General features: G+C 42.5%; 3 protein-coding genes across 5 annotated transcripts; all 3 read left to right on the plus strand.

Moving 5' to 3' along the window:
• Window positions 1-1,146: 1,146 nt before the first annotated feature.
• tspan7b (tetraspanin 7b) lies at window positions 1,147-68,614 on the plus strand. The gene is made up of 8 exons (XM_055644598.1): window positions 1,147-1,390; window positions 58,957-59,145; window positions 61,381-61,455; window positions 62,945-63,040; window positions 63,781-63,936; window positions 65,634-65,717; window positions 67,727-67,811; window positions 68,014-68,614. Exons 1-7 carry the CDS (start codon window positions 1,310-1,312, stop codon window positions 67,793-67,795), a joined length of 750 nt encoding a protein of 249 aa, XP_055500573.1. The 5' UTR covers window positions 1,147-1,309; the 3' UTR covers window positions 67,796-67,811; window positions 68,014-68,614.
• A 17,447-nt stretch (window positions 68,615-86,061) lies between these two features.
• Window positions 86,062-87,281, plus strand: LOC129702692 (mid1-interacting protein 1-B-like). The gene has a single exon (XM_055644599.1). It carries the CDS (start codon window positions 86,244-86,246, stop codon window positions 86,706-86,708), a length of 465 nt encoding a protein of 154 aa, XP_055500574.1. The 5' UTR covers window positions 86,062-86,243; the 3' UTR covers window positions 86,709-87,281.
• Window positions 87,282-100,732: 13,451 nt separating this feature from the next.
• si:dkey-100n23.5 (uncharacterized) lies at window positions 100,733-213,282 on the plus strand. Of its 3 annotated transcripts, none has more exons than XM_055644602.1 (13): window positions 100,733-101,211; window positions 104,139-104,191; window positions 106,511-106,565; window positions 130,058-130,114; window positions 132,636-132,696; window positions 152,531-152,618; window positions 173,965-174,054; window positions 177,650-177,688; window positions 180,186-180,264; window positions 192,456-192,503; window positions 195,259-195,341; window positions 207,456-207,603; window positions 212,742-213,282. In XM_055644602.1, the coding sequence occupies exons 1-13, from the start codon at window positions 101,116-101,118 to the stop codon at window positions 212,892-212,894; spliced, it is 1,050 nt and encodes a 349-aa protein (XP_055500577.1). In that variant the 5' UTR covers window positions 100,733-101,115; the 3' UTR covers window positions 212,895-213,282. The 3 variants fall into 3 exon arrangements, with proteins under 3 accessions (XP_055500577.1, XP_055500576.1, XP_055500578.1); XM_055644601.1 differs by having other exon boundaries at window positions 100,743-101,211; window positions 212,730-213,282; XM_055644603.1 differs by lacking the exon at window positions 100,733-101,211 and adding an exon at window positions 108,718-108,791 and having other exon boundaries at window positions 212,730-213,282.
• The last annotated feature ends 10,174 nt before the right edge of the window (window positions 213,283-223,456 follow it).

Genomic DNA, 223,456 nt, shown 5'->3' on the forward strand with positions numbered 1-223,456 from the left:
GCTCCATAGATGCTGCTGCACCCGCTGAGTTTCTCCAGCTTTTTTGTGTAACCTTTGTAGACTGGAGTCTGGCTGTGTTTGTTGGGGAAGGGTTACCAGGGTTACGTTTCTGATTTTCAAGCCTGCAGTAAAACTCATTCAGGTCGTTTGTCAGCTGACAATTGTCCAAAGAGTTGGGGGGCTTTCCTCTTATTGCTGGTGATTTCTTGCATGCCCTTCCAAACTGAAGAAGAGTCACTAGCTGAGAACCTCAACTTCTCAGAGTACCTTTCCTTGGCAGCTCTGATTCCTCTTCTCAGCTCTTTATCGATTTGGCTATCTTTTAACTCTTTAACGATTAGGCTATCAACTTGACGCATATTTTCCCCCCAGTATCGTGGGCCCATGAGGGGGTCAGTGAGGGTGGTGTGGACCCAGCGGGGGTGGCGTGGTCCCAACGGGGGTGGCGTGGGCCAAGCGGGGGTGGTGTGAGCCCAGCGGGGGTGGCGTGGGCCCAGCGGGGGTCACATAAACCCAGCGGGGGTGGCATAAACCCAGCGGGGGTCAGCGGGGGTGGCGTGGGTGGAAGGTGTCTGGTGTTGGGGTTACAGCCGTTGGGTTCAGATTCAGCCACTCCCGCCCGGGGACGGGAGAACAGAGAACTGGCCGTTTCCAAAGTGGAAACGTTTATTTTTTTGTCCGATTTTTTTTTTTATCTTGGTGACTTTTTTATTAGGGGGAAATAAAGAGGGGTGCGATGGCACCCAACGCCCCCCCCCCCCCCCCCCCCCCCCCCCCCCTTAGGCGGCCATGCAATGGACTGTGTTTACGGATCCTGCTTCCATAGTCCATTTTCAAGCTGTACATGAAACGACAGTGAAATCTTGTACCTCCATCGCCCACTTTCACACCCTGCTCCTAATGCGGAGCTGCGTGATGACAGAAGCCCAGCAGCGGAGCTCCGCGACCTCGGCGACCCATCGTGCAGCTGAGCGACTCCGACCGCCAAGCCACGGAGCTCCGCGACTCCAGCCGCCCTGCGCGATGCCAGCGGACCAGCGCAGAGCTCAAGCCGTTCAGCCGTGCGCTCACGGTGGCCCAGCCTTGGAGCTGTGCCATGCCAGCGCCGCAGCGCGGAGCTACTTCGTTGGGTTACGCTGCGGGCACCCACGCGTGTCTTTGGTCTGAGTGCGGAGCTGACGTCACGGGGGCTGGCGATTGGGCCGGTGATGCAGCGGCGCCGCCGCCGAGTGGCCCGAGTGCTGCAGTCTCCCGGCGCTGGGAGGGGGAGGCAGACGAGGGGCACTGGTGCGTAAGCGTATAGATTATTATGGCATCGCGGCGAATGGAGACTAAACCGGTGATAACGTGTCTCAAAACGCTCCTTATCATCTACAGCTTCGTTTTCTGGGTGAGGATCATGGATTATTTCCTTTTTTTCCAAACACTAAGATCGACTAAAATAATGGAAATTGTGTTTAGCTTTTGCGGACGTGCACTTTCAAGAGAAAAATAAAAGGTTGCGGATGGCTTGCTCAGATTCAGGATGTATTGCACGCTTGGTCCATTTTTATTTATTAACGGAGAATTTTGTCGTAATGTTAAAAGATTGCAAGACAAATGGTGACGTTTGAAGATGTCTTTAACCCTGGTTGCCGAGTGATGTGCGAGGCGACTGCACCAAACATGATCCACAGTCTGATCCCCAACCTCTCTCCCCAGCAGCCCACCCTCCCCTGCAACTTTCCCTGTCCAGTTTAAAATATTCTCTGCCGAGAAAACCGATCATTTATTTTTAGTCGTGTTTATTCTGTGAATTGATACTTTCATTTTATGTTATATTCATATTTCAAATAATATTAAATAATGTTTTCATTTTATATTGTATTAATATCATCTTTCTCATTGGGGTATTTTTCCGGTTGGAACAAACTGAGCAACTTGCTTCATATCCCTCCCATTGTAATTATTTTTCTTCTTAGATACATTTACAATGTCGCGAATAATGTGTTTGATTGTGCAATTCGTTTTGTTTGCAATGACACAGCAGAGACATACCATCCAATTGTCGCAGTTTTGGATTGCGTTGTAAATAAAAACGCTTTGAGCTGATTCAGTCGACGTTATTTACGGTCTTTGGACTGCAGTGTTTTTCACCTGCATGATAGATTTGTTGGGTAGGCTTTTGAAAAGCTGGAATAACTTGAAGACGAATGCATAATTACACCAGAGTTAATACTGGTGCAATGTTTGCTTCTATGGATGTTTTTTTTAAACCATGATTTGATTACACAAAGATTGACAACTGAACAAAATAAACCCTTCCATTTAATTTTAGGTTCAGGACAGATCATCAGATAGTAGGTAACCAATGAATGCTTGGTATAAATTATGATAGTTATATTTAAAGCCTGTAATGCAAGAAGGTTTTTTTTTATCCTGCTGTGGGAAGTTAGCGATGCAACTTGATTGCTAATGAATGTTTTAATTACAGCTGTATAAAATAGTGGCATTTACAGCAGGAGTATTAGTTAATCCCTTGCAGAAAGCATATTATATATCCCGTTGTTTGGCTTGTCTGGTTGTTCTGCTGAGCACAGAGTTTGTAACATAGACATACAAATGCTTCTGAAAGGTTTGCAGCAATGTGTGGTATTTCTGATTTCCTGCTGCAAGGTGCGGCAGTGAATAATCAGAGATACAGCTTATTGTTGATGGTAGAATTACGTTTTTATTTTGCATAAGGATTAGTATTTAAACTTGCGAAAGGAGCAAGCTTGCTGATCTTCAATTCTTCAGTCACGTCGGCGATTTGAAATTACGTACTATCTTTTCATATAATCAGCCATTGTGAAACAGTGCCTGGAACCAAGCCACATACTGTACTTGGAGAGTAGGGCACGCGAGTGATGAAAAGGTTTAAAGGGAGGATGACAGAAATTGGACCCGTGGCAGCTGAAAGCTTTGATGACAGCATAAGGATGATGAAAAAGTCAGTGACGGGCAACAGTGCAGAATTGGAGGAGAATGAAGATCAATTGAGAGGAGTTACAGCACAGGGAATGGATAGTCCATTGAAGGGTTTAAAAACAGGAGCGTTTTACAAAATTTGGCAAGATGAGAGCAAATGTAGGTCAGCACGCAAAGAGATAATGGTTAAATGGTTTCAGCACATGACACAGCTGGTGGCTGCTGCTTCACAGCACCAGAGACCTGGGTTTGATCCCGACCTCGGGTGCTGTCTGTGTGCAGTTTGCACATATCCTCCCTGTGACTGTGTGGGTTTCTCCGGATTCTTCCGTTTTCTCCCACATTCCAAGGATGTGTGGATTTGTGGATTTGCAGGTTTATTGGCCTCTTCTAATTTGCCCCTAGTGTGAGTGAATGCAAAAGTACGTTAACATGGAACTAATGTGAATGGGTGATTGATGATCACCATGGAGTTGGTGGGCTGAAGGGCCAGCTTCCATGCTGTATCTTTAAATCAATCCATCAATCATGTCAATCAATCAGTTAGTCAATCAATCAATCAAAATGGGGACATGGCAAATTAAAATATAGACAATAGACCTGTGGATGAATGCAAGGTTGGAGGTCAGCAAATATACAACATAACCACAAACAGACATTTAGATATAAGAGAGGTAAGCCATTTGGCCCTTGGAGGTCTTCTCTGCCACTTATCAAGATCAGGACTGATCTTCTACCACAGGGCCAATTTCCAGCTGTATTCCAATATCCTTCGATTCCCTCAATGTCCAGAAAACTATTGATTTACATTTTGAATGCACACAACAACTGGACTTCCATGACCTACCAGGGCAGAGAATTTCAAAAGGTTCAATGCCCTCTCTTTTTTTTACATACCTTCAATGAAATTTTTTTTCTAATTTCAGTTCTAAACTTGCACCTTATTCTCAAACTGTTCTCCCTGGTAATTGACCCCCATTCAGGGCGAACATCCTTCCTGCACCATATCCCGACTAGGTCTGAAAAATGCCCCTGACCCGAAATATAGCCTATCCATGTTCTTCAGAGATGCTCACGATAAGTTGGAGTAACAGCAGGACAAGCAGCATCTCTGGAGTGAAGGAATGGATGATGTTGTGACCCTTCTTCAGACTGAGAGTCAGGGGAGAGGGAAAACAGTGATATGGAAGAGGCAAAGAGAATGTAAGGTGTGACAACGACAGATCAAAGCAGACGATGATCGAAGAAATGAATGGTTTGAAGGGATATGGCAGAACGCTTTGTCTTTGATCAAGTTTTTGGGAACTTGATTCTTTGCAGCAATGGTACTTTTTTGCCCGGTTATGCTCTCGCGAAATGTTTTGGCAAATCTCTCTACAGCTCATTAAAAAGATGATATATTCATGCGGCTTGTTGCGATATTTGTAAATACAATTTAATTATAACTTATTTGTGTTAATGTTTTATTTACTTTTCCAAAACAAAATGCATTGTAATGCTTTGGATGGTGAATGGTTATCACAGCAGGCAGCCTATATTTTATAGTTTCACAGTTGTTTTGGATATCCTAAAAATTAGAAACTCTAATCTTTTTGATGGTCATCAAGGCCATAAAATATAGGAATGGAGTGTAGCCATTTTCTTTTATGGATTAGATTGGCGTGAAATGTTTGTCAGGTGTGTCATCTGGTCAGGGTGGTAATTTCCATTGCCTCAATGTTTAGAAATGATGAATGTTTAGTTTCCTGCCTGATTACTGAGAAAGCTAATGGGAAAATTACATCAATGCTTTGCTAGTTATAATAAATATTCCATATATAGGGAATGATAAGATGGGTTGAGAAATAAATTTGTTGTTTGTTCTTGTTTCATGTGCTTCTTTTAATCCCCTTTCTGCTTAGTGTATGATATCCTTATTGGTTTCCAAGACAGTACATTGAAGTATGAACCCAATCATAGGAAATTCAAGATTCTTAAGATTTCAGCAATTAAAGTCATAAACTCACACAGCGTAGAAATAAGCCTTTAGGCCCAACTTGTTTATGCCGAACCAAGGTGCATCCATGAGCTAGTCCCATTTGCCTGCATTGGGCTCATATCATTCTCAAATTTCCCTATCTATGAATCTGTCCAAATGTCTTTTGAATATTGTAGTTGTACCTGCCACTCCTACTTCCTCTGCCAGCTTGTAGCATGTACCCAGCACCCGGTCTGTGAAAAAACTGCCTCTCAGGTGCCCTTTAAATGTTTCCCTTCTCATCTTAAACCAATGCTCTCTAGTTTTTAGACTCCATACCATGAGGAAAAGACTGTCTATCCACCTTATCTGTTCTGTTATGATTTTATATACCTCTCAGGTCTCAACCTATCTAGTCTTTATTTATATTTCCAGCCCTGGCAACATCATTGTGAATCCTTTCTGCACCCTCCACGTTAGGGACGTATAGAAATCAACCAATGTACAGAAACAGAAGATTAGGACTGGAACAAGCAGCATGTATACTCGCTTAGCTAACTAGGTAGACAAATTAACTGTATCATCATAAAACAGGAATGATAAGTCACCTAACCCTTTATAAGAAAAAAGGGCACAGAGCGCTTGAGTATCTCAGCAGGTCAGGCAGCATCTCTGGAGATCATGGATAGCTGATGTTTTGGGTTGGGACCCTTCTTCAGACCCAAAGTGTCACCTGTCTATGTTCTCCAGAGATGCTGTCTGACCCACTGAGTTACTCCCGCACATTGTGTCTTTTGTAAACTAGCATTTGCAGTTCCTTGTATCTAATTCTTTGTAAGCCTGCTCTGTTATTTATCAAGGACATGGCAAATCTTCTGCCTCAGCCCATTTTCCAGCACAATTCCCACAATCCCCTATGTGCAGGAATATGCTAAACTGTGTTTGGATTAACACAATGACTGAGTCCTCAGTCCTGAGCGTAGAGAATTCCAAAGGTTCACTCTCTTTAAAGAAATCCCTCTTCATAAGTTCATATTATTGGAGCAGATTTCAGTCCATTCAGCCTGTCGAGTCTATTTCGCCATTCAATCATAGCTGACCTATCATTCCCTCTCAGCCATATTTTCCTGCCTCCCTGTAACCTTTGACACTTTAATCAAGAACCTGTCAATCTCCATTTTAAAATTACCCAAAGACTTGGCCTCCACAGGCGGCTGTGACAGTGCATTCCACAGATTCATCACCCTCTTGTTAAAGTCTTTGTCTCGGTACTAAATGGCCTGCCCTTATTGAACTATATCATCAGCGCACTCTGTATCTTTCCCTTCGTTCCACCTTTAGACTTTAGGGATACAGCACGGAAACAAGCCCTTTTGGCCCACTGGGTCTGTGCCGACCAGTGATCACCCCGTACACTAGCACTATCCTACACACTTGGGACAATTTACAATTTGCAGAAACCAAATAATTTACTAACCAGCATGTCTTTGGAGTGTGGGAGGAAACCATAGCACCCAAGGAAAACACACAGGTCACAGGGAGAATGTTCAAACTCTCTACATACAGCACCCATAGTAAGGATTGAACCTGGGTGTCTGGCGCTATGAGGCGGAAACTCTACCCCTGTGCCACCTCCACAGCCGTCTGCAGCAATGAATTCCACAGATTCACCACTCTCTCGATAAAGAGTCTTCATCTCAATACTAACTGGCCTGTCGTTATTGAACTATGCACTTTGTATTTTTCCTTCCACTCTACCTTTTGCACGAGTTCGGCTCGATTAAATTTCTGCATAATATTGCCTGGTCCAATTGGATAGCATGCAAAACAAAGTTTTTCATTGTAACTCGGTAGTCGTGACAATAATAAACCTAAACCATATTCTGAATCTGTGATCACATCTCAGAAAACTAGAATTCAAAAACAGGAATGTAATACGGAGGCTCTATAAGGCGCTGGTCAGGCCGAATTTGGAGTATTGTGAGCAATTTATGGCACCATATCTGAGGAAGGATGTGCTGGCTCTGGAGAGGGTCGAGAGGAGGTTTACATGAATGATCCCAGGAATTAGTGGGTTAACATATGATGAACAATTGACGGTACTGGGCCTGTACTCACTGGAGTTTTGAAGAATGAGGGCGGACCTCATTGAAATGCATTGAATAGTGAAAGGCTTGGATAGACAGGATGTGGAGAGGATGTTTCCATTAGTGTGAGAATAGGACTAGAGGACATAGCCTCAGAATTATAGGATGTTCCTTTAGGAAGGAGATGAGGAGGAATTTCTGTGGGTGGTGGTGAATCTGGGGCATTCTTTACAACAGAAGGCTGTGGAGGCCATCAATGGATATTTTTAAGGCAGAAATAGATAGATTCTTGATTAGTATGGGTCAGAGGTGTCATGGGGAGAAGGAGAATGGGGTTAGGAAGGAGAGATAGATCAGCGATGATTGAATGGCGTAGTAGACTTGATGTGCCGAATGGCCTAATTCTGCTCCTATCATCTATGACCTTATGAACTCCCTCCTCAACACCAGCCAACTGTCCCTAGACCACTCAGCCAGAGGAAGCAACTTCCCTGCATCTGGCTTATTGCGCCATCTTAGAATTTTGTACATTTTCAAGAAACCTCATTCTTCTAAACTCTCATTCGAGTCGGTCTGTCCTTCTATGGCAAATCTGCCAATCCGGTAACCATCTGATGAATCTACGCTGCATTTTCATGATGGCAAGTACACTGAGGAGTACAAGTACAAAGAGAACTTTCTCCAACTTGAATGAATAATTTATATGTGGAATGCAAAGGCACATAATGAAATAAACTATTTCATTTGATATTGTGGAATATCATAGAACAATTATATTTATGCATTTTCATGACATTGGGATGTTTGAAATCATTTTACAGCTAATTAAGTATTTTTAAAGGTATGTCTGTCTGTTATAATGTAGGAATAGATTTGATTGGGAATTATTTACAGACAGGAAGATCAATGGGGTGTATAGGGGCAGCACCTAGACTGTGGAACAGCATCCCCCTTCCCATCAGAACTGCCCCCTCCATCGACTCCTTTAAGTCAAGACTAAAAACTTATCTATACTCCCAAGCCTTTCCTGACGTCCACTGAGCGAGGGCTATATGTATATATGTATGTAGTTTGTTTGTTTATACTATTCTTATAACAAATGTAAAGCACTTTGGCCAACGAGAGGTGTTTTTTAAATGTGCTATGTAAATAAATGTGACTTGACTTAACCTGACACGGTGGCGCTGTGGTAAAGTTGCTGCCTTACAGCGCCAGAGACCCGGGTTCAATCCTGACTATGGATGCTGTCTATATGGTGTTTGTACCTTCTCCCTGTGACCATGTGGGTTTTCTCTGGGTGCTCCAGTTTCCTCCCACACTCCAAAGATGTGCAGGTTTGTCTGTCAATTGGCATTGGTAAATTTGAAAATTGTCTCTTGTGTGTAGGATATAGAACTAGTGTACAGGGTATGGCGGAGAAGGGACTGCGGAGAAGTCGGGCGGCGGCGAGGCCTGCCTGGGTTGAAGGAGTCTCAGCGGCGGTGGCGATGGGAGCCTCGGCAACGGGAGACTCGGCGGCAGCTTGAGCCTCAACGGCAACGGGAACCTCGGCGGTAATGGGGCCTCAGCAGGAGCCTCTGCAGCAGCAGGAACCTTGGCAGTGGTGGAACGTGGGGGGGAGACAATGGAGGACCCGGCGTGGGGGAGACCGCTGTGAGGGATGGTGGGAGAGCAAAAGGGGACCCGGTGTCGGGGAAGGGGGGGCCACTCTAGTTTCAGAATCCTCTGCCCTGAGGTAAGTCTGAGTTTGTAGTTCGTTTCGGTTCATTGCGGTTTAGGCGGTGTGCACATGGCAGCCAGCCAACAGTCGCTGGTCCTTTTCTTTTTTTGCACTTTTAATTTCAGGTTTTTGTGTACCTTGTGTGTTGTGACTGTTGGCAGACCAATTTCCCTCCGGAGATGAATAAAGTTTTATCGTATCGTATCATTACTGGTTGGCATGGACCCGGTGGGCCGATGGGCCTGGTTCCATGCTATATCTCGAAACTAATGTAAAAGTAAACTAAAGTATGTAGTCACTAACTCTCTTCAGAATAGTAGCTACATTCACTTTATGTCATCATTAGATGGAATGTAATCAAGGGATTTATTCAGAATCCACGGTGGAGAATTTTTAATTCATTTTCATGTTGGATTTTTTTTCTTGCAAATAATCCATTCAGATGCTTTGATCTTGGCCATTTTTGGAGAGGGAACAAGATGATGTAAATAGCCACCCATTGCTAACTTGCCACGTTTAGTTTAGCAGGGCAGTTTGAATCAGCATTATAAATATTTCTATTAATCAGATTATTCCAGACGTGCACTTTCGCTTTAATCAGTGATTGTTCCCCTGTGACCTCTAGCAGTGACCTTGCAGGACAGGCGAGCCATGTCTGGAAGAGCACACAAAGGATTTTTTTTTTCTCACATGTTCCAGTTAGTTGATGTCAATCAGCGAAATAGCAGTTTTGGAATGATGTGCTGGGTAGTTGCTGCTTGGCCCCCTCATGAACCAATTGGACGGCGGCAGAGTGTAGGTGGGGCAACAATATCATGGTCAAGGATAGATCACACAGTTTGAGGGGAAGTGGAGTGGTTTACAAAGAAATCATCTCAAAATAAAGTTACTGTAATGGGGAGTGACCTTCATCTTCCTCTTGCATTAATAAGACAGACTATCCATTCTGTATTCGTCTGTAGAATAAAATGAGATCAATTACCCTAAAAACCTTATGCATGGCTGGCTATTACCGTAAACACTGACTGCTTAGCTGCTGTTATGATTGCAACTTTTGGCCTATATCTTAAAAAGTTGTGCCTTATGTTTCCCTACAATTTCAGATGCAAGATAATCTTCTTTCGTATTTTGCAACTGCATATTGAGGATCAGACTATAGATATATAGAAGTTGGAATGATATCATTGATAACCAGATGATCTGGTCTTCACTTAATGCTTTCATTAAAAAAAAAACACAAACTATTCTGTTTTCTTGCCTTATCTTGTCTGTGACTTTAGATAAAGCTGTGCTTCATATAGAACGTGCAATATAGAAACCAGCATGTTAACCCAGTTAGTTTATTTAACACACAAAGGATATTTATAAGCAAATTTATACACAACAGTCCATCAGATTTTGGTGAAATGTTTGGTTGGGTATAGTTTACTATTGCCGCGAGCCCCAAGATACAGTTGTTTTGTTCGTACTTCAACAAAATATAAGAGTTTTAGTGCTCCGACTGCTTGCGTAAAGAGTTACTTCTGGAATTTCAGATCATCATAAATAGTTTGCTGCTTTGCACCATTATCAGCTGGCAACTCTAGTCACTATTTAAAACCTAAATATTCACAAACACATCTCCCTGAGGGGACATACTACAAGTTGACATTCTACACTGCTCCAGGCCAAAGGTTTATCTTATGTGAACAAATATTTATATATAAATATCAGCTGATACAGTTATTTGAAAGTGTAAAAGCTGCAGAGTCAGTAATATATTCCTTAGTGCAGCATCTGGCAGTGTTATTCCTTTGATGCTACTATGTGTAGTGCACAACCTGCACTAGTATTGGCATATTGGCCTTCAGCAGTAAGAGTATTGAGTATAGACGTTTGAAGGTCATGTTACAGTTGGACAAGACATTGGTGAGGCCGCACTTGGAGTATTGTGTTCAGTTTTGGTTACCCTATTAGACAATAGGAGCAGGAGTAGGCCATGCAGCCCTTCGAGCCAGCACCGCCATTCAATGTGATCATGGCTGATCATCCACAATCACTCCCCATATCCCTTGACTCCACTATCTTTAAGAGCTCTATCTAACTCTCTCTTGAAAGCCTCCAGAGAATTGGCCTCCATAGCGTTCTGAGGCAGAGAATTCCACAGATTCACAACCCTCTGATCCGTTCTACATGGCCTACCCGTTACTCTTAAACTGTGGCCTTGGTTCTGGACTCCCCCAACATCGGGAACGTGTTTCTTGCCTCTAGCGCGTCCAATCCCTTAATAATCTTATATGTTTCAATAAGATCCCCTCTCACCCTTCTAAATTCCAGTGTATACAAGCCCAGTCGCTCCATAAATTCAGTCCCGCCATCCCGGGAATAACCTACACTCCCTCAATAGCAAGAATGTCGCTCCATTCTTTCAGACATAACTGACATAGTGTGGTCCCACTAGGGCCATACAACTGCAGAAGGACCTCTTTACACCGATAGGGTGATTTCACTAAAGGTCACTGGAGCGTAGATCCGCACCCACGTGACCAAAAATCTCAAGTGGAGGACATTCTAGAGTTCCGGTACATGTTAGTGGATGGGAAAACACGCACTTTCCCACCCGTTAAAAACATAGAAAACGGCCAGGTTTTGATCTGCAATTTATTGTGCCAGTCGGGGTGACCATGAGGCACAGCTACCTAGATTTACAGGAGAAAAAAAAGATAGAAACTAAGGTAAATTAAAGAGGGAGCTGAAGGTGCCAATCCAGCGAAGTGAACAGCGGACATTTGCCGTGGAGATTTAAAGGTCCAAATATCGTGATTATCGCGTTTGCCGCGAATTTCATTAAGGAAATAATGCCTTTAAAATTCAGCTCCCTTTAAATCTCCACGGCAAATGTCGGCTGTTCACTTCCGCTGGATTGGCACCTTCAGCTCCCTCTTTAATTTACCTTAGTTTCTATCTTTTTTTTCCCCTGTAAATCTAGGTAGCTGTGCCTCACGGTCACCCCGACTGGCACAATAAATTGCAGATCAAAACCTGGCCGTTTTCTATGTTTTTAACGGGTGGGAAAGTGCATGTTTTCCCATCCACTAACATGTACTGGAACTCTAGAATGTCCTCAACTTGAGATTTTTGGTCACGTGGGTGCGGATCTACGCTCCAGTGACCTTTAGTGAAATCACCCTGTACTCAACTCCTCTTGTTATAAAGGCCAAGATGCCATTAGCTTTCTTCACTGCTTGCTATACCTGCATGCTTAATTTCAGTGACTGATGAACAAGGACACCTCTCATTGTATATATCTCGTTGTACTTCCCCTTTTCCTAACTTGACACCATTCAGATAATAATCTGCTTTCCTGTTCTTGTCACCAAAGTGGATAACCTCGCATTTATCCACATTAATCTGCATCTGCCAGGCATCTGCCTACTCACCAACCTGTCCAAGTCACCCTGCATCTTCATAACATCCTCCTCACAGTTCACACTGCCACCCAGCTTTGTGTCATTTGCAAAATGTTACTTTTTTGTTTAGTGCAATAAATCAAATGTTTTGATTTATTTCACTAAACAAAAAAGTAACATTTTTTTATGTTACTTTTAATCCCTTAGAGTAAAGGTTACTTTACTCTAAGGGATTAAAAGTAACATAATCCCTTGTTACTTTTAATCCCTTCATCTAAATCAGGGGTCAGCAACCTTGTTCTGCAAAAGGGCCAGGACGCATGTTTGTGAGCAGATGGCAGACCACATCTACCATGTGTTCACATAGATCCCGCCCCGGATGGCAGGCATCAAATCATGTGTTCACATAGATCCCACCCCTTCGAGGACGCCAACCGGAGCCATGGCCCCTAGTTACGGGCGCTCACGAACATGCGCTCCAACAGACCATTGTCTTGGCTCTATACTGAAGGCGGTGGCTCAAATACTCACGCCCACTCGTTCCCAGACTATTGAGAACCCCGATCCCGACAGTGAAGCCCAGACACAGAAGGTGCACGGCTATGCCGGTGGCTTTGCGCAGGATGCGGTACAGCCAGAGCTCGGCTCTCGGCCCCGATCGGAGGTTCCGCAATTGCGGCCACCAGCGCAGGCCTCTTTGCGTCCTTGCATCACCGCGCCTGGGCAACTCGGGCCAGGGAGGTACCGGAGATGAAGGAAGTCTGCAGGCCAGATGACTACAAAAAAAAAAATACGCCTGGGCGGGCCGGATGATTTCGGGTTACGGGCCGCATTCGGCCCGGGGGCCGTAGGTTACTGACCCCTGATCTAAATCATTAAAGAAAATTGTAAATAGTTGTGGTCCCAGCACCGAGCCTTGCGGTACCCCACTAGTCACTGCCTGCCATTCTGAAAAAAGACCCGTTAATCCCTACTTGCCAAGCTGAGCAAAAGGCATGGCCTTTAGGTTGCCCGGCGGGACCATAGATTGCCATTGGCACCCGGGCAACCCCTAATTTCAAGCCCTGCAGGTGCTGGAAAATCGAAGGTAGACAAAACACCTCCGCTCGGTTCGCAATAACTTCAACTTCCCCTCTCATTCCGAATCCGACCTTTCTGTCCTGTGTCTCCTCCATGGCCAGAATGAGGCCCACTGTAAATTGGAGGAGCAGCACCTTATATTTCACTTGTGTAGTTTACACCCCAGCGGTATGAACATTGACCTCCAATTTTAGGTAGTCCCTGCTTTCTCCTTCTTTCCCCTCCCCTTCCCAGCTCTCCCACAGCCCACTGTTTCCACCTCTTCCTTTCTTCTTCCCGCCCCCCTCACCCCCACATCAGTCTGAAGAAGGGTCTTGACACGAAGCGTCGCCTATTTCCGTCGCTCCATAGATGCTGCCTCACCCGCTGAGTTTCTCCAGCATTTTTGTCTACCAACAAAAATTTAGTATGCTCATGCTAAATTTTAGTCTGTGCTATTTTTATCTTATTTCAAGTGGGCTAATATTTGTAATCTGCCTCTAACATATGCATGTATGTAGTACAAATGTGCTAAATGAACATAGGAATATCTTTCTTCAATTATTATTTCATTTCACAACCATAACTTTGTGGTCTTTTGTTTAATTTGTTTATAGTTGGAATTAGCAAATTAATACAAAAGAAAAGTGCTTGAACTTGCATTGCGATATTAATGTTAGCATTTCCTTTACGTTTCCATTTATGCAGTGTGTGGCAATGACTATGCAATGGCAGATCCTGGCATGTTTTATGAGTTCTCACTTCCATTGTTTGCAAGTTTTGAAATGAGATTGATTGGCAGAAATGCAAGCTATGAGTTTTAGTCTGCCTGTTGTTGAGTACGTAAGATGGCAAGATACAATGTTGCAGTGTAAACAACACTTACATAAATAAATATCTTACATTTTGTTACAAAACTTTTGCTCAATCTGCTCCAGAGAAATATCTAAGATGATGGCTAAAAGAACCCTCAAAAATATTTGGAGATATCTTGATTTGTTCACTTTTTCCTGTCTATGTTTTATTGACTGCTTATTTGGGATGTTCTGTTGAGTCCTTTCATCAGAAAAACATTTCTACAAAAAACATTTGATTTATTGCACTTATCTGAATGTTAAAATTGAGTGAGTACCAGTGGCATACTATAGGGTGATTTCACTAAAGGTCACTGGAGCGTAGATCCGCACCCACGTGACCAAAATTCTCAAGTGGAGGACACTCGAGGGTTCCGGTACATGTTAGTGGATGGGAAAAAACGCATTTTCCCACCCGTTAAAAACATAGAAAACGGCGAGGTTGTGAGCTGCAATTTACTGTGCCAGTCGGGGTGACCGTGAGGCACAGCTACCTAGATTTACAGGGAAAAAAAAAGATAGCAAGTAAGGTAAATTCAAGAGGGAACTGAAGGTGCCAAACCGGCGGAAATGAACAGCCGACATTTGCCGTGGATATTTAAAGGTCCAAAATATCGGGAATTATCGCGTTTGCTCGCTGAATTTATCAAAAGTAAGTTAATAATGCCTTACTTTTGATAAATTCAGCGAGCAAACGATTTGGCACCTTCAGTTCCCTCTTGGGTGCGGATCTACGCTCCAGTGACCTTTAGTGAAATCACCCTATATTTGGATATCACACATCATTGCTGAAATGTGAATGGAACAGCCATTTGCTAAATGCCAGATGTGTAAATAGACCATTACTAGCCCTATTAGAAAAACTGTAACCACAGTCAAAACCAACCTAACAGCCAAACCAACCTAACCAAACCAATCCAAATCCAACCTGAATACAAATTGACTGCAGCGAAGTCCAACCTAACCTGATGTTACTGCAGCCAAAAGAAACAGAACCATAGCCAAATGCAACCAAACCCAATCATAACCAACCCATAAATGTCCCAAACTCAATCTGACCACAGCCAATCCAACTATGACATGTGCCTGAATTTATGTTGTTATCTAATCCAATTTGAGCTCAAGATGAATGCATCGATTCCAAATCTGGCAAAAATCCCGAAGAAGGGTCCAGAACCAATGCCTATCTGTGTTCTCTGGAGATGCTGCCTGACCCGATGAGTTATTCCAGCACTTTGTGTCTTTTTTTAAGTTCAATGTCTATGGTTGGTACTTTTTGAATTTCTCCCAGATAGGCGAAGGCTAGTCGGAGGCCAAGCAATGCCAGCCTTCGATCATTGCCACAGGTGTTCACCGGGATAGTTTCCCAAGGCCCAAATATCTTCAGCTTTTTGTAAAAACAAGAAGCTGCAAATGCTAGTTTACACAAAAGGGCACAATGTGCAGGAGTAAGTCAGCAGGTCAGGCAGCATCTCTGGAAGACATGGATAGGTGATGTTTTGGGACAAGACCCTTCTTCAGACTCATTAAGGGTCTAAGTTAGAATCTGAAGATGGGTCCCAACCTGGAACACGTCTTCCAGAGCTGCTGCCTGACCTGCTGAGTTACTCCAGCACTTTGTGTCTGTCTTCAGCAGCTTCTTCGTTGGCCTTCCCTCCACGATTAGTTCAGAAATTCAGATGTCTGCAGAGAATTGCACCACGTTTAGCTCCACTTACAAGACCTCAGTTACGACAGCTGGCCATGCCCCCCAGCAAACAACTCTGTGGAAATCCAGGTTTCGACTGAGAAGGGGCAAGTAATCTTTGAATTTCGAATGTGCCTCCTCGGCACATGCCCACTCATCTGTACGAGCCATTTTGAGGAAATAAACAGAAAAATCCTTTTTTAAAAGAGGGAGGATATATAATCAGTAGTATGCTCCAGTTCAAAGAGAGAACTTTCTGTGACAAATATAGATGAGTATCTGTACACCAAACCCTCATCTGAGTTCATATCTAAATAATAGCTCGTGCTCAAATAGAATATGTCCTAGCATCTCATTAAGGTTGCCAGGGGCAATGGATTTTCTGCCACATTTGGTCTCTAAGCATTGTAAATGGTGTCAATACAATAATCGAAGGGGAAATGGAAACGCGTGCAGAATGCAAGGAGATGAATTAACGCGGTGTTGATTAAGAATAGGAGCAGAGTGCTATAAATTATTCAGTTCTATTTAAGACTACTGAGAAAGTGGCAACGCAATAATTACCAGTATCGAATGATGTAATTAACATGCAGAAAGGATGATTTAGGGAGATCTTTGTACTTTTTCCCCTGCAGATTCAGATATATTTTGATATAGTGTATATTTTCTTACCCACTACTAGTGCAGTACGGTGTATTGAAATGTATTAATTCTTGTTTAATGACACCAATAATCATTGCCACCTCCACCACTCAGTTGTGCATGCATGGTGTTTCTGATGCATGCCACTCATGCAGATGTAGGGTTCACAAAGTCAGCTTCATCTTAAGTTAAAGAAGAACCTAGCCTGTAAAGTCTTTCACCTGGATCTAGCTTCACGAAGGTCCACTTTAAGCCAAAAGCTTACTCTTTCAATCAAATGGAGGAGGACTGGCCAAACGTTGTGCCTTCCACCACAGTGATGAATGCTGTGGTGGATGTTTGTGTTAAGTTTTTAGTGTGTATTGTGTGTTCTTTTTCAATGTACCGTTGCTGGCAAATTCATTTCACTTACACTTTCTGTGCAATGTGACGAATAAAACCGTATTGTATTGTATTGTAAATGTGTTGAAGGAGCTCCAAAAGGTAAAGTCAAAATGTCATACAACTTGGAAAGAGGGGCCTGGGCCCAACTTGCCCACACCAACCAACATGTCCCATCTACACTCGTCGCACCTGAAAGCCTTGCTCTTTCCTTCAGTGCTCCAACATCATCTTTTGATCCGGTCTAAACTATGAAGCAGGACGAGATGTTTGTGCTTCTTCTTAGAAATAGATTTATGGAGGTAGTTCTGTGATCAGTGGCTTTACGGAAGAGGACAGTACAATATCATCCTTGTAGTCTAACATATTAGGACCTAGTTTAGTCTAGTTTTTTTTAATGATCGTCACATATACTAAGCTGCAGTGAAAAACATTTCTTTACGTGCTATGCAGTCAAAGAAAAGACTACCCATGATTACAATCTACAGGGTGAAGCCATCTACAGGGTGGAGATAAAGGATAAAAGGCACAACATTTAAAGTGCAAGATAAAGTCCGATTAAAGATAGTTCAAAGATCTCCAATGAGATAGATGGGAGGACAGGACAACACTCTAACTAATGAGAAAACTGTTCAGTTGTATGATGACAGCTGGGAAGAAACTGTCCCTGAATCTGGAAGTATGCATTTTCAAACTTCTGCTTATATGCCAAGCTGCACAATTTGAAGGCCAGACAGCAAAGTGTCCAGAACTTTGTGTCCTTTATCGCAGAAATTTAAGAGGACGAGAGAGTACTCACCACCCTCTAACTATGGATGAGCTGACAAGCTCTTTCAATTCCTTTGAGATTAATCAACATTCGAAGCAAGGGCTTACTGGCTGAGTTGCACATCATCATATAGGATTCAATGGGCCCAGACTGGATGGAAATGTTCAGCACTTTGCTTTCAGCTGCCAGTATGTAGGAATCCATGAAAAGGGACATCAACATCCTCATTCACATGCAGAAGGGGAGAAATTAGCATTTGGTAACCCATCTCAATGCTTACTCTTACCTGGCAGCAAGATCGCCGACAGCCTTTCACTATTTAGGGAAGTAATCAACTACAAAAAACAAAGATGGACCCACACTTATTCGGCTTGTACCAGGAGATGAATTCTGACAATTTCACACATGGCCATGATCAAAATGCCCTCCCAAGTGAGGTTCGGGGATTGAATCTGAAATGTAATAAGAACGCTCTGCATGGTGATCAGAGTGCAGTCCTAATTTAAAGCTTCTTAATCAAATCTGAGGTTAAGCAATTCTCACACCCGTGCTTGTGTGCTGCCTAAGATTTTTTTTCTGTATCTTTCAGGAGAGAGGAGGATGTAAGAGGGGTCCTAATGCTACTGCGGAAACTCCCGATACAAAACCTTCCTGTACATGGGGGGGCGTTGCCATCTCTTACATGATCCAGTTGTCTACAAATTGAGCATCTACAACTGCATTAGAGACCACAGTTTCTCATAACAAAAGCAAGACCATGTCCTTTGGCTACTGGGCCAACCAACTAATAGAGTGTCCTATATTATGAGAATATTAATTAAACCCATATCAATAGGGTGCGGCACAGTGGCGCAGCATTAGAGTTACTGTTTTACAGTGCTAGAGACCCGGGTTCGATCCTGACTACGGGTGCTGTCCGTACGGAATTTGTACGTTCTCCCCATGACCTGCGTGGGTTTTCTCCGGGTGCTCCAGTTTCCTTCCACACTGCAAACACGTACAGGTTTGTAGGTTAATTGGCTTTGGTAAAGTTGTAAATTGTCCCTAGTGTGTAGGATGGTGCTCGTGTACGGGGTGATCGCTGGTCGGCACAGACTCGGTGGGCCAAAGGGCTTGTCTCCGCGCTGTATCTCTAAAGTCTGATATAGTTTGGCCCTTCATCGCCCAGTGATATATTGTTCTACAAAACAATCCTGAATGCACTCTATGAATTTAAACTGTAAAGAACCTTTATGAGTGGAATTTTCCCAATCTACAGTATTTTAATAATAATAATAATAATAATGTTTATTTATATAGCACTTTTCAACAAAACCAGTATTTGAACCAAAGTGCTTTACAGAGATTGATTAAATTAATTGAACAGATCAAATGCAATAAATCCATACAAATCAAAAAAAGAGAAAAAGAAAAAAGACACAGACACAGTACACTATAGAAATCAACATGAAACGTCCCCCCACAGCAGAATTCACTGTGAGGGAAGGCACTAAAAATAACCAGTTCTCCCCCTCATAGTCCACCCGATGTCGAGTTGCCTTCATCTGGCCTCCTCAGCCAACCCGGTGTTTTCAGGCCCTCTTGCCGCGAGCAGCTGGACAATCAGCGTCACGTGCTCCACACCCACTGGCCCCTCGGACTGCAGCGGCACCAGACTTTCCCCCAAGATGAGTACAGAACACCACAGGAGAATCTTCAGGCCTGTGCCGGCCGAACTGTACAACTCTGGCCCTCTCGGATCCCAGGCTCCGCGGTGACTGTCCCTGGTCCCCCCCCCCCAAGCAAGGCCACCCGGTAAGGCATCGCCCGCTTTATTTTTTTCATGTTTCCCAGTTTTTTACACCGCCGGCAGAGCAATTTCCCTCCGGCTGGAAATGCCGTTCCATCGCTGCTCCAGTTTGACCCAAAAGGCCGCACAGAGAGGACGAAGATGCGGCTGGAGAGAAAACCCGCATCTCCGACCAGGTGCTTTGTGGGGTTTTTAGTTTCCCCCTTCCCCTCCCCCACCCACCACATAAAAGAAGACCTCCAACAGGACTAAAAATAAAAATAAAAAAGGGTGAAAGGACGGACTGCAGGAGGAGCAGCCATACACAACGGCGCATCACCCCCGCAGTCCGCCATCTTTAAGCTTGAGGATCCCTAAGGTTTTTGCAATAAAATTCCATTCTCTTTTTTTAGTTATTGATTACAGGATACGAGAAAGGGAACAAAATAATAGAAAACAAAACAAAGTGCAGTGCAATTTAGCAAGCCCGCCAGCATCGCTGGAGATAACTGACGCTTCGGGTTGGGACCCTTCATCATCTGAGGAAGGGCCGCGGACGCCAACAGGATTAATAAACTCATCAGGAAGGCTGACTACGTCCTAGAAGTGGAGTTGGATTCATGGGAGGTGGTCCTGGATGGGAGGATGCTCCTCAAACTGCGGAGCATCTTGGACAATACAGCTCACGTGCTCCATGACCCACTGGCCCATCTGAGGAGCACCTTCAGCACCAGACTGGTTCCACCAAGATGCAGTACAGAACACCACAGGAGAACCTTCGTCCCTGTGACTTTCAATCTGTACAACTTCCCCCCCTTCTGTCATGGGCCCTATAGACTGACTGACCCTTCCCCCCCCCCCCCTCAATCTTTGCACATCCCCAATCCTTTCCACTCGTCATTTTAATTTCATGTTTCTTGTTTTTTATGACTGTTGGCAGATCAATTTCCCTCCTGAGATAAATAAAGTTCCATCGCATCGTATCGTTTGACCCAAAACGTCACCCATCCATGTTTTCCAGAGATGCTGCCTGACCCGCTGAGTTACTCGAGTGCTTTGTGCCGTTTTTGTAAGCTGCAATTCCTTGTTTCAACAATATAATGGAACAAGTTCTGGATAGCACGTAGTCAGTATTAACATGTATCCTTGTGTGCTTCAAATGCAGGAACCCATTTGCTTTCTGTATCTTAACATTTTGCTTGGAAATTCAGACCTGGTTAATGATGTGATTGTCACGATGAGGTTGTGTTCACCTTCATGCTTTCAAACTTCATTCCATTGATGTCATTGGAATTAATATCAGAATCAATATCAGAATAAAACCCTTCTGTATAAAATGGTGATGAATTTCTAGGTAGCGGTATCATCATTACTTATCAAATTTTTAACCTATTAAGAATCACATAGAGGGTTGTGAATCTGTGGAATTCTCTACCTCAGGATGCTTTCAAGAGATAGTTAGATAGAGCTCTTAAAGATAGCGGAGTCAGGGGATATGGGGGTACTGGAACGGGGTACTGATTGTGGATGATCAGCCATGATCACAGTGAATGGCGGTGCTGGCTCGACGGACCGAATGGCCTACTCCTGCACCTATTGTCTATTGTCTATTGAATTAAATATGTCTGCTTGGAAGTAAATGGTTAGCATTGAGCCCTATTATTGAGCAAGTAGCCCATAGATTTCATTACATTTTATTTGTGGTCTGAATCAACTTAAATTCATTTTCAGAATTGATTTTTGTAAATTTAGTTTATGCATTTGGCTCTCATCTGAAAATAATATGCCTTATGAGTTCATGGGTTGACAGTCACGTTGGTCTATTTCAGTTGAGAGGACTTTACCATTTATTAGTAGTCAATAAAACAGGATTGAGCATTGAATATTTCATTGTACATGTATAGTGACAATAAATGGCATATCTATATCTATATCTAATAGTGGAAATCATCATACACAAAGGAAAATTGACACATTTAATTTTATTCTGACAAAGGCTTCCAAAGCTTGTGATCCGTGTGCTTGGACTCCATTTTCAACTGCTGGAATTGGTGAAGTTCTTGAGTCCCTTTGTTCTATGTTGATTATTAGAATCAAAGGAGTCTAAAGATCTGCAGCACACTATATATGTGTGCATACATACATACACACACGTCAGTAAATGTACATATATAGCTATACACACATACATACATACATATATATATATTTGCATACACACATACTGAAATGAACAAATGCGGGTAACTAATAATTTGTTGCAGCATTTAAGAATTTGTCTCATTTATTTGGCACATAATTTATGAACAAGATTAAAAGAGAAATTGTTTTCAAAGTGTAATCCAGAAATTAGATCAATTAGTATCCACCTATCAGGTGCTAAGTGCACAAAAATCAATTTTACCTGGAGTAGCTGGAGTTTTCCTGGGTGCAATTACAGCCATTGCACATTTTGATTGGCCATAACCGTTGTGTCTGTTCTAAATGCAGCTCAGGAGTCCACTTACTATGAAATGACGCTGCATCAGCACTGCATCTTTCACTCCCCACTCACAAAAACGAGACCTCTCATTTACAAAGAACAACTATCATACTGACATTCAGAGAAAGAGAGCAAAATTCACTGAAGTCTGGCGCTACGGCGCGAATTGAATGATTTTCATCTTGCATTGTTGCAGACAGCATCTGCCAGCCTCACTTTGCGATGCTTGCAACTGTGACAAGCTCATTTGGTCCACTGATGATTAGTGCCTTTATGTTTTATGCACATCAGGGCAATGTATTGCAATCCCTGCCTCGCTGATTTGACAACCCTGACAGTGGTGTGGGGCCACTCACAGTATGGGACTCCACCAGAGCAGACCATCACCTGGGAGATGGCCACACACAAAGGGGATCACCATGTTCCCCTCCCCCGTGACATTACATGGCAACCTATAATGAAATTGGTTATGGCTTCCATGGGGATAGGTCCTTTAAAGTCTAAAGGCTCTCCAGTGATCACTGTAGCAAAGACGTGTGAGTTGTGAACTTGTCCCATAGGTCTCATAACCTAGAGGGAAGATATTTTCATTCATTTGAGATTTTTTTCAAGAGGCCCCGATCTGCAGCCAGTGTTGCATGCACAGCATTTTACAGTGTCAAAATAAGGCCAATCCAGTTCACATGAGGGCAGAGAAGAGCTTCTCCATTGTGTTCACACACATGCAATTGTTTAGTTTAGAGATACAGTGTGGAAAAAGGCCCTTCAGCCCACTGAGTCCATGCCGGCCAGAGATCACCCATATTCTATCACCCATATTCTACCCTACACACTTGGGCCAATTTTCTTTTACAGAAGTTAATTAACCTATAATCCTGCATGTTTTTAGGATGTGAGAGGAAACTGAGGCACTTGGAGAATACCCACGCGGTCACAGGGAGAACATACAAACTCCATACAGACTGCACCCATAGTCAGGATTGAACCTGGGTCACTAGCACTGCAAGGCAGCAACTCTACCACTGCACCACTGTGCCACCCATGCAGCCCGTTTGCTTGTTTGATATTTAATTATATTATCACTTATCTAAGTCACTTTAATAAACTATTATATTTGATGCACAAACTCATTACCTTTTCTGCTCTGGAACAAGGGAAGAACTGAGAGGGATAAATTCATCTTTAATTACATGTGTTTAATTGTCACATGTGCCAAAAAATGAACAATTAAATTTTTGTAGAAACAAAGAACTGGAAATGCTGGTGTAACTCAGCAGGTCAGACAGTCTGAAGAAAATTCCTGACCCAAATCATCACCTATCCATGTTTTCCTGAGGTGCTGCCTGACCTACTCCAGCACTTAGTGTATTTTTTTTACAATGAAATTCTTACTTGCAGCAACATAAAAAGTCTGTAAACTCATGCATAACATAATACACAAAAATCAATAAATTAAAAAAAAGACAATATTAGTGAAACAAAAGCCTAAACCCCCTCGTGCAACCAAGACAGTTCGTAGTTCAAGAATTAGGTTACTGCTTATCACAAAGAAATCGGATTGGAAGTCCTACGACATTCCTATAAATGCTGATATCATTCATCCCTCTTACATGATGCTTGTACTTGAAGATTATTTTTGTTATTTTTATACCTAGTCATGTGTCATTCAGCTGTTCACTGGCTCAATTCTACATGTCTTAAATTTTTCACCTAAAAATCTCCTTGACGGCTTGGTATTAAGTTTACTGTCGGTCAACGGACACCCTGAAAGCAATACTCAACTATTTTTCAGTATGTTTATTTCTCCTGATGAGCTAAGAGAGAATAAGATAATTTTTCGCTTGAACTTACTAGTGAACAAACATTGAATCAAAATATCAAGGTATATTCAAAACTAAGTTAGCACATTTTATTTATTTTCTCCTGTAAATTAAAAGATTGCTCTCAGTTTATTGAGAACTTGGGCAATTAGGGTAGTAGAAAAGGCTCAAAACCAAAATAATTGTGTGTGTAAATGGCTGGGGATTAATTCATGAAGTAGTGGTCTGCTGAGGGAAAACGTAGTCAAGTTAAAGGACAAGGTAATACCACAGTTTACCACATCAGTCATGTCAGCACAGACCAAGAGGAACCTAGTGCAACATGGAACAGTACAGCACAAGAACAGGCCTTTCGGCCCACAATGTCTGTGCTGAACATGTCAAGACCATCTCTTATCTACCTGCACATAATGCATATCCTTCCATTCTCTGCATATCCATATGCCTATGTTTCTGCCTCTACCACCAATCCCAGCAGCACATTCCATGTGCTCACCACCCTCTGTGGGGAAGAAAAATTGCTCTGAATACCTCCTTTAAACTTTGACCCTTTCACCTTAAAGCTATGCCCTCTAATATTTGATTTTTCCATCCTGGGAAAAAGGTTTTGACTGTCTACCCTATCCATACTTCTCGTAATTTGATATACTTCTATCGGGTCTCCCCACAACCTCCGGCGTTTCGGACAAAACAACCCGATTCTGTCTAACCTCTCCCTGTAGTTAATACCCTCTAACCTAGACGTCATTCTGGTAAACTTCCTCTGCATCCTATTCAAAGCCTTCACATCCTTCCTGTAAAATGGGCCGACCAGAAGCGCACGTAATACTCCAAAAAGTGGCCGAACCAAAGTCCTATACAGCTGCATCATGACTTCCTGACTCTTACACTCAATGCCCTGACCTATGAAAGCATGCATACCATATGCCTTTACCACTCTATCTACAATTGTTGCCACTTTCAGAGAGGGCATTTAGAAAATTGTCAATCCAGGGATGTGAACAGATGTAAGGGTGGGGTCTGATGAGGTGAATTTTATATTAAACCATTGTAAATGAATAAGTAGAAAACACAGATCATACCTCGTTATCAAAATATTTTTGCACATAAAACTTTAAAAAAACTGATTTAAACTTAAATTTATTGGAGCAGGTCCCCCCTCCCCGGACTTGATATTAGCGTAGGACATTTCTATAGATGCAGTGGTTAAAGAGAACATTTCAAATTGCTTTCATCTTTTTGGTACACAGAACTTACTAGGCATGTTTAAAATGTGAAAGCTATTAAAGAGTCAAATTACACACACCAAGTAAATGATCAAATGTGGTATTTTAAACCATTTCAGTACATTGGACTTATCATTAGTACTGAATAGAACACATGAAAAGTGTTCATTTTTTTAGGATAAACCCAGTTTCAGATCGGTTAATTCATCATTTGGGACGTTTACAACTTCAATTGTTCAATTCCAGGGGGTTTTCAGACATAATATCCATATTGTGTCCTAAAAGGATATTCTATCCTTGTTTCTATTTTGCTATTTTCCCTTTTTTGCATTCTTTTCTCATACTTGTTTAAATTTGTATCAAATCTCTAGTCCATCACGGTGGTTACTCTCAAAGATAAAGTACAGGAATTCAGCAAATAGTCCTGCAAATGCAATCAGGTTGTGTTGTATTTGTCACCCATGCATAATATTTTTGTTCTGAAAAAGCGATAAATTATATGTAATTCTCTTATCAACAGTGGGTGAGATTTAAGAGTTGGGTAACAGCAGATTCCGTATTTGCATTTACTATTTATGTTTAAGTGCTAATTAAATAAATCAATGCCTTAAGCTGACCTATCTATAAACTTCTTACAAGGCACAGATAAAGTACGAGCCAGCAGCTTCTTTCTAAGGTGTTACTAATCATACTGATGAAAAGCATACTGAGGGACAGATGCTATGTCCAATTTTCTAAATGCCCCCTCTGAAGTGCTTTTCATTAGTTGGAAACTATGGAATGTAACCAGAAGAATGTTTAGTTTTGGAATACCTATGTTGAAAGTGAGATTGAGTCACGGTGCTACTGACGTGCCTATTACAAATTTGTTCACACGGTCTTGATAATGAAAATAACCTACAGACAGCAAGATGGATGGCTTTTATGAAGGTCAAGGAGGGAGAAGACAAAATGAAATGGTGAAGAAATTAACATTTTTGCTCGAAATAGGAATAGAATTATTGGAAAGTATGCATTACATTAAATATTTGAAATTGTGTTCTATATAGAGTCTTAGTAATAAAGTAATACAGCGGAATATAGCGGACATATATGCCTGGCTCATCCAGGCTAAGATGCCCCATCTAAGCTGGTCCCATTTGTTTGCATTTGCCCCATTTCCTTATAAACCCTTCCTATCCATGTATCTTTTTAAATGTTGTTATTGTACCTGCCTCCTTCACCTCCTCTGGCAGCTCTTTCCATATTTGTAGCATCCTCTGTATGGAAAAAGTTGTCCCTTAGAGTCCTATTAAATCTTTCCACTCACTTTAAATCTATGCCCTTGAGTTCTTGATTTTCCAATCATGGGGGAAAAATCATAGGGTGCATTCACCCTATCTGTGTCCCTCATGATTTTATACACTTCTATAACCTCAGTCTCTAATGCTCCAATGAATAAAGCCTGCCCAACTTCTCCCCATAACTCATGCCCACAAGTCCTGGCAACATTCTCGTATATCTTTTTTGAACTTTTTCCCACTTAATGGAATCTTTCCAGCAGGGTAACTAAAACGGAATACAGTGCTGCAGCACAGCCTCACCAACGTCTTGTACAAATGCAACGTAACGTCCTAACACCTATACTCAATGCCCTGTCAGATGAAGGCCAACGTACCAAACGGCTTCTTCACTACTCTGTCCACATCTGATGCCACTGTCAGGGAACTGTGTACTTGTACTTCTAGAATTTTATAAATTTCAATTAGATTTAGTTAAATTCTATTCTGTTTGCTTTATGGTTGCACTGTTAGACAGTTCATGCTTTGAGCGATTGGACTCAGCTGTGATGTTCATTAGAGTTGAATTGATTGACACTTATCTGTGAAGAATAACACAATGTATTTCCACTAGGGTGCAATGTTAGAGCATAACCAGGTCCCGGAGAACCATGCACTGGCACAATGTTAACAGTTTTAGAAGAAGCTGAGGAGACTGGAGCAAAAGCAAAATAACCTGCGCTAAAACATTAATTAAAACATCCAACGATAATTCAGCAAGAATTCCCCAGATTATTGTTCGGAGAGAATGAGCACATGGGATTAAACATTACATTGGCAAATTAGATTTGATTCCAGCCCCAGTTGTGGCAACGATATCTCAATGCTCAAAGAGTTCTTACTGAAATTATTTATGTGAATTTACATCAAAAATCTTCCATAATCTGATGTTAATTGTTCGTCCCATAATTGATTGAGGTTTTGAAAGGATTATTGTACTCATCTGGCACTCTATCCTCTGTAGTTTAGGTTGGCAACCATGGATATTTGTACTAAGCTCATAGGTTAAACAAAGGAAAGTGTTGCTGCTCATTGGAGCCAGAATTCTGTGCCAATTGGAGCTGGAATCACTGGTGGGATTTACTTGTTGCTGCAGTGTTTGTTTAATTATATGCATTGCAGAATTGTTTTTGTTGCTGTGGCTTACCTGCATTTATACACTCCTCATTTTTGCACATCCTTTACATTTTGTTCACCCAAATTCAAAACCTGAAAGGAAATGCAAACATCATGAAACCTGATATCAAGCCACCCACATTCATCCACCATCTCAGAAAAATTAATCGAGGTATCTTCTTCTTTTCGTGTCCATCTTGTTACAAATGTTGACAAGCTTCCGGCGACAATCAGTGGAAGCCATCACTTGTCGCAATAGATGATGGGGGTAGCAGAATTAGCTCAGGATACTTCCAGTTTCCAGCCCTGTAACATGGACGCTTCTGCTATGGGGCCAATCTAGGTATGACAATATTGTATTCCAAGGTCTCCGAATTTTGCCCTTCCCTTAAGACCAGATATGATGCTAATCCAGCTTGATTTAGGACACACGTGCTGGAGTAACTCTGCGGGTCAGGAGGTATATCTGTAGAAAATGGATAGGTGATGTTTCCATCCCCTATCCATGTTCTCCAGATATACTGCCTGACCCTTCAAATTATTCCAGCACTTTGTGTAAACCAGCATCTGCAGTTTCTTGCTTCTGCCAGCCTGAATTAGTCCTGCCAGTAGTTTTTAATCCTAAAGCTTCTCCTGTCTCATTGATTGTGTAATTAGAGGAATTTACCAGATAAGTTTAACTTCTGCAGTAAAACTGTATGCAGATGCAGTGAGTCAATGTCAATAGTTGCACATTTATCTGGTAAATGGTATTTGATAAGTGCTTTGGTTCTTTGTATTTCGGAGTGTATCTGATGTATATGATGGAAGAAAGAAAGCAAGTCTAGAAATCTTTTGGGTCCTGGGAAGCATGCAACATGGTTTAGGCTTTAAATATTCTGCTTGCAGTGCTAGCAAAGACAGGCAGCCCTCCAGTGATGCAGAAACAAAGAACTGCAGATGCAAGCTAATGAACAAAAATGTATCATTTGGGAAATTGTACCTGTTATTTCAACAGAGGTGTTATTTGATAGAGGTGATTAAAATTATGAAGAATAGATCGAAACAGACTCTTTCCAATGGTTAGGCGTTTAGAACAAAGAAGTGTAGATATCCGGTTAAATGTAAAAGATCTAGCGTGGTAAACAGGATTTTTTAAAACATGAACATTGTGAGAAAATGGCTGCAACTAAGTAATTATAGTTGAGAAAACTATTTTGGTACAGATTAAATGGGTGGTAAGGAAAATAAAGAGGTGTAGGACTTAATAAGGTGCAGAGGAATTGATATATTGCTTATGTAAAGGAGGATAAACATTGGCAAAAATTTAAAGGTGCCAAATAGCCCAATTTCATTTTGCAATTTCAGTGAAAAGCTTTTACTGTCCAAATTGTACCATTAAATTGTATTTCAGTTTAATTGCTCGTTTGAGTTAGAAGTCAGAAAATGAGTAACTTTGGCAGTAAACTTCTTCCTAGAATAAGTGTTAGCAGATTTGAGAGTATTGCACCTTCACAGACACTTGTCAAATACCCAAAAAGAATCTAACAATTAAAAATGATACCCCATAAATATTCAGCAAATCTTAAACCCATTTCACATTGGAACTTCAAATTAATAATGAAGTGCAATTTTTTTTTCAGACAGGAAAACCTTGTCAAATGAAATTTCAATCACTTGGAAATAATTTCTGCCTCTCGCATTTCAAAGTACACAGGAAAGTCTGTAGCTCCTGATAGTGCTGCAGTCTGTTGAAATAGGCAGGAATATTTAGCGGGTCTTGTTCAACAATATATTAGAGAATTATAATCAGAACATAGCAATCTTATCTCACTCCCAGAATTTTGACGCGCAAAATCATTTTTGGTATCTTTCCCGCAATCCTGCACTAAAATACAGGAGATGAAGTAGAAATGTCACAATGAAGAGAGTAATTCTGATTTTAACTAGTGTCAAGCAACGTGTTTGAGCAAAGTGTGTATATTGATTGAATGTCCAACAGTGTGGGGTTTGGATGTGAGGCTTGGATTAGTAGGCATGCATGGTAAGGTATAATGGGATGTGGTGAGTTAAATAGTATCTGAAACGAGTGGTCAGCTGGTGGAAGATTTAACTTGAAGATGTTTTCACTGACTTTGACCATGCACAGTAGGGATGTCATGGTGGCACAGCGGTAGAGTTACTGCCTTACAGCACGAGAGACCTGGGTTCCATCCTGGGTATAGGTGCTGTTTGTACAGTTTGTATGTTCTCTCCATGACCTGCGTGAGTTTTTTTTGGGTGCTCCAGTTCACTCCCACACTTCAAAGCCGAACAAGTTTGTAGGGTAATTGGATTTGGTAAAATGGTAAATTGGCCTTAGTGTGTAGGATAGTGTTAGTGTGCTGGGATCGCTGATCAGTGTGGACTCAATGGGCCGAAGACCCTGTTTCTGCGCTGTATCTCTAAACTAAACTAAATTAAATACAAGACCACTGTATTTCTCGAGACACTGAATCCATGTCTTGAGGCTCCCCTCCTTGCTCAGAAGCTAGTAATTTGCTGAGAAATACTGAAGCATGCACCTGCAGATTTTCCTGTGCCTCTGTAAATAGACGAACTCCATCCTGCACATTGCTGTGTCTGAAATTCTGCATGTCTGCTCTCAACTACTCAAGCAATGGCGTCCACTGCTACTTCTAACTTCAAAGCACCTCCCCTTTAAGAGCTGATGTTTAACTTTAACTTGAGCTAATGTTAATCACATTAAGAAACTGGTAGTGTACAAAATAGTGTATAAAAGTAGTAAGTCGTATCAGCTGGTCACTGAAATCATGCTGGTGAAAACACACCAATTTAAGTAGGTGAAGGTTAATATAGACCAGTGTCCGTACTCAGGGCCGACCTTAGGTGGTGCGGGGCACAATTGGGAACAATTTTGCTGAGCCCCAGGTTCCCAGCCAAGAAATACAAATAAAGTCTATTATAAACGTTATATCTCTATGGCAGAATGGAAAGTAATCAAAATGTGCGCTTAAAAAGTGCAAACAGATCTAAGCAACATTTTTATATAAAATTGCATACACTTACAAAATTCTTAAGGGATTGGACAGGCTAGATGCAGGAAGATTGTTCCCGATGTTAGGGAAGTCCAGGACAAGGGGTCACAGCTTAAGGATAAGGGGGAAATCCTTTAAAACCGAGATGAGAAAAACTTTTTTTCACACAGAGAGAGTGGTGAATCTCTGGAACTCTGCCACAGAGGGTAGTTGAGGCCAGTTCATTGGCTATATTTAAGAGGGAGTTCGATGTGGCCCTTGTGGTTAAAGGGATCAGAGGGTGTGGAGAGAAGGCAGGTACGGGATACTGAGTTGGATGATCAGCCATGATCATATTGAATGGCGGTGCAGGCTCGAAGGGTCGAATGGCCTACTCCTGCACCTAATTTCTATGTTTCTATGTAACAAACAAAATGTGTAGATCACCTCTGTAATGTACATAGTTACAATACCACTTGTTTTAGTGACTGTGAAATGAAAAAAAAAAGTAATTTATTTAAATAGATTCTGGAAAACCAATAACCATTGGTGAAAAAACAGTCCAGGCATTAAATTAAATTTGGGGCTTCAGCCCCATCCTACCCTTTGGGCTTCTTCCCCAACCTAACTTATGTGTGTGTGTGTGTGTGTGTGCGTGTGCGTGCATGCGTGTGTGTGTGTGTTTGTTGTCTGTGCGTGATGTGTGTGTGTTAGTTGTTTGTGCATTATGTGTGTGTGCGCGGGAGGGAAGGAGAGAAGGGAGGGAGGGAGAGAAAGGAGGAAGGACAGAAGGGAGGGAGGGAAGTAGAGAAAGAAGGCATGGAGCGAAGGAGAGACGGGAAAAGAGGGAGAGGAAGGAGGGAGGGAAGGACAGAAGGGAGGGAGGGAAGGGAAGGTCAGGTGGCAGAGGTATGTGTTGGGGAACAGTTCGGGGCCAGTGATCACAATGCCATTAGTTTCAATATAATTATGGAGAGGGTCAGAACTGGACCTAGGGTTGAGATTTTTGATTGGAGAAAGGCTAACTTTGAGGAGATGCGAAAGGATTTAAAAGGGGTGAATTACGACATTTTGTTTTATGGGAAAGATGTGGAAGAGAAATGGAGGACATTTAAAGGTGAAATTTTAAGAGTACAGAATCTTTAAGTCCCTGTTCGGTTGAAAGGAAATAGTAAAAATTGGAAAGAGCCATGGTTTTCAAGGGAAATTGGACATTGGAAAAAAAGAGAGAGATCTACAATAATTATAGGTAGCATGGAGTAAATGAGGTGCTTGAGTATAAAGAATGTAAAAATAATCTTAAGAAAGAAATTAGAAAAGCTAAAGATATGAGGTTGCTTTGGCAAGTAAGGTGAAAGTAAATCCAAAGGGTTTCTACAGCTATATTAATAGCAAAAGGATAACGAGGGATAAAATTGGTCCATTAGAGAGTCAGAGTGGACAGCTATCTGCAGAGCCAAAAGAGATGGGGGAGATATTGAACAATTTCTTTTCTTTGGTATTCACCAAGGAGAAGAATATTGAATTATGTGAGGTATGGGAAACAAGTAGAGTAGCTATGGAAACTATGAGATTCAAAGAAGAGGAAGTACTGCCACTTTTATAAAAATATAAAAGTGGATAAGTTTCCAGGTCCGGACAGGATATTCCCTAGGACATTGAGGGAAGTTAGTGTAGAAATAGCAGGGGCTAAGACAGAAATATTTCAAATGTCATTAGAAATGGGAATAGTGCCGGAGGATTGGCGTACTGCGCATGTTGTTCCATTGTTTAAAAAGGGTTCTAAGAGTAAACCTAGCAATTATAGACCTGTTAGTTTGACGTCAGTGGTGGGCAAATTAATGGAAAGGATACTTAGAGATAATATATATAAGCATCTGGATAAACAGGGTCTGATTAGGAACAGTCAACATGGATTTGTGCCTGGAAGGTCATGTTTGACTAATCTTCTTGAATTTTTTGAAGAGGTTACTCGGGAAATTGATGAGGGTAAAGCAGTGGATGTTGTCTATATGGACTTCAGTAAGGCCTTTGACAAGGTTCCTCATGGAAGGTCGGTTAAGAAGGTTCAATTGTGGGTATTAATGGTGGAGTAGCAAGATGGATTCAACAGTGGCTGAATGGGAGATGCCAGAGAGTAATGGTGGATGGCTGTTTGTCAAGTTGGAGGCCAGTGACTAGTGGGGTACCATAGGGATCTGTGTTGGGTCCACTGTTGTTTGTCATGTACATCAATGATCTGGATGATGGTGTGGTAAATTGGATTAGTAAGTATGCAGATGATACTGCGATAGGTGGTGTTGTGGCTAATGAAGTAGATTTTCAAAGTCTACAGAGAGATTTAGGCCATTTGGAAGAGTGGGCTGAAAGATGGCAGATGGAGTTTAATGTTGATAAGTGTGAGGTGCTACATCTTGGCAGGACAAATCAAAATAGGACGTACATGGTAAATGGTAGTGAATTGAGGAATGCAGTTGAACAGAGGGATCTAGGAATAACCGTGCACAGTTCCCTGAAGGTGGAATCTCATGTAGATAGGGTGGTAAAGAAAGCTTTTGGTGTGCTGGCCTATATAAATCAGAGCATTGAGTATAGAAGTTGGGATGTAATGTTAAAATTGTACAAGGCATTGGTGAGGCCAATTCTGGAGTAGGGTGTACCATTTTGGTCGCCTAATTATAGGAAGGATATCAACAAAATAGAGAGAGTACAGAGGAGATTTATTAGAATGTTGCCTGGGTTTCAGCAACTAAGTACAGAGAAAGGTTGAATAAGTTAGGTCTTTATTATTTGGAGCGCAGAAGGTTAAGGGGCGACTTGATAGAGGTCTTTAAAATGATGAGAGGGATAGACAGAGTTGACGTGGATAAGCTTTTCCCACTGAGAGTAGGGAAGATTCAAACAAGAGGACATGACTTGAGAATTAAGGGACAGAAGTTTAGGGGTAACATGAGGGGGAACTTCTTTACTCAGAGAGTGGTAGCTGTGTGGAATGAGCTTCCAGTGGAGGTGGTGGAGGCAGGTTTGATTTTATAATTTAAAAATAAATTGGATAGTTATATGGACGGGAAAGGAATGGAGGGTTATGGTCTGAGTGCAGGTAGATGGGACTAGGGGAGAATAAGTGTTTGGCACGGACTAGAAGGGCCGAGATGGCCTGTTTCCGTGCTGTAATTGTTATATGGTTATATGGAAGGAGAGAAGGGAGGGAGAGGGCTGACGGCGGGAGCAGATGCCGGGGTCCGGGCGGACGGGTGTGTGCTGAGGCCGATGTTTGTAAACGTTGCTCCAACCCCCGGTCCGGCTGTCCCTGTAGTGTTCACCGCGTTTCCCCGGGGAAAGAGAGAGGTGGAGCCGGGACTGTGTGCGCGAAGCACGGCGACTAGAGGGGCGGGAGCGCTGCCCAGGGACTGTGAGCGAACGACCCACCCCCCCCCCCCCCCCCCCCCATTCCCTCTCACACCCCCTTCCCGTCTAACCCTTTCTTCCACCTCCACCCCTCTACTCTCTCTCCACCCCTCTCTCCCCTCTCCACCCGGGGTAGATCTACCCGAGTCGAGAGTAGATTACTCTAGCGTGGGGCCCCCTTAGTCGCAGGGCCCAATTGGAAGCAATCGGTCCTATCGGCTTAAGGCCGGCCCTGTCCGTACTAAACGAGGTATACTAATCTCCCTATCCCGCCATATCCAAATGCCAATGTTAAAGTTCATGTTCATGGATTTTACAAGGGACATTAGCAGCACCTTTCTCTGCACAGAGGGTGGTGGGAATACAGTGAGCTTCCTGCAAATAAGGATATCACTATGTTTAAAAGACAATTAGACAAGCACATGCATGGGAATGATTTTGAGGGATATGGGCCAAACACAGGCAAATGGGACTAGCTCAGATAGACGTCTTGGTTGCCATAGATGAGTTGGTCTGAAGGGCCTGTTTCTGTGCAGTATGATTCTATGTACATTAACCCCATTTGGTGATTTACAACAAAACTTTATATTACACTTAGCTCGTGCCATCATCTAATAGATTTTGTGCAGAAAAAGGTCTGCTCCCAACTATAGGGAGAATGAGAGCCACTTATTAATGTTATCAGTGACTCTGAACTGAAATCCTCATCTGGTAAGAAGCACAAGAATTGTATTGTGTATATTCCAAGTATTCGTAGGACATTTGTAATCTAATCTAAATTCCTGGGATCATATTTCAGACCAAAATACATCGTCAAACTTTCTTGCAAATTAATTATTTTCACATTTATGATAAACTGCACAATCAAAATAATGCACTCTTGTTACTTGATAGTGGGTCTTAAAATATGAGGAAACATTTGTATTTCCTTGCATATGAAAAACAATTTGAGGTTTTTCATCAGGCTCATGCGTTACTCCAATGGATTTAACAGAGCACCACGGTAATATTTGCAAACGGTGATTTTGAATTAATAGTAAAAAAACTCAATTTTTAAAACACATGGAGCTACTGTGAAACACTGCTGCCTGTGAGAAATCTATTTGACCTTGGAATAGTTAATTTTCCAGCTAAATGTTTGCTTTCCAGGGTTTATAGTGAGATCTTGTGGTTTATGTAAACAGGCAGCTGCTTTGACAAAATGTCTTGTGTAATGAATGATCTGACTGAAGAAAATATATCAAGAGCATAAACTGCAAAAATACTTTTTAGAATGTTAGGGCTTTTAATCCAGTTTGAAGTTTTTTTTTTTCCTTACACAATATCAGTGAGTGTAGATTTATTTTAAATATTATTCAATGCAAGTTCTGTTTCCTGCAACTTCACAAATGAAATAAGTTGCTCCGCACATTTGTTGAAGGATTTCAATAAATCTTAATGCAATTTGGAATAAACAGAAATATGTATTATATAATATCCTCACAAATTCAGAATAGTCTAAATTTGCTTCATCTTCTTGGGTATCTTCCGGAATTGTGGCCACTGCTGCAGAACAGGAAACATCCAAGCCAATTTGGGCACAGGATAGCGCCACAAATAGCAATGTAATAATGTCTGGATAATTTGTTTCAGTGATATTGGTTGCCTGATAAATGTTAGCAATGAAACCAGAAATATTTTCCTCTGATCTTTTTCAAAATAGTACTTTGTAATCCCATACAGCTGGGAGGGCAGGCATACATTTTATTTTCTAGACAGAATGAACTGCAGATGATGGTTTACAAAAAAAGACACAAAATGCTGGAGGAACTCAGCGGACCAGGCAGCATGTTTCCTGTCAGGACCCTTCTTTAGAATTTAGTTGAGCGGGGGAGGGGGGGGAGAAAGCTGGAAGAGAGGTGGGGGATGGGACAGGCGAGAGGTTTTTTTTTGATGGGCAGATGGTTGGACAAAGGCCAGAGTGGAAAAGACAAAAAAGCATGAAATAATAAGATAAAGATGAAGGGCTGTGAAATGTGAATCAGATGGAGGACAAGGTGGGCTGAAGGGCTGTATAGCTCCATGAGTCTCTGACTCGTGATTATCTGAAAGAAACGGCGGAGTAGCTGTGCATCCAGGTGGGGCACAGGGAAGATTGTTTGTAGGTTAGTTTCCTAAAATTGGAGAATACAATGTTCATATCTTTGGGTTGTAAGCTGCTGAAGTGGAATATGAGGTGCTGTTCCTCCAGTTTGCATGTGGCCTCATTCTGACAATGGAGGAGGCCCAGGACAGAAAGGTCAGAATGGGAAGGGAAGATTAGCAACCGGGAGATCCAGCAGGCCTTGGTGAACTGCTTAGTGCTAGTGTTTGACAAACCTGTTGCCTTTACTACCTTATCTGAAAAACAGCACATATAAAGGGGCAGAGGCCTACTTGTGCAAGACTGTCAGCCTTTTTTCTGGAGTGGGATGAACCTCGAGCTTTCTCACCCTGGATAATGTTTAACCACACCTGGGGCTTAAAATATACCAGCATATTTTCTGAGATATGAAATATCTTTCATCACTTTTTTCCTCGTAAGTAGTCTTTGTTGTAAAATAAATGTTTGAAATTATGTCTTTTCTTGATTAAGATCGGGGCACAATTGGGGTTAGACTATACCTTGAGGTTTACAGGGAAAAAGTGTTCGGACCAGACAGGTTACAAAGATTGAAGACTGCATTTGTAATGACTGCAGATATAAAATATAAACTATGCTATATTTAAGAGGGAGTTAGATGTGGCCCTTGTGGCTAAAGGGATCAGGGGGTATGGAGAGAAGGCAGGAACAGGATACTGAGTTGGATGATCAGCCATGATCATATTGAATGGCGGTGCAGGCTCAAAGAGATGAATGGCCTACTCCTGCACCTATTTTCTATGTTTCAATGTAAACAATTCCACGTTATTTATACAGAATGTATGATACATTTCTTATAGTTCTGCTCCTGGCGCATGGGCATATAAGCCTCTGCGTGATAAGGGTATTTCTGCCAAGTGATAAATAATATTAAGACCACTCACAAATGAATATGGAATTGTTTGGTGAATGAATTGTGAAACATTGCATGCAACATTGCGAACCACTGATGGTGATGCGTCAGAGTATAGAAGTGAGATCGACCGATTGACCACATGGTGCTAACACAATAACCTGGCTCAACACCAGCAAAACCAAGGAACTGATTGTGGATTTTGGAAGGGATAGGATAGGGACCCAAAATCACGATGGTGGAAAGGGTCAAGAACTTCAAATTCCTGGGCGTGCATATTTCCGAAGGTCCCAACACACTGATGCAATTATAAAGAAGGCACATCAGCGCCTCTACTTCCTGAGAAGGTTACGGAGAGTCAATATGTCAAGGAGGATTCTCTCAAACCTCTACAGTAGAGAGCATGCTGACTGGCTGCATCGTGGCTTGGTCAGTAAGTTGAGCGTCCAGGAGTGGAAAAGATTGCATAAAGTTGTGACCACTGCCCAGTCCATCATCGGCTCTGACTTCCCCACCATCAAAGGGATCTATCACAGTCGCTGCCTCAAAAAGGCTGCCAACATCATCAAAGACCCACACCATCCTGGCCTCACACTCATCTCTCCGTTGCCATCGGGAAGAAGGTACAGGAGCTTGAAATCTGGAACATCCAGGTTCAGGAACAGCTTCTTCCCCACAGCCAACAGGCTATTAAACATGACGTCAAACAAGCTCTGAACAATGACAGCCTATTGCACTTTATCTGTTTATTTATTGTGTATATATATGGTCTATGGTATATAGACACACTGAACTTTTATCTCCTGTTCTATATTATGTTAACATATTCTGTTGTGCTGCAGCAAGAAATAATTTCATTGTCCTATCTGGGACACATGACAATAAAACTCTCTTGACTTGACCAGTGATTGGATTATTGGGAAGTGTAAAATATGATGCTATTATTGCTAGCTCCTCATTCTATTCTCTATCCATCATTTACTTGACCTGTTCCAGTTTCTATCCACGTGCAATCTTTATTCTGTCTTATCCCAGCAACTTGCTCAAATCCCCAAGGAAATTCAGTCTTGCTATTAATAAAACAGCAAAATGAGATTAGAGATATGCTGTTGACATTTGGCCACAAACTAATTGACATCTCTTGACTACAGTGCAGCCTTGAGGTTTAATATCCTGGATGCTGAAGAGCTTTATTTTCTGGCTTTTCTCTTCTCTGCAAAATCCACTTCCACTATTGCCCCAGTATGTGCATATTTTGTTCTTTTTCTGTTCTCTTACAGTTGTACTCTTTCTCTCTCATTGTTTCTCTCTCACACTGTTTCCAACGTTCCCTTCATTCCTCACACTCATCATTTGCTGTGCTACTGGCTAATTATAATTTTATTACAGGAAAACAAAAACTTCACAATAAAGTTCTAGAGAAATGTATTTTTCCATTTGTGCGACTAACATTTAGCCAATTAAATGACACTGAAACGTCCTGGATAATTGCTTAGTGTTTTAGAGTTTAGAGTTACAACATTGAAACAGGTCCTTTGGCCCACCGAATGCATGCCGACAATTGACCACCTGTTCACACTAGTTCCATGTTATCCCACCTTCTCATCCATTCCCGACACGCTAGTGATAATTTACAGAGACCAAATAACCTACAAAACCGCATGTTTTTTGGATGTGGGAGGAAAACGGAGCACCCGGAGGAAACTCACGTCATCAATACAATACAATACAATACAATACAATTTATTTGTCACTTGAACCTCATAGAGGCTCAAGTGAAATGTTGTTTCTGCAGTCATACATACAAGAAAAAAAGACCCAAGACACAACACAATATACACAGACATCCATCACAGCGCATCTCCTCCTCGCTGTGATGGAAGGCAAAAAAACTTATCATCACAGGGAGAACATGCAAACTCAACGCAGACAGCACCCAAGGTCAGGATCAGAACCAGTTCTCTGTTGGTGTGAGGCAGCGACTTCATCGACAAAGAAAAAAATAATGTTTATCAGACCCTAAACACATAAATCAAGCTCTTCCATCTACACTAGTCTTATGACTTGATGTGTTAGCACATGAGCTGAGCTATTTAAGCACTGCTGGGTCTCTTCATAATCCAACACGTAAAACCAGAAGTTACAGAAAACTGCAGATCCTGGTTTACAAAAATCATAAAAACAGAAAGCGGTTCCATTTCAGAAAGTCTTCTTTACAATCTAACTAGTTGGAGGCTTCACCTCAACCACTTGGGCACTGAAAAAGGGCACATGATAAAGAGATGAAGCAAACATTGGCTTTTATTAACAAATGTTTGTTTGCAATTTATTTTAATTGAAACATGGCAGTTTCTTAGCATTCTGTACCACAGGAATTAGCAGAAGAAGAACAGCGGTAGAGTTGCTGCCTTACAGCGCCAGAGACCCGTACGATCCTGACTACGGGTGCTGTCCATGCGGGTTTGTCTGGGTGCTCCAGTATCTTCCCACACTCCAGAGGTATAGGTTTGTAGGTTAATTGGCTTCTGTTAATTGTAAATTGACCCTAGTGTGTAGATTAGTGCTAGTGTATGAGGTTATCGTGGTTATCGCTATCGATGAAAAATAAAAGTTATGAGTGTTTAAAAAGCCTTGAGATCCTCTTGCTTGTCAATCACCGCGGTAAAGGTAACACCCCTTCGGACAGGACTATAAAACCCCAGATGCCTGGACGTGACTCTGTCACACTGCAAGATCGCGAGGGAGAGGCCAGAACACTCATTCTAAGCAGTGAATGAAGTGTGAGTCTGCAATGTACTTGCAATAAATGCTTTGTTAGCCCTTAATGACAATGCCATGAGTTGTTCAACCTGCTGCCCTGCCTGTGCTTGAAACTGCAATGCTTTATTAGGTCTGACTGTGTTTGGAAGGATTAAATGCTTTATTAGGTCTGACTGTTTGGTTCAAATGTCCCGCTCATTTTGTGACTTCCGCTTAGTGGACAGGTCGCGCTAATTGCGTAATTTCCAGTGAGTGCGGAGATCGCGCTGATTGCGTAATTTCCGGTAAGTGCAGAGGTCACACTGATTGCGGAAGTGCCGCTGACTGCAGAAGCCCCAAAGTGGCGAGGCCGCGCTCAGCCATTTGAGTATTCAAGAAAGTTTACTGCCATATATATGGTGTGTGAGTCAGTGATTGTGAGTGTGTGTGTGTATGTGTGTGTGAGTGTGTGTGTGTGTGTGTGTGTGTGTGTGTGTGTGTGTGTGAATGTGTGCGAGTGTGTGTGTGTGTGTGTGAATGTGTGTGTGTATATGTTTGTGAGTGAATGTGTGTGTGTAAGTATGTATGTGAGTGTGTGTGTGTGAGTGTAGTGTGTGTGTGAGTGTGTGTGTGGATGAGTGCGCATGTGTGTGTGAGTGGTCTCAGTGACTGGGCTGCCAGCCCAAGAATCCATTTGGCCCACAATTTTCTTACTAGCCCTCTGGAAACCAGTCCCTTCAGCCCACAACACCATGCTAGCACTCCAGAAAGCACCCCCCCCCCCCCCCCCCCACTGGCCAGCAATATTGGAATTGGTGGAGAGGTGGAATATTGCGTTGGGGGACCAGCCCTCCCGTGTGAAGCTGGTCTAGACCACTTGGTCTAGTTGTTAAATTAGAAGGAAGGGTGGGAGGGTGTCTCTGATGAGGTTAAACTGAAGACTGTTGAAATCTGATCACTTTCTCCAGATCAAAGGTGTAGTAATTTGCATTTGCAGGGGGCCAAGCTCTGCCTGCCTTTTTGTAAGATGTGTGGAACAGCATTCTTTCATGGCTCCTTATATTCTTATTCAATTCCCTTGCTCTCTCTCTCGATGAGTGTTATGCCTCTGACAGTCTTGTTCAACTTCTGCTCTGTAATTTTTCTGAGATTCATAGTCATACAGACTGAAACAGGTACTTCGGCCCAACTTGCCCATGTTGACCAAGATGTCGCTTCTACGCTCGTCCCATTTGCCTGCTTTTGGTCTTTTAAATGTTGTTATAGTATCTGCCTCAACTACCTATATCGTAGCTCATTCCATATACCCACCACACTCTGAGTGAAAAAGTTGCCCCTCAGGTTCCTTTTACATCTTATACGTGTGTCCTCTGGTTCTTGATTCCTCTGCCCTGGATAAATGACCTTCCACTTTACATCCCCATTCCTCAAAATACAATGGAAAGATATTGGCAAACAACCAGATGTTCACTAAAGTCAAGTGGTAAATGGTGATGACAACTTATTCTGCTTTTGTATACATGTTTTACTATTTTACACCAGTTTACAACTTGATTGCGTAAAATATTGGTGTATTAATATGGAAAAAAAGTTTTTTTTGCAATACAAAAGTGATGTCATTATTGTATCAAACTTGGAATACAATGACCACAGAAGACCGTGGTTTCAGAAGCATCTTTAGCTACACATGTTAAAATGTTTTAAAAAGAGAAAAGGTGAACAGAAATGTTGATGCAGCTGCATTGCAGACTGCTCGAACACAAGCAAATAACATATTGCCGTTTATGGGCTTGTGTTCTCTTTTTCTTTATCACAGCAGATGGATGGCATCTGGTGAACAGTTGGGTTGAGAAGAACTCATCGGAATCTTAATCCATTCTGACCTTCCAAAGATTACACTAAAGTCTGTTAGGAGGGCATCATTTGTGATAGAAATTTCTCAGTTAGTCTTTTCAAGTTCTAGATCATTCGGATAGAACCGGAATAGAAAAAGCGAACAAAGGAGACAATAAAGGTTCATTTTTAGGTACTTCTAAAATGAACTTCTAATTTTTAGGTACTTAAAAATGTATAATATCTTTTAAATCAAATTTTAAAAGTCTGTTAACCCAGTATGAAGTACTCTCCAAGTAGTTTGATGGTACCGTTGCATTCATTCCATAGGACCATGATATTGCAAAACTAATAAATCTGGAACTGATGATAGAAATTGGATTCAACATGCACTGTAATTATGCTCCTAAAGCTTACCCCATGATGAAAGTTAAATCTCTTCACTTCTTTGTTCTCCCGCGGTCGGGGGCCGTGAGCCTTCTGTTGACGGGACAATCTTACTACCGTAACCTACGGCGGGCCTCCTCGTCGGGAGTATCAAACTCCTGCATCGGGGGGGGAATCTCAGCTCCTCCGCGCCGGGCGATCAAAGCCTATGAACGATGATGGGTCTTTGTCCAAAACATTATGGAGAGCACTGTATGTGGAAAGAGAAATAGGTAATAATTCAGGAGCACTCCATCTGAAGAGACTAATAATAGATAAACAAATTGAAATAGTAGACAATGTTTAAAACTTAATTTTGCAACTTTTTCTTATGGTAAACAACTGAACTAAATTAAATCATCGATAGTGAATTTCAATCACTACTTTTAAGGAAATCAACATTTTAGGTATGAGGAAATATTAGATGGTCTAGGCATGTATCCATTACAACTTACAGGGTGAGAGGGGACTAAAGACTGGACAAGATGAATGTTTCTTCTCTAAGGATCAGAGAACTAAGGATCATTTTATAAAATTAGAGGTCACAAGTCAGAGATGAGATGACTCGGATCGGGAGTCTTCTTCAGACTCAACACTTTGTGTCCTTGTTTGTAAACCAGCATCCTTGTTTCTGCACCATCCCGTGGTTTCACCCACTCCCATCCTGTAGCCACCATTTTGTGCCTTATCACAACAACCGTCATGCTCCTGATATATTTCTAGCATTCATTGGGTTTGTGAAGCAGTCATTTTATTGAATGAAAGGTACTCCGGCTTCAATTAGGTTCCTTGCAGGTTGGAACCCCACCTAAAGATCCCTGTAGTTACATTCTGCAGTGTATTTTGGAAATCTGTTCTTCCAGCTTCTCTAATCACAGCCACATCTGCCAACCCCTTTCCCCAGGGGTAACAATTTGGGCCATTTTATCAGCAAAAGCAGTATTTTTATTTAGGTTATTATTTTACCTTGAGAGCCTGTTGTCAATTCTCAGGCTTTCAGATCGTCCCAGCATTAGGGCAACTGTTTACCATCTTGTTTGGTCCCACACATTTTGATACTTTATCTATTTCCTGCGTGGGTCCATCCATTCAATGCATACAAGGCATCCCACAGTGATTAGCTGTTGCACAATGTTACAATTCAAGGTTGCGATCACTTGGTTCTCCGACAAGTAGCAACATTTGCCATAATCAGAACACTTGTTCTTTAGAAAAACAATGTAAACCAGAAACTTCCATCATTATGAAATTTGCAGCAGCATCTTAGTTTTAGTTTTAAAGATACAGCACAGAAAGAAACAGGCCTTTCGGCCCACCAAATCTGCACCAACCAGCAATCAACCCAAACGTTAGCACTATCCTACACAGCAGGGATAATTTACGATTTTACTGAAGCCAATTAATCTACAAACTTAAACGTCTTTGGAGTGTGGGAGGAAACTGGTGCACCCGGAGAAAACCCACATCGTCAATTGTAGAATGTACACACTCCATGCAGACAGCACCCCAAGTCAGGATTGAACCCGGGTTTCTGGCAATGTAAGGCAACAACTCTACCGCTGTGCCACTGTGCCGCAACAACATCTCTGCTGATTTGTTTAATGTTTTCTATTCTGCTCTAATTAATCACCAAAAGTTATTACCGATTAATTTCAGGTTCTCCTCCAGACCAATCCTAATCCTGGTTTGAAAATATGTCAACATTCTTTCGTTGGTGGTTCTAAATCATCTAACTCCCCATTTGGCCACACTGTGGAAGTGTGTTCACAAGTTGGACAAGAGCAGTTGCAGAGAGTGTCTCTCCTCCATATTCTCAAGGGAAAATTATGAATGGCAATAAATGTTGCCTTTGCTAAAGACACTTATATTCCATAAACTGAATAGGAATAATATCCTCTAAAATTTAATAAATAGCCTCAAGTTATTATTTCTCCATAAAAATAACGTTAAAATGTGACTACGTTTACAGTTTTACATGGCAGTGCCATTTGTGAGATAAATGTAAATTTACTTTAAGAACTTGTGGGAAAAAATTGGGGAAATCACACTTTAAGAAAAAAGGCTGCAAATTCAATTACATTAGGAATATATTTTGGTGCATCATCACATTTAAGCATAGTCAATTATATTTAGTGCATGAGTCACATTTGTTGCAATTCCCTCAGCTGTGTGTCTGATGCACTTACACATAGAGGTGCCTGGATATGCATAATGGTGTCAAAGAACATTCAGTGCACATTCTGATGTTATCTGCTTAATATGCTTTAGTACATCAATGGCTTTCACAATGCAAGTAAGGAGGGCTTATGTACAGCTGAAGGTGGACTTGCTTACTTGATTCATTGTCACGGAGTTTAATGACTGGACCCACTGCTGTAAAGTTTAAGTATAAAGTCCCTTTAAGTATGGTAACATTGGATCTTCATAGAAACCAGTTGTGAAGTGCCAACTACCCCCGCTGCTTTTCTGGGGAATCTGCCAACTGAACGTGCATCAGGTGAGATCTGGTGTAATACCATCATCTTCCTTTCAATGGAGAGGAATGATCCATATGTAAGATTCAGGTAAGTTAATTTTAAAATTCATTCATTTAAATGCACTTAGAAACATAGAAACATAGAAAATAGGTGCAGGAGGAGGCCATTCGGCCCTTCGAGCCAGCACCGCCATTCATTGTGATCATGGCTGATCGTCCCCAATCAATAACCCTGCCTTCTCCCCATGTCCCTTGATTCCACCAGCCCCTAGAGCTCTATCTAACTCTCTCTTAAATCCATCCTGTGATTTGGCCTCCACTGCCCTCTGCGGCAGGGAATTCCACCTTGATTGTTTGATTTGAACATACAGAATGGAAACAAGTCCTTTGGCCCACTGAGTCCACACTGACACGTTATTCCACTTTCACATCCATTCCTTACACACTCGTGATAATTTACAGAGGCTAATTAATCTACAAACCCGCACAACTTTGGGATGTTGGAGGAAATCGGAGCAACCACACGCTCACAAGAAGATCGTGCAAACTCCATACAGAGTACCCGAGGTCAGGATCGAGGCAACAGCTCTACCAACTGCGCCACTGTGCCACCCATTTGTTTTTGTTCCTGCTTTTTGTTTTGTTTATTATATTTTCTCACACTTAGTGTTTTGTTTATCTATATTTTAAAATTACAAATTAAAGAAATTAACTTGTTAAAATATCTTAATTTTTATTGTTTGTTTTTGGAGTACATCAGAGTCACTCACATGCAGTCATTTGACACTTATAACAGCTGGTAACCTTAGGGGCTGGCTTAGCCATCTGTCAAGAGATTTGGGGGCATGATATTTTAGAAGGAAAATCCTTGTTCAAAAGGCCTTCCTGGACAGTTGTGAACTTTAGGAATAATGTGGCAGCCACAGTTAGCAGTGCCACAAGTGCAGGCATAATCCACAAGTCTTAAGTTGTGCACTTGAACTTCCATAACCTCTAAACCTTGCTACAGACCCCCAATACTGGATGTCCATCCTATCCAATGCCAGTTCTTGTCCCCAGCAGTTAATCATGTCCTCAAGCTTCACTACCAGCTGCTATTAATCACAAACCCAGAACCAAAGCTACATCACCTATCATACCCCGTATCATATGTAGGAAGGAACTGCAGATGCTGGTTTACACCAAAGATAGACACAAAATGCTGGAGTAACTCAGCGGGTCAGGCAGCATCTATGGAGAAAAGGAGTAAATGATGTTTTGGGTCAAGACCATTCCTCGGACTCTGAGGAAGGGTCTGAGGAACGGTCTCCACCTGAAACATCACCAATTCCTTTGCTCCACAGATGCTGCCTAACCAGCAGAGTTGCTCCAGCATTTTGTGTCTATGCCCTGTATAATGTTTGGAACTGACCCTCCTGGACTTCTCCAAACCTTCTGGTTTTCCTTACGTGCCCAATAGTCCGTAATTTGTGACCTAAATATATGGGAGACCAATGTGTGAATCAAATGCGCAAGGCTGATTATATTGCTGAAAATAACCTTGTATGGGTTGAAGGTGTGCACAAAATATGTATTGCCAGATTATTGCACCTTGGGACAATTTCAAGGTCACTGCTTGGTAAAACATTACTGGGGCGTAAAGTAATTACAAAGTAACTCCATTAGATGGTGCCAAAGTATAGAAAATACTTTGAAAAAGCATTTAACTATTCTTGCATTGCTCTCAATTAATAGTCTTCACAATTTAGTCCACAATTAAAACAATTGTGCTCACAATTATGAATGTATGTGTTCATAAGGTTAGAAATATGTCGTATGTTTAACCGTTATACATGTAAATAGATCTGTTATTGATGATTAAAATGTGTTTAATAGATGTTTAGATGAGGAAAGGCCAATGGGTGACATATCTTTCTCCAGACAAATTGATGCAAGTAATGTAATTATTTCTTGTCTGTATGCTGAAAGTTCTGATGCAGAGAATCAAATTAAATATTTGGGAGTAGAAACAAGGTGCTGGTTTACAAAAAAAAACACCCAGAGTGCTGGAGTAACTCAGACGGTCAGCCAACATCCCAGGAGAACATGGATAAGTGACGTTTTGGGTCTGGTCAGACTGTGTGGTAGTTAGTGCTTTGGGTTTCTTCACACTGATTATGTTTGCTTGTGTGGAGGGGGGGAAGAAATCTGGAAGAGAGGAGTGGAAGGACAAAGCATGGCAGGTAATAGGTGAACAGATGAACAAAGGCGGGGAGGGGGGGGGGGGGGGGGGGGGGGGGATAGGCAGATGGTTAGACAAAGGCCAGACATGAAGAAAACAGAAGTTGTGAGACAAAAGAACGAAGAGTCAGGAATTGTGAAGCCAGAATAAGGAATGTAGGTAGAGGGGGGGGGGGAGGAGAAATAGGTGCAAGTCCAGTTGTGGCATTGGAGATGAGGTGTTGGAGAAAGGGGAGGGGATGGAGAGAGGTTTGCTAAAGGTTACCTAAAATTTGAGAATATTTGCAACAATTAATTTAGATGTTTGCATTTGCAAATTCTGGATGTTTGTCAAATTTCATCACTTTATGCAATAATAATAATAATGATAATACATTTTATTTATGGGCGCCTTTCAGTTGAGTTTGTTGACGCTGTTGAGTTTGAGGAAAAATGCATTTCAGTTTGCTCTCTTACAAAATACTTAAGGAATATTTCACTCTTCTCACATTCATTTCTGCATTTGTCTGTTTCTTGAATAATATCAAAGATTTTATTTTTATCACCTTGTTCAGATGACTTTTGCTATTTCATTTGAATATTGCCCTAAAGAAACTGAATTGAACTCGTGTTTCGTCATCAGCCTCTTTTCATACGTTATAATGTCAGAGTTTGCAGTGTCAATCTTGTAAATGACCTGTGTGCTTTTAGTTCTGATTAAGTTTGGCAACCAAAAATATCACCGCAATGCTTTGTCTGCACATTCAACAAAAAGGATTATTAGAAATTGCACCCATTAATCTACCTTTATTTTTCCTCTGGTAGACAAAAATGCTGGAGAAACTTAGCGGGTGAGGCAGCATCTATGGAGCGAAGGAAATAGGCAATGTTTTGGGTTATTTTTCCTCTTGTCAGTTTAACAACTATTTTATATTGTGCCCTAAGATGTAGTTTGTTATGACCTAGCATCTATAACATGCATCGAGAAGCAACTGCTATGTTTTCCAATGCAAATTCAACATAAAGATTGAGGCAGTCTCTGATAGCAAAACCATGACAGTGCAGACACTCACTTCTGCTATGGTATCAGGGTGAAAGCACTGGAGATGCGCCACTAACAGTATCTCCACAAAATCCTAGATTCCACAAGAACAGAAGGTGAATCAAGGTTAGTGTTCTCTTACAGACCAGTATCATTGAATCATTGAATTGAACCCCTGCACCAAGGCTGCAACTACACTCAGGCAGCCTTAATGGTTGGGCCAAATTGTCTGCATGCTCAACACCAGGCTCCTAAAACACACTATTTTCTGAACTATCACAATAAGAATTACCAAGAGAGATGAAACATAACTTCAAGAAATCTTTCAAAGCTTCCTTGAAAAAAAATGTAATCCCCTCCCTAGCTCTCAGTACCTCAAAATGATGAAGGACCATCCATATGGCACTGAGAACATGATGTATCTTTGTTGGGTGCATGCAGAATCTTAGTGAAAATGGCGGAAGTGGCACACTCCTTCCCATTCTACCCACCCCACAAAGTACCACCTGCCTCACCTATAGCAGAGTCAGCACTTCACACTGTAGCCATGTCAAGATTCTCGGAACTGGTGTGGACGCAAGTCAAGCTTCATCTTGAGGAATTGCCTTGGAAGGAATATATTGGGTCAATTAATTTAAATCCATGACTGCCAAAATAAGCAATGGTACAGTAATACAATGGCTAATGACTTTGTACATGTAGAGATGGTGATCCCAGAATAGAAAATAACTTGTGGACTCCTAGAAAACAATGAATGGCAGTATATTAATGGTGTGTGCAAATATCAATGACAGGTAACACCATACCAGTGTCTCCCCCCCCCCCCCCCCACAGAATATACTCAGTGATACCAGGCTACATGTGAAAAGCTTCACGTGAGGTGGAATGACCAACTGAACTACTTCAGGTGTAGAAAGGAATTGCAGATGCTGGTTTATACCGAAGATAGACACAAAGTGCTGGAGTAACTCAGCGCGTCTCTGGAGAAAAAGGACGGGTGACGTTTTGGGTGGGGACCCTTCTTTAGACCCCACTGAACAACTTCCTGCTCTTTTTATGCAAAGATTTTATTGCTGGTCTAAAATGAAGATTTTATTATCAGTTTCCAATTCACCAATTTGAATGAAGTGACTCGTATCTTGTTTTTAATTACACGAGTCTTCTCTGCTTGGGCACTGGTGTTGCAATGAGCTTTCAAGTAGAAATGTGGAAAAATTGATCACCATTAATATAGTTTCTCTGAAATCTCAAAAGCAACCAGTTTGTTTAAAATCAATAGCAACCCAACCAAGTTATGCCATATAAAAAAAATGTTTGTCAAAATATTATTTAGCACCTTTTTGCAGGGTTTTGTATAATGTAATCATATATACTTTGTGCAAAAAAAACTGCTGCACAAGTAGATAGAATCATGTGATTACTCTGAAACAATGGAGAGCTTTCATGGAAAGGTCTAATCAAGGCAGCATTGTCAGAGTTAGTGACAGAAGCTACAGACAACATAATTGGGTTTTCACTTTCTGGGCTGCCAATATCCCTGCGGTACCAGTCTTGGATTGGATAATCAAATCATTGAAACAATTGGTGCTTTGTCGTTAATTCCATACACCACAGTGGTCGGGAATTGAAAGAATGTAAAGGAATGAATGTTGGGATTTTTGGAATTTGACCTGTAATCATTTCTGAGTTAAATGATTCCCTCTAGAGTGGTTATGATGGCACGTAGGCCGTCAGAAACAATCTCTGACTGAACAGGGCAGGTTGTTATTGAAGGTCACTCCTCCTGATTTGTTTCTTTTATGCCACACATCTATATACACTCATTTATATAATTGTGTTGACCAAATAATCTTTTTCCAATAATCTTGAAGAGACCAGCTTCCTTATGATTGATTTTGAGATTGAAATGTTGTCAACTTCTATTAATGTTCAGTTGGCATCAGAGAAATAAAATGGCTTTGTACGCAGAAGCTTGTGTTAGCCCACAGTTGTATTTACTTGATGTTTGTATGGACAGAACAGTGCTGCTATGATAATGGGCCACAAAGGATTAATAGTTAATCTGGATGATGACAATCTAGGATTTTTTCCTATCTCATTGTGGACTAGAATGATTTAATGAGACTGAGCTGCAGTTCAGAGATTCAGCTTTTTAGTTTGTATCAGTTCTGTTAGTCATAGTACACGAAGAGCATATCTCGCTCTTTAGACTCTTTCAATAGCTTAATTGAATGGACTAAACGAGTGGAAGCAATAGAACATATTTTGCTGCCATTGCTATCACAGAAGGGAGGATGAAATCAATCTTGCTCTCAGCTGCAGATGTCAAAGTGCACAAGTTGATACAAACTTTACTGGAGCCATTTAAACCAGGTGACAAGATGGATGAAGTTGTTGGTTAAACCAGCTGAAGAGCATGATTGCCTGCTCCGATCCTGCACTGCATTGGCATGTTTAACCACTAGAATCATCATCCACATGAAACTGTTGCTAACCTTGTAGCAAATTTGAGACCGAACACTGAACACAGCAGGTATCGTACATGTTTGGAGATGTTGCAGTACATGTTGCAGTTTGGGTGGCACAGCTGGTAGAGCTGCTGCCTCACAGCGCCAAGACTTGAGTTCCATCCTGACAGCGGGTGCTATCTGTGTGAAGTTCTCCCTGTAACCGACTGTGTTTCCCTCAGGTGCTCTGGTTTCCTCCCACATCACAAAGACATGTGGGTTTGTAGGTTAAATGACCTCTCTAAATTGCACCGAGTGAATAAGGGGTGGATGAGAAAGTGGAATAACATAGAACAAGTGTGAATGTGTGATCGGTATGGACTTGGTGGGCTGAAGGGCCTGTTTATATGCTAATCAATATCTAGTTTATAGAATCTGTGATGTGTGTATTCAAAAGGAAGCTGTTCATTGAGAAGTAATAGAATTTCAAGTAGGAAATTGATGCTGCCCAGCCAATAGCAAATGTGATCAAGCAAAGGGTAACAAGAGTCTGGGTCTTCGGTATCTTCATGGCAGCATGCAACCTCTAACTAATGAATGCAAAACAAAGAATCAGTCTGATATAATTGTGGTATCAAGGATCAATAGTCTGCAGGAAAGCAAAACATGACCTTTGCAAATCCAGCAACCATGCAGTATGATGCAGAGCTGCCAACTCTCATACATTGAGCGTGAGACTCACGCATTTCGACAAATTCTCATGCTCACGCTGAAAACAGAATTTCTCACGCTCTGTCGTGAGAAATTCTGTGATCAACGAGAATTTCAAAACAAATATCAACTGCATGGGCCACGGGTGTTGTAGAACCGGGGCGGAGGGAGGGATGGAAGAAGCAGCGGTGGGAGCAGATGCGGATAGGGAGCGAAGATGGCGAGTGCTTACGGGGTTGGCGAGTCGCTCGCTACAGCTCCGGCCATGGAGCAGCCTCAGTGCCAGAGTCCCGGGCCGTCGGAGGCGTTGGAAGCGTTGCGCCGCTGCCGTGAGAGTCTCTGTGCCGAATTCGCCCTGGTGACCGGCATGGACCAGGCTGTGGCTCGATACATGCTGGAGGACAACCAGTGGCTGCTGGAAGTAGGTACCAAGCGCTGGGTAGAAGCGGTGGAAGATAGTGGCCATCAAAAGGGGGTGGTTGGAGAAAGCATCCTGCTTGCCTGCTAGATTTTCGCTTACTGTAACTGCAGGAAAAGATTTCCCGATGTTGGGGGAGTTCAGAACCAGGAGTCACACTGCTTAAGAATACGGGGTAGGCCATTTAGGACTGAGATGAGGACAAACTTTCTTCACCCAGAGAATTGTGAATTGTGGAATTCTCTGCCGAGGAAGGCAGTGGAGGCCAATTCTCTGGATGTTTTCAAGGGAGAGTTAAATTTAGCTCTAGGGATTAGCAAAATGAAAGGATATGGGGAAAAAACAGGAAAGAGGTACTGACTTTAGATGAAGAGCCATGATCATATTGAATGGCAGTGCTGGCTTGAAGGGCCGAATGGCCTATTCCTACACCTATTTTCTATGTTTTTATGCTTGAGTATATGGCAATAAAACTCGACCACTTGATTTTGAAGCATTCATGCATGGTGGAGGTATAATGTAGCCAGAGTGATACAGTGTGAAAACAGGCCCTTCGGCCCAACTTGCCCACACCCGCCAACATGTCCCAGCGACACTACCTGCTTTTGATCCCTATCCCTCCAAACCTGTCCTATCCATGTATCAGTTTAACTGTTTCTTAAATGTTGGTATAGTCCCTGCCTCAACTACCTCCTCTGGCAGCTTGTTCCACACACCCACCACCCTTTGTGTGGAAAATGTTACCCCTTAATACGTTATCTTAAAAATACTTCAAACAAAAAATTTGTGAAATCATACTTCTACAATGCACTAAAACATGATTTTAATACATCAAATTAAAAAAAGTCCCTATCATGCTTCCCTCTCCCCTCCCCCACTCAGTTGCTCCACTGCCTCATCGGTATCTCTAAGGCCAGTGACCACTCAGCCCCCCCACTTTCAAAAATGCTTTGCGGCCCCCTGGTTCAGACGGAGAGCGCTGCCAGATGTGAGCGAGTAACTGAGGCCAGTTGTCCATGATATTTGGATCCCAATGCTAAGTGCTTCGTGTTTCGGAGTTGGCTAATGTTATTGATTTGTGATTAGCCTGATTTGTAATTAGTTGACAAAACCTTAATTTATTCATCCGGAATATCCAGGGGGATGGGATAAGCGTAATATTACAATTACATGCAAGGTGTCAGACTGTCTGTCACAACATACAGCCTCAATAACCCATTATTTCCTCAGTTAAATATTGGGAAGGTAGCACTATTGTCAGCACTATTGTCATTTGCCACTCAACTATTATGTTTGTTTACCTCACTGACTATTTCTAACCCCCCCCCCCCAAATTCCTTTGACAAGTTGAAGCCCCCAATCTCGTTGTTTTATTAATTGAACACGTAGATGAACGTCCTCAAGGAGTGTAATCAGATGGAAACTGATTCAGATGCGATGTTTAATAGCTTGTAATAGGGGTGACAGAGATACTTGCAGGGGAATGTGTGACGAGGTTATTATTTGTCTTTAGTTTTAGCTTGAACCAGGACATCTGAAGATTCAAAAAGTTTAATATAGTAATTGTGCTGATACTGACTCCAACCAACCACGTAATGAATATCATCCATTCCGGAGGTTTTATCTTTCTGTTGCCATTTAAACTTTAAGTGGATTTCAATCACTTCAATGTAAAAATAATTGGGAATGGGGAGCATTGGAACAAAAATTTGTCCTCGGTACATATTAACTGTAATATAATAATGTATGCATGTTAGTAGGTGCAATCAAAACAAAGATCTTTTTATCATTGTTGTGTTATGAATACCGCAGAAAATATCATGTACTCTCAAGATCACATTAAATAGAATATTACTGCTTAAATATATAGTTATTAGACTTTGCATTTCGGAAAAGTCCCAACTGAGAGGAAGACAGCAAAATACTGAAAATATTGGTGATAAAATTAACCAGGACAGTTTGATTGGAAAATGAAGGAAATGTTAACACAATACTTATACAGTTGCGTGAGTATAATTTTATGGATGAGAAATTGTGTTCAACCAATTGATGACCTTTCACTGTACCTCAGTAAACATGACTATAAACTAAACTCAAACTCATACACATTCTTTATCACCTTATCTCCTTATGTTACTACTTACAGGGAACAATGGACTTGCACCCCAAGATCCACCTGTACATTAACACTATTAAGGGTCGCCCTGAAAGATGGAATGAAAAGGATGAAGAAATGTGAAATCAAGACAAGTTACATGTTTTTTATTTCAACACTAGAATACATCATATACGACAAAGAACAAACCGCTGCTGATTATCTCAGTGGGTCAGGCAGCAGCTCTGGAGAAAACGGATGGGTGGCCTTTCAGGTCGGGGTCCTTCTTCAGACTGTGTCATGACCCAAAACGTCACCTATCCTGTTGCTCCAGAGAAGCTGCCTGACCCGCTGAGTTACTTCAGCACCTCTATCTTTGGTATAAATCAGCATCTGCAGTTCTTTGTTTCCATGCTGCTGATTATCTGTTGGGCAGACAAAATGCAGATAAAATGCATTTGGATTTGGTGAAGCCAGAGTTGGTTTTCCTGTGTGTTCCAGACAAGGAAAGGTATAAGAAATAGCATGATCCCAGAGTATGTGATTGCCATTTTGAAGGTGATCTTGTATTAGTGTGAGGTGTCATTTGAGGAAGCTGGATATGGGGACACGTCATTGATAGGGTTATATGTGGTACAAATTTTTGTTTGGCTAGGTAATTGTTGCTTGACGATTGCAAAAAAAAAGCCTTCAAACGAACCAGATTATGATTTTTACCAGAACAATAAGTGTTTAATTACTGAAACTAGTGTGCTGCAACTCAGAAAGATATGTTATCACCTATCGTTTGAACTCACTACTATATAAATATTTGTTATATAGCTTACTACAGCATTGTATTTCTTACTGTATGTTGCATATGTGTGTATACGTCCACGTTGAGAGGGGAAGGGATGTAATGATCCTTTAGGTCACAAGAACATTTAAGAGACATTTGGACAGGCGTATTGATAGGAAAGATTTAGAGGGATACTAGACCAAGTGGGACCCGTTGGGCCCCGTTCCCCCAATGCAATATTCCACCAAACTGTGGAGTGCGGCTGATGGGTTCCCATTATGACGCCAGAGATCCCCGATTATATGCGAGTCCCAGTAACCCTCACCCACCTGCGCAGGCACGGCCAAGCCCAGGGTCCCGCTCCTCTCCCTCCCCGCGGGCCTGTAGCAGCGCCGCCACCCCCAGACCTCGCCCCAGTCTCAGCGCCACAGTCATTTCAAATCACGCACGCGCGGATACCGGGCCCACTGTGCACGCTCAGTTATTTTTAAATTTGCATGCGCGGATATCCTCTCCCCTCCATAACTCCTCTCCCGTCCCTACCCCCTCCTCTCCCTCAATCCCCCTGCTCCCCCACTCCTCACCTCCCTCCTATCCCACCCCTCCACAATGAAAATTGCGACTTTTTTTTTTAAATGAAAGCTTCCTCCCCATCCCCCATCAATGAAATTTGTGTTTTAAAAAAAATGAAATTCTCAATGAAAATCTCATTTTTTCTTTTAAAAATCTAAACAGTATTAGCTGTTAATGAAAACGGAAGAATTTGATTAAACTGATTTATTTTTTAAAATAGCAATTTTTACGTAAATGAGATTCGGGATCCCATTGTGACGTCACGGACGGGCAGGGCATGGAAAAATGTTGAAAAGTGGCTTTTATAACGTTTAAAATGTCAATAACGTAAAATATAACATCAATCCGAACGAAACTTGTCTCTTTTACATCCCAGGACAATGGTGAGTAAGGTGGGACAAAAATTGTAGCGCTATCGTGTACCGTTTTGGCAGAGTTTTGAAATGTCACTCACGCACACGCACACGCGCACAGAGAGTTTTAGTAATATACTAGACCAAGTGGGACCCATTGAGCCCTGTTCCCCCAACGCAATATTGCACCACTCACCCGTAACCCCCAACTGCGCAGGCGCTGCTGAGGGGTTTCCGTTGTGACGCCAGACATCCCCGTTGGGACGCGAGTCACAGCAACCCTCCCCCAACTGAGCCTTGCCATCCTTCTTCCTACCCCCATCCTCCTCCATTCCCCCTTATCCCCCAGCACTCCCTTCCCCTCCTCTTCACCCTCCCTCTTCTTTCCCCTCTCGCCCTCCCCTCTCGCACTCCCTCCCTCACCTCTCCTTTCCCCTACACTCAGTCACTCCCACACTCCTCTCCCTGTATCCTCCACTCTCCCTCTATCCCCCCTCCCCCCCACTCTTCCTCCTCACCACCCCCACTTTCTCCTCCCTCTCCCCTCCCTACCCCTTTCCTGTACGTCTATCCCCCTGCTTCCCCACTCCTCACCCCCCCCTATCCCACCCAACAATGAAAATGGAGATGTGTTGTTTTAAATGAATCCACCCCATCCCCCCCCCCCCTTACACAATGAAAATCGCGATGTTTTGTTTTAATTGAGACCCTTTCCCCTATCCCCCCCCCCCCCCCCCCACAATGAGAATTGCTAAATTGCTGGGTTTTTTTAATGTGAAGTGGAACACTGCTGACGGGGTGGGCAAGTGGAAAATAGTTTTTTTTTAAGTGTTTTTTGTAAAGTTTAAAATGTTAATAACTTGTAAAATATACTATCAATGTGAAGGAAACTTTTCATTTACATCACAGGACGATGGTGAGTAAGGTTGGCCAAAAATTGTAGCGTTATCGTGTAGCATTTTTGCGCAAATATAGAAACAAACAAGATGAGAGTTTTAGTAATATATAGATAGATAGATGGGCCAAACGCGGACGGATGGGACGAGAGTGGATGGGATGTCTTGGTCTGCATGGGCATGTTGGGCCGTGGGCCTATTTAGGTGCTGTGTGACTGCGAGTCTAAATGTGATTGTATTGGTTTCAACTACCTCTAGTGGTCAGATGATAAGAAAAATAAAATGCTTTGCAGAAACACATGTCAAAACTGTTGATCTGCAAGTATTTTTCCATGATGTTTGCAGAAGCAAAATAGTGTTGATAACATAAGATTTTCATAGCAATACGCACCTCCTATCTCAAGAAATATAATACTTGCTGCTTCATGTTCAGGTAGGTTTGGTGGGCGGCGCGACTCATGTTGCAGCGGCCTTCGCAGCGGCCTCTGCAGTCCGTCTGTCTTTTTGTTATTTTTTGTCCTGTTTTAATGTAGTTTTTATTTATTTTTTGATGGGGTATGTGTGTGTGTGTGTGGGGGGGGGGGGGGGCGGGGGGGGGGGGGGAAACTTTTAAAATCTTTCCCCATGCACGGAGATCCCAACCTTTTCCCTGTTGGGTCTCCATTGTCATTGGGGCTGCAACGTGGAGCGGCCTCCAGCAGGAACGACCTGGGGCTCCAGTCGCGGAGCCTGCGGACCTACTCACCATCACGGAGCTGGCCGAGTTCGGAGCGGGTAGAGCGGTGGTGGCGCGCTGCTGCGACCCAACCCCGGGGATTCGGAGGCTTACCACAGGTCCGGTGGAAAGTGACACCGGGAGCCCGCAGGTCCCTGCTGGGAGACCGCTTTTCGGGGCTTCCGCAACGGCGACTTCACCCACCCGAGTAGCGGGGTCGAGGAGTGCCTGGAGCGGGGCCTTACATCACCGCCCGGCGCGGCTTCAACGGCTGCGGGACTTTGCTAGCGCCCGTCGGGGGCTCCAACAACAAGACCCGGAGCAGGGCCTTGCATCACCCGGCACGGCGTTAATGGCCGCGGGACAATTGCCATCGCCCGCCGGGGGCTTTGACTCTGACATCGGGAGGGGAATGGGGAGTGCAGGGGAGAGAAGTTTTTTTGCCTTCCATCACAGCGAGGAGGAGATGCACTGTGATGGATGTCTGTGTAAATTGTGTTGTGTCTTGGGTCTTTTTTTCTTGTTTGTATGACTGCAGAAACAACATTTCATTTGAGCCTCTATGAGGTTCAAGTGACAAATAAATTGTATTGTGTATTGTGTAATTTTGGCGCTATTTAGGTTTGATATTTCTCAAAATCCTTGCGTCTTTTCACTCATGATTGCCTGCTGCTCCATTTCATTTTATAGTTTCCCAGGTTGTTTCCGTGCTGTGAGGTTGCAGGTATGAGGTTGAGGTTGTAGATACGTGCTCGGTTTGAAACTTTCGGTGGTGATGAAGGTTTGTGTGGTGATGAAGGATTGTTTCTCAGACTGGAAGTCTGTGAGACCTGTGGTGTGATTCAGGGATCAGTGCTGCATCACCTGTTAGTTTTATATCAACCATTGGGATGAGAATATAGGTGACATGCTGAGTAGGTTTGCTGATGACATCAGTGTTGGTAGTGTAGTGTACAATGAAGAAGGCAGTCTGAGCTGAACAGGATGTAATCATGAAAAGTGGCCCCTTCTGAGAAGTGTTTTAAAGGTGTTCAGCGTTGTGGTCAATGTGAATACAACATTCTCAATAAGATTTAGACAGACTTTAGAGATACAGCGTGGAACAAGCCCTTCAGCCCACCGACTCCTTGCAGACCCAGCGATCACTCCTTACATTAACACTATCCTACACGAGGGACACTTTTTCACAATTTACTCTACCGCTGCGCCACTATGCCGTCCAAGATAACAAAACTAAAAGTTACATAGTTAGTGCATTGAGGTTGGTGCAAAATCAGTCATTCAGCAACAAAACCTTGCAGTCAATGAATGTTTAAGGAAGGAATAACCACTATTAAGCTTTCTTGGTTATCAATGCAGATCTGGCCTTGAGCTGTTTCCATTTGAAGAACTCAGTGTATCACAGTAACTCATCTCTTTAGTCTATAGCAGGGGTCGGCAACCTTGTCTGCATAGGGGTCGGGACACATGTCTGTGAGCGGATGGCGGGCCACATCTATCACGTGGACACATGGATCTCGCCCACATCCCGCTCCAGATGGCAGGCATCAAATCACGTGTTTACAGAAGGTAGACAAAAATGCTGGAGAAACTCAGCGGGTTGCAAAAATCGTATGTAGACAACGCTGAGTTTCTCCAGCATTTTTGTCTACATACGATTTTTCCAGCATCTGCAGTTCTTTCTTAAACGTGTTCACAGAAGGTGCGCAGCCGTGCTGGCGGCTTTGTACAGGATGCGGTACAGCCAGGTTTCGGCTGCTGCTCGGGGAGCCCGGCCGCTGCTCGGGGCGCTCGGCAGGCTGGATGATTATGGGGGAAAAATCCGCCTGCGGACTGGATGACTTCGGGTTACGGGCCACTTTCGGCCCGGGGGCCGTAGGTTGCCGACCTCTGGTCTATAGCTTGTACACACATTGATTCTTGAATTACTCATGATAAGCTTATGCTATTCAGTAAATTACATGTTACTGCAGTATCCAGTGGAGGTTATATAAGAAATGTTGTACAAAATAGAATGAACACACCTCACTAGGCGGTTAGGCAAGTCACCAGTGGAATAAATACAGTCATGCTCATTTTCTTCTACACTAATAACAAATTAGAGTATACCCCATATAATTTTAAAATATTTTGGATATGGATGTGGTTTAAATGTCACACAGGCATTCAGAAGACCACAAAGCAACTTATATTGTTGATAGTTTTTGCACTTGCATTGTGAATGCTGGGGTTAAATTTCTTGAAATAGCTTTTTCATACTCTTTCATTAAAGATAATTCATTTTATATAACACTGGAATGTCAGCTCCTTAGTGTAAGAGAGACAGGTTATATTTCTACCACTTAAATCAAGCATTCTCAGACAACCTCAGGTCTTTGATAGCCATGCTTGTGTGGTTGCTATATTAAAGCAGGAGTTTAATCACAGATATTGAACCATCAAAGAAACTACGGTAGGGGAGCATTCAAAATACATCATGGCTTCTATAAATACTGCTATTTCTGGTACAATTAGAGCTTGACTTAATGCACTTTCTGTTCCCTTGCAGATTTTATCGCAACCTTGTTTGATAGTCAAACTAAATAGTTGATGGCATTTTTCTCCTTCTGCAGATCACAGGTGTTGTCCTATTGGCTGTTGGAGTATGGGGTAAACTCACCTTGGGGACCTACATCTCTCTTGTTGCTGAAAATTCCACAAATGCACCGTATGTGCTCATTGGGACTGGCACCACCATTGTTGTTTTTGGCCTATTTGGTTGCTTTGCAACATGTCGTGGAAGCCCATGGATGCTGAAACTGGTGAGTGTAAAATCATTTGGTTGTAAGATTAATTTTAACATTCTGTTAATTTGCTAATTCGAGAATATAATTAAAAAATAATTATTCAAGCATTTTGACAAGTCTGACATGTTGTCAAAGATGGTGAAATGATGCTATTTCAAATGCATACGGAGCTGTGTATTTTTTGTATGCTCTCCCAGTTTCTCAAGACAATGCACTGCACAATGGTAAATCCCTGCATATTATATTGCCTTCGCTTACACATTCTCAACCATACATCAACTTCCAGACAGGGTAAAAGTGGGGAGGACAGAGTTGATGTATAAGGGGAACGATATGCAGGTTTTAGTTCCTCTGCCTTATAATATACAAACTAAATGGTCAGGAAGAGAAAATATTTGCAGGTTCCCCAATTTATTTATTTATTTGTTTATTTTTAACCGGTTCCCCAATTTAAACGGTGGAAATGCTCATCCTAGGGATGTTGGCCAATCTATGTGCAAATGATAAACTAGCGGACATAAAATATCTTCTATAAATTGCTGTTATTTTAACATTTTTAAATAAGCTAGAAGAAGATTCTTCTTTCACATATTTGTGTTGGCAACAAATAGATTTACACAACATAGAAAACAGTCCTCTGACACACAAAACTTCATGCCAATTGGCAAACCACTCATTTTTACTAATGCTTTTTTTCTTCTTCCCATAAACTCCCTCCACTCGAGATTCTCCCACGTATCTTCACTCTAGGGGCAACTTACAGTCGTCAGGAGAAGCGTAGGCAGTCACAGGGAGAATGTGCAAACCACACAGATAGCACTGAGTCAGAAATGAATTTCACTGGTGCTCTGAGGTGGCATCTCAAACAGCTGAGCTACTGTTTTGTCCCAGGGTAAATTAGCGAGTGAGCAACTGGTACTTTAATGTCTGTAGGCATGCATCAAATGCCAGACAAACTCTTGATATTGTGCGATTCATTATGCGATTCATTCTTTATGAGCAACAGGTGCACATTACCTACAACAGCACAAATACATCTATGAACAAAATACAGTAGATGTTGACTCACATGACTCATAAAATAGATGTTGACTCATGGATAGAACAGGTTTGGACGGATATGGACCAAATGCTGGCAGGTGGGATTAATAGCTGGGACATGTTGGCCGGTGTGGGCAAATTGGGCCGAAGGGCCTGTTTCCACATTGTATCACTCTGACTCTATGACACACATATGACCACTTGTTCTCTATTTCTGCGATACCGTTGATGCTGCATCACACTGACTTCTCAACACTTTTTTAATATTGATGGAATGTACCTATTCCCACTGAGACTGATTGAAAGTGCATTCCTCTTCCTTGCTCAGGGTACAGTATGTATTTTACTATCTCCCTGCAGTATAGTTGTACATCGTTAATGCCTATTGATTTGGGATGATATGAAAATCCACTGGTACAGTGATCAGTACTACTTGGCTTATTTGATTAAGGCTGAGCCATCCCAACCATGTGATTTGCAATTGGTGAGCATTTAGAGATTCTGTAGCTGGCATCTATTGAACCAAATAGAACATAGAACAGGACAGCACAAGAAAAGGCCCTTTGGCCCACAATAACTGTGCTGCATAATGCCAAGTGCATCACTTATCTACCTGCACATAACCCACATCCTTCCATTTCCTGCATATCCATTTGCCTATTCAAATCTCTTTAAATGCCTCTAACGTATCTGCTTCAACCACCACCCCTGGCAGAGCATTCTGGACATTCACTCTGTGTAAAAAAAACTTGCTCCGCACATCTTTTTTAAACTTTGCCCCATGCCATTGCTAGGCAAATAGAAAATGTGGTCAGATGCACTTTCCTGATAGTTATATGTGGCCATCATGTAAAGACATTATTTGGACTCAGCCTGAATACTTTCTTATGCACAAATGACAATGACATACACTCGCTGGCACACATTGATTTGCTTGAGGTGTAAAAGGCATCTGTTGATCTTATCTGCTCAAGTAGAGGAGAAAAATTTATCTACAGAGCAAAGGAAAAAAATCTTAATGTTCCATGGAAAACCAAAATCTTGAAACATATTCCTGATATTAGTTGCACAGTGAAACTCCCTAGAATGTCAGGTGCTAGGACACACATACACATTTTCAGCTGCATCGTGTTGCAGAAGCAGCATGTTTTGCGGTTAATCTGGTCAATAGCCTTAAATGTACTCACTTTTAGACTTCTCTGTTTTTAGTATGCCATGTTCCTCTCGCTGGTGTTCTTGGCAGAGCTGGTGGCTGGCATTTCGGGATTTGTATTTCGACATGAGGTACGTGTGTTTCGAAGTAGCAAAGAGCACTTTTTTTTAAACTACAAAACGTGTGACTTTGGTGAACTGGGGAATGTTAAGAGTTTCTCTCTTTCTAGAATTTAGTAAGGTTTTTCATTTACCATTCAGCATTTAGTTTAAGTTTCTTCCATGATCTTCAATGTTTCTCAGTCAATCGCAGTCATCTCAACAAGCTGCTTGCACGTGGCAGTTGCATAGTTAATCGGATGTCTTTTCTGTAACTGGTCGAATAAATCATTAAACAAATGACATTAATTAAGTTTGAATTGCAGGTTTAAAGTGAGACGGGGTAGGCTGTCAGTCTGGACTGAAAAATATGTATGTTTGTGGATGCTAAAACTGTCCCGAGCAAACATATCTGCTGAAGATTTTTCCATTTCAAATTACTCTGACACAGAAGAGACAGGGTGAATTTTCTGGATAGTTGGTGCTCAGTACAACTACACATATTACCCACCTCACTCTCACCCTCAAGCCCCTGACTCATCTGCAGAATGGTTTGGTCTACCTATGAAAAACAAAGGTCAAGCAGCATCGGTGGAAAGAGAAACAAAACTAACATTTCAGGTCAAAGGGTCTGACAAAATTGAAATATTAATTTTTTTTATGCACCGTTGCTACATGATCTACTGTGTCTTTCCAGCATTCTGTTTTTATTTCACATTTCCAGCATCTGCAGGTTTTTTATATTAAAGTGGTTTGAAATATTCTGTTATACAGTAAGTGTTATTATATGTTATTACATCTAGGCTGGATTACTGTAACGCGCTCTATTTTGGTGTTGCTCGTTCTTCACTGGCTCGTCTCCAGTTGGTTCAGAATGCTGCTGCTCGCCTTTTAACAGGGACTCGAAAGAGGGAGCACATATCGCCAATTCTGGCCTCCCTACACTGGCTCCCGGTGCACTTTCGGGTTCATTTTAAGTTACTGTTATTTGTTTTTAAATCTCTGAATGGGCTCGCCCCGCCTTACCTCTCTGAGCTGCTCCACCCATACACTCCTGCCCGGTCCCTCAGGTCAGCTGGTCAGCTGCTCCTGGAGGTACCGAGGTCTAGTCGGAGGCTCAGAGGGGATAGAGCCTTCTCTGTTGCTGCTCCGGCACTCTGGAACACCCTGCCGCTGCACATCAGACAGGCCCCCTCACTGTCCATCTTCAAATCCAGTGTTAAAACGCATTTGTACTCCCTGCTTTTGACCATGCCTGAGGCTTTGCTTCTGTTTGTGTGGTTTTGATGTTTTTCTATTTTACATGTGGCTTTTCCTACTTTTTCTTTTGATTGTTATTTTTGGTGTGTATTAACTTTTTTGTCAATGATTAGTGATGTACAGCACTTTGTTGCAGCTATGTTTGTTTTTAAAGTGCTCTATAAATAAAATTATTATTATTATTATAGTGTAATAAAAACAGTATTAGCAGCATATTTTGTTCTTTGTCTAAATAGCGTATATTCTTTTTGCCCTTCTGCAGATTAAAGATATTTTTCTCAAGACTTACACTGATGCTGTTCATAATTACAATGGAAAGGATGAGCAAAGCCATGCTGTTGATGATGTGCAGAATAGTGTAAGTTTATTAATTCAATTTTATTTTAAAAGTAGATTACTGAAGGCAGCTGGCTGCAGCAAATGGCATAATTTATAAAATATGAAACCAGAACATGAAGCTTGCCTGACATAGCTGTAGTTTGGAAATTGGAAATTGCACAACTCTGATAATTTGTGTTGTCATTTATTTTTGAGATAAATGATAGTCTCCAGCAAACTTGTGTAGTAATTGCATTTTTCTGCATAGTCATTAATGTTATAAAGTCATAGCTGTGGTAATAGTTGGGCCATTGGAATCAATACTGCAAGTTAACGCTGCATGTTCTTCCCAGTGATGATCAACTACCATCCGATATAATCGCTCTACTCTTTTAAATCACTTTTCTACTTGAGTTTGACTTAATTGTATTTATGTGGTATATCTGCTCAGTTTTTCAAAGCTTTTCACTGTACATTGGTACCGACAATAATAATAAACCTAGAACTAATATACCAGGTGTGGGGCTACTTAATTATTATAGACTCTTGTCTCTGAAATAATTAGCAGGTTTATTCACTGAGGGGTTGCTTGCTGTAAAGAAATTTCCTGATAGCAATGCATTTAAGAATTATCTCCGCTTCTTTAAGATCAATGTAAAGACGAAGTATGGTATATTATGTCCTCAGGTTTTCACCCCATTTTCTTCCTTGGTTCTCGCTCTGTGATTCTTGCCGTCAGCATTGACAAACTTATACAAATTGATCGTTCATCTTTTCCAGCTGCACTGCTGTGGTATACAAAACTACACAAACTGGAGCACCAGCATCTATTGGCCTAAGCATGGCTTTCCTCAGAGTTGCTGTATAAAAAGCAGTGACTGCAACCCAGAGGATTTACGGAACATGACTATTGCTGCCACCAAAGTCCACCAGCAGGTATGTATTTAGCCATGCCAAGTTTGAAAACATACAGTGACCTTGGGCATTTTACCCTGTAGTAAAGATTTGCTTTTGTATGTAATTGTCCTTTATTTCAGAATCCACAAGAAAACTGAAATATGTTATAAAAAGAGCTTCTAATTGTATTATAACCTTTGGATACCAAAGATTACAATTAATGTCTTAGTCACAAACATTACAGACAGTCTATTAAATCCCAAAATCAAAATCAGTTTTTATGGTGATTCCGTGAGGAAAGAATGTAAGGAAACAAGTCAGTGAATATCCTATGAAGTGAAATTAGGCCATTCAACCTATACACTCTTTAACCATCTTGGAGTTGAGAAGCATGAAGAATGCTTTGAAACATTATTAAAGGGTTTGACAAGGCTGTTTCCTTGAGTTGGAGAGTCCATAACCACGGTCTCAGAATAAAGGCTAATTCATTTTGTGAGTGGGATCTGTAGTGAATCTTTGAAATTCTCTACCCTAGAAAAGTATGGACACTGAACTAAACACAGAGTGCTGGAGGAACTTAGCAGATGAGGCAACATCTGTGGAGAGAATGGACAGATGTCCTATCCCTCCACATAACTTTTCTTCAGACTATTTGTAGTAGGCGGGAGACAGATAAAGATAGATGAGGCGGAGTTGGGTGAAGTAAGTGTCAAAAGCTCGTCTGTCCATTCCTCCACAGACGCTACTAGATTCACTGAGTTCCTCCAGCACTTTGTGTTGTGCTTAAGATTCCTACATCTGCGCCTCTTGTGTCTCAATGGAAAGGGAATTATTTGCTTCAAGAAAAATCGGTAGAGTTTAGCCCCACCATACTGCCATTAAATAAATTTTGTTTTCAGGTCCATCTTAACTTTTATTTCTCAATTGCACCTTTTCTATTTTGGTAGTTCCTGTACAATAATTGTTGTACACCCATGCTGCTTATCCAATTCCATATCAAAAAGCACCCTTTATCGTTCCCCTTAGTTTCTGGCCCTTTTTACAGACAAAACTACATGGGGGGTTATTTTGCGAGTTTTCTTCAAAAGGTCTGTCCTTCTTGAGAATATATTGGATTGCAAATGTTCACAATTCCCTCAGAGTTCTGATGGATCGGTAGGATTCTGTTGAAACGTGAGCCTCACAGACTTGAAGGTACTGGATCTGATCTAATTGGTACGCAGCCTCAGCTGAGATTGCAGTCAGGACAGTGCAGTGGATTGCAGTGTCCTTGTGCTCAGTTGAGGAAAATTCTAGATGGTGACACAGTGGAAAAATGAACATCTCGGCAAGATGTTATTTTTCAGAAGTAGAGCAGATTCAATAATTGATTTTGAAGGGAGTTGGACAATGTACATAGAAGGAATAAAACTGCAGGGCATCTGGGAAAGAGTTGTTGAGTGAAAATAATTGAGTAGTTCCATTAAAAAAATGTGCCATAGGCACAATGTATCAAATAAACTCCCTCTGTTATGTAGGATTTTGTGGAAGTAGATAGCAGCTGCTAGGCATGTTACCATTCTTCACAAATTGCAGCATTGAATTGGTAGAAAATTTGAAAGAAATAAAATCCACATGTATGGGGAAAAAAGTAATTGTTTACTGTAATTCTGCGTTGTTCGAACCAAGTAAATATATCAGTAAAATGGATGAAAATAGAACATATAATTTACTTGTTCATTGATTTGAATTTACAGGGCTGCTATGAGTTGGTGACCAGCTTTATGGAGACAAATATGGGAATTATTGCTGGGGTTGCATTTGGAATTGCCTTTCTACAGGTACAAAAACTATAGTTTTTTTTCTGACCATGCAACTCAATGTCAAAATTTATTTGCCAAGACCAAAAATGGGAACTCTCACACATGCCAGAAAAATGAATTCATTATTTCACTCATAGCTGCAGTTAAATTGATTTTCGTCTTGAGTAGCATAATAATTAAAAAATATATTTCCCTTTCCATCCCTTTTCCAAAAAATGATATATTTCATTGTAACAAATCATCTCCTCAAATTTCTTTCACAGTCCCCTCTAATCCAACTCCGAGTCGAATGTTTAATTGTCATATGTACCAACAACAGAACAATGAAATTGTCCAACCAGCCAATCAACTTGTCTTCAAGATTTAAACAGTTTATACATCTGTCTGTCAACATCTCAACTCATTCACAACATCCTACTGTGGCCTCATCTTTTCATCACTCATGAGCTCAGCTTGTCTTATACTGATCTCCTGTCCCTCTCTAAATGTTCAAGGTTTCAAGGTCAGTTTATTTATTAAGGTACAGTGAAATTTGAGTTACCATACAGCCATACTAAATGAAAAGCAACAATACACATAACCACATGAAAGTCACCATAAAAATCCATCACAGTGGATTCCACATTCCTCACTGTGATGGAAGGCAATAAAGTTCAATCTTCTTCCTCTTGTTCTCCCACGGTCGGGGCAGTCAAACCATCCGCAGTCAAATCCCCCGCAGCCGACGATCGAAGCCCCCGTAGGGATGATCGAAACTCCCGCGTCTGGGCGGTTGAAACTCTCTCTACGCGGTATGGAGCTCCCGAGTCGGCCTCTTCTTACCAGAGACCGTGGGCTTCACGATGTTAAAGTTCATAGGCCCCGCGGTTGGAACTTCGATCCCCGGCAATGGGATCACAAGCTCTGGGGTTAAAGTCCCGCAGACTCCCACGGCTTGGAGCGCCCGTCGGTCTCCAGGAAAGGCCGCCAACCATACGATGTTAAGCCACAGTGGGGATGGAGATACGATGCGTAAATAAATCGCATCTCCGTCGAGGTAAGAGATTGAAAAAAAAATTCCCCCAACCAACACCTCCCCTACACCCACTCCCCCATAAAACAAACCAAGGAACACTAAAACATACTTTTTAACATACTAAAAATAACAAAAAGAAGAAAGGACAGACAGACTGTTGGCGAGGCAGCCACTGCTGGTTCATCCATCTTTCAATCTGTCATTCTAAATCTCAATTCTACCACACTTTCTGTCCCATTGGCCCACACTACTCCCTCTGTACTTTGGACATTGTTTATGAATGGATTCACAATGCACTCTCCTCCCATCTTGCATTCAGCTGTCAGTGGCAATCAGTCTGGTTGGTAGCACCATCTTGGTTCATTATATCTAACAATGGTAATAACATTTAATGCACTTTTAGTTGCCTAGACTTTCTTTTTAGTTTTTCCATAGTCCACCTCCTAGAGCAAAGGGGAAGGATAGACACTTTCAGGGATATTTGTTCCAATATCATAAGACTCTCCCATTTGGTCCTGATTTAAACAGAGAGCTGGCTGTGTTTTATAAATTTTACTGCACATGTAAAAGATTGATAATTTCTTAACCCTGACTTTTTAGTTTAGTTCAGTTTAGCTTAGCTTGTTATTTTCACGTGTACCGAGGTACAGTGAAATGTTTTTGTTTGCATGCTATCCAGACAGAGAAAAGGCTATACATGAACACAGTCCACAGTGCACTGATAAAGAATAAAGGGTACAACATTCGGTGCAAGATATCAACAGGTCTGAAAGGAAATGAAAGCGAGTATGTTAGTGTAAGATAAGCTGCTGTTGAAATAAAATTAAAAAAAAGAGCGATTGTAATGGATGATAGCAGATCCTCTTCTAGGACCGCACGCAAAGAGTCGTCATGTCAAGGCGCCATCTTGCTCACGCTCCGCCCTGCCATTTTCAAAACAAAATTCCACCAAGCTAAAGGATATTAATAATGTTTAGATTATTATTTGTAAATGTTGTTTTAATCTTTGCAGTTAATTGGAATGTTGCTGGCCTGCTGTTTGTCCCGATTTATCACTGCGAACCAGTATGAAATGGTGTAAAACATGCAAGGAAAAGGTGGGTTCTTTTTGCAAGTAAAATTTATAGATATTTTGGGTGATGTAACATTCCTGCCCATGATAATTAAATACTGGCCTCATTAATGCATCAATAAGCTAAGAGAGGGAGCGGGGGAATCTCGACAATAAATGCTAGTGAGCTTATGCAAATATTCTCAAAAAAACCCTCACATTTTCTAACAACTTGTTTTCTTTTGCAGGAGACATGATCTAATTAGTCAGTTTGTTATGTAGAATTTGTAGAAGACCAGCCGGCATCCTCAAGCAGAATATTTTTTCTATTATTTGTGGTGCACTGTTTTTTTCGCATCGAGCTGTGCAATAATGGGCACCTTCTTTTTACCTTGAACATCAAAGCTTTTAAGATGCTGGAGATTGCTGTAGTTTATTTACTTGGTTAACTTAATGGGATTCATACTATGATATAGCAGGTACCATATTTGCTTTCTGTGGCTCTGCATGTGGAAACATGAGTTTTATGGGGATGCGGTATGCAGGTGGGTCGAGGCTGTTCAGCAGTGTCACTGGAATTTCTAATTTATTTATAGTGACAAATATTGATGACTCTTTCTCGTAGATATTCAGGTTTTGATTTAATTCATACACTACTGTTGTTCTGCCATGTGGGCTTAGAAATGGGGGAAAATGGATTACTGGGGGAAATAATATAATAGTACTGTAGGGCTTGAAGGGAAAGGTAATTGTGATTTCCCTGAATCTAAACTACAATTCAAGTTTTGTAATTAAGGTGTCATTAAACATTACTGCTCATGGCACTCTATGTGGTCTCCTGCCCTTTGTAAAGTGAAAAGACAAAAAACCAAAAAAAAAAAAAAAAAAAAAAAAAAAAAAAAAAAAAAAAAAAAAAAAAAAAAAAAAAAAAAAACAAAAAAAACAAAAAAAAAAAAAAAAGAAAAAAAAAAAAAAAAAAAAAAAAAAAAAAAAAAAAAAAAAAAAAAAAAAAAAAAAAAAAAAAAAAAGAAAAAAAAAAAAAAAAAAAAAAAAAAAAAAAAAAAAAAAAAAAAAAAAAAAAAAAAAAAAAAAAAAAAAAAAAAAAAAAAAAAAAAAAAAAAAAAGAGAAAAAAAAAAAAAAAAAAAAAAAAAAAAAAAAAAAAAAAACAAGTAGTTTTACTGTTTGTTACGTGAACCCAGTAAATAATATTGCTTCTATTTTAAGTATTTGTATGTTATCATTTACACTGTAATGTAAGTAGCAGGCTGTCAATCAACCATTAACTTATTTGTTTTCTTTTCATTGCGAATGTAGCAACTGATGCTCCCACGGAATAGGTTATTTAATAAGATGGGACAGTGTTAAGCAACCCTTAAAAGCATTTCAGAAGTAAATTGTAGTTGAATTTAATGCATTTTAAAACTGCCACTAGCCAGCATGCCAACATGACTGCAACATTGTGAGCTTTTGTGAATTCTGTATTAATAAAAATTGTTAAGTACAACTGTCTTGAGATCTCTTTTTGTGGTTGTCATGCTGTGAACTATATATAATATTAGACTAAGTGGGACCCGTTGGGTCGCATGTTCACACGGGAGGGCTGGTCCCCCAGTGCAATATTCCACCTCTCCACCAATTCCTATATTAGTGGTCAGTGGGGGGGGGGCGGGTTCTGGAGCATTAGTATGGGTGTTGTGGGTTGAAGGGACTGGTTCCCAGGGGGCTAGTATGGGCATTGTGGGCCAAATGGATTCTTGGGGTGGCAGCTCAGTCACTCAAGCCTGAAGTGCTGGCAGCTCACTCACGGCTGGTGGGCTAGCAGTTGACACGGCTATTCCTTGAAATTCCATTTCAAGCTGGGTGCAATGCCACCAAATTCAAATGCAGCTTCCTACCACTTCAAGCAGGGTGCAAGGCCACCAAATTCAAGTGCAGTTTCATACCACTTCAAACAGGCCACTGAATTTGAGTGCAGTTTCCTACCACTTCAGGCAGGGTGCAGGGCCACCAAATCGTGCAGTTTCCTACCATTTCAAGCAGGGTGCAAGGCCACCAAATTCAAGTGCAGTTTCCTACCACTTCAAGCAGGGTGCATGGCCTCCAAATTCAAGTGCAGTTTCCTACCACTTCAAGCAGGGTGCAAGGCCACCAAATTCAAGTGCAGTTTCATACCACTTCAAACAGGCCACTGAATTTGAGTGCAGTTTCCTACCACTTCAAGCAGGGTGCAGGGCCACCAAATCGTGCAGTTTCCTACCATTTCAAGGAGGGTGCAAGGCCACCAAATTCAAGTGCAGTTTCACACCATTTCAAGCAGGGTGCAAGGCCACCAAATTCAAATACAGTTTCATATCATTTCATGCAGGGTGCAAGGCCACCAAATTCAAATGCAGTTTCATACCATTTCATGCAGGGTGCAAGGCCATCACATTCAAATGCAGTTTCATACAATTTAAAGCAGGGTGAAACCACCATAAATCCACACAAAACACCACATAAACGCCACACTCACAGTTCAGTAGACATTCAGTGTGGTCAGTTGATTCACAGCACAGACAGTCGTGACCTCTCCCTCCCCCATCTTGCAGAGACTGAGCCACATCCACACTTCTAGGTTTTAAAATCTCTCCCCCCTCCCACCGGGAGGAGCGTGGCCTTCATGGCGTGATTGACAGGAGAGAGATTCTCAACATTTTTTAAACACTAATAACAATTTTAATTTTCATTGATGGGAATAATCCTCTGCACCTGATGAGCGAAGTGGGACTGAGTAAGATGGCCAAAAATCACAGCCGCAAGTGGTAGAGTTTTATCTAAAATCAATATACAGTGCAAACAGGAAGTTGTCTTTTAATAATTTGCATTTCAAAACCAACCACTTGCTGAGCCTTATTTCAAAACCAACCACCACCAACCATTTGCTGAGCCTTATTTCAAAACCAACCACCACCAACCATTTGCTGTGCTTTATTTCAAACCAAACACCTTTTCATTTTCAAACCACACTAAGGGCACTCAAGGTCAGTAAAACCACACTCACAGTTTAGTAGACATGTTATTCACAGCTCAGACTGAGAGATGTGACCCTCTCGCTCCCCCATCTTGCAGAGACTGACTGAAGCACTCAACACTTCCGGGTTTTATAGTCCCTCCGGTAGGGGCGTGGTCTTCAGGAGAGAGAATCTCAACATTTTTTAAACACTAATAACTCTTTTATTTTTCATCGATGGGAAAAATCCTCTTGGCCTGCACAGCAGAGGGAGACTCTGAGTAAGATGGCCAAAAATCACAGATGCCAGCGCAAATTAGTAGTGGAGATGTAAGCCTATCGAAACAACAATTTGTTTTGTTAGGTCTACATCCGTGTCTGCGAATGTTCAATTTCAAATGGTTTATTAAAGGAAAGTGTGTGGCTCCCAAAACAATCTCAGACAAAATAGCATAGTTTTTTCTCTCTCTCATCACAACTTTCTTGTAGCCTACGACTGTAAGTTAATACCAATCACAAAAGTAATGTTTGTTAGGCATTCTTCTTCATAAGAAACAAAATTCGTAAAGTGAAACGCTTTTTAGTTATAGCAGACTGAAACACATGAGAGCAGGTTGAAAAAACGAAGACAACGACAGCTGTGGGAGCATGTGCGTGTTCGCGCATCCGCAACTGATCCGTCCCGCATGAAGTCGCATTTTGCCCAATCCGGCCCATGGCCTAAAATGAGTTTGGCACCCCTGAACTAGACTAAGCATGGACCCGTTGGGTCCCCCTCCCCCAAAGCAATATTCCCCCAGTAGCACCACCGATACACAACGCTGGATGTTAAAATGGCAATCCCGGCAGGGCAATCCTCCCCCAACTGTACAGGCACGGCTGACGGGTCCTCGTTGTGACGCCAGAGATCGCCGTTGTAACCCTAGTCAAAATGGCGATCTCAAAATGGTGGCAGGCCTGGCAACCCCCCAACTCAGGGGTTCCCTGAGACATGAAAACTATTTCAAGGGTAAAAAGGTTGAGAAACACTGATCTAAGGTATCTAATCAACAATCAACCCCTCCCCCTCCCCTTTTTCCATCCTCTCTTCCATGTCCCCAACCTGGATGCACACCCATATCTCCTACAATCCTGTCCCCTTTTTCCCCTTACCCCTTCCACCTTTATCCCTTCCTCTGGATTTACATTTTACTTCTCATACCTTATTTCATAGACTTTTTTCTTTTCATATCTGGCCTTTGTCCATCACCTGCCAATCAATCCCCTTCACATGTATGCACCTATCACCTTAGTCCCACCCCACCTCTTTTCCAACTTTCTCTACCCCCCCACCCCCTCACCCCACACACACCCCCACTACAATCAGTCGAAAGAAAGTCCGAACCCGATACATCGCCTATGCATGTCCTCCAGAGACGCTGCCTGACCAGTTGAGTTACTCCAGCACTTTGTACTTTTTTGATGTCATCCTGGTCTGCTTTTTACAATTCCTAGTTCAATGTTCTTTTGTCTCTGTTCTCACTCTCTAACTGCTCCCATTCAATCATTAACCAGATGACCATTGTCACCCCACTTTTGCACTTTCAGAGACTTCACCCTCCCCCAACCCCACACAAATTTCCAGCATCTGCAGGCTTTTAGCATTTTTAAAGTTTAGATGGGACCTGAGGATGACTATTTTCATCCAGGGGGTATTTGGAATTTGGAGTCTGAGGGATTGGTGCTCTCATAACATTTAAGAAGTATATAGATAAGAATCTGAATCACTAAGGCATAGAAAGCGTCAGACCAAGTGCTGTTAAATAATGTTTGGTATAAATGAGCATTTAATGTTACCCATTGACATGGTGGGTTAAAGGGCTTTAATCTGTTCTGCCTGACCGTATGATCCCATATGTCCATTTAGTCATATTCTCTTCTGAGAATGATTCTCAAAGGTTCTGTCGGGCATTTTATAAATCAAAGTCTTTTTTAATTGATTTTCTTACTCCCTAATTTTATTCCATGCTCACACCAAGAATTCCCCAAATCAAAATCCCTTGCTCATGAATTGACTCTTCCTGACCAGTATGAGGAACGAAGTGGTGCAGGGAGAAGAGGCAAATATGTTAAAAGCAGAACAAATTTATGAAAATTGAGAAAGCTTTCATCATCTTTGTGTTGTGCTGATTATCTGTGAAAATGCATGAACATTTTAAGAAATACCGATTGAAAGCAGTCCAATCAGCATTATGTCATGGTTAGGAAAGAAGTGGCCCCTGGTTCATCCAAAGCACCAAAGGGAATTGATTGGGTGAAATAATGAGGAAAAATATTATTTTTTTAAATTATAGCATTAAGGTTTACTATAAAATATTATTTTCTCAGATTTCAAAGAGTGACTGCAAAAAATTGTCTTCACTGACAAATTAAATACATGCTAAATAGTGGGTAAATATAGTCTAAACGTTGAACACTGAACATTTATTAAATGCTATATTCTGTTATCAGCTGGGACTGTGACAGCTACATCACAATAGAGATCAAGGTTTCACTATATTTAAAATGTTTCCCTGAAAATAAATCTAAAGATATTCATCTTATATGTTAATACAGAAGTCTGCAAAAAAGCATCAATGAAGGTGAAATTGCAAAATATAAAATAAACTTGTCACTTATCCCATTGTTAATGGACTGTTCAAATTTAAAATCAGCTTGTACTGATCCGAGATCTGTTCATAATTTCAAAGTTAAAACCAATATATACTCGGATATATTAAATATATACTCAGTCATATTAAACTTTAGGGTAATGCATTTATTTTAATTGTAAAGCCTATATGTCTTTGCTTTACTGCAATTAATGTCCCATGAAATACATTGTTTTGAATGGTAAGAAATCATTCAAACTGAACATATTGAGACTTATTTTCATAATTACAGCAAACTATCAGTGACTTAGTCATTGTTAATCAAAATGATACAGGAGTCAGACAAACTAGAGACAGTTTTATTTAAAGGATCAATGAGTCAAACAAATTTGATTTTATGGCAGAGAAGGAAGGTTGAGATTAAAGTAGCCACTGTATTTAAATGTTTGGAAAATTGATTTCTTGCATGCAAAATGTGTTTTCTGTATTCCTCTAACACAGATCTCCAAAAGAGATTGACAGAATAAGGCAAAAATTGATTAAAGGCAAGACTGTGCCATTTTGTTCACTGAATCAAGCGCCAAAACGGGGCCAATGCAGATTCCATCTGGAGTGCAAGCTAGGCTCAAAGCCGCAGCATCGTTATTGTGCTGAAACCTGGGAAGCGAGACAGAGCTTAAAGAACTCTCCTGTGGCAACAACAGCTGCTGAAAAAGCTGTCGTGGAACAGAGGGAAAACACAGGGGAGAAGGACCTGGAGCTCTCCTGTGTGCCTGGCACTTTGCACACTATGGTTTATCTTGATTAACTCCTGTCCTGCAGGTAGCCCCAAGCCACCGTGAAGTGCAGACAGATCACAGGGGGGAAGTCATAGCAGCATGAAGCTCAGAAGAGAGCTAAAACAAAAAAAACTGAACAGTGAAGGAAGCATTCCAGAATCATTTTCCATTACACTGACCATCAAAAACTGAGGCACCAGCAACTGTGTGCGCAAGACATCAATGTCACTGTGCAGATCCTGTATTTGCCATCTCATTTCCATAACCTGCACAATGCACTCTTAGCTTTTCTGCAATTTTCTGCACTGAAGGTCACTAGTTGCCCCCAAAGATTCAGATTTCTGCTGACAGTGGGAGAAACTGTGCTAGCTGTAACATCATTAGCTACATGTCCTCTCTAGGTTTCGAATGCCTGATTTATGGACACCCCAGATATATATGAATGAGCATTTTGGAGACTGGTGGGATGAATGGGGATTGATTTATCGGCAGCCGCAGGATTGAATGCATCTTCTGCCAGCCATGATCGGGGCATTTCTGCATGCTTTCTCTACCCTCACACCCCCGAGCTGCAGCAATTGGAGGTCGGGTGTGCAGCAGAGCTGGGAGCGCTGCGTAGACTCTGCCATTCACTCACTGAGTCAGTGAAAGCGGCTGGCAGTTCCACTTCCCACGCCTTCTCGTGCTCCCATTACAGTTGATCCTCTCCCACACACTGTTCTTAGTCATTTTCACTTACAAACAGTTTGGGTTACGAACAATTCACGGGAACAGGACCTTATCATAACCCAGGGACTTCCTGTATGCAATGGATAAGAGAAACATCTCCATGTTAAGTTTTAATTCTGTATCTGTATGGAAAAACCAAATTAAATTTCCCAAAGAATGCCATTTTACCTGGAAGTGATATTGTGTAATCTGGCCTGGATAAAACTGCTTCTCTGATGTTTTTAAACATTTTTATGATTTGTGCATATAAAGTTAAAATATTATTTTCATTGGATATGAAATAATTTACTTAAATATAGTCAAAAAGAAAAAAAAAAATCTGCTTTGAAAATCTAACCAGAAAACTAACCTCTTCTGCACTGGTTCAGCCAAAATACAGTTGACATCAATCATCCTGTCACTGTAATTTCTACAACAAATCTACTTTAAAGTAGTTTAGTTTAGTTTAGTTTAGAGATAAAGTGTGGAAAAAGTCCCTTCGGCCCACTGACTCGCACCAATCACCTGTACACTAATTCTGTCATCCCAGTTTTGTATCTTACACACTTGGAGCAATTCCCTTAGCCCTAGGAGCCACAGTGCCCTCCATAATGTTTGGGACAAAGATCCATCATTTATTTATTTGCCTCTAAACAATTTGAGATTTGTAATAGAAAAAATCACATGTGGTTAAAGTGCACATTGTCAGATTTTATTAAAGACCATTTGTATACAATTTAGTTTCACCATGTAGAAATTACAACTGTGTTTTGCTTTAAAAACCCATTGGTTTAAAACCCATCCCGTATACATTCCAGGAAATCCTCCTCCTCAGCAATATGGTTGCTATCTATCTATCTATCTATATTACTAAATCTCTGTTCTTGACCGCTTTTGGCCTTCTGTGCTGCGATTTCCGAGAGAACGCCGCCACCTACGGCCGTCATTTTTGGCCACCTCGCTCAGAGCCCTCCTCATGTGTGCCGAGGATTTTTCCCATCGATGAAAAATGACAGAGATATTAATGTTTTTACAAAATTCCCCATTCTCTCTGCTGCCCCTGCTGGAGGGAGGGGGAGGGATTATAAAACCAGGAAGTGGTGTGCCTCAATCAGTCTCTGCAAGTGGTGTGCCTCAATCAGAGCTCTGAATAACACTGAACAAATGTCTCCACAGCTGTGAGTACCCATAATATGGTTTGAAAATGAAAATATGGTTAGTTTAAGGAAAAAAGCACTGCCTGCAAATGGTTGTATGGGTTGAAAAAGGCACCCTCTCTCTCTCTCCCCTCCTCTTTCTCCCCTCCTCTTTCTCCCCTCCTCTTTCTCCCCTCCTCTTTCTCCCCTCTCTCTCTCTCTCCCTCTCTCTCCCCACATCTCTCTCTCTCTCTCCCCCCCCCCGTCTCCCCCCCTCCCCCTCTCTCTCCCTCCCCTCCTCTCTCCCCCCCCCTCCCCATCAACCCCCCCTCTCCCCATCACCCCCCTCTCTCCCCCTCCCCCCCCTCTCTCCCACCTCCCCCGTCTCCTCCCCTCTCCCCCCCTCTCCCCCCCCCCCTACCCCACCCCCCCCCCCCTCCCTCCCCCCCCCCCCCTCTCCCCCCCCCCCCCCCCTCTCCCCCCCCCCCTCTCTCTCTCCCCCCCCCCTCTCTCTCTCCCCCCTCGCCCTCTCCCCCCTCTCTCTCTACCTCCGCCTCTCCCCCTCTCTCTCTCCCCCCCTCCCCCTCTCTCTCTCCTCTCTCCCCCTCTTTTTCTCCCCCCATCCCCTCCCCCCACCGTCCCTCCCCTAAACCCCCCTCCACACCCCCTACCCCTTCCCTCCACCCTCCCTCCCTCCCCTTCCCTGCTCCCCACCTCTCCCCCTCACTCCCCCCTTACTCTCACCCTCTCTCTCTCCTCCCCTCCCTCCCCCACCTTTCCCCCCTCACCCACCCTCCCTCTTCTCCCTCCTCTACACCCCCCATCCTTCTTGCCCCTCTCTGTGTCTCTGTCTCTCACTCTGCCCCTTCTCTCTCTGCCCTCACTTTCTAACCCCCGCCCCCCCCCCCCTCTCTAGATATGACTGCAATTTTGGGGGCTAAGCATCAGTAGATTGGGTGGTTATGGGGTAAAAGGAGTAAATTAATGATATTAATATAATATCAAGGGGGGTAATTAGCGTGAGTGCGGGGGGGGGGGAATAGTTAGTGTGTGTGATGCTGCATGCCGCCTCCCCCCCCCCCCCCCCCCCCCCCCCAACGGGGGAAGCCTGCTGGCCACTGGTTTGCCACGAGCTGCGAGTTACGTAACCCCCCCCCAGCGTAACTTGCACTCGGCCGGCCATCCGCAGCGCCCTGCCCTCCGCCCCCCAGGGCTCTGTATTGATGCCGCTGAACACGCAGTAATTTGGTTCAGCTTCCGAGGGCTTCAGAGGTCCTGCGAGGTCCAGAGAGGTCCCGGGAGGTCCCGAGAGCTGCCGAGGCCTGCTGCCCGTTCGCAGTCCGCCCCGTCCACACCGCCCGTTCGCCGAGTTCAAGTCCGCTCTCATCTCTCCTCTCTCCCCCCTCTCCCATTCCTCATCCTCCCCCCCTCTCTCTCTCCCCCCCTCCCCCTCTTCTCCTCTCCCCCTCTCTCCCCCTCCCTCTCTCTCCCCTCCCCCCCTCCCCTCCCTCCCCCCTCTCCTCTCCCCTCCCCTCCCCCCTCCCTCCCCTCCTCCTTCCCCCCCTCCCCCCCTCTCCACATCCCTCTCCCCATCCCCGCTCCCCCTCTCCCCCCCATGCCCCCCTCTCCCCCTCTCCTCCCCCTCACTTCCCCCCCTTCCCCCTCTCGTCTCCCTGTCTCGTCTCCCCCCTCCTCCTCCTCTTCCCCCTCCCCCTCACCATCCCCCTCTCCACCCCCTCTCCATCCCTCCCCCTCCAACCCCCTTTCACCCCCTTTCCCCCCTCTCCCTCTCCCCCCCTCCGTCTCTCTCCCTTCTTTCTCTGCCCCACTCTCTCTGCCCCTCGAGATAGGGCAGGGATAGGGTAAAAGGAGCCAATGAATAATATTAATGTAATATCAAGGGGGGTGGTTAGTGTGTGTGTGCAACGCCGCAGCCCCCCCCCCCCCCCACCCCCTGCAACCGCGCGTTGAGGGGACGGGACCCAACGGGTCCCCCTTGGTCTCGTGTCCATTAAAGTCACTCATGATAACCGCTGTACTGCTACACGCATCCCTAATTTCCTGCTTGATGCTATCCCCAACCTCCCTACCGCTGTTCGGTGGTCTGTATACCACTCCAACAAGCGTTTTCTGCCCTTGGTTATTTCGCAGTTCTACCCATACCGATTGTACAGCATCAAGCTAATGTCTCTCCTTGCTATTGCATTAATCTCCTCTTTAACCAGCAACTCTACCGCTGCGCCACCCCTATTTTTAATTGTTCAAATTTATGATTTAAATATGTCAGTTATGTCCACTTATATGGTTAGAATAACTTCCATGAAGCGAGGTTCAGAGAGGCCCGAGAGGTCCCGAGTGCCGCCGAGGCCCGCTGCCCGTTCGCAGTCGGCCCCGTCTGCGCTGCCCGCTCGCCGAGCTTAAGTCCGCATTCTCCCCCCTCCTCCTCTCTCTCTCCCCCCCCCCCCCCCCCCTCCCCCCCCCCCCCTCCCACATCCTCCTCCTCTCCCCCTCCCCCCCCTCTCCCCCCCTCCCCCTCCTCTCCCCCCTCTCCCCCTCCTCTCCTCTCCCCCTCCTCTCTCCCTCCCTCTCCCTCCCTGACTCTCCCTCACTGTCCCTGCCTCTCTCTCCCTCCCCCTCCCCCCATCTCCCTCCTCTCCCCATTTCCCCCCCTCCTCTCCCCCCTCCCCCCCCTCCCCTCCTCTCCCCCTCCCTACCCCTCCCTCCCCCCTACCCCTCCCCCCTTCCACCCTCTCTCCCCCCTCCCCCTCCCCTCCTGCCCCCCTCCCCCTCTCCCCCTCACCACGTCCCTCCCCCCTCCCCCTCTCTCCCCCCATCCCCCTCTCCACTGCAAAATTAATTTGTTTTGTTTTAAGCTCTTATTCAGCTCTTGCACTGATTTCCCCTTCAGTCCCATTAAAGCGTCATTTTTGTCTGTTAGCCATTCCCTATTAATAGCTACAGCTGGCATAAGCACTTTGATCCCAACATAAACAGCAGCAAATAAGAACTTTGCAGGCAAGTAAAATCAGAAAATGATGGTATGGTCAGCAGGTCAGGTAGCGTCTGTGAAAAGAGAAAGGGATGTTAGGAGCAAAGAGGTCCTTCTGCAGTTGTACAGGGCCCTAGTGAGACCACATCTGGAGTATTGTGTGCAGTTTTGGTCCCCTAATGCGAGGAAGAACATTCTTGCTATTGAGGAAGTGCAGCGTAGGTTTACAAGTTTAATTCCCGGTATGGTGGGACTGTCATATGCTGAGAGAATGGAGCGGCTGGGCTTGTATACTCTGGAATTTAGAAGGATGAGAGGAAATCTGATTGAAACATAATTATAAAGGGTTTGGACATGCTAGAGGCAGAAAACATGTTCCCAATGTTGGAGGAGTCCAGAACCAGGGGCCACAGTTTAAGAATAAGGGGTAAGCCATTTAGAACGGAGATGAGGAAACAGTTTTTCACACAGAGAGTTGTGAGTCTGTGGAATTCTCTGCCTCGGAGGGCGGTGGAGGCCGGTTCTCTGGATACTTTCAAGAGAGAGCTAGATAGGGTTCTTAAAGATAGCGGATTCGGGGGATATGGGGAGAAGGCAGGAACAGGGTACTGATTGGAGATGATCAGCCATGATCACATTGAATGGCTGTGCTGGTTCGAAGGGCCGAATGGCCTACTCCTGTACCTATTGTCTATTGTTAATTTAGAGAAACAAATGTTTCTATTTCCATTTCTCTTGCCTGCTTCAACCCACAACCCTGCCCTAGCAGTGAACTATTGTGGAATTTGTAAAAGTTTGCACGACATACTATGGCTTGCACTATTATAGCATGGTTTATCTCGTATAACTGCTAACTCACAGTATATTTATTTCTTGTGTTGATGTGTTTAATATGCCTGCAAAGCTGCAGCAAATAAGATTGTCATTGTTCTGATCCTGGTGCATATGACAATTAACCACTCTTGGCTTGACTAACAAGCTGAGTGTTTCTGTTTCAGATTGCCAACATTTGTAGTTCTTTGATTATCAACCGGAAATTCTGAAGGATGAGTTTACGATTGAACAATGAATTTCAGAGCAGTTCAAATACACTTAAATAATAGCAGATTTAAAAAAAAAAAACACTTTAAAGAATTAGAAATAAAAAAACCATGAAGACAAGGTAAAAAAAAAGTACAAACACTTACTTTAATGAGTTCAAATGATGATCCCCACACGAGCCAGCATTGGCATTCATCTGCTGTGCTTAATGCATCCATTTCTGCTGCTGTGTTTAGTGCATTTATGCTCTCCTACTGGGATTTTGCAGCGATCCAATAGCAAAGCAAGAAGTCAGCTACATCGGCATATGACCTCCACTTCATCTCCAACTGCTGCTTTTCAATCCACATGCGTACGTGGGAGGCCTGAAGAGTGAGCAGAAAACAACTGGTGATTCTCCACGGAAACATAAGCTATATCCGAGTACAATTCAGCCCGTTGACTATTAATTGCATCGCAGTCCAATATTCAGTGTTTGTCTTAATATTTAATAATTAGATACTGATGGCAACCATAAATAACATGGATTAAATTAATAAATTTGTAAACTTTATTCTTTTACTCCCCTTTGTGCTTGCTCATGGAAGCATTTAATATAGTGTAGCATGATTTAGCTTACATATGAGGGATGAGTAGTGGATGAGATGCAAGAAGGGCACGCATGCATAAAGCAGTTTTTATAGCTCAGCTTTTTCAGCTAAGGAAGAGGGATCAAGAAATAATTATAATTTTAAGTTGGTTCTTAAAATTCCACATTCGTCCTTCTACAGTCGACATTATCTTGTGAACTTACGAATGTGCTATCACTGCAGGGACATTTTAAAGATATTCTTTGTGTTTGCTTTGCCCATTCCATTAGTAAATGAACAGTAACATGAACAGCAGTCTTCAACATTTCCTCGTAAATTATTTATGTGTTCCCTGCTCAGCAATTAACTTTTCAGTTATCCCAATCAGTCCCGAGACTGACTCAAACCTGGAAACACTGTGTAAGAGAGACCATTTTATTTTGAACAAAGGATTTTAAAGTTACTGAGAAAACAAAAGACTGAGCAAGAGAGCGGAAGATAAAAAATATGACCTAATTGAAACTTACAGAATAGTGAAAGGCTCCACCATTCAATATGAACATGGCTGATCATCCAAAATCAGTACCCCGTTCCATTTTTTTCCCCATATCCCTTGATTCCCTTAGCCCTAAGAGCTAAATCTAACTTTCTCTTGAACACATCCAGTGAATTGGCCTCCACTGCCTTCTGTGGCAGAGAATTCTACAGATTCCCAACTATCTGGGTGAAAATGTTTTTCCTCATCTCAGTCCTAAATGGTCTACCCCTTATTCTTAACCTGGACCCCTGGTTTTGGACTCCCCCAACATCGGGAACATTTTACCTGCATCAACCCTGTCCAATCCTCTAAGAATTGTATATGTTTCTATAAGATATCCTCTCATCCTTCTAAATTCCAGAGAATGGCAAGCCCAGTCAACCCATTCTTTCATCATATGTCAGTCCCGCCATCCCGGGAATTAACCTGGTGAACCCATGCTGCACTCCCTCAATAACAACAATTTCCTTCCTCAAATTAGGAGACCAGATTTGCACACAATAGAAGAAGAAAGGAAAAGGCGGAGACAGTGGGCTGAGGGAGCCCTGGGAAGCGGAGGAGAAAGCAGGGACTACCTGAAATTGGAGGTCAATGTTCATAGTGAAGTGGAAAGAGATAATAGAAATTGAATTCATTGCAAGGTGTAAAAATAGATGCGATACTGTATTGTAATTTTGCTGCATGTCATTGTGGTATATATCATGTCTTGATTGCGGATGATTGATTGATTGAATTCAAGATGGCGGACAGCGGGGGTGATGCGCCGTTGTGTATGGCCGCTCCTCCTGCTGTCCGTCCTTTCACCCTTTTTTATTTTTATTTTTAGTCCTGTTCGTATGAAATGTTTATTGGAGGACTTCTTTTATGTGGGGGGTGGGGGAGGGGAAGGGGGAAACTATTTTAACCCCAGTTCTACCTGGTCGGAGATGCGGTTTTTCTCCGAACCGCATCTTCGTCCTCTCTATGCGGCCTAGTCAAACTGGAGCAGAGCTGGGAGCGAGGCGTTTCCTGCGGGGACTGCAAATTTCGACGGCGGTGTAGATGCTGGGACATCTACAAGGAGCAGGCGATGCCTTACCGGGGAGGCGCAGGACTGCGGTAATCTCCGGGGCACTGTGACCGTTGACGGCACCGCGGAGCCTGGGATCCGAGATCGCCAGTGTCGGGGGTTCGGCCGGCGCGGCCTGTGAACTTTGGTCGTTGCAGTCTTCGGGGGGGAATTCATTGCGGCCGCTTCAGTCCTGGCCGCTGATGGACGTTCACCGACGCCGATGGTCCAGCTTCACGGCAGGAGGGCCTGAAGATACCGGGCTGGGGGGTGAGTACACAAAAATGATGGAGAAAGAGCGGGTGCAAGGATAGCGATGTTTCGGGCCGAAACCCTTCTTCAGACTGCTTCATTGAGATATAGGCCCCCGACCTCGGGTGGACTTATGAGGGCAAGAGAACTAGATATTTTTCCATGGTGCCTTCCCTCACAGTGAATTCTGCTGTGGGGGGACGTTTCATGTTGATTTCTATAGTGTACTGTTTCTGTGTCTTTTTTCTTTTTACTCTTTTTAGCTCTCCTGACGGAAATGATTTTGTATGGATTTATTGCATTGATCTGTTCAATTAATTTAATCAATCTCTGTAAAGCACTTTGGTTCAAATACTGGTTTTGTTGAAAAGTGCTATATAAATAAATATTGTTATTATTATTATTGATTGGTGAATGTTTAGTTTGCGACTTTATTTGAAGCAGAAATAATATGTGAATGTACACAAAAATGCTGGAGAAGCATCTATGGAGCGAAGGAAATAGGCGATGTTTCGGGCCGAAACCCTTCTTCAGACTGATGTCGGGAGGGGTGGGGGGTGGGAAAAAGAAAGGAAGATGCGGAGACATGAATGCTTCATTGACCATAAATCCGACTGGTAACTACACACTTCGGCCGAGCACATTATCGCACGAGTCATGCAAGCCGTCTTAAATGACCACCTAAAATGACCACCCTTTTCCATGAGGTCCAGTGCACCCTATCGGTCAAGTTGAGATATGCTGCTGTTTTAACTCTGCAACAGTTTCTATGTTGTTTATGAGGCTGTGCCATCTCTACTGGGTGCCAACGCATGTCAAAACATGGGACTTGTCTCTTTCAGCCCTTCTGTTTGTCATCTGACTACAGCCTGTGGTTTCAGCCAACAAATCCTGACGGAATACAAAATTTTGTTTGACGACAACCTGGGCAGGTTGCCTGTTAGGTACATAATTACCATTGACCCTGAGGCAATTCCAGTTGTTCGTCCAGCTCATAAGATCCCCCATGCCATGCGGGACCGTGTTCAAAGTGAACTCAACAGAATGGTGTCTCTAGGTGTGATTGCTCCCATCGTTGACCCCTCGGACTGGGTTTCCACCATGATCATGGCAACGAAGAAGAATAAAGATGAACTACGGATTATATCAATCCGAAGGTTTAAACACAGCCATTAAACAACCTCACTATCCCATGCGCCTGGTGGATGAGATTGCAGCGCAGATGGCTGAGGCCACTGTATTCATAGTACTAGATGCCAAGAGTTCATTCTGGCAGATTTCGCTGGAACACAACTCCTCCAAGTTAACCACTTTCAGCACACCATTCGGCCGTTACAGATTTCTTCGTATGCCCCTTGGCATAAGCTCTGCTAGTGAAGTATTTCAACAAGCTATGGAGCAGTTGTTCACAGGTGGCCCATGCTCCATTGTAGTGGATCACATCTTGGTTGCGGGACGAACTGTCGAAGAAGACGATGCTAATCTGACGAAGGACCTGGATCATGTCAAGGCCATCAACTTCAAGCTAAACCCTCAAAAAAGCAAATTCAGGGTAAGTGAGGTGAAATACATAGGCCATGTGTTTACTAAAGACGGCCTAAAAACTGATCCGGTGAAAACCAGTGTTATCAATGAGCTCCCAGCACCAAAAGACATGCTCGGTCTGTAGAGATTCCTTGACATGGTTAAATACTTGAGCAAATTTATTCCAGACTTCTGTGAAATATCAGCCCCGTTGCGCCAGCTTACTCACAAAGAAACTTGTTGGATCTGGCATGAGCAACAGCAGAGGGCATTCGACACTCTTAAGCCGCAGATGTCTTGTGCTCCTACTCTCGCTTACTTTGATCCTAAACGACCGGTCACACTGACTTGTGACGCTTCACAGCACGGACTGGGCGCAGCATATCTTCAAAATGACAGTACCGGAAATAAGCCTGTTGCCTATGGCTCGCGCACTATGACTGACACAGAACAACGATATGCCCAAATTGAGAAAGAGCTGTTGGCGGTTGTTTTCGCCTGCAAGAAATTTAACAACTTTATCTTCGGACAAATGGTCATGATTCAAACTGACCACCAACCTCTGATCAGCATCTTTAACAAACCGATTCATGCCTCTCCAGGGCGCCTACAGCGGATGCTGCTGCAGCTTCAAAAATTTGACATTGTTCTGATCTACAAACGTGGTAAAGAAATGCAACTGGCTAACACTCTCGCGTGCACCCCGGAAGACCTGCGAGGGTCCGCCCTCGCCGTATAATGACTTTGTTGTAATGACTATGTCTTTTATTCCCTCGTTCTGCATGGAGGACTTGGTTGCCCACACTGCTGCTGACAGTACTTTAGTCGCTTGCCTACGTCATTAAGTGTGGCTGATCAGACAAACACTACAACGTTCCGCTGCCAGTTTAGCCTTTCTTTGCCGTCCGTGATGAGCTAGTGTTGCAGGATGGCATTATTGTAAAAGCACGCAAGGCTGTGGTTCCTGCTTCTCTGCACAGTAAGTATTTTAACGCTGTCCACGCAGGGCACCCAGGCGCTGAAGCGACCGTCCTACGGGCGAGAAACATGTTTTACTGGCCTGGCATGGCCGAATACAACACTGAGAATGGGGCGTCCTGTGCAGTGTGCAACAGTTTGGCACCTCATCAACAAAAGCAACCACTTCATTCACATCCGGCTCCTGCACTCCCATGGTCTACATTGGCAACTGATATATTTGAGTGGCATGGCAAGCAGTACTTGGTACTTGTCGATTCGTATTCAGGATGGTTTGACCTTGATTTTCTTAGCAGCCCCACTCCTCGCAGGGTCGTTTTTCAGTACACGGAGCTCTGTGCATACTGTTATCACAACTATTGTGTTTAGTCAATGGAAAAGCAATAGGGAACAAGATGCTAATTTCAAAGTATGAAAATGGCCATAACCTTTTTAATACTGAAGATATGAAAGTGAATTAGGTGTCAAATTAAACTTATTTTTATGCTTTATCTGATGGGGATAAATTGCAGACTTGATTTTTTTAATCTCAAATTTTTTTTAACATTGCTAATTACAGGCCTGATATTTAAGGCCTGACAATCTCAATAAAATTAAATGTGTAAAAATCCATACAAAATTCTCAAATATAACATTGGGTTCTTTCTTTTTATAAAAACCTTAAAAATTGAGTACGAAAAAAACGCTTCACAGATTATAATTAGAGAGATTATTTCGTTATAAATCCCCTGTCTGTTGACTGGGTCTCATTCATAACCTGTTCTCGTCCGTCAGGCCGGAGGCCGCCAGCTCCGTCTCCCAGCGACGCGGGTGGCCGTCTCCCATTGGTTGCTTTGCGGGCCAGGGCTTATTACCATATTGACCTCACAAAGAAGGCGGAAAGCGATTGGCCGGGACCGTGAGGAGTGACGCTGATACGGTGACGGAGGCCGGCAGATGCGTTGCTAGGAGACAGGGCGTTTCCCGGAGCGCGAGGTAGAAGCAGCCTGCGGCCGGGGCCGGGCAGTCACTCCATGTAAACCGGAGCATGAAAGCAGTTGCACTAGCACAAGCTAGAAGGGAGGCGCTTATTACATTGGCTGAGTGCCCCCGGCGTCCAAATCATCTTACCACAGGTTCCATCTTGCTTTTTGCAAAATCTGCTAAGTAACACCTTTATAAATCCGCCGAGGAAGTGCATTGGTTGCAGTGCAAAAAGAGCAGCTCAAGAGGAAGGCACTGCTGGAGGAAGTTGTGCATCTAAAGAGTTTGAAGGATTCCACACACGAAGGCGAAAGCAAACGGCACTGAGGAAAAATGATGCAGATTATGGATACCTACAACCAGAAGCATTCCTTATTCAACGCCATGAACAAATTTATAGCTGCGGTCAATAACATGGACCAGACGGTCATGGTGCCGAGTCTTTTGCGGGATGTCCCTCTTGAAGACGAGAACAAGAGCGAAGTTAATGGCGTTTCAAGTACCGGAGCGTCCAACTATTACTCTGATAAGTGGGACATGTACAACTACTTCGTCTTGTTGAAATCCATCAAGAACGACATAGAGTGGGGTGTGGTGCAACTGGACGATAGGAAAAAGGATAAAGCCGCCACCATAGACATCAGAGTGGACGAGGTCGAAGGAGAAGAGGACTTGCAGAAACAATTCCATTATCATCTAAATGGATTATACACCGTCTTGTCAAAACTGACTAGAAAAGCTAACACCTTAACTAACCGCTACAAACAAGAAATCGGCTTCGGTAGCTGGGGACATTGAGCACAGATCAAGTTACAAGGACTAACCCTCTTTAATGAAGTTAAGCCAAGCCTAACTGAAGTTGCAAGGTTGTTTTCTGCTCTGTGGTAGAAACCGATAGAGGCAACGATTTAACTTGATCATTTAATATGTCCTTTTTTCTGTTTTATTTTCCCGTCGTATTTCTGGGAGAAGGGAAGGCTTTGTTGGACGTGCTTAATAAATATTTCATTCATGAAATGGAAAACGTGGCTGTGGGCGGCTGTGCCGGTGGAGATTACATTTTACTTTGCACTACTTTGTACTATATGTGTGATGTATAAAATTGTAACGTCTTGTGTACCGTTTACTCGTTTTACAAACGCTCACGGTAGACGTGTGTCTTTCCTAACAAAATGAGGCTGTTAGATAAAGCCAATGACATGAAAGCTATATAGTTCTGTGGGTAACTTACTGTATGGAAACAACTGAAAAATTCTGATAAAAGAATAATATGACGAGGTTTCCTGTGTCAACCACGTATTTTGCGTATTTAAACCATACTTTTGTACAACCGGATTAAAACAATGTTTAAAAATAAAAAAATAAAACATAGCTTGCAGTAATTTTCAAATTCTTGAGCTCTGATGAGATACATTTTAGGTTTGGGGTTGAGGCTAACTTTTTGTCTGAACATTAGTGTTTAATGCGGTTAAGGGCGAGTCTTTTTATTAATTCGCCGCCCATGCCCCGTTGCAACACAATGTGAACCAGCTTTGGGTGGGTTCTCTCTGAATGCGCATGCTTGCATTTGCCAGTTCTCCCGCATTCCTTTCCATCTCTTAAAAAATGTATTATACAGCCGCGAGAAATCCTTTACCGGCACCGCCATTGTGTGTAACGAAGGATCTGTGAACCGCCCTCCGTCCCTGCCACGGCATATAGTTGTCTTCTTGTATTGGCCTGCCTCGGAGTACTCATAGAGCAGATATTTTTAGCATTGTTATTCTTTATTACAAAATCGTACCGAATTAGAAAAGGGTGGATGTGACTTTATTAAAATGAAATTCACGGGTGTGTGAGAGAAGGTCGTGTGTAATCAGATCATGCAACTCGCCCACAGGGTGAGCCGGGCAAAAAATTACAAGAAAGAATGGCAATGGAAAAACAAATAATGATACTCGAATGAAACGTCTAATTGAAATAAATATTTATCATAAATAAATGATAAATCAATAATTTGGGCTGAGCTATGTCCATATGATTTTAAAACGAGTGAACTCTATAACAAGCAATCTTCAAAGAGGATGACATACCGGAACATTACCAGTCCCATTGCCCGAGGGGTGGACTTAAGAAAACGTGGTAGACACTGAGCTGGAAATAGAGCTGCGATTTCCATGCTTCAGTTTACTTTTTTTTAATTTGTGGGTTTGTTTTTACGTTACACCGGTAAATAATTAAGAGCACGAGATTTCCGCAGATTGCTTCCTTTTCCAGATTGCGTGGCCATTCTCCTTTGATGTACCTCCCTCTTCTCCATTAGAGCTGTCCATCCCCCACCGTTCGGCTTCGTGGCGTGGAATCCCTCCTCAGCGCCAACCTCGACTGTAATTACTCCTGATATATTAACTCCCAAGATTTGTGATTGTAACCAGATTGTTGTCTTTTTGCTGTGGGAAACAATGTACATTTTAGACCGCAGAACTTTAGTAATTATAATTAAAGCAAGCTGTTAAACCGATGCGCTACGTATTAGATGAATTCTGAAGAAAACAGAGGGGCAACAAGAGGGGACACACCCTAGCAAAATTGATGAAGATAAATTACTATCTTCCCTGTGTTTCCTAGTTATTAGTTTTCTAGCAACTTCATTCGTTTCAAATTAGCGTTGGCCCCATTGGTTTATTTCTTGATTAGCTTTTGGTAACGTGTCCTGGATTATTTTCATATGTTAAAATCACAATTAAAAGCGTTATTGAAGATTAATTAATCCTTTCAGGTCTATAGTTCTATTTCTCGATGAGACTCTTTCAAGTCTATAGTGCCACTTCAATATAAAGATTTAAATTTTTTCTTCAAAAAAATGTTAATAACAATAGGTGCAGGAATAGGCCATTCAGTGTGATCATGGCTGATCATCCACAATCAGTACCCTGTCCTGCCTTCTCCCCATATCCCCTGACTCTGCTATCTTCAAGAGCCCTATCTAGCTCTCTCTTGAACTAACTAATTTAAATTTTAATTTAGAAAATAAATACTGGTGTGAGGTTGGTGGAGTTGATGGTGTTTACATTTGAGAAGTCTGTTTTAAGGCCCTCATTATAATGTTTTGGTTCAATACTTATACATTGTGGAAGGTTCCCTACTTCACAAATTATATTAAGCTACAATATCTACATGTAAAAGGTCCAGTGGTATTATTCAAAGTCAAGAGTTTTATTGTCATATGTCCCTAAATGGAACAATGAAATTTGTGCTTGCAACAGGATAACAGATATGTAAGCATAGTACTCGGTAGACCGCGTAATAAACAATAAAAAGAAGTTCAATATACAGGATAAGAACAATATAGTGCAAAGACAAAAACAAAGCCCTAAGTCCCTAGTGCAATCAAGGTAGTTCGTAATTTGGAGTTTAGTTTGAGTTTGTAGTGTTGAATAACCTGATGGTTATCCCAACCAATATTTCTTTCTCAACCAGCTGCACGAAAAACATTTTCAGTTAGTTTAGTTTATTGTCATGTGTGTACCAAGGTACAGTGAAAAGCTTTTATTGCTTGCTATCCAGTCAGCAGAAAGACAAGACATGATTATAGTCGAGCCATTTACAGTGTATAGATACATGATAAGGGAATAGCGTTTAGAGCAAAGTAAAGCCAGCATAGTCTGATGAAGCATAGACCGAGGGTCATCAAAGAGGTGGATAGCAGTTCAGTACTTCTCTGGTTGTGGTAGGATAATACAGTTGCCTAACAGCAGCTGGGAAGAAACTTGCTGAATCTGGATGTCTGCTTTTTCACACTTCTATACCTTTTGCCAGAGGGGAGAAGAGGGAGTGGCCAGGGTACGACTTGTCCTTGATTATGCTGTTGGCCTTGCCAAGGCAGTGTGAGATATAATTGGAGTCAATAGAAGGGAAGTTGGTTTGTGAGATGGTCTGGGCTGCGCCCACAATTTCTTCAATTTCTTGTAGTCTTGGATGGAGCTGTTCCCTAACCAAGCTGTGATGCATCCTGATAAAATGCTTTCTATGGTGCATCTGGAGAAGTTGGTGTGTGTTGTAGGGGACATGCCGAACTTCCTAAGCCTTCTAAGGAAATAGAGGCTTGGTGTGCCTTCTTGGTTGTTGCTTCAATATGGGTCGTCCTGGAGAAGTTGTTGGTGATATTGACTCCTAGGAATTTGAAGTTTTCAACCATTGCTACATCGGCACCGTGAATGCGAAACTGGGGTATGTGTACAGCTTTGTTTCCTGAAGTCAATCACTATTTCCTTTGTCTTGTTGATATTGAGAGAGGTTTTCTCGACACGAGATTCTCAATCTCCTTTCTATACTCCATATCATCATTATTTGATATCCGGCCCACATGGTGGTGTTGTCTGCGAACTTGAAAATTGAATTAGATATGTACATGGCTACACTGTCGTGAGTGTACACAGAGTAAAGGAGGGGCCTGAGAATGCATCCTTGCAGAGCCCCCCCGTGTTGAGGATTATCATAGAGGATGATATGTCCCCTACCCTACCTGATGATCTCACAAACCATCTCAACTTCACCTTGTCTACCTCAACACTCTGGCCGCCCTCAAAACAAAAATCGTAACTTTTAACACCTCGTCACCCTGGTACACACCTGCACTTCGTAAGTTGAAACAGACTGGCCGCCAACTTGAACGACTCACAAAGAAATCATCTCTCACGGTCCACCATGAAGCCTACAAACTCCACCTCGCTGCCTACAAAGACGCCCTCATTGCTGCCAAGTCTGCCTACCTCTCCACCATCTTCACCAACCCCTGCCAAAACCCCAGAACCCTCTTCTCCACAGTGGGCAGCCTCCTCAAGCCTCGGACCAACACTCTCCCTACCTCTACTCTGGATCTCTGCAACTCGTTTCTCCACCTTTTCGCTGATAAAATTAACATAATTTATCAATCTTTATCCCCTGTATCTGACCCCCCCCAGCATCTACTCCAGCACCTGCCATGGCCCCTCTTCTCCCCATCTCTACTGACCTCCCGACCCCTCCTCCACACTGCCTCCTCTCCCAGTTTAACCCGGTCACCCCTCCTGAAATCTCCAAACTCATCAGCTCTTCCAAACCCACTACCTGCTCCCTTGACCCCCTCCCCATTCCCCTGCTGAAGTCCTGCCTCCCTGTCCTCTGCCCCTACCTCACTAACCTCTTCAACTCCTCACTGTCCCAAGGAACTGTCCCCTCCGCCTTCAAAACTGCTGCTGTCACGCCAATTTTAAAGAAACCTGGTCTGGATCCCTCATCTCTCAACAACTACCACCCAATCTCAAACCTCCCCTTTCTTTCTAAAACCCTGGAGCGTATCGTCACCTCACAACTTCGATCCCATCTCCATGCCAATAACCTATTCGAACCCCTCCAATCTGGTTTTCGCCCCCTCCACAGCATAGAAACCGCTCTCCTCAATGACCTCCTCACCTCTGCTGACATCGGTTCCCTCAACATCCTCATCCTCCTCGACCTGAGTGCAGCCTTCGATACCGTGAGCCATAACATTCTGCTCACCAGACTCGAAGACCTCGGCATTGAAGGTACTGCACTCAGCTGGCTCCATTCCTACCTTTCCAACAGATCCCACTTCATCTCTCTCCATAACCACACCTCTGCTACAGCCACAGTCACTCAAGGCGTTCCCCAAGGCTCCGTACTCGCCCCCCTCCTCTTCACCATCTACAACCTCCCCCTTGGTCAGATACTCCGCCACTTCAACCTGGACTTCCACTGTTACGCCGATGACACCCAGATCTACCTCAGCACCAAATCCCCCCACAAACCCCCCCCCTCTCCCATTAGCAACTCCTGTTTGTCAGCTATAAAAACCTGGATGCAACATAACTTCCTCAAACTCAACAGCGATAAAACAGAATTCCTCCTCATAGGCTCCAAATCCACACTCAGCAAAATCAATAATCCCACTCTCACCATCGACGGCACCATTGTCTCCCCATCTCCCCAGGCCCGCAACCTTGGCGCGATCTTTGATTCCACCCTCTCCCTTGAGCCTCACATCCGCCATGTCATTAAAACCTCCTTCTTTCACCTCCGCAACATTGCCAAAATCAGACCCTCTCTCACACCCCCCGCTGCTGAAAGACTCATCCATGCCTTCATCTCCTCCCGACTGGACTACTGCAACTCACTTCTTCTTGGCATCAGCTCCAGCTATATCAACCGACTCCAACTGGTCCAGAACGTAGCCGCCCGACTCATCACCCACACCAAATCCTGGCACCACATCACTCCAGTCCTCAAACAACTTCACTGGCTTCCCATCTCCCACCGGATCACTTGCAAAATCCTGATCCTCACCTACAAAGCCCTCCACCATTTGGCCCCCCCATATCTCACTGACCTCCTCTCCCCCTACCAACCCTCATGGTCCCTCAGATCCCCATCAGCCGGTCTCCTCTCCATCCACAAATCCAACCTCCGCTGTTTTGGGGACAGAGCTTTCTCCAGGGCAGCTCCCAGGCTCTGGAACTCCCTCCCCCAACTGGTCTGCAATTCTGAGTCCCTCACCATCTTCCAGTCCCGCCTCAAGACCCATCTCTTCACCTCTGCCTATCCTTAGCCCCACGTCCTCCTCCCTTTTCATCTGTGCTTGAATTGTTGCTCAGTTTTTTGGGTTTTTTTTTTTTAGTTTTTGTTTTTTGCCTTGCCTTGTAAAGCGACTTTGAGTCCCTGAAAAGCGCTATATAAATTCAATTTATTATTATTATTATTACCCTCACTGATTGGGGTCTATTGGTCAGGATGTTGAGGATCCAGTTGCAAAGAATACTGTTGATGACACCAAGTCCAGCGAGTTTGGTGATAAGCTTGGAAGGTATAATGGTATTAAAGGCAGAGCTGTCGTCTATAAATAGGAATCTAACGTAGGTGTCTCTCTTATCCGTGGACCTGTTGTGGCGATAGGCGAACTGCAGTGGGCCAAGTCTGCTGGGTAGACTGGATTTAATGCGTTCCACAACTAGCCTGTCAAAGCATTTCATGATGGTAAATGTCAAGGCAATTGTATTGTAGTTGTTTAATAAATGAGGTCTTGCTTTCCTTCGGCACTAGGATGATTGTGGTCTTGAAGCAGGTGGCTACCTCAGAACGGAGTAGGGAGAGATTAAAGATGTCCACGAATACTCCCGCTAGATGGTCCGTGCAGCTACTACGGACACGGCCAGGAACTGCACCTGGGCCCATTGTTTCTCGTGGGTTTACCCTCAGAAAGGCTGATCTAACCTCTGCGAAGGGCTAGTGAGGCTGGAGGGAGGTCCACCGCTGGGGATGTGCACACATTCATGAGGAGTGCTCTGACGCGTGTGAACACGAGGAAAACTGTAGGCCCATCTGGTATATCTGGGCGAGTGCTAAAGTTTTGTGCTAGTCAGCTTGCTCCTGTGCTCACCACAAGATTCAACCTCTCCCTGGCCAAGTCCGTGGTCCCTGCCTGCTTCAAAAGATCCACCATTGTACCAGTGCTAAAGAATGACTCTCCAGCTCTCCGGTGGCCCTCACCTCGGTAGTCATGAAATACTATGCGAGGCTGATCAAGAACCACATCTGCGCCTTCCTCCCTCGCACCATGGACCGCTGCAATTCTCATAGAATAGAGTAGTTTCTTTATTGTCATTGTAACATGAACCATGTACAACGAAATTTAAAAATGTCTGCCAGTCAGTGCACCATTTAAACATTTCTAAAAGCTAACGATACATACAAGGTAAAATATTTTTAAAAAGATAAACTACTAAAATAAATATCATGAAAATAGCACGCATAAACACCCAACCCTACATCCTTCTGTCGATTTCACAGTGAACCACAGTCCCTTAGTATGTATCGCCCCTGCGTTCCTTGGCGGCTACATTTAGTGCCTTTATAGCAGTGGGGTAAAAACTGTTTTTAAGTCTGTTTGTCCTTGTCCTTGTAGATCTGTACCGTCTGCCTGACGGCAACAGTTCAAACGGAGTGTCCGGGGTGGGAAATGTCCTTTATAATACTCTGGGATTTTTTGATGCAGCGGGAATTGTGTAAGTCCTCCAAGGTAAGGAGAGGGCAGCCGACAATCCTCTGGGCGTTGTCAATGGCCCTCTGGAGCGCTTTCCTCTGAGCCGCTGTGCAGCTGGTGTACCATTCGCATACACAGTATGTTAGGATGCTCTCAATGGAGCACCGATAAAAGGACAGCAGCAGTCTCTGAGTGATGTTATTCTTCCTGAGCACCCTCAGGAAGTGCAGTCTCTGCTAGACCTTTTTCAGCAGCGCAGAGGTGTTCACACTCCACATTGCAAAGAATACTGCTGATGACACCAAGTCCAGCGAGTTTGGTGATAAGCTTGGAAGGTATAATGGTATTAAAGGAAGAGCTGCCGTCTATAAATAGGAATCTAATGTAGGTGTCTCTCTTATCCGTGGACCTGTTGTGGCGATAGGCGAACTGTAGTGGGCCAAGTCTGCTGGGTAGACTGGATTTAATGCGTTCCACAACTAGCCTGTCCGATACCGTCCGATGATGCGGTTTCCCAGGTTATGCACATTGCTCTCTCACCCTGACAGCCAGAAGGGATGCTATGTGAGGATGCTGTTCATTAATTTCAGTTCAGCTTTCAATACCATAGTGCCTACCAGACTTGCTGTGAAGCTGCTGGAACTGGGGCTGAACACTCCCCTGTGTGCCTGGGTCCTGGACTTTCTCACAGCCAGGCCGCAGGTGGTCAAGATAGGGAGACATACCTCCAACTCCCTCACCCTGAACACAGGATCCCCCCCAGGGTTACGTCCTTAGCCCCCTACTGTACTCCCTGTACACACATGACTGTGTGGCCAGGTTCAGCTCCAACTCCATCATCAAATTTGCTGATGACATTGTGGTGGTGGTCCTGATCTCCGATAACGATGAGAAGCCCTACCAGGAGAAGGTGGCTGATCTGGCACTCTGGTGTCAGGCCAACAGTCTTCTCTTGAATGTCACAAAAACTAAGAAGCTGATTGTGGACTTTAGAAGGGCTCGACATCCGAGGAATTACACACCACTGGAGATAAATGGGACTACTGTGGATAGGGTGAGCAGCTTTAAATACCTGGGAGTCCACATCACAGAGGATCCGACATGGACAACACACACTGCCGCACTGGTGAGTAAGGCAAGGCAGCGCCTTTACCACCTCGGGCAGCTGAGGAAATTCAGAGTCTCTCTGAGGATCCTTCAGTGCTTCTATTCTGGGGCTGTAGAAAGCACTATGGGAACTACACTCACCCCCCCTGCAGGACCTATACACCAGGAGGTGCAGATCCAGAGCCAGCAACATAATGAGGGACCTCCACCATCCCAGCAACAGACTGTTCCAGCTGCTACGGTCAGGCAAGCGCCTCCGCTGTCACACTGTGAAAACAGAGGGTGAGACGGAGTTTCTTCCCACGCTATCAGGACTGTAAACTCTTACCTCACCAGGGACTAATTTACTGTTGTGTTGTGTATTTTTAATAATTTTTTTCTAAAATGTAAATACTGCTTTCTGTTCTATTCTGTTCTGTTGTTTTTGCACAATCCGCAGGCATTGCCACTTTTCATTTCACTGCACATCTTGTATGTGTATGTGACAAATAAAGTTGACTTGACTTGCTACAGTCACCATGGGGAGAGGCACACTGGAGTCTGAAGGGCCAGGAGTCTTCAGAATCAACTTTTGCCAAATTAAAAAATAGATGAGCTGATGGCAACAGATATAATTAAATGAGATTGTTCTAATTGCCAATAAGGAGACATGATGGCTTATAGTGACCAAGACAAAAAAACAAAATATTCAGGATATTCAGTGGGAAAGGATTCACACAATAATGGGCATACAAGTAGGTGCCATTCAGCATGGATGCACACTATTATATGCATATCCATACACAATTGTCCTCAAATAGAGATGCAAATGGACGCCCATATAATTGTACAAATGTCTTGAATTTACTTCAAGTTTTTGATAGCTGTGTTTGCAATTCTACAACTTTGTAATACAACACTTCTTGTGAATCTCTGTTAGGATTTTGTTCATGGATCAAACCAAGTGTATCTTCAGGGCTTTTGTTTACTCGTGCAATATGTATACAATTAACGCATAACTTTAAACTATTTGATAGGAAATATAATTTTTAGGTTCCTTGAGTTTCATAGTGAAAGGATCTTCATGGTTTCATGCTGATAACTCTCTGCTAACAATTCCTGAAAAAATCCCTTAAATGCTACGTGTAATAACACTATTTGCAGCAAAACAAATGGAAGGGAAACACATAAGCAACTACCAGTGAATATATTCTGCAGAGTGTTTAGTGCCACATCCTCCTTGCATTTTTGTGGTTAATGCCAAATGTAGCTTCATTTAGCTGCTGAATACTGCCAACTGATCTCAGCAGAACATTAAAAGTGTTAACACTGGAGGATGTCATGCACAAGCTAGACAAATTGCAGAATTCATTTCTGACCACAGCAACATGTTAATTAGGTCACTAGGTATTTTTCTTTTCTCATATGCATTTGCTGTGTAATTTAGGCCACTTCCATTGCTGTAGTGCAGATAACATGAGAATTATTATTGCTGTTATGGGGTGTAATTAAAGAAGACAACCTGAATGCATCTGAGAGGAAGTTGTACAGATATATTTAGAAGAAATAAATAGACAGTTATATTTATAGGATTAGCTGAGGAAGCTTGTGTGGAGCATTGGCACCCTGTATAGATCATTTTAAAATATATTTGATGAGATGTGAGCATAACGTCCCCAATATCCCTTGAAAATTGATGGTGAGCTTTGCCTGGATGACTGTATGCTTGAAGTTTAGAGCTGCTGTCATCCATGCTGGTGGAAAGCATCTCATTATAGTCCTGATTTGTGTCTTGTAGATCTTGAAAAGACTTTGAGATGTCACAGGTGAATGGCTCATTACAAAGTGTGCAGCTTCTAGCCTGTTCTTGTAGCCCCAGTATTTATGTACCTTGTACACTTGAGTTTTTGATTGATGGTGACCTGTCTTTTGACCCTATTTTTGTACCCTACATTCCATGTCTTTCCATGTAATCTTAATACCTCTAGTCAGATGTGAGATAAATGTATATAGTAGGACCATTGTTTGATACTTTTTAGCCAGCTTTTCACATCCATGTAATGATCTCTTAGGGTGAAAAAAAGGAAGAGAAACTGGACTGAAATGGAAAATAAAGAGAAGTTCATCTCTGACTGCTGAGATAATAGAAATCTATCCAGAAGTTTAAAATGATTAATTTGATGTAGTTATTTAACTGCAATATATTTATATGGTACTAGACCAGGTGCGGACCCGTTGGGCACGTCCACCAAGGCAATATTACACCACTGACCCATAGCCCCCAACTGCGCAGGTGCAGCTGACAGGTTCCTGTTGTGACGCCAGAGATCCTTGTTGTGACGCGAGTCACGGCAACCCTCCCACATCTGCCCAGGCGCGGCCAACAAGTGGGAGCGCGACTGCGACGTTTTTAAAGTGCAAAATGGCAATAACCTGTAAATTATAAGATCAATCTGAACACAACTCACTCACCCTCTATGTCCCCTCTTACCCTCCTCCATTATTCTCTATCTCCCCACACTCCTTTCAAATCCGCGCGGATACTGGTCCCACAGCGCACATGTGGGGAGACTTTCAGTTATTTTAAAATTCGCACATGCGGGTACCCTCAGTCACTCCCTCACTCCCTCCATAACCTCTCTCCCCTCCCTACCCCCCTCCTCTCCCTCTATCCCCTGCTCCTCCACTCCTCACTTCCTCCTATCCCATGCCCCACTCTCCCTCCTCACCTCCCCCACTGCCCTCCTCCCCCTCTATCCCCCAATCCCTGCCTCCCCCACTCCCCCCATCTCTCGCTCTATCCCCCTCCTCCCCCCCTCTCCCACCTCATCTCCCCCACTTTCCCCTCCATAAATTTGCCCTCTGTCCCACCCCCACAAAATGAAAATCACAATCTTTAAAAAAAAAATGAATTTCTCAATGATAATTTCGTTTTTTTCTTTAAAATAACCTAAACACAATGTTAGCTGTTAATGAAAACTGAGGAATTTGATTAAAACAGAGTTTATTTTAAGAATTAAATAAATCGTGATTTTTAAAAATGTAAATGAAATGAAATTGGGGATCCCATTGTGACGTCGAGCGCAGCTGATGGAATTCTGGAATTTTTTGAGGATGTAACTGGGAAAATGGACATGGGAGAGCCAGTAGATGTAATGTACCTGGACTTTCAGAAAGCATTTGATAAGGTCCCATGTAGGAGATTAGTGGGCAAAATTAGGGCACATGGTATTGGGGATAGATTGCTGACATGGATAGAAAATTGGTTGGCAGGCAGGAAACAAAGAGTAGAGATTAACAGGTTCCTTTCAGAATGGCAGGCAGTGACTAGTGGGGTACCGCAAGGCTCGGTGCTGGGACTACAGTTATTTACAATATACATCAATGATATGGATGAAGGGATTCAAAGTAACAGTAGCAAATTTGCAGATGACATCAAGCTGGGTGGCTGTGTGAACTGTGAGTAGGATGCTATGAGAATGCAGGGTGACTTGGACAGGTTGGGGGAGTGGGCAGATGCATGGCAGATGAAGTTTAATATGGATAAATGTGAGGTTATCCACTTTGGTATCAAAAACAGGAAGGCAGATTACTACCTAAATGGTGTCAAGTTGGGAAAAGGGGAAGTACAACGGGATCTGGGGGTCCTTGTTCTTCAGTCTATGAATGTAAACATGCAGGTACAGCAGGCAGTGAAGAAAGCGAATGGCATGTTGGCCTTTATAACAATAGGAGTATAGGAGCAAAGAGATCCTTCTGCAGTTGTACAGGGCCCTAGTGAGACAACACCAGGACTATTGTGTGCAGTTTTGGTCCCCTAATTTGAGGAAGGACATTCTTGCTATTGAGGGAGTGCAGCGTAGGTTAATTCCCGGGATGGCAGGACTGTCATATGCTGATAGAATGGAGCGGCTGGGCTTGTGTACTCTGAAGTTTAGAAGGATAAGAGGGGATATAAGATTGTTAAGGGTTTGGACACGCTAGAGGCAGGAAACATGTTCCCGATGTTGGGGGAGTCCAGAACCAGGGGCCACAGTTTAAGAATAAGGGGTAAGCCATTTAGAACGGAGACGAGGAAACACTTTTTCTCACAGAGAGTTGTGAGTCTGTGGAATTCTCTGTCTCAGAGGGCGGTGGAGACCGGTTCTCTGGATACTTTCAAGAGAGAGCTAGATAGGGCTCTTAAAGATAGTGGAGTCAGGGGATATGGGGAGAAGACAGGAACGGGGAACTGATTGGGGATGATCAGCCATGATCACATTGAATGGCGGTGCTGGCTCAAAGGGCCGAATGGCCTACTCCTGCACCTATTGTTCATTGTCTATTGTCTATAAAAGTGGTTTTGTAAAGTGCTTTTTGTAAGGTTTAAAATGTCAATAGCTTGTAAAATATGCCATCAATGTGAATGAAACTTGTTTCATTTACATCACAGGACAATGGTGCGTAAGGTGGGCCAAAAATTGTAGCGTGTAGTGTTTTTGCGCAAATATAGGTACAACCTACAAACCGACAAACATGGAAACAGATATACAAACAAGATGAGAGTTTGACAGACAGACAGACAGGTCAAGAACATGCCTTTTGATGAGAGATACAGAACCTGTGCATACTGCTTCCTGCTCTATAGGATAAGTATAATCTCCATCTCACTCTAAAACAAAAGCTTAGATATCTTTAAGTTTCTTTGAGTACTGAGGTTCTCTAAGCTTAGAGTCATTTTTTTTTCTTATGAACCTTTACCAAGCCACTATATCACTCATCATGCAGCAAAAGGTCCTGCATGATGTTCCGGGTGAATGATAAGAAAAGTTGGAGCTGGACTTCCTTAAACTGTGAACTATTCTACACAAACCTGTTGCCAGAAGTTCCAAGAAGGATCAGCAATCTACAACATTAATACTTTTCATAGATGCTACCTGGCCTGTTGAGTATTTCACCAAAAGACTCTTGTGGAGAGTATCAGCAGCTATCTCTGTAATGGTTTCTGATTCACTATCGCCAAATGTAATATGTACATCCTGCTTTTCCTGTGAAGCTTCCTTTCCCCAAGACTGAAAATACTTCAAATAGTTATGACAACTCTAAAGCAAACACAGCCATTTTAGATTTGGGACATTATATGCAACTGATGAATGTACATGAAATCCTCTGTATAACTTCAGTGTAGTTCTTCTGTATGTCTGTGTGAATCTTTTGACATTTCTGATAATGTTTATGCAGTTTTTTATCTTTCTGCTTTTAGTTTTCATTTTCCTCCCTTTATTGTATCGTCAAATATTTTGATCTATGTCGCAGCTCGGTTGTGTTTATATTACTTGACTGAAACCGTCCATACAGCTTGATGGAATCTGCAGCCTGATTGCAGTGTTTTTCTACTAAAAGGGAACCCTGTTTAGGCTGGCGTCTCTTTAAGGTCACTGAAGGCTAATTGATACCTAATGATGGGAGGCATTTTTGCCAATTTCTAAACTGACAGGTACTGTAAATTCCAGTTTTTCAAAAGGCCAAGGTCACACAAATTATAGGTTAGTAAAGACTTTATCTATTTCAAATATATTTGTTCAATTTGATAGTTGTGAGAAGAATTTTAATTAGAAAATTCTAGATATCATGCATAAAATGCTCTTGCAAAATGTCCAAAAGTATGAACACAAATGTTTCCCAGTGAAATCTATCTATTCCCAGTGAAAAACTATTTTGAAGAATATATGAATTTTGTGATTAATCTACTTAGCGAATTTTTGAAATCAAATAATTTTCCTCATTGAAGTTTTTTTCCAAAATGTTTTCAGTTTTCTGACAGAAGGCTAGTTTGAACAACTTTTGCAGTTTGTGTTTGTTTCTACACTAAGCCTTGCTGTTTCTTCCTGAAGCAGTATTACTTGAAATAATACTGATGTGTTGGAAAAGATTACAAAAACGGTGCCACTCAGTTGCAGATGTAGGAACGGCTTTATTTCTCGTGTGTTGGAGCATGTTTACGCGAGGAGTGTAAGAGCTGGAGCCCGGGCCCAAGCCGACTGGTTGGTCCCAGGGCGGATGCCGTAACATTGTGCCTGTGGTGGCTGCGCGGCGGCGGCAGCTTCTGCGAGCCCAGTTACCATGGAAAATGAGCTTCTGCAAACCGCCAGCAACTTCACCGACGTGCCCAATTTCCGCTGCACTATGTTCAATTCCGACTCGGAGGATTACAAATGCGTGAGTATAACCTGACCCCGTGTTGTTGTCAGGCTGCGGAGAGCATGTTAATCTGACTGCTTCCCGCAGCCTGAGCAGCAGGCCCGGGCTAAACAGTTAAAAATAGCACGCATTAAATTATTGCACAGCTCACTTCAAGCATTCCTTCAGCATTGAGGCTTTATAAAGAATCAGTGTTGTCACTGGTATAAACTATTTTGCAGTATGAGCTGTGAAGTGTAAGAATTAAAATTCATATTTATTTAATATTCGCAGATCAACACCATTCTAGGCATTACCGTTACTCGTTATCTGATCATCATCTAGCGATTAAATGCAGACATGAGTAGGTCGAGATGGAGGTGTTTGGTCATGAATTTTATTTCTTGCTTTGGGGTGTAATTGCAAAATTAGTTATTCTACTTGGCCAATTAAAAGTTCATTTTAGTGACTGCATGTTAATGTCTTAATGTATTCCTGTACAATCATTTGAATCATACAAGGAATATAAAATAATTGGTATACTCCTACTTATCTGTTCTCTTATATGTTATCATCCCTAAAATGTTGATACCTTTTGTTAAGATATCGAGTAGGGATGACCTTGTGATGAGGGCCCATGTGCTGTGCTGAAAAAAAATGAGCCAAATATGATCTGTCTTTTCTTGAGGAGTCAACACTGCTGCTGTAATGAGTCGGGCAAATCAATTAAATTGTAGGTTTGATCAATATCTGTGTTATTTTGATGCTGTCAGCTAAGAGACTTGATGGAAGGGATGGAAAACATCAATCCTCATTTCTCAGCAACATGAATGCAGATTTGGTATGCTTGTGCAAAAATAACAAGCTGTTGGAAGAGCTCAGTGGATAAAGCAGCATCTGTGGAGGTTGAGGAGTGGTTGATCGTTTGGGTCAAGAACCTGCTTCATTTTCACATGTGCAACAAAGTTTTGAATGGCATAAATATATGGAGCATAGACCAATAAAAGCCAGCCAGTCAAATTTAAAGTTCAGAGGGTTTTAGCAATACAAGCTGAAACAAGAATCAGCTAAGGCTTTAAAAAAAAAGACACAAAGTGCTGCAGTAACTCAGCGAGTTAGGCAGCATTTCTGGAGAACATGGATAGGTGACATTTCGGGTCATGGCCCGCCTTCAGAAGAAAGGTCACCTATCAGTGTTCTCCAGAGTCACTGCCTGAACTGCTGAACCCCAGCGCTTTGTGTCGTTTTTTTTGTAAACCAGCATCTGCGGTTCCTTATTTCTCAGCTGCTACGACCTTGGTGGGAACTAGGCAGTATTTGAGATGATAGATACGAGATGTGAAACCTGTTTAAGGTCAAAAGTACCACCAAGGTTATGTACTGTCTCGTTCAGTTTCGCATTGTTCCCACAGTGAGGACCAGTGTTGTGCCTGGGAACAGAGTTTCTCACAGGGTGGTGATGAAATTATAAAATTCCTTAACCTTCCTCTTTAGGTTGTGAAATTTAGTTATAGTTCTTGCTGCTGATTGCCTTCGTGTCATATTTTATGCGCATATGGAAATCTGGTAACGTAGAGGAAGTATTGCAATAGTATAACATAAAGAAATAGGAGCAGGAAGAGGCCATATGACCATTCAAGATGTGGTGCAATTCATTAAGCCTTTGACTGATCATCTACCTCAGTATCAGTTTCCAGCACTGGCCACAATCCATTGATTCCTTTATATACCCAGAAATCTATTATTTTCTGTTCTGGATGATGAAATATTACATTCTTGTACTTAAATGATTGTGCCTATATATAGTAAGATTGTTACCGAACTGTATGAAAAAAAAGAACTTCACTATACCTATGTATAAGTGACAATAAAATATCATCAGACCATTGAAATCCAATGAAAGGATTTGAATAGGCTAGTAAGGAAATTTTATTGAAATTACATGTTGGCCTTCAGGAACTTGCATTCAAGCAAATTTAGATCTCTTTGAACATAACACTGCACAATCTTGCTCCATGTAGCAAACACTTTTTAAAATCATACACACCAAAGTGGATGGGCTCACCTTTATCCACGTTATATTCCACTGCCATGTTCTCACCTCTCACTCAGCTGCTTCATATCTTTTGAAGCATCCAATTAGGCTGCAATGTGTATAATTTATGTAGACACAAAGAACTGCAGATGTTGGTTTATGAAAGTTTACTGAAGTAAACTTGTACTCGGCTTGTACTCGCTAGAATTTAAAAGATTGAGGGGGGATCTTATAGAAACTTACAAAATTCTTAAGGCTAGATGCAGGAAGATTGTTCCCGATGTTGGGGAAGTCCAGAATCAGGGGGTATCAGAGAGAAGGCAGGTACAGGATACTGAGTTGGATGATCAGCCATGATCATATTGAATGGTGGTGCAGGCTCGAAGGGCCGAATGGCCTACTCCTGCACCTATTTTCTATGCTTTCTCTGTTTCTAACTCAGTAGGTCAGGCAGCATCCATTTTCTGTCTTTCTTAATGTATGTATCTGTGTTGTCTGAGTCTAAGTACCAGTGAAGGTATTGCAATTTTGTTGTCTCTGTACTGTACACTGACAATGACAATTAAATTGAATCTGAATCTGAATCTGAATCTGCAAGCAAGTTTTCCATTGTATCTGTACCTTATCGTAGTTGTGCATATGACGATAACCCTTCGGCCCGAAACGTTGCCTATTTCCTTCGCTCCTTAGATGCTGCTGCACCCGCTGAGTTTCTCCAGCTTTTTTGTGTAGCTGACGATAACCCTACTTGGTTTGGCCAATTTCTCTCCTCAGAATTTTTTTTTAAATGTAGTTTTGTAGAGGTTAGTCTTTTTTTTAAAGGAAAGATTAAAAATAAATGGTCATGTACTGTTTCTCAATATATGATGGATGATGTCACACTGAGATGTTAAAAGGAGGAAAACCTAATAAAAGTCCTATTTACCTGCAGGTCATCATCATTGCAGTAAAGCGGGCCTCTGCCTCTTTCTCTCTCATTGGGTGGTAAGTTTGGTTTAATTTCATTATTTTTCATTGAACAAAATTTGCATCCTATATTTTGATCATTGTGCTATGTATCATATGTGCAGAGAAACAAAATCCTCCATTATACCTAGTATTGATAAGAAATTATTGATATGAAGATATTCCCTTGAAATATTTTATTTCATGGATGGCTTCATGGTCCACAGCCGAAGATTTCTGTATTAGATTACAGGTTCGGTAAGTTCTTTTGTTTAAGCTAGGTCCCAGTATGATCATCTTTAACTGATTTTAGGTCTCATGTAGACCTACTGGTTAAGATTATAGCTTGTGTGGAAGGTCTTGTTTCACTAATGTGATATTCTTAGGGAGGTAACTAAGATTGAAGAAAGCAGGGAGGTAAATGTTGTCATGTAAATTTTGTAAATGTTTGTACTTTATTGAGGCACTTGGCAAGGTTCCACATGTTCAGAAAGTTTAGGTACCGTGGAATCCAAGATGAGCTGACTAATTGGATCCAAAATAGACTTGCTGATAGAATCCAAGAAGATGGCCGTGGGAGGTTGCTTTTCTGCTTGAAAGTTGTGACCAATAGTGTACCATAAGGATTGATGCTGGGATGCTTGATGTTGTGATCCATATATTAACAAGATGCAAATATAGGAGGAATTAATAGTAAGTTTGTAGATGACATGAACATTGGTGGGGTTGTGGAGATCGAGGAAAGTTGCTTAAGGCTACAGCAGGATGTAGATCAGATTGAAAGTTGGGCGGAACATTGACAGGTAGAATTTGATCCCAACAAGTGGAAGCTGATGCATTTTTGGAAGCCAGAAAGGAGTAGGACGTACAGTAAATGATAGAACGCTAAGGAATGTTCTCAGAAAGTGGTAACACAGGTAGATATAGTTATGAAGAAAGCATATACCATGATTGCCTTCATAGATTAGCCCATTATGTTGAAAATTTACAAAATACTGATTGCACTGCACTGAATTATCGTGTGCAGTCATGGCCACTGCACTGTAGGAGGGTATGTGGTCCTGCTAGAGTGAGTGCAGAGGACATTCACAGGATGTTGCCAAGATTGGAGGACATTAGTTTTGTTAAGGTTATGGGAGACATAGGTAAGGTAGACAATCAAAATATTTTTCCCCTGATAGGGGCATGAACAAAAAGAGAACATAGGTTTAAGGGAAAGAGTGGGGTCAAGGAAAGAGCATTCGCATTGCGGCCCTGTTTCCGCCAACCTGTCCACCACCACGCACAAGAAGCGACAAGACAGACACCATTGTATGTAGATGTCAAGAAGTGTGTTCAGCTCTGGCTGAACAACTTCAAATCTTGTGTGTGGACTCGACAAGAAGAAGAGAAAGAGTTTTAAAGGAGATTTGAAGGAAACTTTTTATACAGATTGATTGATATCGAGAACTTGCGGCTAGAGGAGATGTGGAATGGGATACAATCACTGCACTTTGGAGACCTTTAGATAGGCACTTAAATGGGAAGACACTGAAGGATACAAATTTATAACCATATAACCATATAACAATTACAGCACGGAAACAGGCCATCTCGACCCTTCTAGTCCGTGCCAAACACATAATCTCCCCTAGTCCCATATACCTGCGCTCGGACCATAACCCTCCATTCCCTTCCCATCCATATAACTATCCAATTTATTTTTAAATGATAAAAACGAACCTGCCTCCACCACCTTCACTGGAAGCTCATTCCACACAGCTACCACTCTCTGAGTAAAGAAGTTCCCCCTCATGTTACCCCTAAACATCAGTCCCTTAATTCTCATGTCATGTCCCCTTGTTTGAATCTTCCCTACTCTCAGTGGGAAAAGCTTTTCCACGTCAACTCTGTCTATCCCTCTCATCATTTTAAAAACCTCTATCAAGTTAGTGATCAAATTTAATGCGGGCAAATGGGATTAATGTAGATATGCAAAATATTCAGCTTGGGCGTAATGGGCTATATGACCTGTTCCTGTGCTGAACACATCTATAACTATTATGAGGCAGTTGCAAAACGGAGACAGATTTATGTGAAAGAGAGACATGTATGTGGGGGGGGAGGGGGGATCGACAATTTATATGGTTGATGCAGCTCCCTGCATTTCTCCCAGACATTCCCAGCCAAAGTCAGAGGTATTGAGTTCACACACAATACCACATTTGTGGCTCTTGAGATTATGGCACTTAAAGGTTATAATCTGTCCCACTCAGCCACATGCTGGAGAAAATTAGTGAATTCTTGTGACGCGAAGATCAGAGATGTCATTAATGCTCATGGAGAATGTGTACTAAACACTGTTTTGTTTTTATTTAGCTTCTTTATGCTGCTTGTGATATGGTTATTTCGGAAGTACAACTCTTTGGCCCAGGTAAAAAAACGCAACATTTAGGATGTTTTGATATTAATATGTTCTGCCAAACACAATCTCTAAATACTGTTATGTCATTGGATATTTCACATTCATCATTGTTTTCTCCACTGCAATCTTCCTTGTTCATGGGTACCTAATACAGACATCAATGATGAATGTGAAACATTCATAAACATAACATGGAGGTGGAGATATTAATAAGGGGACATATCATTGATCTCCTTAACTGTGCTATTTTGCTGCCAGCAATGTCAGTTTGATACAAAAAAAAACCAATTCCAATTTTCAGAGAAACCAGGAACAGCAAATGCTGGTTTATTCAAAAGGACACAAAGTGCTGGAGTAACTCAGCCGACCCAAAGCATCACCTATCCATGTTCTCCAGAGATGCTGCCTGACCTGCTTAGTTACTCCAGCACAGTGTCCTTTTGATTTAAATTATTTTGTTTGCGTCTTGGGTAGAAATGCAATAGAAAGAAGGTACGTGTCATAAATGCTCAGATTAAAGGATTGTACATTTTTTTAAATGTTACATTATAGTTTACCTTGAACTTATTTTAAATGTTATTGTCATGTAATAATCATGTTATTCAAAATTTAAGACGGAATAAATTAGTAAAAATAATTGGTGGATTCCTTAAAGCCAAAAGGGATATTAGTATCGGAAAGGGAATGGTTTATAAAACATATTTTACAGGCCAAAATTAAAGACGTAAAACATAATTCAGCATATAGTGAGAATCTTAAGGAACTGCTGAGAATAAGGAACTCAAAGAAAATAGTGAAGCTGTCTGAGAGATTTAGTGGGTGCCTGGGGAAATTGTTCTCCTTATACTTCAACTAGGTTTACCATCAAGCTAGTAACATTTCTAAGTCAATGCAAATCCAAAGGAACATTATCCACGGGCTGGGTTCATGCAAGTCATTGAAGATGACGTTTGTGGTTTTTGAAGCCAATCACTTCAGCTTTAGTTCGTCATTGGAATTGCACAAGGAAGTTAAATAGGCTTAATTATCTAATATGGTCACTTTAATGCTGCCAGCAAACCCATCTTCCCCACTACCCCCCCCCCGAGCTCTCCCAATATTTCTGAAGACCTTGGTGCTCTTCACCCTAATCTCTCTTCCACCTGCGTAGAGCACCAAGCAATCATTTAGATAAACCAAGCAATTTACTTGCACTCTCTTCAAATTGGCTTATTTATTCACTTTTTACAATCTAGTCAGTTTTATCTTGGAAAGACTACACATATATTAGGTGACTGTTTTGGGGATTGTTCCCATGCAGTCTGGTACACCTGTCGCAATTATCTGCCCCGAACATATTCTGACCTTCGTCCTTGGCTTTCAATGAGGAAATATCATTTCATTTTTGATTGGGCACTTTATCCTTTGGAATTAACTGCTTACATATAACAAGTTCCAATTATAATTCCAATTCCTACACCCCAACCTTTCTGAAAGCTGCTGTTGGAAATAACTACTTGTTCCTGTTTACCCTATAACAAGCCTTCCATTCAGTCTGCATCATCTCCAACATTAATTTATACCATTTAATTTTTCAAGTTTGCATGAACGTTAATTGATTTAAAGCAACTTCCTGTCTTGCAGAAAAAGCTGAACAACTTGCTGAGTTTATTCAGCATTTTTAATTTCAGATTTCCAGGATACGAAGAATTTTGCTTTTGGTATTGGTTTATTACTGCCACGTGTATCGAAATATAGGCTTTTGATTTTGTGCTATCCAATTAAATCAAGCGACACTGAACATGAATACAATCAAGCCATACACAAGTACAGAGAGAAAAATGCCAGAGTGCAGAATGTAGTTTTGAGTCTGAACGGCCGCCATCTGAAATGTCACTTGTCCATGTTCTCCAGGGATGCTGCCTGACCCGCTGAGTTACTCCAGCCTTTTGTGTCTTTGTTTTGTAAACCAGCATCTGTTTGTTTCTACATGTAGTTTTGCAGCATTATAATTTTACCATTTAAGAGAAAAAATCCACTGTCTGCAATGAGATGAGTTGGAAAATCAGGGCTACACCCTAGCTTATGGGAGGACCATTCAGAAGCCTGAAACAGAGAGGAAGAAACTGTTCTTAATTCTGGTGGCTCTTGTTTTCAAGATTTTGTGTTTTCTGTCCAATAGGAGTGGGGAGAAGAGGGACTGACTGGGATGAAAAAGGCCCTCATCTGTGTTGGAATGTAAGATAAATCCCAGAGGTAAACAGAAAATCTTGCTGGTGATTTATCTCTGAATAGCAACCAAAGGTTTTTAAAAAAGTTTTGTTATTTCAACAAAGCATTTTAAAGATTCTACCAGATCATTGGAAGTATTGAAAATGGAGATAGATATATTTTTGGAAGTTCCGGGGATTGAATGATCATTCCAAGTGGAGATGATCATTCCAAGTGGTAGAGCAGGCCTAAAAGGCCAAGTGGCCTCCTCCTCCTATTTTCTTGCGTTCAGCCTTCAAGAGATAGGAGACAGAATCCTGTCTTTCACCATTGTGAACAGCTTACCATGTTATCATATGACCAAATATTGATCAGTGAATTTGCAGATGTGGAACCAGCTTATCATAGAGACATCAAGGTATCTGGTCCCAGGAATTTGTAACGGGCTCCATTTTAAATGTTTATAATTGCATTCTATTGAGAAAGATTCAAAGGTCTGGCATTTGCATCTGGAGTTCTTTGTGACCTGACATATCTGATTTGTATTATTTCAATCAATAAACCAATCACATCCCTGAAGCACAAAGAACCACAAGGCCGACCACTAATGTCAGAAGATTGAATTATAAGGAGAGAGAAAAATAACGTAGTGTTTAGGCGGTGAGAAGAAATCTGGTGGAGCATAGTATGGAAAAGACAGATTTGCAGTATGGTTTCAAATTAAACAGCAGGTCAAAGGGTTGCAGTTTCAAACTGGTGGAAAGCCAATTTAGGACAGATGTGTGAAGGAGAAATTTTGTGACATAGAATGGTTTACACATGGAATGGATTTCTGATCCAGGTCGCGGAAGCAGAAACTTGGGAGTACTTTGAGACTCAGTGACATTGTATGAATTGAAGATTTTTGTAAATGAATGGAACATATGATCCTCCACTTTCATATTTCAACTGTGATCTTGTGAAAAAAGGTTTTGCCTGCTACATGCTGTGTATCTATACATGCTTTACATTGTGAGTGTGTCCATCCAAAGGTCATGATACCATAAAGACTTTGTTGTGCATTATACGATGTTACCATTACTGATTCAGATCGATTGATTGAATAATTAAAATAATGTTTTTGTTTAACTTATTTATCTTAATTATCCATCATGAAATTAGAGGATGTGGGATTTTGTTTCGCATTGTATTAGACAGGTGGAAGAAAAACAATGTGATATTTTTCTGCTGTTGTGTGATTAATCTAAGAGTGTGAAAATTGGAATGAAGTGCATGCAGGAACAGGACATTACTTCTGTTTGACGACAATTATGACCTGGATCTTTGAGTCATGGAATATATTTGTGTGGATGATCGAGAATGGGATTAAAGAAGATGGAATTTTTCAGAATATCAGAACCCTGTAGTCCAAGTGTATGGACAGTGTGAAGCTGCCCCATGTCTTGTGCTATAAAAGCACTGTGCTTCTGCTCCAAGGAAGGAATACTGTCTGTAAAATATTTAAATAGATATAGCCTTACTGAAGGAGACCTTAGAATTCGCAAAAAAAGTTTAGGATCACCTTTGGCCACAGGTAAATGACGGTACAGGTATGCACCTCAGCCGTGGAGGTGTGCAAATTCACAAAAATTAACTGGGAGATGCAGAATTGATCAGTAGCCTTTTAATACATTATTTTTGTTTAACTCCATGATGCTACATGAAAGGCCCATTCATTATTGAAAAGCTTAATTGCATATCTCCTCAAACAATGTAGTAATGTTACAAAATTTTGAAATTTTAAAAAATCAAGTCTGCAGTTTATCCCATCAGATAAAGCATAAAAATAAGTTAAATTTGACACCTAATTCACTTTCATATCTCAAGTATTTAAAAAGTTATGGCCATTTTCATACTCGGAAATTAGCATCTTGTTCCCTATTGATTTTCTATGGACATAACAAAAAAGCTGTGATCATGGACAGTCAAAAGCCCATAACTTTCTTAAAAATTAAGAGAACTGAATGAAATTTTCAGTTATCATAGATTGAAGCATTCTGAAACAAATATAAAATAATCTTACTTGGATCTGAAATTAAAGCATATAATTAGTTAGTTACCCAATTGTAGCTAATTTCAGACTTCAATTACTAGATCTAAACATCTATTATAGAAACATAGAAAATTGGTGCAGGAGTAGGCCATTCGGCACTTCGAGCCTGCACCACCATTCAATATGATCAGGGCAATACGGTCCATTTCTTAATAAATGATTAACATTTTTAAATAGCCTAAGTGTCCAAATAATATTCACAAATAATTCACAATAAAACATGATTTTTAAGTCTCATTTACATTAATTTATAGGCCAAATGGAAGGAATTTAGTGTTCAATTGCTGTAAATTAAAGTAAATTTAAATCAGCTTTCTAGTGGGTTCCTGTGAACGCGCTGGTTTTAGAACGTTCACATTGCGGTGGATTTGTACCCTCAAATGCCCAGAAAAATACTGCGGGATATAATGGGCCCAAAATTAGCTACTCGCAACTTTAAACTTTGTATAAAGGGATCTTAAGAAGCCCTTTTTAATGTAAAAATAAACAGCCTACCTTCCGTTTTCCCCTGTATGAGATCCGACCCGTTGCCGGCTGTCGGGGGTTTAGAGGTTAATTTTTAACCTACTATAACAAGTATAGAAAGCCCTTCAAACTAAAAATAGCTCCAGCTACGGAATCTTCCAGCGATTTTTCGTTAATAATTAACTTGGCTGAAAAACCTCGATTTGAACAGCCTAGTGAAAAATCGCATTTTAAACCCGCCCCCCTCTAAACCGCACCAAAATCGCGCACACGGGCTGGGACAGATTTTTAGCGATGCTTCAGGTAGGCTTTGCAACATACCTAAACAATGCAGCACTAGTACGCCGTTAAGTAGTGTTCAAAAAACATCTGCTTGTATTACCAGTGTGATTGATTAACAATTAACGAAATAAACTAGGTAATTGGAGTATTTAAATAACAACAAACTGTTACTACTGAATATACCCCAAATGTCCTATTTCTGATAGGAAAGTCCTATTTAAATATATTGCTCTTAGAATATAAAAGCAAGGATGAGGCTTTATAAGGTGTTGGCGAGGCAATATTTGGAACATTGTGTGCAGTTTTGGGCCACATATCTGAAGAAGGATATGCTGGCATTGGAGAGGGTCCAGAGGAAATTTAGCGGAATTATCCTGGGGATGATTGGGTTAACATATGAGGAGTGTTTGATGGGTCAAACACTAACTCACTGGAGTTTAGAACGATGAGGGCACAGCTTCAGAATAAAAGGTTTACGTACCTTTAGAATGGAGATGAGTAGGTATTTCATAGCCAGAGGTTGATGAATCTGTGGAATTCATTGTCTCAGATGGCTGTGGAGACCAGTCATTGGGTATTTTGACAGGTTTTTGATTAGTAAGGGTATAAATGGTTAAGGGGAGAAGGCAGGAGAATGCGGTTGAGAGGGAAAAATAGATTGGCCATAATCGAAGGCTTGATGAGCTAAATGACCTGATTCTGGTCTTATACCTCATAGTCTTATAAATCATATACAGTGCCCTCCATAATGTTTGGGACAAAGACCCATCATTTATTTATTTGCCGCTGTACTCCACAATTTGAGATTTGTAATAGAAAAAAAGTGGTTAAAGTGCACTTTGTCAGATTTTAATAAAGGCCATTTTTATACATTTTGGTTTAACCATGTAGAAATTACAGCAGTGTTTATACATAGTCCCCCCCCATTTCAGGGCACCATAATGTTTGGGACACAGCAATGTCATGTAAATGAAAGTAGTCATGTTTAGTATTTTGTTACATATCCTTTGCATGTAATGACTGCTTGATGTCTGTGATTCATGTACATCACCAGTTGCCGGGTGTCTGCTCTGGTGATGCTCTGCCAGGCCTGTATTGCAGCCAACTTTAGCTTATGCTTGTTTTGGGGGCTAGTCCCCTTCATTTTTTTCTTCAGCATATAAAAGGCATGCTCAGTTGGGTTCAGATCGGGTGATTGACTTGGCCACTCAAGAATTGACAATTTTTTAGCTTTGAAAAACTACTTTGTTGCTTTAGCAGTATGTTTCGGATCATTGTCTTGTGGTAGAATGAACAGCCGGCCAATGAGTTTTGAGGCATTTGTTTGAACTTGAGCAGGTAGGATGTGTCTATACACTTCAGAATTCATTATGCTCCTACCGTCAGCAGTTGTATCATCAGTGAAGATAAGTGAGCCAGTACCTTCAGCAGCCATACATGCCCAGGCCAAACACCACCAAGAAGGGAGGGAGAGAGAAAACGGGGAATTACAGACCAGTTAGCCTAACATCGGTAGTGGGGAAACTGCTAGAGTCAGTTATTAAAGATGGGATAGCAGCACATTTAGAAAGTGGTGAAATCATTGGACAAAGTCAGCATGGATTTACGAAAGGTAAATCATGTCTGACGAATCTTATAGAATTTTTCGAGGATGTAACTAGTAGCGTGGATAGGGGAGAACCAGTGGATGTGGTGTATCTGGACTTCCAGAAGGCTTTCGACAAGGTCCCACATAAGAGATTAGTATACAAACTTAAAGCACATGGCATTGGGGGTTCAGTATTGATGTGGATGGAGAACTGGCTGGCAAACAGGAAGCAAAGAGTAGGAGTAAACGGGTCCTTTTCACAATGGCAGGCAGTGACTAGTGGGGTACCGCAAGGCTCGGTACTGGGACCCCAGCTATTTACAATATATATTAATGATCTGGATGAGGGAATTGAAGGCAATATCTCCAAGTTTGCGGATGACACTAAGCTGGGGGGCAGTGTTAGGTGTGAGGAGGATGCTAGGAGACTGCAAGGTGACTTGGATAGGCTGGGTGAGTGGGCAAATGTTTGGCAGATGCAGTTTAATGTGGATAAATGTGAGGTTATCCATTTTGGTGGCAAAAACGGGAAAGCAGATTATTATCTAAACGGTGGCCGATTGGGAAAGGGGAGATGCAGCGAGACCTGGGTGTCATGGTACACCAGTCATTGAAGGTAGGCATGCAGGTGCAGCAGGCAGTAAAGAAAGCGAATGGCATGTTGGCTTTCATAGCAAGAGGATTTGAGTATAGGAACAGGGAGGTTCTACTGCAGTTGTATAGGGTCTTGGTGAGACCACACCTGGAGTATTGCGTGCAGTTTTGGTCTCCAAATCTGAGGAAGGACATTATTGCCATAGAGGGAGTGCAGAGAAGGTTCACCAGACTGATTCCTGGGATGTCAGGACTGTCTTATGAAGAAAGACTGGATAGACTTGGTTTATACTCTCTAGAGTTTAGGAGATTGAGAGGGGATCTTATAGAAACTTACAAAATTCTTAAGGGGTTGGACAGGCTAGATGCAGGAAGATTGTTTCCGATGTTGGGGAAGTCCAGGACAAGGGGTCACAGCTTAAGGATAAGGGGGAAATCCTTTAAAACCGAGATGAGGAGAACTTTTTTCACACAGAGAGTGGTGAATCTCTGGAACTCTCTGCCACAGCGGGTAGTTGAGGCCAGTTCATTGGCTATATTTAAGAGGGAGTTAGATGTGGCCCTTATGGCCAAGGGGATCAGAGGGTATGGAGAGAAGGCAGGTACGGGATACTGAGTTGGATGATCAGCCATGATCATATTAAATGGCGGTGCAGGCTCGAAGGGCCGAATGGCCTACTCCTGCACCTAATTTCTATGTTTCTATGTTTCACAGATGAGGTGGTATGCTTTGGATCTTGGGCAGTTCCTTCTCTCCTCCATACTTTGCTCTTGCCATCACTCTGATTTGTTAATCTTCGTCTCGTCTGTCCACAAGACCCTTTTCCAGAACTGTGGTTGCTCTTTTAATTACTTCTTGGCAAACTGTAACCTTGCCATCCTATTACTGCGGCTGGTGGTTTGCATCTTGTAGTGTAGCCACTGTATTTCTGCTCATGAAGTTTTCTGCGGGCAGTGGTCATTGACAAATCCACACCTGACTCTTGAAGAGTGTTTCTGATCTGTCGGACAGGTGTTTGGGGAATTTTTTTTATTATAGAGATAATCCTTCTGTCATCAGCTGTGGAGGTCTTCCTTGGCCTGCCAGTCCCTTTGCGATTCGTAAGCTCACCAGTGCTCTCTTTCATCTTAATGATGTTCCAAAATTGATTTTGGTAAGACCAAAGGTTTGGCTGATGTCTCTAGCAGTTTTATTCTTGTTTCTCACTCATAATGGCTTCTTTGACTTTCATTGGCACAACTTTGGTCCTCGTGTTGATAAACAGCAATAAAAGTTTCCAAAGGTGATGGAAAGACTGGAGGAAAGACTAGGTGCTGAGAGCTCTGTTTTACCTGCATAAAGGAGGCATTTAAACACACCTGAGCAATTACAAACATCTGTGAAACCATGTGTCCCAAACATTATGGTGCCCTGAAATGGGGGGGGGGGGGGGGGGGGGGGGGGGGGGGGGGCTATGTATAAACACAGCTGTAATTTCTACATGGTGAAACCAAAATGTATAAAAATATCCTTTAATAAAATCTGACAATGGGCACTTTAACCGCATGTGATTTTTTTTCTATTACAAATCTCAAATTGTGGAGTACAGAGGCAAATAAATAAATAATGGGTCTTTGTCTCAAACATTATGGAGGGCACTGAACATCTTCTTAATGAAATTGAAGCACACTTGCCAGTCATCAGTGAATGAATTAATCCAGATAATGCCACATAAAAAATAATTTAACGCATTCATAAAGCAGCAGGTGTCTGATAAATTATTAATTGTGACGATATCTTTAAAAATTGGCGCAGTAAATCAATAAATTATCAGAGTCGTTATAATGAATTAATTAATAAGGCATCTGACGTGTCACTGCTGTCTCCCTTTCAAAGATTTACATACTGATTTTTACTGGTTTCTTTGCACCTTACATTTCAATGTCTTGAGCAATTAGAGTACATTTTAAGGCTGAAATCGCAGTTGAAAATGTCTGGAGGCTCCAAAATTTAAGCATAAAGAAATTTCTAGTTTCAATTTCATGTTTTGAAGATAAAAAGGTGGCTTGGCAATCAAGAAGAAAATTTCCTGTGAGAAAAGTTTGCATGCAGATTTAAAGAGGCATAAAGGTTTGATTAGTGAGGTGGTTGTGATCAGAGTTTCAATGAAAGTCAAGGCAGCAACATAGTCAGAAGTCACGAGATCACATGTTGCAAGATTATGAGGCCTAGGCTATATTATGGAAAAACTGTAAACGTAAACCTAGATCAAGTTCCAAAATGTGTCTATTATATGAAGGGAAAAAAACTGATGAGGTGAAGTGCCCTAACTCAAAATGTAGCTGCTGAAATTGGTCAGGTAGGTTGTGCATGCCCACAAATGGACAGAGTGGACCTTTAACACAGAAGTGAGATAGCGGGGGGACTTGCAAGTGCCTATATACCTGCGTGTAAACTTGTGATACCAGAAGAATACTACTTGTGGAAAGCTGAACAGTGTGCTAAAAAATGTATTGGATTCTTAGAAGTTTTATCATCAAAGTCAATAATTATTTTAGCATATATGCAATTATATTGTGAGGTTCAAAACAAGATCAGGTGCAGGAATTGTGCAGACTTTTTTCTAACCCATATATATTGGGGGCTATGCACTGGGTAAGATAACCAACTCAGCAATGGTACTAGTAAATCGAAGTTTGACCTTATTCTGTCAGTGTTTTGGTAACAAGATGGCAGTAGAACAAAGATTAAGTGAATGCAGCTCTTGAGGAAGATACTTATGTTTACAAATTGTTACTTTGGGGTCTCTGAGTCCATGAATAAATGTTGACAGAGAATCCTGCAGAAGTTGAGGTTTTCAATCATTGCGAATCATGTTCAAGCCTAGTAATGCTGACTTCATATTTGGAGTCGCACCATTTTACCAGAACATCTTGCTCCGGCAGGTTTTCAACATATCAGCATAACTTGATATGTTATTGAATCTAGTACAACAAGGTCATATCCTTACGCCAAGATAACAAGGTAACTGTCCACATGAGAAACAGAATTGGTTGTTGAAGTGGTTCCATATCGTGACATCTAAAACCACATTTAATTATATCAGTCAGCAAAATGTAGCATTATACACGGGGAGACAAACATCAAACCCAAGGTTTGAGGTGGAATGAGCATGTTCTGGATTTAGTCCAACAATAATTGGACTTTGATGTGTGAATGTAATTGAGTCCCTATTTTAAAAGCCATATATGGAGAGATTTTATAATTCGATTGATAGTTTCTATGTCTATAAACAGAACTATTGCATGTTAGCAGTACTTCCTTATATCAAAGTATTTCCTTATATCTGAAGAAAGGTCTCGACCTGAAATGTCGTCCATTCCTTTTCTCCAAAGATGCTGCCTCACCCGCTGAGTTACTCCAGCATTTTGTGTCTACCTTCTGTATATCAACCCAGATTGTGAGTTGTAGCATGCCAATTTTTTTTAAATATAACACTAGAATAAGTAGCATCACACGGAAGGGCTGGACCCCAGTGGCAATATTCCACCTCTCCACCAATTCCAATATTGGTGGCCAGTGGGGGGTGGGGGGGGCTTTCTAGAGCGCTAGTAAGGGTGTTGTGGGCTGAAGGGACTGGTTTCCAGAGGGCTAGTATGGACATTGTGGGCCGAATGGATTCTTGGGCTGGCGGCTCGGTCACTCAAGCCTGTTCTGCTGGCAGCTCACTCACTCACGGCTGGTGGGATGGCAGTTGACTCACAGCTATTCCTTGAAATTTCATTTCAAGCAGGGTTCAACGCCCCAAAATTCAAGTGCAGTTTCATACCATTTCAAGCAGGGTGCAAGGTCCCTAAAGAGCGAGTCGTGACCTCGTGACCCTCGTCCATCTTGCAGAGACTGAGCCATGCCCACATTTCTAGGTTTTATAGTTCTGGGTTTTATAGTCCCCCCCCCCCCCCCCCACCAGAAGTGTCGTGGCCTTCATGGCGTAATTGACTGGAGAGTGAATCTCAACATTGTTTTAAACACTAATAACTCATCTCTTTTTCATCGATGGGAAAAATCCTCGGCACCTGATGAGCGGAGGGGAACTCTGAGTAAGATGGCCAAAAGTCACAGCCGTGCATGATAGCGTTTCTTCTAAAATCAATATGAAGTGCAAACAGGAAGTGGTCAAGATTAGACTTTTAATTATATAGAATGCAAGGCAACTTTAATTAGGCAACACAGCATTAGCATTTCCAAACCAAAGGCAACACAGCTTTAGCATTTCCAAACCAAAGGCAACACAGCTTTAGCATTTCCAAACCAAAGGCAACACAGCTTTAGCATTTCCAAACTATATTTTCAAACCACATTAAGGGCACTGACAGGTCAGTAAAACCACTCACAGTTTAGTAGACATGTTCAGTGTTATTCACAGCTCAGACTGAGAGACGTGACCCTCTCGCTTCCCTATCTTGCAGAGACTGACTGAGGCACGCAACACTTCCGTTTTATTGTCCCTCCGGAAGGGGCCTGACTTTCAGGAGAGAGAATCTCAACATTTTTTAAACACTAATAACTCTTTTATTTTTCATCGATGGGAAAAATCCTCTTGTCCTGCGCAGCGGAGGGGACTCTGAGTATGATGGCCGAAAATCACAGCCGTAACTGGCAGCGTTTTTTCTAAAATCAGTATACAGACAACAGGAAGTGGTCTAGTTCAGACTTTTAGTAATATAGATTACAGCCAAACTCATTTATGCTTTTTACCTTAAGTACATTTATAACCATGAGTTTATAGTTAGACATCAGGACTAGTTATTCTGACTAGTTGACTATACCTTAACAAGAAGATATTGGACAAATTACATAACTAGGCAATATTTTAGTCAGTCTGTAGAAGAGTCTCGACCCAAAACGTTGCCATCCATTGAGTTACTCCAGCAATTGTGTCTTTTTGTAAGCCAGCATCTTGTTTCTACAATATTTTAAATAAGGAATAGTACAGGAAGGTTTATCTCTACCTTTGAAAACTAAAATTGAAAAAACGAATTAATTTCCTGTCATAGGGCCTCGGAGACTGTTCAACAGAATAATTTAGAATGTGTTTCAGAATCATTTGTCTAATGAGTACTTTATTTGCGTCGTGTTACAATAAGCAATCAATGTGAACAGGTTTTTCTGGAGAACCCCTTAATTCCAGTTGCACATACTATGTTGCAGTATTTCATGAGGAAATTTTCCTTTTTGTTCCTGAATATCAATGTAGGATCAGAACTGGCCTGAGGGATTTATCCACCTTTCTGCATTTCAAGACTGCCTCCTGATGTTTCAGCACATTGTGTAGGAAGGAACTGCTAGTTTAAACTTCTTCTTCTTGCCTAAGGTGTGCACAGCCTAAAGTTGGAGGACAACTTGTTTAAACCGAAGATAGACACAAAAAACTGGAGAAACTCAGCGGTTCAGACAGCATGGTATAGAAATTAGGATTTGACTTCCTACATCTATAAAGTTAGTTGATGAGACCACACTTGATGTACCTTTAAAGTTTTGGCTCTAGACCATCTAGACTGTAACTACTGTGCCCTCCATAATGTTTGGGACAAAGACCCATCATTTTTTTATTTGCCTCTGTACACCACAATTTGAGATTTGTAATAGAAAAAAATCACATGTGGTTAAGTGCACATTGTCAGATTTTAATAAAGGCCATTTTTATACATTTTGGTTTCACCGTGTAGAAATTACAGCAGTGTTTATACATAGTCGCTCCATTTCAGGGCACCATAATGTTTGGGACACAGTAATGTTATGTAAATGAAGGTAGTCATGTTTAGTATTTTGTTGCATAACCTTACAATGCAATGACTGCTTGAAGTCTGCGATTCATGGACATTACCAGTTGCTGGGTGTCTTCTCTGGTGATTCTTTGCCAGGCCTGTATTGCAGCCATCTTTAGCTTATGCTTGTTTTGGGAGCTTGTCCCCTTCAGTTTTCTCTTCAGCTTATAAAAGGCTTAATTGGGTTCAGATCCTGTGATTGACTTGGCCACTCAAGAATTTACCATTTTGTAGCTTTGAAAAACTCCTTTGATGCTTTAGCAGTATGTTTGGGATCATTGTCTTGTTGTAGAATGAACCGCCGGCCAATGAGTTTTGAGGCATTTGTTTGAACTTGAGCAGGTAGGATGTGACTGTACACTTCAGAATTCATTATGCTACTACCATCAGCAGTTGTATCATCAATGAAGATAAGTCAGCCAGTACCTTCAGCAGCCATACATGCCAGGCCATAACACCCCCATCACCGTTTTTCACAGATTAGGTGGTATGCTTTGGATCATCCGCACTTCCTTCTCTCCTCCATACTTTGCTCTTGCCATCATTCTGATATAAGTAATTCTTCTTCTCATCTGTCCAGAACTGTGGCTGCTCTTTCAAGTACTTCTTGGCGAACTGTGACCTGGCCATCCTATTTTTGCGGCTAACCAGTGGTTTGCATCTTGCAGTGTATCCTCTGTGTTTCTGTTCATGAAGTCTTCTGTGGACAGTGGTCATTGACAAATCCACACCTGAACCCTGAAGGATGTTTCTGATCTCTCGGACAGGTGTTTAGGGATTTTTCTTTATTATAGAGAGAATTCTTCTGTCATCAGCTGTGGAGGTCTTCCTTGGCCTGCCAGTCCTTTTGCGATTGGTAAGCTCACCAGTACTCTCTTTCTTCTTAATGATGTTACAGTTGATGTTGGTAACCCTAAGATTTGGCTGATGTCTCTAGTTTTATATTTGTTTCTCAGGCTCATAATGGCTTCTTTGACTTTCATTGGCACAACTTTGGTCCACATGTTGATAAACAGCAATAAAAGTTTAAAAGGTAATGGAAAGAATGGAGGAAAGACGAGGTGCTGAGAGCTCTCTTATACCTGCATTAAGGAGGCTTTTAAACACACCTGAGCAATTACAAACACCTGTGAAGCCATGTGTCCCAAATATTATGGTGCCCTGAAATGGGGGAATTATGGCCTTTAATAAAATCTGACAATGTGCACTTTAACCACATGTGATTTTTTTTCTACTACAAATCTCAAATTGTGGAGTACAGAGGCAAATAAATAAATGATGGGTCTTTGTCCCACACATTATGGAGGGCACTGTATATAGCTCCTTAAATGAGGAGAACGTTCACAAGATTGATGCCGAGGATGAAGGGGTTGACATGAAGATATTTTGAGCTGGTTGGGCCTATACCTATTGGTGTTTGAAAGTGTTATTGATGCTCTGATTGCAACACACAGGGTATTAATGAACTAGGCAGATGCTGAAAATATGTCTTTCTTCTGGGAGGGTGAGAGATCTGGAATGATGGGCATATTTTAAGAATAAGGGAACATTTATTTAAGATATGGAGGAATTTCTTATCTGGGGGTTGAGGATCTTGAGAATTTTCTATCCGAGAGAGCAATGGAGATGATGACAGAATATATTTGCTAGGATAGGCAGATGTTTCCCATAAAGGCGAGTGGAGAGTAATGGGGAACAGTTAGAAGAATTCAGATTCAGATTCAACTTTAATTGTCATTGTCAGTGTACAGTACAGAGACAACGAAATGCAGTTAGCATCTCCCTGGAAGAGCGACATAGAATATGATTTCAATAAATAAATCTATTTACATGCATACAGTCATAGACTTCTTTTTTCCTGTGGGAGGAGTGCCGGGGGGGTGGGGGGAGAGGGTGATTGGCAGTCACCGATGTACATTGTTGAGTAGTGTGACAGCCGCAGGGACGAAGCTGTTCCTGGACCTGCTGGTCCGGCAACGGAGAGACCTGTAGCGCCTCCCGGATGGTCGGAGGGTAAACAGTCCATGGTTGGGGTGAGAGCAGTCCTTGGCGATGCTGAGCGCCCTTCGCAGACAACGCTTGCTTTGGACAGACTCAATGGAGGGGAGCAAGGAACCGGTGATGCGTTGGGCAATTTTCACCACCCTCTGCAGTGCTCTCCGGTCGGAGACAGAGCAGTTGCCATACCATACTGTGATACAGTTGGTAAGGATGCTCTCGATGGTGCAGCGGTAGAAGTTCACCAGGATCTGAGGAGACAGATGGACCTTCTTCAGTCTCCTCAGGAAAAAGAGATGCTGGTGAGCCTTCTTGACCAGAGTTGAGGTATTGTGGGTCCAAGAGAGGTCATCGGAGATTTTGACCCCCAGGAACCTGAAGCTGGAAACACGTTCCACCTCCATCCCGTTGATGTGAATGGGGGTGTGCGTGCCGCCCCTAGACTTCCTGAAGTCTACAATGAGCTCCTTGGTCTTCTTGGAGTTAAGGGCCAGGTTGTTGTCAGCGCACCATGCTGCTAAAAGCTGGACCTCCTCCCTATAGGCCGACTCATCGTTGTTGCTGATGAGGCCAATCATCGTTGTATCATCTGCATACTTGATGATGGTGTTAATACCATGTACAGGTGTGCAGTCGTAGGTGAAGAGGGAGTAGAGGAGGGGGCTCAGCACACAGCCCTGTGGAACGCCGGTGTTCAGGGTGAGGGTTGAAGAGGTGTGCTTGTCTAACCTAACAGACTGGGGTCTGTTGGTTAGAAAGTCCAGTATCCAGTTGCAGAGGGAGGGGTCGATGCCCAGGTCGCTGAGTTTGGTGATCAGTTTAGAGGGTATAATGGTGTTGAATGCTGAGCTGTAATCGATGAACAGCATTCTTACGTAAGTGTCTTTGTTGTCGAGGTGGGAGAGGGCGGAGTGAAGTGCCATTGAGATGGCATCCTCCGTACTCCTATTCTTGCGGTAGGCAAACTGATAGGGATCCAATGTGGGGGGTAGGCAGCCTTTGAGGTGTGCCAGGACCAGCCTCTCGAAGCACTTGGTGATGATGGGAGTAAGTGCAACTGGGCGGAAGTCGTTGAGGCTTGCCGCAGTGGAGTGTTTTGACACCGGCACGATGGAGGTGATTTTAAGGCACGTGGGGACAACTGCTTGGGCAAGTGACAGGTTGAAGATGTCAGTCCAGACGTCTGTCAGCTACGCAGCACAGGCCCTGAGGACGCGCCCGGGGATGCCGTCAGGGCCAGCAGCCTTACGTGCATTAGTCCTACTCAGTGCCACGTACACGTCGTAGGGGGTGAGTGTGAGGTGTTGGTGATCAGCAGAGAGCACAGCCTTGATGGCTGTCTCTAGATTGTCCCTGTCAAAGCGGCCATAGAAGTGGTTAAGCTCCTCAAGGAAGGAGGCGTCGCTGGATGTGGGGGTGGTGTTGGTGGGTCTATAGTCTGTGATGGCCTGGATGCCTTGCCACATGCGTCGGGGGTCGGAGTTGTTGTTGAAGTGCTCCTCAATCCTGAGCTTATGGCAGTGCTTGGCCTTCTTGATGCCCCTCTTCAGGTTAGCCCTGGATGAACTGTAGGCTCGAGCATCGCCTGACCTGAAAGTGGTGTCCCGTGCTTTCAGCAGTAGCCTGACCTCGCTGTTCATCCATGGCTTCTGATTCGGGAATATGGTCACCCGTTTGAGGGAGGTGACACTATTGATGGTGGAGTTTATAAAGTCCAGAACAGAGGATGTGTAGGAATCAATGTCCGTGTGGGAGTCAAGGGTGGCCTGGGCTGCAAACGCCTTCCAGTCAGTGTTTCTAAAACACTGCTGAAGTGTGGAGTCCGCTTCCTCTGACCAGACTTTAACTGTCCTCATAGTTGGTTTAACCCATCTAATGAGTGGGGAGTACTTAGGGAGCAGGAACAATGAGAGGTGATCAGACTGACCAAGATGGGGGAGGGGGACGGCTTTGTAAGCATCAGCCGTGTTAGTGTAGACTTTGTCCAGTGTCTTGTCTACTCTAGTGTGGAAGGATACATGTTGGTGGAATTTGGGGAGTACAGTCTTCAGGTTGGAGTGATTGAAGTCACCCGCAACAATGAAGGCTGCCTTGGGGTTGTGCGTCTGTTGTTTGCTAATGGTAGTATGCAGCTCTTTCATTGCAAGTTTGGCATTAGCATCAGGAGGGATATAGGCTGCAGTCACAACAGTGGAGGTGAACTCTCTGGGCAGATAGAACGGTCTGCATCTAACCAAGAGGAACTCAAGGTTAGCTGAGCAGTGACTCTCGATGATGGTGGAGTCCGTGCACCATGCTTTGTTTACATAAATGCACAGACCCCCACCTCTGGTCTTACCGGAGTCTGTTGTCCTGTCCGCTCGGAGTAAATGACGCCCCGTTAGCTGGATGGCGCTATCAGGAACGTCGATGTTGAGCCAAGTTTCCGTGAAGATCAGGATGTTGCAGTCTTTGATCCAGTTGTGGGAGGTGATCCTTAGCCGGAGTTCGTCCATTTTGTTTGCCAGTGAGCGCACGTTGGCGAGGAAAAGGCTAGGAATCGCTAGCCTGTGTAGGGCTAGCTCTAACCTGGCCTTTAACCCACCTCTGCGTCCCCGGCGGTGCTTTCGTACGTGTCGCCGTCTGTTGGTGCTTCCGGTCGGCCGAGCTGGCTTGGTGCGCGCTGGTGTTCTGCCGCTCCGTTGCTCCGTGGCTCCGGTGGCGTTCTCCAGCCCCGCTGCTCCGGTGGCGTTCTCCAGCCCCGCGGCTCTGCTGGCGTTCTCCAGCCCCGCGGCTCTGCTGGCGTTCTCCAGCCCCGCGGCTCTGCTGGCGTTCTCCAGCCCCGCGGCTCTGCTGGCGTTCTCCAGCCCCGCGGCTCTGCTGGCGTTCTCCAGCCCCGCGGCTCTGCTGGCGGTCTCCAGCCCCGCGGCTCTGCTGGCGGTCTCCAGCCCCGCGGCTCTGCTGGCGTTCTCCAGCCCCGCGGCTCTGCTGGCGTTCTCCAGCCCCGCGGCTCTGCTGGCGTCTCCAGCCCCGCGGCTCCAGCCCCGGTCTCCAGCCCCGCGGCTCTGCTGGCGTTCTCCAGCCCCGCGGCTCTGCTGGCGTTCTTCTCCAGCCCCGCGGCTCTGCTGGCGTTCTCCAGCCCCGCGGCTCTGCTGGCGTTCTCCAGCCCCGCGGCTCTGCTGGCGGTCTCCAGCCCCGCGGATCCAGCCCCGCGGCTCCGCTGGCGTTCTCCAGCCCCGCGGCTCGCTGGCGGTCTCCAGCCCCGCGGCTCCGCTGGCGTTCTCCAGCCCCGCGGCTCCGCTGGCGGTCTCCAGCCCCGCGGCTCTGCTGGCGTTCTCCAGCCCCGCCGCTCCGCTGGCTTTCTACAGCCCGCCGCTCCGCTGGCTTTCTACAGCCCGCCGCTCCGCTGGCTTTCTACAGCCCCGCGGCTCCGCTGGTGGTCTACAGCCCCGCGGCTCCGCTGGCTTTCTACAGCCCGCTGCTCCGCTGGTGGTCTACAGCCCCACGGCTCCGCTGGCTTTCTACAGCCCTGCGGCTCTGCTGGCGGTCTCCAGCCCCGGTGCTCCGTTGCTCTGACGAGCTTAGGAGCGAGACGGAGATCGCCCAGAAAGTTGTTGCAGCCGCAGGAACCGAAGTCCAGAAGTTCCTGTCGGCTGTACGAAATGGATACAAGACTGCTCCGTGTGAGCAGCCTTGAAGCAGTTAGGGGAATTGTCGTTATTTTTCCCATTCTTGGGAGACATGGGGCGTCGCGATGTGCCCGCGCCGCCGCCATTTTGTCATGGATTGTCAAGAATTGAGTTGAGAACAAGAACAGATTGTCAATAAATCTTCTGGCATCAGATGTGGGTGGAGAGGGAGGTGATCTTCACCTTTTTCATATGTTCTAACAAAAAATTAATCTGAAAAGGGAGACACTGATGTTGGAATCTGGAGTGAGTGTTGATGCAGGGTCCCAACTAAAAATATCGACACTTCCCTTTTGCCTCCACAGATGCTGCTTGACCTACTGAGTTCTTTCAGTGGTTTAATTTTTGCTCAAGAACTAGAATATCCCTTATTTTAACAGTTAAAGAGAGCTGTAAAATTAATCAGGGCTCTACATATGTCTGTCCATTAATTGTGGCTGGAAATTTGCTGCTGTAGATAATCAATTGAGGAACAGGACTGAGTCAAGATTTCTTTGTTTCAGTAGGGCAATTTGGACAAAGTTGCAGCTTGCTCACGAAGCAGGAAATGGCGAGACAACTCAAGCTGTTGCCACATTTCCCCAGAGGTTTCATTAGTGCAACATTGTCAGAAAACTGGATCGAGGTTTTTTTCTCTCACTCCGTTGGACACACGATGGTTTCGGGAAGAAAGAATATAATGACTCCCGAGACATTAAGATCCATGTACACACTTTCCACTTCTTTATGGAATTTACAAGGGGCCAGCAGCATCAAAATTATAGTATTATCTGAGGACGCATCTTTTGCTAAATTGCCAGACCAAAAAACGTAAAGAAGCATTTAGACGATATATTTACAAAGCTTTTGAAATTACAGCTTTGACCCGGATTTGTGAGTGCGGATTTACTGTATGCACTCTGAAATATATTTATACTGATTGACTGAGAAGGACACTATAGGCACTTTTATAGTTGCTAGTCAATGACTCCAATCGATCCTGAGGTATCGCAGTTGTACAGAGTTGAACAAACTCAGAGCAGGGGCTGACTTACAGAAATCCGACCACACAAATTTTCCCATGCATTTTTCAAGCTAGTAATGAAATGTTCCATTGGTATTTCTTAATGACAGAATACTGTATATATTCCAATATTTTAGTTATGAGTAGTTAGTGATAGGGTAATTATTGTATGAAACAAAAGAATTATAGCAAGTCTACGTATAGCAATAAATGTAAGTTACTATAGAAAACGAATGTCTCTGACTTGCGGAGAAATTGGCTAAAATGGACTATTCCCAGGAACAGAACCCTTACATAATCCAGACAATAAATTGATTAAACCTCACAACATGAACTAAGAATAACTAGGCAAAGCCTTGATGTGCTATGTACTCGGTTGAATATTTCATAAGCAGTTGAAGTTGTTAGGGCATTTTAGTAATGGTATTTTAAGCACACATTATGCATCTTTGTGGTGTTATGGTGGAATCTATGGTAATTGATTAATATGATAATTAATCAACTGATCAATGGAGGTGCCAGCAATTTAAACAGATATCACTAGAGTTGACAATCATGCAGTATCCACAGAGAAGAAGGTTGGGTTTGTAACATGTCAGGTCATTGACCTTTCAAAGGTAACTATGATCCTTTATGTTTATTGCAGTGACAAGCGCTTAGTGCACAATGATGCTCCAGACAGCTAATTATTCACCTGTAAAATGTACTGTTCATATTGTTTGTCTACATATTTTTTGTTGTTGTTTCATCTTTGGCCCAGAACCATTTTGAGTGGAATATAATTCAGCTGTTATCTTAAAAATTAATGGAAAAAAAAAGTAGTAAAAAACAGTTCAATAGGAAGGAAGGATTACGCAGCTGGCTGATAGGTTGTTTACTGCTTAGCTGATTGAGGGGCCTCCGAGCAGCACTGCTATTTGTTGCATGCACAACATGCATGAAACAAATTTATACAATTGATGAAAATCTTCAGATTGAACAATACCAACGACCCCTTAATGACTGGATACAATCATTACATTCTTGCTGTATTTGAATTACAGAAATTTGCCTATTTGGAGTTCATAAATACTACCCAAGATGTATGGGGGCGGGGCGGGAGTGGGGGGCTTAAATGAACACAAAATAGAAAATACACCAAATTTAAACTATTTTTAACTCTCATTTATTGAAGCACATGCAGATAATATGGGTTTATCAGCACAGTAGGTACATTTTACTGTTTAGCTGTTATGTTTTCAGACATTATCCGTAATTAATGTAGTATTAGTTAAAATCTTTCCGGCTGTGGTCTGAAGTGCTGCCCCTAAATGACAGCTGAAATATTGCAATTGGACATTTACAGGTTATGTAAAACAATAAATCGATTCTCATTGAGTTCATTGCCAACTCCATGTTCAGGACAGGGCTTCTCGACATGATAACCCAACATTGATTGAGAAGTAGGGCCATGTAATTGCAGAATGTCGCTGAAGAGAGGCATGAATGAGAAACAAGCTAAATTGGATTGAAAGATTCTGGATGTTTATGCATTGAAATTAACTATTACCAGGAGTGAAGGTAGACAAAAATGCTGGATAAACAGCAGGTGAGGCAGCATCTATGTCGCCCAATAAATGCTGCCTCACCCGCTGAGTTACTCCAGCATTTTTGTCTACCTTCGATTTTTCCAACATCTGCAGTTCTTTCTTACAAATAACTACGAGCGAGATATGTTTGAGAGCTTCCGCGGGTTATATATTGAATAACAGATAACTATGAATTAATTGTGCAGGAAAGAACTGCAAATGCTGATTTAAACCAAAGATAGACACAAAATGCTGGAGTAACTCAGCGGGATAGGCAGCATCTCTGGAGAGAATGAATGGGTAACGTTTTGGGTCAAAACCCTTCTTCAGACTGAAAGTCACTGAAAGGGAAAGGTCTACTATGAATGAATTACCGGCTGGACTTTAATAAAAGGCTGTAGATATAGATAGGGAATATGTAGAAACAACGTGGTTTACAAAAAAAGCCACCATCTGCTGGAGTAACTCCATGGGTCAGATAGCATCCCTAGAGAATGGATAGGTGACCTTTGGGGTTGAGACCCTTCTCCAGTCTGAAGAAAGGTATATTTGGACAGTGTCTGAGGGACAACTCTTCGAGTCATAGATTGATACAGTGTGGAAACAGGCCCTTCGGCCTAACTTGCCCACACCAGCCAACATGTCCCAGCTACACTAGTCCCACCTGCCTGCGCTTGGTCCATATCCCTCCAAACCTCTCCTATCCATGTACCTGTTTATTGAATAGTTTCTTAAGCGTTGGGACAGTCTCAGCCACAATGACCTCCTCTGGTAGCTTGTTCCACACATCCCCCACTACTTTGTGTGAAAAAGTTACCCCTCTGATTCCTATTAATCCTTTCCCCTTCACCTTGAACCTATGTTCTCTGGTCCTCAATTCCCCTACTCTGGGCAAGGGACTCTGTGCATCTACCCAATCTATCCCTCTCATGATTTTGTACACCCCTCGTCCTTCTGCACTCCAAGGAATAGAGACCCAGCCTACTCAATCTATCCCTATAGCTCACACCCTCTAGTCCTGGCAACGTTCTCATAAATCTTTTCTGAACCCTTTCAAGCTTGACAATATCTTTCCTATAACATGGTGCCCAGAACGGAACATAATATTCTAAATGTGGCCTCACCAACGTCATACAATTGCAACATGAAGTCTATATTCTGACAGATGAAGGGCAATGTGCCAAAGCCTTTTTGACCACCTTATCTACCTATGACTTGATCTTCAAGGAACCATGCACCTGCACTCCTAGATCCATCTGCTAGACAACACTCACCAGATGCATACCATTCACTGTGTAGGTCCTGCCCTTGTTAGACGTCCCAAAATGCACACCTCACACCTCTCTGTATTAAATTCCATCAACTATTCCTTAGCCCACCTGGCCAATCTATCCAGATCCTGCTTCAATTGTTCACAACCATCTTCACAATTTGCAAAACCACTAACTTTTGTATCATCAGCAACTTGCTAATCTTGCCCTGTATGTTCTCATCCAAATCATTGATGTAGATGACAAACAGTAACGGGCCCAGCACTGAACCCTGAGGCACACCACTAGTCACAGGCCTCCAGTCCAAGAAGCTACCTTCCATCATCACCCTCTGCTTCCTTCCATGGAGCCAATTTGCTATTCTTTCATCAATCTCTCCTTGGATCCTGTAGATTAACTATACTAGCCTACCTTTATTATAACTATCACTACACATGTTATGCATGCTACACATTCCACATATTGTCAAGTCCGATCTTCATTATAACCAGACCACTGACATTAGTGACCCACACAAGCTTGTTGTTAGTTTAGACGCTGAACAAGGAGACAATAGCATGTATTTCAATAAACGACTATGAGTTGTTAACTTCTGTGTGTTGGTCTCATTACAAAACGTGGTGTCAGAAGTGGGATTCGAACCCAATTGGAGACCAGAAAAATGCGATCTAACCTTGTTGGACAGTTCCTGAAATTAACAACTCTTATACGCTACTGAATTTTTTATACACACTTGGCCTTCTGCCAATTAATTTTGTATCAGTTATCAAATATATCCTTAACACCAGGGGCACAGTGGCACAGCTAGCAGAGCTGCTGCCCACAGTAAGTAATGAGAGAGCAGGGTACTTTTTTTTGTCAATAGAATTTTTGTTTCAACAAGTGCAGGATAGGAGGAGATTTCCATCGCCACCAGTTTCAGCAAGCATGATATAAAGCTTTTCTAATTCAGGTTTTCATTCTTTTTCCAATAGAAAATGATCCTGAGTCTGACTTTGGCTGCATTGTTTGACAGTATTGCCTATCTAATGGTAAGTGGATAATAACTTTAATGGACCATACCTGAATTATAGAGTATTCTCTTCAGAACTTATAGTACTATGATTCGGTTCATATTTTTTCTAATGCCACAAAAACGTATATTAATTTATTTTTCACTTGCACATTTTATAGAAAAATGAAAATGTTTGAGCACTGTAACCTCTGTCCATTTGGTAACCTTTCGCAATGATGGACTAAAGTACATGTGATGCAATCTACATTTATTTCTCTTCAGCAAATAAGTAAATGGGTATTATGTGATTGACACAACAATCATTGCTGTTTTTGATTAATGGTACTGGAAAGATTTCTAAAAATACTGTCCTAAATATATCTGTGCTATAAGGTTTATAAATTGTATACGTTTATGTAAACTCTACAAGAGGGAATGTAGAGTTAGTATAAATGAATAATTAATGGAAGATACAGACACAGTGGGCTGACGGGCCTGAATCTGTGCTGTAACTCTGACTCCACAAACAACCCTGTAGCACATTACACCCGAATATTTGTATTCTTTTAAATATTTAATTTGATTTTACAAAATCTTAAAGAAAAATATCACTTTGGTTTGAAGATCACAGCCATTCTTTTGAAGTGTTTTTTGTTGTAATATATTGCTGCTTAATACATGAAGGTTTTAGGATCTATTGAATAGTTTATTTCCATTAGTTGAAAATGTGTTTAAAAATAAAAAATAAATAAATGTATTCTCTTGAGTGTGTCTTGAGATCAAGGATAATTTGCTTATTTACTCCAGTTCTGTGGGGGCTGAGGTGACCAATGTGGAACAAACAGACTGGCAAAGGTGGGGCAAGAAATGCTTGATGGGGTGGGTGAGTGGATGGGTAGGTAGTTTGGGAGGTGGTGTGTTCCATGTACAAGAAGGGCTTCAGTGTGGTTCTGATGAATGTAGCCAAATTCGTCTTGCCTTTCCTAATGCTCCTCTTCCATTTTGAGCTGTCGTGGCCATGGGTTACCACAAGTGTTAGGATATTGCAGTTTTTCAGGGCAGCTTTGAGAACAATCGTTATCAGGTTATCTGTCCATGTGGTAATCTCTTGCCATGGTGGACCAGAGTACTTAAGATACAATATATATATTTTCAACTTCAAATATGAAAGCAATTTGCATGCTTTGGAAATTAATTTGATTTCTATTCAACAGTATGAGCCGTTGACATAAAAGCAAAATTGCTCAAAACTCTCAACAGGTCAGGTAGCATTTATGAAAAGAAAAACAAGTTAACATTTCAGGTTGAAGACCCTTCATTGGGACTGAAAAAAAGGAGAAAGCAAGGTAGTTTGTAAGTTGCGGGCAGCGTGGGGCAGGGATGGACAGGACAAAAGACATGGTTACCAGGAGGATAAGTCCTAAATGAAATCGTCAGGTTGATGGGTTAATGGGAAAGGTTATAGGGAGAGAGAGAGTGAGAGAGAGAGAGAACCTGATAAAAAAAAACACAACAGCTTTGTAATGAGAGCAGTGAGTGAGAAAGCACAGCACAATATCAAAGTTCATGATATTCGTAGGGAAGTAAATGGTGAAAATGGAAAAGTGTACCAGAAATTGTGACGTTAACTGAATCTTTGAAATACTGAAATGAGAGGAGAAGGAAGATGCGTTGGGTAGTGAAATTTCATTGAAAGTGGCAGAAATGTTTGAGATAATGTACTGCATGTGAAGACTGATGCAGTGAAAGGTGAGTACCATGGAACTCTTCTTGCTCTCCAGGAGGAAAGGGACTGAAAGCAGTAGTGAGAAGTGGATGAGATGCGGTCAAGGGCTCTTATCAATGTCTTCTAAGTTTTCTAATTTTTATTTAGTAAATGAAAATTAGTGCACATACTAAAATGATGAAGGTATACTAAATTTTAAAGCACAGATAGGATAGATAATAAGAATGTTTTTCCCTATCAAAATCAAGAGAGCATAGGTTCAAGGTGAGAAGAAGGAGCTTTAAAAAAAGGGATTTGAGGGGAACCTTTTTTTTTTTACACAGTAATTGATATCTGGAACATGCTCGAGGATGTGGTGGAATGATATATAATTATTATGTTTGAGATATTAAGGCAGATACAGAAGGATACGGACCTAATGCAGACAAATGGATTAGTGTAAATAAGCAAAAAGGTTGCCATGATCTGGTGGTCCAAAGGGCCCATTTCTGATTCAGATTGATTTATTGTCATGTATACCAGGGTGCAATACGTTTCCTTGTTCACATGAAGCTCATTAGGTAAACAGTATACACGTTAGTGATACAACAATAAATACGATGATGAATGCAAACAGTAGAATGGTGCAAAGATTTTAGTGCAATCTAAAATAGTGCAAAAAACAAAAGTGCTAAACCAGAATTACTGAATGAGGTAGAAATAGGTGTAAGAATAGGTGGTAGCATGTACTGGGAAGTGAGTGTGGATGAGTGATTAGACCAGGAGTCTGATGGAAAGATGTAATTAGTTCAGGACTCTTATGATTCAATATGAAACTTTGCCTTTGGAACAGGGAGAAGTTATCCCAGATGGTGCTCTCTGCAACTTCCAAGCCTGGTGGCTTACCTATTTTGGTGAGTTCTGTGCATTTTGTGAACAAAAACCCAAATCCTGTCATCCTGATTTCTAATGTTACACATAAACAAACATGTGTATATTCTCTTAATATAATGTATATATTTGAAAATATCTTAGTTAATGGTATGCATTTTTCAAAGAAATATGACATTTCGTTTTCCGATCATCTTGTGGGAAATTGTAATATGCTACAAATTAAGTTTAATGACCAGTAATGATATGGTGTGCATGGGATTTTCCTAGAAAGGAGGGAAGAGGGAAAGAGCTAAGCAGGATAGAGATGAGCAAAGGGTGAATGAACAGAGATAGACTAGAACCAGATAAGTTGTGAGACTGAAGGAGGCAGTTAAGAATAAAGGGTCAGAGGTGAGAGGGTGAGGGAGTAGAACTGATGAAAAGTGTGGGCAAGAGTAACCTTGTATTCAGCGTACACATTATGTTCTTTGTACTAATGAGTATATGTGTGCTTTGTTTGAGTAGCTGAATCTGGTTACCAATTATCTTGGATTAAGTCTTTGCATGGTCAAGATCTTGGGGACTTTAGATACAGCATGGAAACAGGCCCTTCGGTCCACCGAGTCCAAGCTGATCATCGATTCCCCATAGACACACTAGTTCAACACTACTTACCCACTAGGGGCAATTTACAGAGGCTAATTAATCTACAAACCTGAACGTCTTTGGGTTTTGGGGGAAAAAACGGTGCACCTTGAGGAAACCCATGCGGTCACAGGGAGAACATGCAGACTCCACATAGATAGCATCCGAAGTCAGGATTAAACCCAGGTCTCTTATGCAGTGAGGCAGCAGTGCTACCAGTTGTGTCACTGTGCCGATTGGTATGCAATTCTTTGTTTTAAAGAAATCAAGTGCTGGTACCTACACCGCTCATTGGAAGCAAGTTATCTCAGTCCTGAAGGTCTTTCCAGTATAAGTAAAGGAGATACAATTGTGAACTTGCATGATATTGCCATGTTATAAATCATCTATATTCTGTATTCATACATTATATATCAATGCAGATTTCAGTTGTAGCCATTCATCTATAATTTTATGCAAACATTTTGAAATCAATAAACAATTTTAAAATGTCATTTATACTTGAATTTTCTATCTTCCATTCATTGGAAAATTGTAAAATGGCACAGACAATTCATGCATTTGATGAAATGCCTTATTGTCCTTTTCAAAGAGCCATATAATGCAGAAGCATTAAATCTGTGATAGACACAAAATGCTGGAGTAACTCAGTGGTTCAGGCAGCTTCCCTGGAGAACATAAATAGGGATCGTTTCAGGTCAGAACCTTTCTTCAGACAAGGATCTCCAGGGATGCTGCCTGACCTGAGTTGCTTCAGCATTTTGGGTCTATCTTTAGTCTAAACCTGCATCTGCAGTTCCTTGTTATTACATTATAGCACTGAATCTGTGTTGACTACAAAGTACAAATCCCTTGTTCTCCCTATAGGGCAATCAATCTCCGCCAGATTCCAGCAGCCACGTACTAACCAGTGGCAAGGTACAGCAGTCAATTAACCTATGAACCCCCAAGTCTTTATGATGTAGGAAAAATACTGTAGCACCTGGAGGAAATCCATGTGGTTTCAGCGAGAGCTTGTAAACAGACAGCACTCATGGTGGTGGTTGAACCTGGGTCACTGGAGCTGTATGGCAGCAGTAGCCCCACTAGCTGTTCCACCATGACATCCATGGGAATGCTTTTTGTTTGGTCTGCAGCCAAAAAAGCATTCTGATTTACACATTCCACTTTAACATCATATGTTGAAGCAAAAGGGTTAATGAGCACCAATCAATAGATAATATGAATCCTACCTTCAAACATGGAAACCTAGAAAATAGGTGCAGGAGTAGGATATGTGGCCCTTCGAGCCAGCACCGGCATTCAATATGATCACGGCTGTTCATCCAAAATCAGTACCTAGTTCCTGCTTTTTCCCCATATCCCTTGATCCTGTTAGACCTAAGAGCTATATCTAACTCTCTCTTGAAAACATCCAGTGAATTGGCCTCCACTGCCTTCTGTGGCAGAGAATTAAACATATTCACAACTCTCTGGGTGAAAAAGTATTTCCTCTTCTGAGTCCTAAATGGCCTATTCCTTATTCTTAAACTGTGACCCCTGGTTCTAGACTCCCCCAACATTGGGAACATTTTTCCTCCACCTAGCCTGTCCAATCCCCTAAGAATTTTATATGTTTCTAAAAGGTACCCTCTCATCCTTCTAAATTCCAGTGAATACAAGCCCAGTCAACCCATTCTTTCATCATACGTCAGTCCCGCCATCCCGGGAATTAACCTGGTGAACCTACGCTGCACTCCCTCAATAGCAAGAATGTTCTTCCTCAAATTAGGAGACCAAAACTGCACATAATACTCCAGGGCCCTGTACACCCTCAGTAGGACCTCCTTGCTCCTATACTCAAATCCTCTCGTTATGAAGGTCAACATGCCATTAGCTTTCTTCATTGCCTGCTGTACCTGCATGCTTACTTTTAGTGACTGATGTACAAGGACAAGCAGGTCTCGGGAGGGAGTGCTCGGGGATGAGGGGAAATGAGACGTGCCTGCGCATTTAGGGGCTATGGGTGAGTGTTGGAATATTGTGTTGGGGTATGGGTTGCATTGGGGGACCAGGCCTCCTGTGTGACTGGGACCCAAAGAGTCCCACTTAGTGGGAATCTGCCCAGTCCCAACAGTTTACCTAACACCATTTCCTGACTAATGTGGATTCCCTTCAGTTCCTCCCTCCCACTAGATCTTTGGTCCCGTAGTATTTCTGGGAGTTTGTTTGTGGCTTCCTTAGTGAAGACCGAATCAAAGTACTTGGGCTGCCATTTCCTTGTTTCCCATTATAAATTCACCTGTTTCTGACTGTAAGGTACCGACATTTGTCTTCAACTCCCCTGTCATGATTTAATTAGCGTTCCACTAACTAGCAACTTTTTTGGATTGCTGTAGAAAAGGGAAAGATTAAGGTGATATGAGATGCTAAGTTGCAGTGCTGAGGATTGTTTCTCATAAGAGAATGTAAGTAATAGCTGATTTTAAGATTATGGAAGCATTGTCAGAAGTAAACTAAAATTTCAAGTGTTTTTTGGCATGGGAATAAGAAAAGGAAGTGGTAGCTGGCTGTATTGTTGAATGGATCAGTCTGAAGAAATGTTCCGACCCAAAAAGTCACCTATTCCTTTTCTCCAGAGCTGCTGCCTGAATTGCTGAGTTACTCCAGCATTTTGTGTGTATCAAAGGGTCAAGAAGCGTGAATACTGAAGTGGAAATGATACGAAATTTTAAATAAAAAGCAGGGAATACCGATTCAATACAAAAGGGCATTGAAGATGGAGGTGTGAGTTATTGACTTTCACGCAAGAACAGACACCTGTCTGATAATATGCAATGTTGCTAACGAACCAGCCATTATGGCCTAAGTGTTAGAAAATGGTGTTTAAAGTCCTCTCTCCTTGGGTACATTTTCCTCCACATTTGCCATTACTTCCCCTCCTACACAGAATACATTTGATGTTAACTCTCCACCTCCACCAATGACACCTGTTTGCTGGAAGTGTGAACCTGAGAATGTTTTAAGCAGGGATGGAGGCAAAGTAGGACATGAGGGTAATAAGAACTAGAATCAGGATTGAGCCATTTAAATCCTTATACCTAACCTCCATTTAATAAACACTTTACGGATCATCTATCTCAGTACAACTTGCCTGCAATAACCTCATGTCCTTTGATTCATTAGAGATACAGCGCGGAAACAGGTCCAACGACCTAGTGAGTTCACGTTGATCAGCGATCACCCTGTATACTAGCACGATCCTACACACTAGCGATAATTTACAATTTTGCCAAAGCCAATTAACCTACAAACTCGTACGTCTTTGGGATGTGGAATGAAACTGGAGTACCCGGAAAAAAAGTACGTGGTCACAGGGAGAACGTACAAACTCGGTAAAGATAGCCCCCATAGTCAGGATCAAACCTAGGTCTCTGACGCTGTAAGGCAGCAACTCTACTGCTGTGCCACTGTGCCGCCCTAAATTTTTAATTCCTTTAATATCCAAAGATATGTTAATCTCTGACGTAAATATCCTCTGCAACTGACCCTCCTCCAAGATTCTCTTAGCTTGTGAAGAAATTCTTTCTCATGTCTGTGGTGAGTGGTCAAGCTCTTATTTGGAGACATTGATCCCAGACTCCAGTTGTTCCAGGAGAAACATCAACTCCGCATCTACCATGCCAAAACTCTTGTTGTGCATTTCAGTGAGATTTTTCCTTACTCTTCCACATTGACTTCAGAATGAGTACATGGCTAACCTCTCTTTAAACAACAAACCTGCCATCTTGGGTTCAAAGTTGGTAAACCTTCACTAAACCTTTATCACAAACAGATCCTTCCTTGGCGTAGGAGACCTGGACGGTTAGAGAGAACCAAAACTAGAATAACAATTACCAAATGTTTAGCAGTGCTAAATGGTGCTATTACTGCAACGCCACTGTGGATGGCTGAATCACAGGTGGCAATGAGACAGTTTACAGGAGAGAGATAGAACATTTGGCTGAGTTGTGCTGTAACACCAACCTCTCGTTCAGACTTCAGATTGACATTGACTTCAGAAAGAGGAAGTTGGCAGACCATGTGCAAGTTTCCATTGGTATGTCGGTGGTGGAGAGAGTTAGCAGCATCAAGTTCCTGGTCCTTAACATATCACATGACCTGTCCTGAGCCCAGCCCATAGATGTACTCACAAAGAAGGTTTGCTTCTGCCTCTACCTTCCTAGAAGAGATTTGATACGTCTTCAAGATCTTTGATGTGTATTAAGGTGATCAAGTATCATGCTTCTAAATTCCTGTGATGGTGAATCAATTGTCCTCCAGAATTTTCCCTTTAACATTTTCCTTAATGTCCTACGGGCAAGTTGTAGGATCCCGGGAATCCAACTAGGGAATCTGTACTGAACTGATTCCAAGGAAAACATATCCTCATTTAGATTCACTGTATGTACTATTCCAAATAAGGTTTCACCAAAGCTCGGCATGATCTCAGTGTCAAGCTGATGTAATCCTAACAATGAACAGTGAATTCCATTTATGAACATTTTAAATAGATGAAACGGTATCAGGAGGACATAGCAGTTTATTGATCAATACTGCTGAAGTAAGGAATATTAGAAAAATAAGGCACAAGGTGCTCGTGTAACTCAGCGGGTCAGGGAGCATCTCTGGAGAGCATGGATAGGTGATGTCTTGGGGCAGGACCGTTGTACACACAAAGGAATATTGGAGAAAGATGCCAGCTGATAACTGCATTGGAATGAATCAGAAACAGAAATCTTTAATGATATGTCAAAAACCCTGCTTCCACTGCGTAATACAGTGCCCTCCATAATGTTTGGGACAAAGACCCATCATTTAGTTATATGCCTCTGAACTCTAAAATTTGAGATTTGTAATAGAAAAAAATCACATGCGGCTAAAGGGCACATTGTCAGATTTTATTAAAGGCCATTTTTATAAATTTTGGTTTCATCATGTAGAAATTACAGCTGTGTTTATACATAGTCCCCCCATTTCAGGGCACCATAATGTTTGGGCCACATGGCTTCACAGGTGTTTGTAATTGCTCAGGTGTGTTTAATTGCTCCTTAATGCAGGTATAAGAGAGCTCTCAGCACCTTATCTTTCCTCCAGTCTTTCCATCACCTTTGGAAACTTTTATTGCAGTTTATCGACATGAGGACCAAAGTTGTGCCAATGAAAGTCAACAAAGCCATTATGAGACTGAGAAACAAGAATAAAACTGTTAGAGACATCAACCAAACCTTGTGCTTACCATGGCAAGAGCAAATGGAGGAGAGTAGGAACTGCCCAAGATCAAAGGCACACCCACTCATTTGTGAAACACGGTGGTGGGGGTGTTATGGCCTGGGCATGTATGGCTGCTGAAGGTAGCGTCACTTGGCGTCATTGACGATACAATTGCTGATGGTTGTAGCATAATGAATTCTGAAGTATTCAAAGTATTCAAAGGTTTTTATTAGTCACATTCACATACACCGAGGTGTAATGAAGTGAAATGCTTTTTGCCATTTTGCAGCATACAAAAAAAGAATACAGACATAACACCAATGAGAGTCTTAAACACAAAGAACATCCCCCCACAATGGCTCCCACCATGAGGGAAGGCACAAAGTCCAGTCCCCAACCCCAGTTCACCCATAGTCGGGCCTATTGAGGCCTCCACAGTTGCCTCTACGGAGGCCCGATGTTCCTGGCCGTTCTCGCCGGGTGGTGGTGCTCCGGCGTCGGGAGAGTCCTCACAGCGGCATGGGAACCCTGGAACGGCCGCCTCCGTACTGGAGGCCGCGGCTTCCGAAGCCGACAAGGCCGCGCCGGATGGAGCTCCACAACTGGCGATCTCGTCGCGAGATCCCAGGCTCCCGGTGTAAAGTTCGGCACCGCTGGCCGCTCCACAGTGCCGCAGCTCCGCGATGTTGTTCCCGGCGGTCTCAGCTCACCGGAGCTCCAGCACGGCGACCCAGGCAAGGCATCGCCCGCTCCACGATAGAGCTCCAGCGGTGTGCCGCCGCCGAAGCCGAGGTTCTGGGCGGTCCGCGACAGGAAACGCCGCTCCAGGCCCGCTGGTAGGCCGCGAGGATAGGTCGAAGCTGCAGCCCGGGGAAAAGCTGCCTCTCCGACCAGGTAGGGACCCTGAAAGGCAGTTTCCTTCTTTCCCCCTTATAGACACATCCTATCTGCTCAAGTTCAAATAAATGCCTCAAAACTCATTGGCCGGCAGTTCATTCTACAGCAAGACAATGATCCCAAACATACTGCTAAAGCAACAAAGTAGTTTTTCAAAGCTAACAAATAGTCGATTCTTGAGTGGCCAAGTCTGATCTGAACCCAATTGAGTATGCCTTTTACATGCTGAAGAAAAAACTGAAGGGGACTAGCCCCCAAAACAAGCATAAGCTAAAGATGGCTGCAATACAGGCCTACCAGAGGACTCCCTGCAACTGGCGATGTCCTTGAATCGCAGACTTCAAGCAGTCATTGAATGCAAAGGATAGGCAACAAAATACTAAACATGACTACTTTCATTTACATGACATTGCTGTGTCCCAAACATTATGGTGCCCTGAAATGGGGACTATGTATAAACACTGCTGTAATTTCTACATGGTGTAACGAAAATGTATAAAAATGGCCTTTATTAAAATCTGATAATGTGCACTTTAACCACATGTGATTTCTTTTTCTAATTCAAATCTCAAATTTTGGAGTACAGAGGAAAATAAATAAATGATGGGTCTTTGTCCCAAATATTATGGAAATACAGGGAATGGAAGGACATGGATCACGTATAGGCAGATGAGGTTAGTTTATCTTGGCATTATGTTCGGCACAGATAATGTTAATGTGCTGTACCTTTCTATGTTCTAGCTTTGTTCCAGATTTTCAGAATTTTGCTTTGTGTCCTTGCACCCAAATCCTTCTTAAAGAAAGATTTCAGCATGCTCATTTTAATCCGTATTGAAGAACATAAGAAATGTAAGACTATAAGATATCTTTTTTGACCCTTCAGTAACATCATGGCTGATTTTATTTTTTTGGACCTTGCATTTTTGGACCACAAATGCTTTCTGACCTGAAGAATATTTTTACCATTATCTCTTTTTATGTCATTGAGTATCTGAAGTTGGGCTTGAACCATGACAATAGACAATAGGTGCAGGAGTAGGCCATTTGGCCCTTCGAGCCAGCACCGCCATTCAATGTGATCATGGCTGATCTGAATTAAGAGATAAGGCTGATGCCGCTACAGGCAACAGAGTAGAGCTGCAGCATCACAGCCCCGTTTCCTTAACTCTGGTGTTGTCTGTGTGGTGTTTGCACTTTCTCCTGTGACTGTGGGTTTCGGCAGTGTGCCCCAATTTCCTCCTAAATCCTAAAGATGTGTGGGCTGGTTAATTGACAACTGTGAGTTGCCAGTAACGGGTGATGGAATCTGTGGGGAGTAGACGTTAATGTGAGGCGAATAACAACGGGATTTGTGTTAATATGCGCTTGATGGGCTGCATGAATTTGATGGGCTGAAGGGTTGGCTTCCACGCTGTATGACTCTGACTATGTTGCCTCCAATGCTAACATAGAAACATAGAAATTAGGTGCAGGAGTAGGCCATTCGGCCCTTCGAGCCTGCACCGCCATTCAATATGATCATGGCTGATCATCCAACTCAGTATCCCGTACCTGCCTTCTCTCCATACCCTCTGATCCCCTTGGCCACAAGGGCCACATCTAACTCCCTCTTAAATATAGCCAATGAACTGGCCTCAACTACCCTCTGTGGCAGAGAGTTCCAGAGATTCACCACTCTCTGTGTGAAAAAAGTTCTCCTCATCTCGGTTTTAAAGGATTTCCCCCTTATCCTTAAGCTGTGACCCCTTGTCCTGGACTTCCCCAACATCGGGAAACAATCTTCCTGCATCTAGCCTGTCCAACCCCTTAAGAATTTTGTAAGTTTCTATAAGATCCCTTCTCAATCTCCTAAATTCTAGAGAGTATAAACCAAGTCTATCCAGTCTTTCTTCATAAGACAGTCCTGACATCCCAGGAATCAGTCTGGTGAACCTTCTCTGCACTCCCTCTATGGCAATAATGTGTCCTTCCTCAGATTTGGAGACCAAAACTGCACGCAATACTCCAGGTGTGGTCTCACCAAGACCCTGTACAACTGCAGTAGAACCTCCCTGCTCCTATACTCAAATCCTCTTGCTATGAAAGCCAACATACCATTCACTTTCTTCAAGCTTAACGCTTGGAAAAGCTTGAGTAATGGGGAACTAAAACTTGATGGGACAGACAACACGGCCCTGCACTAACTGAAAATGTTATTGCGTTTAAAAAAATTTAAATGGTCGACTTTCTCGATATAAAAGTACATTATCAGAGTATTTGGAACTCAGGAATACAACAGGCATAATTTCAAATTATTAATTTTTAATGAAGCTAAATTCCTCATTTAAGACCTGGACCACCATGATTCAATGTTGTTAATTATTAATTGAGCCTTTTAATAGGAGATACGCATTTCTTGAATGTCTTTGCAGATTAGTGTAATAATTAATTTTCATATTAAACAGCAGCTCTAACCCTGAATAAACTGTTCATTTTCTAAATAGTTGTAGGCAGTCGTTGTGCATGTTCCTGTAATATTTTCGGTATTCAGTGGAATAGAATGTTTTAAAGGTAATTGGTTAATTGCAGCTAATGTGGACTGTTAATGAAAGGTAGCTAGCAAGTTCTATCTTGTAAGAACAGTAGCTTTGAGCAAAGCAAAATCTAAATTCAGCAAGAGCTGCTTTCAAAGGAAGTGGCCACCTGAAAATCTGAACTTCTCATTATTTTTCTATATTAGACTAGAGACCCATTAGGGATCTGTGTTGTAGGTATTAGAGTGTTGAATTTTATCCAGTGTTATTCGTTTATTGTAAATTGGAGGCTTCTATTTTTCCATAATCTGGATTGGCACCAAAAGTTTTTGAATGAGCAGAGGACTTACCTGGTACAAGTGCCTGCAGAAATGCAAAAGCCAAATCTGTTTTAATCCTGATAAGCAGCAGAAGAATCCAAATTGCTTTAAAATCCTGGCCGCAACCATATTCCCCAGCTACTGATTTACTGCCAAAGTTGAGGCTGAGCCAGGCGTTTTGCTATGTTTGACTGAGTTAAGCGTCTGGTGAAGAGGTTCACGTGTTGTATAAACGCTCAGTGTAATATTTAAACGATACAGCTTAACAATTAGTACAAAAGGGCAAGGTGTGTATTAACGTGTTGACTATGAGGTGAAGACTAGCTCCGTCGTCCCATTGCACCCTGCCAGCTGTTCATCCAGGCGGAGTTGATTGGTCGGCCCAGATCACGTCAGGTCCAAGCAAGTGCTCGAGCTCGACAAGCGACGGTTCAAGACCAAAGTGGCTCGGCCCGTCACATGACCCCCCCCCCCAGAAGGACCGTAATCTGGGCGCCGTACACCAGCTCGGCCGAGGAAGTTGCCAGGTCTTACTTTGGGGAAGTGCGTATACCTAGCATGACCCACAGCAATTCGTCCATCCAGTCTGGGCCCGTGAGCAGTACCTTGAGGGATGCCTTCGTGTGCCGGTGAAAACATTCCACTAGGCCGTTTGCTTGGGGGTGGTAGCAGCTTAGTGCCAAGCAGCCGGGCCATTGCTGACCACAGCTCGGAGGTGAACTGTACACCTCTGTCGGAGGAGGTGTCCACCAGCACGCCAATGCGGGCAATCCAGTGTGCGGTGAGGGCACGTACACAGATCGCATTCGAGATAGCCGAGAGCGGGACGGCTTCCAGCCATCTCATGAATCTGCCCCCATCCCAGAGGTGGGTGACACCTCTGGGATGGGGGCAGCGGTCCAACGATGTCGACGTGCATGTGGTCGAAACGCCAGTGTGTCAGGGCGAAGTTCTGTAGCGGCGCCTTGATGTGTCGCTGAATCTTGGTGGTTTGATATGGGATGCATATTTTGGCCCAGTTGCCGACCTGTTTGCGCAACCCGTGCCACTTGAATTTGGATACCATCAGTGCCTTTGTTGTCCGGATGGAAGGGTGAGCTAGGCCGTGAACCATGTCGAAAATCCGGCGGCACCAGGCAGCGGGGATGATAGGTCTTGGCTGTCCCGTAGACACGTCATAGAGGAGTGTGGTGTCAGCGGTGCCGAATCACACATCCTCCACAGCAGGCCTGAGATGGCGTCGCAGTAGATGAGCGTCTCTTCATCCTCTCGCTGGGCGGCTGCCACTGTCGTGTAGTCGACACCTGGGGCCAGGGCGTGGATGGCATTGATGTTGGTGCGGGCCAACACACCTGAGACCTGGTTGCTCTTGCCTGTGATGTGCTGGATGCAAGTTGTGTATTTTGTGATGTAGGTCAGGTGGCGCTGCTGTCGGGCTGACCAAGGATCAGACACTTTGGCTTGTGGTCAGTGAAAGCTGTGAAATCCCTGCCCTCGAGGAAGTAGTGGAAATGCCAGATGGCCAGCTTGTGAGCGAGGAGCTCTCGGTCGAAACGTTGTATTTCTGCTCGGAGTGGCGGGGGGGGGGGGGGGGGGGGGGGGGGGGGGGGTCAGGTGACGACTGAAAAGGGCGAGGGGCAGCCAGCTACCATTGATCAGTTGTTCCAGCATCCGCCCACGGCTGTGCCAGATGCGTCGACCGTGAGAGCTGTTGGTGCGTTGGCCTGTGGATGTACCAGCATTGTTGCCTTTGCCAGCGCCTCCTTGGCGATGTCGAACGCAGTCGTGGCCACGACGTCACAAATGAGCTCTTTCGGCTTGTTGACAAGGGCCTTGAACAGCGGTTGCATGATCCTGGCAGCTGCTGGCACGAAGTGGTGGTAGAAGTTGACCTCGCCGACAAACTCTTGGAGTCCCTTCACAGTAGAGGGTTTGGCAAACTTGCGAATGGTCTCGACCTTGGTCGGGAACGGGACCGCTCCATGCTGGTTGATGTGGTGGCCGAGGAAGTTGATGGCCTGGCCATGCTCGTTGAGCCTCTGGCAAAGCTACCAGAGATGTTCCTGGCGAGAGTGGCTGGCGACGAGGATGTCGTTGAGGTAGATGATCTCCAGCCCGCGGCCCACCGTGTCCATGAGCCGTTGGAAAGCTTGGGCGCCGTTCTTGAGGCTGAAAGGCATGCGCAGGAACTCAAAGTGCCCGAACGGGGTGATGAGGATGTCGTCTGGGGATGTCGTCTAGGTGGGCCGGAATCTGATGTTAGCCGCGTACCAGGTCGATCTTAGAAAATACCATGTCACCGTCCAGGTTTGCCGTGAAGACCTGGATGTGAGGGACAGGGTACCGGTCGGCTGTTGTGACCTCTTTGAGGCGGAAGTTGTCCCCACAGGGTCTCCAGCCCCCAGCCACTTTGTGGGCCATGTGAAGCGGGAATGCCCGAGGGCTGTCTGAGCGGTGCATTACGTCCATTTCCTCCATCTTGCGGAACTCGTCTTTGGCCAGTTGGAGCTTGTTGGGGGGCAGCCAACGTACGCGGGCATGGAGTGACGGTCCGGTGGTGGGGATTTGGTTGGGGGTGGCTGTTGTGAACTGGGGAGGTATGATGTCATGGAAATCGGCCAAGTTCCTGGTGTACTCGTTGTTGGAGAAGGTCACCGAGTCGAGATCGGGTGCAGTCAATTCGGCGTGGTGCTAGGCGATCGACTCGAACGTCTCAGAATTAACGAGACGTTGTCCTTCCACGTTGACCAGCACGGAGTGCGCCCGGAGGTAGTCGGTGCCCAGCAGCGGTTGTGAGACGTGGGCGATGGTAAAGATCCACTTGAAGCAACAGGAGTTGAAGTTGAGCAGGATTGTGTGGACCCCATATATTCTGAAATTGCTGCTGTTGGCGGCGGTTAGGGGAGGCCCCTTCTTTCTGGAACGCGTTTCGGTGTCAACGAGAAAACGCCGTCCCGTATGACGATCCCAGGTGTAGAGAAGGCGATGATTTTGGCCAGAAGCAGTTGCCACTACCGACGGCCGGCTGAGACGTTCCCGGATGCGTGCAAGACGGTCGTCATCGGCAGGCCTTGGAGCCCCACCTTTGGTGGTAGTGGCACCACTTGTCCTTGCTGGCGCCGTGGCCGACGTCGTTGCCACTCCTTCCGTGGAGACCAGGACCACCCGTATGACCTGCCGAGGCACCGCTGCCACCCGACTGATGGTGGCTCCACCCTGCTGTTTGGCCTGCCACAGCACGTCCGTCGGGGGTCTGTGAAATCATCATCCGCAAGGAGCAGGCGGACGTCATCAGGCATATGCTTGAGTAAGACCTGTTCGAAAAGGAGGCAAGTCTTGTGTCCATTAATCAGGGCGAGCATTTCGCTCATGAGCACAGATGGTAGCGGTTGCCAAGGTCATCCACGTGCAGGATTTTTGCCGCCCTGTCGCGGCGGCTGAGACCGAATGTGTCCTTAAGGAGTGTCTTGATCCCTTCGTACTTGTTGTCGGCTGGTGGCTGGCGAATGTAATCGATGAGAGGCCCGGTGTTTTCCTGGTCCAGCTCACTGACCACGTAGTGGTACTTGGTGATGTCGGCAGTTAACTGGCGGATGTGGAATTGGGCTTCGGCTTGTTCAAACCACAGTTGGGACTGTGATGTCCAAAAGCTGGGCAGTTTGAGTGAAACTGCGTTCTGCTGATCTGGGTTGTCTCCTCCAGGCATGATGAAATCCAAAAGAGGCCGTTTTGGATTGTCGGGGTCGCCACTAAAGAGGTTCATATGTTGTATAAATACTCAGTGTAATATTTAAACGATACAGCTCAACAATTAGTACAAAAGGGCAAGGTGTGTGTTAACGTGTTGACTGTGAAGTGAAGACTAGCTCTGTCGTCCACTGCACCCCGCCAGCTGTTCACCCAGGTCGGCGTTGATTGGTCGGCCCAGATCACGTCAGGTCAACGAGCGTGCTCGAGCTCGATGAACAACTGTTCGAGACCAAAGTGGCTAATAATAATTAATAGCATAGTATCTCCACATAACCAAGATAGTTTATTGTACGTCTCTCTCTCTGCAACAGTGTCAAATTCCACCCTTAGCCCATCTATGATTGAGATCTTCACCTCTGACTTTGATTACCTTAATGCTTTCTTAGCTAACCTCATCTTTTAATGCTCCATAAAATTGAACTCATTTCTAATAAGATGATAGACACAAAATGCTGGATAGGCAACATCTCAGACTGAAGAAGGGTGTCGACCCGAAACGTCACCCATTCCTTCTCTCCAGAGATGCTGCCTGTCCCGCTGGTTTACTCCAGCATTTTATGTCTAGCTTTGATTTAAACCAGCATCTGCAGTTCTTTCCTACACATCTAATAAGATGATCCCAGGATTACCATTGGTCTACATTGTCGAGGGGATAATGGGGGCAGTTAGTGAGAAAATAACAAAAGGTACGAGAGGAGGACAATTAGGAGAATTAGACCATAATCAGAGAAATGTAAAGCTTTCAAAGAGCAGAGCTATGGGACAGGCCCAATAGGCATATCCAACAACCTGAAGAAGGGTTTCGGCCCGAAACGTTGCCTATTTCCTTCGCTCCATAGATGCTGCTGCACCCGCTGAGTTTCTCCAGCTTTTTTGTGAACCTTTATACATCATTGTTTGAGTTCTCACTTTCTAACTCTCCTCATTTTATAATTTTTTTTTCAATTTTTCTCTCATTCTCTCTCCTTTCTTATCGACCGAATGACCTCTACAGCCTATTCCCGGTTCAAACCCGTCCTCCCTTTGTCCTACCAATCTGTATGCCACTCTCTGTAGCTTGTTTTCTTTCTTCTCCAGTTCTGACACAGGATCTTCAACCAGAAATGTTAGAGCTAAACACCAATGCTGTGTAATCTTATTTTGCATTACAAGCATATACAGGAAAATTACATTAATGTGTAAGTCGAGGAACAAGGCCAGGCAAAATAGCTCGAGGCCGGAGTAGATTCTTTCTCAGCTAGATATTCGGCTTATGACTTCATTTTGAACAATGAATGCTTGAATTCAGTCAGTGTACTCGAGTGTCGTAATACCGTGATGATATTTGTCAAGGGAGCTGTTTCCATTGTTTAAACAGTAAATACAGGAAATGAAGAAACAGGACAGCTTGTTGTGAATGAATCAGCTCGAGCTGGAAACTGACAATATTGATCTGAACATTGTGCTCCTTTAGCTAGTATACCAGAGGTAATGGAACTTTTATCCAATAGTTCATTGGACCAGAATTGCACAAAGTTAAAGGTCCTAAGTTATAAAACAGTTCATATTTTTTTAAGAAGGTTGGATGCTGACTTTTAGTGAAATATCAGATAAACGGTTTTGAATCCTTAAAGCAAAATACTGCTGGTACTGGAAATGCAGAACAATTAAAAAAAAATGCTGGAAACATTCCATAGGTTAGGAGGTATTTGGAGAGAAAAAAACGATTTATTGTTTTATGTCCAATCTTTCCTCGGAACTGATAAATATTGGAGATAAACTAGTTTTAATATGTCCAAAAAGAGTCCGGAGAGGGTGGAACACATGGGGAAAGAAAGGAGGGATTAAATGACAAGCAAAACGAGGTCTAAATGTGAACAACCAATTAATTTCCTGAAAGTTGTTGAAATTAATGTTATATTTGGATGAATGATACGGTGCTGTTTCACATGCTTACGTTGAGCTTTAGTGGAACAGGAGAAGATGCCTAAGACACAAATGTCAAGAGTGAGAATTGGGCAAATATCCATAGTAACAGATGTGTAGGAAGAAACTACAGATGCTGGTTTACACCAAAGATAGACACAAAATGCTGCGGTAACTCAGCGGGACAGGCAACATCTCTGGATTATTATTATTTTATCCTTCAGATGTGTTTGGGGTCCAAGGTAGAATGGAAGAAGTTTAAAAGAAAAGGTTCTTCCCCTCTTGTGATTGTGCACAAAGATGCCATGGAAAGAGGAATAAAATTGGGAGTCTTGCAGTGAAATGGCTCCAGAACATGGAAAGGGGAGTGGAGGCATGTGGTGGCATTTTGTTTGGAGCTGGGAATAGTATAATGTCACAGAATATGCAAAAAGGTCGCTGAAAATTTGGTCCATGGGTGCTAGTAGTGTGGTTCTGAGAGTAGGGAAAGATTGGGGACAGGTAAGTGAGAAGTTAAGAGTGGTAATTTAATGTGCAGTCTTTCAACTGGATTATGCTGTGCCATCCATCCCTTATGGAACAAATTGTACAGAAGAATAGATTTCGACCACAAGTTAAATAGATCTGCACAGAATGACCTCAAACCAAGATGTGTAAAGGAGATTGTGCGTACTGTCTACAGAACAGAAACAGAATGGTAGAAGGACTCAGCCAGATAAGCAATGTCTGTGAACAATGAAACCAGCTAACATTCAAGTGGAAGACCTTTCATTAGAACTGAGAAAGAGAGAAAATAAGTAACAACAATGGTAGAGGCAGGTAATGGGGAGAAGAAGAAAGGAATTGTCTGAAATTGGGTGAACTAATGTTGCCATTGAATGGGCAGTTCAGGTCCTTGGTCTGTATAATGTTGTGCAGTCTAGCCTGCTGTGACATACTGAGCATAGCTGCCTAACAGAGCTGGTCCTCACCCTCAACAACTTCTTCTTTGACTCCTCCCACTTCCTCCCAAGTCCAAGGCGTGGCTATGGGCACCCGCATGGGCCCCAGCTCTGCCTGCCTCTTTGTAGGCTACGTTGAACAATCCCAGGCGTACGCTGGCCATATCTCCGAACTCTATATATCTATTAAATTGATGACTGCATCGGTACTACCTCCTGCACCCATGCAGAACTCATGGACTTCATCAACTTCACCACCAATTTTCATCCTGCACTCAAATTTACTTGGACCATCTCCGACATCTCCCTCCCCTTTCTTAATCTCACAGTCTCAATCATGGGAAATAGACTATTGACTGACATCTATTACAAACCCACTGACTCTCTCGACTACACTTCTTCCCACCCTGCTTCCTGCAAAGACTCTATCCCCTACTCCAAATTCCTCCGCCTACACCGCATCTGCGCCCAGATGAGGTGTTCCATACTAGAACTTCCGAGATGTCCTCATTCTTTAGGGATCGGGGGTTCCCCTCCCCCATCATAGATGAAGCCCTCACTCGTGTCTCCTCGGTACACTGCAACTCCGCCATTGTTCCCCCTCCCCTAGTCGAAACAGAGACAGAGTCCCCCTCGTCATTACTTTCCACCCCATCAGCCGTCACATACAACACATAATCCTCCGAAATTTCCGTCATCTCAAACGAGATCCCACCACTAGTTACATTTTCCCATCTCCACCCAGTTCCGCCTTCCGCAGAGACTGTTCCCTCTGCAACTCCCTGGTTAACTCATCCTTTGCCACCCAAGCCACCCCTTCCCCAGGTACCTCCCCCTGCAACCGCAGAAGATGCAACACCTGTTGCTATACCTCCTCCCTCGACTCTGTCCAGCGACCCCGACAGTCCTTTCAGGTTAGGAATGGTTCACTTGCACCTCCTCCAAATGTACTGTGTTGTTCAAGATGTGGACACATCGGAGACCAGCTTGGGCGAGTTTTGCGGAACACCTTCTGTCAGCCCACCTGAACCAACCTTGGCAAGCACAAATAAAGAAAGGTTATCAACCAGAGATTAATGAATCCTGCAGGCTGCACCAGGCCCATATAAAGGTGGTCTTCGAGCCAATGCTCAATGGTTTATTTATTATCACGTGTACCCAGATACAGTGAAATTATTTTTTTTGCACACAGATTAGGCCACTTTGTAACAGTGCAGGGGGTCAGAGTAGGTGTGGAATGGTGAATTAAAATGGCAGACACTCGGAAGCTTAGAGTCACTTCTGTGGACTGTTGGAGTTCATTAAAACGTATCAACCATGATTATGACATAGTTCCAAGAATGGATTAGGTAGAGTGTTACAGGAAGAGGTAGAGATTTATGTTGTACAAAAAAAACCTATAAACTGCAATAGTATCTCACTGCATGTATAAGAACACAATACATTGAAGGTCCACAATTTCACATGAACTACAAATGAATAATCTACAATATTCTGAAATCATTTTGTTATATTAATAAATCACCCTTTTCTGCTAAATTGCCAAACAAAATGGATGCATTAAAAAGCATTCAATGTCTCCGCCTTATGAAACATGAACTACCATCATTTTAGCAAATGCATTCAATACTTCTTTACAAAACTTCTCAAAATTTTTGAAAGAATACCCCTTATAACGCAGAACAACCGAAGAAGTGTTTTTGTGTAGGTTCTGTTCTGAGTGGTTATGTATTTTAGGAAATTTGTTACAGACATTAAAGCTACACAGGAATAATTAATTGTCTGCCCAACATCCACACAAAACATTATGCACTACTTTAAATCACCTTATGAGATTAGCTCATCCAGTATTAACGTAAGATTTCAGTACTATGTTGTATTTGACATGGCAAAGGTCAATTGTTAACTTCTCCCTCGTATAATAGTTCCTTCCTCTCTGTCCCAGGCCTTTCTGAGTTTAAAGTTTTCATGCTTGAGGCCTTTGCTTCTTACTGACTGCTAATAAATATGCTCAGAGTGACTACTGTGTCTCTATTTCCTCTCCCAATCCATGTGACAAATCACTAAGTTGCTGCTTCACTAAGCCAGCACACACTGAATCGTAACTTCCATATTAGGCACAGCAGTCTACAGTGATTACCTAAAGCTCAATAATGTGCAGTGATTTTGATTAACTGTAATTGTCAATGTAAACTCCCAGCAATAATGCTTCCATCCATTTTAATATTTCTTTCTACTAAAGTTGTAAACTTTATTAATTGAGCTCAGTAAGAATTTTATGATTGATTATTCAGGCATAACCCTGATAGTGCACTGAATGAAACAGAACCAATCGCCCTGTTTTAACAAGCAGAATTAGGAGCACAAGACATATATTTTGAGTTTATTTGACTTCGGGGATATATTGGCTTTAATTTGGTATCAATTTCTTTAACGCTACAGTTTTTCAAAGTCGGAGTTATTAATAAACCTAGATTTTAAATAAGATTTGTTACTGTTGTAGCAATTCTTGCACATTCTTTGTCAACTCCTGGAACTGGTTTCAGTGTTTTTTTCTACATTTAATGGTATACGTTAAATTATCTTTTTATGGTATAAATGTAATTCCTAGGTAAGACGGATCATTTTTAGACAAATCTCTCACATTCACAAAATAAATCAAAATGGGTTTACAAGTTTTGTCAGGCATATTGAAAATTATTGTATGTAACTGTGTCATAAATACTCAAAATGGTTAAATATTTTCTTCGGCTTTGTGTACAGTTCTTTCTGCACGAGTGAAGCCCAGAATGCAGGAGTCCAAAGCATAGAATCATAAGAGCTTAGAGAAGATCTAAGAGATTTGAATGGAAAGAATGACTGCAGTGCAAATGTTGAAAAGCTTTTAATATAGAGAGTTTCTTGATGAGTAGCGGCACATTGACGCAGCTGGTAGTGCTGCAACCTCACAGCGCTAGAGACCCGGGTTCGATCATGACCTCTGGTGCTGTCTGTGTGGAGTTTGCACGTTCTCCCTGTGACATCGTGGAGTTTTTCTGGGTGCCCTGGCTTCCTCACATAGGTTTGTAGGTTATTTGATAAGTTGTTAGGTAAGTTGCCTCTTATGCGAAGGGAGTGAATACAAAAGTGGATAGTCTGAAATGCACACCGTGGAAAAGGTTGTAGAAACAGATTCCATTGTGGGTTTCCAAAACCAATTGTAGATGTATTGAAGAGGTTGAACTGCAGTGTTAAAAGGTAAACTGGAAACATTCAAGAGTTGGCACAGGCCAGCTGTGTCATTAATTTGAGGAAAGAGAGGGAAACATAATTTCTGTTTCTTCAGATGACTCCAGTATTGGTGCAAAATTACTTTAAAAGTGATTTTTAAATATAAACAACTTTCAGTTAATATAGCAGGATTTCTGTACCTTGTACTGGTCTGATGTAATGTGGAGTATAATGATTCAGTTGGAATTTAATTATCTAATTCAAAAAAATCAGCATCTTTATTTTCTTGGCGGGAAAATTTACTTGCCAGGTGTATGATTTTGCAGCTGTTCATTTAATTGTGCAGCTGACTTTCAGAAATCTCTCTGGTACTGGAAGCAAGTTAGAAAATAATCCTTTAGGCATAAATTTGTAAGTGCACTTTCCCTTTTAATATTCAATTCATTCACTGTTTCTATACAGACTGGTGTTCCCTGGCATGGGTTTGTTGCATTACGGCCAACCTGTATTTCAACTTGGTGAAAGAAACCAGAACAGAACATCTCGCAGCGTGAGTGTTAAATAACATGTTTATTTTCTTTTTGTGCTTCCTTTTGAGAATTAAGAACATTTGATAAGAAGTATACTAACTGTCACTGTCTTGGTACAAACATAAAATCACAGAAAGCAAACATGCTAGTGCACCAATCTGTTCAGAAGGCACGTTGTAATTGGCCTTTAATGCAAGAGGTTTTAGGTACAGGTGCAAGAATACCTTGTTCCAATTATACATGGCTTTGGTAAGATCACAGCTGGAGCGTTATGTACTGTTTTAATCTACTGATCTAAGAATTAATATACTTGTCATATAGGGAGTGCAGCAAAGGTTCAACGGGCTGGTTTTAGGGATATCAGGACTGTCTTATGAGGAGAGAATGGATCAACTAGACCTGTATTCATCTGGGTTTTGGGGCCTTGGATCGAGTAGAGAGGAGAGGTAAAACGACAAGTGTAGCATTTCCTGCAGGTGCAAGGGATAGTGCCGGGGGAGGGGGTGGTTTGGGTAGGGCACAAGAAGTCTTTCCAGGTGAGGCAGATGTTCACCTGCGCCTCCTCCAACCTAATCTATTGCATCCGCTGCCCTAGGTGTCAACTGCTCTACATCAGTAAGACCAAGCGCAGGCTTGGCGATCGCTTCGCCCAACACCTCTGCTCAGTTCGCATTAACCGACCTGATCTCCCGGTGGCCCAGCATTTCAACTCCCCCTCCCATTCCGAATCTGACCTTTCTGCCCTGGGCCACCTCCATGGCCAGAGTGAGTCCACCGCAAATTAGAGGAGCAGCACCTCATATTTCGCTTGGGCAATTTACACCCCAGTGTTATGAACATTGACTTCTCCAATTTCAGGTAGTCCCTGCTTTCTCCCTCCTTCCGCTCCCCTTCCCAGCTCTCCCACAGCCCACTGTCTCCGCCTCTTCCTTTCTTCTTCCCGCCACCCCCACATTAGTCTGAAGAAGGGTCTTGACCCGAAACTTCATCTATTCCTTCGCTCCATAGATGTTGCCTCACCCGCTGAGTTTCTCCAGTATTTTTGTCTACTTTGGATATAGTTATCTCATTTTGCTTCATAATAAGGGCCACAATGTTGCCAAAAATAACTTATTTCACCCAACAATTTTGAATACTTACCCATCTAACCTGTTGCACTTATTTTGTGAGCCATATCACCAAATTACCTTTCTTTTCTACTTTCTTTGCCTCTCTCATCCACCTTTTAAAATGTTGGCTGTTCTCTGTGTCACCCTACTGTGCTTTTCTCCTTGAAAAAAGCATCTGACCACCTTTCCTTCAGTCTTTGCCCACAAGACATCCTTAATTTCCATTGCAGGTCCCTCAGTTGACACTCATCAAAATGCTTGGCTGCTAAAATTAATTATAATTTCACTTTCAACTTCTCGCCCTCCATCTTTAACTCTAATAGTATAAATGAGGAACCTGTAGACTACTTCATATCAAGACATAATTCATACTTCATTGACTGCTGTTTAATTTTGAATTTTGGGCAAAACTGTGAAAGGATCTGCAGCTGAATGTTTCTGGTGGAATGCATGGATGATTGGTCGTTAGTGAGTCACTGCACCCTGCGAGATGTTAGATTAAGTGCCCTCCCTGAACCTGGGAACTGGTTTGTTTTGTTTAACATGTATCAGTTTTGATTACAGTAGAATGTAGCAATGTCACAATTACGTTTTAACTCATTCAAGCTATTACCCTGGACACTTCCACAGCAATCCAGACGTTAGAATTGTTTTAAATTCCACGATTTGCTCGATTAGATTCTGTCTTGAAGTTTTATAATGTTGTCGAATATTTCATGAGCGGTGGACTTGAAGTGCAGATATTTATCGCTTTTGAAATATCAGTATTACAACAGTGACTTTATTTGAAGAAAATGTCATTAACAGTGTACATTGAGGCAAGAAGGGCACAAAAGTTATTTAATTGCCTTTTCTTTTTGGACCTGTTAATGTTCTGTATGAAAATAAACCGTCCACGTGGAAAAGGTGCTTGCTGGTAAAACTAGTTCTTATCATCTTATTCATGGTTAGGATTAATTAGTGTTGACGGTGTATGCTCTGCTGAAAGTGCGCAGAGTAAACTAAGGAGATTGTTACGTGTTTCCCGAGTTAATCTAGACAGTTAATCCACATGGTGATAAAGCTGTTCAATATGACTGCGTACAACTTGATACCTGATTGCAGTGAAAGCAGGGTGTTCAAAGTATTTATTTTAGATATTCTCATTTTACTTTCTGATTATAGTCATTACTTGGAAGTAGAAAGTTCTCTGCACACTACAATAACTCCCAGAGGAATCATCGCACGAGTTAATTGTGGAGTTAGTGGTGGACTTTAGGAGGAGAGGAACACCCCTGCCCCCTGTCTCCATCAAGGATGTGGATGTACAGTTTACCAAGGTGTATAAGTACCTTGCAGTTTACCTGGACCGTAAACTGGACTGGTCCAGGAACGCTGAAGCACTGTATAAGAAGAGACAGAGCCCTATGCACTTTCTGAGAAGGCTCCGCTCTTTCAATGTCTGCAGTAAGATGCTGCAGATGTTCCACCAATCGGTGGTGACCAGTGCCATCTTCTTCGCTGTTGCGTGCTGGGGTAGCAAGGCACAGGCCACGGACAGCAATAGAATTAACAAGCTCATCAGGAACGCTGACTCTGTCCTAGGGGTGGAGTTAGATTCACTGGAGATTGACTTGGAGGGGAGGATGCTCCTCAAACTACAGAGCATCTTGGACAATACAGCTCACCCCTTCCATGACACACTGGTCAACCTGAGATGCACCTTCAGCAACAGACTGGTTCCACCAAGTTGCAGCACAGAATGATACAGGAGATCCTTCTTTCCTGTAGCTATCAAACTGTACAACTCCTCCCCTTTCTGTGATGGGGTAGACTGACTGCCCTCTTCCCAATCTTCGCACATCCCCAATCCTGGACTTTCCACTTGTCACTTTAATTTCATGTTTCATAATGATTGTTGGCAGACCAATTTCCCTCCTGGGATAAAGTGCTATTGTGTCGTAGCACCAGTTTGAGTCTTCTGGCCTATACACTGATTATCCCTATGGCTTGTGTAATTTAAATTATAGACACAGAAACATTTTTCTCTTGAGGATCTGTGTCCAAGTGGAGGTGGTTTAACACTGACTATCCCACAGGACTTGTACGACCAATAAGGACATTTTTTAATATTTTCCTGTCTGGTTTTAAAAGATCCTTGAGATAAAAAGTAAATCTGCCAGCCACTGTGACATGTATTTCACCTCTGAGACATTTCTTCAATTGCATGGGAAGTGACATTGTAAGGGTCTGCTTGAGTACAAATGGAACAGTGGATTTTTGCAATCTTTTAGCTTAACCAAATCAAAGTATTAAAAAGTAGTTGTGTTTATTATTGTCATGTGTGCCGAGATACAGTGAAAAACTGTTTTGCACGCTATCCAGTCAAATCATACTATACATGAGCACAACCATGCACAAGTGGATGAGTTGAATACAATGGAATAATTGTAGTGGATAACAGATTCTCTTCTGGGATTGCACGCAAAGAGTCTCCAACCCCTGGCGCTATCTTATATCTATCATTGAAGAAAACATGCAGTTATTTTCTCACTCTTGTAACTTTAAGGCCCAGTGTTTTGTTGGCACTGGGTGAATGCGGCAATATCATTGCTGTAGGTGTGGGCCTGGCCCAGTGTGATGCTGACAGTTCCTTTCACGGTTGCAGCAGCTCCGTGCAACTGTTGCAGGCTGTGCTTGAATCGCTCACTCACCTGGCTGCTGTAGGATTTTCAACGGCCACCTCATCTTCCCAACCACGTTGGCTGAAGGGAAACATGAGCTGCGGCCTCCTACGACTGCCCCTCTTCCATGCATCAAGATCACCATTGTCCCCTTGAGGAACAGTATAAACCTTCCCGGACTGACTCCGAGACTTCAGACCACTTTCTGAGGGTGGGAGAAAGTGAGCTCGCAGACCATTCGTGGCCACTAAATTTCGCTTTTGCCTTCGACCATGCAGTAAAGCAGCAAAGCAGAGATATTATTCCTATGTTGCTGCTCATATTTACTCCTTAATCAACAATGCTAATGTTGAGCTTTTACTTATAATTCGCCATTGGACAGCCCAGCCCCTCTGACAATTCTGTTGGTGGCCCGTTGCACTGTTTCAAGGAGGCCTAACACAAACATGAGGAGCAGTACTAGAATAAAGGTTATGAAGTAGAGATACAAGTGAACGAGGATCCATTGTAGACCAGAAGGAAATGAATGGATGAGCTTCATTCACTGATGGTCAGAGTGCAGACAGCGGAGTTTTGGGTGAGCTCATGTGGTTTGGAGAATGGGAAGCCAGTGGGGAACATTGGATTTGTCGTAATTGATGCAATTAAATTCTAGATAAGAGTGAAGGTAGGAAAGAACAAGTGTGCTATTCTTTCATGCCTACAAAATGCTCCAGAGTTAACAATTAACGAATCTGGATTATTTTATTTGCATAAAACAAATAGAGTGATTAAAAAGTCCATTTTAATGATTCGCCTGCACTCCAACCCTGTGTGTGGCACTCGGTGCTCTCTACGTAGCCTCCTCCACATCAGCGAGACCAGGCACAGACGAGGCAGCTGTGATGCAGAACACCTTCGCTCTGTCTACAACGGCCACAATGACCTTCGTTTTGCAAGTCACTTAAACTCTCCTTTCCATTCCCTTTCTGTCCTTGACTTTCTCCACTTCCATGATGAGACCAAACCCAAACTAGAAGAACAGCAAAGATTGACACAAAATGCTGGAGTAACTCAGCAAGACAGGCAGCATATCTGGATAGAAGAATTGGGTGACGTTTCGGATCAAGACACTTCTTCAGACTGAGCGTCGGGGAGAGGAAGTTACATAGATAAAGAAGTGTAAGAGATCAAAAGAGATATAGGTCAAGGAAAATGTAGACTAGACCATTGTTAGCTAGGAGAAGGTGACATCAAAGCAAACTGAGATACAATGTAATCAGAGGGACAGTCAGACTGCTCGGAGAACTGGGAAGGGGGAGAGAGAGAGAGAGAGGGAGAGAAAGCAAGGGTTACTTGAAGTTAGAGATCAATATTCATACCGCTGGGTGTAAGTTGCCCAAGCAAAATATGGGGTGCTGTTCCTCCAATTTGTGCTGGGCCTCACTCTGACAATGGAGGAGGCCCAGAACAGAAAGGTCAATGTGGGAATGGGAGGAGGAGTTAAAGTGTTTAGCAACTGGAAGATCAGGTACGTTTAGGCGAACTGAGTGGAGGTGTTCAGTAAAACGATCACTGAGCTTGCGTTTTGTCTAGCAGATATATTAGAGTCCACACCTGGAACAGCGGATACAGTAGATGAGATTGGAGGAGGTGCAAGTGAACCTCTGCCTCATCTGAAAAGATTGTCAGGGTTCTTGGATGGAGTCGAGGGAGGAGGTGTAGGACCGGTGTTGTATCTCCTGCGGTTGCTGGGGATTCTGGGTATTTAATTTTCTGGGTATTTAATTGAAGGAAATTAGGAAATTGTGGCTCAACGAGAACTGAACAATGGAAAAGCACTGGAAGGTCTGACATTGTGATCAAAGTATATAAAAAAACTTGAAGCCTTATCTTTGGATGTGGAAATAACGATGATCAAACACGGAACAAGATAAGAGGGCGAGCAGAGAATCAGTTATTCCCAACAAGTGAATACTAAGAATTAAATTAAATGAATTCAATCCCACTTAGCTGGGAAAAGGTGACGAGGCATATAAAGATGATGCATCAAAGACCGCAGAAATGTTCAGAAGTGCTCATGATAGTTGGATGCAATCACAGGGACTATTCTTTGTAACTGATTAGAGTTGTTTCAGGATTGTACTGATCAGAAAGCTAATTAAATAGGTTTAAGTATGGACATTGGGAGGCGGTAGTAACTTCAAACAATTAAGGGCCTGTCCCATGAGCATGCGACTCCATGCGGCAAGCGCGACCTAAAGGGCCTGTCCCACGAGCATACGACTAAAGGGCCTGTCCCACGAGCATGACTGCATGCGGCAAGCGCCACCAAACCAGAAGCGGGGGCCACGCACGCGGAGGTCGAGTGAGAGACATGAAGTTCGAGCGAAGTCCGCGGGAAGTTTGCGCGTGACGTGCGGCGTCGAGGCGGCAGGCCGTTGCCACGCGGAATTTTTGAACATGGTCAGTTTTTCAGAGCCTCGCGCGATGTCGGGACCAGCTCCGCACAACTCCATACGGCTCCGGCGATCGAAGTGGGACCGGCCCCGCGAGGCCGTACGGCTCAAGCGACCACGTTAGGTCACGCTTGCCGCATGGGGTCGCATGCTCGTGGGACAGGCCCTTTAGGAGAAGATACGAAGATTGGAAGTAGTTCAACAATCTGAAATCACCGATATGTAGTGCTTCGACACAGCAAAACAGCCCAAGCAGAATCAAGCAGAATTTGGGTGTTGATGGGATTGGAGTGACAGAAGAGAACCTCTTGTGTGGTCATCGGTTTAACGAGAACAAATTGAGGCAGCAGGAGATGTAATGCAAGAATTCAGCAGAGGATTTAAATGTAATATGTATTGACAATGGAACAATAAAATTATTACTTACAGCAGCGTAACAGGCCTGTGAAAACACAAATTGCATGATATATAATAAACACAAATTCAAAAAATTAATAACCCCAATGCTAAAAATCCAGTCATTGCCATCAAAGACAGACCATAGAAGTTCATAATGAGTATTGGATAGGTCGTGTTCAAGAGCCTGATGGTTATTGGGAAGAAGCTATAACCTGGTGGTCATGGTTTTCAGACTCCTGTTTTCCTGATCGTGGGAGTGAAATGAGGGCTTGGCCAGGGTAATATGGGTTTAGTTTAGAGATACAGTGCACAAAAAAGGCCCTCCGGCCCACCGAGTCCACACCGACCCCGCACTGTAACACTATCCTGCACACGCTAGGAACGATTTACATGTATACCAAGCGAATTAACCTACAAATCCATAGGTCATTGGAGTGTGGGAGAAAACCGCAGATGTCGGAAAGTCTGATTATATTTGCTGCCTTTTTGAGGCAGCGCGTCCTATAGATCCCTTCGATGATGGGGAGATCAATTCCTTTCATATTATTGTCTTCATATTAATTTTTACGTTAAGAGTTTAGAAAGATGGAAACATGTCTGACCTGTTCATTAAAATCTAATTTAACAAAAATCACACTGCTTAAATAGGAAACTTAATTGAAGCAGACCTACATAGTCAGTAAATGACAAATTATGTGGGAAAATACATCTTTGAATATATCATTCTTTTCAGGTGGAAAATAAGCCATTTAAGTTAAAGATGGCAGGACAGAACACTGGGAGATAAGTAATTTACCAGCCGAAAATATGTTTCCATTGTTATGGGATATGTGGTTCAGGATGATTTCTTTCAAGGACATATCTGTGTAAGGCAAGTGATAAGCTTGTCTATGGTGGGCCATTGTTCATTAATCTCTCTGTTCCTCTCATAGTTGCATGACTTAAATTGGCTAGCAGGAGAATTATACTTATTAAGAGGGCAGTCATCAGTGAGGGATAACAGCTAATTGAATGAGATAAACGATGAAATGTTGAAAAATAAGTAAATAGTTGGTTTTGGAAGAGATATCCCATTGATTAAAAATGCCTGGGCAACTGTGAACTTCAGCTTGTGAACTATTATATGTCAATTTTCCAAAGAACTCCACATTTTGTCATAAGTGTATGTATAATTAAAAATATTTGATTTATTTAAGCATTAAAGGCCCTACTACAATCAGTTTAAATTGTTCTCTATTGTAGATTCTCCTGGAATGCAAAGATAAGCCCTAGCTCCTTATCTCTGCTAAAACTGTGTTCTTAACCCTGTCACATGTATTTCAACAAACTGATAAGGTCTTTCATATAAGATATTAGCTAAGCTGAAACTCATGGAATTGAGGGCAGGCTATTGACCTGGAAAGAAAATGGTAGTGACAGAAAAAAGAGAGTACGAAAAATGAGCAGGTGCTCAAGTTAACATAGTATTTCAGAAGGATGGGGTTACATTTTTTGCATATAAATGACGGGTAAATGATAGCATATATAACCACAAGTTTGTCAACACAGCTAAAATATATATTATCTTGTCTATTGTGAATGCAAACATTCCATAAGAAATAAATATTAGTAGATTAACTGAACGGGCAAAACTACTGAGGAATTGATTTCAATATAGACAAATGTATGGGTATTAACTTTAACTGCTTGTCCTTATTTATACTTCTCCGGTCAGATTAACTATGATTCATAAACCTGCACCAACCTTTCTTGAATAGCTCCTGAAACATTTGTGCTTTCTGCTATCTCCTGCCTCTGCCCTGTCACAGACATTCTATTTATTCTTTGCAAGTCACCCTCTTAAAACTTCAAAAATGTTTTCAGTTCATGGAACTGAAACATTTACTCTGAAGTTGACTTTGGAAGTTCTAAACTGAGAGAGCAATGGTGGTTCAGCTGCTGAGCACATTCAAGAAAGATTCGATGGATATTTGGATATTAAAGGAACCAAGGGTTACTATAAGAAAGTGACACTGAGGTTAATGGTCAGATCTGATCTGAATGAATAATGTAGGCATGAGGGGCAAAAGATATCCTGCTGCATCCTACACTCTGATATTACAGTTTCACTACGATACTGTATCTACCTGTCATTCATCTATTCTTCATTTGGGCACTTTATTCTTCTCTCACTTTTACTCTTATTTATTTATTTTTTGTCATCTGTGTTTCTCATTTTGCCATTATTTTTACAGCTGTTTCAGCGATAGCTAGTTTGTTTAAGCTAAGTTGTTATCCTATTTTCAACTGAGAATTTTTAAATGCATTCTTTCTGCCTGGTTTCTCCATGTCTGTAATGGCAACTTGCAAATTTCTGCTCATGCAGCTTCAGGAGCCAAAAATTATAAACGACTGAACATTACTTTTGAGCAAAAACAACAGTGCATAAATGTTTCTTTCTAGTATCCTGAGTGAATAAATGTCCCAAAATCATGGAAGGACATTTCTTTTTGGTCTGTTCAGGAAAGGAATGCTGTGTGCTTTCAGGGCTGCTAATCTGCAGCTTGCTGTTGGTGAAATTTCTGTGGTATAATTCAGCAGTATAATGTCTCATTTTGCAGTTTAATCCTACTTGGTGCATAGGATCTAAGATGTCATGGAACAGAATTACAGTGGCTCAGCTGTGTTTTCCTGTAGGATGTGTTATTAGTGCAATATGCATGCCAGGGCTTGATCCATTCGTCAGAGCTACAGTCTGATTACACAAAGCTGCTGCACACACACCTGTTGCTTGGTAGATGATTGGTTCCTCTGCAAACATTTGCTGTATGCAATGACAAGAGTGATGGGCAGAACCATGAATTGGCTCTGAAAATACAGTTGACACATATCTGGTAATTTTCCTTTCTGGGCAGCATGCCAGCACAGAGTTGTGTGCTGCAAAGTGTGGGTTGCTGGTTTAAACAATGGGTAAAATTACAGAGATTTATTTGTTGCAAACCCAGATAACTCCTATATGTCAGAAAGAATGAAATGCACCTGAATAAATGCTGATAGAATTTTTTTGAAGCTTTCTAACTTAGCAATTATTGATGTAATTAAAAGAGGAATTACTTTTCCAGCATCATCTAGAACAAAAGTTAGTATAATGAATTCATGTTAACTAATATAAAAGGTTTGCTGTTAGACATATTCCATGTCCTGCTATTTTTTGGTACTTGAAATGTATTCATTGTGACATAATCATTTAATAACTGCGTGATGTATTTAAAATAGAAAAGTTGCACTCTCTGACCAAGAATTGTATGTAACTGTATCCATATCATGGCAGCAAAATACACATTTTCAATAACGCATTAGCAGGGTCTTCTAGCGATTTAGTTTAGAGATACAGTGTGGAAACAGGCCTTTCAGCCCACCGAGTTCACGTCGACCAGCAATCCCCGTACACTAGCACAATCACACACGCTAAGGACAATTTCCAATTTTTACCGAGGCTAAGTAACCTACAAACTTGTATGTCTTTGGTGTTTGGGGGGAAACCGGACGGAGCACCCGGGGAAAACCTACGCTGTCACAGGTAGAACGTACTAACTCCACACAGACAGCACCCTTAGTCGGGATTGAACCTGGGTCTCTGGCGCTGTAAGGCAGCAACTATCGCTGTGCCACCGTGCTGCCCCAAATTATTTAACTCTCTCTGGATATATAAAAAATCCTTTGCAAATTTGCACCCTTTAACCTCATGATGCTGACCGGGGTATAGGTTCAAAGGCACCAATTGTCTTCAAATACCTGCAGAAGTTCTTATAGTTTGTGTGCAAACTTTGAATTTGGGTGTGGGCAGATTAATTAACAGGAGTGGCATTCCGGCTGATTGTGACCTCTACAAATGGAGGCTTTGAATGAAGGTGATCATTTGTAACCTGCCACTATTGGCACCTATATTAGTTCAGTAATTTTCCACAGGCGCTGCCTGAAATACATCACTCAACCTCTCACTGTGCAAGCGAGCTGAGTCATTGGGAAAACCTCCCTGCTACAAAACACCCAATCTATTCTTGGCAACTCACAAAATCGGTGCTGAGATTTTAACTAAGCCACAGCCAGGTTAACAAAATCAATAATCTATCACAATGATGACCACATGCCATCTCTTCATTAGAAATTATAATTGTTCAACAAAAATAAACAAACTTACATTTTCTTTTTTATTAAAATAATAAGTGAATCTGCCCAAATGTTTTTACTCACAATAACATTGATGAATTATTACAGAATATATGATAAGATATGAAATAATAAGAAAACTGATTATAGCCAAAATATAAGATGTGGTCTCAGAGAATCTGGGTTTAAGGTAACTATTATCAATTGGCATTTTCTCACAGTGGCGCAGATGTAGAATTGTTGCCTTACAGCGAATGCAGCGCCGGTGACCCGGGCTCAATCCCGACTACAGGTGCTGTCTGTCTGGAGTTTGTACATTCTCCCCGTGACCTGCGTGGGTTTTGTCCAAAATCTTTGGTTTCCTCCCACACTCCAAAGACGTACAGGTTTGTAGGTTAATTGGCTTGGTAAATGTAAAATTTGTCGCTAGTGGGTGTAGGATAGTGTTAATGTGCGGGGATTGCTGGTCGGCGCGGACCCGGTAGGCTGAAGGGCCTGTTTCCATGCTGTACCTCTAAACTAAACTAAACTAAAACTAAACCTGCCCCTTAGCAACATCATTCACATTTAATTATAATTCTGCTGAACCTGCATACCTGCTGCAAGGTACACAAGATTGAACATTAAATGGGAACTTCCATGACCAAATACCCTTCAGACAATTTGGGGATAAGTTTCCATTTAATAGATTGATTAGTTTGTTGAGATTAGAATGAATTGTCTGATCTCAGCAAAAAATAGTTCTGCAGAAGTGGATGGAGAAAAATTAGAAAGGAAAGAACGTTTGCCAAGTATAGTTCAATAGTGAAGACTTGGAAATTATTTTTATTAGATATTAGATATACCATTTATTGTCACTATACATGTACAGTGAAATTGAAAGCTGCTCGTACTCAGTGCATACATATAATTTAGTACAAAAAACAAGAAACAGAAAAACAAAAAACAGAAGGGAGAGAGGGGGGGGGGGGGGGGGGGGGGGGGGGGGGGGGGGGGGGGCACACAATTCTGTGGCGCTATATACATATATACAGATGGAAGTCCGGGTGTTGGGCTGTGAAGTCAGTGCATGTGTGAATTTGAATTAAGAGTAGTTATAATTTTCGGAAAGCAACTATTTCTGAGTCCATTTGTCCTGGATTTGATGCACCTATAGCGCCTTCCAGAGGGCAGCAGGCCGAACAGTCCAAATGCAGGATGGGAGCTATCTTTGATGATCTTCTTTGCCCTGCTAAGGCAGCGGGAGGTGTAGATATCCATCAGGGAGGGGAGAGGGCAACCAATGATCTTCTGCGCTGTCCTAGTTACCCTCTGAAGCCTCTCCCTGTCTGCCATGGTGCAGCTGCCATACCATGCTGTAATGCAGTATGTCAGCAGGCTCTCGATGGACGTGCGTTAGAAGGTCAGCAGCAGGTTAGAGTCCAGGTTGTGCTTCCTGAGGACCCTCAGGAAGTGCAGCCGCTGCTGAGCCTTCTTGATGACCGCTGTCGTGTTGTCTGTCCAGGAGATATCAGCAGCGATATGGACGCCGAGAAACCAGAAGGTGTTGACCCTCTCCACACACTCGCCGTTGATGTGTAGGGGGACTAAGTCGGTGCTGTGCCTCCTGAAGTCGACAATGAGCTCTTTTGTTTTCCTGGTGTTCAGAGCCAGATTGTTTTCTGAGCACCAGGTTGTCAACTTCAGGACAAAATAATGAGAGCAAAGTAAATTGCATTTAAATTCTATGATTTGAACATAAAATACCCCAAGGTGTTCACAAAAGGGCTGGATTCAAAAGGATTCAGATTCCGATTAATTTATTGTCATAATATAAAACCAAGTGCAATGAATTTCCTTCTTCACATGAAGCTTATTGAGTAAGCCTATACACGGTATTGACAGATGCAACAAAAAATACAACGACAAATGCAAAACAGCAGAACAACAAAACAGCAGTGCCAAGAATGTAGTGCAAATAAAAACTAAAGCGCAGAACGGAATGAGGTAAAGTTAAGAGTAAGAACAGGTGATGGCAACTCCAGGAAGGGGTTATGAAGGGTCAGTGCCACTAAGGGCGCCGCATGATGACAGCCTCTGCCTACAGTCGTCTGTTTAAAAAGTATGTGTCGGAGTATTTCTTAGTCTTTTTATGTGGGGGAGGTGGGTTGGGAAAGGGGGAAACTGTCTCCCAGTCACTTCCTGGCGAGGATGCGACTATTCTCCGAGTTGCATCTTCCCCCCCCCTCCCCCCCCCCCCCCTCATGGCCTACCAGCTGGATTGGCGCGGCCTTTCCTGCCGGAGACCGACCATAGCTTCAACAGCGGTGCAGCACTGAACTCACCACGGGGCAGGCGATGCCTTACCGGGGATCGCCGTGTTGTGGCTCCGGAGTGTTGGGCCTGCTGCTTGTGTTGGGCCTGCTGCTTGTGTTGGGCCTGCTGCTTCAACATCGTGGAGCTGTGGATTGCAGAGCTTCCAGCCGTGGGTGGCGCTGAGTCTAACATAGCGGAGTCCTGGGATCCCTTTGCCGAGGGCCGCCAGTGTGAATTTCCGCCCAGCTCGGCCTTTGGACTTCGGGAGCCGCGGTCTCCGGTAGGAAGTGGCCGATTCGGAAGTCCAAGCCGCTGAGGATGTTCTTCCGTTCCGACGTTGGAGTTCCGGTCATCCCGGCGAGAAGGCCTGAGCATCGGGCCGCCCGTAGCGGCGACTGCGGAGGGCTCGGGAGGCCCCAACCACTGGTGAACAACAAGGGGGAGGATGACTAAACTTTGGTGCCTTCCCTCACAGTAGGAAACTTTGATTCCGCTATGTGGGGATGTTTGTGTTAAAGTCTATCGTGTGTTGTATTCTTTTTTTATTCGTATGGCTTGTATGGTGACCCCAAATTACACTATCAATTGATGCACGTGACTATAAATGTCTCTTGAATCTTGAATCGTTTGAAAAGGGTTTTGAAAGGGGTGATTTGTTCAGGAGTCTGATAGCAAAGATGAGGAAAATTTTAACAGGGATTGAATGAAAAATGGGTGGTAAAGAGGTTTGGAGCTTAAGTGAACAAAGTTCCAAAGAATAGTGGTAAATTGTTATTAGCATGTTGCCAACAGTGGGAGAGAGTAGACTGCACTTGAAATTGGATTTAGAGTTGAAGGTTGGAAGGAATGTTCTACCGGTGGTAGAGAAGGTCAGATCAAAGAGATATTTAATTACAAGAATAAAGGGCCTGTCCCACGAGCATGCGACTGCAAGTGGCGAGCGCGACCAAACCGGAAGCGGGGGCCGCGCGGAGGCCGAGTGATCCCGTACGAGTTGACGTGAAGTTCGAGCGAAGTCCGCGGGAAGTTCGCGCTAGGCGTACACCGTCAAGACGCTGCGTGCGGCATCGAGACGCTGCGCACGCCCGTCAAGGCGGTGCGTACGGCCCCAATGCGGCTGCGGGGTGGCAGGCCGTTGCCGCGCGGAATTTTTGGACAGTGTCAGTTTTTCGGAGCCCCGCGCAATGTCGGGACCAGCTCCGCACAACTCCATACGACTCCGGCGATCGAAGTGGGACCGGCCCCGCGAGGCCGTACGGTTCAAGTGACCACGTTAGGTCGCGCTTGCCGCATGCAGTCGCATGCTCGTGGGACAGGCCCTTAACCCTTTACAATTCTGAGGCACCACAGACCAAAGACCAGTTGTATAAAAGTTGGAATTGATGCGTTACTGGAAATGGGCAGCAGAATTTCACATGAGCTAATTTTTACTGAAAATGTTGGACGATAAATTAACCAGAAGACCAATGGAATAGAGGAGAAGGTCGAGATGAGGCTCTGATTTGTAAACAGGATGAGGTCGGATTTGAGACTGGCGAAAATCTACTGTTAAAGTCTCTGAATAAAAGGATATAACGTAGAAGCTCTACCTAGGATCGCAATGGACATCCAATATTGGAAACATGTTAATTTATTCAAAGGTATTCACTTGGGATCTGGTGATGAGGGAGTTAGATCGATGGTGCAGACTGAAGGTTATGCCTTCATTTTCCCCAGAGTTCAGTGGAGGAACTTTTAACTCATTCAAAATTGCATTTTATTCAAGTTTGCTGACGACACAGAGGGAATGGAGGAGTTGAGTTAAGTGGGACACTAATTTACACATGATAATGACAAGAGACAAAGCACTGACCAAGAAGAAGACAGGGATTTGAAAGGATGCTTTGCGGATTCCTGAAATAATAGTGCATAAATTGCAAGGGAAGCCATTTTTAAGATTTGATACTTGAGTGAGTGTGAACAAGGTAGGACAGGTCAAAGGCCACATAAGTTGGCGAATTAAAGAGATAATGGAACAAGAAGTAGAAAATCAATAGGTACAGAACAGAAAATGAGATGCATGAACTGACAGCCTGGTAAAAAAAAAGACAGAGAGTACATTAATAGCAGGATGGGAGGAGGCAGAAAGAACCAGAGAGGGTTTCGGATCAGACGTATGATGGAAAAAACGGGCCAATTTTTGATGGGTAGCACAGCGCAATAAGGAGTTAATCCAGTATTGCAACATCAGAGGCGTATTTTTAGAGGTAGCTCGAGGCCAGCTACTGTGGAATGCAGGAAATTGGAAAAAAAAACACCAAGAAATTCTAAAAATGCTTAGCATATGGCATGCTAATCATAAGAATTATATAATTTAACCATCTCTTGCACACCTTTCCAGTGGGTTTTTCACTTTTCTTTCTTCTGAGCCATTTAAACTTCTATTCACCTTTAATATTTCCCTGTTTTGACAAATGGATTTCAACTGCAACATTCTTAAGTGGAGAAGTTTAATGGAAAGACACAATAGGCTATTTGGAAAAGGAACATGCATCTTAAAAGTAATTTGCAGTTTGTAAATCTTACAGCCTTGTAACGAGAGTATGGGGCTTTATTTTCATATATCCAGGCTGTGCTATTTTTGTGCATAAGCTTAAGTTAAAAATATGGAATTCTGCACACGTTTTTAAAGAAACCAAGCATGATATTCCCAGTTTAATCGGGTTGATAGCTGTTACTGGCAAAAGGATGAAGAAACGTAGAAATTGAAGCTTTTAGCTGCTACTTTGGTGTAAACCATAACCTCTACATAGATTACATCCTAAATTAGATGGATTTTTACTTTTTTCTTCAAATTTTCATTGGAACTTGTTTCATTGTTTGCATTTATGGAGCCCAACATACATCCATGCAATTGGGCAAACCTTTATAATGTAACTTTATACTTTGTAGAATATGTTGGTCCTGTATATATTGATGTATTGAAGAGCAGTCAAATGGTACAATTTGATTGAATGATTTTATCATGGAAATAAAACCACTTGAAACTTTATCTAATCCACCAAATGTGAGTCAAAAATTTTTAATTGACATATGCACTAGGAACAGAACAATGACATTCTTACTTGCTGCACCTTAACAGACAGGTTAAGCAACAACATAACAAATACATTTACAATAACCAGTAATGACTTAATACATTAAAACAACAAAAGCTTTAAAATTGTTAATTCAAGAGAGTTTATTCTCATGTGTCCCAGATAGGACAATGAAATTCTTGCTTTGCTTCAGCACAACAGAATATAGTAGGCATAAATAATACAGAACAGATCAGTGTGACCATACACTATTGATTATATATATATATATATATATATATACACATAAATAATCAGATAAAGTGCAATGGGCTATTAATGTTCAAAGTTTTGATTGAGTTGAGTTTAATAGCCTGTGGGGAAGTAGCTATTCCTGAACCTGGATGTTGCAGATTTCAGGCTCCTGTACCTTCTACCTGAAGGCAGTGGGGAGATGAGTGCGTAGCCAGGATGGTGTGGATCCTTGATGGTGCTGCCAGCCTTTTTGAGGCAGCGACTGCGATAGATCCCTCGATGGTAGGGAGGTCAGAGCCGATGATGGACTGGGCAGTGTTTACAATTTTTTGTAGCCTTTTCTGCTCCTGGGCGCTCAAGTTTCCGAAGCAAGCCACGATGCAACCGGTCAGCATGCTCTCTACTGTACACCTGCAGAAGTTCGAGAGAGTCCTCCTTGACATACCGACTCTCCGTAGTCTTCTCAGGAAGTAGAGGCGCTGATGAGCTTTCTTTATAATCAGTGTTCTCGAACCAGGAGAGATCTTCAGAGATATTGAGCCCAGGAATTTGAAGCTCTTGACCCTCTCCACCATCGACCCCGTTGATATACACGGGACTATGGGTCCTCATCCTACCCCTTCCAAAGTCCACAATCAATTCCTTGGTTTTGCTGGTGTTGAGAGCCAGGTTATTGTGCTGGCACCATTTGGTCAAATGGTCGATCTCACTTCTATACTCTGACTCATCTCCATCAGTGATACGTCCCACAACAGTGGTATCGTCAGCGAACCTGATGATGGAGTTCGCACTATGACCGACTACGCAGTCATGAGTATAGAGTAAGTACAGAGTGAGTAATTGAAAATAACATTGCTTTATTATATAGTGTCTCAAATGCTATAATTACCAGAGAATATGGTTGCCAACAACATTTGTGTTCAAGAAGGAACTGCAGATGCTGGAAGATCAAAGGTACACAAAATTGCTGGAGAAACTCAGCGGGTGCAGCAGCATCTATGGAGCGAAGGAAATAGGCGACGTTTCGGGCCGAAACCCTTCTTCAGACTGATCAGTCTGAAGAAGAGTTTCGGCCCGAAACGTCGCCTATTTCCTTCGCTTCATAGATGCTGCTGCACCTGCTGAGTTCCTCCAGCAATTTGTGTACCTGCCAACAACAATTTTTCGTTCTATATCTAATAGTTAACAACTGCTTGTATGATTTTAATAGGGGATGCCAATATCCCAGAGTTGGCAACAGAGAGGCTGCAGTATGAAACAAGGAATCCTCAGTTCAGTCCAGTGACAATTAATGGAGTAAAGTGGTGTACCATGCAATTTGCAATAAACTTAAAAGCCTCACACCACACATTGACCAGGGTCACTTGTGGAGATGGGCATTGGCTATAAGACATTGGAGAGTTTAGATTTATTTGTTGTTATAGCATTATCTATCTGCCTTATCCCTTTACTGCAAACCTGTTGACCTCAACTTCCCATACCTCCCAATATTTGAACTGGTTGGGACCACTTAAAGAGCCGAGATCTCAAGTGATCGTAGGCCCATTGGGATCCAATCTCCAGAATGGTGGGGCGTTACCCAGTCAGTGCCAGTACACACCTTCAGGAGAATCTATCAACTGCATATTAGAGGATAGAGGTTTAAGTCACACTCAAGGGAAAGGTCATACTAATCCAGAAAGTACCCTGGAGTTGTTTTGTGTTAAATTATGCTTCCTTAAATTATTTAAAAAAAAAAAAAAATACTGTAGATCTGCCCTCAATGGAATCAGAATGCCCTACAGAATACTTTGGGTTATTTTTGTTTTGTTACACACTTATCAGAGTGACATTGTTGTTCACAGGCCCTACCCACACCAAACACAACTTGTTCCATATTCTCAGGAAGTAGAAGTGCACAGTGACAATTGAGTTTATGTGTGCGGTGTCAGCTTCCATCACAATATGATTGCAACTGATACAGCATTTTGAGGAAGCCATTTGGTTTATAAATAATATTTCTGTAAATTTCCCCAATTACTTCCTCAATTTTGCATCCGTTCTGGTTAATTTCAGACAGCAACGAAAAAAACATTGCAAAAAGTGGAAACTCTTTGTGAACGTTGAGTATGTTGCATTGTAGGATTAAATGCTGAATTCTATGCCAATAATGTCGAACAACCCAACCTCTTCTACCAATATTGGGCAAGAAGCTAACATTGCGAAACCTATTTCACTCTGAACACTACCGTATATCACAGAAAGAAAATTGAAATGCAAGTGCCAGTGAAAATACCATCTTGAATTGCCTCTTTAGATTACTTCAATTTTCTGTCTCCAGGCTTTAATAACCTTAAAGGCAGCTTCTCATTTTTTCTTTGATTTAATAGAATAACATGGCTATTGTTTTAGTGACAACATAGTGTTGGATATCTAATAAAACTCTTAAATTACACTATTTTAATTTCAGTGCTACAAAGATTCAAAGTGGTATTGAATATTTTTATATTTTACCAATACTTAAACTAATAAAATAAGAATGAATTAGTTTGGAAAAATTTGAACAAATTGAAATGCATATAGATGGACCTAAATGTTGTAGGCAAGGATTCATTGACCTTTATGATGACCCAAATGTTAAGAGCTCATGATGAAAGGTATATTTTCAACTCGGAGTTCGCCCAAAGTATGAGCCTTGCCCACAAACAGTGCAGCATGTGGTTTGAGAGGTGCCCACTGACACAGACTTCAAAAGAAAGGATGTTTTTAATGAGATAATTATGTTGTATTTCCTCCTTGCTGTATTCTTTTGGAGTGGCCTTCATCTAGGAAATCGTCCACCTGATTTTCTTCCCCCCTCTCCCGCCTTCATGTGGTCCATTCTATTGGATCCCTCTATCTCCATTTCAGACCAGAAACATCCATTGCTAACCCACAGACCATACCTCCTCTCACTCTGCCTCCAATAAGAACTCTCTTCATTCTCCAAGACCCCCTGACTCCATTGCATTTTCTCTGATGCTGAGATGTTCTGCACACGTGCCTTTGAAGTGTCTTTTTTGGCTTTCTCTCTGCCAGAGTAAACAGAGCCCTTGATTACATTGCATCTTTTTCCTGCACCTTTGCTCTCATCTCTTCTCTGAGTGTACAGAACAAAAAGAGTTAAACTCATTGCAGCCACTATGCGATTGATGGTAAAGAGAAAAATGTTGAGGACGGTGGACAGATTACCAGAAGAAAGTTTTCGACCCAAAACATTGACTGTTCTTTTACCAATACAGATGCTGCCTGACCTACTGATTTCCTCCAGCAGTTTTTTTCTACCATACACACAGGCTCCTTTGTCCTTGGAAAGTGTTGTGCCTCTTGAAACTTGTTGGAGCTGGACACATCAAGATAAGTGGAAGGCATTCCATCCTGCTCCTACCTTGTCCCTCGTGGATAGTGGAAAAGGCTTGGATTGTCAGGAAGTGAATTACTGGACTTTGATCTGCTCCTGCAGCCACAAGATATACATGGTGACCTGGAATGAGCCCAGAAAATTGAAAGTAGGGGACTCGGGTAGTGCCATTGAATATCAAGGCTAAGTGATCAGATGAATTTAGTTTACTTTATTGTCGCATGTACCGAAATACAATGAAAAGCTTTTGTTGCGTACTAACCAGTCAGTGGAAGGACAATACATGATTACAATTGATGCATTCACAGTGTACAGATACATGATAAAGGGAATAACATGAATAGATAGATTCTATATTAATGGAGCTATACATTGCTTTACATTTTTGTGCTATTAATGATACTTGATGTATGGGCTATTTCATTTATTAAAGAGTTGCGAATGGAAGCGAATATTGTGCAATCATTAGTGAGTGATATTCTGCAATCCTTACTTTTAATCTTTTGATGAGTGGAAAATCATTGAAACAACAACAGAACATGACTTTGCTAATAGTCTGTTTGGAGGATAATTAGCCAGGCTGATTTGTTCTGTTTTTGATGAAGAGAGCAAATCTGGATAATTTTCCGCATTTTCAGATAGATGCCAGTTGTGATTGTTCTGGAATGGCTCGGCCAGAGGCATAACATATTCTTCAACACAGATCTTTAATACGCAGCTGGGATGCTGTGTAGTTCCATGGCTTTTACACTATCTATTACTTTCACTTGATTAATGATATTAAATCAAACTGGATGGCTTTTGTGAAAGATAAGATCTCCAGAAGGAAATAGAGATGGGTCTACAATTTGGCATTTCTAGTGAATATAGTTGTGAATTTTAAATAATTTCTTTAGCACATGCTGACCTCTGCCATAATTGAGGATGGAGGTATTCCTGCAACCTCCTCATCTGGTTAGTTGTTTAAATGTTGCTCACCATTCATGACCACATACAGCAGGTCTGTGGATCTTCTATGTGATCATTGTTGTAAGATGACTTAGCTCTGTCTTTGGCCAGCTATTTTTGGTCTTTAGCATACGATCTTGTCACATTTACTATTGCTTTTTAACTTGTAAGATTTTGAAATAGTTAACCATTTCTCTTGCAGACAAACGGGTACCGTGCTCATATTGTTCCTCATTGTTGGTGTCTTTGGAGGATCATCGTCCTATAAACTGCTTAAACTATTTAAGAGCCTGACCACCTAATTTAATTAATTTTTTTTAAGTTAGTAATCAAAAAAATTGAGAATCTTCAAACCTCTTAGAGGTGCTGGTACACCATACTGTTTTTTTACACGCCATATGTTTTTCTATGTGTACCATAACAAAAAAAAAAGCACTGGGTTAATCTATAGCTCCAAAATAATGGGGACAGTCGTTGACAGATCATTAAAGGTGCTATTAATTGGGTTTTCTGCATCCTGTATCCAGCACCCCGGCAACATTTTTTAATGTAGTGGAATAGTGTTTCCACAATTATGGTGATTAAATGTTTTGTGCTTTAAAATGTATTTCATGTTAGTTTATTTGTTCAGGATTAAACATCACCTATGTTTTATTTATCTTCCATCTCTTACAGTGTGTATTATGTTGCTGCCTGGGGTGTGCCTTTCTTTCTATCCTGTCTTCCACTCTTTGGAGATTACTATGGCCCCGCTGGAGCTTGGTGGTAAGGATCTGATTTTTTGAATTTTACCTGGAAGTTGTCAACTGTTTTGTTTTGCAAAAGAAAAGCAAATTAATTCCCCAAAAAGATAATTTCAGAGGTTGGGTCATATTTTAAAGTGTAAATTTATCATAATTGAGGATTCAGTAAAAAGGAAATAATATGTTAAAAAATGTATATCTGTATAATATCTTTATTTAAAACAATATTTTTGTTAGTTCAGAGGAGGCAGATTATATATGTTTTTGTTTGATGCATGTACCCACTTCTTGTTTCCTCTAATGACATTAGTGAAGCATATTGTGTTTGTGGTTTCATAGATCTACAATGAATTCTGTATGACAACAGTGACCGTATTGCGCAAACTATGATATTGGAATCCACATCTCTATAATTATAAAACTTTGTGTGTGTGTGTGTGTGTGAGTGTGTGTGTGTGTGTGTGTGTGTGTGTGTGTGTGTGTGTGTGTGTGTGTGTGTGTGTGTGTGTGTGTGTGTGTGTGTGTGTGTGTGTGTGTGTGTGTGTGTGTGTGTGTGTGTGTGTGTTAAGAGATAGTGTGGGGGGTAGTAGTTAGTGTGTGTGGGGGGGTCGTTAATGCGTGTGATGCCGCATTCCGCACCCGCAACCGTGCGTTGGAGGAACAGACCCAACGGATTCTGTGGAGTGGCAGTGGAGAAAACAGACGGAAGAATTTATGGTATACAGTAAGATTTACATAAATCTGGGAGAGATTTACATAAATCTGGGAGAGAACACCGTATTCAGAATTTTGAAGAAGGCAATGAAGTTAGAGATGCAGCACTAGATGTGTGGACCTTAGTATTTTTTCATAATCACACAACATGGGTGATTCTGGCAAATTTAAATAAAAGTGGGACATTTAACAATGGCAGTTGACACAGGGCCAGGACGTTTTATTGAGCAAAAATATCGAGGTTTTGTCGACATCGTGGATTTGGGCAGTTGGGTAAATGCTGGTGTTTAGTTTGGAGATACAGCGTGGAAGCAGGCCCTTCAGCCAAGCGAGTCCACCAGTAATCACCCATATATTAGTTGTATCCTACACACTAGGGACAATCTACAGAAGTCAATTCACCTATAAACCTGCACGTCATGTAGTGGGAGGAAACCGTGGAACACGGAGAAAACCCACATGGTTGGTTACAGGGTGAAGGTACAAACCTTGTACAGACAGCACCCGTAGTCAGAATTGAACCCCAATCTCTGGTGCCTCAGGATAACAACTCTACTGCTGTACCTATTGTATGCGAATAACCTAGATCAACATGCCACTAGATGATGTGATAGTAGAAATTCCTTTTGCTCCTTAGGGACATTGCTATTGTAAGTTGATTGCTGTTCTTGTTATTTCTTCCTCCAGTAACCTGTTTGCGGTTCCATTCTGTGGCTTTTGAGGAACTATGGACTCTGCCCTTGATGAGCAAGATGGTGTCAGAGGCCAGGGATGAATTAGCGAGGTTGTTACATTTTTTTCAAGGAGACTATAAGAATGTGCTTGAAACATCTTCTTTGTCCTCTTGAAAATCTGTTGCTATGACACAGCATGGAGATCTTAAGGAATCTGGTGTCAGGCATGTGAGTGCAGTAGCCTTCCCAGTGTGGTAGGTTGTATATGATTAGAGTCTTGATTATGAGGATGTTGGTGTGGCAGAAAGGCCCTGATATCAGCTCACCAATCCTGCCAGTGGATTAGAGAATTTCACAGCTTAAGTTCAGTAGTACAGATCCACCATCGATTTTAGTTTAGTTTAGTTTAGAGATACAGCGTAGAAACAGGTCTTTCATCTCACCGGGTCTGCGCCAACCAGCGGCACTAACACTATCCCACACATACTAGGTACAGTTTACATTTATACCAAGCCAATTAGCCGTCAAACCTTTACATCTTTGAAGTGCAGTAGAAAACCGAGCTTCCCAGAGAAAACCAGTACAAGTCATGGGGAGAACGTCCAAATTCCATACAGACAGACACCCGTAGTCAGGATCGAACCTGGGTCCCTGGCACTCTACTGCTGCGCCACCATGCTGTTACCCTTGGTTCCAGAGCCTTTCTGGATTATCCATTTTGCCGAACCAACAGAGATCACGGCCTCCAAGAGGAGTTGGAACAGTACCGAAAAGATCTGCATAGTGCGCGAAGATACCTTGCCACAAAATAGGGTTTGAAATTTGGCTATGGGAATGGATTTGCCAGCTCCAGCCGGGCTGGAGTTCCAGAACCCTGGCCACAGCGAGCAAATAGTCCCGATGAGATTGAGACCGGCAGCCTCGACCAACATAGGTGCCTCATTTTCGGGGGGACTTCTAGGGAGTGATTTCAACTGCACTCTCGGAATTTTGTCTAGATTAAACATAGAAACATAGAAATTAGGTGCAGGAGTAGGCCATTCGGCCCTTCGAGCCTGCACCGCCATTCAATATGATCATGGCTGATCATCCAACTCAGTATCCCGTACCTGGCTTCTCTCCATACCCCCTGATCCCCTTAGCCACAAGGGCCACATCTAACTCCCTCTTAAATATAGCAAAAGGAGGTGCCTAACCATCAGTTGCCGGAACATCGGTGGTGAACCTTTATTTCTTCAGTGCTTTGATTTTGTTGGAAGTATCCTAAACATAAAGCTTCAGTATTGTTTGAACAAATTATTCTGAATTATTTTAGCTGTATTTCCAAGTATTATTCCCATTGTGAAAGAACACTTTTTAAAAAAGTTATTTAATTCTAAAGCATATACCAGAAGCAGATCTGCAATGTGCATGGGGACTTCAAACCACCAGTCTGAAGGCGAATATTTCCCTTTGCCCTAAGATTAGATTCCAAAGAATAGAGATATTGATCCGAAATGGAGCAAGATTTGGTTGTCTTTTGGTCGCATCTATCGATAATATTGTCGTATGGAGAAGTGGTATTGCTAAATGAATCTATCATGTCACATGATCTTTAATTTTGAATTCTAACACCAAGATATTTGGACATTGAAAATAGACTTTTATGAATTAACTTGACAATGGAAATACATGGGTATCTTTTTTGCTGTTTTTCTTTCATTTTCAGCTATGCTTATCAATAAATTGTCACCAAACACATTTCACCCATGTTTTTCTATTCATATTTATTACATTTATCTATACCATAGATTTCTGTTAATTGTATATTAAGGCCCTTGTTTTTGATGATGTCACATATGCTGTCTTCACATATTCTACGTGGCTAAATAAAGAGTAAGGATTCAGATATAAAGTCTAATAAAATGTTCAGTATGGACAATTGTTTCTGTTGAAGCCATTTCCTTCACTTTATAGAGTAAATTCAGTAATCATATTTTATGAATAGATTATATCAATGTCATGTTTATAAATTCTTTAGTTGGAAATTACATCAGTATTATGGAATCAATTGATTATGTTGTTAATAGATTTTCTGAAAAGAAGGTGAATTGGTTGTTTTCATTGAAGCACGTAAAAGTAACAAAACTACAAGTATTCTGTACCTTGCATTTATTGTTATCTAATTCTCAGTGATTGTAATGGTTTCAGCTACTCTTTATTATTTAAAGAATGCATCTTTTTTTCCAGCTGGATTACAGACGAACATGTTGTCTGGAGATTTGGCATGTAAGTATTCTTCAAGTCATTAACTATTTCTTTTCTCCTAATCTTTAACTTGGGATAGCAATCTTAATGTACTCTCATTATAGATGTAGAATCAAGGATCTGCAGATGCTGGTTTACAAAAAAACCCATGAAATGCTGGAGTAATTCAGCAGGTCAGGTAGCATTTAGAGAACGGATAGGTAAGTGATGTTTCGGGTCAGGTCCTTTCTTTGAATTGCAGAAGGATCCAGACCTGAAACGTCACTTATCCATGTTCTCCAGGGATGCTGTTTGACCTGCTGAGTTACTCCAGCACTTTTTCTCTTTTTAATGTACTCACCTATATTGAACAAATGTAGCTTTATTCATTGTAGGTAGAACTCGTCATCACTTAAATCCGATGTGTAAATGATATATGCTTCCATTCTGTTGCTTTCCCCTCAAAATGTTCTTGAATAAGGCTTTGAGAAATGAGTGTTTTTATATCACATATATTAAAAATGGTGAATGTTCTCAAGATCCCAAACGTTTTGCTTCAGTAAAATATAATTAAAAGACTCCCAAGAATTAACTCTAAAGCATATGTTGTGACCCTGGTCTGTATGTGTTGTACATTTGTTACCTAGTGGAGAAGGAAAATGAATTAACCCAGTTTTTTTAGACCTTACTTTGGACTTTAGAGATACAGCATGGAAACAGGCCCTTCGGCCTACCGAGTCCATACTGACTATCGATTACCCCGTATATTAGCAGTATCCTACACACGAGGAACAATTTACAATTTATAGAAGCCAATTAACCTACAAACCTGTACATCTTTGGAGTGTGGGAAAAAACTGGAGCACCCGGAGAAAACCCACGCGGTCACAGGAAGAATGTACATACTCCGTACAGAGAGCGCCCGTAGTCAGGATCGAACCCAGGTGTCTGGCGCTGTGAGGACGCAACTCTACCTCTGCGCCACTGTGCCGGCCGTATACTTTCCTTGGACTCATGTCCTACTTCTGGAATACTTTCAATAACCTACCAAAATTTATCAAATTGCTTCCCCTCCATTTAAAATTATTGTTAATGTGAACTTTTCAAGAATGAAACTGGTTTTCTCACAGCACCCTGTTTTGCCTGTCTATTTTTTTATACGACCCTGGTGGCATCTAATGTATTCTTGACTGGACACCCGTGTGCATTTGAAGCTGATACTTCGTAGGAATCCCACATTGCAACTTTGCTTCCTCCATTTTGTCGCAATCATCATTGTTCAGATGCATTGAATGATGGACGTTAATATTAAAAAATCTGTGTGCTCCTCAGTTATTGCTATCTAATCTTAATTTCACCTTAATTCTCCGCAAAATTTTTCCTAAATAGCATAAAGATCATTATTTATACTCTCTAACCGCTTTCACAAATCTGACAGTTGCTTGAGAACCAGGCAGCCGTGATTTTCTTTTCTTTTGAGGGTCCCCTTATGTCCAGTCATCATGGCAATAAAAAAGATTTGAGTTGAAGGAAACAGGCCTCGATGTGGAGCTAATTTTTCCTACGTGTGCCTCAACCTCCTCTCCTCCACCATGTACCGAGGCAAAGGATTTATTTCCCAAAGCCTAACAAATGAGTAGTTATGGAATAGATCACTGCAGCTCCTGAAGGCTATCATTTGAGATGAATAGTAAGCTTGAATAGTATGAATAGTAAGCTTGATGTGCACTTCACTGATGTCTTAGGAAATTCTAAAATACCAACCATGTATCAGGTTTGTTTTTCCTGTTTATCCGTTTAGGCTGATAACGCTGGGCATGTTTCATTGTGGAGGGGGGGTGCACGGAGGATTACTTTACTGCATTATAATTGATATGACAATTGAGATGCCCATCATGTTTTACATTCCTGGATATGTTGTCGTAATACCACCCTTCAACTGACTCCAGAATAATTTAAATGGTTTGCATAATATGGTTCTGGTTAGAACGTAGATCCATTCAGCGATCTCAAGAAGAAATGCCAATGAGAAATACTGTGAACTCTTAATCTCCACAGAAGTGACCCACTTCAATTGTCAAGACTCCATGAAATTGACTGATCTGGGGCACAAAAGGTTCTCCTTTAAATATGAAATAAGCCTTTCCATAAGCCTGCGTGATGGTCCATATTAATTCTATTGATTCTATTTCACCCTGAAATTACAATCCAAAGTGCCTGTAATGGCCTTAATGTCAAAATTGCTACATTGTTTATTACTACAAAGAAATCAGTCATTAACTTCAACTGCTGTTTAACTATTAATCACCATATTCCTTCGTAACTCTCACCTATTTTGAAATTTCATGTTTCTTCTTACTGCTTCTCTAATTCAGACACAGCAGAACTGGCATGTAGTTTCTGCATAAGTCTACTGAGGTCTGACCAATGTTTTATGAAGTTATAGCATAACCCCCCCTGTGTTGACCTGAACTGTGCTGCATATCTTGAGAGTGCTGTCATAACTGTCATGCTCATTTTGTTCAATTGTTTTTTACAGATGGTACATCCCCTTGTTTGTCCTCATCTTTCTGATGATGTCCTGCTACCTTCACATATTTTATATAGCCAAAAAGAGGGTAAGAATCCATACTTAATCTCCTAAAATTAAAGTTGGATAAAGAAGAACAGTTCAAAACACGTACGATTACTACTTCTGTTTGAATCTATTTACTTAAGTTAGTTGACCTAATGTATAACTAGATGATCAAAATATTTTGTTAGTCATGTAAATTAGCTCTTAAGACATCAAATGTCTTGGTTATCTGGTCTGAAATTAATTGACTGTGTTGTTTTATTACTGTCTGGGAAAAGAAAACTGGATTATGTCATTTGTTTGTAGGATGTAAAATCAGATAGAAACAGAAAATAGGTACAGGAGGAGGCCATTCAGCCCTTCGGGACAGCACCGCCATTCATTGTGATCATGACTGATCATCCAGAATACCCCTTGATTCCGCTAGCCCCAAGAGCTCTATCTAACTATCTTTTAAATGTATTCAATGAATTAGTCTCAACTGCCTTCCGTGGCAGAGAATTCCACAAATTCACAGGAGTTCCAATTGAGTATAGGAGCAAAGAGGTCCTTCTGCAGTTGTACAGGGCCCTAGTGAGACCACACCTAGAGTATTGTGTGCAGTTTTGGGCTCCATATTCGAGGAAGGGCATTCTTGCTATTGAGGGAGTGCAGCGTAGGTTCACCAGGTTAATTCTCGGGATGGCGGGACTGTCATATCTTGATAGAATGGAGTGGCTGGGCTTGTATACTCTGGAATGTAGAAGGATGAGAGGTTATCTTATTGCAACATATAAGATTATTAAGGGATTGGACACACTGGAGGCAGGAAACATGTTCCGGATGTTGGGGGAGTCCAGAACCAGGGGCCACAGTTTAAGAATAAGGTGAAAGCCAATTAGAACGGAGATGAGGAAAAACTTTTTCACACACAGAGTTGTGAGTCTGTGGAATTCTCTGCCTCAGAAAGCGTTGGAGGCCGGTTCTCTGGATGCTTTCTTTCAAGAGAGAGTTAGATAGAGCTCTTAAAGATAGTAGAGTCAGGGGATATGTGGAGAAGGCAGGAACGGGGTACTGATTGTGGATGATCAGCCATGATCACATTGAATGGCAGTGCCGGCTTGAAGGGCCGAACTCACTCAGCTGCTCCCATCCGGCACCTATTGTTTATTGTATCTGGGTTAAAAAGTTTTTTCTCATCTCAGTTTTAAATTGCCTCCCCATTATTCTTAGACTGTGGCCTCTGGTTCTGGACTTCCCAACATTTGGAACTTTTTTCTTGCATCTAACTTGTCCAGTCCTTTTATAATTCTCTATCTATCTCTACTATTACTAAAACCTCATCTGCGTTGTTTTTCAATTTGCTCAAAAACGGTACCCTATAGTGCTAGGATTACTCACCGTTCTTCTCTGCTCCAAGCGCACCAAGTTATGTTCCGATCGGTGGAAGATTACAAAAGTTATGAAGGTTTAAAAAATCGTGAGATCAGCAGGTTTTCTCGCATGTCAGTCACCATGAAGGTAACGCCCCTTCCGGCACCCGCTGGAGAATAAAATCCCCGGAGGCGGGGCTGAATCCGGGAGCATGTCCACAAGCCGCCGAGAATAAAGCTGAAGCAGCGGAGTGTGGGCTGTGTTCTGTGGGATGGGGCGGGCTGTGTTCATGGGCGGGGTCAGGTTCACGGGCAGGGGCGGGCTGTGTTTGCGGGCAGGGCTGTGAGCTTGACAGGCACTGGGGATGGGAGCAGCTGAGTGAGTCCGGTGCTGGGTCCTGGAACCACGAGTGTGGTCGGGGCCGGGAACCGGTAAGCCCACATACCCCCCTCCCCTACACCCCTCCTCCACTACACCCCCCCTCCCCCACACACCCCTCCCCCACAACCCCCACACCCCCTCCCTCAAACCCCCCTCCATCACACCCCCCTCCCCCACACCCCCCCCCACACCCATACCCCCCTTCCACTGCACCCCTCCCCCCCACACTCCCCCTACCGCCCACACACACCGCCCCCTCCCACATACACCCCTCCCCTACCCCCTCCCCACACACACTCCTCCCACACACACACACCCCCCTTCCCCACACACACCCTCCCCCTCCCCACTCACACCCTCCCCCGCACACCCCCCTTCCCCCACACTCACATCCCCCTCCCACATGAGTTGCGTTGGGGGACCAGGCCTGCCATGTGACTGGGACCCAACGGGTCTTACTTAGTCTAGTATATTACTAAATCTCTCTGTTTGTTTGTATGCGTGCGTATGTGTGATATTCCAAACCCCCGCCAAAACGGTACACGATAGCGCTACAATTTTTGGCCCATCTTACTCACCATTGTCCTGGGATGTAAATGAAACAAGTTTTGTTTGGATTGATGATTATATTTTACAAGTTATTTTAAACTTTAAACTTTACATTTTTTTTTATTTTTTATTTTTTATTTTTTTTTTTATTAGAAGTACGGTAAATTACAATCCTACATAACACATATATCTTAATACATTTTTTGTACTGCTTCATTTTTTTTGAGCTTTAAGAAAAAGGTAGAAGTAAGGAAAGTAAAGAAAGTGCAAGAGAGTCGTGAAGTGCAAGAGTGTTGGGAAAAGAAAGCCCCTTAGGAAAGAAGTTAGAGAAGGAAGTAAAGTGAGAAAATAGACCCTAGAAAAGAAAGAAAGAGAAAATAGAAACAATCGCTCTATTATAACATTAAACTCCGCAGAAAGGGGACTACCAACCAAGTCTGTTTTTGTTGTTTTACCTCCCGTTACCAGGTCCTGACTATTGCACCTCATACTTGTAATAGGTCCAGAAACATAGACCACGTCTTTTGGAATTGGTCTGCTTTACCGGCTAGGAGGAATCTCATCTCTTCCAGATGTAATGTTTCAAACATATTTGATATCCACATTTTTATTGTTGGTGTCGGCGCATTTTTCCAGAATTTAAGTATAAGCTTTTTTCCCATTATTAGCCCGTAATTAAATAAATTCTTCTGAAACACGTTTAATTCAGGGTTACCTTCCGATATTCCGAAGATAATCCATTCTGGTTTTGGTACCAGTTTTATTTTGATCAATTTTGAAAAAATATCAAATATTTCATACCAGAATTTTTTGATTTTTGTACAAAAAACAAAAGAGTGCGCTATGGTAGCTTCTTGACACAGGCATTTATCACAGATTGGTGAAACATTAGGGAAGATTTTATTTAATTTAGTTTTTGAATAGTATAATCTATGTAATGTTTTAAATTGATTGAGCGTATGTCGTACGTTGATCGAACATTTATGCACCTGTAGTAAATGATTATCCCAGGTCTCTTTTGAGATTTTTATAGCTAATTCTTGTTCCCAATCTTTTCTAATTCCATCTGTTGTGGGTATTTCTATGTTTAAAATGATATTATATAGGTACGATATTAAATTAGCTGATTCCGCCTTGGTCTTCATTGCTTCATCCAATAAGTCGGAAGGCATATTATGATAGTCTTTTGTGTGTTTTTTCAGATAATCACAAATTTGAAGATATTTAAAATATTGGTTATTTTTCAAATTATATTTCAGTTGTAGTTGTTGAAATGATAATAAATTCCCCAATTCATACAGATCTTTGAGCGTTTTAATTCCCATTCTTTCCCATTGTATAAATGATTTGTCTATGATTGATGGTTTAAACGATGGATTATTGACTATTGGTATTAAAAGAGATAGGTTTCTTAATTTTAAATTCTGTTTTATTTGTTTCCATGTTCTTATTGTGTTATGTATAATTGGATTTTTATTGTAATTTTTATTATTCAAATTTATTGGTGAGAGGATGGTCGCTCCTATATTACTCGGGAAGCAGTCCCCTTTTTCCATTACCATCCAGTCCGCCTGCTGTGCAGAATTGTCCAGCAGGTGAATCATATTTTTAATATTTACTGCCCAATTATAATACATAAAATTAGGGAGTGCTAGACCCCCCAGCTCTTTTCGTTTATTAAGGTGTGCTATTTGTATTCTATGGGATTTATAATCCCATATAAAATTTGTAATGTCTGAGTCCAATTTTTTGAAAAACTTTTTTGGGAGATATATAGGTATTGATAAACTTTACATTTTAAACTTTACAAAAATCACTTTTCAAACCACTTTTCCACTTGCCCCGCCCATCAGCCGTGCTCGACGTCACAATGGGATCCCGAATTTCATTTACATTAAAAAATCGCGATTTTAAAATAAAAGTTTAAATCAAATTCTCCCGTTTTCGTCAACAGCTCACATTGCTTTTAGGTTATTTTAAAGAAAAAAAACGCGATTTTCCTTGAGAATTCCATTTTTTTTAAATCGTGATTTTCATTGTGGGGGGTTGGGATAGGGGGAGGTGAGGAGTGGGGGGAGCAGGGGATAAAGGGAGAAGAGGGGGGTAGGGAGGGAGCAGGATGGGGAAATTGGGGAAGGTGAGGAGGGAGAGTGGAGGTGTGGGATAGGGAGGAGGTGAGTGGGGGAGCAGGGGGATGGAGGGAGAGGAGGGGGGTAGGGAGGGGGAGGGGTTATGGAGGGAGGGAGGGAGTGACTGAGGGTAGGGGAAAGGAGAGGGAGGAAGAGGTGAAGGAGTGGGAAAGGGGAGGAGGAAAGGGGAAGGGAGTGCTGGGGATGAGGGGGAATGGAGGAGGATAGGGCTAGGAAGCGGGAAGGCGAGGTAATGGATGAGGGGTGGGGGAAGAGGGAGGAGGGCAAGAAGGGGTGAGGGGAGGAAGCAGAGGAAAGTTGGTGATGTGTGGGAAGATAGAGGATAATGGAGGAGGGGAATAGGGGACATAGAGGGTGAGTGAGTTGTGTTCACATTGATCTTATAATTTACAGGTTATTGCCATTTTGAACTTTAAAAACGTTGCAGTCGCGCTTATTGACCACGCCTGCGCAGTTGCGGGAGGGTTGCCGCGACTCGCGTCATAGCAGGGATCTCTGGCATCACAATTGTCAGCCACGCTTGGTCATTGGTGTAATATTGCCTTGGTGGACAGGCCCAACGGGTCCACACCTGGTCCAGAGTTTCTATAAAATATCCCCTCATCTGTCTAAATTCCAGTGAATACAAGCCAAGTCCTTCTAATCTTTCCTCGTATGACAGTCCCACCATCCCCGGGATTAACCTCGTGAACCTACGCCGCACTCCCTCAATAGCAAGGATGTCCTTCCTCAAATTAGGAGACCAAAACTGCACACAATACTCCAGATGTGGTCTCACCAGGGCCCTGTACACCTGCAGAAGGACCTCTTTACTCCTATACTCAAATCCTCTCGTTATGAAGGCCAATAGACCATTAGCTTTCTTCACTGCCTGCTGTACCTGCATGTTTACTTTCAGTAACTGTAACTATTATGGAGTTTGCCTGATAATCTAACAAGAAATGGAGATACAACCACTAACAAACATTCTCTCTGACAACCATCAAAAACAGAACCAGAATGTATCAATCTTTGTGTTAAATCTGTCCTGAGACAAATTTTGAATCACACATCCATGGTGTCATTGAAACATTCTATACACACAGTATGTGCTTCACCCATCTCAGCTCATTAGCTGATGAAAGCACCATCCATGGGAGTTTATTAATGTCTGGATTTGACTTTCTCGGTTTACTTTTGGCTGGCCTACCTCATTCATTTATTTCATAAACATGATCATAAATGACCCTGCTGCCCATGTTTTGAAACACGTCAAGTTTCCACCATCTCTGCACTTGTTGATTATATGGGCATTTGGTTAAGCAATGCTAAATTGTAAATTTCTCACCTTTTGTTATAACCCTCTGAGATCCTGCAATTCGTTTTAACTGTTTTATCTTAGTAAAAAAAAATTCCATCCTGGTTGGCACGGTAATGCATCAGGTAGTGCTGTTGCCTTCCATCCAGGGAACCTGATTCAAGCCTGACCCTGGATGCTCTCTGTGTGATGTTTGCATGTTTTCTTTGCAAGGATTTCTGCCAAGTGGTCCAATTTCCTCCCTTGACCCAAACACATTAGTTAATTGGGCCATTTTAAATAACCCCATAGCACACAGAAGAAGAATCAAAGGGGAATTGATGGGCACATTAAAGAACAGCATTACAGAACAAACACCCACGATCGAGCGTGACAACAGGTGCCTCCTATACGGAGTTTGTACGTTATTCCCATGACCTGCGTGGGTTTTCTCAGGAATCTCCAGTTTCCTCAGGCCAAAGGCATACAGTGTGTGTAGGATAATGTTAGTGTGTGTGTGGGTCGCTGGTTGGCATGGACTCGCTGGGCTGAAGGGCCTATTTCCGTGCTGTATCTCTATACTAAACTAAACTAAACAGAAGTTGTAGAGCATACAAGGGTACAAGGGTACAAGAGCATACAAGGGCAATAATATTTGAGATACACTGCTGACACTTAGGGCGGCACACTGATAGAGCTGCTGCCTCACAATGCCAAAAACCCAGGCTCGATCCTGACCTCAGGTGCTGTTTGTGTAGAGTTTGCATGTTCTCCCTGTGGCTGCGTGGATTTCCTCTGGGCGGTCCGGTTTCCTCCCACATTTCAAAGACAAAGGTGTATTGGTTAATTGACCTCTGTGCATGCCTCTTATGTTTAGGGAGTGCACGTGAAAGTGGGATAACAGAACTAGTGAAAACGGGGGATCGATGGTTAGCCTGGACTTGGTGGGCGAAAGGAACTGTTTCCATGCTGTATCTCTCTAAACTCTCTCTGAGGTATACTTAGCATTATTTAAAACTTTATTAGCACTTTATTTGAAAATACAAGCACTCACTGCTCGCACAGTATTCTACCTGGCTTGACACAATGGTGTCAGTTATATTAGGCTTATGGCTTCTCTTTGTTATATAATCCCAGATCCAGGGTTTCTTCCTTCTGAATATTATTCCCGGGTACTCACTATCATCCCAGATTCTCGTGTTGTTCCATGGTTTCATAAAGAATGAAATTCTATTTTCAAGACCAGTTTCCCTCCTTTTGATCTCTTCCAGTAAGACAGTACAACAGTCAAATCTGACCTATTTTGTATACTTTCACCCATTTCCAAATGTTTGTTCAAACTGAAAGCATTGACTGTTCTTCTGTTCTATTCCACAAGGAGAGGGGGATTGGTACTCATGGGGATGTTCTGCTGGCAGCTAGCATGAATCAGATCAGCTGAATGGCCTCCTTCAATATAATAAATAAGTAATTTAGACCTCTTTAATCCTGAAATGTAATTATTGCTAACTGTATTTACTTTAGTTCAACTTTTTTTCCGTCAGGACCCTGAGTTGTGGAATTCTGTACCTCAACCTCTCTGTCTTTCCACTTTTGACATTCCTTGGGTCTTTCCTTATGATACTGGGTATCAAATTTTGAATAACTACTATAAGAATAGAAATGTTGTTTTATTAAAACTGGAGTGTAGCTTAAATAATTTGTATTTGCATTTTATTTGGACTCGTGTCTCACCTTCATCTCATATAACTCAATATACAACCTATGTGTCTCAATATACAACCAAAGTGCTGGACTAATTCAGGGGGTCAGGCAGCTGGAGAACGTGGATAGGTGATATTTCGGGTACGGGCTCTCCTTCAGTCTGTAAAAGCATTGCCTATCCCTGTTCTCCAGAGATGCTGCTTACCCATTCAGGTACAACAGCATCTTGTGTCTTATGGGCCCCCACCCAACACATCATGTCACTAAGTTCTCTGAAGGTGCTGCCTGACCTGCTGAGTTACTCCAGCACTTTGTCTCTTTTTTTTGTAAGTCAGCATCTGCTGCACCTTGCGTCTTCAATATACAACCAATCAGTTTAATATTCCTTGTGAACTTTATTTATTAGTTGTTTCTTTTCATTAATCAGTGTTTAAAGCCTTCTAAAGCTATATATATATATATATATATTTTTTTTTTTAATCCTGAAATGCTTCTCATAGTTCATTATTCAGTGAAGGATGATCTTAATGGTGTCAAATAAAATGTAACATTACTTTTTTACTTTTCTAGTCTCTAATTCATAAAATTGTTTGAGACAATTTTGCAGCAAATGATTTATTGTGCATAAATTTTTAAATTATGATTTATCTAAGCATTCTTTTATGGAATATTCCTTCTAGTGCTCTTTATGTAAGTAAGGTAAATGCTGATTTCCTCCCTCCCATCAACTTCCCTGTCAAGGTTCACTCAAACGTCCCACCTGCCTGCTCGCACATTAAGCATAACTAGAAATACAACCATTGAGGACCATCCCATTTTATTCAAAGCTGCAGTGAAAGTAATTGATAGCCATTCGGTAATTATTTTTTCAAATCACTGGATAGCTGTGCTCCTAATATAAGGCAACACTGTGCGTTTCTACACGATCAATAAAACTAACAATGCTGGCCTGGAGACCTTGTATATTTTTCTGAAAGCCTTTTTGTGATAAATTGCAGAGGGTTGACTAAGTTAGTGCCTCCCACTGAAATCAACACTCAGGCACTCACCTGCCATGTAGTCTGCTTAATTTCTACAAAGAGCTTTTCAAGATCAGTGTTTCTTTCATGTTACCTCATTGCTGACCTTTTGCTATAATCCATGTTCATCATCTTTTAGTTGGGAATGAAGAATAGATGTATCTTTATATCCACAGATCGTAGCATTATTAAACATAATTTGATTAAAATCTGTGCACACTAGGTTTTCCACGATGATTCTCCTTTGTTAATTTAGTTTATTTTTCATAATATTAAACACCACAGACTCTTGTATAACCAATTATATATGAAAAGAGAGTCAAATTCAACACGGCAAGGCTCAATTTCTTGGATGGTCGTTATAAACCAATTTTTAAAAGTGCAATATTTTGGCTTGTGGTTGACATAATATTAAACACCACAGACTCTTGTATAACCAATTATATATGAAAAGATAGTCAAATTCAACACGGCAAGGCTCAATTTCTTGGATGGTCGTTATAAACCAATTTTTAAAAGTGCAATATTTTGGCTTGCAAATCCAAATTATTCTCTTGAACAATTCTCAGTCAAACTGAAGAAAGGTCCCGACCCAAAATATCACGTATTCTTTTTTTCCAAAGACAATGCCTTAAGTCCGCGTAAGATATTTTAATACTTTATGTAGATCTTTGTAGAAATCTGAAAACTGAATCTTTTTTTCTTTCATCTAAACCATTGTCGAGGAACAAATCCAAATCCGGCTCTTGAACACTTACTCAGTCAAACTGAACTGAAAGGTCCCCCCCCAAAATATCACGGACACTTATTTTTTTTTTTATTCAAATCGATTGCTGCCGCTCTTACCCGCTGAGTTACTCCACCACTGTATGTATATCTTTGGTATAAACCTGCATCTGCAGTTCTTTCTTTCATCATTCTGGTAAACCTCCTCTGCACCCTTTCCAATACCTACACATCCTTCCTGTATTGGGGCGATCAGAACTGCACGCAATACTCCAAATGTGGTTTCACCGAAGTCCTATCACGGTATATTACTTTGGACACTAAAAGGCTAATGGCTAACTACAATTCGAATAGTTTTGGACAAAGCCATGATGTAGTTGGATGTTTGATATCAGAGGTATGAGCAGCATTCTCCAACATCCGAGCGCTGCAGCTGCTGTCATTTAGGTCACCTTGATGCTATGGAACCTCAGTCAGCTGGTGGTTTAGCTGTGAGTTAGTGCAAAGTCGCAGAATGTCACAGCAGACAGAACTTCAAATGATTCCTAGTTCTCTCAGAAGATGATCCAAATTAATGGGTGGCTTGATGAGGAGCACAGATCTGATGTATTTTCTCATAGAATACCATTTTTGGATTGACTCTGCCACTATCAGCACCCTTATAAACTATTTACTAATCACCAGCCAGCCAGTACCACCCTTGCTTATACCACAAATGTGCAGATTGTACAGATTGTAGCCAGGTCTACAAAACACAAAAGATGCTTCAGGATGATCAGATCAATTTGCAGGGTTGGACACCAGAGTCATTGATGATTGTGACGACACTTTCCATTTATGATCCTCTCCAACGTCGGCCACAGGCAAACGAGCCATAACTGGATCTGATGAATGCTTATTGGACCAATTAATCTGATCCTTGTCCTTATAAACCCAGGAGTTCAGCCAGAGGGAAAAGTAGAGGAAGCTGCTGGGATGAATCCGAGTTTGCCTGTGCCTCCCCATTGACAACGAGGGACTGAACCCTTGTGTGGACTGGGACCTTCTGATGTTTTTGTTTATTGTTAGGAATAGAGCCTATTGGGTGAGTTCACGATACTGTAAGTACCACTGTGGTCTTTGCTGATCCGGCATAGACATAGAAACATGTAGAAAATAGGTGCAGGAGTAGGCCATTCGGCCCTTCGAGCCTGCACCGCCATTCAATATGATCATGGCTGATCATCCAACTCAGTATCCTGTATCTGCCTTCTCTCCATACCCCTTGATCCATTTTGCCACAAGGGCCACATCGAACTCCCTCTTAAATATAGCCAATGAACTGGCCTCAACTATCTTCTGGGGCAGAGAATCATGACTGACGCCACACCAGGTGTAGTTTAGTTCGGAGATACAGCACGGAAACAGGTCATTCGGCCCACCGTGTTCGCACCCACCAGCGATCCCCGCACATTAACACTATTCTACACACTAGGGACAATTTACAATTTTACCAAGCCAATTAACCTACAAACCTGTACGTCTTTGGAGTGAAGGTGGAAACCGGAGCACCTTGAGAAAACCCATGCGGTAAACATACAAACTCCTTACAGACAGCACCCGTTGTCACCATATTGATGGCTAATTTATCTCTCTGCACCTGATAGTCACACTTTAGTTTGCCTGAAGAAGGGTTTCGATCCAAAACATCACACATTCCTTCTCTCCAGAGATGCTGATGGTCCTGCAGAGTTACTCCAGCTTTTTGTGTCTATCTTTAGTTTGCCATTGTGGTTCACTGAAAGAGTTTCCACTGCTTCAGTGCCCAGTTTTATGTTTGAATGTCATCTGGTACTGGGCACTGTTGCAGAATGAAAACAGAGACTGCTCTCAGGATGCCAGGTACTGACCAAGATTAGCTGTCTGTGGTCACTCATAAAATTGAACACTGGAGGAATGGAATCTTTCATTCCTAGTAATGAAGAGTTATGTGGTTTGCAAAGAGTAGTGTAATCGTGTGGATTGCTCTTCACTGCTCTTTACCCAGCATATGCAAAGTATAGTTGGCTCCATTTGAATGAGAGTATTTTTGACCTCCCTTAATGCAATAGTGATAATATTGCAGACACCTTTATTATCAGCTTTCAGAGAGCCATGTAAAAACATTTCCACAGTTACCTCAGCTGAAATTGGCCCTGTAGTTTAGTTTAGAGATACAGCATGAAGACAGGCCATTAGGCCCACTGAGTCCACGCTGACAAACGATCACCCGTACACTAGTTCTATGTTATCCCAATTTTGGATACTACGCATTAGGGCAATCTGCAGAAGCCAATTAACCTGCAAATCTGCACATACACTTCTTGTGACCTATACGGTCACAGGAAGAACGTACAAATTCCATGCAGTGAGCACCGGTAGTCAGGATTTAACCAGGTCTCTGGCGCTGTGAGACTACTGCTGCGCCACTGGGCCTTCCCTGTAGGTCTTGCTCAAATCGGAGTTTGCGGTTCTGGCTGCAGCAGGTGTGACATTTCAGTGAAGCAATCTCCCTAATTAGGTTTACAGATCGGAAAAAATATTTTTTTCTCATCCTTTTTCACCATCTTTTTCAGCTCAGCAGATCCTCTGTTCATTCCACCCATGATACTGATTCTTTCAGCATATGCACCATCTGAACTCCTACAATTTGCAACAGCCATAGAAAGTACCAAACATTGACAGAATTACTCGTTATGCCAGAACAAATCAGCCAGCAACTAATCTAAACGTAGTGGAAATTGCATTTAGATAGCTCTGGGCCTTGTAGCTGCTGAACTAGTATACTGCAGATGTTTCTAAGAGAGAATGTTCGCTGATGCCTATTAAACTCTAAATATTTAACTCTTATATGGAGATTGATGTCTTGGCCACTCTGTGTACTTCCTGCAGGCATTCCATGGGTGTACACATGTCATTACTAATGAGGTGCACTTGTAGATACAATTTATCGCATAAATGGTTCCCACAATACACAAGCAAAGAGTATAGCTGATCTGAATGTTGCAGTATTTGTTCTTTAACTCCATTTCAGTATCCTCGACCTTTCTTTTAACAGGTTTTAACCTGGTCTGGCCCATATGATCCTGAAAAAGAAAGAAGCAAGGTACAGTTTTGATGATACTATAACTTAAATTATACTGATGCAAGAAAATACATTTTCTTACAATATTGTGCCAATAAGATAATTTTAAAGCAATAGACAGCAAGCAAATCTTGTGGGTTAAATATCGATGTTTCACCTCAGGTTGTAGGTATGAGGATTCTATTTTCAGTTGTCTATTGTTACGGACATGTAACTCATAATTTACAATAAAATGTTCTTAGGATGTAGGTCTTCCTAGTTTTACTGTCTTTGGCCGAAGTATATTTGATCAGTGCTTGGAAATATTATGGGTTTTGTAGACATAAATGTAAAACGCAAGTGAGGAGTTGGTTAAATGCAGCTCTAACAGATAAGCTTTATAATCGTCTGAAAATACAGCTGTTAACTGTTGCAGTTTGCCATTAACAATGCCTTATTAATTTTCTTTTTTGTGCTTTAGGTAGGAGGCAGCAATCTCACATCATTTTTTAAAATTTGGAAAATTACAATATATCCTTTATTCGAACAAGTGCTGGGGTAACTCAGTCTGAAGCAGGGTCCCGACCTGTAACATTACCTTTCTATTCCCTCCATAGTTGCTGCCTGACCCGCTGAGTTCCTCCAGCATATAATGTTCGGCTCAAGATTCCACCATCTGACTTACTCCAGAATTTTGTGTTTGAATCAATAATATATACAACTTTTCCAAATAAAAAAATAATTTGCAATTGCTGCCTATTATCTAGAGCACAAAAAAATAACACAAGAAGGCATTGCTAATAGCAAAATGCAACAATTAACAGCTTTATTTTTCGGAAGAATATAATGCTGTCTATTTGAGTTACCTAAGCAACAGAACCTTTATTCCTAGATATATTTGTGCATTATCAAAAATAATATATATTTTTAGTTATCTAGACTATATTCCAACTATGAATAAATGTATTTCTTATAATTAATAAAATTAATTTAATTGATCATTTCTGGGCAGCAGAAGTTGTAGGTTTTAACTACTGTATGTTTTTGTATTTACTGGCATTAAGAATTGAAAATCCAACCCAACCCTGCGATAATTGTAAAAGGTGAATGCTGCCACTCTCTGGTTTCTAATATTACTGCAAACTATATTGTCAGCATCTGCATCTTGTTTTTGTGAATAATCTCTGAAAGAATGAACACTTAAATGCAAAAAGAAACCATATTCATTGTAGGCTTTTACCTTCATCCTAACTCCAAAATATTGAGTATTTTTGAAGTAGAATCCCTAGATTTTATAGGAGATATAGAAGTAACTCCAGATGCTGGTTTGTTTAAAAAAAGACACAAAGTGCTGGAGTAACTCTGCCAGGATAAGGAGCATAGACACAGAATGCTGGAGTAACTCAGTGGGACAGGCAAAATCTCTGGCGAGAAGGAATGGATGATATTTCAGCTCAAGACCCTTCTTCAGACTGATGTCAGGGGAGAGAGATAAGGAAGTGTAAGATGTGAAAATAGGACAAAGGGAATGGAGATTACGGAAAATGTAGAATAGATCATTGTTAGCTGGGAGTAGGTAACAACAAAGCAGATAAAATGTAATCAGTGACAGTAAGACTGGTCGGAGAACTGGGAAGGGGAGGGATGGAGAGAGGGAAAGCAAGGATTACTTGAAGTTAGAGAAGTTAATGTCTCATACGCTGGGGTGAAAGCTGCCCAAGTGAAATATGAGGTGCGGTTCCTTCAATTTGTGCTGTGCCTCACTCTGACAATGGAGGAGGCCCAGGACAGTGTGGGAATGGGAAGGGGAGTTAAAGTGTTTAGCAACTGGGAGATCAGGCAGGTTTAAACAGACTGAGCGGAGGTGTTCAGCGAAAATGGCGAAACTGGAAAACATGGATAGATGATGTTTCGGGTCGGATCCTTTCACATAATGTGGTGGGTAGTAGAAACCCGCACTTACCTGTATCCACCTATCACACACTGGGTTGGGCCTACCAGCTTTCTACCAACAACCCCTCCCCCTTCCCCCACCACAATCAGTGTGAAGAAAGGTCCTGACCCGAAACGTCACCTATCCGTGTTCTCCAGAGATGTTGCCTGACCTTGTTGAGTTACTCCAGCATGTTGTGCCTTTTTTTCGCTACATTTTTTATTTGATTGACGGGTGATGTATTTTTGGTGATTAGCAGTTGCAAGATTATTTCGCTTTTTAACAAATTCTATTTAATGGACAGGAGTGTTTTGCTAAAACATTATAAATACATTATAGATGAAATTTAAACTTTTTCAAAAGATAATGATGACAATACTTCTAAAGTTTTGACCAACATTAACCGTACCGCTGTCTGATGTGTCCATTTTCTGTTTTTAAGTTTTCAAACCTAGCTACTTAATCTTTTATAAAATAAGGGGTGGCATTTTTTAAATATTCAATAAATCGTACGTTGTTTACAAACATTCCTGCTGTGGTTTGCAAAATGTGGCTTACAAATGGGACTCTGGATTCAATGTGTTTCATAACCGTTGCTTATTCCTACGTGTTCCTCTGTGTTATTACATTTTGTCCACGTTAATAATCTACTGATATGGGGATTCATTTTCTGGAAGCAAAGGTGTTCAGTGAATGGTGGACATTATTAGTTTAAAATAGAAGCACAGGTTTGCCTTTCTTTTATTTTTAACAATTAATTTTATGTCTAAAATTTGATAAGATTACGGATTACGGATTACGGATTGTACGGAGTTATTTATAACTGAGCCAAATCTGTTTACATTTTATTGTTTTTCCTGATAGATCTTATTAGCTCAAGAAATCAAACCACTTAAGTGGTACCCATCTGTATACCTGGCAGTGTCCCTTTTTCCTCTCATTAACAGGTGAGTGAAAATAAGTGTTGCTGCTGCTTCCAGAGCTTAATAAAGCTACAGTAATTATAGATTACTGCGGCCGAGAAGCGTGACTGCTAGATGATTACTGTCTGATTAAAGATGAGTCATTCTAAATCTTCTGTGCATTGGGTGATGGTTGTTGGCCACCCCTCCCCCCTCACCCCCGGTGGAGGGGGGAGTAGAATCTTATTTTCTTAGGTAAGAGCATTCTTCCATGATAATTTGTTCAAAAATGGCAAATATTTAAAAAAAATTTAAAGCCAAATTGAAAATAATAACTGCCTGCGATGATGACACAATGGCATCTCACAGTCGTCCGATCACAATGGGATCTCATTTACACAAGCTGCCGTGAAGATTCAGAAAACCGAAAATGGCATCACAATGTGATCTCTGCTGCCAATGCAGAGGCTATGAGAGTTAACGGAGTGGGGGATGGGAGTAGAAGAAATGTTATTTAAACATTGTCTAGTGGGGGAGTGCGAAAGAGGAGAGGTGAGGGAGGGAGTGATCGAGGGTAGGGAAAAAGAGAGGGAGGGGAGAGGTGACAGAGACAATGGGATCAACAGCTTCAAGGGGAGTAAGGAGATTTTTGCCCCCCCGCCCCCACGTGGGAAGGATTGATTGGCATTCAAGGGAGCGCCGGCACCGACCAAGAAGTCGAGTCCATTCATTGGCTCCGGGAAGCGGCAACTGGTCCCCCCCCCCCCCCCCCATGTGGGACGGATTGATTGCGTTGGGAGAACGGGTGAGTAGTGGAAACGGGTTGCGTTGGGGGAACAGGTTAGTGGTGGAATATTACTTTGGGGAAACGGGGCCCAATGATTCGGGAGGGGAGAGGGGGTATGGAGGGTGTGAGGGAGTGACTGAAGGTAGGGGAAAGGAGAGGGAGGGAGAGTTGAAGAAGGTAGTGGAGGAGGGGAGAAGAGGGAGGGTGAAGAGGGGAGTGTTGGGGGGTGAGGGGAAATTAGCCGGCTTCACACAGGAGGGCTGGTTCCCCAACGCAATATTCCACCTCTCCACCAATTCCAATATTGCTGGCCAGAGGGGGCTTTCTGGAGCGCTAGCATGGTGTTGTGGGCCGAAGAGATTGGTTTCCAGAGGGCTAGTATGGACATTGTGGGCAGAATGGATTCTTGGGCTGGTAGTTCAGTCACTGAGACCACTCACACACAAACTCACACAAACTCACTTACTCTCACACACGCACACACTTCCACACACACGCACACTCACAAACACACACACATACTCACATACATACACACACACTCACATACATACATACATACATACATACATACATACATACATACACATACACACACACACTCACACTCAAACACATACACTAACAAACACACACACACACTCACTGACTGACACCCTCCATAACTCCCTTGTCAATTCTTCCCTTCCCTCTCGTACCACCCCCTCCCCGGGCACTTTCCCTTGCAACCGCAAGAGATGCAACACTTGTCCCTTTACCTCCCCCCTCGACTCCGTTCAAGGACCCAAGCAATCGTTCCAGTACGACAGAGGTTTACCTGCATCTCCTCCAACCTCATCTATTGCATCCGCTGCTCTAGATGTCAGCAGATCTATATCGGTGAGACCAAGCGGAGGTTGGGCGATCGTTTCGCCGAACACCTCCGCTGGGTCCGCAATAACCAAGCTGACCTCCCGGTGGCTCAGCACTTCAACTCCCCCTCCCACTCCGTCTCCGACCTCTCTGTCCTGGGTCTCCTCCATGGCCACAGCGAGCAGCACTGGAAATTGGAGGAACAGCACCTCATATTCCGTTTGGGGAGTCTGCATCCTGGGGGCATGAACATCGAATTCTCCCAATTTTGTTAGTCCTTGCTGTCTCCTGCCCTTCCTCAGTCCCCCTGCTGTCTCCTCCCATCCCCCAGCCTTCGGGCTCCTCCTTTTTCCTTTCTTGTCCCCGCCCCCGATCAGTCTGAAGAAGGGTTTTGGCCTGAAACGTTGCCTATTTCCTTCGCTCCATAGATGCTGCTGCACCCGCTGAGTTTCTCCAGCTTTTTTGTGTACCTTTGATTTTCCAGCATCTGCAGTTCCTTCTTAAACACAAGGTTCTTTCAAACACCTCCTCCCCTTTCCAACATCCCCCCACAACCGCCCATCACCCAGTTTTCTTTTCTCTTGCATTTCTCCATCGTGCACACACTTCCCCCACTGAGCCTCCTGGCCCTCCCCCTTCCTGACTCCATCTGCTCATTATTCCCCTCCTCCCAACTCCTGGTTCCACCCATCACCTGGCTGCCCATACCCCATCCCCTCATCCTGGCTATCTCACCTCTACATCGTCAGTCCTGATGCAGGGTCTCAGCCTGAACGGTGGACTTCCGCTCTGTCTCCACAGATGCTGCCTGACCCACTGAATTCCTCCAGGAGTTTTCTATTTGTTGCAGATTCCAGCATCTGCTGCCTCCTGTGGCACCTCCTTGTGTAGAAGATGTTTGAAAGCAGATCAAATTATTTGATGTCCACAGTTTAACCAGGGAACTTTTCCCAGGACCATGAGTTTACTTTTAATTTATTGTTGTATCAATAATGTGCATAAATCATTAGGGAGTCATACAGGATGTATTGGAATTATGTCCTTTTTTCAGACTTATGATTGGTTGAAGTAATTACATTTAATGACATAGAAACAAAGAACTGCAGATGCTGCCTTATACCAAAGATAGACCCAAAGTGCTGGAATAACTCAACGGGTCAGGCAGCATCTCCGGAGAAAAGGAATGGCTGCCTTTTTGGCTAGAAATGCCACCCATCCCTTTTCTCCAGAGATGCTGCCTGACCCATTGGGTTACTCTAGCACTTTATGTCTATCTTTAATGACAAACATATTGAGCCAGACCACACTGGGCTGGGCACAATGCAAATTGCTGGAGGAACTCAGCGGGTCAAGCAGCATCTCTGGAGGAAAAAGGGAACGGGGAAGGCGACGTTTTAGGGCTGGAACTCCTTCATTCTAAGCTGGGCTTGCTACCCATAATCTGCAATTATCCAGCAAAGAACAGATTTACTGACCCTCCCACCTTCGCATCAGTGGCGAGCTCACGGTGGCGGGCAGATCACAGGCACCAGGGTGAAGCGATCCAGCTGTCCAAAAGCCTGTGATTGCCTTGGACAAAAGGCAAAGCTGGCATTGAGATGTGTCTGACTCAGATTTATTTAGAAAATATATTCTTCTTCTTATCGAGTCCACATCACAAGATTAGAAATTGTTCAGCCAGAGCCGAACACACTTCTCGGCATCTGCATACAATGGCGTCTTGCGCTTCCTGTGCGTGGTAGTGGAAAGATTGGTGGAAACAGGGCCGCGATGTGAACGCTCTTTCCTTGACCCCAGAAAATATATTAAAAATTATGGAAATATAAAACAAAGGTAGACATAAAAGCTGGAGAAACTCAGCAGGTGAGGGAGCGTCTATGGAACGAAGGAATAGACGATGTTTCGGGTCGAGACCCTTCTTCAGACATCAGTCGGGGGGGGGGGGGGGGGGGGGGGGGGAAAAGGAAGATGCGGAGACAGTAGGCTGGGGGAGAGCTGGGAAGGGGAGGGGAAGGAGGGAGAAAGCAAGGACTACCTGAAATTGGAGGTCAATGTTCATACCTGGGGTGTAAACTACCCAAGCGAAATATGAGGTGCTGTTCCTCCAGTTTGCGGTGGGACTCACTGTGGCCATGGAGGAGGCCCAGGACAGAAAGGTCAGATTCGGAATGGGACAGTTGAAGTCCTGAGCCAACGGGAGATCAGGTTGGTTATTGCGAACTGAGCGGAGGTGTTGGGCGAAGCGATCGCCAAGCCTGCGCTTGGTCTCTCCGATGTTGGGCAGTTGACAACTGGAACAGCGGATGCTAGATGAGGTTGGAGAAGGTGCAGGTGAACCTCTGCCTCACCTGGAAAGACTGCTTGGCTCCTTGGATGGAATTGAGGGGGGAGATAAAACGACAAGTGTAGCATTTCCTACGGTTGCAAGTGAAAGTACCAGGGGAGTGGGCGGTTTGGGTGGGAAGGGACAAATTGACATGGGAGTTACGGAGGGAACGGTCTCTGCGGAAAGGGGAGGATATGGGAAGTTGTGGCCAGTGGTGGGATCCGGTTGGAGGTGGCGAAAATGTCGGAGGATTATATGTTGTATGTGACGGCTGGTAGGGTGGAAGGCGAGAACAAGAGGGACTCTGTCCTTGTTACGAGTAGGGGGATGGGGAGTGGGAGCGGAGCTGCAAGACATAGAGGAGATCCTGGTGAGAGCCTCATCTATAGTCGAAAAGGGGAACCCCCGTTCCCTAAAGAATGAAGACATCGCCGATGCCCTGGTGTGGAACACCTCATCCTGAGTGCAGATGCGGCGTAGATGGAAGAATTGGGAGTAGGGGATAGAGACCTCACAGGAAGCAGGGTGGGAAGAAGTGTAGTCCAGATAGCCATGGGTGTCAGTGGGTTTGTAGTAGATGTCGGTCAGTAGCTTGTTACCTGTGATGGAGATGGTGAGGTCTAGAAACGGTAGGGAGATGTCGGAAATGGTCCAGGGGACGTTGAGTGTCGGATGGAAGTTAGTGGTGAAAAGGATGAAGTCAGTGAGTTCTGCACGAGTGCAGGAGGTAACACCAATGTAGTCGTCAATGTAGCGGAGGGAGAGTTTTTTTTATCTACCTTCGATTTTTCCAGCATCTGCAGTTCTTTCTTAAATATAGAACAGTTACTTTAAACCATCTTAACAAAATAATGTTTAAAACATGCTTTACATGTTGCCTCCTAATGTGCAGGTCTGGAATTACCATTGAAATCAATGGGGTTTCCAAACCCTCCATCGAGTGTAAGATACTGTAGCGATTTTCCCGACATAAAAACTACTCGGCCATTGGATTTCTCGGGAGGTCCATTGATGGACCGAAGTGAAGTGTCGATCTGAGTCTGTGATTAAATCCCTTACTCTCAAAGAACGTTTAAAATCTGGGGGTTATTTAAGTCTGAATGGCCTATTGCAGGCGATTCAATCCTTGGTGGGTATTTATAGATCGGGTTTGAAGACAATAACCTAGGAACCACAATCAAAAGAATGGCATGTTGTTTCAGAATTATTTTAGAACCTTTGGAAATCTAACGCGTGTTTTTTACTTTAATTTCCTTCTGTGGCTTTAATTTCCTTATATCGCTTTTATTTCTTATTGCTCTGTGTAGCGATGCCCCTGGTTTCCGACAGGAGCACAATAAGTGCCCTACTATGTATTTGAGTCATATGTTCAATATCTGTAGGACCCAACCAATATAATTTTGCATTTGGTAAATCTTGCAACGAACATGTCTTTTCCACTTGATTATTTAATCTGGCATTTTGGTGCCAAGCATCAAACCATTGCTCCCTCTGGTGGTGAAAAAGTCAGTCCTCTTCCAGTAAATCATTAAATATAAATTAAAACAGAACATGTTGGAAATACTCAGCAGGTCAGGCAGCATCTAGGAGAGAGAAACAGAACTAACTTTCAGTTCCACGACTTTCATCAAATCTTTAGTAATTTTTGGAGGAAGATAGTTATTTTTCAAAGTAATGCATGTTATATAAATGTTGTGTTCCAATAATTGGGAGAACATTTTATTCTACTTGATATTAATTTTATTCAAACTGCAATAAAACCATTGCTCTTCATATTTGTATACAATTGAGTAGAGTTTGATTATACAATATTATGTCTCTACTGCCAATACCAATCAATAATTCTCATTTGGAGATTTTGAAAATGTATATAAGAGTTCCTTTAAATGTTGATTAATTGCCTGTTTTTAGTTGTGGGTGAGGAAATCATTTGTGCAGATGAGTATTTGTTACATAATAATTTTCTATTTTAACATTGTAATGATACAATGCTGAATGTTCAGATATTTATTGGACGTTGAGTCTATACACTGATTAGGCAAGAGCATAATTATTATATCCTCCATTATAGAGACAAACTATTCCTTCAATCCATCTGCCACTCACTGCCAAAGTTAAACATCACGGTTTCACAAATCTTCAGATTTCAAACTAAACTACTGTTTAGTTTAGTTTAGTTTAGTTTACTATAGAGATACAGCATTGAAGCAGGCACTTCGGCCCACATAAGGCACCAACTCTACCACTGTGCCTCCCTAAAGTTTATTTTATTTCAGTTTCCTTTATATCCTTTATATCAGTTTATTTTATTTCCTGCATTCCAAATGTTGCATTCATGTGGATAATGTTGAAGAGGTGCTTCAAGTATCAACAAAATTCTATGTCTTAGAACAAAACAGGGAAGACTGATGTTTACATATATGAGGGAAGGTCACATATCAGGTAGTTGACATATTAGAAAGACAATTCACTTCAACCATTGACTAATGTCATAATAAGAGTTACATTATAGTTCTGATAAATTATGCGTAAATAAGTGAATTCAAAGTCCTGAAACTACAGCATATTTTCTTCCTTGATATGGTATTATAACGTTATATTTCCCCCCTTATTATAGAAGCATTTTTCATGTCCATAATTTCATTTGTCCAAAGCATTTTGCCACAAAATGATTAATGTGGCTACTATATTGGTTTTCTCAATGCTATTTTATTGACCACTGTATCTATTTTATTAGTGGTTTGTAGTGCGGTTAGTAGATCAGTGGTCTGATCAGCATTAGCTGCAGTGCATAGATCCTCTTCCCCAAATTGTAAAGGTTTAATGCCTGTAACAATTTCTTAGGAAGAGCTTTTGAGGACCTCTGTTTCTATGGATACAATCGTAGCCATCAGTCTGGGAGTTGCTCAGGATCATGAGGCTGCTTGTCTTCCGAGTACAAGTCAAACTAATGGATCAGTTTTAGACTAATATTGATTAAAATAGACAACTTGAATCAGTATCACTGCACTGTGGTTTCCCACAGTATTTAATGAGGAATAATGTTGGTGTGGGTTTTTATCTTGTATTGGTCCAGTATCTTTTGCACTAACTGAACTTTAATCAAAATACTTAGAGATTGCTTTTATTTGTATTGTTCCAGTCAGTTAAATATGCTAATTTTTGTCTTCATTTCCCACTCCCAGCCACCTCTACAATTATTTGTTAACAATTATTTTGTGGACATAGTTCAGTGACAGAACATGATTTGCAGAATGATTGAAAGTATATTTAGCTGTAAAAGTCGCAACAGATGATTAACTATCCACAACGTGTCAGCAATGCGTCTTATTATGACAGCAAGATAAATGGTTTTGCCACATGGGACATATCTTGGAATTAATTTCAAACACCACGCCACCACAGATTTTGGACCGGCTTTTAATTTTTTGACTTTGAGTACCTTTTAATGTTGGTGAATTTGCCATTGTGCAAACTTCGCAGAAAGGTAAAATGTTTTATAGAAATATTTCCTTGAAACAAAAGAAAATTGATATGCAGTAACGTTCTTTTTGTAAACATGGTGCCATTCGTGCAGTCTTTGCCAAATTAAATCTCTGGAGCTATTGATGCAGGTATAAGAATTGTCCCCAGTTAAAGATTACAGTTCAGCACTTCTCCAGTGATTCTTACAAACTTCTACACATGCGTACTGCCGGGTTCCATCACAGCTTGGTTTGGGAATAGCTCTGCCCAAGATTGCAAGAAATTGAAGAGTTATGGATGTAGCCCAGTCCATCACGCAGACCAGACCACGCACCATTGGGTACTTTGTATCAGATATTCGATATCATGTACTCTGTATTATTCTTCACCAGGGATGATGGTGCTACCACATTAAAGACATTGGATACATTAAAAATTGATAGTATAGAAGCAATAGAAGACTTAGCTGACCTTTAAGCAACCCCATTAAAATAAATGGAATGCATCCTAGGATTTCAAGGGAAGTATGGAAGTGCCTAACCATAATATTCCAGTGGTCTTTGGATATGGGGAGAGGGTGCAGTGAGTACAATGGCACCAGTAGACAGGAGAGTAACCAATGTTACTCCTTTGTCAAAAAAAAAGGGAGTAAGATAAATTGAACAATTACTGGCATCTCTGGAGAACATGGATAGGTGACGTTTCCATTCGGGACCTACTTCAGGCGGATTGGGTGGAAGTGTAGTGGGTGTTATTTAATTGAATGTTTGGAGATTTGGAGAATTAGAGGGATATGAGATTTCAAATTTGCAGGACATTAACAAATGCCATTAAGTAAACCAAAGTTGATGGTATACTAGGTTTAATGGCTAATAGATAAAAGTTAAATAATGGATATGCACAAATTCCTACATATCTCAGTTGTAAAATAGTTTAAGGGAGATTAGTAGACAGAACAACCTTGTTCAATATTATTTCCATATGTGTATGTGAGGTATAACCAGAAGCTTTTTCAACACAATTATTCTGATTGAAAGCACATCAAATTATTGCCTTATGGAAGGATGGAGGGTTGGGTGTGTATGCGTGCTTTGTGATTTTTATTTATTTGCTTATCTTTATTATTTTACCGTGGATGTTTCATTAGCTTTAGAAATGTTTGAATGCTGCACTGACTGGCTGACATTTTAAATTTTGTTGTACATGGCCCATGTTACAATGACAATAAAGAAACTATTCTATTCTATTCTATTCTATTAATCTGATAACTATCAAGGTAGAGGTAACAGTTGTTATACAAGCCCACCTGTTTTGGACTTACTGATTCAACACGTCTTTAAATTCTCAATAAATTCTGCGGGTGATGATAATTTGATGGATTTCACTAACTTTTCCATCATCCCCTTTACATGTATGAAAGCCATATACACCATGCAAACAAGAGATTGATGCTCCACTCTCCAAGAACTCTGACTAGTGTTATTTTTTTTAAAATTAAACATGAAAAGATATTGTAAACCAACATATAAGACTGTTTCTTTAGATAAATATTCCTAATGATTTTGTAGATTTTTTCTTAGACCCATTATTATTTAGCATAAAATATTTTACAAGGGTATCTCATTAAGTTTAGGCACTGTGTTATATTGGACCTGGTGAAGTAGAGAACTAATATTTTCCTGAGAGGACTAGTGTACAAGGTGCTAATACCAGCGAGGTTTTGTCAGCTGGGGACATTTTGATAGGATACATTAAATGAAGGATAATGGAAGTTCTGGTCATGGTGCTAGATTAAGAAATAAGTTTGTTTGACAAGAGATTAACCTTCTCTTGCATTTGGATCAAGTATATGTAATTTAAGTAACGTTCGTAGAAAAATGGCTATGCTGAAATAATTGCTTTACACTATTAACTAGATTAATAAATGTCCCGGAGCTGGTAGCATGCAATTCTAAAAAGATGGTGTATTTCTTTGTTTGAACTACCTACCGCACATTGAAAAGATTAAACATAATCCAGTTTTCTGTTGTTACAATATACTGATAGTAACGGTACTGAGTAGTATTGCATTATTTGATGACATTGTGTGATTTTTGTGTTTAGATTGGATTAAAAATCTTCTTCATTCAGTTCATCGATAATGCCTTATGCTCGTAACTCTTGGGTGTTAATCCTTTTGAAGGCAATAGTGAGAACAATTTCAAATTGTCAAAATCATATCAACCAGCATAGTTAAATGGGTGGATTTGTACACATCTTTCATTGTTTCAGTACAATTAAATCTAATTTGATGACCTTGTTGAACATTTTTCAACCAACTCTAATATTCTTAAAAGGAAATGTGTGGAATCTAAATCTTGTTAGCCACAGGAAAATGCTTTGCATGTGACATTGCTTCACTTTGCTTCAATGGAGAAAGGCAGCTGGTTATTTTGTTGAAGGGCAGTCCTAAATGACTACGTTTTTTTGTTCTCACTAACAAAATAGCTTGAGTGGCACAGACTTAGAAAGTAAAGTCCAAGCAAACATTTTGAAAATGGTCAGCTTATCGGTGACAAAAGCCCAAGCACTTAACTTCAAAAAAACTAATTTAAACATCTAGGTGGTCTGTCAGAAGTAGATGTTACTTCTCTCTCTGAATCTACACCATACGCACTCAGTGGGGTTATTTAAACAGCTCTTGTATGCAAGTGCAGGAGTTTGCCGTTGTTTAGTGTCTTTTCATTCCATTTACTGGTTTATATCAACTGCTAATTATTTTTGTAGCAACAAGCTTGTTTACACCAGAGTTTTATTCTAAATTTTACAGCTGTATTGAATCAAATTGGAGAATTTGCCAATCATCTGAATTTATGTAATCCGATCATACATAAAGTAAATAGACAATAGGTGCAGGTGTAGGCCATTCGGCCCTTAAAAACCTCCACCTCTTCGTGTCATTTTACATTTGGCTCCAAAGATGGATTTGACCTGAATCAGTAGCTCTTACATGTTTCTGATAAAATACAAACTCCAAACTATTTTTAGATCTTGAAGTGAACCTACCTTGTTTTCGATGCCTCGATCTAGTTGAAACATTTACCAAGTTTCTGAACTGAACTAAACAAAAGCAGGTTGATTGTGCTCTATCCATTTTGTCACTTAGCAATTGTTGCTTATACAAATTAAAAATAATTGTTGTTTAATACAATAATGAGAATGGATAGACTGCCCAGCAACCAATTATTCAACCAATTACATTCCTACCTTAGGGTGATGCTTTCCTAGAAACTCAGCTATATGAAATTGTAATGGGGCCCTGAAAATATATGTCAACATTTCATAGAATCATACAGTGTGGAAACAAGCCCTTCAGCCCAACTTCCCCACACCAACCAACATGTCCCATCTACACTAGTCCCACCTGCCTTTGGCCCATATCCCTCCAAACCTGTCCTATCCATGTGCCTGTCTAATTGTTTCTTAAACGATCCAATAGTCCCTACCTCCTTTGTCAGCTCGTTCCATACACCATCCTTTGTGTGAAAATAATAACCCTCAGGTTCCTATTAAATCTTTCCCCCCTCACCTTAAACCTATGTCCTCTGGTTATCGATTCCACAACTCTAAGCAAGCGACTCTGTGTGTCTACCCGATCTATTCCTCTCATAATTTTATGCACCTCTATCAGATCATCCCTCATCCTCCTGCGCTCCAAGGAATAGAGTCCCAGCCTGGTCAACCTCTCCTTATAGCTTAGACCCTCAGAGGAACATTTCCTGCTTCCTTTTTAGCTATTTTTCAATTGTGCGTGTATTTTTCAGATCTTGTGCAATGGATAAAGCAATTGGAGCCAATTAACAAATTATCTAATGTTGGTTACTGGTTGTTTGTATTGTAGCTCTTTACCTTGTATTGGTATAAAACTGAAGAAAAGAAAGATCTCGTTATACTGCACCTTTCATGTTGTTGAGATAAACCAAGTTCTTTACACCAATTAGCATGTTAGAAAAGTGGTCATAAAATAGGATTAAGTTTCAAATATATTTTATTTCAGAAAGGGATGTACTTTACAGCAGAATGAGTACTAAATAGAAGCAGCTTTCTAGTTAATTTAATTCAGGACTGATTTGTCTTTTTACCAAAAATGTAAAGTAGTTAAAATGGAATCGTTTGTGTATATTTGTATACTGTATATAATTTAGGTTGTTATTCTTTTTGGAGACTCATTCAAATAACTTTGCAGGCCCACAATAAAGTTATGATATCTCACTTTAGGATTATTTTTCTCCATTGTTACTCTAATCCTGTACACAGGATTCCATCTTTCAATAGTTCTCAAATGAGTCACTTTAGGGAGATCATCTGTTACCAGGAGCCCTCAGAGTCTGAAGTGCTCTTTACATTTGGAACTGTTGGCTAAACAGTATTTGTACTTCAAGGGAAGGGTTTCCAGTGGTTAACAAGGAGATGTTTCAGTCTTGACTCAGAAATATACTTGAATTATTTCACGATAGTAAACACTGAAAAACTGTCTAGGTCACTGTGTACAAATATACTGAAAATTTGTTCCGTTTTAGGATATTTATTTCATTAAAGCTCCAGGAAGTGCTCCACATTTTTGGGCTTGACTTCTTTCCACTGTATACAATAATACTTAGAGCAGAAAATGTAGTCGTTTTGTTTGCTAAGTTTGTTAAAAGTAAGCACAATTTGTTCATTGTTTTCTGTTCCCTCTTCCTAATATTAGGGTACACAATGCATTTGATCCTAATCATCCTGTTTTTGTCCTGACGCTCCTGCATGTTATCACTGCTCCACTTCATGGACTCGCCAATGCAATTGTGTTTGGATTTGACAGAGAAACATGGAGCCAGCTGAATTTAACCTCTCTGCAGGTAACAATCATTGATCAGTAAAAACTCTCATACATATCCTAAATATATAGTTTGCTTTGTTGCCTATCTTTCTCCTGAAGGATTTCCAGCAGTGCTTTCAGTTCAGTATTTTTTGCCACAAATATCCAGTTTTTGATTATAGTTATAGATAAAAGGAATTACAGATACTGGTTTACAAAAAGGCGGCACCAAACATGGATAAACGACATTTTGAGTTGGCGTCCTTCTTCAAACATCTTCAGAATCCACTCATACCATCTAGCACCTTTACACACTAATTTTTGTTACCCCACTTTCTTATCCACTCCCGACACATTAAATGTCAATTAACCTACAAACATGCACGACCCTGGGATGTGGGAGGTGACTAGAGCGCCTGAGGAAACCCACGCAGTCACAGGGAGAACATTCAAATTCCAGGCAGACATCACTCGAGGTCAGGATCGAACCTGGGTCACTCACGCAGTGAGGCAGCAGCTGTACCAGTTGTGTCGGTGTGGTGCAGAGATCAGCAACCCTGTCTCTTTAAGTAGCTGTAAGACATTCAAACCCAAGACACTAGCTTCCTTCCCCAGTGGATGAGTCACAGGAGATCAGCTGCAGTATTAAAATAAGGCTGACTGTAAAAGCACACAGAGGTGGATGCAATGCTCAGAATTAGGTAGGCGTGATTCTCACACTGCATTTCTGGTTGGCTGCTATCTCACATCTCCACCACCTAGTATAATAGCTAAAGAAAAGTGTTATTTGAGCTCTTAATATAACAGAGGTTTCTTCATACAATCTTCAAAAAGGTAACACCCTTATTTCAACAGCCTGCCATTATCCGCCAGATGATTTTATTTCTCAGCCATTAAATATATTTCATTGTGTCTTTTGAGTCGATTATTAAAGATGTAATAACAGAGGATTTGGAAGGCAGTGACAGGATCGGTCAGTCAGCATGGATTTATGAAGGGCTAATCATAATCATGGATTTATGCTTGACTAATCTACTGGAATTTTTTCAGGATGTGACAAGTAGAATAGATATGGGAAAGCCAGTGGATGTGGTGTATCTGGACTTTCAAAAAACGTTGACAAGGTCCCACACAAGGGATTAGTGTGCAAAATTAGAGCACATGGTATTGGGGTAGAGTATTGACATGGATAGAGAAGTGGTTGTCAGACAGGAAGCAAATAGGAATTAATGGGTCGTTTTCAGAATGGCAGGCAGTGACTAGTGGGGTGCCGCAAGGCTCAGTGCTGAGTCCCCAGTTATTTTCAATATATATTAACGATTTAGACAAAATAATGAAATGTAACCTCCAAGTTTGCAGACGACACAAAGCTGGGTGGCAGTGTGAAGGATGATGATCTGAGGCTGTAGGGTGACTTGGATAGGTTGGGTGAGTGGGCAGATGCATGGCAGATACAGTATAATGTGGATAAATGTGAGGTTATCCAGTTTGGTGGCAAGAACAAGAAGGCAGATTATTATCTTAATGGTGTCAGTTTAAGAAAATGGGGAGGTGTAACGAGACCTGCGTGTCCGTGTACATCAGTCACTGAAAGTAAAGGGCCTGTCCCACTGTACGAGGTAATTCAAGAGTTCTCCCGAGTTTCTCCTGATTCGAACTCGGAGAATTACGGTCATAGGTACTCGGGGCTCTCATGGACATTTTTCAACATGTTGAAAAACCTTAACGAGCTAACCGCGTTTCCCGAGTATCTGCCGTTAGCGTTACAAGCCGCTAAGAGACGTCCCGAACACCGACGTACCCGCTACGTACATTCGGTGTTCGGGACTACTTACCACGAGTTTGATTTTTTTTTTTTTAAATTCAGGAGAACTCTTGAATTACCTCGTACAGTGGGACAGGCACTTAAGCATGCAGTTACAGCAGGCAGTGAAGAAAGCTAATGGCATGTTGGCCTTCATAGCGAGAGGATTTGAGTATAGGAGCAAGGAGGTCCTACTGCAACTGTACAGGGCCTTGGTGAGACCGAACCTGGAGTATTGTGTGCAGTTTTGGTCTCCTAATTTGAGGAAGGACATTCTTGCTTTTGAGGGAGTGCAGCGTAGGTTCACCAGGTTAATTCCTGGGATGGCGGGACTGACATATGATGAAAGAATGGATCGACTGGGCTTATATTCACTGAAATTGATGGATGAGAGGGGATCTTATAGAAACATATAACATTCTTAAGGGATCGGACAGGCTAGATGCAGGAAAGATGTTCCCGATGATGGGGGAGTCCGGAACCAGGGATCACAGTTTTAAGTGGTAGGCCATTTAAGACTGAGATGAGGAAAAACTTTTTACCCAGAGAGTTGTGAATCTGTGCAATTCTCTGCCACAGAGGGCAGTGGAGGCGAATTCACTGGATGTATTCAAGAGAGAGTTGGATATAGCTCTTGGGGCTATGGGAGGAAAGCCGGAAGGGGGTACTGATTCTGGATGATCAGCCGTGATGATATTGAATGGCTGTGCTGGCTCAAAGGGCCAAATGGCCTACTCCTGCACCCATTTTCTGTGTTTTGTTTTGAATTCATGCATGTTGTATTTCCTGCTATATGTTCTCTGCTGCTATATTAAATGTACTGCTTTAAAATATTATAAGGTTACAAGCTGTAGCATTTATTCATGTACTGTAGACACAAGGAATTGCAGGTGCTTGTCTATAAAAAGCACCAAAAGTGCTGGAGTAACTCAGTGGATCCAGGGAGCATCACTGGAGAAGATGGATAGGTGACGTTTCTTGGTCTGAAGAAGAGGCCTGGCCCAAAACAATGCCTATCCATGTTCTCCAGCGATGCTGCCTTATCCGCTGAGTTACTCCAACACTTTGTGTTGTTATTCATGAATTGTGTTGTGCCCAGCAGTAATCTCAGTTGTTGATCCAATCGAACACGGTTCCTTAATTTAAATGTATTTGGATGATGGAGACTACCTAGCACCAAAGAGACCACAAATTGTTGGAACAAATTAGCTCATGAAGGGAATCAGGCCAACCAGTCTAGAAAGCATCATAGATTTCCCCAAGTGACATCCTTTGCAAGAGGATGTATTTAAATATTGGATCGTGACCTAGGTGTCAGGTTTTCATCACACATGCCTCGTGGCTGCCATTTACTCCTCTCAATGCCATCAAAAAACTCATTATCATTTAGTTGAGTTTAGTTTAGAAATACAACATGGAAACAAGCCCTGTCGCCTACCAAGTCACCCCAATCATTGATCATTCCTTCACATTAGTTCCATGTTGTCACACTTTCCCTTCCAGTACCTACACTAGCGAAATTTACAGAGGTCAATTAACCTACAAACCTGCACGTCTTCGCGATTTGGGAGGAAACCGGAGTGGCTGGAGGACACCCACGCAGTCACAGACAGATTGTGCAAATGTCACGCGGACAGCACACAAAGTCAGGATCAAACCCAGGTCTCTGGCGCTGTGAGGCAGCAGCTCTCAGCTGTGCCACGGTGCTGTCCGGATCTCAGAGCGAGAACATAGGAATATCCAGAACTGCACCAGGCCCCATCCGTTTCTATATCATGTTTCAAGTCAGACGTTCACTGTCACATAACATCACTCAAGGCTGTGATCCAAAATACCTGAATCCTGGTCTGTTTTCTGGCTTTACAACACAATCTTTCAGAGTGATCTGAGCAACTGCAGGCTTTTAATAGGATCTTGTGTTGCAGAAACTTAAAAGGACAATCCTTTTGCTTTTTTTTTTTTAAGTGGAAATTGCTTAATACTTTTACACTTGTAACCAACACACATGGATTTGGAGATTATTGGTCCAGTAGTTTAGTTTAGTTTATTACTGTCATGTGTACTGAGGTACAGTGTAAAGCTTTTTGTTGTGTGCTATCCAGTCAGTGAAAAGTCTACAGATGATTAAAATCAAGAGTAGTGCTGTTGTAGTGCTGCTGTTTACAATCTCCAAAGAAAGGCTGCCTCTTCCAGGCCAAAGCCTTGCAGACCAGCAGAGTTGACAAGGGAAAACTAATTTCAGATCAAAAATTTGCCCTTTCAGCTTTTGTGAATTGCGAGTAGTCTGTTGTTGCAGCATTGCAGAAGTTGCTATTGTTTACTCAATGCACTGTGACCATGCCAGAGAGAGAGCTGCTCCTAACTGCAAAAAAAGGGAAAATAAGTTAAATTCTATATAGAATACTGGCAAGAAATATTAATAGAATGCAGAGACTTGTCACAGCATGACAGAAGGTTTGAAGTACGAGAGAAACCTAGTTCGACCCCTTATCTCCTCACAAAATATCCCTGTAGCTCCTCCAAACAGATTCAGTCAAACCTCGACTTGAAATTCAGATGTTAAATTTACCATCTTTCTCTTCTGCTGGACTGCTGAGGCATCCCTGAGATCACAGGACTTGTCTTTTGGTGCTTCAATGTGATCTCTGCGTTTCCAGTAAGCAAAAGGGTCGAAGCTCTGAGATATCTGTGATTATTACAGTTATCTCCCGCTGCACCCTGCTGTTATACCGGTTAAGAATAATGTAATCAAAAAAAAATCACTAAATAACTCATCAGGCTGATGATACGATTCAAGAATTTCAGCCAAAATTTAATAGAAATTTGATGTGGAAAATCTTTTAAAGCTTTTCATGGACATTGTTGCTGTTACATTTTCAGGTTATTGGCTCTCTAAGTGAAATTATTTGTTGTTAACTCTTCAAAGATCCTTTAGCAGCTTTATTTTTGTAATAATTTTTAAAATCTTCTTATGGTATATCTGATTTTATTATTTTCTTCATTTTACATTAGTTCATTTTTCCAGCATCAATAATGTGGCTTTAATGTTGGAAATTATAACATGACGTTATTGTATTAATATTTAGCCCTATCCCTGATCCCCAGGTCAAAGGCATGTAGCTGATTTTTCTTCTGGTAAAAAATCACTCCTGTATTCTTAAAACAGCTGAAAAGATTAAGAGATCTTTGTTGCATAAACTGCTATTCTGTGCATTTTGTTTGACAGGATCTATTTTCCATTATAAAGTATTTTACATTTTCTCATATAGCCTTTTTTTTGGGAAGAAAATACATAAAACTGTGTCAAGCATGCCCCTGAAATCATTGCTTTATTGCAGAGCATGACATATTAAATTTTTCAGCTTGCTTTCCAGTCCCGATTTTCTGATACAACATTGATTATGGAGTACCGGCCTGGGCCAGTGCGCTACGTGGCCCATTTGGAAAGTGATTCCTCAGACTCGTGTGACGATGGCACAGGAGCAATTTATTCATCCACCATGACGTCTTGGGACAGGAGGCCCTGACAACAGAAACACCCTTCAACTGAATATGTGCACTGTTGGACTCCGAGACAAAGGAAGAGCCCCCTCTGTGACACTAGAGATGAGCTGTCAACCTTCATTATTAATTCTAGGCTCTTAATATTTAATGTCATAAAACTGGAACAGAAGCTTCAGATTTACAGAGGAGGCACCGTGCTAAACACAAACACATCAGTTAAAGAGATTGTTCCTTTCAGCTGCCTCTGCTAGCTGTGCTTCAAACTAAAGAGAAAGATATACCAATACAAAAAAATGAAGACAATTTGGAGTAAGTTGGTAAAATAGAGTAAGCATTTGCAACCGCTTTGTGAGGAGATTGTGTTTAAAATTTGTATGTACATGAATTAAATTTGAACCTTTTTCACACAGCACATCCTCTGTTTAGCAGGCAAAACATTCTGGTTCAGATTGTGGAGCAAAATTATGATGTGAAACTACTGTGTTTGTAGTTATGTAGCATTCTCTGTGGGAATAGAGGCTGTTTGTGGGGGGAGGGGAGAGGAGAAGAGAAAGCTGAAGAAAGTTGAAAATACGCAATTGCAGAATCCTTAGCATCAATCAGTGATGAAGTGGTGGAGGCCAACTACAAGTCCTCTTCAAAAATGTTGATAGCTTCATTTTAACATCATTTGTTTAAGGTGCCGGAATAATGAGACAAACTACAAAAACAGTGGAAACATTACAGATATCTAGATGTTCAGGTCCACAAAACTGTAGCTTATTTGCTCATTTTAATGTTGTATTGTTTGTACGTTTATACTCTTGATGAGTTTTATTTATTCTTATAACGTTATTGATCCTTCTGGTTTTCAACTGAAGATTTCATTTGAAAAGAGTTATATAATTGTTATGGACTGAAATGGTTAAATTTGTATTGGAACCATTTTTCATTTGACTTCACTAGTTTTGTTAAAAGGTTTATAGAAAATATGTATACCATCTGACAAATTGGTGCAGCATTTTGGCAGTAATAAAGTTGGAGATGAATTAGCCTGCATGATAAAGTCAGATAAACACAGAAAGTGCTGGAATAACTCAACAGGTCAGACAGCATCGCTGGAGAAAAAGAATGTGACGATTCTAAACGTCACCTATCCTTTTCTCCAGAGATGCTGCCTGACCCACTGAGTACTCCAGCACTTTGAGTGAATCTTAGGTATAAACCAGCATCTGCAGTTCTTAGTTTCTATATCATAAAGCCAGATACATGGCATGCAGCTTGGACCAATGTTCTAAGAAGCCTGGCTGCAGAAAGCCTCTTTATGCCTATATATAATATAAACTAGAGGCAATTTAATCTTGTTTTCAATACAAAAACAAGCCCTTTCTGCAGAGAAACAAAAATAAAATATTGCTGATGCTAGAAAACTGAAATGAAAGCAGAAAATCCTATTACTGCTTAGCTGCTGAGATTACACAAGTTGGATACCAGTAACTTTGTTTTGTGATGAGCTTGCATTAAGTAGGAATTCGTATCAACATTTTCATTCCTTCTCTGTACTTGCAATAAAGCTGTGGTCTAGCCCATCAATGTTCACTAACCATGCTTGTTCTTGCTGACCTATGGTAGCTTCCAGCTGATGAATGCCTCAGTTTTAAAATTCTCACCCTTGTTTTTATATCCCTCCTGAGCACTTAATTCTCCTCCACCTTCTAACCTAACCGTCTTGATCATCCCCAAAGAAAGACTCAAAATGCTGGAAAAGGGGCGGCATGATGGCCTAGTGGTAAAGCTACTCTTACAGTGCCAGAGACCCGGGTACAATCGTGACTACAAGTGCTTGTCTGTACGCAGTTTGAATGTTCTCCCCATTACCACGTGGGCCTTCTCCGAGATCATCGGTTTCCTCCCACACTCCAAAGACGCACAGATTTGTAGGTTAATTGGGTTTGTATGAATGTAAAATTGGCCCTAGTGTGTCTGGGGTAATGTTAATGTGCAGGAATTGTTGGTCGGTGAGGACTCGGTGTGCCAAAGTGCCTTCTTCCGCACTGCATCCCTAAAGTAAACTAAAACTCAGCAGGTCAGGCAGTGTCCCTGGAGGACATGGATAGGTAATATTTTGGGTCGGGACCCTTCTTCAGACTGAATAGGGATCCCAACCCGGGATGCTGCCTAACCCGCTGAATTACTCCAGCACTTTGTGTCTTTCCTTGGTGAAACAACATCTGCAATTCCCTATTTCTACATCTTCATCATCCTCAGGTTGAACTGGACCAAAGGACACACAAAAGATTGCAGATGCTGGAACCCAGAGCAAAGAACAAACTGCAGGAGGAACTCTGCCTTAAATCCCTTGCCTCCTCAAATGCTGCTTGACCAGCTAAGAACCTTCAACAAGTCGTCTTTGCATTAATCGGACCAACATTGGCCCTGTTCATTCAGCTGCTAAGGCCTTAAGCACTGGAATTCCATTCTCACATCTCTCTTTTTCTCTCTTTCTCTCTCATTCCTCATATAAGATGCTCCCTAAATCCTCTTTGATCAAGCATTGGTCACCCTCATTAATATTTCCTCTATGGCTATGTGTAAAAGTATATTTGGTGGTGCCTATATGAAGTTGTTTGAAATGTTTTGTGTTAAAAGTTTTTATAAATATAAGTTGTCTTGTAATATCTCAGATCCAATCATTTATTTTATGAAATCTATCTTGAGTGTTTAAATAAGAATAAGAGTGTATGTTCTAGCAATAGATCTTTCAAGCAAACTAGGTGTAGAGTTCTTAATCCGTTCTCTACATACTTAAGAATTCTTGAAGATATGGACCAATAATTTCAACTTTGGTAGAATGCATTGTGGGTGATATCAAATCAAGAGCCCATTACACATCCTGCCCTTTTTTCTTTTTTATTGACATTAATGGAAAGCAAAGTTGGGTGATAAAAGGGTTTTGGTAATTTCATGAGATCATAACACATAGGAGCAGAATTAATCCATCGAGTCATGGCAGATCTTCCCTCTCAACCCCATTCTCCTTTCTCCCGGTAACCCTTGATGTCCTTACTTATTAAGAACCTATCAATCTCCGCTTTTAAAATACCCAATAACTTGGCCATCACATCCGTATGTGCCAATAAATTCCACAGATTTGCCACCCTTGACTAAAGAAATTCCTCCTCATCTCCATTCTAAAAGTACATCCTTGAATTCTGAGGCTGTATCCTCTGGTCCGAGACTTTCCTGCTACAGGAAACATCCTCTCCACATCCACTCTATCTAGGCCTTTCATTATTCAGTAAGTTTCAATGAGAACCCCCCTCATTCTTCTAAACTCCAACAAGTACAGGCCCAGAGCCATCAAGCGCTCCTCATACGTTAACCCAATCATCCCTGGGATCATTCTCGTAAACCTCCTCTGGACCCTCTTCGACACCAGCATATCTTTCCTCAGATATGGGACCCAAAACTGCTCACAATATTTCAAATGTGTTCTGACCAGCCCCTCAGTATTACAGCCTTGCTTTTATATTCTAATCCAAGATTTGAATTTTATCCTACAGCAGAACTAAATTTAAAAATATGAATCATGCATTGAAATATAATTTAAAGTATGTAACTTAATAGTGACAATTTTACTATTTATTTGTAGTGGCAGAGCTTGTACTTCAGTGTTCTTGACATGAAAGGAACTTGCATTTATACAGCACTTCTCACAGATTCATAATCTTCCAAAACAGTGGGAGAATCTGCTGCTCCTTAAATATGTTCATGGAATCCTTTCTATCCCCAAGAGAGCAAATTAACATCTAATTCAAAAGATTGTCAGAAATAGTATGGCATTTCCACAGTAATGCACTGAAATGCCCACCTAGATCTCTGAAGTGAGAATTAAACTCAATACCGTCTAGCTGAATGGTGAGGTAGTTATATCTGAGCCACAAATTGTATTGAAATGGCATTTCTCAGTACCCTACTGCAGCATGGGAAAGAGGGAATGCTGTCAGTTCTACCGTTGCTCATTTAGAATAGCCTGCCTGTTTGACAGTCATGGAATTATACTGATGAGATCTTCAGATGTTCTCATCGCAAACTATTACACTTCGTGAGATGGTGAAAACTATCTTGCTTCCAGATGATCGTTGAAATCTATAAAGTAATCCAATACAGAAAAATATATTTCAAAGGGCATAAATATATAAATCTACTCGAGCTCTCGACATTCTACATAATTACAAAGCTGTTTCAAAGGGGAAATTATTGTTGAAAAATATTGTAAAATTTAGTCAATAGCTTGCTGATTTTAACTCCGTAGTGTCTGAACGTGTTTTAATGGAATCGGTGCCGAGACCTCATTCTGTATTGTAAGTTTGGCTTCCATTCAGCAAAGTGTCAAGGGGCATGTGACTTGCTAGAGTTAGCCCGAGAGGGAATTAGGATTTCCATCCATACTCCCTGGAAAGTTTCTGATCCCTGATTTATGAATGGTTTTTATGACGGTATTCTGATCCAAAGGAATCAGTCCCTAAAGCCCGGAGAACCAATGAAGATATCTATACACCTCTGAGCTTAGTACCTGTGTCACAAAAAACATGTTTATTTTCCACCCAGCCTAGCCTTTCTGATTTCCTAAAGCTTGGGAACAGTTGGGGTTAATTATAGATTAAAGAGACTGCAGATGATGGAATCTTGAACAAAAAAAACATGTTACAACCTTAATCAAAGGTTCTTAGCTTCATTACTAGAACAAAATTGGTCAAGAGACAAGAGTGTTTTATTGTCATACGTTCCGAAAAGGAACAATGACATTTTTACTTTCAGCAGCACAACATATATGTAATCATAGTACTCAAGTAGCCATCATAATAAACAGCTTAAAGAAGTTCAATATATAAAAAACAAACTGTAGTGTATCCATCTCCTGGGACCAGGTTGTCTAAATTTCCCTTTTCCTACCATGCACAAGCACATCTGTCAGCGGACAAACCTAGTGGTTTTGTAATCTTGACATCCCACTGATTTTACAGGTTGAAATGTACCCTTTTCGACCAATTGCATTGAAGATCAGCCTCATATAGCATTGTAAAATATCGGTGGGACAGGAATTATCTCAGACTTATCCACCCCCAACCCCATTTCAAGCTGCTCATAACATCATTTTGCGCTGAGCAATAATTAGTCTGGTTGCCAATTTCATCATAACTAGGCTTGGTCTTTTACAAACTACTAAATGCAAAAACTTCGATCCAAATCTTTCTATACTGCAGAAGACTTCCAATCATCCAAAACGTCTGGCTTTGTCCTGTGCCACATGGAGTTTCAATTGACCATTACCTCTGCTTTTCTTGAACTGTTTGAGCTTCTAGTGTTTCCAGTTTTTATTATTTTCTCTCGTTTCCCTCACCCGTTACTACAGTAACTTTACCAGCAGTATATTTCTTCCTCTGTCCTCCAATTTTGCTCTGCTCTTCCTCAAACCCTTACAATGATGTTGTTCCCTAGGCAGCACCATTGGCAACTGAAACCCGTTCCCCAAATCCCCCCCATCTGTGATTCCTGCTGCTCTCCTGCTCTACGATTATGTTCTGACACAGACTCGCTACCACAGCCACATGTGTGTTTCCTCAGCACTTGCCTGTGCTGCCATCTTGTGCTATTTAGCTTCCAGATTCATTTCCAGGCCTCCCAGTTCGGGCACAACCAGGTGTTCAGGTACCTACAAGCAATCGACGGCTTCTCGCCACAGTTCTCCTTCAGTGCTATGTTCTACACACTCCACTATGCGCCAGCACCAGCAGGCCCTTGCTCTGTCTCTCTTGCAGCTCTGGGCCTTACTCACCCAAACCTTTACTTTATTCTCCACTGCATCCACATCGTCGCCCCTTCTGTAATCCCTAAATCCCTAGACTGGTCCACGCTGCCTCGGCAATGTCAGCAGCATAATCAAAGACCAGTCTCATCCCGTTCATTCCCTCTTCTCCCCTCCCATCAGGCAAGAGGTTCCGAATTTTGAAAATGCATACCTCTAGATTCAGGGACAGTTTCTTCCCAGCTGTTATCAGACAACTGGAGCATCCTCTCACAAACTAGAGAGCGGTCGTGACTACCCATCTACCACATTGGAGACCTTCAAACTATCTTTAATCAGATTTTACTGGGCATTATCTTGCACTAAACGTTATACTTTGGCGAGTTGAGACAGTCGGGTACAACAAAGTTCTTTATTTTTTAAACAAAAATAAAGTGATTACCCGAGTCGATATTAACAGCCAAAATAAACAATGCTCACTCAAAACCGCATGGTGCTCGAATGAATGTTTTTACAGAAAGCCCACGTAAAAGCTCCCCCGCTCATGTGACCGCGCCAGCCAATAGCGAGGGTTCGACATTACCAGGGCCACCACTAGGTGTCACTACAGGACCCCCCCCCCCCCCAATACCCAAGGTACGGAACCGAGCGGGAGACTGGGCACGGCGACCGCAACGCATGGTAACAATGGACGTGGCGATACAGGTGGGACTGGCAGAACAGAGCCAGGGGACAGTAACGCTGCAGGAGGAACAGAAACAACAGGTGCGACCGGACCGGCCAGTGGTCGGCCCCTACGCCGAGGCTGCGCCACGGCTGGAACGGCCGCGGGACTTTGCGAGCACACACCGGGGGCTCCAACATCAAGACCCGGTGTGCGACCTCGCACCACCCGGCGTGGCTTCAATGGCCGCGGGACAATCGCCATCGCCAGCCGGGGGCTTTGACTTTGACTCTGACATCGGGGGGGGGGGAGAGTGCAGTGGAGAGATAAGTTTTTTTGGCCTTCCATCAATGCTATGTGATGGATGTTTATGTTAAATGTAATTATGTTGTGTCTGGGGTCTATTTGTTTGTAATGTATGGCTGCAGAAACGGCATTTCGTTTGGACCCCCAGGGGTCCAAATGACAATTAAATTGACTCTTGACTCTCTTGACTCTTGACCACCGGGCTGTCGACATCCAGGTGGGCCGGCTTAAGTCGAGCGATGGAGACTATCTCTCTGCCCCCGACATCCAACAGGAAAGTATCGACAACGGGGCGCAACATCCGGAATGGACTCTCGTAGATCCCCTGCAGTGGGGATTGATCCGAATCCCTGCGAATAAACACAAATAGGCAGTTCTTAAGGTCCGGCGGCACGTGCACTGGGGCAGGCCCATGCCGCAAGGTAGGAACAGGAGCCAGGCCACCCATTCTCTCCTGGAGACTCGCCAAAACCGCCGGGGTAGACTGGCTGCCCTCAAACCGCAGGGAGGAAATCCCCGGGCACCTGCAAAGTGGAGCCATATACCAACTCGGCGGACGAAGTATCCAAGTCCGCTTTAGGGGCCGTCCAGATGCCTAACAGCACCCAAGGCAACTGGTCGACCCAGTCCAGACCCGTGAGCCATGCCTTCAGTGCCGATTTCAGGTGGCGGTGGAATCGTTCCACTAACCCGTTGGTTAGGCGGTGGTGTGATGCAACTGCGCCCCGTATAATTTCACCAGCAAAGCCCACAATGAGGACGTAAACTGAGCCCACCGGTCGGTGGAAATGTCTGCCGGAACCCTGAACCGAGCAATCCAATGGGCCGCAAGAGCCCAGGAACAAGACGCGGTAGAGATGTCTGACAGTGGAATAGCCTCAGGTCACCTCGTAAACTGATCCATAACTGTGAGGAGATGCGTGGCACCGCGGGACGGCGGTAACGGACCCACTAAATCCACATGGATGTGTTGGAAACGGCCCGAGTGAACCACAAATTCTTGTGCTGGGGCCCATACATGACGCTGAACCTTGGATGTCTGGCAAGAGATGCAGGCTCTAGCCCAACCCGGTGGAAACATCGCATAGTACCAACGCCCCAGTGGGACCGAAAGGCACGTCGGCCAACCGCAACCCCGAAGCGGCCGTCCTGTAGCCATGCATCACGTCGTCCGAGCGCTGTGCTGCAGCAAACTCCACGTAATCCACCCCATGGTCCACGGCCGCCACAGCCGGGCGGAACAGGGCGTCGGCGACCGTGTAGAACTTCCCGGCTACGTGCTGTACGTCCGTCGTGAACTCTGACACGAAAGCCAGGTGTCGCTGCTGTCGAACAGACCAGGGGTCTGACACCTTGACCAAGGCGAACGTTAAGGGCTTGTGGTCAGTCAAGGCCATGAACGGCCTGCCCTCCAGGAAGTGACGGATGGCCATGTACAGGGCGAGGAGCTCCCTGTCGAACATGCTGTAGTTGCACTCGGGGGGCCTCAGCTGACGGCTGAAAAAGGCTGGCTGCCAGCAGCCGTCAGTGAGCTGCTCCAACACCCCACCCACGGCTGTATCGGAGGCGTCTTCCATGAGAGCAGTCGAAGCTGTGGCCCGCGGGTATACCAGCACGGTGGATTTGACGAGCGCCTCTTTCGCGCCGTCGAACGCGGCCTCAGCCTCGGTGGACCACACGAGGTCCCATGGCTTACCAGCAAGGCACTGAAACGGGGTGCATGATCCTGGCCGCCGCCGGCACGAAACGATGATAGAAGTTAACCATGCCGACGAACTCCTGCAGCCCTTTTACAGTGAGCGGCCGTGGGAACTGCCGGATGGCCTCCACCATAAATGGTAATGGGGACGTAACATGGTGCCCCAGGAATGAAATTGTGCGGAAGCCAAACTAGCATTTGGTGGGATTGACTACGAGTCCATGGTCCTGGAGCTGCGGGAACAGCGCCCGCAGGTACATGAGGTGTTCCTGTTGGAAGCGGCTCGCAACCAGGATGTCATCTAATATATGAAAACAAAGTCCAATCCCCTACATACCCACCATGTCCATCAGTCTCTGGAACGCCTGCGCGGCTTTTTTACGCCGAAAAGCATACAGAGCCTCGCGAACAGCCCAAACGGGGCGGTCTTAGGGATGTTGTCTGGGTGAACTGGGATCTGATGATAACTGCAGACTAGGTCCACCTTCGAAAAAAAGGTAGCGCCTTCCAGATGAGCTGAGAAGTCTTGGATGTGTGGGACAGGGTAGCGGTCCGCGGTCGTAACGGCATTCAGGCGCCTATAATCCCCGCATGGTCTCCACCCCCCAGATATTTTAGGGACCATGTGTAATGGGGGTGCCCACGGGCTATCCGAGCGCCGTACGATCCCCATGTCCTCCATCAATTTGAACTCTTCCTTGGCGATGCGTAGCTTGTCGGGCAAGAGCCGGCGCGCCTGAGCGTGTAATGGCAGTCCCGTGGTGGGGATATGGTGCACTACCCTGCGCTTGAGGGAAATGGGGGGTGAGTAGCTCTGGGAACTCCACAAGCAGGGAGGCATCGAATTCTCGACGTCAGCCACCGCGTTCAGCTGTGAGCTGGGGGGTTCCGCGGGTTGCAGGGTCGTGGGACTGGGGCCCGCCGGTGGAACAAGGTACCCGCCCCGTACGTCCACCATGAGCGTAAAGGCCCGAAGGAAGTCGGCGCCCAGGAGCGGCTGCGCCACGTCCGCAACGGTAAAGGACCAGTCGTATGGGCGGGAGTCGAAGTTGTGGGATAGGGTCCACGTGCCATAGGTGCGGATAGTACTACAGTTGACAGCAGTCAGGACAGGGCCTCACTTACCAGCACGGATGTCCAACCCAGTCAAGGGAAGGATGTTGACGATGGCCCCTTAGTCGACCAGGAAACAAAGTCCGGAATGGCGGTCTAGCACATAGAGATGGTTGATTTGGCCGATCGTGATAGCCCCTACTGACAATTGGCTGAGGCGTTTCCCGCAAGCGTGCAGGGAGGGCGGCATCGGCGGGCCTCGGCACCCCAGCGTAGGTGGTAGCAACACCACTGGCGTTTACCCTGGTCTCCAGTATGCGGCTGCGGTGCGGCGACGGCAGCAGAGGGCTGGGCATCTCTGCGGGGCTGCTGGCGTACGGGCGCGAACACCCGGTTGATGGACCCGCTGTCCTGCTGTTTCGCGAGCCACAATTCGTCAGCCTTCATAGGATCTGTGAAGTCCGACCCAGCGAGCAGCAGGCGGATGTCGTCGGTCATTTGCTCTAGAAACGTCTGCTTAAAAAGCAAGCAAGGCCGTCCATCAACGCGAGCATCTCGCTCATCAAGGCGGACGGTTTCCGATCGCCTAGGCCGACCATGTGGAGCAGGCGGGAGCGCAATCTTGGCGGCTGAGCCCGAAGGTGCGGAGCAGTAGGGCCCTGAGGCCCTTGTACTTGCCTATGGCTGACGGGTCTTGTAGGTAGGGCAGCAACCGCATGGCCGTCTCTTGGCTGAGCGCCCCGACCACGTAGAAATATCTGGTGGTGTCGGCAACGATATTTCGAAGGTTGAACTGGGCCTCTATGTGGGCGAACCACACTTGAGGCTGCTCTGCCCAGAAAACGGGCAGTTTCAGGCCCACGGCGTTTTGCTGGGAGTCGTGGATGGCGGCAGCTTGCATGTTGAGAGTCCGAGTACCGATCGGACTAACGGGATCACCAGTTTGGCGAGTCGAGACAGTCGGGCACAACAAAGTTCTTTATTTTTTAAACAAAAATAAAGGGATTACGCGAGTCATAATTAACAGCCAAAATAAACGATGCTCGAATGAATGGTTTTACAGAAACCCGCGAAA

The sequence above is a fragment of the Leucoraja erinacea genome, chromosome 13 (genome assembly GCF_028641065.1).
Source record: "Leucoraja erinacea ecotype New England chromosome 13, Leri_hhj_1, whole genome shotgun sequence".
Lineage (NCBI taxonomy): Eukaryota > Metazoa > Chordata > Chondrichthyes > Rajiformes > Rajidae > Leucoraja > Leucoraja erinaceus.

What these genes read in the sequence shown, in the direction of transcription:
- tspan7b (XM_055644598.1), top strand. Translation starts at nt 1,310, where the DNA reads ATGGCATCGCGGCGAATGGAGACTAAACCGGTGATAACGTGTCTCAAA. An exon ending in TTGATGATGTGCAGAATAGT is followed by an intron (nt 63,041 to 63,780) that starts GTAAGTTTATTA and finishes CATCTTTTCCAG; the next exon opens with CTGCACTGCTGTGGTATACA. An exon ending in CCACCAAAGTCCACCAGCAG is followed by an intron (nt 63,937 to 65,633) that starts GTATGTATTTAG and finishes TTGAATTTACAG; the next exon opens with GGCTGCTATGAGTTGGTGAC.
- LOC129702692 (XM_055644599.1), top strand. Translation starts at nt 86,244, where the DNA reads ATGATGCAGATTATGGATACCTACAACCAGAAGCATTCCTTATTCAAC.
- si:dkey-100n23.5 (XM_055644601.1), top strand. Translation starts at nt 101,116, where the DNA reads ATGGAAAATGAGCTTCTGCAAACCGCCAGCAACTTCACCGACGTGCCC. An exon ending in AGTACAACTCTTTGGCCCAG is followed by an intron (nt 106,566 to 130,057) that starts GTAAAAAAACGC and finishes TTTTTCCAATAG; the next exon opens with AAAATGATCCTGAGTCTGAC. An exon ending in AGAACAGAACATCTCGCAGC is followed by an intron (nt 152,619 to 173,964) that starts GTGAGTGTTAAA and finishes CATCTCTTACAG; the next exon opens with TGTGTATTATGTTGCTGCCT.